Here is a 262439-nt window from a genome sequence, read left to right as displayed (position 1 = left end):
TCAAATGTTTATTTCTTTTAATTTTGATGTTTATAACTGACAACTAAGGAAAATCCCAAATTCAGTATCTCAGAAAATTAGAATATTGTGAAAAGGTTCAATATTGAAGACACCTGGTTCCAACATTCTAATCAGCTAATTAACTCAAAACACCTGCAAACCCTTTAAATGGTCTCTCAGTCTAGTAGGTTCTGTATTTGATTGAGCTCCTGTTACATTATAATCCTCCACATCTGCTACTAGGGCTGTGCAAAAAATCGAATGCGATTTTCATGCACATCTCATCAGTAAAGACGCTCCTGTAATTAGAAGTATATCTCCAGGCACGTTCGTCCAGATCATGGTTGCCAGGTTTTCACAACAAATCCTGCCCAGTTGCTTCTCAAAACTAGTCCAAAAAATTAGGTAAAATTGGCATTTTAGGGGCTAAATATCACGTTATTGGTATTGTCGCTTCTACCCGCGGACATGAAAAACAACCACAGACTTGGCAACATTGGTTGTCATTTACTACACAGAGCCGTAATACACTGACAATCTACACAAAATCTATGTTAAAATCAGTGGCGATATTGTGTTAGCTGTCGGTAGACTACGGCTCTGTGTAGTAACTGCCGCTCCACCTGAACCAGTGTTGCCAAGTCTGCGGTTGTTTTTCATGTCCGTGGTTCGAAGCAACCCTGATACCAATAACGTGATACTTAGCCCCTAAAATGCGAATTTTACCGGGACAACCATGCCAAAAAAAACTTATATTTTAACCCCGGGAAGCAATTATTATTTTTTTTAATCTGGGAACCTCCTGGAATAGCGATTAGTTTTGGACTAGTTTTGAGAAGCAACAGGGCAGGATTTGTTGTGAAAACCTGGCAACCCTGATCTGAACACACGTTCTGGAGATAATACTTCTAATAAAAGAAGCGTCTTTACTGATGAGATGTGCATGAAAATCGCATTTGATTGTTTGCACAGCCCTATCTGCTACGTTCTCAAAACTCAGGCAATTTGATAATAACTAGAATATCAAAATCAACTGCGGGCGGCAGATCCTTTTCCTATTTGGCACCTAAATTTTGGAATAACCTACCTAACATTGTTCGGAAAGCAGACACACTCTTGCAGTTTAAATCTAGATTAAAGACCCATATCTTTAACCTGGCTTAAACATAACATACTACACTCTAAATAACAATTGATGTAACCCAATTTGGGTTGTTATTAACCTAAGGGCTGGGTAAATATAGGTCAGAACCCATCGTGAGTTAATTTTACCCAGCAAATTAGGTGGTTTATTTAACCCAACATAAGGGGTTGATTTAACCCAGATAAAGTTGATTAATTTTTACTATATTACTATCTTATGTTTTACTTCATACATTAAATAATGTTTATAGTTTCATTTAAATCCTCTAAACCTTTCTAAAACAATCCACACAACCACTGGTTTGCATGTTAACTTCCTTTAATGTCCTTTAATTATCATTTACAGCATTGTTTATATGGTTTTTAATAGGGTATATATATTGCCCATATTTAAACTCGTTTAACAAACAATAAAACTAAAAATTAAACGTTAAACAGAAGTAATTTACGTGCTATTAAACAGTCTCTGTTTATCTGTTTCCACCGTAACTGCGCTGCGTTGCACTGGTTCTCGAGCCTGACCTGGAGTCGTGTTCGGCAGTAAACTGCTCACGGCTGAGACCACCCTCCTGCGTTTAATTCATAGCCAAAATATACTGCGATTGCCTTTATAACCTGCCCAAAATCAAACAGTAAACAGCTCTGAGGGAATATTTGTTTTCTGTATTTTTATGAATAAAATAGTTTATTTTATGTAAAGCATCAGGCTTTTCCATCACTCGAAAAGACCGCAAAACCCCTTAAAGGTGATTCATACTGTGTGCCTGTATGTCGCTCTGCATAAAATTGAACGATATTCATCACAGTAATGATTTTATAGATAAAATAATATGTATGCAAACCTGTATTTTACAGACAAATGCATCAATTCGATGGCGCTGAGAACTGCACTATCCAGAAGAGAAGCAAATACCCGCAATAAATAACTCAACCAGTGGGTTAAGTCTGACCAATGGCCCAATGACGCTACGATGAGCATTTACTGCTTTTTAAAAATGCGGGTCATGAAGCGGGTCGGGTACAATATTTTATTTTGATTTTTTTGCGGTCCGAGTTGCGGCTGGGTTAGTTGAAAACGTCGGTTGGGTGCAGGTTATTAATACACTGACGTGAGCAACACTGACCCAAGTACACAGCAAAAAAATCCAGAGTGAAATTAACTCTGCTGGGAGTACATGTGAGACCACACACAAGAGTGTGAAAGTGTTAAAATAGGAGTGTTAAATTAACACTGAAGCAGAGTTAAAGTTGATGAAATAATTATGTGATTAATTGAGGGATGATTGACCATTATTGACGAGACCTGATGCTAACATGCAGAATCAACAAAGATGAAAATCACTATTTTAATGGTGTCACCATTATAGTGGTCAGTGTTTGCTTTAGTTGGGCTCTTGACCCCTAAAATGTTAAAGTCAGATTTAAATGGCTGTTATAACTGAGTTATAAAGCTGATGGACAAGCAAAGACTATTGTAATTCCTGAATTACTGAGTTACATTGTTGATTATTGCAGCCCTATGATTCTTCAACAAAGTATTTCCAGCATTTTAAATACTATCTGATGAATTTCTTAAAAGTTGTTTGTTCAAAAATCTTCCAAAAGAGCCTTTCAGTTAGACATGCAAACATCAAGAATCAACCTGTGAATCTCAACAATGGTGAAAATAAAAAAAGCATGTTGCAGTGCATTCTAGGTGCCACGTATCAAAATTAATTCATGGCTCCCATGATGCATTGCAGCATGAATCAATTATTAGCTCAATTATTTCAGTAATTTCCTTTATTCTTACTATTCTATTTTTGTTTTTTATGTTTCTTTTAGTAGTTTGTTTTCTAATGTTTAGAGTTGTTCTGTTTTTCTGAATATGTCACCATTGTTGAGATTCCTACACTAATTTTTGATGTATGTGTGTGCCTAAAGCAAGCGTTTTCTTATTATCAGAACAACTTTCAAGAAATCATTTTAATTAGCAGGTACTGCACAATCACAGTGTTGTTATAATCAATGAGGTCAATCAAATCTGTTTAGGCTGTAATAGAGTTTGGTGATTCAGGTCAAATTACCATGTTTTGATTTTTTTCTTGTCTGTTTGTTACAATTCAGTTGTAACAGCCAAACCAAATCTCACTTTAAAAATCTAAGGCTCAAGAGCCCAATTGAACCAAACACTGACCACTATAATGGTGACATACAAATAGTGATTTTCATCTTTGTTGATTCTGCATGTTAGCATCAGCTCTAGTCAATAATGGTCAATCATCCCTCAATTAATCATGTAATTATCTCATTAACTTTAACTCTGCTTCAGTGTTAATTTAACACTCCTATTTTAACACTTTCACACTCTTGAGTATGGTCTCACATGTACTCTCAGCAGAGTTAATTTCATTCTGGATTTTTTGCTGTGTACACAACCAAAACCTTTCAATAAAAGTGCAGCAATGCAAAGAGAAGTGTTTTTCTTTTCTTTTTAAAAACCAGAATATGTTTGGTGACTTTAACTGATATTAATGTTATTGAACATTAATTCAATAAACATGGATAGTAGGCTGTTTAGTTTTCGTTTATAACAGTAGGATAGGCTACGATTAGAACAGTAGCCAAATATTACAAAAAATATTACGGAAGATCACACACATCTCCTGCATCATAATTAAATTAACGTAAAACCTCTAATCTTTCACATGAAATGAGTTTCATTTTTTTTTTTTAAACAAGACGCTCTTCATTAACAGGTGACAGCCAGTTGCGAGTGTGGGAACGAATGTCCCCAGCAGTACTGAAAAGTCTTTCACTGGGCACAGAGGTTTACTGGCGCACAGAGGTTGATTTTTGCCATTTTTCCCAGCAGTGGAAATCGCTGCGGGTTTGTCTTCCACCACTGAAGAGGATCCTCTCTAAGAGGAATCAAAGGCACTCACGTCAGCACCAAATGTGACTGGCTGGCTCTGCATTGCTACGGTATAAATTGTCCCAGCTGCTCAAGATTCCCGAACAGTTTAGTTTAGAGTGAACCATTGGGCCTTGCTCCTCATAGAAACATCTTGAGGCAATCAATGCTATAGACCGTGTTAGTAGGTCTATACCTTAAATCTGAAAATGGCTAAGTTCACTATTGTGACTGGGACTTAGTTGAGAACACATTTTATTTTTTAACTAGCAGCAGTTAAACTCTCTCTGTCGGTCTGTCTGTCAGTCTTGAATAGCATTTGGAAGGTATTTTGTGAAGATTGCATAGAAGTGAAATTCTCATCTTTTTCTAGATTGAAACTGCCAATTACCTTACTGCTTGCGAGTGTGTTATCATGGCGAACTTCGCCGGAGGATGATGTTGGCATCGTTTGCTTGTTATTGATGCTTTGTATGCCAGGGCTTGAAAGCCGAAAAGTGCGCGATTCAGATTGTGTTTCCGAATGCAGGTGAGCAGGCAACACATTCGATTCAACTGATTGGAATTGATTTTATAATAGTGGGCGAACAAAGAACATTTTGCTAAATGCTTCAGGTGTAGCACGATCCCTGTCCATGATTTTAAATATATAGACACAGGTTACTTCCGTTCACGCTTAAACGACTTCCTTTTACACAGAAATGCCTTCTGATTAAACTTACCTACGCAAGTTATTCACAAGTGGGTATGCATACATTCCTAACATTATATGTATTGGTATCGATTTCATATTAGTGTTCACGTGTATATTATATATATATTTTAATATCCAGTAGCATGCATGTATATGTGAGTCATTTATAGGTTTATATGCACGTGTTTTATGTATGTATTCATAAGCGAAGTTTGATTTAAATCCTACGCGGTGCCTCATAATATCCCACTACAAATCCATATCTTCTTTCTCCCTGTTTCTCTTCAGCTCTATCACAAGGCGGTGCAACAGATGACACAAACGATATCAGAGTTGCAACATAACTGTTGTTTTTATTATTTTCATGTTTTGTGAAAATAATTTTAACTTCTTCATTGGGTTAAATTCCTAATTTGCTTGTCAGTAATGAACCTTTTTAAATGAAACATTAAAAAAAAATTTTTTAAAAATTGAGTGATTAATAATGTCTAAATGTACATCAAACAGCAAAACCTTAAACAAAATAAGCATTCATGACCAGAAATACTGTTTTGAGCAACTAGTAGTATTTATTAAACATCAATCAGGCCATCTAGTGGTTACGTAATGGCATTGCATATGAATATCATCTTTCTGGCCACCAAATTTGCCTCTTTGCACTGGAATTTAAACCTAAATACTACAGTTATATTATGATATAAATAATAACCATATTAGTAAATGTTATATTAAAAATTGTCATTCATGGATCATAATTAGTGCAGCGCGTTGCACAACAATTGATAGACAAGTAAAAAAAAAAAAGACTTGATAGACGAGTACACAAACTTGTATGCGGGATTGAGGAGAATAAAATTATTCACTCATTTCAGTGCCTCTTTAGACGAGTACACAAACTCGTGTGTGGGATTCGGGAGGATAAAATTATTCACTCATTTCAGTGCCTCTTAAATGTCTGAGCGATCGATTGAAATATTTGTCCTGGTTCTTCGAAATGTATGCTAGAAGCGTCTCTAGGCTTTTTTAGGGGGGCTATAGAATTTAGCTCCATAAACTGTACACAACTTTGCGATTGCCTCAGAGTCAATCCCCTTAAATTTCATATGAAAACGTTGGCAGATCCGTCTCCTCCTCGTCTTTCAGCGCAATCCCAGACCGCAGCAGACTCAAACACAAACAGAGGACACAAGGTGTGTGTTTATCGACAGATTGTTAGAATATCTGTGCAGTTCTTCGTCATAAATACGTACAGTTCACAAAAGGTCACAAGGGAGCAGTCGGTTTCTCATCTACTGGAAAGTTTTTGCTGCGTTCACCGCTCATCACACCACAGCTGTTTCCTCCAGAGAAAATCTAGCCCTTAACACATACAAATGCATAATTTAATTATACTTGTTTAAATATACTTAATTTAATTACCTACTTTATACACTCTATTGTGCAAAAGTCTTAGGCACGTTAGTATTTTCATCCCAAAAAAAGGTGATCGGTGTAGTGTGTCAGTTGAAAATATCAGTTTACATTTCAATCGAATCTTAAAATAATTTTTGGGGGTGAAATACTTGTGCCTTGGGCTTCTTTTGTACCTTAAGAGTTTTGTACCTGTGGTGATAATACCTTTATTTAACAGTACAAAAATTTACCTTTCAAAAAGGGGGTACAAATTTGGTTTTGTCAGCATACAATCGTTGACTATAATGAGATACATATATTTTATACACACATGCTGAATTAAAATCAGAATTCATTAAATACATTTTATTTTCACATTTTACTTTTCATTTTAAACACAATGTTGAACTGTGACATATAACAGATTATAAATTGAGTAAGTGTCATTTGCCTGAAAGTCCATTTCTTCTCAATGTCGGTTACTTCTATGCCTACTTCTGATATTTAAGGACCTCCTTGGTACACAGTAAAAAACAGAGTGTTAATTCAACAATTAAAGAGTCAATTTTAACACTACTTAAGATCATATATGGTCCCAATCTGTCTAGTGTTAAAAGTACACTGTTCGTAGTGTTCAATTTTTAGTGTTACTAAAGCACCTTATAGTGTAGAAAAATTAAACTCCAAGTGTAAAGTGTTACACTTGCTATTGTTGTTTAAATTTTACACTCTTGGGGTATTTAACACCCCTGGTGTTGTTTTAAGTGTTATTAAAAGTACTACTTTCAGTGAATTTTTTTATCATCATGTTCAAAATAAAGACATAAAAACAAGAGTCTTCAGACAGATGTATACATTTCAACATTTATTGAACAAATGGGCAAAGTCCCATCAGCGAGCAGGTATGGTTGTGTGGTCTCTTCTCTGCAATCAAGCTCTTCTTGTTAAAGGGTTAGTTCACAGAAAAATGTAAATGATGTCATTAATAACTTGTTTCAAACACATGAGACCTCCATTCATCTTCGGAACACAGTTTAAGATATTTTAGATTTAGTCCGAGAGCTCTCAGTCCCTCCATTGAAGCTGTGTGTACGGTACACTGTCCATGTCCAGAAAGGTGAGGAAAACATCTTCAAAGTAGTCCATGTGACATCAGAGGGTCAGTTAGAATATTTTGAAGCATCGAAAACTACGACTTTATTCATCATTGTCTTTTCTTCCGGGTCTGTTGTGAGTAAGCTCAAAACACAACAGTTCAATGATATCCGGTTCGTGCACGAATCATTCGATGTAACCGGATCTTCTTGAACCAGTTCACCAAATCGAACTGAATCGTTTGAAATGGTTCGCATCTCCAATATGCATTAATCCACAAATGACTTAAGCTGTTATCTTTTTTAATGTGGCTGACGCTCCCTCTGTGTTCAAACAGACCAATATCCCCGAGTAATTCATTTACTCAAACAGTACACTGACTGAACTGCTGTGAAGAGAGAACTGAAGATGAACACCGAGCCGAGCCAGATAACGAACGAACGAATGACTCGTCCTTGAGTCAAGAACCAGTTGCATCTGTTTTGAGATCACCAGTAGTGATGGGAAGTTCGGTTCTTCTCCGTGAACCGATTCTTCCGGACAGTTCGATTCAATAAACCGGTTGAAGAAAAAGGTTCACCGGTTCTTTTGCGCTCAACGTAATGGCGTCATTTGCGATGATTGCCCTTGATTCAAGCCTTCGGTTTACCAGCGCTCATAACATTAGCACAGAATCAGTTCAGAATCAATCATCAAAAGAATCAGTTCGGTTCAGATGCTTCACGCTGAATCACACATACGCAGTATCATCAGCTCCTCGGTTCACGAATCGGACGCGTCTGACAGAAACGGTTCTTGACTCGAAAAATCTGGCTTGGCTCGGTGTTCATCTTCAGTTCTCTCTTCAAACTCTCTTGAAACTAATAATGTAATAATGTCTGTATATTAAGGCAGTATAATGCTGCAAAGTCTAAAACAGACATTAAGAGAAGGTTATTTACTTTTACTGACACACACACACACACACACACACACATATATATATATATATATATATATATATATATATATATATATATATATATATATATATATATATATATAATCGATAGAAGTAAGTGGAAAAGCTGGTTGATGTTGACTTTAACAACTATAACATGCCAAAAGATAACCCTATAGTGAAAAATAAATATACTCATGTATTTGAAACACATTTATTTCATGCCAAGTAGATTACATATACATTTAAATAATAAATGACTTAATAAAAATAACCACAATTGTACTTTTGGTATACTAATTTGGAACAACTATTTTTGTAATTAATGCACTTTAATTGTGTGGAAGAAGTGCTGAGGTCCAACTAAAGATATACTGAAGTATATTTGATTGTATTTAAGTGGAACAATTGCAAGTATACTTCAGTTACACTTTTAGAGACATTTAAAGATCACAAAATCCTCATAAATAGTGACTTTAAAACACATGTAGGCTTAATATTAAGAAATGTGCATTGTTTAGAAGCAGTTGTGTCAGTAAATGAGTAGCTTTACTTTGTTACTGTACTTAAGTATATTTTTCAAGTATATGTACTTTAGTAGTATTTTTATTTTGAGTAACTTTTACTTCACTACTTTCCAAAGCATACAATCATACTTTGTACTTCACTACATTCAGAGGTGTCAAGTAACGAAGTACAAATACTTCGTTACTGTACTTAAGTAGAAATTTAGGGTATCTATACTTTACTCGAGTAATTATTTTTCAGCCGACTTTTTACTTCTACTCCTTACATTTTCACGCAAGTATCTGTACTTTTTACTCCATACATTTTAAAAATAGCTTCGTTACTGGTATTTCATTTCGCCTTGTTTTCATTCCGGCTTGTCATCACTCAAAAAAAAAAAAAAAAAAAAAAAAAAAAAACCTATCCAGATAAATCGCGCCATCCGGATGGAGTGAATTTGATTGTGGTTGGATGAGAAGTATAAACAGATACCATCCCGACACCCTATTGGTTGTATGTGATCCATCGCACCTGCACATGACACAAATTACATCACCCTCCAGCAAGGGCATAGACAGTTTTTGGTTCGTTTATCATAAAATGTATTTCTTAAAAGTAGGGTTGGGTATGGAACCGGTATCCTATCGCCTCAGTCAGTCGGCTTAAATTTCATATGAAACCGGCGTCAGACCGGTCTCCTCCCCGTCTTTCAGCGCGCTCTTCAATCCGCAGACCGCGGCGGAGCAGCACGAGCTCAAACAGAGACAGAGGACATAAGGTGTGTGTTTATCAATAGATTGTTAGAATCTGTATCAGTGAAGTTATTTGTCATAAATACAGTTTACAAAAGGTCACGAAGAAGCTGTCGCTTTCTCATCTACTGTAAAGTTTTCGCTTGTCACAGCCGTTTCCTCAAGTGAAAATCTAGCCCTTAACACATATGACCGAACAAATACTTTAATTACACTTATTTAAATATACTTATACTAAATATTAATTTAATCATACGTACTTTATACATACACTAACTACTGTACAAAAGTCTTAGGCACGTTAGTATTTTCACTTAAAAGAATGGTGTTCGGCTATTTATATATTTTGCTGTAGTGTGTCGGTAGAAAATATCAGTTTACATTTCCAAACATTCATTTTGCCGTTGTCAAACTGCTTGTGCATTCAAAATCGCACTAGATTATTATTAAAATTAATGGCAAACTGATATTTACTATGGACACACTAAAGCAAAAGATTTAAATAACTGGCTTAAAACCCTTTTTTGGGGTGAAAATACTAATGTGCCTAAGACTTTTGCACATTACTGTACTTTACAAACGACATTGTTGCTACTTTATAAAGAATGAGCATACAGTCATTCACAGAACTGATTTAAGACAGTGACAGACAGCACTCATCTTAACTAAATATCAGAGTGAGTGACAGATATACAGTAGAATTATGTGTGGTTTTATATTAAATAATGACCCAGATTGTGAAATACATTTATTAGCCTTAGATTAAGGGAAGCACAACTTGGGAAGTGAGAGCATCCAAGGTGAAAGCTATGGATTTATTTAAAATATTTGGAATGTTCTTTTAAGTTATCCATAGTTTTTTTTTTTTTTAGGTTCTTTTTTTTAAGTATAGGTTCAGGCACCATTTAGGCGCCTGTACTGTTTTAAAAGTATCGAAAAGGTACTGGACCCTATTTAAAAGTTATTATTTCTCACTGGCTCATTTACCAAATGGGTGCTTTATCTTCGTTCTCCACAAATAAAGCTACTGTTGGTAGTTCGGTAGTGAGACGTTTTAATATATTATCGTTTGCGATTGACAATGTTGTGATATCTAGGCTATACCAACTTTGTAACTTAACATAGCATACGTATGTACCGAATACAGGAAGCTGTCAATCAAGAAGGTATCGGGATTATGAGTTAATTTTCCTTTTTAGTTATTGATTAATCACTTGGATTAATCATTAATTTTGACAGCACTATAATGCTTATTGTAAATAGACAACGTTACAAGAGTAATTGTTACTAAGCCTGCACCAATGTTCTTGTCCATTGCCCTCGCACATTCCTGCAGCTAAGCTTGGATGTACATTTACATTCCATTAAAGGTTATTGATGACATGCCTCTAAAGTTTGACTTTTTGCACCATAACAATACTTATTGGCAACTAGTCATCATATCTCTAGTCCTTTAATGTATTTGCATTGTACTAAAATGCGTTCATTTTCAATGGGCATATATGTTGCTGAAACATGTAGCCTAGTGCATCCCAAATTTTTCAACATGAACATTTAATATAACATTATATTCATTATGGCCTTTAGAAAAATGATTTTTTTAGGAGGTGGGGTAGTTCACAATAGGCCCCTGTGGTGCGGCCTAAGCTTTTGTTCTTAATGGCATTTGTTCCCTTACATTACTTTTACTTTTATACTTTAAGTAGTTTTTTAAACCAGTACTTTTACATTTTTACTTGAGTAAAAAGCGTGAGTTGATACTTCAACTTCTACAAAAGTCTTTTTAAGACCTAGTATCTATACTTCTACTTGAGTAATGAAAGCCAATACTTTTGACACCACTGACTACATTTCATAAAACATATCGTTCCTCCATATAATATATCACATGCTGGACGTGGAAGCGGTGTCTGATTCATGAACGAGTCTTTTCAGTGAACCTTTTAAATCGGTTCACAAATCGCACCAAACGATTCATTCATGACATAGACATACTAAGTATACTAGCTGTGTCTCATTTAGAAGGCTGCGTCCTCCAGAGGGTGCATTTTAAGGCTGAATACATAATCGGGGAAGTCTAAAAGTAACCGTTAAATTGCAAATTAAAAAAATAATAATTATAGTATTTTAAACCTCACCAGGAATATCAGTCAATTTTATTATGGTTACTTTCTTGAATAAGACATCCTCAATGACGCAGCCTCTGAAATGAGACACAGCCATATAGTCAATTATACAAGGCTACAAGAATACTTTTTGTGCGGAGAAAATAAAAACACTTTATTCAACAATTGTTGAATTGTTACCCTGGTGCCATTTTGGAGAATATCTGCTGGACGTATGCTGTTCTGTGTCAGCTGTGTCACACTGATATGCTTTTTCTGTTCAGATCAAATCACAACAACGCAGGAAACAGATCCGGTGTGACGCAGCTGACACATGAATTAATTGCAGATGAACCACTGTTGTCTCATGGATTAAGTCACAGATCTCCATGCTACGTTTCTGGACCTGGGAACATTTCAGTTGCATTGCTGTCTATGCAGGATCAGACAGCTCTCAGATTCCATCAAAAATATCTTAATTTGTGTTCAGAAGATGAACGAAGGTCTTACAGTTTTGAAACGACATGGGGGTGGGGGGGTGAGTAATTAATTTTTTCTTTTTTGAATTATCCCTTTAAAATGTTCTTCCTAACTTCAGGTCTTATTCTCATGTATATTCTCATACACAGCAAAATCCCCAGTGTTAATTTAACACTCCCCAGTGTTAAAAGTAACACTGAAGCAGAGTTGAAGTTAATGAGATAATTAAGAAGTTAATTGAGTTATGATTATTGATTATTATAAGCATTATTGAAGACACCTGATGTTAACAAGCAGAATCACCAAACATGAAAATCTAAATTTGTGTATCACCATTATAGTGTTCAGTGTTTGCTTTAGCTGGGATCTTGGCTTGTAACTTTTTACTTTTAAAGTTTGTTTGTCAAACCAAGAGCAAAAATCATCACGTGTTGATGATTATGTTTTAATGTAATCGTTGTTTGACATGAATCACTGAACTCATTTACAGTCTTTTCTCAAAGTATTGTAACAGTGTCATGAACTGTACAAGGTTTTAAATGGGTGTAGTTTTCTTCCTCACCACCAGGGGGTCATAGTGTGCTCCATGGGTGCTATAAAAGCTGAGGAAGTAGTAGAGTGAGACAGAGGACAGCATGGTGTGCCTTGTATTGCTTCTCTGTACTGGGAGATCATCCTTATTGAGAAACTTGGTTGTTTGCTGCTCAATTGTAAGTAATGCTTGATTGCAACTACTAAATGGTTTTCTGAATAATTTTGATGTTCATGCTTCTATGTATATGTGTCAAATGTAGTTCTGAGGCAACAGTAATTGGAGGTTGTCAATCACAAAACTTAAGAGTAGGATTTCCCTGAATGTTTGTATTTTTTTTTTTTTTTTTTTTTTTTTGTAGAAGGATTTTGGTTATGGGCTTCCTTTTCCTTATACATCAACTCATGCTATGGGAATAATGTGGAGGTGCTATCATTGAAGAAGAGACTGATGTACCTGGGCCTATGGGACACTTCATGTTATGTGTCTGGACTTTATCACAACAATCAGTATTCTTTACAATTATAAGGGTTTCTGTGGTTTATTTTACCTTGGGTTAATGTTTGATTTCTACTACTGTTGTTTTATTTCATTTTTGTTTGTTTGTTTTTTTGGTCATTGATTGTATTGATTTGATTTGAGAACGGTTACCATTTAATATGGGTTATTTGTGTATGGTAGCAATGTAAATCTTTGTAGTATAGAACTGTATTGACAAGTGTTGGTTTTGGATATGTTATGTTTGCATGAAAACAAGAACTTAATTGGCAAACATGTTTGAGAGAAATCTTTATTGATGTAGCTGAGTGTAATATGAAGAAATACAGTTGATCCCTCCTTCTAAAAATTGTATAGCTGTTTTTTTTTTTTGTTTGAGAGATAGAGAACCATAACTTCCATTATTGATTGTCACAGCTTTGATTCCACAATTAAAAAATCTGCATTTTCTATACATTTTGTAGGTATCTCTAGCAAGTGATTCTGATTTTTTTTTATTAAAGAATTCTAATTTTAGGCAGACACAGATAACAATAATCAACGTATGAATCTCAACAACGGTGACAAACAACATATTCAGATAAACAGACCAACTCTGAACATCACAAAACTAGATACAAAAAATGAACATAAAAACAGCAAAAATAAAATATAGTTAGAATAAAAAGTTAAAAAGACAGTTCAGCTCATAATTTATTCATGCTGCAATGCATGATGGGAGCCATGGATGAGTTTTTATTGGCTACAACATGCTTTTTTGATGGTCACCGTTGTTGTGATGCTCACGCTGATTCCTGATGTCTGTGTGTCCAAACGAAAGATTACTTTTTTACGTAAATCTAACTATTAAAAACATGTCATACTATGTCAGAAATGCTGGGTTGCTTACTTTTCTTTTTCACTTAATTTATGTATGCAGTAAAGAAACTTAAACTCAGGCATTCAGGTCTCTCTATAACAAATAGCTCAAATCACAACCAATGGCACACATGATTGCCTTTGCTGTGGTATGTCTGTATGATATAATTCAGTCACCACAGCCACATAAAATCTAAAGATAATAACTGAAGGGTTAAGATCCCAACTAAAGCAAACATTGACCACTATAATGGTGATACACAAATTGTGATTTTCTCGTTTGGTGATTCTGCTTGTTAACATCAGGTGTCTTCAATAATGGTCAATCATAACTCAATTAACTTCTTAATTATCTCATTAACTTCAACTCTGCTTCACTGTTACTTTTAACACTGCTTCAGTGTTTATATGAGTCCGCACTCATAGTGTTAAATTAACACTGGGGATTTTGCTGTGTATATAACTGTGATGTTCTGCAAAAAAATTACTTTAAAACACTTTTGTCTTCCGGGTGAAGATCAGATGCTCAGATCTGTTTTCGCGACTCCATATAGTGGTTATTTGGGAAAATCACAGGTATTTTGAACAGTAGGATTATAAAAAATATGTGATAATAATAAATTAAATTAAGCAACCTATGTAAAATTGCTAAATAAATCTATCAGTACTTTTTTACTTAAGTACATAAAAAAATCTAGTACTTTTGTACTTTCACTCGAGTAAAATTGAAAAAGGGGTACTTTTACTTTTACTGGAGTAATATTTTACTATATGTATCTGTACCTTTAGTCAAGTACTTGATTTGTGTACTCCGTCCACCATTAACGTAGTAGTACTCCAAATAAAGTTTTAAGGTCCCGTTCTTTGTGATCCCATGTTTTAAACTTTAGTTAGTGTGTAATGTTGTTGTTAGATTATAAATAACATCTGTAAAATTCTAAAGCTCAAAGTTCAATGCCAAGTGAGATATTTTATTTAACAGAATTTGTCTACATCGAAAGACCAGTCTGGACTACATCCCTCTAGTTTAGGGCTGCACGATTAATCGCATGCGATTGTCATGCGTGTCTCATCAGTAAAGATGGTTCTGTGATTAGCAGTAAATGTCCATCAGCTGCTTTCAAATGGAGCCGCACCTAATATACAGAGCCGTAGATCGTTGACAAGCTACGCAATATCGCGTTCATAACCGCATGCGATTAATCTGCGATTATGAACGTGATATTGCACAGCTTGTCAGTGAATTACGGCTTCCCATCACACTAGATGTGGACTGACATTGCTCAGAAGTCAGATGTTGGTTGAAAGTGAAAACCCAACCTCTGTTTGGTGTCAAACTCTAGCGTAAATACTCCAAAAACATGACAATCTTCACTTATTATAAACAAGATTTATTTCTGTCATAAATTTAAAAAAGTTCTTATTGAGATTAACAGAGATGATGATGGTTTATTGAAAATTATAGTTTAGTTTGATGTCACCATTATGCTGTTCAGTACTTAGGAAGTATGACTCTTTTCAGTGTCAGCGTTCATTTAGCTGCTGTAATTATATCTGTTACAGCAAAAACATTGAGAAAAAGATGTCATTTGATAATGTTGGTTACTGGCTGATATTAAGGATGTCTTATTGTAACAATCTGATCAACTGATTTTACCAGGAGTCTGTTCTACGCTATTAATTTATTATTAGTGACTATAGCAGATGTGTTGCAATACACAGGGTCCTGACAATTTATTTTATTTTTATCTGATCTTTTTAAACTACATTGTTTTAGAATCACTTCAAACCATAGGATGCTTAGACATACAGAGACCTTAAGAATTAGTGTAAGAATCTCAACAATGGTGACATGCTTCATGCCGCAATGCATTCTGGGTGCTATGGATGAGTTTTGCATGATGTACCCAGAATACATTGCAGCATAAAGCATGTCACCATTGCTGAGATTCATACACTGAATCTTGATGTTTGTGTGACAATTTTTTTTTAAATTTTTGAAATTATCTGCTTTAAATTCAACTGGGTGTCAGGCTGTTGACCATTGAGTCACTTTAATAAATAATACTTAACTAACACCACACAGTAGCTTGGGTGAAAACAAGTAATCAGACATATCAATCATCAGCAAGCGAACAGCACCATTGAACCACATATTCGTTTGCTGTTTTAGCCACAATAAAGATGACAGCAGCTAAAAAACAACACAGACAAGTCAAGTGTCAAATTGCACAACTAAAGCCAACACTTACCAGCATTATGGTGACATCAAACCAAGCTATTACTTTTAAACAGACATCAACATCCACATCTAAACATCCACTTAAATCTTAATTAGAATGTTATGGAATAATGTTCTAATAATGTTATTGATAAACATTTGTAGAATGTTTTTAGAGAACGTTATCCTATCTTTTGAGAGAACGTTCTGGGAACAAACTACCCGCTAAAAACATTGTTAGAACAATCAATGGGAATGTTCTTAGAACATTTTAGAACAAAGAAAATTCTAGCTGGGAAGTGCCGCTCCATTTGAAACCAGGTGGTGGACATTTACTGCTAATCACAGAACCGGCTTTACTGACAAAGACACGCATGACAATTGCATGCGATTAATCGTGCAGCCCTACTCTAGTTCCTGCAGTAATGACATCACTAAAACCGTTTTTTGAATAACCTCCACCCACAGGAATACACAAAAAAGGGGCGTGTTCTTGTTGCGCTCCGGCGGAGAAAAGGAAGAGTTGTGTTTGTGTTTCCCATGTCGTCAAAACGCTGCTATTTTCATCTCGGAGTCCAATCACCTTTGTTTGGGCTTCCCAGGGACGCTGTACTTAGAGCTCAATAGTTACAATTTATTTTTAACTCGGTTCCCGAAAATAACAATCCACATGTAAAACTATGTGCAGCACATTTTGCTGAGGACAGCTTCCTAAATCTCAATCAGTTTAATGTCACAATCAGAACTCATCACGTATTTCTGAAGGAGGGACTTCATAGAACAAGGAAGTCATCAGCTCGTTTTTATGACAGTGAAAACATTGGTATACATATAGGTGAATTGTGTGAAAAATCCTGTTTTTTTACACGCGAAACATGAACACGTTATATTGCACACTGTAAACACAGTCAAAGCTTCAAAAAAGCAAAAAAAACAGGACCTTTAATTGTTACTTTTATATAAGTAAGTCCCAAATGATATGTCAGTAAATATGTTAATATATTTTAACTTTACTTGTTATTAAATAAATGTATTACTTTTTACTAGGGAAGTCATCATGAATCAGGAGTGTCTCATGCATTAAACACACACACACACACACACACACACACGCTTTTACAGTATGCATACACAGCAAAATCCCCAATGTTAATTTAACACTCTTGAGTGTGGACTCATATAAACACTAAAGCAGTGTTAAAAGTAACACTGAAGCAGAGTTGAAGTTAATGAGATAATTAAGAAGTTAATTGAGTTATGATTGACCATTATTGAAGACACCTGATGTTAACAAGCAGAATCACCAGACGAGAAATCACAATTTTGTATCACCATTATAGTGATCAGTGTTTGCTTTAGTTGGGATCTTGACCCCTTCAGTTATTATCTTTAGATTTTATGTGGCTGTGGTGACTGAATTATATCATACAGACAGACCAAAGCAAAGGCAATCATGTGTGCCATTGATTGTGATTTGAGGTATTTGTTATAGAGTGACCTGAATGCCTGAGTTTAAGTTTCTTTACTGCATACATAAATTAAGTGAAAAAGAAAAGTAGGCAACCCAGCATTTCTGACATAGTATTACATGTTTTTAATAGTTAGTTCTATGTAAAAAAATGTAATCTTTTGTTTGGACACACAGACATCAGGAATCAGCGTGAGCATCACAACAACGGTGACCATCAAAAAAGCTTGTTGTAGCCAACAAAAACTCATCCATGGCTCCCATCATGCATTGCGGCATGAATAAATTATGAGCTGAACTGTCTTTTTAACTTTTTATTCTAACTATATTTTATTTTTGCTGTTTTTATGTTCATTTTTTGTATCTAGTTTTGTGATGTCCAGAGTTGGTCTGTTTATCTGAATATGTTGTTTGTCACCGTTGTTGAGATTCATACGTTGAATATTGTTATCTGTATGTGCCTAAAATTAGAATTCTTTAATAAAAAAAAATCAGAATCACTTGCAAGAGAGACCTACAAAATGTATAGAAAATACAGATTTTTTCATTGTGGAAAAAAAGCTGCGACAATCAATAATGGAAGTTTTACTTTGAGAAAAGACTGTAAATGAGTTCAGTGATTCATGTCAAACAACGATTACATTAAAACATAATCATTAACACGCAATGAGTTTTGCTCTAGGTTTGACAAACAAACTTTAAAAGTAAAAAGTTACAAGCCAAGATCCCAGCTAAAGCAAACACTGAACACTATAATAGTGATACACAAATTGTGATTTTTCTCATTTGTGATTCTGCTTGTTAACATCAGGTGTCTTCAATAATGCTTAATCATAACTCAATTAACTTCTTAATTATCTCATTAACTTCAACTCTGCTTCAGTGTTACTTTTAACACTGCTTCAGTGTTTATATGAGTCCACACTCAGAGTGTTAAATTAACACTGGGGATTTTGCTGTGTAGATACTGTCTGAACTGGTGATTGAGATGCTGACAGAATTCAGGATGAAGCTGAAGTTTTGACACTGTTGCAACAGATGAATCATTATCAGACTGAAGTTTCTTCTTCTTATTCTTCAGAAAATGTAACTGTTAAATACACACAGAAAATATATTGACTTGTGAGTGTGTATATATATATATATATATATATATATATATATATATATATATATATATATATATATATATATATATATATATATATATATATATATAGTACAGACCAAAAGTTTGGAAACATTACTATTTTAAATGTTTTTGAAAGAAGATTCTTCTGCTCATCAAGCCTGCATTTACTTGATCAAAAATACAGATTTTTTTTAATAATATTGTGATATATTATTACAATTTAAAATAATTGTTTTAAAATGTATTATACTTTAAATTATCATTTATTTCTGTGATGCAAAGCAGAATTTTTAGGATCATTATCACATGATCCTTTAGAAATCATTTTCTAATATGATGATTCATTATCAAATTTGGAAACAGTTCTGCTGATTAATATTTTTTCAGAACATGTGATACTAGTAGTTATTATGATGCAGCTTCTGTCAAGATGATTTACGACTTTGACCTTTGACCTTTTTGACAGGTTGAACTTCCGGTAACCTTATGATGGATGGGTTGAACTTTACGAATGAGTTCATGGGTTCACCTATGACCCCTCCCCACGCATCGATCATGTGTTTTTGACAGAAAATTTTACCCTATTGACCTTGTTATTCCTAAATCATAGTTTTTGACGGGTGGTTTTACGGTATACGAACCCTCCTCACGCATCGATCATGTGGTTTTGACAGAAGCTATTTGCGGTTGTTTGAACTTTGTCCCAGTTATATGGGTTATGTGTGTAGGTGTGTGTGTGTGTGTGTCTGTGTGCAGTTGGCTGCATGCAGAGAGAACTGTCTGACACCGACCCCATTTTTATACTGCTCACGAATGTAATGGGAGTGGATGTCAGACAGTTATTTCACATTTATATATAAAACATTCTATAAATTATATAATTTATATAATATAATTAATTATCATGCTAAAGTTGAAAACATACCGTTCTTTATATTACATAATTTACATAATATACATAATCTAAAACAATTAAAGGTTGATAAACATTTCAGTTTTTTCACATTTATATATAAAACATTCTATAATTTATATAATTTATATAATATAATTAATTATCATGCTAAAGTTGAAAACATGCCGTTCTTTATATTCTATAATTTATATAATTTATATAATCTAAAACAATTAAAGGTTGAAAAAGTTTCAGCTATTTCACATTCATATATAAAACATCCTACCCTTTATATAATATTTATAATATAAATTATCATGCTAAAGTTGAAAACATGCCGTTCTTTATATTATATAATTTATATAATATACATAATCTAAAGTAATTTAACTAAGGTTGAAAAACATTCTGCTTACTGAAACCAATCCGCCTACCTTATTTTAGACAGAAGCTTCAGCTTTGTGAGAAACGGGCTCGCAGCTCCATCTGTCGGACGCTCTCTGAATGAACTACCCTGACTCATAAAACACAGTTGAGCCGCGCCGTCAGACAGAGAGAACGCGCGCCCCCACAAGCGTGCACTGTCACACAGAGAGACTGCGTGTGCCCCCTCCTTTTTCATGGATCTGTACAACAGAGCTAAAGTTGAAAAACATGCCATTCTTTATATTCTATCCTTTATATAATATACATAACCAACGTATCTCACGCAGGAGTACCATGTTTTTGACAGTTTTCTGACGGGTGCATCTATGAATCACGACGCTCCCCGTCTAGCATCTCTCGTGCCCTTGGATTTATGATGAAACGGGTGACCCTTGCTCAGCTTTCCACCTATTGAACAAGTCCATTCATAGAACAAGGATGACACCTAGCGGTCACTCAACACTGATTTCTTTCAAGACGGCCACCTTTATAAATGCAACTTGTACACAACGATGTAAATGTATTAAATTGTTTATGCATATTAACCAGAACCTCTTTACACTCTACCTTTCATGTTAAAACATGTGAACTATCCATACGACGTGACCATTTGTTGTTTTTTCTGGGTTATTGTCGGTGATTCGTCAATGGTATCCGCAGTGCTCTCTATCCGAAGACGCGTCTGTGGACCATGTGACGCGGGTATTACGTCATATTCATGTATCTCTCTCTCTCTCTCTCTCTCTCTCTCTCCCTCTCATGCATACATTCGTCTCCAAGTCTTATTTTCTTCTTTTAATGAATATAAACACATTATACATTCACAAACAATATAAAACAAAACATTTACAATAGTTTTAGTCATCACTAAAAATATAAATTTTACCAGGACCAGGGAAAAAATATATAATTGAACAGAACGAATATGGTCTAATTTTTTACAGTCTATGTTGATCATATTTATACCTGCTTCAATGTATGCATGTATATTAAAAATGTATTGTTAAAAATAAAAGTTTGAATCACTCTACTTGTTATTCTTTCTTTGAGTAAAATTTTTGGATTTTAATGATTTAGAATACGTCTTTATTCTAAGTAACCTACAATGAGTATACAGTCGTGGATACTCTATTGGGGATAGAATGGACGGGAGAAGACAGAAGTGAAATATTAAGAAACAAACTTGTATCTGATATAAACTAGGATAGTATAATGATATAACGTAAAAGATAAAATATTTTATGAAATCAAGCAAATTCACAGATATATCACGACGTACACAGCAAAATTCCCAGTGTTAATTTAACACTCTGAGTGTGGACTCATATAAACACTGAAGCAGTGTTAAAAGTAACACTGAAGCAGAGTTGAAGTTAATGAGATAATTAAGAAGTTAATTGAGTTATGATTGACCATTATTGAAGACACCTGATGTTAACAAGCAGAATCACCAAACGAGAAAAATCACAATTTGTGTATCACCATTATAGTGTTCAGTGTTTGCTTTAGCTGGGATCTTGGCTTGTAACTTTTTACTTTTAAAGTTTGTTTGTCAAACCAAGAGCAAAAATCATCATGTGTTGATGATTATGTTTTAATATAATCGTTGTTTGACATGAATCACTGAACTAATTTACAGTCTTTTCTCAAAGTAAAACTTCCATTATTGATTGTCACAGCTTTGATTCCACAATGAAAAAATCTGCATTTTCTATACATTTTGTAGGTATCTCTTGCAAGTGATTCTGATTTTTTTTTAATTAAAGAATTCTAATTTTAGGCACACACAGATAACAATAATTAACGTATGAATCTCAACAACGGTGACAAACAACATATTCAGATAAACAGACCATAGAAAAAGTTAAAAAGACAGTTCAGCTCATATTTTATTCATGCCGCAATGCATGATGGGAGCCATGGATGAGTTTTTATTGTTTACAACATGCTTTTTTGATGGTCACCGTTGTTGTGATGCTCACGCTGATTCCTGATGTCTGTGTGTCCAAACAAAAGATTACTTTTTACGTAGAACTAACTATTAAAAACATGCCATACTATGTCAGAAATTCTGGGTTGCTTACTTTTCTTTTTCACTTAATTTATGTAAGCAGTAAAGAAACTTAAACTCAGGCATTCAGGTCACTCTATAACAAATAGCTCAAATCACAATCAATGGCACACATGATTGCCTTTGCTGTGGTCTGTCTGTATGATATAATTCAATCACCACAGCCACATAAAATCTAAAGATAATAACTGAAGGGTCAAGATCCCAACTAAAGCAAACACTGAACACTATAATGGTGACACACAAATTGTGATTTTCTCGTTTGGTGAGTCTGCTTGTTAACTTCAGGTGTCTTCAATAATGGTCACTCATAACTCAATTAACTTCTTAATTATCTCATTAACTTCAACTCTGCTTCAGTGTTACTTTTAACACTGCTTTAGTGTTTATATTAGTCCACACTCAAGAGTGTTAAATTAACACTGGGGATTTTGCTGTGTATGAACAAAGAGGTTGACGGCAAAACTAGAAAACAATCCACGAGGCCTAGGAATTACACTTAGTTGGTGAAAATAAGATAAGAATGTGAAAGTCCGTTTAAACAAATTTAAACAGAAAGAATGAGCAAAGTCCTGGAAGCATACGATTGTACTTGTTTCTTAGTGTAATGCGATGAGAAAGTGTGTGGTTTACAGTTCGCTACGGCGTGATAAGATTTAGCGTCCATTAAACACAGTGAAGTCAAGAAATCTTAAAATTTTAGGGGGAAAGTGTTAGAACAAACATTTGTCTATGCGGTGTTAGGCTACACCGAACTCACAGTAATTATAAAGTTTTGTATGTTTATTTTCATTTCAACATATTAATGAACACTGTTACAGATTTTGTCTTCGTAACTTGTTATACAATAGTTTGTTAAAAGATAACGCTATGGGCTGTTTGGGTAACACCGTCGTCTATGATGCTTGAAGTTTTCACCGCTTACAGGCACCCCACTAACCTAAACCTGTAACTCCATCAGAATTATTTAAAATAACTATAAACTTCATGCATGACACCTATGTAACTGACTAAAACTAATATGTATGCTAAACAGACATTTGCAGTTGTTTTCTTAAAGAAGAACAGGTTATTTAGACATGACAAAGCGCAGTTACAGTTGTAGTGCGGTTTCCCGAATCAAACCTTTTAGTCTGATGAATACACAGCAAAATCCCCAGTGTTAATTTAAAGGGGGGGTGAAATGCTCATTTTCACTCAATATCCTGTTAATCTTGAGTACCTATAGAGTAGTACTGCATCCTTCATAACTCCAAAATGTCTTTTGTTTTATTATATTCTTAAGAGAAAGATAGCCTGTACAGATTTTTCCCGGAAAAACACGACCGGCTGGAGGCGTGACGTGTGGGGGGAGCTAAAGAATCACGAGCGCCAGTAGGCTTTTGCGTTGAGAGCGTTTGGAAGCTGTGACTTTACCGTGAGGAAAGCAGTTTTACTCACCGCATGCGGTTCCAACACACGATCGTGACCCTTTTTCGTTGGGACTGCATTATCCTTAAGAAGAAATAAACGATATGCAAATCCGGCGTCAAACTGGGCCTTGTTGTAAAACAAGCATCTTCAAAATGCAGGGAACAAACACAAACACTTGCACAACTCCGTTGATGCTCTGTAAAAATAAACTCCATCCACTGGTCCCTTGGTTCCTGGATGCACACTAATTTCCTTCAACTTAACTGTGAAAAAACAGACATGATCATCATCGGTCCCAAATCCATCACCAAGGCCACTCACAGTTTCTCTCTCACTGTCGACAACTCCACCCTGTTTCCATCCTTTCACAGTCGCAACCTCGGAGTCATCTTTGACAATAACTTCTCCTTTGATCCGCACATAAAACAAATCACCAGAACTGCTTTTTTTCATTTAAAAAACATTGCCCGACTCCGTCCTTCACTCTCGTTCTCAGCTGCTGAAACCCTCATCCACGCCTTCATCACCTCCAGAATCGACTACTGTAACAGCATCCTGTATGGCACAACATTGAAAAGCTTAAACAAACTTCAATACATTCAGAACTCTGCTGCTCGTCTACTCACCCACACCTCCACTCGCGACCACATCACTCCAGTCCTTAAGAACCTTCATTGGCTCCCGGTGCCACAACGAATTCAATTAAAAATCCTTCTCCTCACTCATAAGCCCTCTATAACCAGACCCCTTCCTACCTCACTGACCTGCTCCACCGCCACAACCCATCTCGTTGCCTCCGCTCTTCTAATGCAAACTTCTTGATTCTACCTCCCAAGACCAAGCACCGAACCTGGGGGGACAGGGCCTTCTCTGTGGCTGCCCCAACCCTCTGGAACTCTCTACCCCAAAAAATCCGTGACTGCAATGACTTGCCAAAATTCAAAATCTTGACAAAAACTCTTTTTTTTTTTTTAATTGCTTTTAATGTTTAATTTAATTGTGTGTTTTATTTTATATTCTGTTACTTCTGCTTTACAATTTTTCTATGTTGCTACATTTGTTTTACAATTTTCTGTAAAGTGTCTTTGAGTACTTAGAAAAGCGCTTACAAATTAAATGTATTATTATTATTATTATTAATGCTGTTTCTCTTTTGGTAATCTGTGCAGGGTTGTCTTGCCCTGGCAAACAAAAACACACTCCTTTTGTGACATTTCGTGACGCTCTCGCTCTGATCAGTGAACGTCTGTTGTGCTCTCAGTGCTCTGCTATACGGGAGCGCGCGCTCTTCGGACAGACGTGCCCTTAGGATCCATATAAGGAAATTCCACTCCATCTAATGTCACACAGAGCCATACTCGAAAGAAAACTTTCCGAAACTTGTGACAAACCGGAAGAGGTATTTTTGGAGCAAAAATACTCCTTCAAACGTACAACTTAATTTTTTAAACTTTGTCCATGTTTAGCATGGGAATCCAACTCATTAACAGTGTAAAAAACTCAGTATGCATGAAATAGCATTTCACCCCCCTTTAACACTCTGAGTGTGGACTCTGAAGCAGTGTTGAAAGTAAAACACTGAAGCAGAGTTGAAGTTAATGACATAATTAAGAAGTTAATTGAGTTATGATTGACCATTATTGAAAACATCTGATGTTAACAAGCAGAATCACCAAACAAGAAAATCACCATTTGTGTGTCACCATTATAGTGGTCAGTGTTTGCTTTAGTTGGGATCTTGACCCTTCAGTTATTATCTTTAGATTTTATGTGGCTGTGGTGACTGAATTATATCATACAGACAGACCACAGCAAAGGCAATCATGTGTGCCATTGATTGTGATTTGAGCTATTTATTATAGAGAGACCTGAATGCCTGAGTTTAAGTTTCTTTACTGCATACATAAATTAGGTGGAAAAAAGTGATCAGCATTTTTGCCATAATATGAAATTTGTTTTTAAAAGTTAGTTCTACATAAAGAAAAAAATATTTAGTTTAGAAACACAGACATCAAGAATCAGCGTGAGCATCACAACAACGGTGACCATCAAAAAAGAATGTTGTATCCAATAGAAACTCATCCATGGCTCCCATCATGCATTGCGGCATGAATAAATTATGAGCTGAACTGTCTTTTTAACTTTTTATTCTAACTATATTTTATTTTTTGCTGTTTTATATGAATTTTTTTGTATCTAGTTTTGTGATGTTCAGAGTAGATCTGTTTATCTGGATATGCTGTTTGTCACTGTTGCTGAGATTCATACGCTGATTCTTGTTATCTGTGTGTGCCTAAAATTAAAACTCTTTAATCAAAAAAAAAAAAAAAAAAATCTTAATCGCTTGCAAGAGATGCCTACAAAATGTATAGAAAATTCAAACTCTTTCATTGTGGAATCAAAGCTGTTACAATCAATAAAATCTTAGAGAAGAGACTGTAAATGAGTTCAGTGATTAAGGTCAAGCAACGATTACATTAAAGCTGCGCTAGGGAACTTTTGACGATCTAGCGGTTAATAAACAGAACTGCTTGCATCTTGCGGAAGAACATCGTTGCCGGAACTACTTCCGCCGCGGTATCCCCGAAGGAATCTAAAATAGTCCGAATATAAACACTTATTATAGGTGCACCCTAGTGATTCAGGACAAGCCAAAAACACGGTTTGGAAAATGGATTCATGGTGTACTCGCTTATTATATAAATTTTTCTACATTTTGAACACAAACAAAGTTACGGACCACAGCTCTGATTGGTTATTTTTTACCATGAGCGATGGAGTTTCTGCAAATGGCAATAGAACCACTGAGAGGAGCCAGAGGAGCTTGATTTTTTTCACAGATTATCTTTCTCATAATCTACTGTCAGGACATAATGACAGGTTTAATAAATATGTAAAATATATTTTTTTACAAAAGTTCCCTACAGCACCTTTAAAACATAATCATCAACACCCAATGATTTTTGCTTTTGGCTTGACACACAAATTTTACATTTTATAACAATTAGTCCAAACCACAATCAACACCACATGATTGCTTTAGCTCTGGTCTGTCTGTATGTTATAACTCAGTTACCACAGCCACACAAAATCTAAAGTTAATAATTGAAGGGCCAAGATCCCAACTAAAGCAAACACTGATCACTATAATGGTGACACACATATTGTGATTTTTTTTCTCGGTTGGTGATTCTGCTTGTTAACATCAGGTGTCTTCAATAATGATCAATCATAACTCAGTTAACTCCTTAATTATCTCATTTACTTCAACTCTGCTTCAGTGTTACTTTTAACATTGCTCAAGTGTTTATATGTGTCCACACTCAGAGTGTTAAATTAACACTGGGGATTGTTCTGTGTACCTAAAACATCTAAAGCATATGTTGATGCAGACCATCTAAAATGGACTAAAACATGCCCCTTTCAATGAATTCTTTCTACATGTCATCTCTGGTTTATTTACCAGTGTGATGTTTAGAGAGACAGACAAAGGAAATAGTTCCTGTGGAATCCTTGACTTTTTAATGTCTAACTTTAGTGTAGTAGATGGGTTTGTATTAAGTGTAACAGTCATAACAGAAGATGGTAAGAATGATTTTCAAGTCGAGGTAGTGGCTATTTATATGTCTTTGTGACACCGGTAGACCAGAAAAAGCTCTAAAGTGCATCACAATCTCAGTTTAATCATCTTGTACTCTATTTTGTTCGTGTTTTTGTCTGTTTGACCAAACTCTGAGAATAGTTTTTATCTAAAAACAATTAAAAAGATACACGGCTGGTGGGCCGGATCGACATTAAAAGTTTTCACAATAGTTTAGAATAGAGGATTTCACTATTAGGTATTTGTTATTCTGATACACATTCCTCCCATACGGAAATGTAATATATGTACATATATGAAATATACATATATTAAATATATCCACATAGAAAGGGAAAACATATATGTACATATATATCGGCCCATATATAAAACCTATTCGAAAATGGAACAATTTCATATATTGACATATAAAACTAGCCCATATATTTTATGTATGTATAATAGTATTTTTTTATATATGTCACATATATAATTTTCAATATACATGACATACATTTCTTTGTATATATGTTCAATATACAAACTAAACATATATGCATAGCATATTGCTTACATATATGTGACATATATATATGTCCCTTATATATGTTTTTATATAGTCTTAGTATATATTTTACATTTGAAATGAAATATGTATATATATAAAATATATTTTTGATTAATGTATATGCAATATATAAATTAAATATAAAAACATTGTGTGCACATTTTAAATGATATGTTCTTATATTATGTATATTACTTGCCAAATATCTTGAATTAATGCATGATATAAACTAAACAAATGTAAAAAAAAAAACAAAAAAAACATGATTTCATTAATTTCGTACATATTTTTAAATATAGGTTATGGATATGTACTTACAAACATGTAATGCAATGAACAAGACATGCCTAAGCTTCAAAATCCTCTACACTTTCATCCAGTCGAGAAGGTGCTGTCTCACCTAACTGCTGTACATGCCTCCGTAACTGTTTAATTTTTTTTTTTTTATATATATATAATGTCTGGCATCAGTGACATCAGTTTTTGCAGCTCTGCCAAACTTTGATGAAAGCACCAACAGTTTATTTTCTTTGAATGCTATTGGAGAACCCAGGTTTACATAGCTGCATAAGTTAGAGAAATGTGTTTAAATTAAGAACCCCTAGATTTTTGAAGACAAACACACACTCAAAAAAAATTACTCTTTAAACTTACTCATGTCAAATATGGACAGTGGTTCCACACAACCAAATTGTGTTTTGATAACATTAATGGAATTTTTGAATCTATACAAACTCCTTGTGTTGTGACAACACAATAGAATGAGGTAGAATCTATGTGAAATAGTAATGCCCAACCAACTCAATTTATTGACTTTGCTTCAACTTAAACCAGTTAAGTTAACTCAACTTGTTCTGGTTTATTACAATCTAGCCAAATTTGTTTCACTCTATCAACATGAGGTTTGTTTCAAATTACTCATTTCAATTATGGACAGTGGTTCCACACAATTAGTTCTAGTTACTTTAACACAATATTTTCTTTTTAAAGTTACTCCCTTCAACAAAGCATTTTTTTGTGTGTTTTGTCTTGTAATAAAAGACAAGATGTCACAAATGATCAAAGTGTATTTGTTAAACAAGCAATAAATAATTACACACAGTAAAATACAGTTTAAACCACATTACAAAATTACACAAAATAGCAAATAAAATTCTAATTGGCATTCATAGGCAACCAAACCTTATTCCAGGAACAGGAACTGGCTCCAGAAATAACTTCTTCAGTATTCCAAATGTGTACCTGAGTTCAGGAGGGTTGCTCAAGTTCAGTCCATAAATCAGTCCCAGAAACATGGTTTTGCAGACTGTAAACTGCTATAGGTCCTGGAGAACTTTATCCTTTAAAACGCCAACATCTGCTGGACTGTCTTCAATGATGCAGCTTCAGATAGATTCCCACGAGTCTTCTGGATCACCTCCTGACTGCTGGCAACGTCTGTATCCTAGAAGTATTTAAAAGGATGGAGAACTCAAATTCTTGTGTATTAACTTTAACAAATAATTTATTAACCTTGAACTCACCATATACTCCATACTGCTAGGGTCTTCATTTGGATACTTCAATTTCATTAGTCTGAAGATGAAAACAACAAAATTTAGCCTTTGTTTTTTTTTCTAAAATTACATGAAAAAAGTCAGTCATTCATCTTCTTATGGGAAATCCAGGCAAGCAGTCAAGATGGGATTCTAACAAACATTACAGTGGAAAATGGTACACACATCTGGACCCTGTACGGTAAGCAACAGAACTGGAATGTTCCCAGACCCAGAAACATAGTAAGGACATCAGTAAAACAGTCCACGTGACATCAGTGGTTCAACCATAATTTTACAAAGTAAACAAAAATACTTTTTTGTGCAAACAAAACCAAAACAGCGACTTTATTCAACAATTATTTTCCAAATCGCATCTTCCACCATTAATCAACAGCACGTAAATAAATCATGCGCATGGTGCTGCTGACCTACAACACGCATGCACTGAGCCTTGATTACGCGCAGAGGAAAGCAATGTTCATGCCTCTTGTTACTCTCCATAATGGCAGAATATGTGATTTGGAGAAGAGTTGTTGAATAAAGTCGATATTTTTGTTTTTGCACAAAATTTATTCTTGTACCTTTGTAAAACTGTGGCTAAAGCATTGATGTCACATGAACTGTTTTACTGATGTCCTTACTATGACTCTGGGAACATTTCTGTTGCATTGCAGCCTTTATGGAGGTTCAGAAATCTCTCGCATTTTCATAAAAATATTAGGGATGCACCAACTGACCGGCCATAAATCGGAAACCAGACGGTTTTTGCTTTAAATATGCGATTGGTAATTTTTCCAGAAGTGCACCCGCGTGCTCTGACTACATTACTTCTGTGTGAAAGCAAACACATCCCGGGATTGATTCCAGCATTGAACTCGGGTCGGGGACGTAGTAACATTGCTGGGTTCAATCCCGGGACAAGCGCTGTGTGAACAAAAGCCAGATCTAATGCCGTGTCTAAGTGATGACGCACGTTATCGTGCGACTCTTTTAGCGGCTGTTTTGAAGGAAGATCAACGTTCACTGAAAAAAAAAAAGATGGAGATCGTTCGCCAGATTCAGTGAAAGTATTACCTGCCTAATGTTTTCGACTCATACATTACACGTCACGCCCTGATGTCACGTGTCGTTACGGGACCTGTATTTGCCGGAATCGCAGTGTGAAAGGGGCTTTACTGAGCTTTTCCTCAATTTTGGACTGTAGACTGTGGACTGTCCTTCCTTCTTGTTTGTTGCTTAAAGATTAAAAAAAAATCGTCCAGTTTGCTTGTAAAAAAATCGGTATCGGCCATGAAAAATCATCAATTTCCAGTAACCTGTGAGAGAATAATGTTTTAATACAAGGTTGTTCTTACATGTGTAGTGGGCACCAAGAGGGTTTCATTATTTGTCCAAGGACTCTTCTTCATTATGCAAACATCTTCATAAGTTTTGCAGTCCGGATCCAGTTTGGCAAAGATTGTTGATTCTGATGGGCCTATGGTAATTCTGTATGTGTCAAATTCTGCACAAATCTGTAAACACATGAAGTGCAATGTGTTAAAAAAAAAATTTGAACAGCAAAAACCAATTCAATTATCAAAATATTAAATGATTTATTTGTGTGAGTGATGACTAGTGTCATGTTTACCATTCCAAAAAGGAGGACCTGATTACATATCTGGAGCATATGTATAATGTGAACAGCTCAGAGTAGTGTCCGGTTTAAAGTCATTGTATGACCACACCGCCATGTTCATAAACAAAGCTTCAAATACTTCCACTGTGCTGAGCCAGGGCTCTCAAAACTCGGTCAACATCTCATGGTTAGGCATTTATTGATTATTTATCTTTTTCAATTAGTTAAAATATACATATTATAACAAATAAAGGTAATTACTTCCACTTTTGAAAGTCATTATGTATTATTAATACAATTAATTTAAACAAATATATTTGGCACACAAAATGAGATAAGAGAGAAACTCCTATTCGCCATTTGATTAGTTATATGAGGAAGTAGCTGAATGACAAATCATTCTGTCTCTTAACATCTCTTATTGTAAGCCATATGTATAATATAAAGTAAAGGTAAGTGATAGGACGTTTTATTTTTGGATACACATTTTATTAATAAATACAATCTCTCTTAAAATACCTTATTGGGTTATGAAAAGCAAAACAGTTTGGTTTGATCTAGCGCAGAACTAAAACTTTAATGAAATATTTCCCCCACTTATAAAATTATTTTATGATTAGCTAGCTCCACACTGGAGAGCTGCTTTATAAAAGGAAATCAAGTTATAATTCTAGCGACACTGACTCTGTATTTTCATGTTTAATATTGAAAAGCTATCGATTGCATAAAGGACTGTTATATAAATAAACGTGGCTGGACTTTTCTTTACTGGAGTGCCTGGAGAATCTCAGAGTTTGTGCAAACATCCACATCGCTGTGTTCTTAAGAGCTTTTACATCGCGGTCAGTTTTTTGTTGTGTTTATGCAGTTATTGAGAGGAAGGCGTGCAGTATATATTTACATATTCATCCAAGGTTCGGATCGGCTCGGTTTGCCTCAAACTGAAGTGCTATCTTCTTCTTTTGAATTGAATCAGGAGAGTGTATTACAACTTGCGCTACAGCGCCACACTGGTCAAACTGCATTATTGCAGGCTTTCAAATTAGGCAGATATGAGATCAAACCACTAACGTTACTCCAAAACATTTGCAGACAATTTTTCTTTTTATCGTCGACATTGTCGATAATGTCTAGTAATTGTTTCAGCCCTAGTGTATATATATATATATATATATATATATATATATATATATATATATATATATATATATATACTAAAGTAAATACATTAAAGAGACTCGTGCGCTTTCACATCTCCCAACTGCTCAAAATCATCTATTAACGGTGCAATAAACCGATTACACAATACTAGATTGCAAAACAAAAGCACCCCAAAACAGAAACTCTAAGATAAATTAAAGACTTTGACTTAACACAAGAAAAACTTTAGATTGTCTTACCTGACTGGTACCACCTCTTGCTCCCCTCTGCACGGTCATCAAATGCGTTGGATATCGTCTCTTCCGGTTTTTTTTTTTAATTCCGAAATTAAACCCTTTACGTTACACTGTTAAAAATCGCTGTAAAAAAACGGCCAAATTTCGACAGTAAAATACTGTTTTTCATTTAAACAGTGCATTCTGGGTAATATTAATCGTTTTCGAGAAGTAGCCTGCTGCTATATATCGTAAAATAACAAAGTTCAAATTCGACACTCAGCGGCTGTGTTTCAAATCACACCCTACTCCCTCATTCACTATTCCCTACATGAGTTTACTAATATAGTCCACCTGACAGAGAGAATGAAAACTAATGAGTGAATTCAGACAATGATCAACAGCTGCTGTTAATGAGTAGAATCACTGAAGAAAAAAAAAACATAACAAGACAAACACATGAAATACAACTGACTTCAGCCACAGCCTTAGATGAAATCAACTGAAGATTTAAACGATCAACAAACAGCTTCACCAACTTCACACATTACTAACCAGACTGACTTTATTTCTATCAGATCAGAGATCAGAGATCAAAAAATCTTATTGAGAATTACAGAGATTTAGATGATAATGTTACTGTTTCGTCTGACGTCACCATTTTGGAGATCAGTGTTTGCTTTAGTTGGGCTCCTGACCCTTGACTTTTGTTTTATTGTTATATTTGTATCTTTATGATACATCTGTTACAGCAATATTAATCTTCATGGTCAAGTGACTATGACGGTTTCTGTCAGGCGTGATCTACTAGACTGACTTATTGCTATAATAGTCAATTCATAATTTGGTGTTGAATTATATGAGTGAATAACACTTTTCTTTTGTTTGTTTTTTCAATTTTATAAGATTGAACGGTAATGTGATTATCTGGATATGGATTTAATGAAATTTTGAGCTTTAAATATTTTGGGCAGCAGTCCTCACAACACTGAAAGAGAGACATCAACAATCAGCATATTAATCTCAACAATGGTGACAATCAAAAGGTTTATGATGCAATGCATGCTGGGTACCAGCACAGGATAAAACTCATCCATGACTCCCAGCATGCATTGGGGCATGAATAAATTATGCCCCTGAATTGTTCACTTATTTTCTTGAATTCTTATGTGCTTATAATTTTGCATTTGTTTTAAGTTTTAGTAGCATGTGTTGTGATGTTCAGAACTGATCTGTTCATTTATTTTGTGGATTGTCACCATTGTTGTGATTCATACGCTGATTCTTGATGTTTCTGTCTAAATTTCAGCAAAGGTTTTTTTTTTTTTTTATTATGAGTGAAATTTTCTTAACAGTCTTTTATAACTTATGGCTCAGAAGTGTTCATTCTTATGCTGTAATATCAATATTCAATAAGAGAAGAGACACGGGATTAGATCAGAAATAATAGTGTTTGTTCTTGTCAATATATAAACAACAATATCAGATTTTTTTTTTCTTCTGTGTACTTTTGTTTTGCTATAACAAGTTCCAAAGACGCATTGTTAAAGCATGTTAAAAAAAAACTTAGTTGTTGAAAAGTCATGTTCAAGAGCCCAACTAAAGTAAACACTGATCTCCATCATGGTAGTGAAAAAAACACCTAAACCTATTTAACTCTCCATAAGTTCTTCTGTAGACATCTGACAGAAATAAAGTCAGTCTGGTTAGTAATGTGAATCTGGTGAAGCTGTTTTAATAGTTGTTTAATCAGATCTTGAGAGAGTTGATGTATTCTTTTATTCAGTTGATTTCATCTAAGGCTGTGGCTGAAGTCATTTGTAGATCTTGTGTTTCTCTTTCCTTCAGTGATTCTGCAGGTGTTTATACTAATGCTCAATCATCAATTAATCACCGAATTATCTCATTAACTTCACTGATTCAGTGTTACTCTAACACTCTGTAGTGTGCACACATTATAAGTGTTCATTTAAAACTGAGGATTTTCTTGTGGGGTTTAAAGGGTTAAAGATTTAAGATGAAGAAAAAACAGCATGAAACATAATTTAACAGTAATAAACTGTAATTAATTTACAGGAAACAAACTGTAGAAAAACAGTTATTTACTGGCGCCCCTGCTGCCAGTAAAAAACTGTTTTTCAACTGTTTCTTGCCGTAAATTAATGGTTGCCAGCAAAAAAAGTGTTTTTCTACAGTTTGTTGCCGTTAAGTCAAGGAAAAACAGTAATATACTGTAAAATGTAAACGTCAGATTTACCAAATGAAAAAAAAGTTAATTTAACTAAAATATTTGTGAACATCCATCGAAAAAAAAACTAGGCAAAGTCATACACTGATAATGAGAGTAAATACTGAACTTGACTGTATTAATGTGTGTTTGCACAAGAGAAATAGTTTAATGTAGTTTTGTTGAGTAAAAGTCATGTATTTAGTTACTTTATTACTGCACATTAAGTGTTTGCATCGTTATATTAAGAAATATTCCTTCTCAGTGGACTCAAATGAAATAAGTTCATAGTACTAACATCGTAGGAATGCTAGTTTTAAAAACTCGAACTGTTTGAAGCAGTGGGAGTGGAGTTAATTTCCATGGTAGAATTTACGGTAAAATACTGTTAAAAAATAAGAGCTGTAAATTAATGGTTAAGAGCTGTAAATTAACAGTTCTTTACTGGCGCCCCTGCTGCCAGAAAATTACTGTTATTTAACGGCAAAATTTTTTACAGTGTAGTTTAACGATTGATAATTAAGTAAAGTTTAAAATTAAACAGTTCAAGTTGATTAAACACAATACAATTGTGTTTTGGTGGAAAACTAAATATATGTGTGTTGTTTTAACAAAACGTGTAAAACGAACAGTACCACAAATCCATTTTTTTTGAGTGTAACTGTATATTATTCTGTATGCATCTTCATATGTAGTGCATGTACTTTCTTACATATAGATATTGATATATGGCTATTGATGAAAAAAATAAAATGTATGTTTTCAAATAGAATTTGTGTAGTATTTATTTTTTTATGAGCTGGTTAAGAAGAGGTAAAATAATACATTTTATAAAAGATTCGAAAATGGGATAGAAATGAAATGTGGATGTGTAGACTTGATAAAAGTTCAAACTGTTCAAATAAGGAAAACACATGAATAAGGAAACCATAGACATGTGAAATGTATGTTGTTTGAATAGTTTGGCATATATAAATTAAACATATCGGTTACATATATGGTCAAAACATACAGTATTACATAAATAATAATCATATGCATCATATTAATATATGTCAATATACTAATTTAATATGCCAAATTTATATATGTTATAAACCTATATCAACATATATCTAGAGATATGTATATATGTGATAGCAATATATTGTCTTATATTTAGCATATATGATGGTGTCATTAGCGATATATGGACATATATGTCATATATTACATTTCCGTATGGGCTGTATAAAAGAGTATGTCTAAACTATTCAAGGACATTTAGTGCAATCTTATGGATCTTAAACGTAATCACGTTACAACAAGGTGACATAGTCCCTCTAGCAAATCCACCAAAAGTGGAGAAAGCAGAAAAATCTCAGCACATGGTAAATGCTAATGCTTCTGACCGAAGGGGAGTACACATAGGCCTACTCTTTAATGTCAAGCGGAAATGTTGAAACAAACAAGTACGATGAGTAAAATGTGAACGTGGTCATCAGCTATATGAACAAGAGCTCTAGATGTAGGGGCAATATTTTTATGCTGTAGTTATTCTGTAAAAATTCCTATGAACAAACAGTGTATGTTTGACCACAGTCAGAGAAAACTCTTCATCAGAAAACAGCAAAACAACATGTAAACAGATCAGTCGACTATCTCTGGTAAAAAATAAATAAATAAAATTAAACATGTTTACAAGTCACACGTTGACAATTTTTGTCTCATGTGTTCATTACAGCTAAAATCCTGTTTTGCCAGATGCCGTACACACTTTTTCACACACTAATTCAGTGATTTTTTTTTATTGTCAGTTTTGCCCACAGATAATCCGTATGCAAAAGTAATGTTTGAATTTTTCTATAACCGTTACAAAAGTGAGAACATAGTAGTTCTCAAACGTGTTTGTATTACAACAGTAGCCCATCTAACAAATCTGGCAGAAGTGGAGAAACAAAGATGTTTAGCACATAAACATGTACACCAGAGATGTTGCTTTATTTGAATCAAAGAAGATGGCCGTAGGAACTGATAACATTCTTTAATGTTGTCGTGTTGTGTTTTGTCAAAATAATAAAAAAAGTTGTTTCATAATTTTTTCTTAAATGGATAGAATGTGCTCACCCTGCTCTCTTTCCCACGCAAAAGTAAGCATTGACTTACAGGAGTCTTAAAACAAAATGTGAATTATGTCATCTGCTATCTGAACATGATGACTAAATCTAACGGAGTAATAAAAAATATAATTTACAAATCAACATTTAAAAAAAAAATACTTTAACAGTTGTATTCTGAATTCTATATGCATTGTAAACGTTAGTTTTCTTGCTATACTCTCTTTCTTAGCGATTTGGTCGCCTGAATACGCGAAAGGTTATGGATAAAATGTATCTCAACAAGAGTGTGGAAACTTTAACACGCTCAAACTTAAATGAGTGTGAAGCTTTCGGCGGAACCGTTTGATTTGTTTATGTTGTAATAGTTTTAAGTGTAAAACAGCTAGAATTCATTTTTGTGTCGATGCTTTATGCGATCACACTTTTTGGACAGACACAAAGTTGCACTTAAATAAATATCTTTAAGAGAAAAATTTTGATTCTCAGATGTGAAACATGTATGTTTTATGTTCTAGGTAAGAACATTTACACCGAGTGTTATAGGCCGGGTAAATAATTTGAAATAGTATATCTGTCGAATGAGAATGATTCATACGCTGATTCTTGTTATCTGTGTGTGCCTAAAATTAAAACTCGTTAATCAAAAAAAATTTAAAAAATCTTAATCGCTTGCAAGAGATGCCTACAAAATGTATAGAAAATACAAACTCTTTCATTGTGGAATCAAAGCTGTTACAATCAATAAAATCTTAGAGAAGAGACTGTAAATGAGTTCAGTGATTAAGGTCAAGCAACGATTACATTAAAGCTGCGCTAGGGAACTTTTGACGATCTAGTGGTTAATAAACAGAACTGCTTGCGTCTTGCGGAAGAACATCGTAGCCGGAACTACTTCTCTCTGTTTATGTCTATGAATAATCACAAAGGTACTGGGTTACTGCGCCGCAGTATCCCCGAAGCAATCTAAAATAGTCCAAATATAAACACTTATTAAGGTGCACCCTAGTGATTTAGGACAAGCCAAAAACACGGTTTGGAAAATGGATTCATGGTGTACTCGCTTATTATATACATTTTTCTACATTTTGAACACAAACAAAGTTACGGACCGCAGCTCTGATTGGTTATTTTTTACCGTGAGCGATGGAGTTTCTGCAAATGGCAATAGAACCACTGAGAGGAGCCAGAGGAGCTTGATTTTTTTCACAGATTATCTTTCTCATGTTCTACTGTCAGGACATAATGACAGGTTTAATAAATATGTAAAAAATATTTTTTTTACAAAAGTTGCCTACAGCACCTTTAAAACATAATCATCAACACCCAATGCTTTTTGCTCTTGGTTTGACACAAATTTTACATTTTATAACAATTAGTCCAAACCACAATCAACACCACATGATTGCTTTAGCTCTGGTCTGTCTGTATGTTATAACTCAGTTACCACAGCCACACAAAATCTAAAGTTAATAATTGAAGGGCCAAGATCCCAACTAAAGCAAACACTGATCACTATAATGGTGACACACATATTGTGATTTTTTTTCTCGGTTGGTGATTCTGCTTGTTAACATCAGGTGTCTTCAATAATGATCAATCATAACTCAATTATACATGTTTACAAGTCACACGTTGACAATATTTGTCTCATGTGCTCATTACAGCTAAAATCCTGTTTTGCCAGATGCCGTACACACTTTTTCACACACTAGTTCAGTGATTTTTTTTTTGTTGTCAGTTTTGCCCACAGATAATCCGTATGCAAAAGTAATGTTTGAATTTTTCTATAACCGTTACAAAAGTGAGAACATCGTAGTTCTCAAACGTGTTTGTATTACAACAGTAGCCCATCTAACAAATCTGGCAGAAGGGGAGAAACAAAGATGTTTAGCACATAAATATGTACACCAGAGATGTTGCTTTATTTGAATCAAAGAAGATGGCAGTAGGAACTGATAACATTCTTTAATGTTGTCGTGTTGTGTTTTGTCAAAATAATAAAAAAAGTTTTTTTCATAATTTTTTCTTAAATGGATAGAATGTGCTCTTTCCCACGCAAGAGTTAGCATTGACTTACACGAGTCTTAAAACAAAATGTGAATTGTGTCATCTGCTATCTGAACATGACAACTAAATCTAACGGAGTAATAAAAAATATAATTTACAAATCAACATTTAAAAAAAAATACTTTAACAATTGTATTTTGAATTCTATATGCATTGTTAATGTTAGTTTTCTTGCTATACTCTCTTTCTTAGCGATTTGGTCGCCTGAATACGCGAAAGGTTATGGATAAAATGTATCTCAACAAGAGTGTGGAAACTTTAACACGCTCAAACTTAAATGAGTGTGCAGCTTTCGGTGGAACCGTTTGATTTGTTTAGGTTGTAATAGTTTTAAGTGTAAAACAGCTAGAATTCATTTTTGTGCCGATGCTTTATGCGATCACACTTTTTGGACAGACACAAAGTTGCACTAAAAGAAATATCTTGAAGAGAAAAATTTTGATTCTTAGATGTGAAACACCCTTGACATAATCTGTTGGTGTGCAAAATAGTCATAAATGTTTTAGCACGGCTATTTACACAAATAGTATGAGAACTGTATATTATGTCACTTGCATAGAAAATTAATTACCGGTTTATCTGGGTCAAAAGGAAATGATGATAATAGTTGAAACATCCTTAGCGTGTACATTTCTTTCATTTTGAAAATCACAGCTGCCGGTGCATACATTTTTTAGTAAACCATTTAACATTACACGATGCCTACAAAATAGTTAGAGTGTATGTTTTATGTTCTAGGTAAGAACATTTACACCGAGTGTTATAGGCCGGGTAAATAATTTGAAATAGTATATCTGTCGAATGAGAGAAGTTCAGTCATACATTTAAAAACAAATTCGGTCCCACTTTATATTAAGTGGCCTTAACTACTATGTACTTACATAAAATAAATAAGTTCAATGTACTTATTGTGTTCATATTGTATTGTAAAACACTTTTGCTGCTATTGAGGTGAGATAGGGTTAAGGTTAGGGAGAAGGATGGAGGTATGGGTAAGCTTAAGGGTGGGTTAAGGTGTAAAGTGTAAGGTCAACAGTGTAATTATAAATGTAATTACAGAAATTAAATACAGATGTAATTACATGTTGTTTTTATAATATAAGTACAAAGTAAAAACATGTATGTACACAAAAAGTACATTGTACTAAATTATTAGTTAAAATGTAAGTACATAGTAGTTAAGGCCACTTAATATAAAGTGGGACCGAAATTTTTCTGATGTAGAAATTATGTTTCTGCCAAACACATCCAAAGACAAAGAGTTTTCCTCTCTGGAGAGAAAAGCACTCGGGTGCATAAATTATATGAAGAAACGATGCCGGTCATCAGGTTATTTAAAAAAAATAAGATGATAGACGGTGTGGCTTGCTTTAGTGACACACAATGTGTTTAAACACGTTTAAATTTGTAGGTGTAATTATTTTACTGACTTTAAGCAAAATGTATATTTGTTTTACAGTACGCATACAATTTACAGAATAGAAGGATGCGGATACAGTAAAATACAACTATAAACTTTAAGAAAAGTTAACTTTCATTACACTAGTGTAGCAATCTTACAGTAAATGAAAAGCACTACATAAAAAGGCTGAAGGCCAAACAACTGATGGAAAACACACATTGGGGGGATACTGCCAGTTAAATATATTGTTTTAAATTAATATAATATGGATAGTAAGGATAATTTTAATATAAAATATATAAAATAGAACTACAGCTGTTAGAAGTACAGATGGTCATTTGAATATTTTATTTTTACTTTTAAATGGAGGTATTTTGGAACGGCTAAACAGAGGCCCTGCAAAATGTCTTTCCTGCTCTGTGTCTGAAAGTACCGTAGATATGTGTAAGGTTTATGACCGTAGCAAAGCAAAGTTCTCAAATTACAGGATGCGTGGGTCTGCAAACCCATCTGTCCTGAACCATCTTTAATGACTGAATACGATCGAGGGTCTTTCTCTGAAGGAATTCTTCTAAAAGATAAATCAACTTCATCTAAACTTCACAGTCTATGCTGTGACAAACAAACGAGATCCTCAGCGTACATTTAAAGCAAAATCAATATTTTTATTTTTAAAAACATACAGAGAGACTTTGCACAGCATAAAATCCAAAGTGAAATTAACTCTGCTGGGAGTACATGTGAGACCACACTCAAGAGTATGAAAGTGTTAAAATGGGAGTGTTAAATTAACACTGAAGCTGAGTTAAAGTTAATGAGATAATTAAGTGATTAATTGAGGGATGATTGACCATTATTGACGAGACCTGGGGCACGTTCAAGTTCAAAATGGTGCGCAACGTTTTGCTACGGTTTCCGGGTTGAACATCATGTTTCCTGGAAACAGCGTGCACCGGTGTGCAACGGGGTTTGAGATGCCTTTTCTCTTGTTTGGTGGGTGTGTCAGAACTGCAGTCCAATCAGCAGCAACATGTATATAAAGCATGTGGTATTAAAGTGAACTCGCACAATGGCTTCAATGAAAATAATGTACAAATGTGTTAGTTGCAGCTTGGTATACGCAACAACTGAGGATATTAGAAGACATGTTTGTCGTAAGTTTTATTGTAAAAATATAGGATATCAACATAATGGTGTAGTTGTTTATATTTTTAGCTTCATTGCAAGTGTATGACATTTGCTATAGAAATAAACAATGGTAATTAAGTGCTTTAACCTAAAAATGAGAAAGAAAATACAGGGTATTAAAACTGTATGAACTACAAATAAAGTCAGTATGAGAGGCTAAATACACTGTAAAAAGTGTTTCCCTATATTTATTGAGTAAAATTGTGTCAAAAATTTACAAGCAATATTATTAATTAAATTTAACACATTTTAATTAAGTAGAAATAATCATTAAAAATGAATAGAATAACATGAAAAAGATAAGTAAAATTTACATAAAAATATTGATTTCACTGGACAAAAAACAAACAAACAAAAAAAACACTATGCTAAAGAATACTAAGTTATGCATGCCAGGCCAGTAGTTGGCGATCATGAAACAGTATATGCATCACATGACATCAGCTTTTTTACAAATTCACATTTTTGTTGCTTATATAGATATGATAAAGGCATCATGTTCAAAAGGTTGTAATGCCCCCAAAACAGTTATTGAAGACACCTAAAGTTCACAAACCGAATCACTGAATGAAAAATAATAATAATAATTTGCTTATCATTGTAGTGGTCAGTGTTTGCTTTAGTTGGACTCTTGACCCTTAAAATTTTAAACAGATTTGTTTTGGTTGCTAGTTGTGATACAGCAGCTAGATAAGCCAAGAAGGAAATGCGACCAGGTGGTGTTATTTGTTTTTACATCATCATTTGGTCTGTGTTGGCTGTGTCTTATCAATAACATTTGTCCTGTGATTGAACAATATAAGCTCTTGTGTTTTCAGCATTATCAGATAAATTCTTAGAAGCACCTCTGATCAAAACCTTGTTAAAAAAGAAAAGTTTTTTCATTTAGACACACAGACATCAAGAATCAGCCTGAGAACCTCAACAATGGTGACCATCAAAAAGCATGTTGCACTGCATTCTGGGTGCCACCAATCAAAACTCATTTTATGGCTCCCATCATGCTTTGCGGCATGAATAAATAATGAGCAACAATTCTATAGTAGCTTGTTTTGTGATTCTTACAGTTGCTGTTTGTCACCATTCTTGAGATTCATACGCTGGTTCTTGGTGTCACTGTGTGCCAAAAGAAAGTTCCCCTTTCTCAGTTTTAAACAGAATTCTCCAACTCTGGTTTACACTGAAATTTCCACTTTTTTTCTTTTTTGTTGAGTCACAGGGCTGCCATAATGAATGTTATTTTGTCTCAGAGATCAGACTCTGAATTAGTTCAGATATTCAGAATGAACAAAGATTATGTAATAACATGACCAGCTCTACCTGATCATCTTTATTCTTAGTTTGTCTAGCTGTTATAACTGAGTTACAACAGCAATGTAATATTAAAATATCAAGGGTCAAGAGCACAACTAAAGCAAACACTGACCACTATAATGGTAACCAATAATTTACCCTTTGATTCTGTTTGTGAACTTTAGGTGTCTTCAATAACTCTGTTTGGGGGGCCTTAAGACACAGCCTTTTGAACATGATGCCTGTATCATATCTATGTAAGCCACAAAAATGTTAATTTGTAAAAAGGCTGATGTCATGTGCATGCATATAATGTTTCATGATCGCCAACTACTAGCCTGGCATGCATAACATAGTATTCTTTAGCATAGTGTTTTTTGTTTGTTTGTTTTTTGTCCAATGAAATCAATATTTGTATGTAAATTTTACTTAATTTTTTCATGTCATTCTACTCATTTCTAATTATTATTTCTACTTAATTAAAATGTGTTAAATTTAATTAATAATATTGCTTGTAAATTTTTGACACAATTTTACTGAATAAATATAGGGAAACACTTTTTACAGTGTAGATGGCTCCGAAAATTCTTCACAAAGAACACAAAATGGCCTTCTCAGCTGCCATAGTTGCAACTCTTGCGTCATCAGAACAGTGTGTTCAACACATCACCGTTTCTGTTTAAAAAACATTGTGCAACGTTTTATCGGGGCTGAAGGCAGCCCTGATGTTAACATGCAGAATCAACAAAGATGAAAATCACTATTTTTATGTCACCATTATAGTGGTCAGTGTTTGGTTTAGTTGGGCTCTTGAGCCTTACATTTTTAGTCAGATTTGGTTTGGCTGTTACAACTGAATTGTAACAAACAGACAAGAAAAAAGTCAAAACATGGCCATTTTACCTGAATAGCCAAACTCAATTAAAGCCTAAACAGATTTGATTGATCTCATTGATTATAACCACCATTTTATTGTACAGTACCTGCTAATTAAAAGGATTTTTTGAAAGTTGTTCTGATATAAAAAAGGCTTGTTTTAGGCACACACATACATCAAAAATTAGTGTAGGAATCTCAACAACAGTGACAAACAGCATATTCAGAAAAACAAACAACTCTAAACATTAGAAAACAAACTACTAAAAGTAACATGAAAAACAAAAATAGAATAGTAAGAATAAAGGAAATTACTGAAACAATTCAGCTAATAATTTATTCATGCCGCAATGCATCATGGGAGCCATGAATTAATTTTGTTAGGTGGCACCCAGAATGCACTGCAACATGCTTTTTTATTTTCACCATTGTTGAGATTCACAGGTTGATTCTTGATGTTTGCACGTCTAACGGAAAGACTCTTTTGAAAGATTTTTGAACAAACAACTTTTAAGAAATTCCTCAGATTGTATTTAAAATGCTGGAAATACTTTGTTCAAGAATCATAGGGCTGCAAAAATCAACAATGTAACTTTAACTCAGTAATTCAGGAATAACAATAGTCTTTGCTTGTCCATCAATTTTATAACTCCGTTATAACATCCATCTAAAAACTGACTTCAACATATTAGGGGTTAAGAGCTCAACTAAAGCAAACACTGACCACTATAATGGAGACACCATTAAAATAGTGATTTTCATCTTCGTTGATTCTGCATGTTAGCATCAGGTCTCGTCAATAATGGTCAATCATCCCTCAATTAATCAGTTAATTATCTCAACTTTAACTCTGCTTCAGTGTTAATTTAACACTCCTATTTTAACACTTTCACACTCTTGAGTGTGGTCTCACATGTACTCCCAGCAGAGTTAATTTCACGCAGATTTTTTTGCTGTGCAAACAAAAATTTTTATCATCAAGTCACTGACGGTTGACATCAGTTTGTGCTTAACAAGCACCAAACTTTGCTTGCCCCAAGACAGCAATCTGGTTAATATGCAAAAACAATTTAATACATTTACATTATTGTGTACAAGTTGCATTTATAAAGGTGGCCGTCTTGAAAGAAATCGGTGTTGAGTGACCGCTAGGTGTCATCCTTGTTCTATGAATGGACTTGTTCAATAGGTGGAAAGCTGAGCAAGGGTCGCCCCGTGTCATCATAAATCCAAGGGCACGAGAGATGCTAGACGGGGAGTGTCGTAATTCATAGATGCACCCATCAGAAAACTGTCAAAAACATGGTACTCCTGCGTGAGATACATTGGTTTTCATTAACAATGGTGTTAAAGATATTATGATTGGGTAGTAAATTCGGACGAAAGTGAACTGTAGCGTGCAAACACAGACACAGGGTCAAAGGTGATGTGAAAACAACTCCTTTCTGCTCTCTAAAAAAAAAAAAATTATAATGGATCTTGTTTATCTGAAACAGTCGGTTTCAATATATTTTTTATAACCTTTTTTAAAAGAGCAGAATGTTTTTCAACCTTAGTTAAATTGCTTTTAGATTAGGTATATTATATAAAGGATAGAATATAAAGAATGGCATGTTTTCAACTTTAGCTCTGTTGTACGGATCCATGAAAAAGGAGGGGGCACGCTATCTCTGTCTGACGGCGCGGCTCAACTGTGTTTTATGAGTCGGGGTAGTTCATTCAGAGAGCGTCCGACAGATGGAGCTGCGAGCCCGTTTCTCACAAAGCTGAAGCTTCTGTCTAAAATAAGGTAGGCGGATTGGTTTCAGTAAGCTTTTTATAATTCTTTTAAAGAACAGAATGTTTTTCAACCTTAGTTAAATTACTTTAGATTATGTATATTATATAAATTATAGAATATAAAGAACGACATGTTTTCAACTTTAGCATGATAATTTATATTATAAATATTATATAAAGGATAGGATGTTTTATATATGAATGTGAAATAAATGAAATGTTTTTCAACCTTTAATTGTTTTAGATTATGTATATTATATAAATTATAGAATATAAAGAACGGTATGTTTTCAACTTTAGCATGATAATTAATTATATTATATAAATTATATAAATTATAGAATGTTTTGTATATATATAAATGTGAAATAACTGTCTGACATCCACTCCCATTACATTCGTGAGCAAAAAATGGGGTTGGTGTCAGACAGTTCTCTCTGCATGCAGCCAACTGCACACACACACACACACACACATAACCCATATTACTGGGAAAAAGTTCAAACAACAGGCAAATAGCTTCTGTCAAAACCACATGATCGATGCGTGGGGAGGGGTCATAGGTGAACCCATGAACTCATTTGGAAAGTTCAACCCATCCATCATAAGGTTACCAGAAGTTCAACCTGTCAAAAAGGTCAAAGGTCATCTTGACAGAAGCTGTATAATAAGAACTACTGATACTTTTTTAGGATACTTTGTTGAATAAAAAGTAAAAAAAAGAAAGAAAAAGAAGCTATGTTTTTAAGATATTTTGTAATAACAATATACAGTACTGGTCCGTAATTTGGGGTCAATATATATATATATATATATATATATAATCATGTGATAGACTGGATGTTACTGAAGGCTGGAGTAATAATGCTGAAAATTCAGCTTTGCATCACAGGAATATATATTTTTAAAGTATATTCAAACAGAAAACTATTATTTTAAGTTGTAATAATATTTCACAATATTACTGTTTTTTCTGTATTTGTGATCAAATAAATGCAGGCTTGATGAGCAGAAGAAACTTCTTTCAAAAACATTAAAAATAGTAAGGTTTCCAAACTTTTGGTCTCTACTGTATATATATATATATATATATATATATACAAAACTGACAAGAAAAAAAAAACAGACACAAAAATGCATGGCTGTGTCATAAGAGAATATATATATATATATATATATATATATATATATATATATATATATATATATATATATATATATATATATATATATATATATACAAAGCTGAATATATATATGAAATATGAATCTATATATTTGTATAAACAAAGGCATTAGCACTGAGGCAGATTCTGTTCAATAAATGATTTATTGATTTTTTTTTTCCTTTTCTTTTTCTATTCAATTAGCCCAGTGAGCATATAAATTACTTATAATAAATCAGTCATGTTTTACCTCTCATTCGGCAGTATTCGAAAACCAGCATGACTGTCACTAGCAGATATGGACAAGCTGCCAGCACAGAACTGAGTATGTTGAGGACCGAGATCTGAGATTCTGAAAGAAACACTGAAAAGAGACAAACAAGCATTTTATCATGCACCTTATCTGAACAAGAACATATGAAGAAATAAATCAGCTCATACATACAGCAGTGTTCATTTGAGCCTCCTCTGACTGAGATCCAGCTCTTGGGTGACTCTCCTCTCGTCGGGTGTTTGCAGTAGTAGAAACCCTCATGTGACTTTGAGACAGTGGTGATGTTCATCTCTGTAGTTTGATTCTGGATGAGTGATCCATCTTTATAGAAATCAGCTCTGAGGTTTGCTGGGGTTGTGTGTTGATATAAACAGCGCAGAATCAGATGATCTCCTTCAGTCACAGGATGAACAGGACTCTCCAGAATCACACCAGCTACAGAAACAGAGCAAACACACACTGATCACATAAATAGTTTCATTTTATAAATGATTACATTTTTGGTACCGCTTCCTTGTTGAGTGTTTTTTGTCCACTGATTATTAATCAACCTGTTTCCTGCATTGATTGTAAACTGATTGTAAAGTGATTAAATACAGAAACACAGACTCACAGTGTACAGTGATATTAACAGGATGATGTTTCTCTCCAAATTCAGACTCACACCAGTACACTCCAGTGTGTGATGGGACGGTGGAGCTGAATGTACATGTAGATCCTCCACGTAATGAACAATCTTCCAGCCGTCCAGCGTCTGTGTATCTTCTCACTCTCCATCCAGTAGAGTTACTCTGGTCCTCACAGCTCAGAGAGAGAGAGACAGATGTGAAGTGTTGAGTTCTGCTGGGACTGACGATCAGAGAGACTGGAGGAGAAACACCTGAGAAGACAATCACAGCTGTAGTTTCAGATTTGAGTATAGAAATACTCTTGATTAGATATGAACCGATAGTTTAATTGTGTTTGAACTCACCAGTGACCCACAGCAGCTGTGTGTTGCTGAACGGTGTTTTATAGACTGATTTCTCTCTCTCTGCTCTGCACACATAAACTCCTGTGTGATTTAGAGCAACAGAACTGACCGTGTAGTTTCCTCCTGCTCCTCTGCTGCTGTCTGACAGCTGATCATACTGATCTGGAGAACCAGAGAATGGATATTAAATGGTATTTTGGGCTTGAATCAAATCAGCTAATCAGAAGTTAGCACATGAAGCACATTATAACTTACCTGGTGAGACAGTTAAAGTGAACCAGCTGAACGTCCAGCCTGTAGAGAAGCTGTGAACCTCACAGATCAGAGTCACTGGATCTCCTTCAGTCAACCAGTTCTGTGGAGAAACACTTAAAACTGCTCTGGGATCTGAAACAGAGAAATCACTCATTAATAACATGTTAAACGTGTGTTTGTGTGTGTGTGAAGAGATGATGAACCTCACCTGATACTGTCAGAGTAACTGCATCACTCTCTTGTGACCAGCGTGATCCTGCTGTCTCTGATCCTTCACAGCTGTATTTACCTGCGTCAGACTCAGTAACAGACATGAGTGTGTGTTCCTGTTGAACACTGAAAACACTGACTGAATCTTCTTTATACCAGCTGTATCTCCAGCTAGTGACTCCTTCATCATATATCTCACATCTGAGAGTGACTGTATCTCCTCTGAACACATGTTGAGCAGGTGTAATGGTCACTTTGGGTTTTTGTCTTTCTGTACAATGAAAACAATTCACAATGAAATAATGTAGTAATTTAATACATACAAATAATCAAATATGTACTTTGATACTTGCCGTATATTGTCACTACTACTGGTTCACTGTAGTCGGTGTAATATCCTCTTCTTCGTGCTCTGCACCTGTACTGTCCTCCATCAGAGTCTTTCACACGATTGATTGTTTTAGTTGCAGCTTCAGTAGATTCAGTGTTTGAGTCTTTACTCCAGAGAAACTCCCATCCATTCTGTGACTGAATCAGCTCACATCTCAGAGTAACTGAGTCTCCAGTGAACACTGAACTCTGTGGCTCAACAGTCAGAGTTGGTTTAGGAGGACCTGTCAATATATAGTCAGTGTGATCATGAGTTATGAAAGGTTTTCAGCAGAAGATCACTGGTAAATCATTAGTGCATACTGATTTCTAATAAAATGTAAGAAATAAAGCTGCAAACAGCAATTACAGGAACAAGTTTGGTGATCATTCCCTCAGTTCAGTGCAAAGAGTTCAAGGACAACAAATGACCAAAGACCATCAGACGGGTTTCTAACGAAATATTTAAGTTAATAGCCCAGAGTTTGACCTTCTGTGCCACACAACTACATCTACAGCAGCAGTCAAAAAAAAAAACTTTACCAAAGTTTTGCTTAAACATTGCAATTAAGTAATTAATTGTAAAACTTACATGGTTTAAAACCTGTTAACCTGACCCCCCATTATGGAACTCACAGCTGAAAGTGCTCTACCTAACTTAAAATTGTAACAGTTTCCTATTTCAGTGTGTTACAAACATAATGTTGTTGTCTTTGGAAAGAAGACCCTTTGGGTCATTATCAACCAGATCAACCAGATTTGATGAGGCTAAAGAATATTAAAAGTTATAGACACTGAAGTGCCTTGAATTTTTTTTTTACCACTCTTAAATATTTTTTTTTATTTGAGATAAAAATAGATGAAATGAGTCCTGGAGCAATCTAGAAAAGTAATGGGTTGAAAGCCACATGTCTCATGAGTTTCTATTTCAAATCTGAATAAAATATCATGAAAAATGAGACTCCTGCGAATATTTTTCTGAGACTATGTCTACACCCCCCACGCCCCAAATATAAGAAAATATATTTCCCAATAGTATTGAAGGCAAACTATTTCTATTCTGCAAACTATTTAGTCAGTAAACATACCACTGCATAGTTTTTTTCAATTATAAAACACTAGACTAGAAACACTAGAAACTTAGACATCATATAAGTGATTTATTTGAGAACTAGAAAAATACAATAAGAATAATTTGAGTAAGAAAAATAATAATAATAATAATAATAATAAATAAAAAAAGATTTAACTTTGTTTGCCAATTAAAGAACTTCCTGAGATTGCTAAAAATGCATCTTTGACAATGAATTACGATGCGAATAAGTGCTGATGTGCTGATGGCCACTTATACAGATGGTAATAACACAAATGTGCCAAAGTAAATAATCCACTTACTCTATTCACATAGATGCGTTCACTTTGATAGCCGTCATCATTCAGTAATAGCGAGCTGAGCTGATCATTGCTTATTTTTTTATGTGTACTGCTTACACAAATGTAGCAAATATAGTCTTTATAAGCTTTCCATTGAAAAACAGTGATCTGTCGTCGATGCTTGAGGCTTAGATCTTTATAATTATACATAGATTGTCAAGATTAAATTTGTCCTGTCTCATTTAATCTATTCATAAACACTGACACGTGCGAGGGGAGAGGCTTTGAGGACGAGGACGTTCTGATGCTGGCTAAGAAGTTTAAATCAAGGCAATCTGTTTACTCAAACGGTTTGAGTTAAGTTACTTGATGGGTTTAACCCTTGTGGGGTCTTCAGTCATTTCTGACCGGAATATCTTACATTTTAAAATTTTAAAAATCAAAGCTTCATCGGAATGACATGAATGTGGTGACGTTTATGGCATTTGGGGTATGAACACACAAAAAAAATTGAGGGCATGATTCGAATAGTCTAAGTGGGCATTAAAAAATAGTAACACTCAAGGTCTTCGGTCAAAAATGACCTGCCATAGGAAATGAATGGAAAATAGACAAAAACACAACAATTCAGAGAATATTTGTGTACCCAATCTACAAATCAATCACAAAACTGAAAAAAAGTGCACAGTTGTGAAGGCATGGCACTATTAAACATCAAGAGTCTGATACTGACACATCCAATCACACACAGATGCACACACACACACACACACACACACACACACACACAATTACACATAGATCCCTATTAAATTAATTTAATAATTTAGTCATAATGCAGAAAAATCTAACAGGTATGACACTCTAAATCAGCACGCACACACACACACACACACGAGAACATGAGCACGTGTACACGAACAAATACACGCACACACACAAAAGAACATGCGCACACTTACATACACACACACACACACACACACACACACACACACAAACACACACCTATTACCTGCCGTCTGTAAAACAACAATGAGAAGCAAGCGCTGCCTCTTGGGTTTGTCAGTGCACTTAGAAAGTCAGGCTTGGTCCTCTGCACCGTTCCTGTTATTTTGTGATTTTTCCTTTTGATTACTATTCCTTCTTTTTGTTAGTTCATTGATATTTTACAAAAATAGACATGTTCATTGCAAAATGTTTACATAAAAAAAAATTAAATTCTAAAACAAAAAAAGGTTAAATGCTTACTTGTGTTCTCTTTCTAACATTACTGTATGTTCAGGTTTGATTGTAATCATAATGCAAAAACTTTAATGCAAATAATGCATGAAATCATTATTTATAACCAAAAATATCTAAAACTATACTAAAAGTACTCTTTAGAATGTATTAATATATATTCATGTCCACTACTTAATGAGTAAGCAATTATGTCTATAAACAATAAGGTAATTCACAAGCATTTTCTATGGATTCTTATGCTGGTAATAACTGGTTGCACCATGCACTTACATGTTTTTCTTTCTTTGCTCTGACCAGGTGGCGCTAAAAATATTTAAAAAAAAAATTTTTTGAAAGGCCTAGTCTCTGTTTTAATCTGAAATACAAAATTAATTTAAAAATAATTGTGAAAAATTAGGGGGAAAAAATGATGTACTATTTTCTATGAGAAAAATTGTTAATAATTCTTGCATAGATATTAATTAATACCTTAAAATGTTCTGAAAATACAAAAGAAAAAAATAAAAAATATTATCGAATAAAAATATATTCCATTGATTTTACTGAGGGGTAAAAAACCTACATTTCTTTTGACCGTGAAGACCCTGAGTGTGACTCCCAAATGAGGGCCGCACAAGTGTTAAAAGTGTACAGCAGTTTACAGTAAACCTCAAAATAGCACAGAGTTCAACAATAGAAAAACTGGTATTAATTATGAAAGCTTATTTTAACAGAAGTGATGGAGAAATATCATAACTACTTTCTTAGAGTGTAATTTGGTAATGTTTGAACAATATAACAATCTTTTGTGAAAATAAAATGAATAGGAGAAAAAAAAAAAAACAGTTGAGGAAATATTTTGTCTGATGATCAAGACTCCAGAAAACATCTTCCTCATTTTGAGAACAGGATATGAATTCAGTTTTTAGCCAAAATATTCAAAAGAGTAAGCACAAAAAAGACCAACATGAGTTTGGTGCTTGGTCCCCAAAAAATCTGATCACTTTTTAACAACCTAAGAAACACTTAACACTGCTCTGGGATCTGAAACAGAGAAATCACTCATTAATAACATGTTAAACGTGTGTTTGTGTGTGTGTGAAGAGATGATGAACCTCACCTGATACTGTCAGTGTAACTGCATCACTCTTTTGTGACCAGCGTGATCCTTTAAATCCGTCACAGCTGTATTTACCTGCGTCAGACTCAGTAACAGACATGAATGTGTGTTCCTGCTGATCACTGAAAACGCTGTCTGAATCTTCTTTATACCAGCTGTATCTCCAGCTAGTGACTCCTTCATCATATATGTCACATCTGAGAGTGACTTTCTCTCCTCTGAACACATGTTGAGCAGGTTTAATGGACACTTTGGGTTTTGGTTTTTCTGTACAATGACAACAGTTCACAATGATAAAATATGACAATAAAATAATAAAAATAATATCACAGTTAATTGCAAAACACACATGCAGGTTAAATACAACAGATTAGACTGAAATGTTGTCTTTGGCTGTTATAATCACTTATATAGTGTCTTATGAATCATCTGAAGAAATATGTTTGCTGTGTTTTGTCACTGTTATTGTTTCATTGGTAAAATTTCTTCCTCTAATCACAACACACAAATAACTTGTTAAAAAGGTGTATTTAAAATCCTTATAAAAAAGTTTCTTTTCACGGTTAGTTTGTAACAGTGTAGAATCACTCATGTGAATATGTGATGAGATTCACTCACCTTCAGTGTGTGCAGAGTGGACGCTTGAAATCAGCACTAAAACACAGAGAATAACTCACTAGAATGTGAACATGGAGCTGATTTTGTGTGTTTTACATTAGTTATATAAAGGTAGACTCTATTCTTCCGTTGCTTGTAAAACACCATCATTTTACAAATTTTACAAATGTTGACAGGAGCGGACTGGCCATCTGAATGTTCTGCTGATTCATCGTCGCAGAAACAGAGTCAGATAAAGAGATGTTGACAGCCGATAAAAGGGGCGCTAGTGCAATCTATTTTTGGTTATTAGAAACTGAAACTGCTGTATACCACAATCTTTTAGTACGGCCCGCTGGATCATTTTAGACTCGGATGATCAATTTGAAAGTATTTGAAATGTAAAGTGCCGTTAATATTGTTTTTAGTGTAATACTATCTCCAACCAGGAGAGTTTCAGCCTGTATTAATTTCAGTGTAGATGGACGTGCACTCTAATGTAAACATTCACTAACATTAGCAAACAATAAACGAAAAACAGACCATGAAAACAGCAAGATGGTAAGCAGATTATACTTTTAAGTTCAAGGTTATACTTTTATGTTTGGAGTGTTTAGAAATCTTTTATTTAAATCGTCAGTACCCCACTACACACAAACAAAGGAAACGCCAGAGTTACACTTGCCTCAGATATCAAACGTAAAATGCATTGTCAACAAAAAGCTAGACAGAAATGTTTTCACTGAACTATGTTCTCAGGATTTCTGATAGTCCTTAAAAAGGCAATGTAAACTCTAAAAGGATACAGAAAGTCTTAATTATGAAGAGGTATTAAATTTGGGGACAGCAAGACAAGAATTGCAATACAGATGAGTGTGTAGATGAAACTTCAATAGTCTATGATTTCTCTGAATAAACTTGAGCACTGCACGTCTTAAAGTCCCTCTCTGTGGTTAAAGGGGAAACTGATATATTTCTGCTAGTTCCGGAAGTGAAACCTGCTGCTGGCAGAAAACCCTTTGCTTTTACAATAAACCGTCTGCTATTTTTTGCAACATATTTTTAAATGTGAACCAGTGGATCGACAAAAAGCTAATGCATTATAAAAATCTAAACAATTAAGAAACTGAGATATATTTCAGTAATTTAATATAATAATTGATAATAATTGTTTAAATTAATATAATAATTGTCTTAAAAGGTCTTTAAAAGGTCTGCAGTTACCCGGTTATTTTATTTCTAATAAGTCCTTTCCATCCAAATTTCCGTTGCAAATTTACAGACAGTGAGATTGAGATGTTTATTTGTCGAGGTGATATTACTGTCAACTTACAACAACTTTTTTTTTTTCTGAATTAGCTTTACTGCACAAGTTTTATAGTTAATTAGATCTTAACAAATTGCATTAATTATACTTGTTAATTATATATTATATACAAGTCAAGTCACCTTTATTTATATAGCACTTTAAACAAAAAAGATTGTGTCAAAGAAACAACATTCATTTGGAAAACAGTGTGTCAATAATGCAGAATGACAGTTAAAGGCAGTTCATCATTGAATTCAGTGATGTCATCTCTGTTCAGTTTAAATAGAGTCTGTGCATTTATTTGCAAACAAGTGTATTTACTATACAATATCAAGTGATCACTATATTAATATCCCAGGACACCCCTAGTCCAAATGTTAACTGCTATTTATTACTCCACATTGTCTGACATGAATATTACATTCATTCATCCATAAAGAGACAGCAGTGATTCTAGAATCAGTTACATTTGAGAGATACTGAGTTAGAAAATACAGTAAATGAAATAGCCTATATATATATATATATATATTAACATAACATTACACTGAGAGATAGAGAGAGAAAGAGAGAGAGAGAGAGAGAGAGAGAGAGAGAGAGAGAGAGAGAGATGTGAATACTCAAACTGAAGAATACTGTTGTTTCAGGTTTCTAGATTCTAGGTTCATTTTGCATTCTGATATATTTCAATAGAAATCATAAGAATTTCTGTGATGGTTTCTGTTGTTTTTATCAGCAGGGTCAAAATGGGTTTTGTGATGTTAATTGCAATAAATGTGACAGAATTGCTGTAATAGTGTGATGTTGTAGCCATTGTTTGTAGTTTTGGCCGTTTTTTACTCCCTGTACGTCCCTGGTTCACAACATAGTTTTGTGTTAATATCTAAATAAAATATGTTGTAGTCATCAAAGAAAATTATTTTTTGTTTTATATTTGTTCAAATATTATTTGTTTTGTATTATTTAATCAGTTAATTATGAAAGAAAACTGCGTTATTTGTTAAAGTCTTAAAGGGTATTGAATTGAACAGCAGTATGCCAGAAGCAATGGAGTGGGTCAGACACAATTTTTTACCATTTTATAAAATTGTATACAGTCCTTTTGTAAATTAATTTAGTTTTGTATAATTTGTATCTTAATTTTAATTGTTGTTTTGTTGATCAATTAATGAATAAAATAAATAAGGAAAAGGAGTGCATCGTGGAAAGAAGTGCGTGATCAAATGCAAACCCACTCCATGCTTCTGCAGCCTGGAGAAAAGGCCAAAATACGACGGCGTTTTAGTGCCACTTTGAAAGAAAAATATCTAAGATTACAAGATTAAAGTCGAAATATTACAATAGTAAAGTTTAAATATTATGAAAATAAAGTCAAAATGTTTCGAGAATAAAGTTGAAATATTACGAAAATAAAGTTGAAATATTATGAGTTTAAAAAAGAAATAATCCGAGAATTACTTTTCACATATTTAGAATTTTAACAAAGAAAACAGTTTAATTTAATGAATTGTTTCACATAAATACAGTGATCTGATCATTAAGGAGCTTGAAAAACACATTATTGTAAGACATATTTGTGTTTCGCTATAAAATTGATTTTGAAATCTGAGACATTAATAGTAGGTCTCTCAAAAGCATAAAACCTATTGCTATTGGGTGGGTGGCGTACTGCAAATAACGAATGCAATGGAAGATATGAAATATTATTTCCAAGCATACTGTCGCTGTGAGTATGACACATTGTACAATTTTTGCTAATAATCCCACATATATCTGTAGTGTATTAAATAAGAGAGCTACAGCGCCCCCGGAGGAATGTCGATTGGGTGTATGAGCTGATAAGATAAAAAGTTATTCCTGTTCAGTCTTTAATAAATATCATATTCTTGATATTACGCTGTTTCAGCGAGTACTTAAAATTGACTCTTCCTCATCCCAGTAAGATGATGTAGCCACTCCGACACAACGATATTCAGATAAATTCCGGTGGCTTGCAACTCTCAATCCGGGACATTTACATGCGCTATAATGGCCTCACAAAATAATATAGCTAACTTTAATTTCTACTATGTAAATTCTTGAAACAAACTTTATTCTCATAGTATTACAACTTTAGTCACGTAATATTTCGACTTTATTCTCGAAACATTTTGACTTTATTATCATAATATTTTGACTTCATTCTCAAAGTATTACAAATTTAATCTTGTAATCTTATTTTTTTTATATTGTTTTTTATCATTATATTAAAAAGAAAGTCTGATCACAAGCAGATAAATACAGATAAACTCCAGTGAACAAAAGTTAAAGCATCTGTGCAAAACAAACCAACAGAAATTATACTTGTCATATTGTTTATTAACAGAAGAGTTAAAAAACAATATAACAAAAATTGACTGACCAAAACATGACAGAGTGCATTTCTTTTTCACATCCGGCACTAACTGCACACTTACTTCCTCAAGCTCATTTTTACAGATATATCATGGAAGGGCAGGACAAGAAAATAAAAATCCAGGAACACTAAGTCACTTGATGCTATTCACAATATAAAAGCAATTAAAATCCACTGAAATACATCAAGAGAAAACAGTACTCACAGAGTACAAGAGGAAGAAGACTGAGCTCCATACTGACCGAATAATGACAGACGGTTAAAGACTCAAGACTTCCTGATACCTACAGTCAACATAATGACTCATTAAAGACATACAAACACACCCCAAGTGTTAGAGGGAAAAAATATAATAATTTGGGAATGTGGATCTTATTCAGAAAATGTCACACAGACTAATATGCAAGATTTTGACAGAAATGTTGTCATGATTCAGTATCAAACTGAACAGCATCAATCTGCCTTTAAGAGAAGTAATATTCTTGTATGAACAAGGAAAATTAAACAATACTTTAGCAGATCTTTATAGTACTGTTTTAGCTGTATTTATAACTTACCTAATATTAATGAAGTAAAGAAGCAGAAACTAGTGATCAGCTGCTGTTCTCTGGTTAATGTCACCGAGCTCAAACTGAACAAACCTAACCACAAAAATGAGCTCATGTCCATCTGTTTCTATTCTATCACACCCCTGACACTGATTGTGTTTGGCTCTGATATATTTGTATCTCTGAACACAGAATCATATTCATACATCGAGACAATGGATTCAATGATTCTTATGTGCATTACTCTGGCTACTTAATGATTCTGATAACAATACTTTTAGTATTTTTGAAGAAAGATTTTGGAGGGAAAACTACATTTAATCGTACTGCTCTCAGCAGTCTTTTCAGTTCTTTACCAAGAGCAAACAAAGACAATGCAATGGCAAATACAAAAGTGTAATTCAATATGACAATAGTCACTGTGCAGCATGCTGTCTTTCTTGGTTCAGTAGCTAAAATTTTGTAAAGCATCCTTTTACTTTCTATCTAAAGACTTTTAATGTAATTTCACATGTTTAGAGCCCTGAAAACACCAGGCTCATAAGGGTCATTTGTTCTATTTATATATTTCATTAGTGTAACTTATATGTTAGTTATTAAGCTACACTTTTTACTCTGGTTACGTGTCAACACTTGATTGGAATTATTAACTTTTGCACACATAATTAGCTCACACACACATTCATGCACCACACTTATTATCATCAGTGGACAGTTACACAGTGGGATCACAGCGAGGGTAACTTTGTTGATGAGTAACTGGCAATTTAAAGAAAATTACTTGCAAATTAGTTTTAAGGAACCATATTTTTGGGTTTGAATTGAATTTTATAAATAGATTCAAGATAGAGAATGTTGACTTGGTGTGACTTGACAAACATGGGGTGCACAAAGTATTTGTCTGAGATTTCAATATCCTTTAATGGATACATATAATTTGTGTGAAGAAAACTGTAAGAAAAGACATTAACCAATGGACGTGACATGTAGCCTAAATTGCAGATACTAAATGTGGATGAGGAAGTACTATATAGAAAGATGAAACAGTGTGAAGAGAAGCTCACATAAGTGGTTTTCAGATGTGTTTTTATTCTTGCTTCATGCATAATAACACAATAATCATAATCCGTGTTGCTTGCAAAGCATCATCATTACTATTGATCATAGATCTGGTTGATGTTTTAGTTGAAGTTTAAATAGACATCTAAAGAATAAACCGTATTCAGTAAAGTAATTATTCTTGGTCCTGGTTCTTCTGCTTTTATTATGAAACCTTTTTTTTTTAACAAAACATCAGCTGCAGAAATAGGCACTGTTTTTATTTAAAAAGAAACAGATAAAAGCATGAAATATGGCAGCAGGAGATTTACACTTAATTAAGTTCAGACAGGAACCACTTTGGCAAGTTAACTTGAGTTTATTGAACACAATTTATCTTTGGCGGTATGGTTCCTTATGGGGGTTCTAGCTCCCAGAATAATTTAACATACAAGAACTTTAAATATTAACCCCCCGAAACCATCAGCTTAGAAATACATGACAATTAATACTCTTAATAATGTCTTTAATGCAAACAGTGATAATCATGTAGTTGTGGCAGTGGGACGTCATGTAGCCTGGTTATGAAGATGACTGTCTCTCAGCAGTGAGGTCTATGCCCACTAAGATTTGAAAGCCTTAGTGATCTGAAACAAAGAAGATAACAACCAGAATGTGCACAGTAATATGCTCATGCTTATAATGGGGAGGGAGGGAGGGTTTGCGACAACTAAGGAAAATCCCAAATTCAGTATCTCAGAAAATTAGAATATTGTGAAAAGGTTCAATATTGAAGACACCTGGTTCCAACATTCTAATCAGCTAATTAACTCAAAACACCTGCAAACCCTTTAAATGGTCTCTCAGTCTAGTAGGTTCTGTATTTGAATGAGCTCCTGTTACATTATAATCCTCCACATCTGCTACTTTCTCAAAACTCAGGCAATTTGATAATACCTAGAATATCAAAATCAACTGCGGGCAGCAGATCCTTTTCCTATTTGGCACCTAAACTTTGGAATAACCTACCTAACATTGTTCGGAAGGCAGACACACTCTTGCAGTTTAAATCTAGATTAAAGACCCATATCTTTAACCTAGCTTAAACATAACATACTACACTCTAAAAAACACTGGGTTAAAAACAACCCAATTTGGGTTGTTATTAACCTAAGGGCTGGGTAAATATAAGACAGAAGCCATCTTGGGTTAATTTTTAACCCAACATAAGGGGTTGATTTAACCTAGACAAAGTTTATACATTTTTACTATATTACTAGCTTATGTTTTACTTCATACATTAAATAATGTTTACAGTTTAATTTAAATCCAAATGCATGTTAACTTCCTTAATTGTCCTTTAATTATCATTTATAGCATTGTTTATATTGTTTTTAATAGGGTATACATATTACCCATATTTAAACTCGTTTAACAAACAATAAAACTAAACATTAAACGTTAAACAGAAGTAATTTATGTGCTATTAAACAGTCTCTGTTTATCTGTTTCCACCGTAACTGCGCTGCGTTGCACTGGTTCTCGAGCCTGACCTGGAGTCGTGTTCGGCAGTAAACTGCTCACGGCTGAGACCACCCTCCTGCGTTTAATTCATAGCCGAAATATACTGCGATTGCCTTTATAAACAAGCGTGTACGTCTGCAGACTGCAAGACGGGGGCGTAACTTGAAGTTGTACAAATCACACAGAACCACGCGAGACCTCAAAACGATAAGTTATTGGCAATATGGTGGCACAGAGTAGAATATTGATTACGTTTTAAGGGAGGCAGGGGTTTTAGGCAGGATTTGATTCATGATGTGTGTGTAGATATTAATGTTAGGGGACAATGTGAGAGTGTACGTTTTAGTAGGAAAACGTATTATCTGACCCACATTCCGGAACAGAAGAGGGCGGTAATGCACCAATAAGCTGGATGCCAACCGCCGTTAAACTGGAAAGAAGACGAATATGACAGCTTGCTGTGAGAGACAACGGTGAGAATCTTATTTTTTTCCGAAATAATTATTTAAATTGAAGTGTATAAGTCATTTTCATACAGTGGTATTGTTTTTGGAGTTAATAATTTATTAAAACTAAGGCGTAAAGTAAGCAACATATAAGCAAAAGGTAAAAAGACGCTATCCCCAGGTATCACAGGCTCAGTCTGTCTGTGACCTACATAATATAGCATATTTGTGATTTAGCTGTAAACATGTTTTATAATGCATAACTAACAGGGGAGCTCCATTAAGTACACGACTCAATAGTAGATTTACATAAACTATATATACTTCTTGAAGACTAGTACTAAAATGTCTATTTATCATCTGACTGGATAATGTTTGATAAGTATTGCAGATGAGCACATCTAACAGACATGAAACAGGTGTCTGAGTGATATGTGTGTGTGATATTGTGTAGAATTCACTTTTGTCAACACTGCTATAGATGAATGTGAGTCATGTAAACAAACAAATCTACATAAAGTAACTAAACATAAGTTATCTATTTTATTTGTCCATTTGCAATATTGATAATTTAAGGAACATTTGTGTTGGATAAAAAGCGAGTTACATCAGTAACTAACTCAACATGTAAATGCAGTATATCACAGATATATAACAGAGGAGACTGACTCTTGTCTGGATGTTACAGGGACAGATGAGACACATATGTGTTTATCTGCTGTAGAGTAACTGATGAAGGAATGCTACCATCAAAGGATTTGTGTAAGTACACTACAAAAATAAATGAAACATTTTAAATCTTAAGTTGTATTTTATTTTAATGTAATTTTAAACAACTATTACACCTTCTTTCTTATTCTTGATTTCTGTGCATTTGCTGCAGATCTTTTGTGGTGGAACAGGACCTGCAAAGAAAGGTGAAAAAGAGGGAAAACCTGAAACAAAAGAATAATGTAATGACTTTTTGTATTGTGTATTTTTGTAGGACATGAACATGTCTGTAGACTGGTGTGTGCACTGAGGATGGAGAAGACCAGAGCATCATCCTGGAAATGATCGAGAGTCACAGATGAGATGCTCCATCACTCCAGCTCTTACCGTCTCATCAGGACCAGATGCTGCTGTGCACTGTAAACCCCGACAAGTTAACTTAACTCAAACTGTTTGAGTAAACAGACTGCCTTGATTTAAACCATGTAAGTTTTAAAACTTTGCATAAGTAATTAAGTGATTAACTGAGTGCTGATTGAGAATTAGTGATGAACAGCTGATGTTAACAAACAGAATCACTGAAGAAAAGAGAAACACAAGAACTACTACAACTGACTTCAGACACAGCCTTAGATGAAATCAACTGAAATAAAATACATGAAATCTCTCAAGATCTGATTAAACGACCCACAAACAGCATCACCAGCTCCACTTATTAATAACCAGACTGACTTTATTTCTGTCAGACATCTACAGAAGATCTTATTGAGAATGAACTAAGGTTTAGATGTTGATTTATTGTTTCATTTGAAGTAACCATGTTGGAGATCAGTGTTTGCTTTAGTTGGGCTCTTGACCCTTGATTTCTGTCTTAGTCTTTTCTCTGGCTGTTATAACCGTGTGTTTCTAAAACACATTTGTTGTAACTCAAAAGCCCAGAAGAAATGCCATCAGATCTTAACCTGTACCTAGGTGTAGGTTGTTATACTTTATATTGGTGATAATCATCAATTATTGATTCATAAGAAGTCTAATTTCTGATGAAATAAGTGTTATGTAATTTGATTGATTACAGTAAAAGTGATCCTAAGACCCAGTGATCCTGTGATAATCCGTTAATACAAAGACTTTCCAAACAGTGTGGACTTCTATGGTGTCAACTAGTCACACACAGACATCAATAATCAGCATATGAACCTCAACAATGGTGACCATGAAAAAAAAAAAATCCTGCAGAGCATGCTGGGAGCCATGGATGAGTTTTGTTCTACAATAGTACCCAGCATGCATTGCAGCATGTTTTTTTGTCACCATTGTAGAGGTTCATATTCTGATTATTGATGTGTTTGACCAATTACTGGCATAGAAGACAAAAGTATGTGTACAAAATGTTTATGAAGTCATTTTAATATTAATTGAATGTTACAGAATCACTGGCTCTTAGTTTCATTTTTACTAGAATCATTTCTAATTACACATCAGAGATTAGACTCCACATGGATCAATAACTGTTAATAATAATGAATAATTACCATCACCTTTATAAAGTATAACAACCTACACCTAGTTACAGATTAACACCTGATGGCATTTCTTCTGGGCTTTTGAGTTACAACAAATGTGTTTTAGAAACACATGGTTATAACAGCCAGAGAAAAGACTAAGACAGAAATCAAGGGTCAAGAGCCCAACTAAAGCAAACACTGATCTCTAACATGGTTACTTCAAATGAAACAATAAATCAACATCTAAACCTTAGTTCATTCTCAATAAGATCTTCTGTAGACGTCTGACAGAAATAAAGTCAGTCTGGTTATTAATAAGTGGAGCTGGTGATGCTGTTTGTGGGGTTGTTTAATCAGATCTTGAGAGATTTCATGTATTTTATTTCAGTTGATTTCATCTAAGGCTGTGTCTGAAGTCAGTTGTAGTAGTTCTTGTGTTTCTCTTTTCTTCAGTGATTCTGTTTGTTAACAGCAGCTGTTCATCACTAATTCTCAATCTGCACTTAGTTAATCACTTAATTACTTAAATGCAATGTACATCTTTCAGTGAACTCAACTGAATTAAGTAAAGAGTACTCATAACTGTTAGTTTTTTCAACTTAAATGGTTTAAGGCAATCGGTTTCCTCAAATGGTTTGAGTTAACATAACTTCTCAGGTTTGAGTGAGGCTGTATCTGAAGTCAGCTGTTGTTCCTTTCTCTCTTTTCTTCAGTGATTCTGTTTGTTAACAGCAGGTGTTCATCACTAAAGCTCAATTAATCACTTAATCACTTAATTGCAATGTATATCTTCTTTCAGTGAACTCAACTGAATTAAGTTCAGAGTACTCATAACTGTTAGTTTTTTCAACTTAAATGGTTTAAGGCAATCGGTTTCCTCAAACGGTTTGAGTTAACATAACTTAAGGATATCTGTTTACTCAAACCGTTTGAGTTAAGTTTACTTGTCGGGTATTACAGTCAAGGCAATCAGTTTACTCAAACGATTTGAGTTGAGTTAACTTGTCGGGTTTTACAGTGTGGTGTCTTCATCCTTAGTGACCCCAGAGCCAGTGAGAGCATCTAGAGAAAGACCACAAGACACTGAGGATGTGATTTTGGTAATGTTTGTTCAGCTGGTTAATGTTTAAACAATGAAGGCTGACTTTCAGAAGCTTCAAAAGCATCATCAAAAAATGTGATGGAGCTTTTATCTGAAGTGATTGACAGTGCTCTTATAACAGGGGCCTACAATCCCCTGATCAACCTGGAGAATAGAGCCTTGCTCAAGGACACACTGGTGTTCCTGTGGCTCAAGGGGTAGAGCATTGCGTTAGCAGTGCAAGGTTGTGGGTTCGAATACCAGGGAACACATGTTAGGTAAAAACTGTTAGTCTGAATGCACTGTAAGTCACTTTGGATAAATGTATAATTTATTTATATATTTGAACCAATTCAGTGGTTTAGCCCACTACAAAAGTAATACATCATGTACTTGTAAACTCTGTGTAAATGTTTTTCAGGTAGTCGTGCTCATGGGGTGCAGGCACACGAAAGTTTGGAGCAGACACAGCAGTCAGATTGTCCTGCACGTGTTCTTCTTCTCTCGCTTCAAGGTTGTGTGGTTCAGAGAGCCGTCATCAAGGTCTTCCTCATCCTGTTGCTCAACGACATCCCCATTGAGAAGAGTGAGATTGTGAAGTGCAGCGGCAGAACTGTATCAGCTGTGTTCAGATGGCGGGAGGATGTTGGGTTCACCATCTGTAAATACTTGATTGTTAGAACAATACGTTTGAATGAAGCTTTGTATCATGTGTTGTTGACTTGTGCATGTATGCATTTATTGTGATGCTAACTTTTATACATTATTTTAATCATTTAGACATATTTTTGGTTGTCAGTAAATCAAATAGAAATATTTGATCCATTAATGTATTAATTGCTTGACTGAAAATGGATTTATTCACATCGACTGCATTTATTTAACTAGTGTATATATTCATGTATAGCTGTGTCACAAAAGAAAATACATTTGGCTTCTTTTACTAAAATGTAATTTTAAGAAAAAAGAATTATATAATTATTGGTTGGCATTTAACGTTATTATTGCATGGTAAATGTTGGGGTGGGCAAAAGATGCAATTCATTATGGGGTAATGTTAATTTTCGAGTAGTAATACTTACATTTTTAGAGTATCAAATCAACAGTCTTCTCCAAAGATGAGATCTTCAAGCAGCTGATCGAAGTACCCTTTGTGCAGATATTGCAGTCGCTGTGAGGTGTTTGTGCACCTGACCCACTTTTTTATTATTATTGCCAAATTATTACTTAAAAGATCATGGTAAGAGGTTGTATCTTACAATAAACAATCATAATGCCATAAAACAGTAAATAAAAAAATGATGTGTTCATAGTATGAGATGCTATAAAAGAAAAACGTTTTTCACGTAAAATTATTTAAAAAATATTCAAGAGATAACGATTTTGGGTTTTCTAATAAAAAAGGATAACACTTGATCACATTAGTGGAGTTAAAATATATATATATATATATATAAAAAATCAACAGTATTGGCTATACTACAATCACAAAATAAAAAGGCAGCCGTTTCTGCAATGTTCTTCATTATCAAGATAATTACAAATACAATAATTAAACCTGTCACTTATATCTTTTACGTTTTTGTGCTTGTTATAACTTTGTAGGTCACATGATCAACATAGCGGATGATGATATGCAATTTGGATTCATACTTCATACATACGCATTTAGGCTGTAGAGTATAAACTCTTTTAGCGCTCCTTAAGTTAGTACTTATTGAAATTAAGTGCCTAATTAAAGGGTATGCGGTTTCGAATGCATCCCGACAAAATCTCGTTTTGAGGTCTCGCGTGGTTCTGTGTGATTTGAACAACTTCAAGTTACGCCTCCTACTTCAAGTTACGCCCACTTCAAGTTACGCCCCCGTCTTGCAGTCTGCAGACAGACCCTTCTCTTTATAAACTGCCCAAAAACAAACAGTAAACAGCTCTGAGGGAATATTTGTTTTCTGTATTTTTATGAATACATAAGGAACTCCCGCACACTATCTTAACTTGCAAATTAAAATTTTAATCACACCAACGTTTCAGTCACACGACCTTCATCAGGAGTATACAAATGTTCAATTTCATCTCTTTTAAAATAAACACATGACCAATTAACAGAGCTCCATCTGCACAGAATTAAGCTCATTCGGAATACATAATTGGCACCACATCATAAACAATTACAACAATCAAGATCCCCCTATAGGTTAACAAAATCATCCAAAAAAAAAAAAAAAAAAAAACACAATTACCACATCGTCATCAAACAGCATCAATTTGTAATTCTAAACCGGTAGTCAGGCTCCATAGTCTCTCAAACTCATCGTGAATACACAGTAAAAACAACACCTCATTCAAAACAATTGCATGACTATAACATTACATTAAATAATGGTTCATCGTACATACCCATAGGTGATAAAGTTTGAAGGGTGTAAATCCAAAACAGTTCGCGTCTCTGTAGAAGTAATTCGATGTCTCCACCTCTAGGTGGCAAAGTTACTTCTCAATCCCACAAAAGTGTAAAGAGGTTACATCGTGATTCAAAGTTAAAAAGTGTGCCGCAACTGGATAATTTATTTCTTTTCTTCTGATCGAACTCTTATGTTCACTAATTCTTTGTTTCAATTGACGTGACGTTTTTCCCACATAGCCTATACCACAAGGACAACGGATCAAATACACAACATGAGTGGAAACACAAGTAATCACAGATTTGATGCTATATTTTTTTGCCAGTTCTAGGATGACAAAAAAATGATGTTTTAAAAGTATTGTTACACTGAGCACAATTCCCACAACGAAAATTGTCCTTCTGTATAGGACTAAGAAAACTCTGAGATGCACGAGGGCTAACGCTCTGAAAACGAGCATGTACCAAGCTGTCTTTTAAATTCCTAGCGCGTTTGTGTACAATCAAAGGAGGATGTCTAAAAATATCGCTCAGCTCTGAATCAGAAGACAACAAATGCCAGTGTTTTTTAAAAATTTATTTTATCATGTAAGACTTAGGTGAATATGTTGTAATACAAGCAAAAGAATACTTTCTTGTTTTTCTTGTCTTCTTTTTTAGCAATTCAGGCCGCGTCTTTTTAAAAGCTGTATTAAATCCTTCATCAACCCAATCTAAAGGGTAACCTCTGTTCAAAATTTTTTTTTTCATTATTTTCGATTTCTCAATAAAGTCGGAATCAGAATAACAAATCCTCCTCAGTCTGTAGAACTGACTCTTAGGCAGTCCTTTTTTTTTAAAAAGTCAGATGAAAACTGGTAGCGAGTAAAAGTGTGTTACGATCGGTCTCTTTTGTAAACAAAGTTGTAGTTAAACTGCCTTCGTTCTTCTGTATCCACGTATCAAGGAAGTGTATTCTAGACGGATTAATTTCAGAAGTAAAATCCAAGTCGTCAACCAAGCTATTCAAATATGTCAGAAATTCTCAAGCTTCATCGTGATCACCCACGATACAGAAGAACAGAAGGCAGTTTAACTACAACTTTGTTTACAAAAGAGACCAATTATGTATTCCGAATGAGCTTAATTCTGTGCAGATGGAGCTCTGTTAATTGGTCATGTGTTTATTTTAAAAGAGATTAAATTGAACATTTGTATACTCCTGATGAAGGTCGTGTGACCGAAACGTTGGTGTGATTAAAATGTTAATTTGCAAGTTAAGATAGTGTGCGGGAGTTCCTTATATGTTGATACGACCCACCTGGTCTTTATTTTCTACGCACCTATCACTTACAGGTGTGCGATGGAGTTCGTTCACTGTATTTTTATGAATAAAATTGTTTATTTTATGTAAAGCATCAGGCTTTTCCATCACTCGAAAAGACCGAAAAACTTGTTAAAAGTGATTCATAACGTGTGCCTGTATGTTGCTCTGCATAAAATTGAACGATATTCATCACAGTAATGATTTTATAGATAAAATAATATGTTTACAAACCTTTCTTACCGACGAATGCGTCAATTCGATAGCGCTGAGAACTGCTCTAGAAGAGAAGAGAAGCAAATCCCTTCAATAAATAACTCTGACCCAGGATCTGAATAATACAAAAACTACCCAAACATCAGGTTGTTACATTTGACCCAGGAGCTGCAACACAACCCAAACACTGGGTTGTTACGTTTGACCCAGGAGCTGGGTAATGCAAAAACCACCCAAACACTGAAAAAATAACCCAAAAAATTACCAAAAGGCTCAACCCAGCATTTGGATAAAAAAAAAAAAAAATTTTGTACCCATAACACCCAATGTACTTGCTACATTCTTAGAAGAATGGTATCTATCCTAATATTAGTCTGTTTCTCTCTCATTCCGAGGTCTCCGTAGTAGGGCTGGGATAAACGATTATTTTTTAAACGATTAATCTAGCGATTATTTTTTCGATGCATCGATTAATCTAACGATTAATTTTTCAGACCGATTCGATTTTGATTATCTCCCCATTAATTGACTACTAACAATTTATATATGTTGATTTACATATCTGAATTAAAAAAAAAATGAATTCCTTAACATTGCAATATATGTTTATTGCTATTAAAATTACAATATAAAAGATGACTAAGAATGCATTACTTTGCACTTGATAGATAGAGATAGCATTCAATAAAACCTAGAAGCCTTGAAAACACAGCTTACTGAAACAAGCTTATGTAGTTTGAAGACTGTGAGTGCGCGAGCGCGCATGAAACTTTGGTGTTTCGCCCTTTTTATATCGTGTTTAATGATTTTGATTAATATGCACAAGGGAGAGAGAGAGCAAGAAGCGCTCGTGTTGTTTGAAGACTGTGAGTCCGCGCGATCAAATAAGGCTTTGACAGCCACCAAAAAAAAAAAAAAATCAATGCAGAAAAACCCCTGGATTGGTTATATAACGTTGGACAGAATGTTGATCCGGCCATCACGTATATTCAGCGCACATAAAGTAAACGTTTTGCAAACATTTTTTAGAGAAATAAAAACAGGTAGATGAATCGATGTGCATATTTTGCGTCGACGTCATCGATGACCTTGACACGTTGTCCCAGCCCTACTCCATAGCCACAAGATCCAGTCTGTATCCAGATCAGAGGGTCACTGTAGTCACCCAGATCCAGTACATACCCAGACCAGATGGTGGATCGGCACTTAGAAAGGACCTCTACAGTTCAATTCAATTCAATTCAAGTTTATTTGTATAGTGCTTTTTACAATACGAATCGTTACAAAGCATCTTTACAGAAAATTATGTTTCTACAATATTTAGTAGATGCTTATGGTGGTGACTGTCAGTTTGTGCACGTTTGACAGGATTTTTAGAAAAAATTGAATACAAGACGTAGTCAGCTAGACGATGAACATTATTAATATTATTAATTAATAATTGTTATATGATGCAGTCACACTTGTAGCAATATTTGTTAGTTCTGTTTGTTGTTTCAGGGTTAGCATCATCTGAGGTCCTCTGATGGTCAGCATCATCTCTTCTCAGGTGTTCTGGATCCAGACTGGAGCTTGTGTAAATCCTAGTTACAAAAACATAGAAACAAAATAGAGACATCATTAGCATAGCTGCTGATCCAATAAACTAAATTAGTTTAACCCAAGCTAATGAATAAAGATGCACATTTTATCGGATGAAACTACACTCACAATTTAAGAGATACATTATTCGAATGCTTGGTGAAAGAGATGAGTTTTTAATCTAGATTTAAACAGAGAGAGTGTGTCTGAACCCCAAACATTATCAGGAAGGCTATTCCAGAGTTTGGGAGCCAAATTTGAAAAAGCTCTACCTCCTTTAGTGGACTTTGCTATCCTAGGAACTACCAAAAGTCCAGTGTCTTGTGACCTTAGGGTGCGTGATGGGTTGTAGCATGGTAGAAGGCTAGTTAAGTACGCAGGAGTTAAACCATTTAGGGCCTTATAGGTAAGTAATGATAATTTGTAACTGATACGGAACTTAATAGGTAGCCAGTGCAGAGACTATAAAATTGGGGTAATATGATCATATTTTCTTGACCTGGTAAGGACTCTAGCTGCTGCATTTTGGACGACCTGTAGCTTGTTTATTGACGAAGCAGGACAACCACCTAGAAGTGCATTACAATAGTCCAGTCTAGAGGTCATGAATGCATGAACTAGCTTTTCTGCATCAGAAACAGATAACATGTTTTGTAGCTTGGCAATGTTTCTGAGATGGAAGAATGCAGTTTTTGTAACATTGGAAATATGATTTTCAAAAGAAAAATTGCTGTCTAATATGACACCCAGATTTCTGACTGTAGAGGAAGTAACAGTACATCCGTCTAGTTGCAAATTGTAATCTACAATATTCTGTGTAGTGTTTTTTGGTCCAATAAATAATATCTCTGTCTTATCCGAATTCAATTGGAGAAAATTATTTGTCATACAATCTTTTACATTTTTAACACACTCTGGTAGCTTAGATAATTGAAAAGTTTCATCTGGTCTCGTTGAGATATATACTCCCACATAGCAACATTTTGTCGGCCCAGATCCGGCCCACATCTGGCACCCGTGGAAAGATGATCTGGCCCACATGCAGCGTGGAATGATTGCACTTGGGCGGACCGCTACTGTTTGCCAGAATTGAGCCACAAGCGGGCCATAGCATAGCCACATGTCAGCCAAGAGTAAAGAAATTAACCAGAACTGGACCTTAGCTGAGCCACAAAATCTGTGTATTTATTAAATATGAAGTAATTTATGCCTTAATAAGCCTGTTAACAAGCAGAATCACTGAAGGAAAGAAAAGAACAGAAAAAGGGATGAACAGAGACACAAGAACTACACCTGACTTCAGCCATAACCTTTTGAAGATAAAAGAAGACATTAAATCTCTGGAGATCACACCAGTGGAGGATTAAACAACTCCACAAACTGCATTACCAGCTTCACTTATCACTAACCAGACTGACTTTATTTCTGTTACACATCTACAAAAGTTTTTATTGATAAATAACAGATGGTTAACTCTAATGTGAGTCACCATAACAGTGATTAGTGTTTCCATCAGTTGCTCTCTTAACTCTTATACTGTCTTTTGTTTTGTTTTTTGGCTGCTGTGATGGTGTGTTTTTTTTAAACACATTTGCGGCATTAAAGAAAGCTAAAGAGAATTCAAAGATAGGTGATAGTGGTTATCTGTTGATGATTTTATAATCGTCATGAAGCAGGCTGATTTGCTAAATTTTTAAGTGTAGCAATTGTTTTATCAATATATTCACATCACAAACCATGTGTTTCTGCAGCATGAGATCCAGCAACATTACAACAATCAGTTAGAAGATTTAAACAAGCATAAAAAAAAAGTCAATCTATGATGACACACATAGACATCAACAGTCAGCACATGAATCTCAACAATGGTGACAATCAATTGTACCTTGCTGCAATGCATGCTGGGTACTAGCATAGTACAAAACTCCCAGCATGCATTGCAACATGAATAAATTATGCAGCTGAATTGTCCTATTATTTTGTTTAATTCTTAATATTTGCTTATATTTTTTTGCTGTTGTTTTTTGTTGTGACTTAGTAGCTTTTCAGTGAAGTTCTGAATTGATCAGTTTATCTAAATATTTTTGTCACCATTATCGAGATTCATGTGCTGATTGTTTATATGTGTGTGTGGCAGCAGTTTTTTTTAAGCACGTTTGTTAAAAGATTTGAACTGTTTTTCATAATACTGCTGAATCTCATGCGGCAGAAAGACAGGATTTGTAATATGAATGTAGGTTAAATAAACATCAGTGAACCAGTGTACTTCATGATGATTATAAAACCATCAACAGAAAACAGCCATCACTTGATAGCATGTCACTCTAGCTTTCTCTGAAGCTGCAAATGTGTTTAACAAACGCACCGTCACAGCCGCCAAAAACAAGATAAAATCTATAATAAGACTTAAGAGCCCAACTAACGAAAACAGTAATCACTGTTATGGTGAAACACATTAGAGTTAAACCTCTGTTAATTCTTATTAAAAACTTTTGTAAATGTGTAACAGAAGTAAAGTCAGTCTGGTAAATAAATAAATCAATACATTTAATATACACAGATTTTGTGGCTCAGATAAGGTCAATTTCTATTTAATTTCTTTACTCTTGGCTGACATGTGGCATTGTTATGGCCTGCTTGTGGCTCAAATCTGGCAAACAGAAGCGGTCCGCCCAAGTGCCATCATTCCACGCTGCATGTGGGCCAGATCATCTTTCCACGGGTGCCAGATGTGGGCCAGATCTGGGCCGAAACAATGTTGCTATGTGGGCTGTAGCTGAGTATCATCAGCATAACAGTGGAAGCTAATTCCATATTTTCTAATAATATTACGAAGGGGCAACATGTATATTGAAAATAGAAGGGGACCTAGGACGGTTCCTTGTGGCACTCCATATTTTACTGATGATAAATGAGATGACACCCCATTTAGGTAAACAAAATAGTAGCGATCAGACAGGTAGGCTCTAAACCATCTTATAGCCTGCCCTTGAATACCTGTATAGTTTTGTAATCTATCTATGAGTATGTCATGATCTATGGTGTCAAACGCATTACTAAGATCAAGTAAGACTACAAATTAGATGCAGCCTTGATCTGACGCAAGGAGCAGGTCATTTGTAATTTTAACAAGTGCAGTTTCTGTGCTATGGTGGGGCCTAAAACCTGACTGAAATTCTTCATACAGATCATTTTTATGTAGGAAGGTGCTCAATTGAGCAGACACAACTTTTTCAAAAAATTTTGACATAAATGGAAGATTTGAAATAGGCCTATAATTTGCCAGTACACTAGGATCTAGTTTTGGTTTCTTAATAAGAGGCTTGATAACCGCCAGCTTGAATGGTTTTGGGACGTGACTTAGAGATAACGACGAGTTAATGATATTGAGAAGCGGTTCTTCGGCTACAGGTAACAACTCTTTCAGTAATTTAGTGGGTACAGGATCTAATAAAAATGTTGTTTGTTTAGATACAGTGATACGTTTATTTAGGTCTTCTTGTCCTATGGTTGTAAAGCACTGCAGTTTATCTTTGGGTGCGATGGATGAAACTGAAGTGTTAGATGCTGTAGAATCTACATTCGCTATTGTATTTCTAATGTTATCTATTTTATCAGTGAAAAAATTCATAAAGTCATTACTATTTAACGTTGGTGGAATATTTGAATCAGGTGGCGTCTGGTAATTTGTTAACTTAGCCACTGTGCTAAATAAAAACCTTGGATTGTTTTGGTTATTTTCTATGAGTTTGTGTATATGCTCTGCCCTAGCAGTTTTTAGAGCCTGTCTATAGCTGGACATACTGTTTTTCCATGCAATTCTAAAAACTTCCAAGTTAGTTTTTCTCCATTTTGCGTTCTTTCTTGAGAGAGTGAGTATTACAGCCCTGAAACACATCAGAGACCAAGACAATTGGAGCCCCAGATACAGATCCCCTGTAAAGACCTTGTCTCAGATGACCTGGTACTGATACTGATTCTGGATATTCCCTGACATACCTGATGCTGTGTTATCTGAATTCTGCCTGTCTGACCATTCTTTCTAATAAATCACTGCATATGGATTTGAACACCTATGACTCCATGTTACAACAGGAGGTTGTTCTGTACAAGGAACACAGAGAGCTGGTTGAACACAACTCACTCAAATATCCTTGCAATGAATGGAAGAAAGGATACCGGTCTGTAGTTTTTTAGAAGTGCTGGACTTAGAGATGCTTTCTTAAGCAGTGGGTTTGAGCCTGCTTAAATGCTGAGGGAAATGTTCCAGAGTGAAGAGAGGAGTTGATAATGTGAGTGAAGGTATGACTGAAGAATAATCACTGGAAGGAGGTGAGTGGGGATCGGAACAAGTGGACAAGTAGTAGGATGATTGGACATGATAAGTTTGGAAAAGTGTGTCTCTGAGAGTGGAGAGAAGGAGGAGAGAGTGTGCATTGGTCGTTGTGAAGTTATCCTCAGTCTGCAGTGTGGAGAATCGGTCACTGATAGTTCCTGTCTTATTTGTAAAGAAAACTGCTAAGTCGTCAGCTGTAAGAGTCCATGGAGGAGGAGGTGGAGGCGGATTAAGAAGAGAAGAGAACGTTTTGAAGAGTGTCCGAGCATCAAAACAGTTGTTCATTTTGTATTGGTAGTATGTTTTAGCAGTGAAGACATCTGCAGAGAAGGAAGAGAGGAGAAACTTATGCAAAGAGGTCTGTAGAGTTTCTTGATTTATGCCATTTCCTCTCTGCAGCCCTGAGTTTAGAACAATGTTCAAAGAGAACATCGGACAATCAGGGGGCAGATGGTGTGGTGCATGCTGGTCTAGACGACAGTGGGCAAAAGTTGTCCAAGAAATAGGTTAGAGTGGAGAAAAATGTGTCAGTAGCACTGTTTGTGTCCAGAGCTGAAAACTCAGAGAGTGAAGGAAGTGAGAATGAAACCACACAAGATGTAGAGAGTGAGCATAGGTTACGTCGAAAGGTGACCTGCATTGGAGTGTGTGTTGTTTTAGGAGTACGTGCTAGGTTAGCAGTAATGAGGAAGTGGTCTGATATGCAGCATGTCTCAGTGTTGTAGTCGAGACCAGCTCATTCGAGTCTGAGTTAAATTCAACTTCAGAGAGGTTTGATTCAGAGTCAAGACTGAGTTCTGAAAAGGATTGAGTCCTAGTCAAGACTGCGACCAGAGAGAATTGAGTCCAAGACAAGACCAAGACCAGATAGATTGGGTCTGAGACAAGACTTAAAGAAATTTTCAAGAGTATGTAAACTGTTTGGTGGAAACAGTAAGATTGGTACCATAGTCAAACAATATATAAAATATAACATGGCATGTTCACTTTATTTTATTTACTTGATATAGGTTTCATGAGTTAATACTTACATATAATAAACTGAGTAAAAGGTTATGCATATTTGGCATGCTGTCCAGGGAGAGGGCTCCGAGCTCAGTAATTACTCCCAAGCCCAGGGTACTCCCTCTGGCCGGGGAGAGGGGTCCAAGCTCAGCGTTTAGCCCGGACCCAAGTGCTCCCCCTAAGTGCTTTCCCTAAACATAACTTCACGAGTTCACACTTACAGATAATAAACTGGGTAAAGGGTTATTTGTATTTGGTATGCTGTCCAGGGAGAGGGCTCCAAGCCTGGTACTTCCTTTTTGGCATTTAGCCCGGTCCCAAGTGTTCCTCAAAAAGCATTTAGAATGGGACAGTAGCCAGATACGACATTTACAGCCCTCCAAAATGAAAGGCTTAATGTTAGAGGAGTGCTGGATGTCCTTTGGTATACATATGTTGCGGCAGGATCTAGGAAGAGAATTTGACTTCTTTGGAAGCGTTCATGGGAGCAGAGGCTCGTGGGGAGCAGCTACTGCTGCGGCAGTAGGGAAAGACAGAAAAAGGCTCCTGCGGGAGCAGACACTGCTGCGCCAGTGGAGAAATATAGATAGATGCTCCTGTGGGAGCAGACACTGCTGCGGCAGAGGAGAAATATAGTTAGAGGCTCCTGCGGGAGCAGACACTGCTGCAGCAGTAGGTAAAGACATAAAAAGGCTTCTGCGGGAGCAGACACTGCTATGTCAGTGGAGAAATATGGATAGAGGCTCCTGTGGGAGCAGACACTGCTGTGGCAGTAAGGAAAGACAGAAAGGGCTCCTGCGAGAACAGCTACTGCTGCAGCAGTAGGGAAAGACAGAAAAGGCTCCTGAGGGAGCAGACACTGTTGCGGCAGTGGAGAAAAACAGAAAAAGGCTCCTGCAGGATGAAATATGGGAAATATGGGAAAAGGATCCTGTTGGATCCTGTTGTAGTGGAAGAAAGAGAGGGTGAATGGCAGGCATTGGGTCCTGCACCATTAGCGGAGGCATGCTCACGCTTGGGACAGCTCTGGGAGTGGAAGAGAGGGGGGAAAAGAGAGGGGAATGGCAGGCATTGGGGTCTGAGCCAAGAGTGTTCTGAGGGGATATTTAGGGCGGAACATAGAGCAGGAAGGGGGAGCATGAGAGGAGGAGGAAAGATAGCTGCTGGAGCTGCCTGCAGAGATGTGCTCACACTTGGGACGGCTCCAGAAGTGGAAGAAAAGAGGGGGAAAGAGAGGGTAAATGGCGGGTATCGGCGCTGCGCCATTAGCGGAGGCAACCTCACACTGGTGTTATACTGTGGGGCTGCAGGCAATGAGTAGGGGTGGGGGTTGTCGGAAAAGGGGTGTGGATGGGTCTGCACCGCTATTGGAGGCATGCTCACGCTAGCGTCTTATACACAAGCTGGAGGCCACTGAAAAGGAAAAAGGGGGTAAGAAGTAGCAGGAGGAAAGTCTGAGATGTGAGGGTCTGTGTTGCAAGCGGAAGCAGCTTTGCACTTGCTTCACGTGCTGTAGGCAACAGGAAGGGAATCCTGAAGACCCCTTGTGCTGCCTGCACTGCTAGCAGAGGCAGCCTCACGTAGCCTACTGTGTTGCCGGCTTAGCAATGGGTTGCCTGATTTGACAATTCCTCAAGCCTTGTCCACATTAATACTTTCCTGTTGAAAAGCATCTTTTCCTCTTGTTCCAGCCTTTTTAACCTGTTAGCCAGCACCCCGACGTGGGCACCTTCAACGTCCCTCAACTCGCACGTGTCATTGTTTACGAATAGATTAAATGAAACAGGACAAATTTAATCTTGACAAACTATAAATCATTATTAAGATCTAAGTCTCAAGCATCGATGACAGTTCACAGTTTTTCAATGGAAAGCTTATAAAGACTGTATTTGCAACATTTGTTGCAATAAGGAGTGTTACGACCGCTAGGGGTCAGCCACAACAGGAAAAGGAAGAGAGTCTCAGAACCAGAGAGAGGTTGAATAAACAATAATTTATTTAAAAGGACTTAGCGTCAGGGGCAGACAAGGCCAAAATAACAAACAAAAATCCTCTTTGTTAACCCTCTACACTTCCTAAATCAAAATTAAATAAACCAAAAGAAATAAAATACAGATTCAGCTTACCTGACTCCCTAAACCCAAAACAATGTGAAAAGTGATATCAAAATAAAATGCAGTCTAACACCCTACTTCCCTCAACTTAATAAAAACTAAGATTAACAAAATGTTTATACGTTTTATATATATATATATATATATATATATATATATATATATATATATATATATATATATATATATATATATATATATATATATATACACACACACACACACACACACACACACACAAGTTAACAGCAAACAATTTACAATCAGAATCCAAAATCGTAGTCAATCAGGCTTAGGTCAAGTTAACCAGGGGCCTGTACCATGATGGCAGCTGAACAAATTCAGAGTTACAGGATTAGTTTTGAGTTGACAAAACCAAACCTCTCCAGTCCAGCTTTGTTGGTACCATGATGCTGATCATCAACTTTCTTTGTCAACTCAGGCTTTGATCCTGAGTTTGTGGAGTGCGTGCACATGAATGTGTGACATCACTGGTGAACATCATGGCCTTGCAATAAAAAGCAAGTTTGATTTACTTCTCGCGAGAGACCCAGCGAGATTCAAAACTAAATGTTAAAGGTTTTGCTAAAGGTTAAGAGATTGATGAATATGACAAATTTAAACGTCATAGGAAATATGAAGGAGGACAAATAAAATAAATTATCTTGCTTATCAGTGAAGTCACAAGTGAAACTCGTTAACTTAGTTTACACATTTTAAAATATATAGTGATAGAGACTCGAACATGTAAGGTCAGATTTTTTGCAATCTTTTGATCTGTACCTTATCTCTATACATTACTATCTAAAATAAACGATTTATAATAACTGTTAAAGTAAAATTGCTTGTGTGTAAAAGATAATAATATGAATCACAATAATTATATAAATCATAAAAAGACTCAGTAATTATCTTTATTTCTTTATTTTATTTTTTTAGAATTAGTGACCTTTTATTTGGAGCAAGATAAATTGGAGTGACTGTGTCAGACATGTGTCACTTCTCTCACATCTGATTGGTCCAGATCAGTTTGAGATCTCTAACCCAGAACATAACCTGCCCCAGAGCACACTGTTAAAAATCGCTGTAAAAAAACGGCCAAATTTCGACAGTAAAATACAGTTTTTCATTTAAACAGTGCATTCTGGGTAATATTCATCGTTTTCGAGAAGTAGCCTGCTGCTATATATCGTAAAATAACAACGTTCAAATTCGACACTCAGCGGCTGTGTTTCAAATCACACCCTACACCCTCATTCACTATTCCCTACATGAGTTTACTAATATAGTCCACCTGACAGAGAGAATGAACACTAATGAGTGAATTCAGACAATGATCAACAGCTGCTGTTAATGAGTAGAATCACTGAAGAAAAAAAACATAACAAGACAAACACATGAAATACAACTGACTTCAGCCACAGCCTTAGATGAAATCAACTGAAGATTTAAACGATCAACAAACAGCTTCACCAACTTCACACATTACTAACCAGACTGACTTTATTTCTGTCAGATCAGAGAACAGAGATCAAAAGATCTTACTGAGAATTAAAGAGATTTAGATGATAATGTTATTGTTTCGTTTAGCGTCACCATTGTGGAGATCAGTGTTTGCTTTAGTTGGGCTCCTGACCATTGACTTTTACACTTTACATTTTGTTTTATTGCTGTATTTGTATCTTTATGATGCATCTGTTACAGCAGTATTAATTTTGATAGTCAAGTGATTATGGTTGTTTCTAACAGGCATGATCTACTAGACTGACTTAAAGTGTTGCTATAATAATCAAATATTAATTTGGTGTTGAAATATTTGAGTCAATGACACTTCAATTTAGTAAGATTGAAAAGTAGTGAGATAACCAGTATTTATGGATTTAACGACTAGTTTTAGTTAAAAAGTATTTCGGGCAGGAGTCCCCACAACACTCAAAGAGAGAAATCAACAATCAGCATATGAATCTCAACAATGGTGACAATCAAAAGGTTCATGATGCAATGCATGCTGGGTACCAGCACAGGATAAAACTCATCCATGATTCCCAGCATGCATTGCGGCATGAATAAATTATGCCCCTGAATTGTTCACTTATTTTCTTGAATTCTTATGTGCTTATAATTTTGCATTTGTTTTAAGTTTTAGTAGCATGTGTTGTGATGTTCAGAACTGATCTGTTCATTTATTTTGTGGATTGTCACCATTGTTGTGATTCATACGCTGATTCTTGATATTTCTGTCTAAATTTCAGCAAAGGTTTTTTTTTTTTTTTATTTTATTATGAGTGACATTTTCTTAACAGTCTTTCATAACTTATGGCTCAGCAGTGTTCCTTCTTATGCTGTAGTATCAATATTCAATAAGAGAAGAGATATGGGATTAGATCAGAATTAATAGTATTTGTTCTTGTCAATCTATAAACAACATCAGATTTTTTTTCTTCTGTGTACTTTTGTTTTGCTATAACAGGTTCCAAAGGCGCATTGTTACAGCATGAAAAAAAAAAAAAAAACCTTAGTTGTTGAAAAGTCACGTTCAAGAGCCCAACTAAAGTAAACACTGATCTTCATCATGGTAGTGAAAAAAACACCTAAACCTATTTAACTCTCCATAAGTTCTTCTGTAGACATCTGACAGAAATAAAGTCAGTCTGGTTAGTAATGTGAATCTAGTGAAGCTGTTTTAGTAGTTGTTTAATCAGATCTTGAGAGATTTGATGTATTCTTTTATTCAGTTGATTTCATCTAAGGCTGTGGCTGAAGTCATTTGTAGTTCTTGTGTTTCTCTTTCCTTCAGTGATTCTGCAGGTGTTTATCACTAATGCTCAATCATCAATTAATCACATAATTATCTCATTAACTTCACTGATTCAGTGTTACTCTAACACTCTGTAGTGTGCACACATTATAAGTGTTCATTTAAAACTGAGGATTTTCTTGTGGGGTTTAAAGGGTTAAAGATTTAAGATGAAGAAAAAACAGAATGAAACATAATTTAACAGTAATAAACTGCAATTAATTTACAGGAAACAAACTGTAGAAAAACAGTTATTTACTGGCACCCCTGCTGCCAGTAAATAACTGTTTTTCTACTGTTTCTTGCCGTAAATTAATGGTTGCCAGCAAAAAAAAAAAAGTGTTTTTCTACAGTTGTTTGCCGTCAAGTCAAGGAAAAACAGTAATATACTGTAAAATGTAAACGTCAGATTTACCAAATGAAAAATAAGTTAATTTAACTAAAATATTTGTGAACATCCATAGAAAAAAAATTAGGCAAAGTCATACACTGATAATGAGAGTAAATACTGAACTTGACTGTATTAATGTGTGTTTGCACAAGAGAGATCGTTTAGTTTAATGTAGTTTTGTTGTTCACCATTGTGCTGGAGAGTAGAGCCGGTGCTTCAGTCAATGATGAGCCACAAATTCTGATTTTCTGCTGCTTTATAAAAAGGCAGTAAATGTGGAGTCGCTGATACAGTGATGATCTCTGTGTTAAGTACTTCAGCACATACATGTGTAATACAGCTGACAATGAGCTGCAGTGATTTGAGTAAAAGTCATGTATTTAGTTACTTTATTACTGCACATTAAGTGTAAGAAATATTCCTTCTCAGTGGACTCAAATGAAATAAGTTCATAGTACTAACATCGTAGGAATGCTAGTTTAAAAACTCGAACTGTTTGAAGCAGTGGGAGTGGAGTTAATTTCCATGGTAGAATTTACGGTAAAATACTGTTAAAAATAAGAGTGGTAAATTAATGGTTAAGAGCTGTAAATTAACAGTACTTTACTGGCACCCCTGCTGCCAGAAAATTACTGTTATTTAACGGCAAAAATTTTTACAGTGCAGGTTAGGTGTGGAGTGTAAGTTACTATGGCAATAAACACAGCTAAAAGCCAAGCCACTTATATGGTACCTAAAACCCAGGATTGGTGTAAACTAAACTGAAACTTACCTGGCTAGCCAAATAATCCGGCTTCATGGTACAGGCCCCAGGAATATCACAGAATTTAGGCAAAGAAAAAACAATACAATATAATTATCACAGAACACAATCGCAATCTTATACACCAACACACTATCTCTCTGGTAAGACACTCAAAAATTCAAACAAACAACAATAACAAGGCAAACAGCAAACTATGGAATCACATGCGATGGCACAATCATGGCCCCGATTGAGTGTTTGGGGCAGTCCTTATATCTGGATCAGGTGAACATTGTTGTGTTTAATACACCAAATGTTGATGTCTGTGAGTGTATGACTAGTCTAAAACATGTTTTTAACAAAAAGTTAGCAAAAACATTATTTATTCACTGTTAAACTTCAGTGTACAAACCACAAGTGTTTCAAATTATTTATTTTTATATCAGTTAGGTCATTTATACCATTCTAGTGCAGTCAGTTGGTTGTTATTAGAACAGACTTGTTGGTCTGCTTTATATATTCAGAAAAAAGTATTGCAGCAAAAGTTGAGGGTTTAATTAAGACATCAACATCTAAATCTCTGTGAATTCTCAGTAAGAACTTCTGTAGATGCATGACAGAAATAAAATCATTCTGGTTAGTATTACTACAAGTGAAGCTGGTAATGCTGTTTGTGGAGTTGTTTATTCAGATCTTGAGAGATTTAAAGTCTTGTATCTTAAGTTCACCTAAGACTGTGGCTGAAGAAAGTTGTAGTTTGTGTTCTTATTTCTCTTTCTTTCTTGCTTGATCACAGCAGGTGTTTAAATGACTGAGAGAATGTTGCAGGAACATTTTACTAACCTTAAAATAACATTATACTAATATGGAAACTGGACCTTTTTATGTTCTTGGAATGTTAGAAATCAACGTTCCTAGAATGTTGAATTTTTTAATCAAAATTAAGTTGAAAGAATGTTTGAGAAACATCATACCTTTTAAAAAGTTTCTTTTAACGTTAATAAAACTGGACTTTTTATGTTAGAAAGAATATGAAAGTACCAGTTTTAATGCTATCCCACAATGCTTTGTGGTGTCTGTAAAATAATGCTTCTACAGTGTAGTTACAATAGTATTACAGGACTGTCCATCAATTTCCCATCATGCATTTGCATTTACAATAAAAACCATGAATACAGTGTATTGTTGTAAAATATATTGTAAAATTACATCAATTGCTAACAGTGCAGGAACCGCCCATCTGAAATAAACATGCACAGAGAACACAAGAGGGCAGAATGGAAACAACCAACAAATGACTTTGGCTCATAACAGGAGTCATAAACACATCCACAGCTGTAAATCTCGGTTTAGTTAGAAAGGTAAGGGTCCACTGAACGACATCTCATCGAGCACGTTTAGTCGAATGAAGCAATAACATTTTAATATGGATCATAATTCCTTTGTTTACGTTTCAGTTCTTCAGCGACAGAACTGTTTGTGTCCGTTATGGAATAACTCACGGTCGGAAACTGCGTCTTGGTAGTAAAAAAAACTGCATGGTTTTGCAGCGTACAGTGTCACAAACAGAATGAGGTGATCCACCGAGAAAAAAAAAAAAAAAGTTAATAAAAGATGGGCGAAAGATAGTATATCTGAATTTTGGCAATCTCTCCTGACGGCTTGTGACGTGCTCTGACGCACCTGTCAGCTGATGGAGGTGGAACTTATAGCGATCGCCATTTGCTTGTGTTTGAGTCCCTCAAATGTCCTCAGTGTGATAAGGTGCATCTCAAAATCATAAAGTCACTGCTGGAAAGGGTTCAAATATGCAAAGATGCTGGAAAACTGAAGAATCTGCAGGACCTTAAAGATTTTTCTGAAGAACGCTGCTCAGTTTAACTGTTCAGAACAAACAAGGGACTCATGCACAACCATCACAAAACAGAAAGTCAGTCGAGGATCATCAGGTAACAGAACACAGTATTAAGAACCAAGGGTTCCCAAACTTTTGAGTGGGGTTATTTTAATAATTTCAGCATTTTTTTTTTTGTCTTGTGGACTAAATGTTAATATCTTTTATGCACAATATCTTACTCAGGACAGTACTAAATAAAATATAACATGCATTTAGTATGATCTCTCTATTTTTTGAAAATTACTCATATTTTCACAGATTCTGCAAGGGGTGCCCAAACTTTCGAGCCCCACTGTATATATATATATATATATATATATATATATATATATATATATATATATATATATATATATATATATATATATATATATATATATATGTATGTATGTGTTTATATATATAATTATTCACAGTGAGGGTACACGCATATTTATTATGTAAATACAAATTTTATTTTGGATGTGATTAATCACAATTATAATCGTCTCAGTCCTATAGTCAGAATATAGCTAGCATATATAATAAACGTAATGAAATAATTTAGTTTAGGCTACGCATAATGCCTAGACCTGCCAACAAATGCTTATTGTTGGAAGAAAACAAAACAATCCTTAGACATAGACCATTACTGAGCTCAATCACACCGGCTCCCTCAGAATCAACTGGCCTACCAATCTCCTGCAGCTGCTTCTCTTTCTCTCTCCTAAAATATCTTTGAATATCCATCTCATCTGCTCAATGAATTGAATGATACAACAGTAATAGCATTAACAGGGACCCTATGACATTTAATTTTCAGTGAAAACAACATTCTATGGAGACTGATAATGTTTTAGAATATGCCTATTATAGAGAGAGGTTATATTATTGGAAAAGAAGAAAGAGTTGTGATTAGCTTGCCAAGTTAACCATTTCTTGTATTTTGCTTGTTCACTCAAGCTAGACTACAGTTTTCCATAGCTAACCAAAATATCCCCTTTCCTTTACCTCAAGAAAACGTAGCTAAAGGTAAGAAGGTAATTAAAAACAATGTACAATTCCACTCTGTATCCTTATTACCATTAGCATGTGTATCAGTGTTTGCCAACTTCTTTCAATGGAAAGTAGCTAAACCCCGCCTGAAAAGTAGCAAAAATGTCACTAGGTTAGCTAATTAGCATATTTATGACATAAGTGCGTCACATTGTCTTGCTTCCTTGTGCTCACATACTACATTTTAATCCAGCCAAATTCTCAATAAAACGTTTTTATTACTATATTTTAATGTTTCTGTTGTCAGACAACGGAATGAATATTATCATGACTGAAATGCAGTCTTTTTTTTAACTGAAAGTGCTGCTCCTCTCTGCTCTCACTGAACAGAGCAGATGCAGAGAGAGGCATGCGCGCGCTGGGAGTGAGAGAGAGAGAGAGAGAGAGTGATCATGCGGCAGTACTGAAGAGTCTCAGAGACTAAATAATGTTTGTCCAAGAAAGTCGCTTAAAAAAAATCGCCAGTTTACACCAATGCAACGAGACGGTGCGGTGCATCATCCCTGTAGCACAACGACTCTTTGTACTTCTGTCCAACTTCCAACTTTTCTCCTATTTTTTGTAGCTGGATATATATCATTTGTTGCGTCTAAATATGAATGAAGATACGGTTATTGCTAAATCGAATTGTTATTGACTGTTGTTCTTATAATTTAGGGGGGCTTATAAACATTTTGGGGTGGCTTCAGCACACCTAAAATAGGCCTAACGACGTCCATGTGCATGATTACCATCTGTTTGAGTGCAAATCAGCCCAAATCAGCTTGCTATTACTGTATGATCACGGCTATCAAAGTGAACGTGTCTATATGAATAGAGAGAGTGGATTATTTACTAATGTTGCATTTGTGTTATTACCATCTGTATAAGTGGCCATCAGCACATCAGCACTTATTTGCATTGTAATTCATTGTAAATGCTGCGTTTCTAGCAATCTCGGGATTTTGTATTGGCATATAAAGTTAAATCTTGTTTTATTTTTCTTACTCAATTTATTCTTACTGTATTTTTCTAGTGCTCAAATAAATCACTTATATGATTGTCTAAGTTTCTGTCTAGTGTTTTATAATGGAAGAACTAAATAGTTTGTAGAAGCCTTCAATACAGTTTAAATATTTTTTTATATATATGGGATGGGGGGTGTAGACATAGTCTCATCAAAATATTTGCAGTAGTCTCATTTTTCATGATATCTTATATATATCTTATTCAGATTTGAAATATAAACTCATGAGACATGTGACTTCCAACCCATTACTTTTCTAGATTGCACCAGTACTGATTTCATGTATTTTTATATCAAATATAAAAATATTTAAGAGTGGTAAAAAAAAAAAAAATCAAGGCACATCATTATAACTTTTAATACTTTTGAGCCTCATCAAATCTGGTTGATGAAAAGTAAAGACCAAGGGTCTTCTTTCCAAAGACAACAACATTATTTTTGTAACACACTGAAATTGGAAAATGTTATAATTTTAAGTAAGTTGGAGCACTTTCAGCTGTGAGTCCCATAATGGGGCGTCAGGTTAACAGGTTAAATGCTCTCCAGAGCGCATACATTTGAAAATGCTGTTTTCATGTAATAGTATGTACTGTTGAAACAGAGGCTTTTGAAAATGTGAAGCATGTTTAGTCTTGTAACACTTGTAATCACTTTCACGTGGTTCCTAAAGATATTTACTTTGCATGCTTTTCATATAACAGTCCTAAAAAGACAACCGAAAATGTACTCACAATTGCTGTCCTGTGGAAAACACGAGGACAGTTGCGTTTTAGATCAATTCTGAGTGATCGCGCCAGTAAATGGTGAAATATTTCCATAAAATAAATTGATCCTGCCAAAAGAATTGCATGAGACTTATGTCTGTATCATATCAGTGAGGTTTGGAAATGCACAGTAAGGAAAATGTAATGCCTTCAGACATTTCAGTGTGGATGAAAAAATGCCTTGTTGGCTTCATGGTTAAAAATGGTATTGACATCCGACAGAATAACGTCATAACATCGGTTAACAAACTTTAGCTGCAAAGCCTGCATTTAAAATCTTCACCTAAAAACATATTAATTGACCGCACATGTTCTGCGCCGCTAGTGGAGGCAGTCTCAAACTGCGCTGCGGCCAGAACAGCCACGGTGAAAGGCTGAGCCGCGGCAGGAAGAGAGCGAGGCCCTGCTTCGGTGAGATCTGGGGCGCAGCCCAGGCTTGTGAAATGCCTGCTGCGATCCAGCTCTTGAGGAGAGCTGGGTCTAGAGCAGGACAATGGTGGTGTCGAGCTCGGGGCTTTGCATGGTCTATTGGCAAAAGCGTGTGGCTGGTTGAGAAGAGCAGCTGTCGCGCTAATGCTTGGTGCCCGGCGGCCATGTTTGGCAGAGAAGGAGTGATCATGGGGACGGCAAATTGCGGCAGATCTGAATGCTGAAAGACTAGAATAACGAAGGTAGGACTGCTTTGATTATTTATAGGGGTTCTCTCTTGCGATGACTGGATAGATGGATGTGATTACTAATGATGAATTGACCACGTTAATTATCTGCGCGTGCTCCTCCCGAAACTTGTTTATGAAACATCACTTTCTGATCAGTTAAGGGTAAAAAGGCTACATATCACAGAGTGTTTCTTTTTTAGTCTTACTGCACACAAACTCTTTGTGACTCTTACATGCAAACTGAATAATAGATGAAGTAACAGATATTTTAAAAAGTGAATGTGTTAACTGAGTCCTGCTGCCTCTGCACTAACATTTCACGTCACAAGAAAATCACCAATCATTGAACATGTAAATGATAGGGCCCTATGAAATCTGTTTTATTTTTTCCCAAATTCCATTTAATTTTTTTTCCAAATTCAGTTTTTTTCTGTTTTAATTTTTCTGGATTATATATTTTTTTTCTGTTTTAATTTTTCTCAACTTACATTTAATAGTATTAATTAAAAAGCATGTCTAATTAATTAAAATCATAACACTTATACATTTTCACAACAATTTATTAAAAATTATATGTTTAGGGCCCTATGAAATGTTTTATTTTTTCTTCACCATATGTTTTATTGTTACCTAATTAGGTGTTTTAACATGTTTAATTATTTAAATGCATAAAAACTTAATTTATTCATTTTTTCTTAAAATAGGCTTATTAAATGTATTTACATTTTTCTGGTTAACAAATGAAGACATAAAACATTCATATCATTTTCATTTTAATTATTAAAAATTAAGCAAACTTTAAAACATGGAGGAAATATCGTACGATTATTCCTTAATAATGTTTGTTTCATTTTAGTAGTAGTAGTAGTAGTGGTAGTAGTAGTACTACACTGTAAAAAAATAAAAAAAGTTGCGTCAACTGAAAAAAATAAGGCAACTTATCGCAATCGCTTTTTTGAGTAAACTTAAAAAAGAGGACCACCCAACTTAAAATAATAACTTAATATCACAAGTTGTCACAACATAAATAGTCATGTTAACCTAAAAAATATCAGAACAAAATTGTTTTGTTTATTGAACACAAGGCCTATTATCTACATTTACATTTATCCCGTTTGTTAAGTTTACTCAAAAAAGCGCTTTGATAAGTTGCCTTATTTTTTAAAGTTTTTTACAGTGTAGTAGTAGTAGCAGGCTATGTACATTCTGATGAACAATAGTAATACATTTCTGACAAATAGTTGTCTTTAAATTAAACCAGATTTTTATTTTGATGGGTTACTGTGAATACCTTTACCGTTCTGAGTATGTGATGTGACGCTAGTTTTACTCAAATAAAACGGTCAAATGCTCATGAAGTGACTGTCAGAGCAGTTCTGGAGATGTTGTTCATGTGTTCACGTCCTTATTTAGTGAGACAGCAGACGCTGAAATCACTGGAGCATCACGCGCACTTCAGTGTGTGTTAATAAAGGAAGTCGCGCTTCTGCTCCATTCATTAACAGAGACACACAGAACATGCAGGATTCATATTTAATTATACCTTTCCAGCTAAATATTTACAGGTACTAGTCCATATCATGGTTTGATGTAAGTGCAATGACCTTTGGAAAAATTCTGTGACATTCTGCATTAAACTGTAAATTCCATTTTTATGACTGGATTCCGGGATTCCGTCCGCGTTTTCTGCATCGCAGAAATCATAGAGCCCTATAATCCAGTGGTTCCCAACCTTTTTCAACTCGCGGCCCACACAACCAAACACATATGTTTGCGCGGCCCACTTCAAAAAAATTAACTGACCCCGCTATTGTTGGGTTAATAACTTAGTACTCAGAAGCTAGATTTTAAACTATATTTATTGAATAAACTAGGGCTGTGCGATATGAAAAAAAAAAAAAAAAAAAACTATCACGATTTTTTTGATCAATTTTGCAATTGTGCTTTTACAGTCATAAATGCATTCAGGATTAATTTGAAACATATTTCCAAAAGAAAACCAATCAGAGCTTTATCAAAAAGTTGTAACATCTCTAGAACAGACATAAGTCAAAATTATCACTATAGTGAAGATGTAAAAAAAATGTATAGACTTGTGGCAAAAAAAAAATAATTTTTTTTAAAAACCTGTATACAGGGACTTTTTTTTCTTTTTTGCCATGCATTGTTCATAGAGCTCATTAATTGTAGCGGTGCCTCAGGTGTTTGCAGTGTGTAGTATGTGTATGCGGTCAGCAGTGAGAGCGCATAAATATAACGCGAAAGCACATTAAAATAATGCACGAGTGCGAATCTCTCTGTTCGCAGCAGATTTCCTTTGCTCCGTCATAAAACCGGTCGTGCTTGCTCAGATACACGCTGCTTTGCACACTTAAAACGTGTCTCCTCTCACTTAAACTGTATCCTGTTCACTAACAAATTCACTCTATGCTCATGTGTTAGACATGAATTATTTTCGCACGTTTTTATTTCTAGCCTTTTACCGCAGTGAGAACGCTCTGATCCATCAACATTGGCTCAGAAAAAAGGCGCATCACAGACAGTGTGTGAACCTGGAGTTAGGCATATGCGCACGCTCAAATTGTGATTTTAGGACGTTTTCTTTTAATCGCACAGCCCTAGAATGGACTGGAAATAAACAGAAAATAATTGGCGGCCCACCTGCAATGGACCACAGGTTGAAAACCACTGCTATAATCATATATAAATGTAAATAAATATTAACTTACAGTAATAATCATGAAATATTTTGTTTGGGACTCAAATGGACTTGGGAATAAGTCCTTTTCTTAATATGTTCGAGTCCGAGTCAATACAGAGTCAAAATGCACACGAGTCCATGAAAAGACCAAGAACATTAAAATACATGTGGGAATCACAATATGGGCTCAGGAATACTTCCAGAAAACATTGTTGGTGAACACAATCCACCGTGCCGTTCGGCATTGCTGGCTAAAACTCTATAGGTCAAAAAAGAAGCCATATGTAAAAATAATCCAGAAGCGCAGGTGTTTTCTCTGGGTCAAGGCTTATTTAAAATGGACTGTGGCAAAGTGGAAAACTGCTCTGTGGTCAGACGAATCAAAATGTGAAGTTCTTTTTGGAAAACTGGGACGCCATGTCATCCGGACTACAGAGGACAACCCAAGTTGTTATCAGCGCTCAGTTCAGAAGCCTGCATCTCTGATGGTATGGGGTTTCATGAGTGCGTGTGGCATGGGCAGCTTACACATCTGGAAAGGCACCATCAATGCTGAAAGGTATATCCAAGTTCTAGAACAACATATGCTCACATCCAGACGTCGTCTCTATGAGGGAAGATCTTGCATTTTCCAGCATGACAATGCCAGACCACATACTGCATCAATTACAACATCATGGCTGCATAGAAGAAGGATCCCGGTACTGAAATTACCAGCCTGTAGTCCAGATCTTTCACCCATAGAAAACATTTGGTGCATCATAAAGAGGAAGATGTGACAAAGAAGAACTAAGACAGTTGAGCAACTAGAAGCCTGTATTAGACAAGAATGGGACAACATTCCTGTTCCTGAACTTGAGTAACTTGTCTCCTCAGTCCCCAGACGTTTGCAGACTGTTATAAAAAGAAGATTGGGTCCCACACAGTGGTAAACATGGCCTTGTCCCAACTTTTTTGAGATGTGTTGATGCCATGAAATTTAAAAATCAACTTATTTTTCCCTTAAAATTATAAATTATAATGCAATGATGTGGAAGTTTTAAGAAAATTATGTTTTTATTCTCAATTTGTATAGTGTCCCAACTTTTTTGGAATCAGGTTTGTACAAGGAAATGGTCGGTAACCTCGTCACTTTGAAGTACGATATTTATATCAGTAAGATCGATTCCATGCGATATAATTAAATCTAGTGTTCGATTAAAGCGATAAGTGGGGCCAGTGACATTTTGCTTGACTCTAAAAGAGTTCATTAGGTCAGTAAATGCAAGTCCCAATACGTCATTTGTATTATCAACCTATTATCAACGTGAATATTAATATTTTCTTACCTTAAATTAATCTCTTGTAGTCAAAATAAGTTTTTTGCGATGGCCGATTTAGAAAGTAACAGAGAAATTTGGAGCAGACATCACCATGGTGTCAGAAAAACACTGGGAACAAGTGGAGGGAAATGGGTAAAATCCATGAAATTTGAGAAAAAATTGTATTCGTGTGCCTTTGTATGCCAGAATCTGAATGCACATTCATATATATATATATATATATATATATATATATATATATATATATATATATATATATATATATATATATATTGTTTATCAAGGTTTGACCATCTTGATAAGATCAAAATTTCAAACTTTATTTAAAAAAAAAGGGGGTCCCTTGGAAGAGGATTTGGTTCAGAACTACAAACATGGACAACAAACAATAAGAACTAGTACAAACTACTTTTTCTTTCCATAAACGGTACATGTGACCTGAGGGAAACTGCATCATGACCATGCTGCTGAGACTCCAACCAACCCCTGCTGACATGCTTGTGTTGATCTGTTTCTGTTTTATGAAGCGCGATGGCGCCAAAGTCCAACAAATGTTCTCGCACCCAACACTACTACTTCTACTACAGCTATATTAGACAGTTTGGCTAAAATGGCATATTCAAAGAAATTAGGGCATTATGCATGCAAATCTGTAAATATGTTTACCAACATATTTACATCAACTGACAACGTGAAGAATCAATCATTAAAAACATAGTTTTTATAATGTTGTATCTAGTGTTATATTACTTCTCTAATAGAATTCTCGTTCAAAGATGTATACACATGACCTCTTGACCTGGATGAAACACACTGGGCATCTGCTGGAAGCAGTCAAACTGAGACTGATCACAGTCTGTCTGCAACATCTCACATGTTATAATCCTTTGCTCGACCCCTGTCAGACTTGGCATTGTTGTTTCATCGATACTAATGCCTGGAAATGATTTGAAAATGATTTGCTGGAAATGAGCTCCATCTGTATGATAGCTGAGTAAACCGAGCCCTGCCCACCGCGCCGAGGTGAAGCTGCTGAGCGGAGCAGACAGAGAGATAAAAGATGCGTTGAATCTTTCGGTTTCGGCGCGATTAACCACTTCATGGATTCGTAGCACATACTGCAGATTGAAGCTCCGGATGTACCGATGAAGAAATGGCAGCGGAATCGACCCGGAGATTTACGAGAAGCCTCCTGAAGCCGGGAAACGCAGCAGAGATTCGGCACACCGGGTCTAGCGCAGTGAGGAGCGCTACTGTAACGGTGAGACGAGCGGACAGTGACGGAGCGCGCGCGGGTTACTCTGACGCTGTTCACTGGACACACAGCAGCAGTGTAAAGAGAACAGCAGTGTGATCCACAATAAAGGGAAAAAGATCTATTCAGTCGAGCATTGTATTTCTCATGCTGTGGTCATATGCGAGGCAATTCTGCGGCGAACGATTTAAGTTGTAAATGCTAGGTTGGTGTCTGTGAATGATTGGGCTTCTGTTAGCGGCTTGTGTCTTACTTGGAATTTTGAACCTTTTTTTCCAAAAATAAAAATAAACGTCTCGTTTTCGTATGAAATGAGCTTCGCAAGCTTAGTGACTTGTCTCACAGGAACGTATCGCAGTGGTTCCAGCTCTGGTCTTCCTCCTCAATCCAGCACACTTGGACTTCTTATGACACACACACTTCAAATCTCGGAGTTAATGAGTTGATGTGCGTTTGATTAAGATGTCCTCTGAAGTGTGCAGTGCTCTGGGAGTTTCAGGACCGAGGTTGGGAAGCACTGCTGATAAATAGAGGATGTGCTTTGTTGATTGGATACAGTGACATGGTTTGATGAGACGACTACAGTAGCCTATTATTGATTTGTGAAAATTCTAGCCTCTTTCAGTAATGCATTTCTATAACTATTAGGAGCATGTAATTGCCATTTACAAAATTTCAACTCTGAAGTAATCAGCCATAATAATTTTGTATTGCATTACTTGTTTTGGTTACACTTTATTTTAAGGTGTCCTGGTTACAGTGTACATATACATTTAGGTACTGAGTAATATTAATGAACTATATGTACTTACTATAGGGTTACTTGTATGCAATTATGCATAATTAATTGTTAGCCTACTATAAGATGTGTCATCATAGAGTGATTTCATTATGGTGATTCATGCTGTAGGTTAAATACAAATGTTAACATCATGATATAATGGCATCATGGTATAATACTGCATTTGTGCCCTCTTCAACATAGTCCTAAAAAAGCACCTGTTGATAGAATGTGATTGTGTTGCAGTGTCAGCCTTAAATGTCAACATTCTAAACTAGTGTGGCCTTTATTTGTAATATTGCTGTTTTAAGGTTACACTTGAATCAGCTACAAAACACATGCATAGATAATGAATTATAGCCACTTTGATGCCATGTAGGAATTGAGAATGACTTTAATGATCAACTCTACTGTATAGGTTTAAAATAATATTTGCAATATTTATGAGAAAATTGACTACAGGTGACACTGGTGGCACACTGTGTTGCTCTGTCCATAATATTTTTTCATTGTATTAATAAGAAAGATGTCACAGTCACAAGCTATCAGATGAAGTCAGCGAAGTAAGAGATTGTTTTGCAGAAGAAATCAGTGCAATTTCTGTTTGTTTGTTGTGTGTGTGTGTGTGTGTGTGTGTGTGTGTGTGTGTTATACTGTGCTCTTGAAGGAATAGAATAGAAACTGAAAACTTAGTAGATCAGTGGTACCCAACCATTTTGCATGTGTACTGAATCAAACACACTTGTTTTCAACTCATCTCAAATGACCTGGTCTTGACTGGTCTCATTGATCTTGTGTAAAAATCTTATCTAGAATTTGTAGTTTGAGTTTTATTGAATGAGCTCCCAGTGACCTATAGCCTGGACTCCAGACCTATAAACATACAATGCTGAGCTGCTTCTGAAGCTAAATCTATTTCTTTAGCCTTTAACCTTTGCTGTTATTGCCGCTTCTTCAAGAGCAAATAAAAATGACAATTTCTGTGTATTTCATGAAAAGGCAAAGAAAACTTATCCACAGTTGTCCAGAATGCACAGGCTGTCATTATTGTGTGTCTGTAGATGAATGGGTGTTGATATGCGTGCAGTAGATGTTAGGGTTGGGCCGATAGATGATGCAATCGTCCATCGCCGATGGCTGATAGAAATCACAATGTTGCGCCGGCAAGATTATATGTTTGTCAGTGATACTGAGGATCTGCAAATCACTCGCGGTCGTCCTCAGTCATCTCTCCTTACACCGTGTCTACACCGGACGCAGCAGTTGTGTGGCGCCACGCCGTATCAGCTAAAGACTTTCTACATTAGACACAACAAAGCAACAGTTGAAAATCATTTGAATTTTGTGTCAGCACGTCATAAACAAAATGCAGCAGCAGTTTACTGTCAGGGATTTGTAGTGTCACACTGCGCCGCATCCAGTGTAGACAGGGCCAAGTAGGTATCGCTGCAGCCCGGAGACCTCCAAGTGGGAGGAGCTTTTGCCGCAAGTGGGCGGGACTTTACAAATGTGCGGGGTTTAAGCGGAAATTTCAAATTGCGTCATTGCCCGGGTGCGCGCGAATGAGGATGGCATAAAGTAGTGATACTAATGAAAAACAGATTTATTGTTTTTTTCATTGTAGCTAGTTTAAATTTTATTAACGAGGTTGTTATTTAATTTTGTGACAACTGCAAACATTCAAGTATATTAAATAATATTAATTTCATAATTACATCAGTTTCAAGAAAATGAATGAGTAATTTAGAGCAATAAAATGTTTACTGTATGTTAATGTTTTTCTTTAATGCAAGTTTGAAATCTGAGGGAGAATTATATTGTTTAGATTGTTACAACCCCCTTGGCTCTAGGTGAACCAGCATTACAAAAGGCCACACGTGGAAGTAAATTTGACAAATAAACATTTAATTAAAAAAAAGAAAAAAAATCTAAATAGTAATACAAGAATTAATAATAATAATAAAAAAACATTCCAAGACTTTAAGAGGAAAATATTAATGGTACTAAAGCCCAATTTAGTACCATTCTTTTCTCCATCTCCTTTTTATCACCAACTCAATCACAGGTAATGCTCCACACCATTCAAAATTCAAGTTTTATTTGTTATATGACATGCAAAAAGCAGTGAAATGTAGGTCTGGCATACTCTTTAGACTGTGCAAAAAATAAGAGAAAATTAAAATACAAATAATGAAACAACAGGAAAAAAATAAAAAGTTTTTTTTTTGGGGAGATAATTAAATACAAATAATGAAATATGCACAATATACTGTATTAAACTACTACACAGATGATTTGTAGGGATGCTACACAGAAACTGCTACACAGATGATGTGCAGAGATGTAAACAATGTGCAGTGAGGAGGAGTTGCATAGTTAGGTTGTGTCAAAAAAGCAGTGTGCAGAGAGTTATTGGGTAGCCCTAAACAACCAGTCTATAAAGTGCAGTGTGTTTAATGTCCATGTTTAGTAGTCTGATAGCATGAGGGAAGAAACTCCTCCTGAGCCTCTCTGTTTTTGTCATCAGACTGCAGAATCGTCTGCCTGACTGTAGCAGATGAAACAGTGGATTTCCAGGGTGGGTGGGGTCTTTAAGGATCTTAACAGCCCTAGATTTACATCTTCTGGTGTGGATGTCTTGCAGAGAGGGGAGAGATGTTCTGGAGATGCGTTCAGCTACTCTTTGCAGGGCATTTGAAGGTATTGAAGCTGCTCACTCTCTCCACTGTGGTCCCGTAAATGATGATTGGGGTAGATCCGCTGCTGCCTCAAATAGAAAAGTTATTGTAAAATATTATTACAATTTACAATATGACTGTTTCTACTGCATTTCTGAACAAATAAATGAAGGCCTGGTGAGCATCAGACTTCAAAACCATAACAAAATCTGTCCAACCCCATACTGTCTGGTAGAATAGATATTTAAGGAACCTGAGGTTTTAACCTGCTTGATTTTTATCAGCATTGGAACACTTTGCTGCTGCTTTCACTCCAAGGCTATGGATTATATTTTTACTGGAATGAAGTGCCATTAGTCACTAAACATTCAGTCCAATGACATCCTAAAATAATTCACTGTTGACAAGTTAACATTAACTAAAGTAAAATGTAGGGATGCACGATAATATCGGCACAACATCGGTATCGGCCGATAAAAGCTTAAAATGACCATTATCGGTATCGGCCGATATTAATATTTCTGCCGATGAGCCAAACCGATATTCTCCAAGTGAAATAATTGACCTGTTTTTCAGATGTGGATGTCTGTCTACATTTGTAAAATAATAAATTGATGGTAGAATCAGTACAGAAGAGATACATGGATTTCTCTTCAGTAAAATTAAAGTTTAAATATATCAGTATATATTTGTATATATATCGATATCGGTATTGGCATCGGCCAAAATTATTTAGAAAATATCGGCATATCGAATATCGGCCAAAATCCAATATCGTGCATCCCTAGTAAAATGCACATTTATGTGAGACGTCCACAGAATGTAATGTCATTTACATTCCAACATTTCTCATTTAGGACAGTCTCTGACCATACCCCTGGAGCAATTTTAGGGACAAGCGCTGTTGCAAATGTCCACCTTTAAAGTATGAACATAATTTATCCCCACAAAGACCCACACACACACACACACATTAGTCAAAATTCTTCAGACACAATAAATTACACATCTTGATTCATAGAAAGAACAAGAAAAAGGTGGAAAGAACAAAAAATTTGTTCAATTCCTTTGGGTTTGCAGAGAGAGGCGGTAACCAGGTCATTGAAATTTTACTTCTGGCCACCCAGACTTGAACTTTCTGTAACACAAAGTTTACACATAATGTTTTTGTTTGTTGGTTTTTCTTACAATGACAAAATTATAGGCTACTGTTGATATGTAATGCATGGTAGTGGACACGGCCGTTATCTTCATATATCCACTGTTATGATTATTAAATTGAAAAATTAATTTGGTAATTAAACCAAATGTTTCAATTGCATTACATTATTTGGATTAACGTTACACGTAAAAATAGATAACATTTTAAAAATATAACAGCAGGTTTTGAAACAATGACCAGCTTTGTTAAAGTCAAGGATTATCAGTTAGGAGTTGTAACTAAGACTCATTCTTATGGAACACTGTACTAAATCTATTAATAGTTATTGATCGCTTAAATATCAGTGCAGTTATAATACATAGGCCTACATATTTTACGTAACGTTAGTCACAATACCCGCTTATGGTCTTCAGTGTCCATAATCTGCAGCGTAAATCCTAAATATGTATTGCAGAAATATTTAGCACAAAAGGGTAACAGACACAATAAAGATGTCATTTATCTGTGCTGCTAATGCTGTTTTAACGTGCTCTCTGAATAATCGTAAATATGAATTTTGAAGGTAAAAATTACACATGAATGTCCTCCCATTTTCAAACTTGAATGCAGTGAGCTTGTAATCATGATTTAACTACGTCAAGACTAAAACATCGACTGCCAAGATACTGCACTTTTTCACAACTTGTAATACGTTGTACAACTCTTGACGCTGAAAAGCCTTGGGAAGGTGACGTCGTCTTTTTTTTTTTTTTTTTTTTGGTGGGTGGGGATTTGCAGCGTGCATTAACCCCAAGACATTAAATAAATCAATCAAAAGACTCTGGAGGTTTGTACAGCCCACTTGGAGCTGAAGTCCCACCCATTTGGAGCTGACCCGCCCATTTGGAGCTGGCTCCGACCTCCGTTTATACCAAGGGGCAAGGAACTCGACCGGAAGTTGAAGTCGGGCGGGGGCTGCCATCTTTTAGCAGAACTTCACTTGCGTTAGCATTCCCATTGACTCCCATTCATTTTGGCGTCACTTTGACAGCGAATAACTTTACATCTGAGGCGTTTAAAGACTCTGTTTGTCCATTATTTATTTCTAAAGATACACGACAATGTATAAAGGACTCCATTACCTTCTATGTTACATTATGGCCCCGTATAAACAGTTTTTGTAAAAAATAGGCTAACGATTGCGTCATAACCACTCGGCTCTCTGTCGCATTACCGTACAGACAGGAGGAGAAGCTCGCAGGCAATTAACTTAATATGGCGTACTGGCGTTACATTTTAAAATACTATACAAAATAATTAATCAGAATGTTTACTCCTACTCACTCACGACAAAGAACTCTCCGCTCAAGCTCGCCGTCTCTGCAAGATTAACGATGGCAGTTTTCACGCACAGCTACTAGAAGATTTACATCTGCCAGACAGGTTGCTGACGTCGTCAAGCTTCGTTTGAGTCTGCGCGTCAGAAACGGAAGTGCTAAAAAACGCTAAAACTGGGCTTCATTTGTCTCAATTGAGTTCCAATGGGGTCGCTGTGTCCATTTCTTTTACTGTCTATGGTTTATACCCATCTCGACAGGGCCGGCGCGTGCCTATAGGCGAACTAGGCAGCCGCCTAGGGCGGCAGCTCAGCCAGGGCGGCAAGAGAGAGAGAAGGCGCGAGAGAGGGAGAGAGAAGGAGAGAGAGAGATAATTATTAATTAATTTGTTTGTTTGATGTGCTTAAATTCATCTGTGAAAAAGGGATGAAAAACTATTTTCCAAATGTTTTGCAGCATTGAGAGTGCTTCTCACTCTCCCTGTCACTGTGAGATCTGGAGAAAACGCAGTTTCTCAAAGATTAAACTGATAAAAAATTATCTCCGAAGTTAAACTCGAGGACGCAATCAAAGCGTTTGCCGCTGCGAAAGCCCGACGCGCACGCTTCTGAAATGTAAGAGTGTGAATGTGTGTATCAGTCAATAAAAAATCTAAACCTCCAGTTTTGTGAGCTAAAGAGTTGTGTGCATATGTTTAGTTTTATTCTGTACACTATCTATTAGCATAAAACTGAAATTATACGCAGCTGTTGCATTGTGTCCCTTTTCACCTTTTTGCAGAATGAAAAAAAAAACTCTGAAAACATGCTTGCACGTTTTTATTTTAGTGTAATTTCATAGATAAAAAAAAAGTTTTTTACATGCATCTTAAGGATCCCTAATTGTGAGGTGTGAGGTGGGGGCGGCACGATTGTGCTCTGCCTAGAGCGGCATTTGAGCTTGCGCCGGCCCTGAGTGTAGACAGCATCACTGATTATAATGTCTAAATAAGTTTTATACAGCAAATAACACCAAATATAGGTAAATCCACGGACAACAGGCAGGACGAATGTTAAGATTCAATATATTGGTAAAGACCAATATTTCTGATGATTTATTGGCGTGAAGTTATGTGCACAATGACAAACAGGAGTGCAACATTCTCAAAAAACAATAAGCAGAGTGGACTGCCATAACAATGCAAAACATTTACTGCAGGCTACAAAATGTCTGTGTTTAAGATTAGAAATGTCAACAACAACAAAACATCGCATACGTAGGCGATTCTAGCCCGAATCTGTATCTGTATGCATGAGACTGTCTGAATACCGGCAGAATTCACATTTCTGTTGTAAAAAGAGAAACACTGTGCAGAAGTATTATTTGCTGTTATGCGTGTGTGTCCGAAGCTGCAGCTGCTGTGTAACGCGTGTCCCAAAAAAAAGAAAAAAAGAAAAACTGGACGTGCTCCGAGAGTTAAAATCTATTTCCTATTCTCGTTTTCGAAACTTTATGCAATAGACAGTGCCTCCAGAAAAACGTGATTATGCGATCGCATGATTTAATGCATAATCAGCCAAAGGCCGCATATTTATGCGTGGTCGCATTTTTTCAAATACGCCGCTCTTTTGCCGCATAAATTGCCGATTTCAGAAAGCAAAATATGCGAGGTTAGCATGATTTCATAATCATGATTTTCATAAATTCGTTGCAAAAACTCATATATTAGCAGAAAGTTGAAAAATTTAGCGTTTACTTCACACAAGTAAAGCGCCATTTCTCCCCATTGCCATGGGAACCTTATGAAGTGACGTAATTACGTGACTTGAACTGAACATCATCTGCAAACCCCGCGGTGAAACCAGGGTGAAACTTGAAGCGTGCAAATCATTCTTATTTGCCAACAAAAATCAGCGCAAAAGAATGCGCGAAGCAGTTTCCCTGCCAGTTGTTTGTTACATGACAGTGGAGCCAAATTATATTGCGAGAACTTGCGAAAACTGCAGTTTGATGAAATAGAGAAAAAAAGGTGATTCTCCCAACACCCCATTCTCACTAGGCTACTAAACACTGTTGTAGTTTCATTCAGAAGTTGATGCAACTTTACAGTTGTAAGATTGCACTTCTTTGTTACAGAACAGTACCAAAAACTTACGGTTGTAATTATATTAGTAGTATGTAAAATAATTTACATTGCAGTAAGAGATTGCAACTTAAATATTCTGTGATTTAGTATGCCTGCTTATCATAGGAAGTAATAAGAAATTACTCTTTACATTAAGGTAGTAGCCTAGTGAGAAAAAGGTGTTGGGGGAATCACCTTTTTTCTCTTTTTCATCAAACTGCAGTTTTTGCAAGTTCACGCAATTTCATTGCATAAAATTGCAAAAATATCCCACATATTCCATCGCATTTTAAGAAAACGTGCCGCGAAATCAAGGATTTTTGCCCGCAACAATCACAAAAAAAGTCTGTGTTTTTCTGGAGGGACTGAATAGATTTTCGAACATAGTGACAGTCGACACGGTCGAGGTTTTAGACTAGACGGGAGAAGGGATGGGAAAAGATCAGGGCACAGTTTTTCCAAAACTTCGTGCCAAATTAAAGCGGTGTCGAGCTGTTTAAATGAATTTTTTAGATGTATTATTGTGCCCGAACCCATATGACGTTGAACATTTTGTTTACTGCAGCCACAGCCATCATTACAAAGCGTGAACAGTTGACTCTGACTGAGAGTCTGAGGCGAAGCGAACACACAGGCCATTGTGCGACATCCGTGTAAACATAGATGATGCCACTGGGTTTTTTTTTTAAGACAGAATGTAGCCTTCATTTGTATGTAGGCCTAGGCAATTTATATATTTACAATACTTACTAAAATATAATTAATATTATTTTATTGCTTTTGTATTAGTTGTTTGAAGAGTAAAAAAAAAAAATTGGTCGGTCTTAACGCAAATGTACAACCGGCAAGTCGGTCGGACTAAAAGCAAAAAAAAAATAAAAAATAATAATAATTGAGTCTGTCCTAAATTGAAAGGGTTGCTCGGGTTATGGTTAAAGGGGGTGAAATGCTCGTTTTCACTCAATATCCTGTTAATCTTCTTAACTCCAAAAAGTCTTGAGTTTAATTATATTTATAAGAGAAAGATAGTCTGTACCGTTTTTTCCCGGAAAAACACGAGCGCCTGGAGGCGTGACGTGTGGGCGGAGCTAAAGAATCACGAGCGCGAGTAAGCTTTTGCGTTGAGAGCGTTTGGAAGCTGTGACATTACCTTGATGAAAAAAAAACATCATCCAAAACAAACCATGGCTAACAATCAGATACAGTGTATATATATGATCCAGAATCAGATCCAGAGGCTGAAATTTAACAAGAGCAGCAGCAGCAACGACGTCTCTATGTGGTATGTACTGAAACTGTATATATTTGCTTAGCGGTTTTGGAAAATGACTAAGTTCCACTTTAGGTGTACATGTGGAAAGTGCAGTTTGATGACAACATCGCATGTTGTTTACTTGATGTGCTTACACGCCGATAGCTAAGTTAACAACACAGAGATATTTGAAGCAGTTTTACTCACCGCCTGCGGTTCCAACACACGATCGTGACCCTTTTTCTTTGGGACTGCATTATCCTTAAGAAATAAACGATGTGCAAATCCGTCGTCAAACTGGGCCTTGTTTGTAAAACAAGCATCTTCGAAATGCAGGGAACAAACAAAAACACTTGCACAACTCCGTTGATGCTCTGTAAAAATAAACTCCATCCACTGGTCCCTTAATGCTGTTTTTTTTTTGGTAATCTGTGCAGGGTTGTCTTGCCCTGGCAACCAAAAACACACTCCTTTTGTGACATTTCGGTCTCTCGCTCTGATCAGTGAATGTCTCTGCTATACGGGAGCGCGCGCTCTCAGAAATACTCCTTCAAACGTACAACTTAATTTTTGTCCATGTTCAGCATGGGAATCCAACTCTTTAACAGTGTAAAAAACTCAGCATGCATGAAATAGCATTTCACCACCCCTTTAAACAAGAATATTTTGAAGGATAGCCCCATCGCAATGTTTCACTGTAGACATCTTCTGATGCCAAATTTCAAGACATCGCCCAATCCTAGTTGTTGAACAGTAGCATGTCATCATCCTTATCATTGTCTTGAACGTTTATATCCATTTTTCTTCTCCTTGTTGTCCTATTGTGAAAAAGACCAGAACAGCATGAATTGGGTTAAAGATTAGATAGTGGCAGTATGAATGGTTTAGTGATGGTTGGATCAGCATAGCCATCCTGTTCTTCAGCCAAATGTATACGATAATCGTAAAGAATAGGCAAAAAAAATGAGATTACAGTAGGGCTTATACTCTGGAACATAGTGTGGCCAGTTTGGAAACAAAGGATCATGTCACACATGTCATCAGTTGATCTTGTATATACCTGATATAAGGGGATGTGATATTGACAAAAATATATCTCTGTATTTTCAGGGATTAAGTCAATAATGATAATTAACTATATTTTGAGTGTGTGTTTTTTTTTTGTTGGTACCTTGGCTAGTTCAGGCCTGTCATAGACAGCTGACTCTCAAAGCTTTTCATATTCATCATATATTATTCACATCTTTGCTCTAATTAGTTTCCAACAATGACATAAATTAACTCTCTTGTTAAGATGCCTTATTAAATCGTATTCCTGGGGATTTAATCAATACATTCAATTAGAATAATAAAATGCTATAGGGCTGGAACCAATCAAATGAAACTAATATTCACAGAATTCCTTTTTGCACTGCAGGGGTGTTTTAGAATTGTTTAAATGCAGTTCAGAGGTAGTATGGATGCAATCGGTGCAATTATAATTGCATAAACGATTAAGGTTATTGGATTTATATTTAATTCTTATTTTTTTATATATTAAACTAAAATATTTTATATACCGTATTTTCCAGACTATAAGTCACACATTTTTTCATAGTTTGGCTGGTCCTGCGTGAATTAATTTGACATGAACCAAGAGAAATGAACCAATAGAAAACATTACCGTCTCCAGCCGCTAGAGGGCGCTCTATGTTGCTCAGTGCTCCTGTAGTCTACACCGAAGACATAGTGCCCTCTCGCGGCTGGAAACGGTAATGTTTTCTCTTGGTTCTTGATTCTAAATGAATGCGACTTATAGTCCAGTGCGACTTATATATGTTTTTTTCCTCATCATGACGTATTTTTGGACTGATGCAACTTATACTCAGGTGCGACTTATAGTCCAAAAAATACGGTACTATGTAAATTTTAGACCTCTAGCAGTTAAAACCTGTTAACCTGCACTTGTACGGTAATGTACATAACTCTCTTTGTTTGCACGTGTCAATGTTTATGAGTAAATTAAATGAAATGGGACAACTTTAATCTTTACAAACTATGTATCATTATAAAGATCTAAGCCTCAAGCATCGAGGACAGATCGCTGTTTTCAATGGAAAGCTTATTAAGAATGTATTTGCCAAATTTTTGTAAGCAGTACACATAAAAACAGGAAGAATGAAAATGCAGTACAAACCAGATCCATCGTAATAACGAGTCATAAACACATCCACAGCTGAAAATCCCAGTTTAGTTAGAAAGGTAAGGGTCCACTGAACGACATCTCATGAAGCACGTTTAGTCCATCTAAGCAATAACATTGTAATATGGATCATAATTCCTTTGTTTAAGTTTTATTTCTTCAGCGACAGAACTGTTTGTGTCCGTTATGGAATAACTCACGGTCGGAAACTGCGTCTTAGTAGCAAAACAATTGCATGGTTTTGAAGTGCACAGTGTCACAAACAGAATGAGACAATCCACAAAGAAAAAGTGAAAGATAGGCAAAAGATCGTTTATTTGAATTTGGCGCTACCTCGTGATGCGCTCTGACGCACCTGTCAGCTGATGGAGGCGGAACATATATCGATCGCCTTCTTCTTTGTTTGTTTTATTTTTCAAAATTTTTCATACATGTGTGAGTGTGTTTTATGTTGAATGTGCCTGTATCTGAATGATTACCATCTGTTTAAGTGAAAATCAGCCCAAATAAGCTCGCTATTAATGTGTAATTGCAGCTATCAATGTACACAGAATCTATATGAATAGAGAGTGATTATTGACTTTATGGCGCATTTATATGATTACCATCTCTGTAACTGGCCATCAGCACATCAGCACTTAATAATTGACTAAATGACCAAAACTCATTGTAAAAGCTGAAATTCTAGCAATCTCAGGATGTTTTGTAATTGGCATACATAGTTAAACCTTTTTTTTTCTTATTTTTGCTTACTCATATAATTCTTATTGTATCTTTCTAGAGGTCAAATAAATATTTTATATGATGTCTAAGTTTCTGTCTATAGCTTTATATTTGAAAAACTGTACAGTGCTATGTTTAATGATTAAAATAGTTTGTAGGGTAAATATTTTTTAGACAGTCTAAGAAAAATGGTTGCAGGAATCAAATTTTTCATGATATCTTCTTCAGATTTGAAATATAAACTTATGAGGCATGTGACTTTTAACACATTACTTTTCTAGATTGCTCCAGAACTGATTTCATGTAATAAAAAATAAAAAAAATCAAGGCTGTCTCTATAACTTTTAATATTTTTGAGCATTATGAAATCTGGTTAATAAAAAGTAAAGCCCAAAGGGTTTTATTTTCAAAGACACCAAAATTATGTTTGTAACACACTGAAGTAAAGAACTGTTACAATTTTAATTTAGATAGGGAACTTTCAGCTGTGAGTCCCATAATAGGGGATCTGGTTAAGAGGTTAAAAAACTTAAATGGCTGGAGGGTTTTCAAATAGTTAAATACTGTAGCTTAAATATGTGTCGGTGCAAGTAGGTAGCAAGATTTTTTCTAGGTTGCTGGTCAAGTTGATTGGACGAATGCATATTTTGATTCTTTATGAATATGTCATTGAATCTTTAATTCAAACAATTCAATAAACACAACTGTGTGTTAAATGAATTATTTGAATCTACTGGATCTACTGTGGTTTTGTTTGGAACTGTTTTCACAATATGGTTAAATGGAGCAAACAGACATTTTTGTGATCAACATATTGTTCAAAATGTAAGTTATTATTAACTTATTGTTTAATAAACTTGTATAAAATCAATATGCAACCTTCTACGCACACCTTGGCTATATAATTGCCACTGGATAGTTTTTTATGTTTATTTTTTTGATCACCAGACTGATTATCTCTACTATTTTACACACAGTCACATAAATACATGTCAATTTCAATTAATTGATTCAGCACTCTTTTTGACTTTATAAAATAACATTTGATTTTTACAGCATTTAACTGCTCTTGCATTAAATATGGTAACAGGGACTCTTTGTTTGAAATAATGGTCACTCACAAAACATTAACAGAAAACAGTAAAAATAAGCAATTTCTGAACAAATTACAAAAATTACTCTAAGATATATTAAGTCTAGCCTTACTGCTTAGTGTCACATCTTCAGGTCATGTGATAAGTCAGAGGGCACACAGTGAGCTTGATTTAAGGCTTTGTTTTGGGAATGGAGACCAACAGAGCACATAGCGGTGGGAATGAAAATGATCTCTCTCTACCATAACATTAGTCGGAAGTCGAAATCTTTTGTCTCCAATGCCATGTCTACATTCTGTTAGTTTCTTTCTTTTCTCAGAATGTAGTCTAAGACTGGTAGTTTGATTTGCACACTTACTCTTCCCCCACTCGTGTTGGGTCGTGGTGTAATGAGAGAAAGGTCATCCTGGGTAACACCCGGGGCGGGGGAATTTCTCTAATTGCTCTCTGCTAGTTAACTGCAACTGCATGGAGTTTTTCAGTAATTGATATTAGATTCTTTGCAAGCAGATAATTGTGCTCTCATATTGAAAAAAGCAGCGGCTCTACCTATGTTATGCATACATAGTGTAGCTACAGTGGCTATAAAAAAGAAGCATCCCCCTTTAAAATAATCACATCCTGTTGCCTTGCAGCCTGAAATGAAGACAGATACAGTTTCTATTTTATCCAGCTGTATTTCCTCAGTGCAACTTGTAACATCCAAGTGAAATATATTACACAAGTATGTCAGAAAAAAAAGTAAAAATAATAATAAAAAAACTATAACTGAGAAAAAGGTTCCAGCAGTGACTGTATTTATTCTTATATGTATTTAGTCTTTTCACACTAAGGAAAATTGAGGGACTCGTACACCACTGTTAAAAATGGTGCAAACATTCACTGATGCTGATGTTGTATGCATGAAATAGAATTTCACCCCCCTTTAAAAAACTGGGGATGCCTCATCACAATGATATCAGCGATATCAGTTGAGTCATGTCAATTTACAGTATATCACGCTATATCAAAGTTCTTTCAAAGTTTTGAATTTGACAAATCTAATATGAACAAAATCATTTGAAACTTTCTTCAAATGTTTTATTTTTTTATTTTTTTATACTGACTACCCACCCACATTTTTTGTCTGCTGTTTAGATAGAGATAATCTGTGTGTTTTTGCACATCTAATGTATAGGGCGTTGCCTCAGACTTGTTGGAGGAGATTTTTAAATGCCCTTGAGGATGTAGTGCTGAGTTCATAATTTAGGCGATCTGGAGGGAATAGTGCTGGACTCTCACCACCTTTCTGTCTGGCCCGTGCTTAATTTTGAATAAACCATGTCTTTTATCAGAATTGCACAACAGCATATGTGTGCCCTCCAGCAGTATGAGCTTTGTAGTCATCACTTATTATGCATTCTAATGCTGCAGAGATGAATGCTGACCATTCACAGCAGTTAGAACATTACTGCAACATACCTCGTCCAATTGGACACAATAAAATGCATGTGTCTGAAATTACATTACAGGGTCTGACAGTGTCAACTATGGTATGATATTCTGGACAATATTAAAATGTAATTGCAAATGGTATTTGCAGTTGCATTGTCAATTTGTAGACACATGTTGTGACATAATCCAAATGCAATTGCAAACCATGCATTTGCCAAATTACAAATTTTTCTCATAGAAATGAATAACAATGAAAATGGTGCTTAAATTTCCACCACTAATAATAATAATTTATTTTATTTATAATGTGCTTTTCTCACACCCAAAGCACTAGAGGATGTGGCAAAGCACTAGAGGATGTGGCATAATTTCCGAATACATCAATAAACCCTAACACTGATTGACAGTTGACTGTGTTGTGCATCGTAAATAAAATGACATATTCCAAATGCAACTGCATTTTGCACATTTGTGATTCCAGTTTCTTTATGTAACATATCTGTCAAATTTCAAATGGAAACACAAAGTCCATTTGCAACTTATTTCTTATGTCTTATGAGTTTTGACCCTGTCATTTTGAAATAACAATAAAAAGTCACTCATTTGCTATTTTACATCCAACCAATTCCCTTGCACATGCATTTCCGATGCAGTCAACTGTCAGTTAGTCTTGAGGATGGGGTATTTTAATATTTTAAATTTGAAAATGATTCTATGCCCTGTACAGGTGTAAATCAAAGCAGAATTTTAATTGTTAACCATTACTTTCAGGAAAATTCCTTTTGGATTATATCCCAATGTATACACATCCACAAAATGAAAAATCAATTCCTTTTAAATATTGCCCAGAATATTATTCCATAGAACAAAAAGCAGAGCATTAACTTTAACCACAGAAAAGGGATACAACACACTAGTGAGTGCAGCTAAGGGCACAGCTTCAAGTGCCAGGCCAAGATTGGCAGTAGAGTGACCGAGTCCAGTGTGGCAAAGGGAGAGGGGTCTGAGAACAGTATGAAACCAGTTAAGCAGGCAGACAAAAAAAAAGAAAGGCAGGCAGGAAATCAAAGTCACAATGAAAGCAGGATAACTGACCAGAAAAATTCTGGTAAATAACACTGCAGAAAGGGAAAAACCACAAAGGGAGAACACAAAATACGCAGATAACCAGAAACAGACAGAACCAGATGATCATCCCGAAATTCATGCATTACATTTCCTAACTTTGCTAACAGTTTCTTCGCTGATGTACAGAAATCATTAGGTATCATTGTTGTACAATTTGTTGGGATCCATAGTGAAGTTAACTGTTCTGATGAACATCTACTTCTTATTTGAAAGTAATGACCACAAGAGTGGTAATACGAGCCTCCAATGGAGGGAGGAGCCTTGGTGGAGAAGACCATGGGGACAAATGATGGAGACAGAGCCAGTGGAGGTGGAGATCCAGGTTGAGCCGAGCAGATGGAGAGCCAGGTTGAAACCAGAGGCCTGGATGTCCAAGGCAGAGCTGATGGCTCATGTGACTGAGGTGGAGATAGGAACCTGGAAGAGAATGGCGGAGCCAGAGCGATCAAGGACAAAGGGGGAGTGGGAGGGAAGAAGGAGCCAGACAGAGCCTGAAGGATAGAGGGACAAGGCAAATCCGAAGGAGTGGAATCCAATGGCAGAGGCAGTTCAGTTGCTGACCGAAGCAGAACCAGTGGGATGAGGGATCCCAGCAGAGCCAGTGGGATGATGGGATGAGGAAGCAAGGAGCCAATGGTTTGAAGAGCCAAAGTAGAGTCCGGACTTGGCAAACCCTGATCTCCATGATGGTGGTCTCAAACAAAACATTTTCAATAAGACATCAACATCTTAACCTCTGTGACACATATTAGAGTTAAACCTCTGTTAATTTTCAATAAAAACTTTTGTAGATGTCCAACAGAAATAAAGTCAGTCTGGTTAGTAATAAGTGAAGCTGGTAAAGCTGTTTGTGGAGTTGTTTAATACTCCTCTGCTGAGATCTTGAGCGATTTAATGTCTTCTTTTATCTTCAGTTGATTTCATCTAAGGTTGTGGCTGAAGTCAGTTGTAGTTCTTGTGTTTCTGCTCTTCTCTTTTTCTGTTCTCTTCTTTCCTTCAGTGATTCTGCTTGTTAACAGGCTTATTAAAGCTGAAATTACTTCATATTTAATATATACACAGATTTTGTGGCTCAGATAAGGTCCATTTCTGGTTAATTTCTTTACTCTTGGCTGACATGTGGCATTGCTATGGCCTGCTTGTGGCTCAAATCTGGCAAACAGGAGCGGTCCGCCCAAGTGCCATCATTCCACGCTGCATGTGGGCCAGATCATCTTTCCATGGGTGCAGTACTCTGGGCCGACACAATGATGCTATGTGGATTAATAAAAATAATAATAAAGTAGGTCTTTCATATATTAACCTGTCCTTTAGATTCTTGCATATGATGATAAACTTCCGTGTAATAACATCATTTAAAGCTGATTTATAATGTTTATCTCAGTGACCACAGAAGCTTGGTGTGGCCACTGAAAGAGCTTGAAAACATTTCCTGTCTCTTGAACAACATTGTTAATGAGATAAGATGATTTGATTCCAGACATCAGCAAAGAACAAACACAGAAGGAGCAGTAAATATATGGTGGCAGGAAAAGAGACAATGAGCATGTTCACATGCACAATACACCTGACAACTTTCAAAAATCAGTTTACGATACAAATCTAGATTTTCTTTCTTTAATTATCCAAATTCAGATAAGTAGTCAGTTAGTTGTATGTCATTTATAATGTCTGTAATCCCATGTAGCCCCTTATTAGCAATGCCCTTTTCAAGACAAGTAAAAACAGCAAGTAAAATGTGAAAAGCAGGACAACATCTTGCAGGAGTGGGACTGAAAAAAACAGCTTGTGCAGACTTCTGATGTCAACCAATGATTACTTCAGTTCTCAAGCTCATGTCAGCCATTAGATAAGCTTATATGCTACACTCTAACCAAATTCAAGATCAATTGGTTTTTGACACAAAATGAAATACATAGAAATAAAAATTGATTTTATTTTTATTTTTCAAAAAATGCTGATATCACCAAAAACACAATCAACAATAATAATAATAAATGAATTAAATTACTGACTTTTCCAAATATACTGTATATTAACATGAATAACAGCATAAATGTACAATTATATTTGCACAGACAGCCAAGCAAATGCAAACAGAAAACTCAGTATGAAGTATATGTATTTGTGTGTGATTAATGTGCAGGAAATGGGAGAAAGCAGACAGAAGCAAGGATCTAAGTAGAAGGTCTTTAATGGCAAAACAAGGGAACAAACAACAAAGAACAGTAAACAATAAAGCAAAGCAACACAATTATGTTCAACAACTGACAAGGCCCAATGGCAACACAAGGACTATTTGTACAGAGAAAAACAAAAGGGACCAATCAATTGCTATTGGAACTAACAAGGAGTGTTGTCCAATGAGTATATATGGCAGCTAATAAGTGTAACTATGTGGACAAACAAGGCACACAGCAGACAGTGGCAGAACACAGACAAGGAAACCTGTAACAACATACTAGTACAAAAGATAAATAGGTAATTTTTTTTATTTTAAAATCACTTTTCTATTCCAATATTACAGGGACAATAAGTAACTTTTTAGGTATTTTATTATCTAAAATCAATATTTTTATTCATAAATATGCCCTCAATGGTGTACAAATACCTATGCCAATGTTTAAACTAATCCTCGTAAATGAAGAATTTATTATCTTTATATACATGGGACGGGTAGGTCGACGGAGGCTTCCATGTAGTTCCGCCATCTTGCAAAACTATAATAGCAGAGAGGGACAAAAAGTACTAAGCCAACGCGTTTCCACAGCGCGTTTTCGGTCAGAGCCAGAAACACAGGTGCAGAGCAGTGAGAGGCGCTTGAAACTGCACCGGCAAGTTTAAAAGTCTGGATTGCATTCTTATTATGGACCATACATATGCCGTGCCACAGGAGAAGAAAACATCGTCGCCAAAACAGTCAAAAATAGAACGTAAAAGGAAACGTGACCGCAGATTACAGAAAACAAGAGTTAATGTCGGGGAAGCTTTTTCTAGGTGGAAAGAGCTAATGCTTGATAAAGATTTCAAAAGAGACGCTGAAGTGGCCAGTTTTCTTCTCGACAGGTAAGTCAGTGTTTGATGATGATATCTTACAATGCACATAATTCAGAAAATATAACGAATAAAGAAGACATAACTACTAATTACAATATTTCATGTTTTCCACAGTCAGTAATTCATACTGTAACATTCGTTTGTTAGTTGTCATGTTGCAGTTTGTTTGAAATAACACACCTGTTCACCTGAAGGAAAACTCGACGAAGTGCTATTAGAAGACATCCTGTCAAAGCTTTTTGGTACATATCGCCTACCGTAGATGCAACGCGCATTTGAAAAAGCGAGGCGCTGGAGAGCAAAATTAGTTTGAATGCAAAATACAACTTCACCATTAGATGGGAGTAATTCCTACTTACAGTCCCTTTAATAGAAATTGGCAAACGTTTTATTATTATTATTATTAATATTATTATTATTATAGCTGATTTATTTTTCAGACTTGTGCACAAACTGCATTTCAATCATTTTAAAAATGTCATTAGTGTAGAAATATTACAAATTATTTAAATGGGACAATAACAGAAAGACACTGAAACTGAGAGCACAGTTGCACCACCAAAAAAATAAAATAAAATAGTACTGTAAAAGGTATTGGAAAAAAAATCCACAATTTTGAATTGGGGGTTTTTATGAATGTATCTTTGAGGGAGACTGACATCAGAATTCAACTTTTCCCCATTGTCCAAAGTTTAAAAAAGCACACAAATATTGCAATACATAGCGATATTGAATTGCTATAGTTGAAAAATTGCAATTGCGGCACCCAAATATCGTAATAATATTGAATCAGGATATAAGTGTATCATCCCATTCCTAATAAATATTGTGCATCTATTTTGCTATATTCTAACCAGTCTCTAAAACATAGAAAATGAATTTTTCATTTAAAAATTTAGACATTTTAGACTACTAGTGAAGAGTAGTTCCTCATTATCACTGTCAACTCTATTCCTTTCTGGTTCTTCCTGGCCTCTAGGTGATTTAGATCTAAATTCTCTCTTAATAACAATACCAGACTATGTCTCTATGTATGCATTTTTAGCCAACCTTGCAATTTTAATTTTGTTGTCTCCTTAGGATGAATCCCTTGTATTGTAGCATTACTCATTTTACATGATGTAGTATGTATGTCAATTGTCTAAACCACTGGATCCCAAAGTTTTGTACCTGAAGCTCTCTTTTTCCTTACATTTAAGAAAACATTTACTTACATTTAAGTTAAATGCATCAGATGCTCTGAAAGCACAATACAATACAACACTTTTCTGTGCTATCTGGCAACACTTCATGTGGAGAATTAGTGAAGAGGACATGTTTGTGTGAGAGAAGCATTTGGAAAAAAGTGGAAGGAGAGCAGCACATGTATACATGTATGTGTCTCCCAGCAGTTGGTCTGGTATCTGGGTCTGATCTTATAGTAACACTTCTGTTCCTAGCTGACTGGAAGGTCCCATTGCTTTTTATTAAATAACCTAGCAGTAGTGACGCTGTGTACCTTATTGTGCCAGCTTGGGATTTTGAGTATTGTTGAACCTCTAGTATCTTGAAATCCATTTTTTGAGGAGGCCTTGTGTTTGTTAAAGGCCTTCTGTGCCAGGTCACACAGCTGTTGACTAGTCATTGTGTGGGGGCAGGCCATGATCAGTGGTGACTCACAATGGCATGTAAAATTCAAAATGAGATGCTCACAGACACAAAGCCTGTGTCCTCAACCATCTCTGGTTTATTGTAAGCTCTGCAGTTTGCTCTTCAGTGTCAGTTGTAGTAAACTTGGAGAGTTTCATGATGAACCAGTCAGGTGTCCAGGAATTCTTTGGCCTCATAATAATTTTTTTTGAGGGCTTATTTCAGCTGTTGGTAATCTGCTTTGATAGTGTCAGATTATCAGTCCAGGAAACTCTGTATCTTGCAACTCTCGGTGTAGATGCAGTCTCAGATAGTCTTCCCAGCTACAATTTTTTTGTTCTAAAAATGTTCTAAGAACATTACCGTCGTTCTAACAATGTTTTTAGGAATGGGTTACCAGCCTGAGACCCAGCTGAACATAAAGCATATAATTTCAAGAATTTTAAGAAAAAAAAAGAAGCTTTTCTTTGTCACACAAACATCAAGATTCAGTATATGACTTTCAACTATGGTGACATGCTTCATGCAGCAATGTATTTTGGGTGCGTCATACAAAACTCATCCATGGCACCCAAAATGCATTGCGGCATGAAGCATGTCACCATTGTTGAGATTCATACACTTATTCTTGAGGTCTCTGTGTTACAAAGAGGTTCTTGAACAAAATAACAAAAAAAATATATATATGTTATGTTAAAATTATGTTTTAATGTAATCGTTGTGAGACCTGAATTACTGAGCTCATTTAAACTATTTTCTCTAAGTAAAACTTCCATTATTGATTGTAACAGCTTTGATTCCGCAATGGAAGAGTCTATATTCTCCATACTGGCTGTTTTGTAGGCATCTTTTGCAAGTGATTCTGATTATTATTACTTTTTGTATTAGAATTTTTGATTTTAGGCACACAAAGATAACAAGAATCAGCGTATGAATCTCAACAATGGTGACAAATAGCATTTTCAGATAAACCAATCTACTCTGAACATCACAAAACTAGATACTAAAAATTCACTTCATCAATTTATTCATGACGCAATGCATGATGGGAGCCATGGATGAGTTTTTATTGGCTACAACATGCTTTTTTGATGGTCACCATAGTTGTGATGCTTGCGCTGATTCTTGATCTCTGTGTGTCTAAACAAGAGATTTCTTTTTTTTTTTTTTTATGTAGAACTAACTATTAAAAACATGTCATATTATTAAAAAAAAATGATGGTTTGCTTACTTTTTTTTCATTTAATTCATGTGCACAGTAAAGAAACCTGAACTCAGGTGTTCAAGCCACTCCATGACAATTACCACAAACCACAAACAATAGCACACATGATTGTCTTTGTTCTGGTCTGTATTTTTAATTCCATTATCACAGCTACACAAAGTCTAAAGTAAATAACTGAAGGGTCAAGATCCCAACTAAAGCAAACACTCACCACTATAATGGTGACACACAAATTGTGATTTTCTCGTTTGGTGATTCTGCTTGTTAACATCAGGTGTCTTCAATAATGGTCAATCATAACTCAATTAACTTCTTAACTATCTCATTAACTTCAACTCTGATTCAGTGTTTATATGAGTCCACACTCAGAGTGGAAAGTGGATTCTCACAAAACAGGCTACCTGTATACAAGATAAAATTATTATAAAAGGTCAATGGATTCTTAGAGAATGGCACCAGTTTAAATGACCTTGAAAAATGACACTATTCAACATAATATATATATATATATATATATATATATATATATATATATATATATATATATATATATATATATATATATATATATATAATTATTTTTTTTATTTTTTTTTTTCCCATGATGATGCCAATTATTTTTAACTTGGTTTTGAAACATGCTTAGACATCAACACTCATCATAAAAACCTCAACAATGATGACATAAAAAAAAATCTGCTAAACTGATAAGATATAAAGTAAACAAAAACTAAAGCGTTTTGTTCACATGAAAAGTCGAGGGACTGGAATTAAATGAAAGAAATAAAGACAAATGGGTAAGAAGCTGGTGATGCTGTTTGTGGAGTTGTTTAATCATCCTCTGCTGAGATCTTGAGATATTTTATGTCTTCTTTTATTGAGTGTATTTCATCTCAATCAACTGTGGTTGCTGTGTTTCTGCTCTTCTATTTTTTCTCTGTTCTTGTTGTTTGTCTTTCCTTCAGTGATTCTGCTTGTTAACTGTATGTGTCAGCACTAATGTTCAGTCTCTAATTAACTGTAACACTGCTTAAGTGTTACTTTTTACTGTCCTTAGACTGGAATCAGACACCAAGCAGTGTACATTTAACACCAAGGATTTCACTGTGCAAAATGTGATCAGTAATGTAAAGTTTTAAAATGTAGTAAAACTAAACATGACTTTAAAGAGAGAGAGAGTGAAAAAAGAGAGAGGAAACTCATTGCTAATCTTCCTCTACTTCTTCATGTCTGAAGTCTATTAATGTCTCCCTAAGGAGGCATTAATAGTTTCCTTTTCTCAAGGCAGAAAAAAATAAATAAAAATGCTTAGGATAAAACCCCGCTTAACTTGTACTCAAGTAAGGCTGAGACTGCCACCTGCAGGCCCCTCTTTGGCTCTCTGTTGCACCTTACACAAGAGTAACTTGATTTTTATCCCAGTCCCTCAGTCCAGAGTGGCTCACAATGACAGGATTTCACAGCAACCAAACATCATTCATTTTCAGTGAGAGCTAGTGATTTCCAGCAACACAAGCAAGAGAAGCCTTGCTCTTGACAAAGGCTGTTTACACTGGCTGCTCACAGGAGCAAAACTCTTTTTTTTTCATGTATGACCCGGATCAAATATTGTCCAAATGTGTAAACAGACAAAAATGCATGAGATCCGATTTTCTCACATCCAGTTCTAAAGCCTTTTTTTTTCAGTCTAATATGTATGTGATAAATGACATGGTGGCTTAGGGAGTAAGCAAGGCTGAGCCAGAAGCTTTCTGTGTGGAGTCTGCATGTTCACCTTCTTATGGTTTGGGTTTCAATACAGTGCAGGTGAACTGGACACAAAACAAATTCCCATAGGTTTGAATATGTGTGGACTGGCAAATGTGGACACATGGTTTGGAGAATGAATGGATCCATGGACTTCTATTTTTGAAGTTCAAGGGATGGTTCACCCAAAACTGAAAATTCTGTCCTCATTTAACCATCCTTAAGTTCCAAACCCACATCTTTTTTTTTTCTTTTTTCATATTCTTGCATTGTTGTTTGTCCATTCATTGAAAGTGAAGCTTTAAAAAAAAAAAATCAAGACATAACCGAAAGCATATGGATCGACTGGATTAATCCAAGTCTTTTGAATGGACAGGGTCACTGTATATTAAAAATAGATCTTAATTTAGTTTTTTATTCACTTATAAACAATTTTTCAAAATAGAAAAAGGGGTTGAATGATGTGCACAGAATGTGCATGAGGTTCTCCTGTAGGCAGGTCAATTGGACAGAAATGAATTATAGGCAATTTACTTAAGTTTTCCTCATTTAAAACTGATTATGACTTACTGATTCAATGCCTAAATATATTATTTCATGATTGAAAAAAGGGAATTTCCTGTGGTGTAGATGGACAAACACTAGATGGCACAAAAGCAGTACAATTAACATTAGTCTTCCATGCAACCACCAGTGCATATTTTGGTCACATGGCTTGCAGGACCTTGACACACACACACACACACACAGCCTCCTGCTTTCTGTTTCTCAGAAGTTTTGATAGGTGTGCAATATCCTGTGTGTTGAGGTTTTACGCAGAAGTAACCTCATATGTCACACACACATACAATCTTTTGCAGTCCACAAACTAAATGGTTAAACACATTGTAAACGTTCTCAGATGATGCCTGATGCAGTTGCAAGTACAAGTGTAAATGCATTCTGTCCACAAATGCTTTGTTTTTATGGACCAACATGTGAAATGACCTGTTATTTTGCTTCACAGTTGCCTCAAATGTTTGGTTTGAAGAGTGTGGTTTATACAGGTAGTGTGCCAAACTGCCTAAATTCACCGCAACGAACATGCTGGAAAGATTTAATAAAAAAATATATATATTGGGTTAATGACGCCTTCATGTCATTAACCCAGATGAGTATATCGGCCTCAAAGGGGTCATTGATTATGATTTCACCTTTTTAACTTTAGCTAGTGTGATGTTAGTTGTAACTGTAGTTATTTTAATGTTGCTGTTTGAGCATAAACAACATCATCAAAGTTACAACACTCAAAGTTCAAAGCAAATGAAAAAATGAAGAAAAATGTTTCACAGAATTCGCTTTTCGAGGACAAATGGTACGAATTTTGGTAATTTTCATAAGTTTTGGCTCGTTAGCATTCTGCCTGCTTTAAATCAGACAGAGATGGAGTAGTGCAGTAAGATCACATTTAATTTAATGAATTAAGTATATCGAAGCTATTTTATCAATTAAAGTTTGTGTGCATCACAGCGTTTCTGTGTGTGTGCTGAGCGATCACCGATCTCTATGAGCAAGTAAGGTGTGTGTGTGTGCGTCAATGAAAGCAGTGTAGCATGAAAAACCCAAGACCAACCTGAAACTATTAATAAAACATTAACCTGAACATGACCTGAGACCCAAGAGTATTTCAGGACCCATCAGGCTTGGGTCGGGTAGCAGACTTCTAGTCAGGATACAAGTTTACTTCTTTTAAAGTGCTAGTGATTAATGTGACATTGTATGAAACAGTACAATAATAAAAAAGATCAAATGTTCAGAATTGATGTAGAATCTCGCTCAGTCATGAGAGCTTTCAAAATAGTAAGATCAAATACAGACTTGCTACTTCCAAAACATTCACAGACATGCTGCTGTGAGCAAACAAGACACTTCTGATGCACAAATAGCACCCATGAAATTACTCATAGCAGATCTCTACAGGTGGAGCTGGGGGAGGTGGAAGGTTTCTGAAAGTACCCTGCAAGACTGCTAGAGTTTTACTGCGCTGCTAGAGTTTCATGACTGAGCTAAATGTGTATCCTACAGAGCAGTGGCTGTGGGCTCTCCGTCTCTAATATAGAATATCACCTTTTGGATTACAAAGAAAGAGTACAAAAAAGTTTCTGTTTGACAGGCCAGTAAAAGTGACTGCATTCTGTTTAGGGGCATGCACCTGAACCTTAAACTTACCACTGTAATAGACCAGTGTGTGCAGTGGCTAGTAGGTCGTTCAAACAATGGTGCAGTAGTCATTGAAAACGTTTGGAAGTGAGTCACGTAAAAACCACAATCCAGAGCAACTGTCAGTGTTTTGTCTCTATGGGACGGCCTGTTTGTTTGTCAGCTCACCATGTTGTCTGTAGCTGCTTAATAGTTCATACCAACCTCATCAGACACATCTCTATTTGCTAAACAGAAAGCAGCTTGATTTTATTATTTCACTCTTTTAGAGATAAACCTAAGCCTTTCTTATAAACCACAAGTCTTCTGTGCTAAAAGAAGAGAGTGGAAGAAAACAAAGGGCAAAGCAAATGGGAGTAAGTGAGACCGAGGGTCCAGGAGCAGACTGTGGGAGTGTATATACTGCCAGCGGGATTTTGGCTCTTTCTCCTGGTCAGCTGATGTGGAGGCGGGTGCTGATTGGTGCGCCCAGCTGTGCACAGCTGCAGCAGATCTGTGTGCTGAGACAATGTTGTCAGTGTTTCCTGCTCTCCAGAAAGAGAGAGAGAGTGTGTGGATTTGGAAGACGCTCACAGGATGTTAGTGGATCTGCAGAGGCAGACCTGGCCAGCAGACAGAATGGCAGGAGAACACGATGAGAGGACCAACACTTGATGGACTTAATCAACATGATCTTGAGACTTTACTTTAGTCTAATTCTGATTTTAGACCTTAAAAAAAATTTTTTTTTGCATCTGATGACCCCAAATTAGGCCTAGCTGTGAAGCAGTTTAAAAAAGCTAGTGTTGACTCTAAGAAGTGATTCTTCGGAGGATTCAGCTTCAGGTTGGAATCCTCTGAAGCTCTATGCTGGTTTGGGATGCTCTCTTCAGGCATGGGCTGTACCACCAGTCTACTCCACTCCATGATGAGAAGAAACCATTCACGCATATTTTCTCACCAGCAGAAACAACTTCTCTTGGAAATCACAGCACCGGAAGAGGGGATGGTCACCAGCGAACCTGCTATCATCATGGTAACCAGAGCTTTTACCTCCCATACATATACATATGTGTGACCCTGGAGAACATACGCAGTCGTAAGTCACTGGGATATATTTTTTGCAAAAGCCAAAAATACATTGTATGGCTAAAAAATTCTAGATTTTCTTTTATGCCAGAATATTAACTAAAGATCAGGTTCCATTTTAAGTAATTTCCTACCAAAGAAATATATTAAAACGTACATTTTGATTAGTAATATGCATTGCTAAGAATTCATTTGGAAAACTTTAAAGGCGATTTTCAAAAAATGTAGATGTTTTTGCACCCTCAGATTCCAGATTTTCAAATAATTGAATCTCAGTCCAGATATTCATGTTTATGTGCAAAATGTAATGATCCAAAGTGGAATTAGCATTATTATGTTAACAGACTGGGGATTGATACAGTGTATCGTCTCTAAGTGCAGAATGAAGATCAGGGACCTGATGTCACGTGTTTTTCATTGATTAAAGATGGGTTGTTTAACTATGGAAACAAGGGCAGTTTTGTAACGTAGAAAAAGAATGTGCTAGTGCATTCCACATTATATGGTTTCAAGTATCTGTCCATCTAGTGAAGATGTAGTTGAGTGTATGCATGAGAGGTTTAGAAGAGAGCTGGAGTGGGAATTGATCCATGCAGACCTGTTTCTGACGGACAGAGCGGAAGAAGTAGTGCAGCATACACACTCATGGGAAATAAAACTCCTGGAAAAATGCTGGGATCTTTGGGAAAAGCAGAGCAACCGCTGTGTTTATGTTCTGTGGGGACCGAGAGACAGATCTCAGATCTAGGGTCATGGGAGAGCGAGGCAAATAAAGTGACTTACACTGAGTTTCATTTACTATGTCAAAGTTGATAGTTGGTGCAGTGATTTTCCATGTAGGTCAACAGAAAAAGAAAAAAACAAGTCTGAAAACAGTTCTGCATCTGGAGTTACTTATACCTTTGTTCATTTCATTTGTTTTGCCTTTAAAACTGGCTTTTAGAAAAATGATCTACATTTCAACCACAGAACTGCAAATATGAAATTCAAAATAGCTGATTTGTTTGCTTGGACACTGCAAATGTGTGTGTGTGTTTGTGTGTGTATGTGTGTGTGTGTGTGTGTGTGTGTGTATATCTCACAATTGCATAATCTTATGAGCTTAATGTTTTAAACCTTTAATACAGGGAAATAATACAATGGGAAGAATGGAATGATACTTTTAACTGTTAAGACGAGCAGAGGTCTTCTGTTTGAGCATCATCAGTGGTCTGTGAATTTATGACAGCACTGACAAAGTACATCTCATGAGATCAGTTTTTGGATTCTATCTTTGAATGAGTGTATATTTTGTAAATATAGCCATTGGAAAAGGTTACATTAATTTATTGTGCTTTGGACAACAACCGCATTTCACTTTTGAACATTGCAACTTACTGTGTGAGATGAAACAGTTACTCTTTTCATAGATTTTGCTGGTTATGAGACACTTGCTTGGTAGTTCTCCTGCTCTTTTTCTAGCAAGAAATCACTCTCACAAAATTAATACTTAAAAAACCCTAATACCTGTTGCTAGCATTATATTATGTCCCCACAAAACACACAGTCTCCACACATACACTATGATCGACCACCATCAGCCGCATGTAGCTGCTTGATTGATCCTATCAGTAAGCTATGCTTGTGGTAATGCACACAGTGAACCAGTGAAAATTAATGTGTTGGATAAGTGAAAAGTGAGCACAGCTTTCATCTAGACAGAGAGAGTAAAAAAACTTGTGTGCTGTGTGTTTAGGCCATGCCATGCTGAAGAAAAAGCATGAGTCTGACTGTGACAGTGTGGTCTTGAGGATCAAAATGAACAGTGGTTGACATGAAAAAGTAGCAATTTCACCAATAAAAGCAAAGAAGTGAAGTCAGCTATTGTCACACTCACGCACATCGCTTGGACTTTGTTTTCAGTTTGCACCATCTTCCCTTGACTATCACAGCTGTGTAAAACAAAGAAAACTAAAGCACAGTTGATGCATGAAAGCAGAGAAGAAGAAGACAGAGCTTCTTAAGCTGCAGATATAATTCCTCCCAAAAAACTGCTAAAAAGTTCAGTTACTTACATAATGTTTGTCTTGTGTGTTCATTATTTTGATTACTTGGCTCTCTGAAATGCTTGATTCTGATTGGTCAGTCTCGAAGGTTAAATCTCTCATATCAAAACTGTGTTCTTTCGTTTCATACAAACACAACTAGTATCATCTTGTATCTCACTTAGGGTCTGTATTGAAAATGAAATCAGAGTTCTTCAGTATTAATAGTACTTAAATAAATTACACACAATAATCATATGCATGTGATCAGCCTTCTTTTCCAAACGCAGCTTAAAGGCCATCTTTCAATTTAATTGTTTAACTTAATTTATACAGAATCTTGTATGAAAGTGTTAATTTAAAAAGACATACATAAGAATACATATGTTTTACAACACCCACGGGCAGAAATTAAGAAAAAAGTATACCTATTCTAAGCTACGCTCCAAAAAACTTCCTTTTCCCAGAGAACGTGTCATAAGACGTAACGACAGGCAAACATAGGCGCTGCCGCCCTGGTTCTCAGTGTGGGTTAAGGTCATGGATGCCCAACCCTGCTCCTGGTGATCAACTGTCCTGCAAAGTTTAGCTCCAATCCTAATCAAACACACCTGCCTTTAATTTTTTAAGTGAGCCTGAAGACCTTAATTAGTTGCTTCAGGTGTGTTTGATTAGGATTGGAGGTAAACTTTGCAGGACAGTCGATCGCTAGGAGTAGTGTTGAGCACCCCGGGTTTACGCAGTCTGAGAGGTTGTAACAGATAAGAGTTTGTCGTTATCGTTATTGTAGTTATAGTAGGTTATTGTAACAATGAATGTATTTACATGAACAGCATATTCCTGTCCTAACCGAAACACTAACTGCTTTCATACACGTACTCGGCAGTACATACGAGCTCATTTACGCAATGTCCATTGGAAATACTAAGAGGGGAGTAGTATAACAGCCGGCTAAGTTCGGAATTCCAGCTGGCCGCTTATGTTGCTCAGATACGTCCCAAACGCTTGACATCTACAGAAGCAGAACATGCGGACACCTAGGTCTGAAAGCAGTTACTGATTACAAATCAGCTAGCAATTTCTAAAAAAATTCACGATAAACTACCGTATTTTCCGGACTATAAGTCACACTTTTTTTCATAGTTTGGCTGGTCCTGCGACTTATAGTCAGGTGCTACTTATTTATCAATTTATTTGACATGAACCGAGAGAAATGAACCAAGAAAAATTAACCAATAGAAAACATTACCATATACAGCCGCGAGAGGGCGCTCTGTGCTGCTCAGTGCTCCTGTAGCCTACCACTGAAAACAACTGAAAACTGTTAACTGAAATATTAACTGAAAGACAACTGAGAAAGACTGAATGCAAACAAAATGCCCCCAAAAAGAAAATCCTATTCTAGAGATTACAAACTGCAGATAGTAAAATATGCAGCTGAAAACGGTAATCGAGCAGCAGAAAGAAAGTTTGGAGTGAGTGAGAAACTTGTGAGGGACTGGCGTAAAACAGAGGTTACTCTAACTCAAATGAAGAAAACGAAAAAAGCTAACCGCGGGCTGAAAGCAAGATGGCCAGAGCTGGAGGAACGAGTCCACAGATGGGTGCTTGAACAACGCGCTGCCGGGAGAAGCTTGTCAACAGTGCAGTTGCGTCTCCACGCCATGGTAGTAGCCAAGGAGATGAATATAAATGATTTTGCTGGCGGGCCTTCTCGGTGTTACCGCTTCATGCAACGCAACCGCCTCTCTATCAGAGCACGGACAACATTGTGTCAGAAACTGCCAGCAGACTTCAAAGCTAAGGTCGACAGTTTCTGTGAGTTCGTTGAAAGCAGGTTACTGAATACAACGTCTCACCGGACCATATTATCAACATGGAGGAAGTCCCCCTCAAGTTTGACATCCCCATGGGCCGAAGTGTCGCAGAGAAAGGGCAGAAAAGTGCGAATATAGTGACAACTGGTCATGAGAAATCACACTTCAGAGTGCTGGTGGCATGTTGTGGAGATGGATCGAAATTGCCACCGATGGTCATTTTCAAACGGAAAACCATGCCCAAAGATGAATCTCCCCCACAGTTTTTGTGGCTGTGAATGAGAAAGGGTGGATGAATCAAGAAATTATAATCATTTGGCTTACAAAGTGCTACACTAAGCATCCTGATGGCTTCTTTAAAACACGCAAAGCCCTGCTTGTGATGGACAGTATGCGAGCGCACATAATGCCACAATTCAAAGATAAAATAAAAGCGTGCAACTCCATACCTGTCATCATCCCTGGAGGCTTAACCAAAATACTCCAATCTCTCAACATCATGGTGAACCGGAGCTTTAAGAGAGTCTTGCATTGCCTGTGGGAGGAGTGGATGTTGGATGGAGAGCACAGCTTCACGGCAACCGGGAGCATGCGCCATGCAACTTATCAGCAAGTCCTTGGATGGATCGACACAGCATGGGCTTCAGTGACAACCGAAACCATCCTGTCGGGATTCAGAAAGGCCGGAATAACTGGTACTGATGCAGAGTCTAACGACAGACTCCCCAGAAGAAGAAGAGACGGCACTTCATCTTCCTCCGGAGTTGGCGGAGTTGTTCAGAAGCGACACAGAGGATGAAGAATTCAACGGATTCAGTGAAGTGGAATAAGATCGCTGGAGCTTTGTGAACTTGCTTAGTGTTACCGGTAACTGTTGTACTCTCTGGCTTGTTATGTTAATTTTAGCCTATTCAGCCTTCCAGGTATGTTTTTATGCTATTATGTAGCTAACTGTTAATGTGTTATGTTAACATACATATTCAGCCTATTGTTCTGTGTACTATTGTGTACCGTTAGCTGAATAACTTGCCTTTCCAGATATCTGTTCTTGGTCTTGGATTTTAAATAAATTAGGTTAATATTTCGTTTAACAGTTTTCAGTGGTAGGCTACAGGAGCACTGAGCACCATAGAGCGCCCTCTCGCGGCTGTTTTCTCTTGGTTCTTGGGTCTAAATAAATGCAACTTATAGTCCGGTGCGACTTATATATGTTTTTTTCCTCGTCATGACGTATTTTTGGACTGATGCGATTTATACTCAGGTGCGACTTAATAGTCCGAAAAATACGGTATGTTGTGCAGAAATGCACAGCATTTCCATCCCTGTCCAGACTAGCTGACCATCACAGATGTAAGCTATAGCCTACACCCTACAGCATTCATTTAAAATCTGGGATCTAAATTAAACATTTTAAGACACATGTTGCTGGCATAGATGGTGACAATCTACATGGATGCTTGAAAAACAACAAAGTCGACAGCAATATTGCTAAATATGATTTATTAAAGATACTGCAATGTGATAAACATGGAGACAATGCTAGCCAAAATTAGCTATAGCCTGTGGTCACTCCACCGATTCTCCTCACACCACAACCCTATCTCTCTCCTCTGTCCATTTACCCTTCCCCTTAACTCTGCCTGACCCCTCTCTCGCCTAGGCGGCTCATAATTGTACGGCAATGGCCCATCGTTAGAGTTGACATTTACCCCTACTGCAACCTCTTCACTGTCTGACTCCATTAAGAAGAGATGAGATTTACCGGCCGTTGCGTCACTTCCGATCAGAGCGTTTTTGACAGCGAAAGTAATTTTACTCACAATTTCTTTAAAAAAAATTTTTTATGCACATTTATGATTAATTTCTTCACGCAAATCGAGTTCCTACACTATTTATCTACACGTTCGTTCACAGGGATCTTCAACTTATAAGATGGGCTTTAATGGATGCAAAAGATGTCAGACAATACCTGTTTCTCTTTTCTCACCATAAATGTATTGCTGTGCTATAGCGAAATCGTTTGAGAAATTTTTTGAGATATTTTTTTGAAAAAAAATAATTTTGTAATTTAGCATTCTTCACTCTCTTTTCATAATGTTGAAGTATAAATGAATTATTTTAAAGTTAACTGTATGCACTTTTCACAAAAATGGTGGACTTCCTGTTGTGCGGAGCTAGTGAATGTCAAGGTAAATGATTTAAGGTATTACCTAAATTTGCCACCTGTTGTACTATGCGTTGTACTATGAAACACTGTCAATGCATTTTGAAACATAAAAGTTGACACTACATCTTCTGTTAATCAGATTATTTTGTGATGCCTATAACCTTAAAGTGGTAATACTGGCTTGTTTATAGACCGTTGGTGTGATGATGTAATTTTGTGAGGATCACTTATGGTTCCATCGAAAGAACCCCAATAGGACTTTTCCATTGGTTTTTGGATTATTACAGAAAATACACCTTGTCTCCAACGAAATGTTATCATTCTAACACAGATTTGGTTATGATGATGAAATTTAAAACCTAAATACATTTTCCAGAAGTAAAAAGCCAAAGGTAGACTATAAACAAACTATTAAGCTTCTAACAACTAGGGCTGTGTGATATATATGGTCTACTATAATTTCATAATTATTGTTTAAACGATGTGGGATTTGACATTATCAAATGTATTGCAAAAATCCAAACAAAAGCACACCTGGAGAGTACACACTTACACTGAGATGTAGGTTAGACATCTGCACGAGTGATTTAGTGAAAGTGAAAGTTAAAAAACATTTAGAATTCCCCCAAAATTCAAGTTAAGGGGGCAGACATGCCCTCAAATGACTTTTATGGTTTTGTTTATTTCAACTGATACAGTTATATCACACAAAGAGTAAAAAAAAAAACTCCAAATATCAGCACGATTGCTAATGTGATTCAGATTTGTAATTTTTTTTTTTTTTTTTTACAAAAATAGTTTTAAACAGAGCCACAGCAGAACTGTTTTGCGTCTCTGAGCTACTGTTTCAATACTGAATCAATCAGCCATTTAAACAAATTGGTTGAATGAATGATTCAATGACTGGCTCATCCAGTGATTTGCTGCCACCTTCTGGTGATTTTAGGTTAATATTTAAAGTTTTTTTCAGTTTTTTTTCCCCAAAAGTCATTTTAGATGTCACTATTGAACATTTTCTTTTTAAAACATTATTTGTGCATTAAGCAGTCTCTGTGAATGCATCTAAATGCCACTTCAGAAAAGGTACATGAACAAAAAAGTTTCAAATCAATTTAAACTTGGTGGAAAAGTTCATTTCTGTTATTCCTGCAAACTAAAAGCTTTGTGAGTCAGCTGTCCACTAGTGTTGCTCTCCTCAATGAAAACTATGACTATAAATATCGTCATCAACGAACCTTTATCACGTGAAAAAAAAACAAGACGGGACACAACGCAATGCGTGACATAACGCAATGCAAATGCTTGTAATGTGATGATGACTATAATTAAATGTATAAATGCATTATTGTTGACGAATAAAAACTAGACTAAATGTGGTTTACAAAATAAAAATATGCGAAAAATTTATCTTCCTCTCGTTGACCAAAACTGATGAAACTAAATTATTTCTGTTTCCTGTGTCTCACTTCAGGGGCTGCATCGGGTAGCACTGTGCAGACGCAAACGACATCACTTCCTCAAGCCCCGCTCGCGACATTATTTAGAAGACGACAACAAACAAAGTTAAGTGGGATTCATACTTTCGCCTGGCTCCGCTTCGTGAGCCTCCGCTGACTGTGAGCGCACCTTCCCAAACAGACAAGGCTTTTATACTTGCCGTGTTTGCCATTGCACTATTCTTTGAAATGACAATAGAGCGACTGTCTTCTAAAACTGTCGGGAATCACAGATGAGAAGAATGAGTTGATGAATTAATAATTTCTTTATATACAAACTTAAAATAATCTTAAACTATTGGCTTTATTTCACATCGAAAACAAGACGACTTTTTTAAGCAAATAGTGTATAATTAATAATTAAATTAATTCTAATTATATTTTGCACAATAAAAATAAAACATAATTCAAATAAGAAGCCTTGGAGAAACTATGCAAAAACATAAAAAAAAACGCTCACCAAGCGAACTTGCGGATGCATCGAGTATAAATCAGCCTTGACACGGATAAAAGGACCGATGGCCAGCCAGCTGGGGTTCATCTTTGGGAGAAAGATTTGAGATTTGAATATACATTTTTGTTTTGTTTTGTTTTTTTATTTATTTTATTTAAATCTATGTGTGTGTACTTCTAACATGTTTTGGTTGATATTTAAATCAGAGAGTCTTCCATGTCTGGAATGGATGTATTCTTGAGTCTATAAGGTAACAATAATATAATAAGTTAACCTTGTTTGAATTTTTCTGCCTTTGGTTGGATTGCCTGAAGGGTCCGAGAAGGACGACCCTATGGGCTTTTAGAAAAGATTGTTACTGACGTGGCTCCTGTCTCTGGCGGGCAAAGAGATTGAAGTGGAACGAGCGAATCGCGTGTACACCAGGCTCTCCTCAGATCGCGCTAAACCACGGGTTTTCATCTTTAGATTGTTGAGGTACACAGGGGACAGGGAGCCTATTTTGCGGGCCACCGGACTTCACGCCCCAGTGAAAACATCTAACGGAGCAATGCTGTCTTTATTTCCAGATTTTTCTCCGGTCACTGCAAAAAGAAGTGCATTTGCGCCAGTTAGGAAGGAAATGAGAGAGGCAGGCATCCAGAATTTTCTTATCAATCCTGCAATGCTGAAGGTCATTCTCAATCAAGGAGAACACAAATTGTTATTCTCCCCAGAAGAAGCAAGTGTTTTTCTCAGATCCCATTCATCCACCAACTCTCAGAGAACTTCAGTTGGTTATTTTCTATCTAATCATTATTATAATGATTATTATTATTATTATTTAATTTATTTTTTCAACAGAAATACTATCTAGTCAATATGTGACTAGATGTTGGTGCTTCAGTAATGTGCCGGTTTTTGCTGACGCCACAAATCATATTAAAGGGTTAGTTCACCCAAAAAGGAAAATTATGTCATTAATAACCCTCATGTCATTCCAAAACCGTAAGTCCTCCTTTTATCTTCGGAACACAGTTCAAGATATTTTAGATTTAGTTCGAGAGCTCTCAGCCCCTCCATTGACACTGTGTCTATGATATACTGTCCATTTCCAGAATGGTAATAAAAACCATTTTTTTTAAGCATCAAAAATACATTTTGGTCCAAAAAATAGCAAAAACTATGACTTTATTCAGCATTGTCCTATAAACATATTAACTGAAATATAACTGACACTTTAGTCATGAATAAAAATGAGACGAAAATATATGGGAGGGACGAATGGAGAAGAGATCCAATCAGAGCGAATCTTTGAGGGTAGGTTGATCTATGCAGAATCAGCCGAGCCATTTTAAAAAAGCCACGGCAAATGTAAGCGCAACAGCTAAACAAAGCAGCAGTTACACAGAAAAGAGAACAAAGATGAGTTTGCAGAAATTCGCACAGTTTCGAGGACGTTTTCATAACAGTTAAGTTGTTTACACAGGGAACTACACTGCGACCTTTTGAAATGCCATTGCGACCCAAATTTTTATGGGGTCATAAATGTATCACTGATTATTTTTGTACCTACTTATGTGTAATGCTATGTTTTAATATGAGCATTTATTAAAACAGAAATCTGTATTTTGAGAATAAGTTTTATAACGTGCTCCGAGCATTCAACACATCAAGTTGGCTTCAGCCCCGCGATGCAGGAAATCTGAACTAAGCAGCTGGTTACTTGCGCAACACTGAACCGAGCTCTCCTTCAGGACGTTTGCGTCCTCCTGCACCTGAACGAACAAATACAAATCGCATTTTAAATAAACATAAGAAAAAGAGCGAAAAGTGAAAGAGCTCAATTCAGCAGCGCGGTGTTCTGGTGTTCAGGGAGCAAGCAGAGCCGCGTCTCAAAGTCTTCTTGCTTTTGTACCGACAACAAATACATACTAAATATGTCGAAATACCCGTCTTGGAAAGTGTGTTCGAAAAAGTCTGTAGTTATGTCTTCAGTGAAAGTAAAGAGTTGGAAAGAAATCGGATGCGTATCTTTATAATGGATGCATTTGTCTCTTAAAGTGACCGCGCCTAAATTACTAGCTCTGCTGTCAGTGTCTTTAATGTATGAAAATGCAAGTAAATCACTCACTGCTCTTGATTGAATTACTTTGTAGTTTTAACAAGAATTTATCCAAAGTCAATCCAAAAATCAGATAGAATAGATTATATTGTTTTACTAGTGACTAAAAAATACAAAAAAAATAAATAAAAATTATTAGGGACCTGAGCATGTTTTGCTTAAGTGTTTCTTTCTTTAATTGCTAATGCAACCTTTTCACACCACAGACTGAACCAAATTAAGCATTGCATCAGACATTATCAAAATGAATTTGTTGTTCTGACACAGTTTAACCCTGAGTTATTGTCATATTTTATTACCAATTTCTAAACTACAGCAAATAAACTGTGATATTGTAAGAAACGTTGAAGGTGTCTGAATACATTTTGGTTTGATTGTGTATTTTATTTTACAGTGAAGACTATGCAGTGCTATTTTAAATGAACAAAAACAAACTTAAAAAAATGTAAACTTTGTCTAAATAGCACAAATAAAGAAATAGAATGAACATACAATACAAATATAATATAGGTTGTCTATTTCAATAATACTGTACTTCATCTTGAAAGAATGTCATATGCATTGCATATCATTCAGGACGAATGCATATCTTTTTCAGAGAGCATGTATATTTTTCATTGAGAGCAGGCCTTATGTTTATTTTATAAATACCATTCCATAACAGACTGATGGAAACATTTAGTCAACTAAGTTGACTTTGTTCTACTAAAAAAAACTAGACTAAGACTAAAAGACTTAAGACTAGACTAAGACTAAAACTCTTATGATATTTAGTGGACTAAAACTAGACTAAGACTAAAACATTTCAGATGACTAAAATGTGACTAAAACTAAATGGTGTGTTATTCAAAAGACTAAGACTAAGACTAAATCCGAATTTGCTGTCAAAATTAACACTGGCTGACACTCCGTCTGAGTTAAAACAAACTAGGGATGCACCGATTGGGAAATTTTGGGCTGATACCTTAAATGCAAAAACAAGTGAAATAAATAAATTATGCCAGGGGTTTTCAACTGGTCCTGTGCCAGGGACCACCATTCTGACTAACAAGTAATCGGCGACCCACTATTGTGTGTGTGTGTGTGTGTGTGTGTGTGGGAGGGGGGGGGGGTACTCCTTACCTGTCAGTGGGATTTCTGGGCGTCGTGACTTCCACACAGTCTATCTATTTGTGGTGATATAGTGGTACAAAGTGACAGCCTCATATCATTCTCTGGTTCCAGCCTTGCCCTGTACTTGTTCTTTAGATATGCCAGTGTGGAAAAACTGGTCTCACAGAGGTATGTAGTTGGAAAGGGTAAAAGACACCTCGCTGCTTTTACTGTAAGCTCTGGAAATTCTGTCCAGAACTTCACAAGGGGTTGTGTATCATACATATGCCTCCTAAAAGAGTCTGTGGACATCTCTATGAGCTGATCCTCTTCTACAGTAGTTAAGCTTGACCCTGCTGCTGCATCATCACTGAATGGGAGCAGGATCCATTTGCTGTCACAGCGCCACTCATCAGAAACACTGAAGTACTTTCGGAATTGAAGCACAAGCTTCCTCAAATGCTCACACACAATTTCTTTAATGTCAGTGCTGTCAGAATATTCCTCAACTGAAGGGAACATAGCCAAGTTCCCACTCTCCACTCTTTCTATCCATCTTGACATTTTTTTTAACAAATGCCTCTAGTTTTTCGTAGAGCTGCAGGATGTTTGAATCTCTCCCTTGCATTGAAGTGTTCAACTTGTTAAGCTCTGCAAAAACATCTGTGAGATACGCCAGCTTAGTTAACCAGTGGCTGTCCTTGAACATGTACGCCAGTTCAGTGCACTCCTTCTCGCACAAGAAAGTATAGATAGCATCACGTAGTTCAAACACACGGGCGAGCACTGCACCGCGAGACAGCCATCTCACCTCTGAATGGTAAAGGAGAGAGGTGTGTTCACTTCCTAAGCCTTGACATAGGGATGCAAACAGGCGTGTATTTAATGCTTTTCGTTTTATTAGGTTTACAGTTTTAACAACAGCATCAAACACCTCGCTGAACTCAACACTGAGATCTTTGGTGGCCAGAGCTTCTCTATGAATCATGCAGTGTGTCCAAATTATCGCCGGTGCTACTTTCTTTACGTGCCCAATCAATCCAGTCTGGCTGCCACTCATTGCTCTGGCTCCATCGCTACATAGCGCCACACACTCCACAAAATGTTGTGTTCTTTGAAAAAGTAATCAAGGGCTGAAAAGATCTCGGCACCTGTAGTTCGCCCTGGCAGTGGTTTGCAAAAGAGAAATTCCTCGCATATCGCACTATTATCCTCGTATCGCACAAATGCCAAAAGTTGCACGTCATTTGTTATATCTGTCGTCTCGTCTAATTGAATTGAAAATCCCTGAACTGATCAAAGTTTCTCTATCAGCTGCTCTTTCACATCATTTGCCATTTCCTCAATTTGATGTCTGACTGTGCTATCGGACAAAGGAATAGTTTTTAATTTATTAGCACATTTTTTGTTCATCATGGTTTTACACATGTCTATATTCTGCAATGAAATGAGGCTTTTTGCATTGTGCAACTCTGAGAGCCACCAGATATGACGCTTTCGGTGCATTTTCACTTACTTTTGCTCTCTTTCTCATGAGCGTCTGCTGTCCTTTGAAATCACGCAACATCTGTTGCATATACTCAATAGGCTTCGCCTTCAAGAAGCTGTGATGTGTCTCCATATGACGACAGTTTTATGGATTCATTTGAAAGCAACGTTGAACATACGAAACACAGTGGTACCTCCTCTCCTGTTTTGTCAGTCATTACTGTAAATCCAAATTTAACATAATCTTCACTGTATTTCCTTTTTCATTTCCCACTACGTTTCCCTGTTTCCTCCGAAGTTGTAGCTTTGTCTGAAGAGCATGCAGCAGAAGCCTGTCCATCTGTCGTGACATCTGTCACTTTCCTCATTAAAAAGCGATCCATGCTTGGTGCTGACTAGCAATCTTCGCCTTAGTTAGAAATGTTAGCTAACAGCTCCATTCCACTCCAAATTTGAATTCACCAATATTAAGGTTTTTTAAAATGAAATTCCAAGATTCTGGTCTATTTCAAGCGCAAGATGAATGTGTACATATATGATGTTGGGGACGCAAAACACACCGTTAGCAAAGCGTATACCTGATAGGTGCAAACTAGCTTATCCTGTGTCAGTTTAAATCTCAACTCCTCTATATTATTTTAGATATTTTCATTAAATTTAGTATTCACACCAATGTGCAAATATTCTGGAAATGTTTGGAAAAATAAATTATTTAATAGTGGAATTACGTAGGCTGGAATGCATGTCACGGACCACATGCAATCCCGACGCGGACCACCGGTTGAAAATCCCTGAATTATGCCATTAAAATAAATTGTTCTTCATAAATGCAAACATAAATAGGGCTATCTTTCAACTTGTGTTTTTCTTATACAGAATAAATCATTACAGTGTTTCAGAACTCACAGGCTGGAACATGGGGCATCTTATAAAACAAAAACCTCCTCCTCTGATCATTAATGACACATAAGTCACCTGCTGTATCTCTGGCCTACTTCTTAATAAGATGCATGTTTTTCTTTACAAAGATAAGCATCTCTGCCTTTTCACAGCAATGCCTATTTCTCTTTTCATCCAAGACATGAGACACAGAGCTGAATAACCGCTCACTCTCTGTGCTGTTGCATGGCGCACTAAGGTATTTGTGTGCCATTTGTGCGAGTTCGGGAAAACACAGGTGGTTATTTCTCACCTTTATTTATATAGTGCTTTAAACAAAATACATTGCGTCAAAGCACTGAACAACATTCATTTGGAAAACTGTCTCAATAATGCAAAATGATAGTTAAAGGCAGTTCATCATTGAATTCAGTTATGTTATCTCCGTTCAGTTTAAATAGTGTCTGTGCATTTATTTGCAATCAAGTCAATGATATCGCTGTAGATGAAGTGACCCCAACTAAGCAAGCCAGAGGCGACAGCGGCAAGGAACCGAAACTCCATCGGTGACAGAATGGAGAAAAAAACCTCAGGCTCAGTTGGGGGGCCAGTTCTCCTCTGACCAGACGAAACCAGTAGTTCAATTCCAGGCTGCAGCAAAGTCAGATTGTGCAGAAGAATCATCTGTTTCCTGTGGTCTTGTCCTGGTGCTCCTCTGAGACAAGGTCTTTACAGGGGATCTGTATCTGGGGTTCTAGTTGTCCTGGTCTCCGCTGTCTTTCAGGGCAGTAGAGGTCCTTTCTAGGTGCTGATCCACCATCTGGTCTGGATACGTACTGGATTCGGGTGACTGCAGCGACCCTCTGATCTGGATACAGACTGGATCTGGTGAAAACGGTGACCTCGGAACAAGAGCAAATCAGACAAATATTAGCGTAGATGCCATTCTTCTAATGATGTAGAAAGTACGGTGTTATGTGAAGTGTTTCCGGTTCCGGTTTACCTAATTAATGCAGCCTAAAAATCCTTTAACGGATTTGCATATTAAAAGCATATTAGTATGTTATGTGTATGCCAGGTTAAAGAGATGGGTCTTTAATCTAGATTTAAACTGCAAGAGTGTGTCTGCCTCCCGAACAATGTTAGGTAGGTTATTCCAGAGTTTAGGCGCCAAATAGGAAAAGGATCTGCCGCCCGCAGTTGATTTTGATATTCTATGTATTATCAAATTGCCTGAGTTTTGAGAACGTAGCAGACGTAGAGGAGTATAATATAAAAGGAGCTCATTCAAATACTGAGGTGCTAAACCATTCAGGGCTTTATAAGTAATAAGCTATATTTTAAAATCTATACGATGTTTGATAGGGAGCCAGTGCAGTGTGGACAGGACCGGGCTAATATGGTCATACTTCCTGGTTCTAGTAAGAACTCTTGCTGCTGCATTTTGGACTAGCTGTAGTTTGTTTACCAAGCGTGCAGAACAACCACCCAATAAAGCATTACAATAGTCTAACCTTGAAGTCATAAATGCATGGATTAACATTTCTGCATTTGACATTGAGAGCATAGGCCGTAATTTAGATATATTTTTGAGATGGAAAAAGGCAGTTTTACAAATGCTAGAAACGTGGCTTTCTAAGGAAAGATTGCGATCAAGTAGCACACCTAGGTTCCTAACTGATGACGAAGAATTGACAGAGCAACCATCAAGTCTTAGACAGTGTTCTAGGTTATTACAAGCAGAGTTTTTAGGCCCTATGATTAACACCTCTGTTTTTTCTGAATTTAGCAGTAAGAAATTACTCGTCATCCAATTTTTTATATCGACTATGCATTCCATTAGTTTTTCAAATTGGTGTGTTTCACCGGGCTGCGAGGAAATATAGAGCTGAGTATCATCAGCATAACAGTGAAAGCTAACACCACGTTTCCTGATGATATCTCCCAAGGGTAACATATAAAGCGTGAAGAGTAGCGGCCCTAGTACTGAGCCTTGAGGTACTCCATACTGCACTTGTGATCGATATGATACATCTTCATTCACTGCTACGAACTGATGGCGGTCATATAAGTACGATTTAAACCATGCTAATGCACTTCCCCTGATGCCAACAAAGTGTTCAAGTCTATGCAAAAGAATTTTGTGGTCAATTGTGTCAAACGCAGCACTAAGATCCAATAAAACTAATAGAGAGATACACCCACGATCAGATGATAAGAGCAGATCATTTGTAACTCTAAGGAGAGCAGTTTCAGTACTATGATACGGTCTAAATCCTGACAGGAAATCCTCACATATACAATTTTTCTCTAAGAAGGAATATAATTGTGAGGATACCACCTTTTCTAGTATCTTGGACAGAAAAGGGAGATTCGAGATTGGTCTATAATTAACAAGTTCTCTGGGGTCAAGCTTAATAAAATGTTTTAATAAAAGATTTTGGGGACATATCTTAATGACAATGAGGAATTAATAATAGTCAGAAGAGGACCTATGACTTCTGGAAGCACCTCTTTTAGGAGCTTAGATGGTATAGGGTCTAACATACATGTTGTTGGTTTAGATGATTTAACAAGTTTATACAATTATTCCTCTCCTATAGTAGAGAATGAGTGGAACTGTTCCTCAGGGGTACTGTCTGATGTGATACTGTAGCTGACGGCTGAATGGTTGCAATTTTATCTCTAATAGTATCGATTTTAGAAGTAAAGTGGTTCATAAAGTCATTACTGTTGTGGTGTTGGGAAATGTCAACACTTGTTGAGGCTTTATTTTTCGTTAATTTAGCCACTGTATTGAATAAATACCTGGGGTTATGTTTGTTTTCTTCTAAAAGAGAAGAAAGGTAATCAGATCTAGCAGTTTTTAATGCTTTTCTATAGGATATGCTACTTTCCCGCCAAGCAATACGAAATACCTCTAGTTTTGTTTTCCTCCAGCTGCGCTCCATTTTTCGGGCTGCTCTCTTTAGTGTGCGAGTATGCTCATTATACCATGGTGTCAAACTGTTTTCCTTAACCTTCCTTAAGCGTAAAGGAGCAACTGTATTTAAAGTGCTAGAAAAGAGAGAGTCCATAGTTTCTGTTACATCATCAAGTTGTTCTGAGGTTTTGGATATGCTAAGGAATTTGGATACATCAGGAAGATAACTTAAAAAGCAGTCTTTTGTGGTAGAAGTGATGGTTCTTCGATACTTGTAACAAGAAGTAGAATTTACAATTTTGCCTATATGAAGTTTACACAGAACTAAATAATGATCTTAGATATCATCACTTGGCTGAATAATTTCAACACTATCAACATCAATTCCATGTGACAGTATTAAATCTAGAGTATGATTTCGACAATGAGTAGGTCCTGAGACATGTTGTCTAACACCAATAGAGTTCAGAATGTCTATAAATGCTGATCCCAATGCATCTTTTTCATTATCGACATGGATATTAAAATCACCAACTATTAAAACTTTATCTGCAGCCAGAACTAACTCGGAAGTAAAATCACCAAACTCTTTAATAAAGTCTGTATGGTGCCCTGGTGGCCTGTATACAGTAGCCAGTACAAACATCACAGGGGATTTATCATTAACATTGGTTTCTCTGGATAATGTTATATGAAGCACCTTTACTTCAAACGAGTTATACTTGAAGCCTGCCCTCTGAGAAATCCTGAAAACGTTGTTATAAATTGAAGCAACTCCTCCCCCTTTGCCTTTTAGACTCGGCTCGTGTTTATAACAATAATCTTGGGGGGTGGACTCATTTAAAATAATGTTATCATCAGGTTTTAGCCAAGTTTCTGTCAAACAGAGCACATCTATATTATGATCAGTTATCATATTATTTACAAAAAGTGTTTTCGTAGAAATGGATCTGATATTCAATAAGCCAATATTTATCATTTGTTTATCCATATTGCATTTGTTTTTAATTTGTTGAACATCAATTAATTTGTTAACCTTAACTTGGTTTGGACGTTTTTTGTATTTACCAGTTCGGGGAACAGACACAGTCTCTATAGTGTGATATCTAGGTGAAAGAGTCTCTATGTGCTGAGAATTAACTGACCTCTGTGACGGGAGGCAGCTAGCAGACGGTCGGTCTAGCCAGTCTGTCTGCTTCCTGACCTGGGCCCCAGTTAGTCAAGTATAAACACTAAGACTATTTGCCATATTTCTAGACAGAAGAGTGGCGCCACCCCAGGAGGGATGAAGACCATCTCTTTTAAACAGGTCAGGTCTGCCCCAAAAGCTCGTCCAATTGTCTATATAACCTATGTTATTCTGTGGGCACCACTTAGACATCCAGCCATTGAGTGATGACAATCTGCTATGCATCTCGTCACCACTGTAAGCAGGGAGGGGAACAGAGCATATTACAGTGTCTGACATCGTGCTTGCAAGTTCACACACCTCTTTAAAGTTATTTTTAGTGATCTCCGACTGGCGAAGTCGAACATCATTAGCGCTGGCATGAATAACAATCTTACTGTATTTACGTTTAGCATTAGCCAGCACTTTTAAATTTGCAAAGATGTCAGGCTCTCTGGCTCCAGGTAAACATTTGACTATGGTGGCTGGTGTCTCTATATTCACGTTCCGTACAATAGAATCGCCAATAACTAGAGCACTTTCATCAGGTTTCTCAGTGGGTGCATCACTGAGTGGGGAGAACCTGTTTAATGTTTTGATTGGAACAGAAGAGCAGTGTTGCCCTGCTGCAGGGGCTCTGTTGCCGGAACCGGACAATGTACAGGAGTCCCTGAGCTAGACGCATCCAAAGCCATATCTAGAGCCCTAACATTCTTACTGTCCTCAATTAAAGTTTGGATGCGTGTCTCTAATTCTGAAATCTTCTCTGTCAGCCTAACTAATCCCTGCATTTATCACATTTGAATCCCTCATCAGCGACAGAGATAGATAAACTGTACATGTGGCAAGAGGTGCAAATAACGATAGTAGGCGAAGCCATTACTCACCGTGCTTGATGAAATATTCTTACTGCGGTTGTTTGATGAACTTGTGAAAAACTGCATCATGAGAGAGGAGAGGAGAGGAGAAAAGAAAACGCTAATGACAAGCTAACAAGTGCTAACGCTTTGCAGGTGTACTGCAGTCACGGAAGAGTGAACGATCAAAGTTAATCTGATAAGACTGATCGATAATATCAGAAATATGGTGTGAATTAAGTTATATTTTACAACTTAAAAAACAAACAAACCACATCAGGCACAGTATCAATATAAGGTGAAGTCCAATAACAGAGTGCGCTCTCACCTCTGGGAATAGTGGTCTCTGCCGGGAAAATACCCAGTTGTTGGGATACAGAGGTACTTGTCCTCTCTGGTCCATTTTCTTCCAGAATCTCCTCAAACACATCATGCAGGGAGGGCCCTGCTCTGTCGGATCGTTGCCTCTTCCGCTTTGTGTGATGTTCACATTCTCCATCGCGCGTGCAATCCTCTGCAACGGCAGCAGGCAACAGGTGTGCCTCAAGTATTTCTCGAGTGCGTTGTTCAACATCCTTATCAAAGTAACGATCCTTGTATCTGGGGTCCAAATAGGTGGCAATGCAGAACATGGGATTGTACTGGATTTTATCGAAGAGTCTGTTTACAGCCTCTAATAATGAGGTCCGTGGTCTGTGTCAGCCTGCTTACTCAGAAGAAGTCTCAGGGCTGTCACAGAGGGGATGACATCTGCAGCTGATGCTTCTCGTCAATTGTACAAACGGGGAGAGGAGTGTTATAAAGTTTTCAATTAATTGCCATTGGTGCGCACTGAGAGTGGCCGGGAGGTCGTAGTCTGCGGCATATGTAGCAAGTGCGCGATTTTGTTCCAGCAAGCTCTCCATCATATAAAATGTACTATTCCAGCGAGTGGAAACATCTTGCTGTAGCCTTTTTGGTTTCATTCCCAACTGGATCTGCACTGGAGACGTGAATATGCAAGGGGTTAGTGTTTAAAGTGGCCGACGATTTTTCGGCAAATAGTCACAAAATCTGTGAGGCTGCGCTGGCTTAAAACACCGTCATGAATTGCCAGGTGCAGTGTGTGCACCATGCAGCCAAAACTAGCCAGACCACTGTCCATCATAGCTTTCATATTCCTAGCATTATCCCTCACGATAGCAGTGGCCCTAGTCAGTAACCAGTAGCTCATGAATGTTCGTGGCCACAATGTTGTGGATTTCGGGGAGACAGACCTCGGCAAAGTGACGCCGGCTCATCAGTGTATAGCGTGGCTCCATAAACTTAATTAGACTCCGAAAACCCACGTCCTCCACTAAAGAGAAAGGCTGGTCATCTAAAGCGAGAAACTTCATCACCTTGTTTGTTATTTGGTTCGCTTTGGAGCTGTCTGGAGGCAGCTGTTTGGCTTTCTCAAATGCTGTGTCAATTGAAGTCTGAGTGCCTCGTGCCTGCTTTTCAAATGTCCAATGAGATTTGTTGTGTTAAATGACTTTCTAACAGCCCCCCCTCTTGAAATTTCAATGGAACAAGTAAAACTGCAAACTGCAAAACACTGATCTTGTATCTCTGAAACTGTAAAATATTGCCACACGACCGCCATCTTCTTTGTTTAATGTAAGTTACTGAGGACGGAGAGTGCGTGGGTGCCCTCTCCCATCGCGGACTCTGTATCTCCCCCCGCCCAAATAAAAAGAGGGAAAAAAAGTTTTTCCTGAGCACAGCGTTCATGACACACATAATCATCAGACATCGGCGAATGTCATTTTTATTTCCCGATGGCCGATGGCAGTTAACGAGGCAAATATTGGCCGTTACCGATGTTCAGCCGATGCATCAGTGCAACCCTAAAACAAACCAATATTCCGGAGTAATTCATTTACTCAAACAGTACACTGACTGAACTGCTGTGAAGAGAGAACTGAAGATGAACACAGAGTCGAGTCAGATAACGAACAAAAGATTAACTCGTTCTCAAGTCAAGATCTGGTTGCATCGGTTTTCGGATCACCAGTAGTGATGGGAAGTTCATTTCTTTTGGACAATTCAATTCAATAAACCGGTTGAAGAAAATGGGTCACCGGTTTTTTTGCGCTTGACGTAATGACGTCATTGGCCTTAATTCATTCAAGCCTTCGGTTTATCCAGGTTTATCCACGCTTATAACATTAGCACAGAATCAGTTCAGAATCAATTACCAAAAGAATCAGTTTGGTTCAGATGCGCTTTGTGTCATTCTGCTTCACGCTGAATCACACATGTGCAGAATCATCATGTCCTCGGTTCTCGTATCGGACGCGTCCGACAGAAACAGTTCTTGACTTGAGAATGAGTCAATCTTTCCTCTGGCTCGGTGTTCATCTTCAGTTCTCTCTTCACAGCAGTTCAGTCAGTGTACTGTTTGAGTAAATGAATTACTCCGGGATATTGGTTTGCTTTAACTCAGAGGGAGTGTCAGCCACTTAACAAAAAAAGTTAACAGCTTAAGTCATTTGTGGGTTAATGCTTATTGGAGACGCGAACCGTTTCAAATGATTCAGTTTAATTTGGTGAACTGGATCAAGAAGATCCGGTTACATAGAATGATTCGTTCACAAACCAGATATCACTACACTGCAGTGAACACGATCACAACAGACCCGGAAGAGAAGACAATGCTGAACAAAGTCGTCGTTTTTGTTATTTTTGGACCAAAATGTATTTCCGATGCTTCAAAAAATTATTTGATGGCAGACTTAAGCGGTTTTGTTTTCAAACTTGTATTTTGTTTTATTATGCAGTAATTATGTTTGATACCTAAGACTGACCTTAATATTCTAAGTTGTAATATTAATGGCCTAAATGGCCCACACAAACGTATAGGTTTTCTTGATTTTTGCGAAGAAGAAAGAGTGATATAGTGTTAGTTCAAAAATCCCATTTGAAAGAGGAGGATGTACACAGGTTTAATAATAAGTTTTAACCAAGGGTGTCCTTATATTGGTGCGGAGGAGTTTAAATATTACTATTTTAGAAGGTTGTGATACAAACGGTAGAATAATCCATATAAAAACAATAGTGGAGAATAGGAATATTGTATTTCTTTCAGTTTATGCCCCTTGTACTCCTGACCCTACTTTTTTCTCTGTTTTGTCTACCTATCTTTTAAAATTTTCAGATTTTGAAATTGTATTAGGTGCAGAAACAAATTCTGTAATGTTGCATATCCTAGATAGATCTGGACCAAAGGAATCACACTCTCTATATGCTAAGGTACTATCTCATCGTCTAGAGAAATTTCTGAACAGGCTAGTTCATCATGACCAAACAGGGTTCATTAAATTTCGTTCAGCTTCGGATAACTTATGCAGGTTATATCATATTATTAATTTAACTAATAGTTCATCCTCTCCTTGTGCAGTATTATCTTTAGATGCAATGCAATCTTTCGACCAGCTAGAATGGAACTATTTATGGGCTGTTCTACAGCATCTGGGTCTAAGATCGAGTTCCATAAACATGATAAAAGTTCTGTACGCCAGTCCAGTAGCCTCTGTTCTCTTAGGTTCTGTCTGCTCTAACCCATTCTTTATACAAAGGGGGTACTCGGCAGGGTTGCCTGCTTTCTCCTCTGTTATTTGCCTTATACTTGGAACCCTTAGCTCAAGTAGTACGACGATCCGAAACTATTTCTCCCATAATTATAAGTAGGGCTGGGTATTGTTCAAAATCTTTAGATCCGGTGGCAATTTCGATACCTCAGTTTCGATACTGGTTCCTAACAATACTTTTTTCGATACCATATGTTTTGAAATCCATTTGAACATCAACACAAATACATTAAACACAAAACTTTTATTTTTTCACCTTAATTAAAACAAACTCTGGAAACACTTCACACTCAGGATAACATTATTAATACAACTGGTTGTGCTTTTTGGATGGGGAGCACCAGCAGACACTCAGGATTGGTATCAATCCTAACTTGGCCAAAATTAACAAAAAACGATAAACCTTTTTGTCACAACATGAACATATTATAAATAAATAAATAAATAAACAAATACATTGTGTACAGGCCGATATTGAACCAACTAATATGCAAAGGAATGTAAAAAACACATTTTAGTGCAAAATCAAACTGTATTTGTAGCAAACCTTTAACAAGAAAACCCTGTGACTGCTCTGTGGCACTCATCTCGTCTTTGCGTGGACATTTTCCCTCTTGCTGCCAGTGTAATGGGATTGGCACCTTCTGGTATTGTCTTCCTATTCCTAACATCAGGGTGGAACGGTGCAGAGGCTAATGTGAAGTGGGAAATAACAGCGCTAATGCTTCAGCAACCGACTAGCAGCACAAGCTAACTGTGGTGATTTGGGCGGGGCAGAGGGACGTGGGAAAAAGGAGTGAGGCCGGCGGAATGATAGGGAAATCAGCGACACCTGCTCCCCACCGCCGGTCTCGAGTCCCACGTAGGAGATGGAAGGATATAAAACTGGAGCGAAGACAGTGAAGGACGAGAGAGGACCAGGCCTGAGTTTTTAGTTGTGTTTGCTTTTATTTTCGCGCATTAGTCGTCCGTGAGGGGCTGATGCGCTTTTTTGTTTATTTTGTGTTTTTTAAAGTTTAATTTGGATTGTCTGCCGGTTCCCGCCTCCTTCTTCCCGATGATTATGGAGTTTTTATTATTACACATACATAAAGTGGTAGTCAACATCATGGAGAGGCATTCTGTTCAAGTAGTAAAATTACACTTATCTGTCAAGTATTTCTAAAATGTGAAACTTTAACATTACGTTGGAAAAACAAAGATGTTGCCAGGTCAAAGAATAACTTTATAGCTAGGGCCTAGGTAATGTTACATCGCAATGCAGAGTTGCATTCACACATTCAAACCACTCGCGTTAGCTTAAACAATTCCTTTAACTTCTGTTCGCCAAAAAGGTAATATCTTCCTTTCTTACCTGCTACAATCTCAGAAATGCCAGATGATGTTGAACGGGGCAGGTTTGACTCCGATGAGGTGAAAGGCTCCTCTGGTTCCATCTTTTTACAGTCAAATACCGTGCAACTTTCTGCCTTCATATTGATCCCGTGCATGGTCAAATGCTTCATCAAATTGGTGGTATTGCCAGCTTTGGTTGCAATTGCATTATTATCGCATATGTTGCACTTTGCTGATTCGGCATCCACTTTTATAAAGTGTAGCCACACTTTAGACCTCTTTGGCATCATAAAACGGAAACGTTTTGAGAAAAAACAACTACACTTATGTTGTGTGACTGCGAGTATCTTCAGAAATCCTACCCGTCACGTCACGTGGGGGTGGACAGCCAATCACTGCGAATTTAGGTCCTTACATGCACGTATGCTACAAGCTCACACAGCCAAAAAAAAAAAACCGTCCGCTTGGCTTTTGGAACCGAAATTTGGCACAGAAAGATAAATAATTTTTCCATACTCATAGTATCAAAGTTTTTTTGTTCAATACCATAAAGGCATCAAAGTTCAGTACCCAGCCCTAATTATAAGGAACACTAATCATCATATTTCTTTATTCGTTGATGATATCTGATTGTTTCTGGAGAACCCGTCACATTCTATTCCCCATGTATTGAATTTATTCGACCATTTTGGATTTATCTCTTTTATATTATTGTTTTATATTATATTTATCTGTTTTATATTATTGTTCACAGAAGAAATTTCAATAAACAGTTGTTAACAAAAAATTATTGCACACCCTGCTAACAACTGTTTCAGTCTTTGTTCAAGAGACATGTTCCCTGAAATTTTTAGTTAGTAACTAGTTAGTAGTTTAGAAAGTTAGTAGACAGTTAGCTTTAAAAACACAAGGAGGTATTACTGATGTATTTGATGTATATACAGTAAAATAAAATGTGGGCATATCTTGTGTTCACCACAGACCTTATGTCAGGCATTTAACCAAAAACCCGTTCAGAAACCCTGTTGGCTTAAGGACAAGGAAACTGGAAGTGGTCAAATGCAAACTGTTTCTGGATTTTGGCTGACGAGATTAAGATTAAGATTCATCCCCGCATCGCTGTATTGGCCTGTTATATACATTATCAGTATCTCACTACTCTACACACTAAGTTACAGACAGCTTTCATTACATTGTTTGTAATAGAGTATCACAACTACTTCTAACTACTCGCTGATATATAAAAATAAATGTGTATTTACATAGTGTAAAGTGAGCCAAAATGCAGATGTTACATGCATGTAAGTGTTTTATATATAAAAAGCTTTGTGTGTGTGCTCTTGTTCTTGTATCATATCAGGACACAACTCTGTATAATGACATGGGTATGACACAGGTATTACAAGGAGAGAGTGACTTATGAGGACATAACCCATGTCCCCATTTTTCAAAACGCTTATGAATCATACAGAATGAGTTTGTTTGAGAAAGTAAAAATGCACAAAGTTTCCTGTGAGGGTTAGGGTTAGGTGTAGGGTTGGTGTTGGGCCATAGAATACAGTTTGTACAGTATAAAAACCATTACGCCTATGGGATGTCCCCACTTTTCACAAAAACAAATGTGTGTGTGTGCGTGGGTGTGTGAGTTTGGCTGTCATTGTCACTCTCCATCTGTCTCTGCTGCTGAAGTCACATGTCACCGCAGGTTTACTTCCTCCTGACCACGTGCATCTGACAGGTTTCACTTGCTCTCAGAAAAGTTCTGCTTCTCTCGCTGAAGTCAACTTTCAGTGGCCTCCGCATTTCAGTGTGTGCGTGTGCGAACCCATGCATAATTATGAGTTATAGGAGTAAAATCACTTTTCGGAAGAAGATGAAAAGCAGACGGGTGCGGGCAGACTTCAATCGAGTGAGCTGTGTATGTATTTCATCTTTCTGAATGTAATATATCAGCTCTGCTTTGCGTTTGCGCTCTTATTAGTCATTGACTGTGTGTTAACTTACTTTTAATATCAGTGCTGATCTGATGCTTCTCTAGATAAGAACTGTGACTGTTTATATCTGTTTGCTTTTGAAAACTGTCTGTCAAGTGGCAGTTCCCCTTTATTTCTTTTATAACGCTTGTGAATGCTGTAGGTTCTTTTAGTCAGTGTTTGATCCGAACTCAGGATAATCAGTGAATTATACATGAGCCTTGTGCTGGCAGGTGATGATTGTTTCTCTAGCATAAATGCCTCTGACTGATGGACAATAATATTTGTTGCCATGGAGAAAGACTTTCCTCTGTTATGTTCCTTATAATGATTGTTCCTCGTTCTCTAAAGCCTGACTGTAGCATAATGATGTCTTGATGACGATGAGGTTATGAGATTATTTTTGTGGATATCGTTCCTAAGTAACCACTAGCCACTTTCATCCTAAGGGTGTGCACACTAATCTGGCTAATTAGCAAAATTAATTTATCAGTTTTTATGTACTCTGATATTAGTGTCACAATCTAAACATGCTGTAGATCTAAATATAGCTTTGAGTGGCAATTTAACTGAACCTTATGAATTCCAGTGGAGTTAATACTGCTAATTATCAGTCTAAATGTTATCAGAAATTTCATAGAATGATATACTGAAATAATATTTCTAATGAATATTGAAAAATAAAAAAAGAGGTTTTTCTGTTTGTAATTTTATTTACATGGTAACATTCACAATTTTTTTTTTAAACATTCATTAATAAATTATTGATTAGATATAATATGTATATAACATTTTTAAATATAATGTATTTATGACTGTTTTATAAGCTCAAGTTTCAAAACTGACCCGAAATGCAAAAGCTGCATACATTTGTTAAATATGATTAAAAACTATTAGTTAGTTATTCAACTATTTAGTCAGTTAGTTAGCTAGTTAGTTAGTCCTTCTGTACCAGAAAATCTATACTTATGTACTTGATCCTAGGACATGTTTTAAATTATAAGGTTTTATACTTAATTCAAAGTGAGTGAAAATATTATATAAGAGATAACTAAAAGTATAAAGGTTTCTGAACAGCTTGAGATTAATGCATATGTGTCAGACTGCATTGTCAGTTGTCATGTTGTTCGATTTATCTTGTCGAAAGCTGAAGGCGTTGATATTATGTGAGATGCAGGAAGCTGATGTCAGTGTATGATGTGTGTTTGTCTGGTTTATTTCGGAAAGGGACTAATGTCTCATGGTGCTCAGTTGAGTTTCCTCCACATGCTGTCCCCGTACTTTCTGCTCTTCTCTGGGCACATTTGGAATCAATTGATAGCAGATTTATTTGCCTTCATCAGTGAGAAATGGCAGCACCAGTCTGTAGGCCCTGCATGGTTCCTGTGCTGACACACTGTTTCCTCCATTGTTTTTTAAGATGATGTAACCCGCTTTTATGTTTCCCATTTTAAACTGCACGTCTGAGCAGGTTTGAGTGTAGAATAGCCTACTGACAGTTCAGCTCTTGGTGTTTCGTGTCTTGTGGAGCAAATGGATAAATAAATGAAAGAAACTTAAAACATTGTAATGTGTATATTAACAGCATATTAATGTCACTGTACATGCTTCAGTAAAATAGAAGCACACATATACACATAAGCAAAACGAACTGTAAACTAACCAAAAGAAAGAATAAAATACACAAATATCTGCTTCTGAACAAGTAAAGCAGTTATGATTTCATCAAAACACGAGGCTGTTTGGATCAGAAGCTGTCATATGTGTAATTGTCAGACCATTTATCCTCATGGCGCTAACAATACAAATATACAATCTAATTCAACGGTTGAGAAGTCACTTTAAATTTCTGACAAGTTTGTAATCTTTTTAGAAGCTGTTGGCCGTCTTTTTACAGATGCGCTGTTAAGAGCGTCTTGACCAACTGCGTGACAGTCTGGTTTACCATCGTAAAAACAGCAGAGGATGTTAGAGCCAAAAAAGCATTATATAAAAGTGAGAGAAAGTGACATACAGTAAAGTATGGTAACCCATACTCAGAATTTGTGCTCTGTATTTAACCCATCCGAAGTGCACACACAAACACACACACACACACACACCGTAAACACACACACACACACACTGTAAACACACACCCGGAGCAGTGGGTTGCCATTTATCAACAGGCTTTGTGTTTCATTATGTTTGGGATTACACTTTTGAGTCTGATGATCTTATTTATTATTTACCACAAAGGACAAAAAGACCATTTGATCATTCATAATGTGGGCAACAGGGTTGAATAGCTTCAGTTTTCGAGCTTGACCAAAACATGTGGGTGAGAAGTGATTACAAGTGACCAGAAGTGAAATAACAAAACACAGTTCCTTCCAAAAACTCTTTATTTGAATGTCACAGCACTTTTTGAATGTCTCCTTTGTCTCACAAATCAGTTTCAGGTTTTGGATTCTCCTGTAATGAGCTGTTGCACTGAACCAGGTGTGTTTGATTAAGAAGATGTGCAAAATGTGCAGTGATGGGGGCTCCAGGAGCCATATCTACATAGTGACAAATCAGAATCCAGATTTGTAATATCTTTGCCTTTGTTTTTAAAGAAAACAATAAAATGTCACATTGATGGAAGTATTCAGAACTCTGAAATGGAAGTATTAAGTATTTCCTATTCCTGTAGATCATGAGTGTCCAATCCTGCTTCTAGACGGCCAACATCCTGCAGATGTTTAGCTCCAACACACTGAAGAGTGTTGGTTTGCTTTCAAGTGTTTAATTAGGGTTAGAGCTAAACTCTGAAGGACAGTGATCCTCCAGAAACAGGTTTGGACACCAATGCTATAGACAATCTATGAGATTCTTCTTTTATTTTATTGTTTTATTTAAACCTATTTTATGGCCTTTCTTGGACAGTAGAGATGTGACATGACATGGTGGGGAAGTAGGGTTCAGGATGGAACCAGGAAAGGACCTCACCAGCCAGAAATCGAGTTTGGGACACCCGCAAACATAGACCTCTTCAACCCTGCTTCTTGAGACCCACAGTCCTGAACAAGATAAACAAGCTCTTTAGGATTGCTAGAAAAATCACAGGCAAGATGCACTGAAGCAGGTTGAAAAGAAAGAAGCGGGATTGAAACCTAGGGTTACTATCCTTTGAGTTTACATGTATCAAATTCAGTTGATTGAATATGATATCTTTTTAGGAATTGGTATCTTTTTAGGAATTTTGGGAATAGCTTAAGATTCATATAAGAGCATATATCCAAGTCATAAGATTAAAAGAACTGCCTGTAGATCTCAGTGACAAGATTGTGTCGAGACCCAGACATGATAAAAACTACAACAAATTCTGCTACATTGAGGAGGCGGCTCTGGCCCAATGGTTATAGAGTTGGACTTGTAGCGTGAAGGTCACAGGTTCGAGTCTTGATGCTGGCAGGAGTTGTAGGTGGAGGGAGTGAACAGCGCTCTCTTCCACCCTCAATACCCATGACTGAAGTGCTCTTGAGCTGAAGTGCCCAGTTGCTCCCCGGACACTGGATCTATAACTGCCCACTGCTCTGGTGTGTGTTCAAGGTGTGTGTGTGTGTGTGTTCACGTCTCACTGCTGTGTGTGTGCACTTGGATGGGTTAAATGCAGAGCACCAATTCCGAGTATGGGTCACCATACTTGGCAAATGTCACAACTTTCACTTCCATTGAGACCTCCCAAATAGAACTGTGGAATTTTTAAGAGTTCTGTAAACAACCAGGGCACTACCTAGATCTAGTCGAGATTCTCAGGTTTGACCTTTGAACCTTAAGGGGAGTTTGATGGTGGTGGTTTACAGAGACTGGGATTGGGGAACTGGTCAGGGTAGAAGGAAAGCTGGAGCATTGATATCCTTTATGAAAACATGATCCAAAATGCCCAGGACCTTGGACTGAGCAGAAGGTTCATCTTCCAACAGGTCAATGACCCTGAGAACACAGTTAAGTCAACCCTAAACTACTCTTGGTTTGACTTGTGCATGTCCTTGAGTGGCCCAGACAGAGACCAGACTTGAACCCAATCAAGCATCTCTGGAGAGACTTAAAATTGTGTGCTCGTTCAGCCTGACAGAGCAGAAGAGGATCTGATACAAAGCATGAATGTCATCTGTGTGCAATATGAATACCCTTTATGAAACACACAAAACCTTACAGTCCAATTTATTTGCACAAAGGTTCATCTGTTTACAGTTTTTTTTTTTTTTTCTGATATCCGAGAAATCTTGGAAGTCCTTATAATTCAGTCTATTGGAGAAGTTGCAGAGTTGGATCTAAACACTTAGAAATGGTCTGATTCGGCTGAGAAATCCACCGAATGTGAAGGATGTTTTCCATGCTTGTAGCTTTATCCTCAAATCTGACCCACGAGATCCACTTTCCTGCAGAGTTTAGCTCTAACCCCAATCAAACACACCTGAGCAAGCTAAACAAGCTAATCAGTGTCTTCAGGATCATTAGAGAATCACAGGTAAGAGTTTGATCAGGGTTGGAGCTAAACTCTGAAGCGCATTGGACCTCCAGGGCAAGATTTAAGGAACCCTGTTCTACACTAAAGTGGATTTGAATCCTCTTAAAACTTCACCATCCAAAGATTTGTGAAGTGTAACCGTGCTGTAGTTGGAGACCCCCCCCCCCCCTCTTTCTAAATATATTTTTCATCTGTATTTTTTATTTATTTATTTCATTACTTTTGGTCATTGGTTTCAATAATGTGTTGCCAGTTACCTTACAAATTACCCTCTATCATCAAAGATGATGCAAGAGCACACAATGATATATTTAAGCAGTTTTAACATGCAGTAAAACTGAAAGTCTGATGGTTTTATATGAGTTCACTGTCTTTGTGAAAAGTGCTACTGCTTGTAGAGTCTGATGTTGTTGGATTGATATGGTTTTCTTTGTGTCTCACAGCAGGAGAAGCCCAAAGTGATCGACCCTCTGGACTATGAGGCTGTGATTTCAGAGCTTGAACCTGAGTTCAGAGAAGATCCTCTTCAAGATCTCCTGCTTTTCCCCGACCTCGACTTCACTGTGAGTGCTTCGCTCTCTCTCTGTGTGTGAGTTTTAGCTTATGTGTATCTGTTTATCTGGCGTGTTCATACGTGTGCGCCCCATGATGATGTGTGTTGTCAAACTAAAAAAAAAAAAATGCTCTATAAAGTGTCTTTTCTGAGAGGTGTGGCAATTTCTAAAAAGTCATGAAGTAGGTGTTGAATGACTGTGTGCATGCTTGCGAATGTGTTGAAGCTTCTCCTTGTACGCAGCACTGACAAGAGCAGAGGCCTTTCCGACCACATCCTCTTTCACACATAGATCTGGGCTTAACACGGCACAAATATAAACACAGCTTGCGTGTCTTTATTGAGTGAGCGCACAAACATATAACACTTAGTGTTGGCTATGATGTCTGTGTTCATGATGAAAAAAGGAGAGATTAAAACTAGAAAGGCAGCCATGCTGGCCAACAAATCCAAAACAGCTATCAAGCTGAGTACTCCAGAGAAGCCGACAGCATTGGGCATAGTGAATACACACACACACACACACACGCTAGGCTAATGAATTCCAGATGCAGTGATATCAGGAATCCATGTATGCAGGTGTCTGAGACCTCTACTGGTGGATGGTGGAGGTGTTTGGAGTAGATTTGGCTCTGGATATTACACCATGTATTATATTTTTGGAGACTGACGGATGTGGTAACTAAGAAAAGTCATAGTGTGGAAAGTGTCATTTTTTCTAAATAAAAGCTTGTGTGGTTGGGGAAGCTAGATCTTCCGGTTTTGAGACAGATATTATTGAGTTTAACACTTTATTTGAGATGAGCAGTATTGCCATATTGTGCAGTTGCTTTCCTCGACTTCGACTTTATTTAGGCTTTATGTGCCTAATTGTAACAATAAAAACTAGAGCAAACTTTATTTGCTCTACTGTAACAATAAAACATTGTAAAACAAATTACACAAAATAAAAAATGGAGGGTAAACATCCGTATTGATAGAAAAGGAGCAGTTTGGGCACTAGTTGGTCATTACACTTTCTCCAGATTCACTGAAGTCTGTATCTCTACATAATAAGAGCATCTCTGATTACATGAGCCTCACTGTAAATCTGGTAAGAAAAGCCAGAATTAAGGAGAATAATGGATGAATAAAAACCAGAGAATAATGAATATAATGTCTCATACTAGAGAGAGGTGTGAAATGCTTGCCAAGTGGGAACAAATTATAATGAGATCGCAATCACATAAAAGTGCAGATGGAAGGAAACATCTGTGGGTGTTTTACTGACAATGTGCAAATGAAAGAACACAGATGCAGATCAGTTCCATGATGACCAACGCAATCTGCCAAGAGCAGAGCAAATTAGTGCAGAGACGTTAGTCAGATGCGTGTAATCTGCTGGCAACACTGCCGCAAAATGGGTTAAAACATGCTTTTGGGGGCTCTAAGTAATGGTGCGAATGCTTGGTAAATCACCATACACGATTCTTGAAATACTCTCCTCTTATGAAAGCTGTCTGAAAGGAAAACTCCTAAATCCACACAGCATGCAATGTGTGTTGCAAAAATAAGTATGTCTATGCCTTTCATCGCTAATTTTTCTTTAGTAAATCCTGACAAAGGTGAAATGAAGTGAAATTTGAACACTGCGTTGCCCAATGGATTTGTTTAATATTACTCCTGGAAAGCATCATTATTTTTAAAGCTCTCCTCTGTGAAGAACAAACTGAGTCGAGCAATGGTGTAATCATCTGAAGAGCATGTCATTTGAGAGATTCAATTGTTCTGGCATCAGAAGGGACTTTACTCTAGAATAAAAAAATAGTTTGTGAAGTTTCCTCCATCTGAATACTTCTTAAGTTAAGTAAAGCTCAAACGGAGTAACGATTCTGCATATTTTTATTTGCCATAAGTTCTGACATGTTCTAAAGTAGCTTTGCTCACACTTTCTCTTGAAGTCCAATTGCTATTAACAAACCATTAACTCAATCAACTCCTCCTTCTTTGCTGCTTATTAATAGTTAGTAAGGAAGTTGTAAAGTTTAGGTATTGGGTTGTATAGGTTATGCTCATGCAGAATATGTGATTTATAAGCTAATAAAAGGCATGCTAATAAGCAACTAGTTCATAGTGAGAAATGTTCCCTATACTTAAAGTGTTACCGTATCTTTTGTTCATTTAATTTTTACTTGTGTGTGTGAAAATGATGCATAATGTCTATAGGTGAAAATACATCAGTAATGGATTGCTCCCAGGAGCTTACTGTATGTCACTCTCCATGGACATGATCTTCAGATGAAGACGTTACTGGACTATTGGATGTTATTTGAGTTCACATCATGCTCTCATATGAAGAAAAAGCAACAAAGCATTAAAAGTATTCCAAAATGCCAGCGGGAAACTTGCACAGATTCATTCTGACATTTCTACAGCTGATCCACTTCTCCTTCAGTTGCATGCGTTTCTTGGGTCAAGAAAAAGTTATATTTCCTCTTTTCAACCCGCAAATAATCTGCTGTATAAGGATGCTTTGCTGTCACATACCTCACGTCTGCACTTCAGTAGACCAACAGAACGCAGGTTAAGCTGTTCACGTGAGAAATCAGAGTAATAAGCACAAATCTAGCTGTGTTGACTGTTTAAGTCAGAATCATGGCTTCCGTCAAACAGTACGTTTGTTTCACTTCACTGAGACTGTGTGTTTGTGTGCCTCCAGGTGTCCACTGTTCCTGTGGAGCGGAGAACGCTGAAGTCCACCGTCCCCGAGGGAGCCGAAACACACGCTCAATGTCTGCTGGTCAGACAGGTGAGTGCTGCATGCGTGGCTTTGTTTCGTGTAAAACAGAAGATGACGTTCGGAGGCCAGCTGTGCCTTACGTGTGCTGCTTACTGAGAATTCACTGAGATAACAGGATACAGTTGTTTATCAGTATGCTGTAGGGCCTCCTCGGACATCAGTCCTCTTGCAGAACATGATGCTGGTGGAGGAAACCTTTTCTGACCCAATCCTCCAAAACACCCCAAAGTGGCTCAGTACTAGTTAAATCTGGAGAGCGTGCAGGTCATGGGAGATGTTCGGCTTCACATTCATGTCACCAGAGCGCTAACTCAACCTTCACATGCTAACTTACTCTTACTGATGCAAATCAGCAAACTCCCTTGATATTTCTAGGTTGTCCATGATTGTGGGAAACCAGAAACCAGAAACTAATCCAAATGTTACAACATTAAAATAACACTTATTCCGTTTCAGAGTCTGACCATGTTTTTTTAGCCCTGCCCTGAATAAGCTATTTCACCTGACCGATGTTTACACGTAGCCCACAAGACTGAGGTTATAAGGTGACCTAGTTATTACTGTGTCATTACCAGCATAAACTGCTTTCATGTTCGGTTCACACTAGTGATGAAAAAGCAACAACAACAACAACAACAACAACAAAAACGATTTATTATAACTTTGGAAAGTAGTTAAAGTGAAATATTGCATTACCATAAATGTTCGGACCCATAACACAGTACTTGGTTTTGTTAAAGAGAAACCTCAGCCAGAAATGAACCCTCATTCAGATCCCTTACTTATACTTGTGTTCATTTTTAGTATTATCTAATGATTTATGTCCATTTATTGACCCACCAAAACTTTCACACGCGTTTGAGCTTCTGAACTGCTTGTTTATAAAGAACTTGATGCAGTACTAAAACTGTGTAGAGTAGAAAAATAACGCAGTCTGAGGTGCATTTGTGTGATGTGTTTTTGTCCATGGTTTACACAAACACTGCTTGCAGATATATTAAACATTAAAATGATGGACTTGTTCATGTGTCAGATGGGAGGATCTATTTGCTGTTTGAGAAAGTGTTTACCTGCACGTAACACTGTTGGGTCTTTTGGATCAGAGAGGATGTTTTAGTCATGTAGCTCTTATCGTCGGATAAACTTTCTTCTTCTCTGCAGGCCTGTCAGTATTATAACTCCCAGCTGCATGTGATCCAGTATAAATATGAGGAGTATGCAGGGGACTACCGCACGCTGCCCAGGTACAACTCCATTCTCTTCTGTGTCAATGACAAAAAAAGGATTTTACATATGAGGATTTTAATGGGGGAAAAAAATCTAATTAATTAATACAAAAAATTTGGCCTCTTCATTGTTTTATGAGCTTGCATGATTGAACGAGACGCCAGCCAATGGTGATTTTTAGATAGTTTGTCTCTTTGTCTCTGATCCTTTGTGATGTCCTTCTGTTGTTTCTTACTTGAGCGTCTCACTGTGTCCAGTCTTGTAATTGTGCAGAAAAACTCAAAGTCAAACACAAACAGACGTTACTCAAAATCACAGACTTCTGAGAATCAACTTAAAATAACAGAGCACATTTCACTCATAATATGAGACTATTTGAGTCATAGATGAAATAAAAGATTTTACCTGATTCATTCAGCTCGACTCTATACGTGTGGACGTGAAGGTGTTTTCTCTATCAGAGCTGATGGCAGGACTCTGTAATTCTTCTTCTCCGACAGGAAGCTGTGTAAATCAGAGAAGCTGCCCTCTCACTCCTTTGAGCTCGACCATGAAGATGTGGACAAAGATGAGGTCAGCTGAACTTACAGAATAATGCCATAAACATGTTGGACGTTATGTGAATGTGGGAGTAAAGTGTGTTATATTCCCAACTCAACCTAGCTTTATGAGCTACATTTCTGTATTGTGTAGGACACGACTTCTCTGTCCTCGTCTAAAGGAGGAGCAGGCAGTGGAGGTGCAGGGGGAATCGGGGTTTTTAAGTCCGGCTGGCTCTATAAAGGAAACTTTAACAGCACAGTCAACAACAGTATCACGGTCCGGGTGAGAGCGCACGTCAGCAGCAGTCTGTCCCACACCATCACTAACATCTGCATCTGACAGCAGCCAGTGTGGCCACGATTAAACGTTTCTGCACATTTTACATACAGTGTGCTAACACTTGTGTGATCATTTTATGTGTATGACAGAGGAATAAACATAAATCACTTAAAAGAAAAGTTCACTCAAAAATGAAAATTTGCTGAAAATGTGCTCACCCTCATTTCATCCAAGATCAGGATGAGTGTGATTCTTCATCAGGTTTGTAGAAATGTAGCATTGCATCAGTGTCTCATCAGTGAATGGGTGCCGTCAGAATGAGAGTCCAAACAGCTGATAAAAACATCACAATTATCCACAGCACTCCAGTCCATCAGTTAATCACCTGAGAAGACAAAACCTGAAACAAATCCAGCATTAAGATGATTTTAACTTTAAACCTTTGCTTCTGGCTAAAATAAGTGAAAAATGAAAAAGTAATCTGGTCTGAATCAGGAGAGAAATCTGCACAGATCAAAGACTGTTTAAACAGCTCTAAGCAGATATGTGATGTGAGAGACAACAGGAGATGCACTTTTTCACTACACTATTACAGATTATCGACATGTTTTTTTAGCTGAAAGCAATGGTTTGAAATTAAAATCATCTTAATGATGGATTAGTTTTCAGCTGTTCTCATCACAAGACATTAACTGATGGACTGGAGTGCTGTGGATTATTGTGATGTTTTTATCAGCTGTTAGACTCTCATTCTGACGGCACCCATTTCCTGTATAGCATCCATTGATGAGACACTGATGCAATGCTACATTTCTCCAAACCTGAAACAAAAGAAACAAACTCATCCTGATCTCGGTTGACCTCAGTATTTACATGACTGCACTGATGCTTTCATTCTGTCAGACTGTGTTTTGTAGAATGGTAAACTTATCTATTTTCTTAAATTCATCTACTTCATTTAGTCAGTTTTTGTTTTCATTACAAATTCTACATTATAAGCAGAATAATATGAGTGAAAAATCTTCCTGATTGCCTGTTTCTTGTGTTTTCCCAGTCGTTCAAGCGCAGATATTTTCAGTTGACTCAGCTAACTGACAACTCCTACATCATGAACTTCTATAAAGATGAGAAAATATCAAAGGAACCCAAAGGCTGTATATTTCTGGACTCGTGCACCGGGGTGGTTCAGGTCACTAAATAGATATGTTTTTAAAGTGGTTCAGCAAACATTAGCAGTGAGATGACCAATGGCTGACATTTATTCTGGTTTCTGGGTTCACACAGAATAACCGGCTGAGGAAACATGCCTTTGAGTTGAAAATGAACGAAGTGACGTATTTCGTCCTGGCTGCTGAGAACGAGCAAGACATGGATGACTGGATCAACTCTCTCACACGCATCCTGCAGATCAGCCCTGCAGACGGCCCGGCTCTGGATCGCAAGAGCACGGACCTGAGCGAAGGCAGACACGGTGGGTGAACGAAAGAACGAAGCGCTGAAGTACCGAAGGGATGCTGAACATTATTCCCTGTGTAATCTTAAATCAGTCAGATCATTGTATTGTCACCCTGATCTGAGTGAAGGTCTTATGAAACCTAGCGGCATAAACAGTGCATTGCAGGATCAGTGCAATAATCATTTCTGCACAGTCTTTGTTGTTTTCTCCATCTGTAGTGCAAACATTTTGGAAAGCAAATTTAGATCTATATTCAACAAGGCCTATAAGGCTTCTGAGATATACGCTTCCCTTTGTCATGTGCTCTCTCACAAAGAGACAGACGCAGCATATTTTAGAGATTGATACTGTATTACTCAATGAAAAGTTACTTTAAAAACTCATATGAAAATGCAAAAAATAAGACTTTTGTGATTTCAAATGTCTGTGAACATGTTGCAAACTCACTTTCCCTACGAGGAGAAATAAAGTAAGCTAAACTGATACTGATTTCCGCTAGCATTCTACCAACAGGAAGTAACTTTGCAGCTACATGTCAACTAGCAGTTAGTAGAGTAATAGTAGACTGTCTGCTAACACTTTCTTTGTCAATGTATTCTCTATACTCTGAGAGTTAGTAGACATGCAGTTGTAAATTAATGAGTATAAGTTGACATGTAGTTACAGAGTTACTTCTAGTTAGTAGAATGTCTAAAGTGGACTATCGAAGTGTAACCTGATTTCCTTTTGGATCGTTCTCATGCTGTTAAGGTTAAACTTCTTAGCTGGTGCCTATGAAGTGTGACCAGAGTCCACTTCACTATTAGTGGCATGTGAAGGTCACTGCATGTTTGTATTGTGCACATGTTTACTGTATTTTTAGCTAAAGTGTTTCTTTGTTGTTGTTGTAGAGATCACTGAGTTGCCATCAAATCATGTCCCTGTTCAAAGAAATGAGGAAACAACAGAAAACGTCCTCCACCCTGAGCTGGCCAAGGTAATGCTCTGTACTTCTGTTGTGTTTCATTCTAGACACACCATCACTACATCCCTTTTCTGAAAAGGGGAAATGGCTCTTGATTCATGAAACTCAGTTGAAACTCAGAAACTCAATCATTCAGGATGTAAGCATTGAAGTTAAAGTCTTATATAAACAGGGTGTTTAAATTAGAGGGCTAAAATTGGGGGAAAACTGACTTTTCTTTTTGAATTTGATGGTTTTAGGTGTAAAAGTGCACCTTACCCATACAGCAAAAAAAAATCCAATATATTGCTAGCAATATACTTTTTTTTTTTTTCACTTTTTTTTTTACATTTCTGAAAAATGTTTTAAATGTATTAATATATTTTTAAAATCATTCAAAAATATATTGTGACCTTAATATATTTCAGTCCAGGAAAATGCATTCATATATTTGATAAGATTAATCATTATTAAACTACTTTTGATCTTGGCTTAATTATAGGCTACTGAAATATATTTTCTTGCCCCTGAAATAAATGTAGAAATATATATATATATATATATATATATATATATATATATATATATATATATATATATATATATATATATATATATTATTTTTTTTTTTTTTTTGTAGGCTGAAGCTAAATATATTTTTCCTGCATCAAAAAATATATTTCAATGGGCTTCACTGTTTGCGACATATATTTAGCATATATCTCAAATACATTTTGGCCAAAAAAATTAATAAATATAAATATTTATTTATATTTATTAAGTTATTTTGCAATATGGGTAAGGAAAACTTATATAAAATAAAAGCTGCAGTTTGTGATCCTTTCAATGAGTGATTCACTCTTTTACTATTTAGAATCTTAAAAACTGCTCAAGTCAATCATTTCCAGACATAAACCTGTGTTTGATGGTGTGTCATTAGAGCACTGCTCATAACACTGATGTTGTGATGTTTCAGTATATTTCTGAGACAGAGGAATCAGCGAGAGCTGCCAGACGAGAGGAACGACTCAACCTGTTCTGTCTGGATCCTGATATTCCCGTACGTCTCTCTGCCAGCCGTGTGAGAATCGATTGCATTGTTGGGGGGACGCTTCATTGTGCTTGTTCTTTTGGTGTGTGAGGAAAGGATGCTTTGTGTTGAAGGTGTCGAGGAGCCCCAGGGTGGAGTCTGCTTCTGTCCAGCCGTTCGAAGAGAAGCTCGGGAAGAGACTGATGATCTCCTGCCGCTCGCTCAACCTCACACTGCAGGGCTGCATCAACGAGGCCGACACCGAGCCTGTGACCAATGTACGATCTCATGTCCTCTATCACAACAGAAGATGCACATACAGAACGAGGAGCACATACAGATCACCTTGCAGAATTCATTCAAAAGAAGACCGATCATTAAAATTGCATTTGTTTTTAATATTTAAGATTTAATATTTAATATTTTTTCTTAATTGGTATTCTTTTTTTTATTTGATTTTGCATTGTTTTTTCTTCTGTTTTCAACATTAAATATTTAAACATTCTTAAATCATGATGCATTTACTTGAGAAGCAAACGATATTAAGACTTACGCTGTGAAAACTGTATACTATAAGAGAGTTTATGCTTAAAACAAGAAAAAAAACTGTCCATGGGGTAAGAATTTTTTTTTCTTTCCACAAGTACAGATTTTTTTAATTCTTCTTCTTTTTTAAGGATTAACTTCACTTTAATAAACAAATCATTGTGCTTTCTTATGTAAAAGTATGATAATTTAAGAATCTTCAGACATTTGTAACGGAAAAGACAAAAACAAATTGAGACAAAATAGTTATTGCAGTGCAATGCTCTGATTAAAAAAAATAAATAAATATATATATATATATATATATATATATATATATATATATATATATATATATATATATATATATAGATATATAGATATATATAGATATATATAGATCTTACATAGCTTCTATAGGTCAGTACTAAAAACCAAAATTTCTGTCAATTCTGCAAATGGCTTTATAAAATTTGGAGACATGTATGTTGTACAAACATAGCCTCCGCCATATGTAGTGTATAATTTATTACTCTGCATATATGTACGCTGAAGCGCAGCTGTCTCTCTTCAGATCGAGCCCTTCTTCGTGTCGGTGTCTCTGCTGGACATCCGTGAGGGCAGGAAGGTTTCCGCTGACTTCCACGTGGACCTAAACCAGGAGATTGTGCGGCAGATGCTCGGTGGCTCTGCTAGTGCAGGAGAACAAGGCTCGGATGATGCTCCGCTGGGAAACGGCCTCAGCTCGTCTGTAGAGAAGAAGAGCGAGGACTGCCAGCTGAGCCCAGAGCTGGAGACCTGGCTGCACTTCACCAAACAGGTAACAGCGCAGGAGCCCTTCAATGTGCAGATGGGATTCCTCATCCAGTGTCACTGTGTGTTTATGTGCTCTACATGGCTGATCATTCCTGCAGGCCATTTTTTCCGTCACAAACCCGCACACAGACATCGTGATGGTGGCACGGGTGGAGAAAGTGCTGATGGGAAATGTCTCCAGCGGGACAGAGCCCTACATTAAAAACACAGATTCCAGCAAGGTATTTACATTAAATGATTTTCTGCTGCAAGTCACTTTGAATAAATACATCTGATAAATGCATGAAGGTAATGTAATGTGTGTATATATACACATTTATTCATATGACAAAACTATATGGACACCTGACTACATGCTCGACACCAACAGAAACTTTAATGACATTGCATTCTAAACACATAAAATAGACATTAATATGGAGTTGACATCGCAAGTTCAGCTGTTGCAGCTATCATGGGACATTCTCACTAACTTTATAGAAATGTTAGGACAAATCATTCTTATCACTGTATTAATACTTCATATATGTGTTCATAACATTCTTAGAACAACATTCTTTGAATGTTATTTTTACTCTATCAATTCCGTTATAAACAAGAAACCATTCTGAGATCAACGTCCTTATGATGATTTTTGTACTTGATGAATGTTCTTTATGTTGAGAGAAAACATTAAATAATGTTATATTTTGGGTCCAAATAGTATAAGCAGAACAATGTTTTAGTAAACTTTAAATGCCTTTCTAATCACAACAAGAAATCTGGACATTCCTAAAATATAAAAATAAAAGTTCTTAGAACTTTGTAAGAAATGTGTTTGTAACATTTAAATAATCTTCTAATTATTCAATTTTAATTTTTTTAGAATATTCAAAGTAGATGTTCAAATAATATTATACCTTGGGTGAAAATAAATGTCTTTATGGACCTTGCTTTGTGGGGCATTTGTTTGCAAATGTCCCTTGGTTGTCTCTAAGTATCACTAAAGTAATGCCATTTAGACATTTTTATACTGTATCTGACAAAAGGATAATACACAGAATATTGATGTAAGCACAAATACTGTATGATCTAAGTTGGAGATTTCCTCATTGATTTTGTTCCCTCAAATACACTGAAATCCCATTTCTCTTCTTGCTCCAGACTGTCCAAAGGATGTTGAAAACCAATAAGCAATTCTGTAGCAAACTTGGAAAGTACCGAATGCCTTTTGCGTGGTCTGTAAGGTAAGTCAATCCCAGTCCATTCCCTGCTACTTCAGCTCTTCCTGACACGCACTATTAGAAGATTCTGTCACAACCGTTCTTCCGTCTGTATGTTCCAGGTCAGTATTTAAGGACAACCAGGGCACATTAGACAGGGAAAGTCGCTTCTCTCCGCTCTTCAAACAGGAGAGCAACAGGATATCCACAGAAGACCTCATCAAGCTCATCACAGAGTACAGGAGGTACACACTCTGCAGTCACGCTCAGTAAATCACACGTCATCATAAATCACCTCAGTTAAACCAAGTGTTTTTAACAGGGCCGAGAAGGCCAGTAAACTCCAGATCATCCCTGGAAACCTTGAAGTAAACGTGGACTGTGTTCCCATGGAATGTCCCAGTACGTCCAACTGATACCTCAAGCATCCTCAAATGCAGTTTAGCTCCTGAATGTTATATGTCACACTCACCTGCGTGCTTTCACATGTTCCCCAGACTGTGTGACGTCCTCGTATGTGGCTCTAAAGCCGTTCGAGGACTGCGCTCTTCACGCGCCGACGGTGGAGGTGGACGAGTTCCTGCAGGACTCCTCCAAGTTTGCTCAGCCTTACAGAGTCTACAAGAATCACATCTACATCTACCCCAAACACCTCAAGTATGACAGCCAGAAGAGCTTCACGAAGGTGAGGAAGACACATACACACTGAAGTCACTTTAGAGTCACCAATACAGTGAAATGTGAATGACTGTAAACCATATCAGACCAAACGCTGTCCAAACTCTACATACAAGACTGATTAAGATTTTGAGTTTAGGGACCAACTCTCACTATTAACTAGCTGCTATAGCATGCATATTACTAGCATATTGGCTGTTTATTAGTACTTACAAGGCACACATTAAAAGTAGAGTTACTTGTGACAGTTTTTAAGAGTTTAAAAGTTAATGCATCATGCTGTGTTGAAAGTTTTCTGAAGAAGTGCAAAAATTGTTGTGAAAGAAAAAAACGCTAAGTATGAGCCATTGTAGTACTGCTGCTTCTATTAACAAACACCTCTTTAATTTATAATATGATCTAATTTCGTTTTCTTCGTTCTTTAGCATGCCGTGTACAGTCATGCTGTGTCTGTTCTTGTTTTAGGCTCGAAACATTGCCGTTTACGTGGAGTTCAGGAGCTCTGATGAAGAACATGCCAAGCCACTTAAGGTCTCATAACACACATTTCCATCAGTTTGCATCAATGTCTGCTTTAGAATTTGACTTGTGAAAACCAATGCTTTAAATCCATTTCTGCAGTGCATCTACGGAAAGCCAGGAGGTCCGGTGTTCAGCACGACTTCCTGTTCCACCGTTCTGCATCACTCACAGAACCCAGACTTCTACGATGAGGTTTGCTTTAGCAGCTCTGTTCTGAGGTTCCATTCAGATGAAGGTTGTGGCTACTTTAATGTTTGTTGTGATGTGCTTGATCAGGTGAAGATTGAGCTGCCCACACATCTTCATGAGAAACACCACATACTCTTCTCCTTCTATCATGTGACCTGTGACATCAATGCCAAGACCGGCTCTAAGAAGAAAGAAGCTCTGGAGACTCAAGGTATCTGTTCATGAACATCCAGCCCTGTTCTCCTGTGCTGTGTGTGTTGGAGTGCTGTCCTTCTTTGACAGTGTGTGTGTGTGTGTGTGTGTGTGTGTTACAGTGGGCTATGCATGGCTGCCTCTTCTGAAGGATGGACGTGTTTCCTCTCAGGATTTCAGTATTCCAGTCTCGTGCACTTTGCCTGGTGGATATCTACACATTAAAGAGCCTTCATCCACCAAAGTGAGCACAGAAACCTGAAAATCAAATAAACAGACAGTTTAGAAAAAGAAAAATAAATACAGATATAAGTATGATGATGATGATGTAAAGCCAGGATGGAGGCAGCTTTATAGTTCACATAAACTAGTGATTGGGAATTCGACATCTTTCTCTCTTCTGGCCACTGTGATCAAACTCTTGATATTGTTTTGGAAAGTTATGGATTTTTTCTTTCTCTATTGGAGCAAATGGGAATGCAACAGTTATATTTGTTTTTAACCCTATACACAAATGCGATATATGCACATATATTACTCTTCCATAAATGAAATATATTGCTACATGGGTAAAACTAGTTAATGTATAAAATAACATTAGCATACAGTGTACAATACATTTTTCAAAGTATTTATAAATCTTTGTTAATATTAGTTAATGATCAATGATCTAATCTTAACAATCACACCTTGTGATTTTAATAATGCATTAGTGAATGCTGAAATTGACATTAACTAAGATCAATAAATGCTGTAGAGGTAATGTTCATGCTTAATTTTTTGTTAACTAATGAACCTTATTCTAAAGTGTTACCCTCATATGAAGTAAAAACATAGGTATGAAATTTAAACAGAAATTGGAATAATTTCATATAATAATATGACATACCCATTTAAATATGTATGTATATGTATGTGTAATATATGTTTGGATTTACAGTACATGTGCATGCATATCCAACCTGAAACCTGCCAATACATGTTGAGATTTTATTCATAGAAATGTATTTCTAAAGCATTTACAGTATATGGAAAGTCCTAAAGACAACCAATTCTGATTTATATATTTTGTTTATTTTTTTCCCCTGTGTTTCTGTGCAGAATGGCTCGGATGTGAAGTGGGTCGACGGGGGGAAGCCCATCTTCAAAGTGTCCACTTTGGTGCTCTCTACAGTTTATACTCAGGTTGAAAAGAGCCACAGTCTCAGATGAAAATGTGCCATGATCTTGCTCATATTTTGTGATCTCATAATTCCTGTGGATGTTTTTGCAGGACCCCCATCTAAACCGCTTCTTCCAGCAGTGCCAAAAACGAGAGGCAGACCTCTCTCAAGCTCCTACCTCAAACTTCCTCAACTGCCTTAAAGTGAGTGCATCCAGGGCCATAACCAGGGGATGAATCATACCTATACATACAACCTGTTCAACACATATTCCAATTATTGTGTAGACACAGACATGTAGCTGTTTGCAAAAGATGTTTTACTTAAGATCAACATCCACAAATCACAAACAAGGACCAAACTATTCACATGCTATTTGCTTAAATTTAGGCTTTCTTCTTTAAAATTACATAGATAGGTTGTGTTTTGTGATTTTATGCGGTTTGTGTGTCTTTCTCTCTGTTTCGTCTGCTTTCTGTGAGGGATAGATATTTTTAAATTAGACCTGCATCAGAATAATGTATTTGCTTATTCATACAGCAATACTTAATAATAGTTTTCATATTAGTAACCATTGCTGCATGAATAAGCATCAAAATACATACTACAGAAGGAATGTATATATATATATTCGTACATATAACTGCATTACAGTGCACTGTACACTCTAATATAATAATATTTGTCAATCTAAGAATGATTATCCCATGTATGTATTCGACCAGAGCCATTCACTTCAGCCTATGATGAACAGATAGATTTCAGAGCAGATATATATATTTAGGTTTCCACTAATATTTTATCTTTCATTATTGATGAAGGAATATCAATTCATTTCTATCATGCAAACGGTAAACTGTGTTCTAAACACGTTTAATCCAATTTAGAAGACACTGTATTTAATCAAATTTAAATATAAAATTCAAAGTTTCAAATTAATGTCTGTGAAAATGTAACAATTCCAGGTGAATATTCCGTTCGTTATATTTCAACTCAATGTTTGTTTTTTTCTCTTTCAGGGTCTTCTGAGTATGGAGAAGATACATGTCATAATTCGCTTCCTTCCTGTTATCCTCAACCAGCTCTTCAAGGTGCTCACCCAAAACGACAGTGATGAAGTGACGGCCAGCACCACCAGGTACAGACCCATCGCTCGCTCTTCTGAATGCAGTCAACCAACACCGCTTTCAGATTTGATTCTTATATCAACCTCTTTTTCATCAGGGTCCTGGTCCACATCTTAGTTAAGTGCCATGAGGAGAACCTGGGCCACTGTTTGCACTCTTACATAAAGGTACATGACATCTTGTTGTTGCAGAAACATGTCATTCATTATGTGTGTGAACGAGAACATGGGACACATTTGTGTTTCTCTTTTGTTTTACCAGTTTGTCTTTAAGACTGAAGCGTGTGGCTTCAGAACCGTTCACGAAGAGCTGGCCAAGGGCATGACCTCTGACCTGACGAGCAGCGACCAGTCGGTCATACGCAATATCCTCAAGGTGAGCTCACACGAGCGTCTCTCTCTCACAGAAGTGACGGACCGTTTTTAAGCCCGTCGACTGATGTCTGTTTGTTCCCCTGCAGTTCTCCTGGTTCTTTCTGGAGATCATAGTGAAGTCGATGGCGCAGCATCTGCTGGACTCAGATAAGCTAAAGGTAGTTTTTGAGCCAAAAGACATGATCTCAGGCTTAATACATCTACTCCTATTATATTTTAACAGTAGCCAGTAAACCTAAAATAATGACTTATAATCAGTGTGATGCTATAGTTTGAAGACCAACTCTCACTATTAACTAGTTGCTTATTAGCATGCATATTACTAGCATATTGGCTGTTTATTAGCACGTATAAAGCATATATAAATGTCTTATTCTGTATGATCCCTTAATCCTACCCAATACCTAAACTTAACAACTGCCTTATTAACTATTAAAAAGCAGCTAAGTAGTAGTTTAATGAGGCAAAATTTGAGGTAAATAGTGAGAACTGGTCCGCAAACTAAAGTGTGACCATATTCAGAACTCTTGGTTTGATTTCACTTAAACTTTTGACATAAATGTGAAATTATACTTGTAATATGTGATATGCAGCTGTGATCTACCTTCAGCATTTTCTTCATAAAACCAACAAAGCTGAATAAATAAGATTTGTTTCAGTAAGCAAATGTCTTAAGCTTCTTGAGTGCTTGGAGCTTGTGTTCAATAAGTAATGTATAAATAATGTGTTTGCTCAGCTTCCTCGACCGCAGCGGTTTCCTGCAACTTTCCAGAGTCGATTGGAGACCCTGATCATGACGATGTCCGATCACATCTACTGGAAGAGTAAAGAGATGGCAGAGGAGACACGCAGCGCTAATATGGCCATAGCAGCCTTTGTGAAGGTCAGGAACAATCATTAGGGACATTTCACTTTTAAATGTGTACAACAACGATTCAAATGAAGTAAATCAATAAATTAGATGAAGGATCATTTTAAACTACATAAATTACAAAGTTAATTTATTTTGTACAGTAAATTGGGCAGCCTATGGATCTGAATAGACAGTCTCCCTTTTCATAAAAACATGTTGCTGCAATCAATTTGAATTGAAATATACTTTATGTATTTCCCCTCCTCAGCGGTGCTTCACATTCATGGACAGAGGTTTCACCTTTAAACTCATCAGCAACTACATAAACATGATCACAGCCGGTGACAATAAGGTACCTGAATGTCCTCACTTCTGTAATCACACTAGACTTTGTGCTTTGACTTCTATTCAAATGAACGCTGAACACTAGAAACACAAATTCATGAAGAAGTCTTGAATGTAGTAGTCTCGCGTAGCTAGACTTCAGACTGAAGGTCTGGAATTCAGGCAAGCGTTTGACCGACATATCAAACAACCAATCACAGTTCGCTTCGTTCATCATCACGTTTCAGGAAGTGGAAATGTCACCACAATAAAAGATCAGTGTGTAAACATTGGACGTATTTTGAAGATTATATGCCGTGAACTTTACATTTTTCACATACTTTTGAAAATCCAGCGTTTAGTTGATCCTGATAAGCACTCGTTGTCACAGTTGTGAACACGGCAGCTTTCTTCTTCCCTGAGGGGGTTTGGCAGCACGCTATCTTTGTTTCCAGGCAGAACTTTAAAGAACGCGACACACACGTCTTGCAGGAAACCTGTAGATTTCAACCAATCCGATGGCGACTTCGACACTCCTGAAGGGTTTCCACTTTTGTGTGCCATATGCGTCAGACGATTCAGTCCGATTTGGTGTACTGGATCATCCAGTTCACTAAAAAGAATCTGTTCAAAGAATGATTTATTCACAAACTGGAAATCACTCGCCTGAGGCTCTGGGTTGTAAATACTTTGTAACAGTTTCTTGCACAGACTGATTGTTTCTCTTCATAAGACCGCAATATATATCGCCAGGAGGCACGGCTATTAATTTTGCGTTGCCTGATAAGCTTCTTTTTTTATTTTTAAATAAACTGGCAGTAAAGCAGAGTAAATTAACAGCAAATGTTCATGTTTGGGTGAACTATCTCTTAAATCTACAGGTGTGTGAAAGCTGTGTGAGTGTTTGTTCTAGTGTAAGAAGATATTGTGCTTGCTCAAAGTCTAGTGTAATTACAGCTTCCGCGTTAAAACAAGGACACACACATTAAAAGATCCTAGTTATGAAGAACTTTTGCTATGCACTGACTGACATGTATTTATGTATCATTTCTGTGTGTTTTTGTCTGGCTGTTTAATTCCTTGGCTGTCTCTGTTAATGAAGCTCTCTGTCGCAAAGATGATCACTAAAGAACCGCGTTGTGTGTCTATAACGTGTTTTGGGTGCAAATGTTACTTTTCCAGATGCTGTGTGGGCTAAAGTTTGAGTTCATAAGGGAAGTGTGTAACTATGAGCACTATGTTCCTCTGAGTCTTCCCATCCCGTCTGCACGAATCACAGGTCAGAGAGCACCTCCACCTCCACCTCTGTGCGTCTCATGCACAAAACTTCATGCTTACGTCCCATTAGCATCACTGATATTATCTCTGTCTCATTTCTCTCTCTGTCAGACATGGCATCACCAGAAACCCAAAGTGCTCAGGGTAACTATTAAATGTTTTCATTGAAGTTTTCTTACTTGTTTGTAAAAGTTTGACCAGTTCCTCAAAGCTGTGTCAGTGGATATCAAATGGGTCAATGCCAGTATTTTGCATACCTTATAAGTAATTGCTTGGACTTGGTTTAAACCACTGGAGTTGAATGGATTAATTTAAGACTAACTTTATATCCTCTCTGCAGTTTAACATTAAAAATTTTGGGTGAAATAATCCTTTATAGTACAGTCATAATCCAGTCGTGTCCGTAGCCACTGTACTGCCATGATGAGATTACCAGACAAGTCAAAAATTTATTTTATATCAATGAACCCCCATTATCAAAAATGTTCTCTCACAAAATAAATACATTGTCACACTTTGAAAAGTGCATTTCTAGAATGGTAGGCTATTGGTTGCTGAAAATGTGGTTGCTTTTGCATGATGCTGTCTCCACACCACCTGTTCCCTGTACCACAAGGCCAGTTTAGGTCATTTTTAAATTAGTTTGGACTAGGGATGTGTGCTATGACTAATTTCACTGCCATTTACATGGACATTTTGTAGTCAACTAGTATAAAAAATAAGAAACCCTCAGAATACAGTCAAGAAGTTGTTAAATGTGATTCATTTGAAATATCTGAATTATGGATCAAAATGTCAAATAATTCTAGATACCTTATTTTCTGAATTGATCTTGTTTACCTTCAAATGGTTAAAATGTGCAAAAATCTGAGTCAGTAGGTGGTGCTTTTGGACAAGCAGAAATACTGCTGTAATCAAACACTATTTTATTAGGCATTATACAGTGATAACATGAAAGAATTTCAAAAAGTCAGTTCCCTTTAATTTATAGTTTCCCACAGTAAATCATACGCTCACACACTCCACTCGTCTCCCAAGCTGACATTTCTTTGAGCTCGCAGTGAAGAAAACACATTCACGCAAGGTCTGAGGTGAAAGGAAATTAAGTATCTATTTTTTTAAATGTAACATTAAAATTACTACATTTCACCTAGTCGGCTAATATTTCCAAAGTTGAATATCAGCAGCTGTTTGGTTTAGTCCACTAGTCTCGCCCATCCATTGGTTTGCACCAACCCTGAGTTTTAAAGCAGGATTTAACCAGTGTCCATCACCATAGTAACTTATGCTCCATGCCATACCTTTGGTGAATTACAAATTAAGATATGCTTTAAATTTTAAAGAAGTAAAAGGAGAAGTTCCCCAAAATACTCATTTACGTTTTATCAACTTGAGTATCAAGAAGCGGACAGTCATAACAGTTGTGCGGTTTCTCTCTCTCTCTTACCTCTCAGTGGACATTCCAGAGTATAGTTTGACGGAGGAGTTCTGCAGGAAGCATTTTCTGACAGGACTGCTGTTGAAAGAGCTTGGGCTCGCTTTGCAAGACGAGCAGGACCTGAGACACCTCGCCCTGGCCTGCCTGAAGAACCTCATGGCCAAACATTCATTGGACTCTCGTTATACAGTAAAGGTGAATTTTGACAATGATTGCAATTAAACTTAAAAATATACTTGTTGTGCACCATTTATGATTTTACTTTGTGTGTGTTTAGGAGAAACAGGCACGGATAGCCTCTCTGTACCTGCCTCTTTATGGTCTGATCCTTGACAACATGCCTCGCTTTTTCCTCCGAGATCTGTTTCCAATCTGCCTGACGGCCAGTGACCAGGTGAACATGCTCAGGGTGTCGTTTATCAAATGAAGTGAAACAGCATTGCTCTTATATTATTGTCAAGAGCTCACATCAGTTGAACAAGATCTGAAGTTGCAGCAGGGATGTAAAGTACTGGATTGCTATACTTGAGTATTATTTATTATTCATTTTAATTTAGACTGTAAATATATTTGACCGCACAATTCAGCAATTGTTCAGTTTGAATAAAGTATTCCTGAGAGCAATGTAAAGACCTTCCACAATGAATGCAAAGCAAACTGGAGCAACATTTATTTTAATATCATCCAGACCACCCCATGTACCCCCAACCTGAAACCACCAGCATTACTTTTAAGAATAATATATTTTTTAACTTGAGCCAGCTTCCTTCTTAACTATTAAAGGAAGGGGTTTAAGAGCTGAAGGAAGGGTAGATAGTGCTTGAATTACTGCTAACCCAAACCCTGTTCACACTCATTGGAGGACAGGGAGTTCCAGTGTGATGAAGATCACTAGTGAGAGAAGCAAAGTCCCATATAAAATGCATGTAATATGAGGTCAAACCCTGAAGCTGTGTACTTCAGAAATGGTGCGTTGCACGTCACCTCTTCATTGTTGCATTCATCTCAGGGTCAGTTGCTACGCCATCTGTCCCAGACATATGGCCAAGGAACATTGTTTCCTGAACTTCTTTGGATGAAGGTGCTGTCTAGAATGACATATGGCCTGGTAGAAGACGATCAGAGACACTTTAAAGTCCATTACATTAACCAGCAGACCAAAGGTCACTGTCAGAGCCCCTGGCAGATGGTGAAGGCATTATTTGGAAGCCATGGGACCTTAACCATCAAGAGGCAGCAGTTTGGTCCAGGGGTCATCATTGGTTACCTCATTAAAGCAATGGAATTCCACACAAAACCCCCATAAAGAGTACTTTTTTCCAAACTAGGACCACTGGGTCTCATAGACTATTTGAGTTGAGCTTCATTCTGTGTTGTGGGGTGAGCAGTGCATTGGTGGCGACTCCTTCCACCGGCTGTGCTGGATAACAGTGAAGTGAGGAAAGAAGCAGGAATACATTTCAAACTGTGACCAAATAAGATACTTTATAAACCTTGTTCATTAAAGCTATTTTGGGGCAAAAAAATGCACATATATCCATATCCAATATTTATCCATAAATATACATATTTCTCAACCCCAATAAAAAAAAAAAAAAAAAAAAAAACACTTCACCATTATTTTTAAATTCTCTCCCATTCCAAACAATAAGTAATACGATTTCCTCCACAGGGTTCCAGAGATGATCTCAGTGTCGGAGTAGGTGTAGCAGGTCAGGTGACCCATGTTGTACACCATGGGAGCTCAATGGATGCATCCTTCTCCAAGGAAGTGCTCAACTCCATTGCAGGTATAGAGGTGTTGGTGGGTCTATTCCTCACACAAATCTATATCATGCTTTCAGAACATTTAGAATATATCACAACAGCTGCTTTTATATTGGTTTGCTTTTCCCCCAGCCTTTTCGTCATTGGCCGTATCAACAGCTAACAATGCAGACTCCAGAGGCTCTCTCATCAGCATCGAGTCGAACCCCAGCAACGGTGAGAAGACGGATGCATGTGAAAAGGTAAGCACATGAATTTCTGACTGACAGACAGAGCCAACATAATAACACGTGAACAAAACGAGAAACTCAGGACAAAAGAAAAACAGACAAACAGAATGAATGCATATTTTTTCTCATATATCAAGAGAATAATTGCGATAAATGTACTCAGTTTGCCAGGCCGCAGTCTCTCATTGGGTTTGGTGCACGCTTTGATAAACTGGATCAAGCGGAGACCAGAAGTCTGCTCATATGTTTCCTTCACATCATGAAGACCATTTCAGATGGTGAGACTTTAAATCACCGAACCTTAAAATAAAATGGTTATTGCACATATTCAAATGTCATATGGCCTGTAACTGTTCATATACGGTTGCTCTCCGTGTTGCAGAGGTGCTGGTTTCATACTGGCATCGAGCCATTCACCAGGAGATCAACGATTTCTTCAACATCCTGGAGTGAGTGACTCTTTTCATAAAGACCAATAAATGGAGGAATAAAAGAGAAAGAAAAGGAATCAAATCCTTGTGTTTTTTTCATTATTTGGCGTGTTTCTCTTTTGAACAGACTCTGTCTCCAACACTTCCGGTTCCTTGGAAAGCGTCACATTGCCAGGTAAGATCTCCTCTCAGTTAGCTGTGTTTTATCTGTGCTCCAGTACGTCTGGATGAATGTAAGGGTCATCATTTCTATTCTTTTCTCTTCTTTCTGTCCCAGATTGTATATGTGTTCAAAAGAGGGAGAGAGAGAAGGAATGTTAGAGAATACACAAACATGCCCATATTTTCACTGAATTATTCTGAAAGCTAATATCAAGAAATACAGCAGAAATATAAAAATGCAGTGTGAGATGTTATTAATCCTGTAATGTGACTGAAGTAAAATGGATTCAGCTGGCTTGATTCACAGTACTGATGGCAGAAACAAACTATTTCAATTGAACCAATGGCTTTGTAGAATGATTCCCTGTTCTGAAGCGCTCAAAATGCCACATGGATGTGCAAATGCAACAAAAACATGCATAAAAACATCTTTTACAAACCAATTGCAAATGCTTTATTGAAAGCGAAGTCTATGAAATGCAATTAACAAATCATCAAATACCATTAGAAATGAAGTTTCTGTATGATATGTGCTACTGTAGTTGAAGTTGCAGGGCTTGTTTGTCTGTTTTATGGAGGGCTTGGCTAATAAGAGACTGTTAACTACTATTGCTCATTTGAATTATACTGTACAAATTTAGGATCAAAAGCATCTTTAGATTTATACAACTGATCTGAGATCAGCTAAAACCCACTGATTCACATGGGATACACATTACAAAGCCTTGTTTACTGAAATCAGATGAAACTAAATCTGGAGTACTATAGAGTGCTAGTAGTATACTATAAAATGATTGCAGTAGCATATGACTAACTAGCAGCTTGTAGTGTCATAAATGAACTCCTGTTTTATTCCCACACCGTGTGTTGTCTTTGTATTGACACGTGTTTAATCTTACATCTCTCCCTCATTACGCTCTCTGTTCCCACTTTCATGCTTTCCTCTGTCTGACTTCCATACATAACAATCTCTAAAGATGACACCACCAGCATCTAGCATTTGACATTTAGTATCACATATCCTGCTCTGAAACGCTCCCCTAGAAGCTTGGCTTTCACTTTCCTGTCTGTAATGGCTGTGAGGACGAAGGTTGGCGTTAACCCTGCTGTAATTGGCTCGTTGTGTGCGCAGGAAGCTAGCGGCCGCTGTTAAGCTGGCTCAGGCCACACAGAACAATGGCACCCTGAAGGGGTCTAACGTGTCCGGCCAGTCTTCAGGGCTCCTACCCCAATGGTAAACACCTAACAGGTCTACACAGAGCTCCAGAAAATGACTTGCACTCCTAAAAATAAAGCTTCAGTCAATCAGTGGAAGCTTTGCATTGCCCAAAAGGGTCTTTATATTGGAAAATGGTATTATAATGTTCACAGGAATCCCAAATGGTTGTTCTGTGTCTGCCAAAACCCCCTTTTGGAAACTTTATTTCTAAGAGTGTAACACAAAATGTGTAATGCCTATAATTAATTATTGCAATAAATGCATTTCTTAGCTAAGTGATTTTAACGTTTATAATGTTCTAAAACACACTCACACACTCACAAAAGCATTTGTCCCAGTTTATATCAGGTGTCTTTAACACATGAATTGTCTGGTACAGTGTACATATTGTGTTTACGCTGTATTGCTGGACACTTTTGCTGCTATCAAATTTAGAGACAGGTTTAATGGTCTAGTTAGGTTTACAAGTGTAACAGTGTAACAATAGTGTAACAACTACAGAAATTAATTGCATGCCGGTATTTTAAAATGTAAAAATGTGTATGTACACAGTGAGTGCATTGTATCAAGTGATTCATTTAAATATTAGCACATTGTACTGAAAGACACTATGTATAAAGTGGGTTTGTCCTGTGGAAAAATCATAGTTCATCATGTTACATCCACAGTGTGGGAACCATTTATGTCTGTATCCATTAAGCCTGTCTCATTCACCTACAGGCTTTGTGCAGCTCTTCAAAAGGTCTTTAAAAGTCTTATTTCACTCATTCACAATTTAATGCCTTAAAAGGTCTTAAATCAAAGGAGAAGGTCTTAAATTCAAAGTCAAAAACTATTAAATGTCCCATGCACTGCAAAAGCAAAATAAATCTTCCTCAATATTTTGTCTTGTTTTCCAATATACACTGAACAAAATTATAAACGCAACACTTTTGTTTTTGCCCCCATTTTTCATGAGCAGAACTCAAAGATATAAGACTTGTTCTATGTACACAAGGCACATGTCTCTCAAATATTGTTCACAAATCTGTCTAAATCTGTGTTAGTAAGCACTTCTCTTTCACGAGATAATCCATCCACCTCACAGGTGTGATATATCAAGATGCTGATACAAAAATAAGTAAGTTTATGCATAAAACAAAAACAAATGAATGTCTATGAGGCATTAAAACCAGTTCTAATTAAGTAGGTTTTTCTGAGCCCTTTGGTAGATATGTATTCATGTTTTAATCACAAATTCATAATAAAAGACTTAATATCTTCTTTAATTTTGCTTCTCAAGTAAATGTAGTATCTTAAAAAGGTCTTAAAGCGTCTTAAATTTTCCTTCATTTGCATAAACCCTGTTATATGTCTCTGTTGTTACAAAGAAAATGAAAAGCTACTTCAGTGTTTATTTTGTAGCTGAAAACCTAGTGCACACGCATTCACAGTTTACTAAGATCCTATACTGTTGACAGTCTGTAAACCATTAAAGTACCAGCCAAGAGAGTGGAGAAATAGGGGGAATTGAGTTTTCTCTGTTATTGTCAAGACATCTCTGGATTATATTATTGCTAACTGATGAATCCACTGCTGTTTCCAGGATGCTCTCTTCTCAGGACGGGCACAGACACGTCCGCTCACAGACCATGCCCATCATCAGGGGGAAGAACGCCCTCACCAACCCCAAACTACTGCACATGATGGAGACCACGAGTAAACACACTCACCACAACCAGCTGAAAAATGTCAATCACTGAACTGAGTCAAAGTATGTGTGTCATAACTCTAGCGTGTGTGTGTGTGTGTGTTAGATGGAAATGCGTCTGAAGGAGAAAACGTCAGCCCTACAGATATTGAGGCCAATCTTTCTACTGAAGTCTCTCTGACAGTGTTGGATATTCTGGATCTGTTTGTTCATCATCACAAGGTAATATGATGTGGAAATATATCCCAGTATATGCTCTCAACATAAACATCAACAAGAAACAAAAAGAAAATGTACTGACTGACTTTTTGAATGAATTTTAAATAAATGCTCTTCTTTTTAACTTTTTATTCATCAAAGAATCCTTAAAAAGGAATCACAGGTTCCAAAAAAAAAATATTAAGCAGCACAACAGTCAATAACAGTGATAATAAATCATCATATTAGAATGATTTCTAAAGATCATGTGAAACTGAAGAGTAATGATGCTGAAAATACAGCTGCACATCACAGAAATAAATTAGATTTTAAGGTATATTAAAACAGAAAAACGTTATTTTATATCATAATAATATTTCATAATATTACATTTTCCTGTATTTTTATCAAATAAATACAGCCTTGATGAGAAGAAGAAACTCAAGTAGAAAAAAAAACATGAATAATCATTTTGATCCCAAACTTTTGATCGGTAGAGTGTATAATGTTCAAATCTCTCTGTTTGAGCCAAAACATCTGATGTGTGTGTAAATTATGAAAGTAATGACTTTGGTTGGACAAACGTATTTTAAATATAAGTAATATCTCTAAACAAAACTGCTTCACTGCTTAACAAAATCACATTAAACTACATAAGCCAATATTAAGTTTAATATAAATGTATATATCAATCAATTATGCCATTAAAATATCTGATCACTGTCCTATTTGAGAAAAATAGGAGAAAAATCACTGCAGTATTTACAATCTGTAACTCTTCGACTGATTCTGGTTATGTTGACATCTAGTGGACACAAGTGTGTTTTCTTTAAGAGGACTAACTCCTGCTGTCTTCTCTTCTTCTGCAGAAATGGTTGCAGCATGATGACGGGCAAAACTCTTTGATGAAGAAAGTGTTTGACACGTACCTGCTGTTCTTCCAGATCAACCAGTCCACCAGCACCCTCAGACACGTCTTCACCGCCCTGCGCCTCTTCATTCACAAGGTTTCACTCTTTCCCCTTTCACGTGCCTTCAAATAAAGACTGTATAAAACATGGACGTAGTGTCCGTGACATCACCCGTAGTTTTCAGAAGAGTGTTTTTGAAGCTCAAAGTGGGCGGGGGCCGGCTGTCACCATCTTGGCAACATGCCACCGTGCGTCACTCATGGATAAATGAAAATTGGGAACTGGTTGCTGAAACCACGCCTACTTTCCCCAAAGGCAGTGTCAGCAGCAGCAATCCACCTGTCACTCAAGTGGCCACGCCCTTAATTATGCAGAACTTTAAGACTTAATACAATTTAAATGAATGAGTTATAAAATCGGTTCTCTTTTAGCAGTTCAGTCAATGTAAAGGGAGTGTTTATGACTAAATAGGGCATGTTTATAAACTGAATAACTTAAGTAATTTGTGGATTACTGCGTACAAGAGACGCGAACCATTTCAAATGATTCAGTTCTATTTGGTAAACTGATTCAACCAGTTCACTAAGAAGATTTGTTCACGATCCAGACAAAACCAATAAAACCCATTACAAATGAGGTATTTGTTGCATCCAGGACATAATTACTGATTATAATGACTTATACTGTCTTTTTACGCATTGCATTGCGTATCACACTGCGTAAACATAAAACCATGTGTGCATTTATGATCTGAGAAACAACAAACAAGCCTACTCTACTCTGTTTGCACAAAACTTGCGTTTGAATCATCATTGGAAAATTATTATAATTATAAAATTAAAACAGGCTGTGAGTCAGAAGCACCAGACTGTCCTTGCAATGTTCAAACTCCCCAACTTTATAGAAACAGCCGTTGAGCCACAGACACATTGCAGGATACTGGTTCAAGAAACAGTCATCAACAGTCAAGATTTTTCACAATTTTCAATTATACAAAAAACCTGCTTGCTTAAACTCATCCTAGACGGTTTGTCTGATTTCCACCAAAATTGGTTCAGATCATCTAAAAACCATGCTGGCAAAAAGTTCTGGAATTCCAGTTGATTAATCAAACCGTTCTTGAAAAAAATGCTCAAACAAATTAAAGATAACACCAAAATGGACCTGAGTTAAATCTCTGCAATGCTTTAGCACAGGGATCCTAAACTCTGGTTTAGCATATACAAACCAAACTTGGTGTGTTTTATGATAACTATGACCTGAAGCTACCTGCACAGTTTCAGCACAGTGCCACCTAGTGGTCAGGAGATATAACTTCTGAATGGCTTGGCCAAAAATCACAAGACTGATGCTTTGTATCTGCTGTGCAGAGGTGGGAAGTCCTGGGGCCAAAGAGTAAAAGTCCTGCCATATTTTTGCTCAATTAAATCATCATTTAATTAGTCACTTAATTATCTCATTGATTTTAACTCTTTGATGACTTGGGATTTGACTCAAGACTCGTTTGTGACTTGGAAGGAATGACTTGGTTCCTCCTCTGGTGAAATCAGCTGCTCAGTTCATCAGTGGAGCAAAAATATGGCAGAGCTTTTACTCTTTGGCCCCTGAACTTCCCATCTCTGATGCTGTGACATATCAAGTCAAACAACAGTGGCATCAGCTATTTAAATACCAATTGTGCCATACTGAGTCAAACTTCCTGTCCGTTGGCTGTATCTCTAAAAAGCATTGGCATATTAACACCAAACTTTGAATGTACCATTGTCATCTCACACTGAACACACCACATCAATTTGATAATAGCGCCACCTATTGGTCAAAAGTGAACAACCTTTAATCATATTACTAGTGGTTGTATTCATAATTTTTCTGCCATTTTGACTAAAATCATCTTAAAATGGCTTTAATTACTTAATTGCTGCATGCAGTTATATTTCTATTTGTAATTATTGGGTTCACCTGTGGTGTGTCACCCAATCTATTTAAACCCCTTTAGTAGACCAAAACCTACTCAAGAACTTACCAGTCATAAATTGTGCAATTTGAACAACTTTACTTCAGTGGGGAAACTCTGGAAGTTTATCAGGGATGCTAGAAAGCATTTTTTTTTTCAATGTTTTTGTGGAGACTCATAAATGAATTAGAACTTGAATTAAGCCACCACACCAACAATAAGAGGAACAAAATGACTGTTTAATTTCATGTTTTATGACAGGTGGAGTTTATCAGAGTAAATGACATCTGATGGTCATGTTGATCTTCTCTTGTTGTCACAAGTAAAACATCAAAATAACCCTATTGTCATAAGGACAATGCAAAATACAGTTTCACAACCTACAAGAATTATCTTGGCAATTTAACATTGGCATCAACTAAATTTGGGACCCTGGGTACAAACCCTTTTTCATTCAAAGTTGAAATATAACCATAATAATTTTGGAGGGTTCATTAACAAGCAGCAACTCTGAAACTAAAGTCAGTAGATCTCTGACTCTCTCTCTCTTCCTCTTCAGTTCCCGTCCACGTTTTTCCAGGGTAATGCGGATCTGTGTGGCAGTCTGTGTTACGAGATCCTGAAGTGCTGTAACCATCGCTCCAGCTCCACTCAGACCGAAGCCTCGGCGCTGCTCTACTTCCTCATGAGGAGGAACTTTGAGTTCACGGAGGGCAAATGCATCGTCCGCTCACACCTGCAGGTCAGGTCACTCTGCTCCTCTCCTGTGTGGGTGTCTGTTTTTGGGTTACGTTTTATTTTGATAGTCCACTTTAGACATTCTACGAACTATGAGTGACTTTGCAGACACATGTCAACTGACTCTCATTCATTTGGAATTTACAACAGCATTTTAAATTACAAATCGAAATTACAAGAACGAATTCATAGCAATACAAGATTGAAGTTGTAATATTTTTAGAATAAAGTCGTATTTTGAGCATGAAGTCGTTGTATTTTTAGAACGAAGCGGCATTGTCACTTTTCTGTTTGTTTTTTCTGTTCTCAGTTTCATCAGCCGTTTTCTATCTTTAAATGAGTTCAGGTCTCCTCGGTTTCCTGCCTGTTTGTTTTTAATGGTTACTGATTCATTTGTGTTTGCTCATTAAGTCTCATTTATTCTCTCAGATTTGGGTTCCTCTTGGTTCTGGTGTAAGTGTTCAGCTGTTTGTCTTAGTTAATACAGGTCTTCGCCATGATTTTGCCAATTAAGACATGTTACTGGATCAACATCTGATGATGATCCTGGATCAACATTATTGTCCAAAAATATAGACTTAACCCAATCCCTACCCTTAAACCTAACCTAACCCATAATTTATTCCTAAAATCAGTGGGAAATGATAGCTGATTATCAAGTGTAGAAGCACCTAACACTGATTTTAAGCCCAAAACAGATATTTTCTGAAAAGTTGTATCTCAATTCTGATTGGTTGATTGGAATGTTGTTTGTAAGTTAACATGTACTTAGAGAGTCAGTAGAATTTCCATCAAAATAAAGTGTTAGCAGATATTAATCAGACAGTCACTAATGTATGGAGTTACAAAGTCACTAAGTCGAATGTCTAAAGTGCACTTTGTGCCTTGTGTGTGGGTGAATGACTGGCTGGTTTGAGGACTGAATGTGAGAAACACTGAAGCTGATTTGGGTTTCTTCTTCTTCTCCTGCAGGTGATTAAATCTGTAAGTCAGCTGATCGCTGATTCAGGTATCGGTGGTTCACGCTTCCAGCAGTCTCTGGCCATCATCAACAACTTCGCCAACGGAGACACGCCGCTCAAAGTGAGAGTTCAGCACACAACACACTTTAAGACTGTGGTACTGCAAAAATAGTGAGAGATTTCAAACCACAAAATCAAAATATGAACTTAGTTGCTAAAATGGTTTTCGATTCAGTTTGATTCATTCACTTGATTGTTTGCAGCTGAAATAGTATTTTATGAGACAATAAGAGGTGGATAATTATATGCAAGCCAGTGTAGACAAAACCTCGCAAATGCCTTCCATCATTTGCTGACAACCAACCAGCTCTTTATTGCATGTGCATCTTGTGAACAACTCTGTCCTGCACGTAAAGATGATTTATATCTATTTATATCCAACCCCATATCAATATCAAAGTATGGGCACATTTTTTTGCCAGTACTGATGAATGGCTAGAAAAACCACTGTTTTAAAGTTAATGAAGATTAAACATTGCAAAACTCCTCAAGAAGCCGTTGTTAAATGCATGCAATCATGATTTGAGAGCAAGGACGATTTTAGTAATGAAAGACAAACTTGTGCTGTATCAAACAACAGATCATTTTCTTTGTTCCAGAACACCACGTTCCCGGCTGAGGTGAAGGACCTGACCAAGAGGATACGCACCGTCCTGATGGCCACCTCCCAAATGAAAGAGCACGAGAAGGACCCGGAGATGTTGGTGGACCTGCAGTACAGCCTCGCTAACTCCTACGCTAGCACACCTGAGCTCAGACGCACCTGGCTGGAGAGCATGGCCAAGATCCACGTCCGAAACGGAGACCTGTCTGAGGTCAGGAGGACTTTTGATTAGCTGGATTAACGCATGAATGAGCTTGAGGAACACGAAACAAGATGCTAGAAGAAGACATGCTCTGCAGTGAATGGGTGCCGTCAGAATGAGAGTCCAAACAACTGATAAAAACATCACAATAATCCACAGCACTCCAGTTCATCAGTGAACATCTGGAGAAGACAAAAGATGTGTGCTTATAAGAAACAAACATCATTAAGGTGTTTTAACTCTAATTTGAGTCCATGATCCTCTTCCTCTAGTCTAGAGAGAAGTGCATCTGGTCTGAATCAAGAGAGAAATCTGATCAGATCAAACACCATTTACAAGCCAAAACAGCTCTTAACAAATATGTGGGAGAATCTGGCTGAGAGAGACAACAGGAGATGGACTTGAGCGTTATTATGAATGATTACTAGGTAGTGTGATTATGGATATTTTGACCAGAAGCGAAGGGTTGAAGGGTTTCGTCTTGATGGATTTGTTGCAGCTTTTATCTTCTCCAGATGTTCACTGATGGACTGGAGTGCTGTGGATTATTGTGATATTTTTACTCTCATTCTGACGGCACCCATCCACTGCAGAGCATCCACTGATGAGACACTGATGCAGTGTTACATTGGGTACACAGTTACTTTAAAGCCTCATTCATGCAGATGTCAGTGCCTCAGATGTGAATTTGATAAAAAGTGCCAATGCTTTTGTTCATTACCAGTGACATTTAAAAACACTTTTAACTGTCCACTTCAGGCGGCCATGTGCTATATCCACATCTCAGCACTTATAGCAGAGTCTCTGAGGAGGAGAGGTGAGCTGCCGCTTGTGGAGATCAGCATTTAAGCAATCACTGCTATCAATGTGCTATCGACTGTATTTGGCAAACATTGCATAAACAGGCTTTCCCTTGAGCTTTCGTTTGACCTGCTGTTTGGTCAGTGCTGCTCATTTGTTGTTGTTTTTTCAAGTGCTGCACTTCATAATGAACATTGCTCCTAGCTGCTTCCTGCCTCTTGCTTTATTCCTTATACTGTGAGTTTTAGATGCATTCAAGCCGATTGTGTGTGTGCATGCTGGCGTAGATGCATGATTACAGTAGATGCATGGCTGGAGCGCTTGAATTAGGGGTGAGCAGTGTGAGCTACATGATTATTACAGTATGGCTAAGTGAATATAATGTTAGCAGGATCATAATATAGCTATTTTTACTGAAAATGCAATTAACACTATAGCAGTTTGTCTGAGTGGCTCTTGGACGGTGCGTCCCGTCGTACTGCTCATCCCTAGCTTGTGATTAAACCTGTGTTAAACCTGACGCCTCTCTGCAATCACAGGTTACTGGAAGTCTGAGAAGAGTCGGATCCCAAGTGTGAGCACAGATGGAGCCTGTGTCATTAACTCTAGCCCCTTACTAACTCCCCGAGATGGAGAAAGTGAGTGTTCTTCACCCCATCAGGGTCCCAGTCTGTCTTACTGCCTAAACTAAAACACTGAGTTATTATCATTACAGAGCTACTTCTCAAGCGGATTAGTTAACAAGTTAATCAGTTTAACCTTAGTTAATCAGTTCTGTCACTGTTTTCACAGTACATATCGTTTCATAGCAGCTTTACAGAAAAGTTTGCCACACTAACTAAACCAAATGAACATTTTGCAAGGAACAGATTTCCTAAAATGTCTAGGTAGAAGAATTTAGTTTCATACTTGACCTTTTCCAGAAGCTAAGTTTTACATCCTTGGTGTCCAATCAGTTGGTGATGTCACACTGCAAAAATAATTTTCTTGTTTTATGAAAATACAAAGATTAATGTGTTGAGATGAACTAACTGTTATAAGATGCATAGATGAATGAGTGAATAACATGCTCTCTGTGACCCCGCAGCTTCATTCAGCATGGGCTGGTCCGCCTTCATGAACATCTCTCCTAATGTGAGAGAGGAGGGAGCGATGAAGGAGGACGCCGGCACTCAGGACACCCCGTACACAGAGGTACAGGACCCCCCTCACATCTCAGAGCGGCGAGTGTGTGTAATGTGCTGAGCTCTCTCTCTCTCTCTCTCTCCTGCAGGACACACTGGTGGAGCAGCTGGAGATGTGTGTGGACTACCTCTGGAAGTCTGAGAGATACGAGCTCATCGCAGACATCAACAAACCTGTCATAGCTGTCTTCGAGAAGAGACGGGACTTCAAGGTACGTCCACTGATTATCAGTGATGGGGCTGATGGGAAAACACCAGGACGTGTGTGTGAACTGTATCTGTGTGTCCTGCAGCGGTTATCAGAGCTGTACTATGACATCCATCGCTCGTACCTGAAGGTGACAGAGGTGGTGAACTCGGAGAAACGCCTGTTCGGACGCTACTACCGCGTGGCTTTCTACGGACAGGTGAGACACGCAAACACTTCACAAGTCTGCGCTTGTTACGTAACTCACTGCTGTTCCTGCACTGTTCTCTGCTAAGAAAAGCTCTGCTATCTCATATTGACTTTAAAGAGACAGTTCACCCAAATCTGAATCAAACTCCGTCATTATTTACTCTCCCTCATGTCGCTCCAAACCTGTGTGAGTTGCTTTCTTATGTTGAACATAAAAGAAGATATTTTGAAGACTGCTGGTAATCGAACAGCTGGTGGGGAGTAAATGATGACAGACTTTTCATTTTAACAGATTTATTGCAATATGTTATTTTTTAGGCTCATAACATCACTGAGAAAAAAAGATTATTTTGAAAACTGAAATACTCTGAATTATAATTCATTTATTTTGATTTAATATTAATCAAATGTATTTATTTTCACAAAATATATGAAGAACAGTAAGTCACAGTGGAATCTGTACATATTTTTTAAATGTAAGCCAAAATTGTTCTTAATGTAGATCAATATATTATATTATATTATATTATATTATATTATATTATATTATATTATATTATATTATATTATATTATATTATATTATCTATTTTCTTTTTTGCTTATTACAACTTATTTCCATTATAAATAAAATCTGAATTTGCTCAAATGTTTAATTTAAAAAAAAAAAAAAAAAAAAAAAGAATAATTTTGTTTGTCATTGTTTAATTTGGAAAACCCTGCGAGAGACTAGACAGACTAAGAGAGTTAGGTCCCACTTTATATTTGGCTATTTTATTGGGAACTGCATTTTCATCTTATAATATTTCCTCATAAGTTGCACTTTTTACGTTAAAAACTGCCAGAATTTCGGAAAAAGGGCCATTTTTATTTTATGTAGTCTATGCTCATTTTCTATTCCATTGCTGATTGTGGAAAATCATTTTAGCTCGCCCAAGGTCATAGCTAGAGTCTGTCTATAGCAAACATTTATTCATTTGTCAGTGGACTCATGTTGAAACATGACGAGTTGATGTCTTGGTTTGTGAATAGGCCTTTAAACCTCAACACACTTTAAAACTGTGATAGAAATCTCAAATCAGGCAGTAAATCAATACAAACTGATGTAGAAGATCAAAGATACAGACACTCAAATTCAATTCTGAGTTCACTCAAGCTTTATTATTCCAGGCACTGAAGGTAAATACATGTTTTTCTGATCTCAGACATCAGTGTGTTTAAACTCTCTCCTGTTCTCTCCTGTGTGTTGTGTATATATCAGGCAGTGGTAAGTTCGGTTCAAGTGACCATCTCTTCATGGTTTAACACTCCTAAACTCTCACTACATGTTAATAATGTGTGTGACACGAGTCTTACATGGTTTGATCCCGAACATGCTCATTCTCCTCTGCAGATCTAATCCTGAGCATCTATAATGTGTGTAATATCAGTGTATTTCAGACAGAGACTATATCTAAATACCTTCATTACAGAAGTTGAGTTCATTGTGCTTTGTCATTGTGTTGCTTTTACTGTTGTGTTAACGGTTGGGCTTTTGATCCACATTATCTTTATCATAAGAGCAGCTGTGGCTGTTTGTATCTTCAATGTGCTTCTAGTGACATTCACTTCTAGTTATTTTACTGTACAAAAACTGTCTGCTACACTGCTTGATATTGCAAACTGGTATTTGTTATCATTTTATTTGAATACATTATCGTAATCATAAACACATTGGTTTGTAGCTCTAAATATCTGTCTTGTATCTCACTAAATACAAAAAGTGACAAAGAAATAAGGGATATTTTCCCATTAAATTGCTTTCCAGGCACAGTCTTTGACCTTTAGGCACAATTTGATAACCTTATTAAATGTACGTGTTATATTTCATAACAATTCATATATTTATTAAATAAATAGATACTCTAGACACAAGTCAAGTGAAATGAATATCAGTATAATCCATGTTGCCTCTCCAGAAGTACATGTAGATGTACTTACACAGACTATTTAATGCAGCCCAGAGATGCCATGAATGCATTTACACTACAGTTACAATTGCATAATGTTACCCTGGACCACAAAACCAGTCTTAAATCTCATTCACTTGATGTGTGGTTTGTTCGGAGGACAGTATTCGGCCGAAATACAACTATTTGAAAATCTGGAAAAAAAATATCGAAATTCTGAGAAAATCACCTTTAGATTTGTCCAAATTAAGGAATTATCCATGCATATACTAATCAAAATGAAGTTTTGATATATTTACAGAAGGAAATGTACTAATGGAACATGATCTTTACTTAATATCCTAATGATTTTAGACATAAAAGAAAAATCTGTAATTTTAACCCATGCAATGGTTATTGCTACAAATATAACCCAGAGACTTTAGACTGTTTTTGTGCTCCAGGGACACAAATAATTTTAGGAGATTAATATAAAATATACTGAATATATAACTATGAAATGATAATTTAAATATGAAACTAAAAGCCACCAGTAGTTTTAAGTCTTGATAAGTGAGTCATTGATTCAGTCATTCAAACGATTCATTCAAAACGGCTGATTTCATTCGGGAATAAATCATGCTGATATCAGAAGTGTGTACTAGTATACTTCTCTTACGGTTTCTACATTATAAAGATATGCTAAAATAGTAAGAGTAGTGTACTAGTATGTAGTATGAATTTAACAAATGTCTTTATGAATGAATCGTGAATCATGACTGATTCGTTCAAACACCCAGAATCCTTCAGGAATGAAACACCAATGTTAATCGAAGATGCAATGATCAGTCCACACTGAAAATATTGAGTAAAAGATGTACATCACATAATATTTACTTGAGGATAACGTTGACATTTATTCATTTATTAAATACCACTGTATAAAGTAAAAATAAAGATGTTTAAAGAAGGACAGATGAGCAGCCGGCTGAAGTCTGTGCTGGTAGATGAACAGTTCAACCTGAAACCGCACAGATACGAGACACTTCTGTGGATGTTCATGTGCTGTGATGTGTTCTCCAGGGCTTCTTTGAGGAAGAGGAGAGTAAGGAGTTTATCTACAAGGAGCCCAAGCTCACAGGACTGTCGGAGATTTCTCAAAGACTCCTCAAACTCTACTCAGACAAGTTCGGAGCGGATAACGTCAAGATGATCCAGGACTCCAACAAGGTGTGTGTGCTGTACCTCTGTGTGTATGATCTCTGCTCTGAATCACTGTGGATCTGTTGTATAGTCACTAGGATGACAGGATTGTTTTCGCAGGTGAATCCCAAAGACCTGGACCCCAGATTCGCCTACATCCAGGTGACCTACGTAGTGCCTTATTTCAATGAGAAGGAACAGCTGGAGAAGAAGACCGACTTTGAGCGCCATCACAACATCAACCGCTTCGTCTTTGAGACGCCCTTCACTCTTTCTGGAAAGAAACACGGAGACGTGGAGGAGCAGTGCAAGAGAAAAACCATCCTGACCAGTGAGACAAATTAACACTCAATCCAACCGGAAACACTTTGTTTTCATCATATAGAGAGGTCTAGATCACGATTATAGACCTTTCCTTATGATGAAAACAATGTAAAGGTGCTGTAAGCTGCTAAAGCTTTAAAAAAAAAGTTAACTGTGACTTTTTATCTCACAATACATCAATTATTTCTTTAGTTTAGATTCTGAGAAACAAAAGTCTGAATTACGACATGTAAAGTCAGAATTGCGAGATGCAGACTCATAATTGTGAAATAAATTGTCGTTTTAATTCTGTGGTAGAAACAAAAAAAGATAATTCTGTAAAAAAAAAAAAAAAAAGTCAGAATTGTGAGGAAAACTTCAATTCTGGCTTTATATGTCAAACATCTGACTTTTTTTTATTATTGCATTTCTGAGAAATAAAAGTGAGAATTGTGAGATATAGACTCAGAGTTGTATGGGAAAAGCCAGAAGTTTGTGTTTAGACCAAAATTATCTGTTTATGTCACAATTAAAAAAAAAAAGAGCTTACATCTTGAATTTCTGACTTTATGTGTCTTGTCTTTTTTTTTTTTTTTTTTTTTTGTGCAATTTTGAGTTAAAATGAGAATATCCAGGAAAATATTCAGTTTATATAAATTTTGTCACAATTCTGACTTTTTCTTAGAATTCTCAGTAAAAAAGACAGAACTGTGAAATATAAATGGAGATTTGAAAAAAGGGGGGAAAAAAATCTAAATTCTGAGTTAAAGTGATTATTATTATTGTTGTCCCGTAGCAGATATGGGCTTCCATAGTAAGCGTTGTTTGGCATCCCACAGCTTCTGTTTGACCTAGCAACTGATTTACACAATACTTCTCACAAGAGTCTGTGAGGCAGAAACTCAAGCGCTTGCAAGCATTCAGCTTCCTTCTTCCTCTGTTTTTCTATTGCTTTAAAGACATTTGGCTGTGTAAGCCATTGCTGACAGCTGGATAATTAGAAACATTTTGCACCCTTCCAACTCATGAAACCACTCTACTGTACTGTACTGTAAAACTCTGTCAGACGCTCAGTTTCCAGCATGACATCCACTGCACAGACTGCCTGCTGTTAATGGGAAAAATGACCTCAAAATCCCTTATTTATTGGCTAAACAAACCCAACTTTGGTCTACAGTCACTGTCATTCCAATGCTTTATTATAAGGAGGAGGATTATTTTCAGCAAATTATCCCATAAAATTTTTTTAATTCCAATACAAAAGTAAAACGGGTGATGGATGTGGATATATTGGATGTGAGTGACCGTTTGTTCAGACCCGCTCAGACCTGTGCTGTGTGTGCTTCTGCAGCCAGCTCCAGCTTCCCCTTCCTGAAGAAGCGCATCGAGGTGGTGGAGCAGCAGAGCACGGAGATGAACCCCATCGAGGTGGCCATCGAGGAGATGAGCCGGAAGGTGTCCGAGCTCAATCAGCTGTGCGGGATGGAGGAGGTGGACATGATCCGGCTGCAGCTCAAACTGCAGGGCAGCGTCAGTGTCAAGGTGAGCCCTGTCCAACACAGACAGACATGACAGCCGATAAATACTCCTGCTGTCATACTGCAGTTTTTCCATATCTCCATATCATGTATTTAAAATAGTTTAATGCACATCTAGCCGTTTCTAAATCCTTACATAAGTGACACCATATGCAAATTCAATATATATATATAAAAAAAAAATTTCCATATGTGAAATACATTGCCATATGAAGTAAAAACATATGAAACCTTTTAGAAATTAGAACAAGTTCATGTATTAACATACATTTAGTTTTAATGTTTATTTATGTAATACATATTTGCTCATATATGTCACGTATACTGTATATCCGTCCTAAAACCTGCTTTGATGTTATATAAGTAAATATAAAAAAACATGCATTTAAAAATTTATTGCATGAACTTGCATAAAGATAAGTTGTATATATATGTTGTCTTGATAAAGTTACAAATATAAAGTACTAAATATAACATTGCTATGGATATTTTCTATAAGTTATAATCTTATATCTTCATCTACACAGAGAATGTGCATATGTGAAAATCATACATTGCCTTGTATGTAACATATGCAGCAGATTCACTCTTGATATAGAGCATCTTGACTGAGACTGTGGAAAAGGAAGGTTTTTCAGGAATGTATTTGTTGTTTTAGGTAAACGCTGGACCCATGGCCTACGCCCGAGCCTTCCTTGAGGAGAAGAACGCCAAGAAATACCCAGACAACCAAGTCAAACTCCTCAAAGAGATCTTCAGGTGCTCCTGCATTCATCACAAATCAACTTCCCCTCATGCTGAGTGTTTTACACGTAACGTTATGGTGCTATTTTAATGCCATGTGTGGCAAACACATCAATGCAATGTACGTTTGTCAAGTTTTAAAGAATCGTATTTCATTTCAAAAACTTCAATAATTTATAAGTCCTGTCCGAAAGTCTCCGTTCTGTTACCTGTTAAACACCAAGTCTTGTCTGCTTCCCAAAATCAGTGTTTTATTGCATTTAGTTTATTACCTGAAACTTTATCAACAGTCTTCTGTCAGCAGGGAAGAGTGGAAGGAGACAGTAAAACTGAGATGATTAGCATCTATCTGAGGAATAGTTTAATCTTAGAGCTCTCAGACTGAATGGATACAAAAGAAGGGAATAAAACACAAGACAAATGTACGATTGCTCTCTTGAAGCAAATACGCTCAGGTTGCTACCACGATTCTTCGATCCTTCATGATGTCTTTAAAGGAAGAGCATTGCCCTGAGAGAGATGAGTGTCATCAGAAGTGTAAGGGCTTGTTGTGTGTGGTCCTGCAGGCAGTTTGCAGACGCGTGCGGTCAGGCCCTGAAGGTGAACGAGCGTCTCATTAAAGAAGATCAGCTGGAGTATCAGGAGGAGATGAAAGCTCACCACAGAGACATGCTGAGCGAGCTCTCGGCCATCATGAACGAGCAGGTCAGCACACTTCTCCAGCACACACCACTCTTTCCTCGCCGTTACGCGTTCTCACTCAAATATGTGCCATGGGGCGCTGTTACACATCTTCTGAAAGAGGACTGAACCTCTGGATCAGAACACAGAAGAAAACACCAGCAGAAGCTGTAAAATAACACCATCATCAAACACTGAGCAGCTGCTGAATCAAAACTGCCTGAAGTTACTGAATCAGCTGTCGACTCGTTTAGCACTACTCCATCCATCGATCTGAATCCCATCTTTATGAACAAAAAGCTAAAAAAAACGATGTTTTTGTCAATGTAGGCTTTTTTTATGAAATTAAGCCACATTCAGGTATTGATAGAAGGATAAAACGTTTGGATTAAAAGCAAAGGTTTGTTTCTCTTTTTTGACCAATTGCATGCTCATTACATTATAATGTAATATTGTGGGGGCCATTCAAGTTTAGTGACGATTGTCAAAAATGCTGTTGGTGACTGGCAACGTCTTAAAACACACTGGCGGGGAAAGAGTTAAACGCATGTTAAATGATGATCTGCCTCGTTACTTTGTGTGTTAATGGCATGTTTTTTCTGTATTTTTCCCCTTTTAAAGATCCTGTACACAAGACAACCCGGAACCGAACGCCACAGTGCCATCTGAGCTGCTCACACACTCTTAGCCAACATTTTCTGACTAGAGGGAGCAACCAAAACTGTTGATTTTAATGAAATACACATAAAGGAAAAGATTTGCAGTTTTGTAGATGAAGCAGAATGCCGTGTCTTTGCCTGAGTAACACTCACTCTCTCTCTCTCTCACACACACACTCACACACGCACACACACTCACTCTCTCTCTCTCACACACACACACTCTCTCACACACACACTCACACACGCACACACACTCACTCTCTCTCTCTCACACACACACACTCTCTCACACACACACTCACACACGCACACACACTCACTCTCTCTCTCACACACACACACTCTCTCTCTCACACACACACACACTCACTCTCTCTCTCTCTCTCTCTCTCTCACACACACACACTCTCTCTCTCTCACACACACACTCACACACACACACACACGCAGTCTCTCTCTCACACACACACACACGCCCGTTCTCTTCAGGAAGCCGTGATCTTAGTGACCTGGACTAAGCAGATCTTTGACTCTGATCTCTGACAGTGTTGAACACATCTCTCGTCCCGGAGTGAATGGAAAGCTCCTCACAGTCTGCCGGTCCCAGCTCCTCTTCATTTCTCAAACACAGATGTGCTATTTTATACATTTTATAGGATTGACAATGTTTTACTGTACTGTTGTAAATTGTAAATAGGAATTTAATAGGGATTTTAAATTACAATTTCAAATGTTTCTTTTTATATATTAAAATATGATATATGAGTGTTTGTGTTGGTTATTAATGCATATCCTTGATTTGTAAACATTGAACATTTGAAGAATTTCAACAGACAAAACTGAAAAGACAAAACTAACGAGATAAAATACAAACACAAAAGGTGAAAAATACACTGATGCAGTGATGGTTTTGTCTTTACATTTTGGGAATTTTGTTTTTATTTTTATTTATTTTTTTTACAAAAGATGCATTATTGTAAATACAGCCAAGCCACTGAAAACAGTAGTTCAGCATATGTAATATATATTTTAATTCAATCAAACATATTGTGTTTGAAATTAAAGCAGTTTTTTATGTAAAAAGTTGGATTGCAAATTCAGACTCCAGTCTGCTATTACTATTTAGCACTTCTTTTTAATTAAAAATAAGAATACACTTTCAATCTTCATTTTATGTACTTTAGCATAACAAAATTATACTTCTTTGCAACTGCAGTATTAGTTTACAAGTACACTTGGCTTATTTCAGATCCCTTCACACCAATCACTATATCTATAATGATAACAATATTAAATATACATACATATACTTTTAAACAATGGCAGAATCCTATAGAAGCTTATAACTAACACACTGAATAAAAGTAAAAAGGGTAATTGTGACTTTTTATCTCACATTTTTTTTCCTCAGAACTGTAAGATTATAAACAAGCAGTTATGAGGAACGGGATCACAGTTATATTTTTTAATTTTTTTCTAGTGGCAGAAACAGACTTCTACAGAATCCAGACCACAACTAAAACAAAAACGTCACAGAGGAACGATATCACACGAATCACTTTTTATATGAGATCATGATACGTCCTCAGAGAATAAGCAGCGGTGTTCTTCACTACATTTACACACAGTTTGATGAGCAAGTCTCAAAGTGTTGCTGTGCTTATTATTTTGACAAATACAGTCATTGCTTCATGTTTAGTAGTAGTAGTAGTAGTATACTTTATTGTCCTCGAAAGGAAATTTGTTGTTGACTACATGTTGCTGCATATATACATACATATAAAGAAGAAGAACAGTTGATTTAAGACTTACAAATGTAAAACAAGAAGTAAGAAGTACAGTCTCTGAGTCAGTCGAGTGCAAACCCATTCTGTGTGAGTTCTCCAAGTGAGCTGTCTATAAAAAGACCCAAATACTTGTAAGTTTGCATTTGGGCGATGTTTTGGTCATGTATGACCACTTAACATTAGTCACCTATACAGTTGGGATCGAATACAATCTCCTCCGTTTTCTTTATATTTATTATTAAATCATTTTTATCACACCAGTTGACGAACCGACTGGTAGATGTTTCTTATATTATCGTCTCCATAAAGTAGACTTAAGATGGCTGTGTCATCTGAATATTTAAAAAATATTGTTTTCTGAATGCTTACTTTAACATTCATTTGTAAAGAGTGTAAAAAGAATCGGTGAACTGACACAGCCTTGTGGAACACCTCTGCTAATGTTCTTTTGTTGTGAAAGACAATTAGTTACTTTTACACTATCAGTTAAAAAAGATAAATACCACTTTATGATAGCTGGGTTTACACTCAACTGCTCCATCTTTGAGATCAACAAGGCCAGTTGAATGGTGTTAAAAGCAGAGCTGAAATAGATAAAGAGTAAACAGCCAGGTAAAGTAACCCTAACAAACTTCATGCTCGTGCTACATGTCCACCACAAATGAAAAAAACAACAACAACTGTACTTGACTATATTTCCCTCAAAATTTTTTGTTGTTGTTTGAATTGCAACTTAGCTTTTTTTTGGTCTCAGAATTGTAAGTTTATATGATGTCTTGAAAGAGTCAGAAGTGTGAGATAAACTTTTTTCCTGTGCAGTGTGTGTGCTTCCGTCTGGTGTTGGATGACTAGTCGATGAGTGAATGAGTGAACTGATGAATAGATCTCCCCTGAAGGAAGAAGGATCTGAAGGGACTGCTGCAGCTGCTTGATGACCTCGAGCGCCTGCGGAGACGGACAGTGTTAGCCACAGAGACTGAGATGAGAAGTGGATGTCCTTCATGGCTCTCTCAAAGAGGGTCACTGTATAGGGCCCACTTGGTCTCGGGATTCACACACTTTTCTGCTACAATAGTTGCGATGTCACGAAACATCTGCTCCAGCTGTCGCTCCTTGTCTGCCACCTGGAGCTCTCCTCTAGCTAAAAACTGCACACAAATGAGTGTAGAAACACTGAAGGATGAGGGTCTCCGTCATCACATCAGATCATAGATCGGCAACTTCTGTCACATCGTTTGTTTGCAGGACTTCATCAAGAATCATTCTCCCTAAAACAACAACAGCAGTACAGTTACATCCATGTCACTTAAGAAGATGACAAATTGTCTTACAAAATGCTTGTGTGAAATTTCCATTACATGACATTATAAATACTCTAAAGGAATAGTTTTCACAAAATGAATGTTTTCTAAAATGTCCTTACCCTCAGGACGTCCAAGATCAGGATGAGTTTGTTTCTTCATCAGATTTGTGACATCTTTGCTGACATCTTTATGGAAACCCGTTTCCGCCATAGAATAAAAAAATATATATTTATAAAATATTTAGAAAAATTTATTTTTAAAAAATTATATATATTTTTTAAAAGGTTCAAGCGTAAATGCAGCCGCTCACATTTTCGAAACAAATTATAGTCTGTGTAATAAGATAAACTGTCTGAGCTGTTTAAGGCCCTGACTGATTATATGAATATAGATAAATAGGTGTAGCAGAGCAAACATGAAGAAGAAATAGTCTCGATTAATAAAATGTACTTTTATTCTGTGTTGTGTTTATCCTTTTTAACATTTGAGGTATAACAGTGGGGTATGTGATCACAAGTAAAAAAACAGTTATTATAGTAAACATCAAGATGTGTAACTGAACAGCCATTACAGATGTGCTTTAACTCTTGATGAAAACTAGTAGAGATGACACATAGGACATGATCTGGAGGTCATCCTCAACAAAGTCATGATGAATGATATGCCTCTGTTTCCACATTATTCATTATCATGTGATCATCTCTTCCTTCATATAGTTGTGAAACTTTTGCTACATTTAGTGATAGTAGCATTTGTCATGCAACTTAGGCTATTACAATAATATAAAGACAAGAGTTTATATTATTAAATATGTGACTCAAAATCAACCCCAAATTGCCTTAAAAATGCATCACAACAGGTTGTTTCATTTGAACTTTGTTAAAAAACATCCACATCCACACTTTATACTTCACAATGATAAAGCAAAAAAACAAAAACAACAACAACAACAAAAAAATATAGCCAACAGTTTTTAAAAGGTGACCCAAAATGCGTTTTATCACATGTGTGTTCCTACATTTTTTTTTTGTACATTTAGCATAAATTAAGAATAACATTAGTACAAAGTTTCATGATGATTGATGAATCATGATTCTCATGTGAAGTTAATGAGACCCAGTATCAGCAAGACCATATGACATAAGTAATGATAAAATTATGAGAAATGATAAGATTAAAGAAGAATCTGGATAAAACATTTAAACTGTTATTTAGTTCTATCGGATTTGAAAAATAAAAATAATAATTCAGACTTCACACATGCAATTAAACAAACAAAAATAACTGTAATAAATTTCAATTCTTGTGACATATAACAGAGTGTCTAGATGAGAGATTAACCTTTTGGGGAATTTATAACAAAACATTTTGTTCCCCCTTGTTATATATATATATATATTATTTATTAATGTATTTAATTTTTTTTTTTTTTTTTTTTTTTTTTTTTTTTTGCAAATCCAAAACAACAGACTCCTAAACGAGCGAGAAAGGTCTAGTCGTACTCAGGGACACGAGACACGGTGTGCCATCTAAACGATTGCATAACCCTCACCCTTAACCCGCTGCACTTTGAAATCGATGATTTCACATTGCATATTCTGCATTACACAGCTTTCCTTTCGAAGAGTCTACTGCGCTACACCGAGGGGGGTTTAAAGTGATGTAAACCTTACTCGAGATTATTCTACAGCACAGCGAAACAAAGACACACTACTACATATATGAAACAGTGATTAAATACGCTACAGACACTTATGACAGTGTTTACTCACTTAAATAGTCATAAGTTCAGAAACACTGCACGCCCCTCCCCCTCTCGGCGGAGTGGACGGGTCGCGCGTGAGTGACGGAGAGTTTCCGCATCTCGACAGACGCTTGTCAAAGTGAGCAGGTAAGAGCTCTCTCAAACTATCATCTTCTAAAACTATATTATAGAGTTGGCATCAGCATAGAAATCAGCTTAAGTTGATTAGATACTTTGTCATAATTATTCGCAGTGGATACGTAATGCATCTTTAGTTCTCACTTTGTTCTTCGGCATATCTGCCTAAACTAAAAGACCTCACACCGCGCATATAATTAGTTTCTTTTGAGAGTGTTTTCAATAGTTTAGAGTTTCTACTTTTGCTCAACATTTTAGAGAATTCATACTGATTTCCTAAGTATAATTAATATTTTTAACGCTTACAGTTAAAATGAATTAATATTATCTTTGGTGTTTTCTATATTTGAGGAAATTAGTTAATAATGTAGCTTCGTTGATTTACATAATCACTGCTGAATTTCTTGTTTTTAAGTGCAAAAAAAAAAAAGTATGTCAATGGCGCTTTAGTACTTTTTTACATAGTTCATTAATTATTTTAATATGTTACTTAAAATACTCTTAATATACTAAAGTACTAAGGTGTCCAGTCTGCAATGAAAAGCTTAAACTAATGAACATTTCAGTTTTGTAGTAAGGTAACTTGTAAAGAGATGGTCTGGCGTACTTCTCTTTTTTTGTCTAGAGATCATTAATAATCAATTCTAGTTCTGTCACAGTTACTCTGCTGTGATGTGGCAGTTTTAAACTGTGATGGTGTAATTTTGAGCCGTGTCATGGTCTCTGATGCTGATCATGCAGTTTTCTCCAACACGTGCTTGACGTATTTGTCAAATGCATGGTTCTCAATTTGTAATTTTCACGATGGAAGCGTGAAATATAGCTATTAATCACATATCAACTCAAAGAGCTCCTCCGTTTATAATCCTGACATCTGGAGGAGAATGAAAGAAAATATTGAGTTGAAAATGTGCTCACTCTCAGGCCGTCCAAGATCTAGATGTTGGTTGGTAAAATAATATAACAAATAAAGAGCAAAGCATGTCAGCACAGACATATTTTACTCATAAAACAAAAGGTCATAGGAAATTATCCTTCTAGAGTGGCCTACGAATGGACATCATGAGCGAACGTCTCTATTTCACAGCGGGACATTGGTGTGTTCTTCAGACTGTGTTAGTTAGACGGTCTTTAATGAGTTCACACTGCTGTCACACACACGTCACTGCACTGATGGGTTTATATGCTGGGGACGTGGACTTTGGAGGCTGAACATGGAGCAAAGCTGTGAGATAATAGTAGTGCTGTTTGCCATTGGGTGATAAAAAGGGTTGGATGTTAATTTCATAACTGGACTGGCTTAATAACGTGAGTTTGTTTTGACCTTGAAGGGCCTCGTTCACTCAAAAGTGAATATTCTGCACGAGTCTCTCTTCAATTGAACACAAAAGAAGATATTTTGAATAGTTGCTGGTAGCCATTGCGTGTCATGGTATTATTTTCCCTACAGTGGAAATCAATGGCTACCGTTCAGCAGAAGAGAGAAACTCAAACAGGTTTGGAACAACTAGAGGAGGAGTAAAGGATGACAGAATATTCATTTTTGGGTGAACTGTCTCTTTAAATGACATTTAATATGGGATGAATCATGATCCAGTGATTGGAGTGTAATGTAAATGATGTTTGAAACCAGAGAGGATATGTAACATCGGTTGTACTGGTTATGAGGGACAATACCAGTATGACATGATAGACTGGTCATTTTGACCTTTTCCCAAAAAATGCTATTAATGTTTGGATTCAGTATTTTAATGAACTTGTTTCCTTTCACAGTTTTGAAGCTGACTAGTTCTCACTGATCTGAGATTACACACCTCAGTTTTTGCGAGAATACTCCCATAATTATCCACAAATAATGCGTTTTGCACTCAAAAACTCTGATTACTGAGGCCTGCAATTAGACGGTGGGCCGGGGGGAGATTTCGTGTTTTCAAACGATCTGTGGTGAGGCATAACCCAGTTTTTTATACGTAACCGCTATGCTTTTCGACAAAGCAAAGCAAAATTGTTGCCACTCACACACTTTGTCCGTTACTATAATATCGATAACTTTCTCCAGGTTATTTTTTTCCGGCGAATAGAGCAAGCAGCTACGTGCGGGGTCCGACCTGCATGACGTATTTGTTGCCTTCATCCAACAGCGTGCGTGGAAAGTGTCGTGAACACACTGGCGCGCTTCGCGACAGGATTTAAGATCGTAATATTTAAGATAAGAACTATTTTACCAAATTCTGTTACATATTCAGTTTGACACAAAATGAATGACACTTTATCCATTTGTACAGATTTTATTTTATGTAACCACCTTTTGTCATACGATGTCCTGTCATTTCTTTCTAATCTTTAATAAATAACGTTACACCCTTCTGATTTAACACCTTTGACATAATGGAATGCTTTGAAACACAACGTCATGAAAAAACGAGACGGACAATACCCTTTTTCCCGCCCATGTTTACTTGGATGAAATGGCAAAACATGAAGTGCTTTGGACCCACCATTCCCTCCACAGACATAAGTTGGGAGAAATGTATTAAATCAGTGTTTCTGTGGAAAGACCTTGAGGGCAGAGAAGGTGTCATTGCAGAAGAGGCAGTACAGGTATACAAGCTACAAAGCCAGGAACCTACAAACCAGTTTGTCAAACCAGCTAACACTGGCTCCCACAGGGAGTGCTGCACACATTTCACAAATATCACGAAGATAAAACGAGTATTGGTTGAAGAAACTGCAAATGAAGGTTGGTGTTCTATTGTGTAGACCTATATGTACTCTACAGGTCAAAAGTTTGGAAACATTACTATTTTTAATGTTTTTGAAAGAAGTTTCTTCTGCTCATCAAGCCTGCATTTATTTGATCAAACATACAGAAAAAAAATTAATATTGTGATATATTATTACAATTTAAAATAAAAGTTTTTATACTTTAAATGATCATTTATTTCTGTGATGCAAAGCTGAATTTTTAGGATCATTATCACATGATCTTTTAGAAATCATTCTAATGATGATTCATTATCAAAGTTGAACATAGTTCTGCTGCTTAATATTTCTTCAGAACATGTGATACTTGTTTAGGATACTTTGATGAATAAAAAAAAAAAAACTGTTTTTAAAATGGAAATATTTTGTAACAATATACACTAATAATACACCAATATATAATAAACACTAGTAACTTGGGGTCAGTAATTTCTTTTCTTTTTTTTAAATAAAATCAATACTTTTATTCAGCAAGGATGTGTTAAATTGATAAAAAGTGATGGTAAAGAAAATATATTATTAGAATTTTTATTTTGAATAAATGCAGTTCTTTTTAACCGTTTATTGATCAAATATATTAGACAGCAGAACTGTTTCCAACACTCATAATAAATCAGAATATTAGAATGATTTCTAAATGATCATGTGATCGACTGATGTTACATGTGACACTGAAGACTGGAGGAATGATGCTGAAAATTCAGCTTTGCATCACAGGAATAAATTATTTTTTTAAAGTATATTCAAATAGAAAGCTATTATTTTAGGTTGTAATAATATTTCACAATATTACAGTTTTTTTCTGTATTTCTGATCAAATAAATGCAGGCTTGATGAGCAGAAGAAACTTCTTTCAAAAACATTAAAAATAGTAAGGTTTCCAAACTTTTGACCTGTACTGTACAGTGCAGAATGGACAGTAGTACACGGTTAAGAAAGTAGTATGGTTAACAGTAATATAAATTAAATATATATATGAGCAGAATAGATACAGTATGAACAACATACAGATATGTGCAGTGTAGCTGCAGTAACAACATAAGATTAGTGCACAAAACTAGATGAAATTGGTTGGCAAACTTTTAAGCTGGCTTGAAAAAGCCTAGCCCTAAAGTTAAGGCAATACAGTTTGATAGATAGATAGAAATGAAATGAGTTCGATAGAATGGTAGATGTAACTGATAATTTAATATGTAATGTGCAATAAATGGGAGTGGCAACACTTTTCATATCCTTGAGAATAAAACAACCGTCCCAACTTTACAAATCCAGGTTCTCCCTCCGTGGGGATCATCATTTCAAAAAGTAAAGAGATACGGACCCTCGGCCCACCGTCTAAATCAGTCTTTTGCGAAATGATATATACAAAACCTGTGCTCTAATTAAAATAAAGCAAGCTGATTAATATACCAGGTGATTAATTTAGCATAATGAGAGATTTATAAACAGTTTTTAATTTTTCACCAGGATCACTAAATTAGGTAATGGATTTTCAGCACTGCACAAGGGTTAAAAAGAGCATTGCATATTAACTTACTTGACAACAACAGTTCCTAAATTAAAAGTACATACTTTGGTGTTTATATATTAGTATATAATATATTTCTTTACTTTGGATAAAATCCCCTGTCCTAAATTAGAGCATGTGCATTAGACCTCACATGGATCAGACATGCAGTGTTTGGTCAAATGTGTTTTTTAGGGAATCCCCACACTTGATGATAAAGTCAGCTGCTGATTCTGTGATCTGTTTCCTCTCAGTAAAGATGGCAGACAGCGCTCAGCCGGAGCTGATGGACGAGGACCAGTCCTTCTTCAGTAACCTGGACATCTTCCTCTTCTCGCTCATCGCTGGCCTGATCGTCTACTGGCTCATATTCCGCAAAAAAGTCGAGCCCATCCCGGAGTTTAAAAAAATAGAGTCTGTGTAAGTCCCATTATGATGTCAAAGTGGAAAAACTTTCACTTTTTACATTTTTTTCCATTATGTTGTGTGTGAATCAAACTGTTGGGGCATATTTCACCCCAAAATGAAAAGATGGTTTTGTTTTATAAAGTTTTATAAAGGTAATGAAGCTTTTTTTTGTCTAAATTGACTGTAATCAGAATTTTAATTTAAATTCTAAAACATACACCATGATAGTATGCTTTGTTGCACCATGGTAAAAATGAATGTATTCACTATTTTATTATAATTTTTAATTGCTGTCACTCACACATTACTAATAAAAGTTAGTTGCCCACCTTAAAATAAATGTGATTAATCTAAAGTCCTGCTTCATATAACAGGACATGAAAATCAAATATCATCTGTTTTTGTGTTATGTCGCTCAGTAGTTTCACAGGTTTGGTAAAAAGTCACTTGGAAATTTGGTTTAACAGTTTAGGAGACACGAGTTTCATTTCTCTGGGAAAAAAGGCTTTAAATACGCATCATTTTCTTGATTTGGAATATAATTTCTTGAGAAATAAAAGTATAATTAAGTATATAAGCTGAGAAACCGAAGTGTTTCTGGGCTGAGAATGAACTAAATTGACAGCTGCGAGGTCGGTATCCTCATCATAAATGCGTCAGTGCTTCTGGAAGCAGTTCTTGTTTTCTCAGACCGTCGTTCGTGCTGCTGACGCTGGAGTTACTGTGATATGTTTATTGCTTGCTTAGCCTTGAGTAGTGTCATTGGTAAAGGCCTGACTCAATGCCAGACAGAGCGGTTAGTGGGCTGATAAACGGTTGAAGGATACGATTTGTTCTCTCACATACATCACCTGGCTTCAGAGACACACAGCAATAGAGTTGAGAATGAAAAATTATAGAAAAAGTAATTCCATAAATGTTTCAGTAAATAATAATTGACTATGACACATGGAAACTGAAGAGTTGCAAACCTTGTAGATGTTTATTTAATTCTGACCTTTGTATTTCAGCAGAGCATTTCTCTGTGTCACAGATGGGAGAAAAAGGCTGTGTATAAATCAAAAACACAAATTGAAGGGGTTTACATGATACACTTTATTTGTTTTGCACCATTGTAGTACTATAGAGATTTGTTGAATCATTTATTCAAACGATTTGTTCAAAATGACTGGTCATTTAGAAATTAAGCTAGTGTCTTTATGGATCATTGAATCACTGACTCAAATGAGTTGTTCAAAAACAGATTCAGTTGGGAATCAGACAGTGTTGCTCTGAGACTCATAAATGTTCTGCTCAGGCATAGTTTGGAGCTCTTTTCATTGGCGAAACTGAGAAAACAGACTAAATGCGTCTAAAATGTGAGTCACTCAATATTAACTTTGTTTGTTGAAGTGTTGTATTAATTCAGTACAACATTTGTGATTGCGCTCACGCACCAATACTCTGCACCTTTGCTTGAGTGATATTGCTGAATCATATAAAAAAAATAAAAACAAAATCCCATACAGGGTATATTTGCTTTCATAATTTGGTGAACTGTATCTGGTGGCAGAAAATTGCCATTTTAAAGATGCGGTCTATGGAAGCCATGGAATAAAATGTCTTTTTTTTATATCTCACAATGCTTATAAGAAAAATCAATTTGTCATTCTCTCTTTTCTCCTCGGCTCTGAATCATGAGTTAATAATCCTTCTGGCTTTTTCCCCCCTCAGAATTGACAAACTCAGTTGTTGAGTTGTTGAGATATAAACTTGCATTTATGAGAATTGTGAGATAAAATAGGTAAATGTTTTGTAAAATGTTATGGGTTTACACAGGATTTCATGCTGAAAAAGCATATTGAATATTATATATACCTATTGTTTAAATCAAATTCATGCTTTAGAAGTAGGTTAATCATAGCAGGTGTCATCCATAGTTTGTCCGTTTAAACCTCTGCGTTTGGCTTCAAGTTGAGCTTTATTGTCGTTCCGCTTCATGTGTGGACATACATATTATATAGAAAAGTGGAATATAAACATACAACACTAGATGTAAGAACAGTTTTTAGACCTACATTGCTAACTATCGAAGCAGTAATCTAACTGCATATAGTATCAATAATTGACTTTACATACACATAACCTAAGACAGTCTGTATATCAGTACTTAACATAATGACATGATATTGTGCAAAAGAGATATTTAAGATATTTAAGAAGCAAGTAGTGCATTATGATTTATGGTGCATTCACAAGTAAAACGTTTGTAACATGAAGTGTTTATGAGAAAGTGTCTGTTGTGTATGTATAGAGAGAAAAGAGAGTATTTTTCTACAATTGGTCTGTCCAGCCCACTCAGAATTTCACAATGTTCTTGAGGTTTTCAACAGTTTTCTTGTGGTGTGTTGGGGTGGGATGGGGGGAGAAAGGGTCCTGGCTTCTGGAGCAAGGTTTGTGTGGATGAGGTTTCAGTGGGGGTGAGGTGATTGGGATTGGGGGCTCAGGCTGGGGGAAAAGCTGTTGAGCAGTCTTGCAGAGTGCGCCCAGATGCTCCGGTACCGTCTTCCTGATGGTAGGAGCTGGAAGAGACTATGGGAGGGATGGGTGGGGTGCTTCACGATACTGTTAGCTTTGATGGAGCATCGTGTGAGGAAAATGTCCAGGATGGAGGGGAAAGGGGCACCGATGATCTTTGCAGCTGTGTTCACTGTCCGCTGTAGGGTCTTGCGGTCAGCACACTCTTAATGGTGCCCCTGTAGAATGTGGTGAGGATGGGTGGAGGGAGACTTGATCTTTTAAGTTGGTGCAAGAAGTGAAGCCCTTCTTGAGCCTTCTTGGAGAGTGACATGGTGAGATCCTCTGTGATGTGCACCTCAAAGAATTTAGTGCTGCTGACACTCTCCACAGTCATGCTGTTAAAGGTTATTGGGGTGGTCAACGGAGTTTTACCTGAAGTCCATCACAACCTCCTTTGTCTTACATTGAGGGACAGGTTAGTGCCACACCATTCAGCCAACTGTGCCATTTCCTCTCTGTAGTGCGTTTCATCACTGCTGCTGATGAAACCTATCACATTTGTGTCATCCGCAAACTTGATGATGTGGTTGGAGCTGAACTTGGCAGTGACAGCAGCGTGAAGAGCAGCGGGCTGAGCACACAGCCTTGTGGGACACCTGTGCTAAGTGTGGTATTGCTCGAGCTGTTGTGGCCGACACGGACTGACTGAGGTCTTCCAGTTAGAAAGTCCAGGATCCAATTACAGAGGAAGGTATTTAGGCCCAGGTGGTTTAGTTTGTTGATGAGCTGCTGTGGGATTATTATGTTGAATGCTAAGCTGAAGTCGATGAACAGCATTCTAACGATAGGATTCTTGTTTTCTAAGTGGGTAAAAGCCAGGTGGGGGGTGGAGGAAATGGCATTGTCCATGGAGCGGTTTGGACAGTAGGCAAACTGGAGCGGGTCAAGTGTGTTGGGGAAATGGGATTTGATATGGTGCATGACAAACCTTCATCGTGATTGGGGTCAGTGCTATTGGACGATAGTCATTCAGGCAGTGAGATGACTTTAGTAGTACAAGTGCGAAAAATGGTAGATAGCTGCTTTCAAACACTCTTGTGCATATATATCAAAGATTTCTATATCCACCATGTTTTCACAATCACAGACATGTTTGGATCTGTGCATTAATTGTGCAAACTAATAGACCTTCATCACAGTCCCTGTGTCGTCCCATCCAGCTCTGATAAGTAAATTAAAATTAAAATTAAATTAAATTTATGCATTTAGCAGACGCTTTTATCCAAAGCTAAAATCACATAATCAAATTTCCCCCTGCATTATTTTCAATGAATGGTCACCAGTTTTGACAAAAAGATTAAACTTAGTTTGGACATGACTGCTTTTTAATGTGTTAAATTGTTTGTATTATTTTCTTGCATTGAATATAAAAGTGGTCAGTAGAGTTGGGGTACTCGAACTTGGACTCGGACTCGAGTCCGGACTCGAGTCCAATTTTGAATGAACTCGGACTTGTCACGCACTCGGGTGAATTTGTACTCGGACTTGACACGGACTTGAACATTTTGGACTCGGAAAATATTCCGAGTACAGTCGAGTCCGCGTCACGTGTAACAATAAAACCAGCATTAAATTGAAATGATAAATTAATGAATGTCTCCCCTTCTGTCATTTTACTGCACCACACTGGCAGGCAGAAGTCTCCTGCTTGCAGACGAAACACACGCACCACTCACTGGATATCAGTGTGGATTAGTGATGGAAAGCTCGATTATTTTCCGCGAACCGGTTCTTTCGGACGGTTTGATTCAATAAACCGGTTGAAAAAAAAAAAACAGTTCACCGGATACATAATCCATTGCGATGTATTTGTTATTAAATGAACTTAGGTTTCGTCAGATTGCCCTTCATTCAAGCCCTCGGTTTACCCGCACTCATTACATTAGCACAAAATCAGTTCAGAATCAATCACCAAAAGAATCAGTTCGGTTCAGACGCGCTGTGAGTCATTCGGCTTCATGCTGAATCACGAATGCGCAGTATCATCAGCTCCTCGGTTCTCGAATCGGACGCGTCCGAAAGAAACGGTTTTCGGTTCAGTTTACTGATGATCTGAAAACTGATACAACCGGTTCTTGACTCGAGAACGCGAATCGCTCAAAACCCGGGTAGGAAAATCTGACAGGGTAGGAAAATCTGACAGGGTAGGATAAAATGTCAGGACACCGGCACATGCTGCAGTTCAGTATCATCAGCTGCTCTACTCGTGTTCATGTTCTGTTTACTACAAACTCAGTTTGCGAATCTGTCATCATTAACTATAAATACAGTACAGATATTTCATAAATCATCCCTTATTCATATTAAACACATGTCTTTAGAGTCTTTAGAGTCCCTGAAAACCCCTTTGGCCCATACATAATCTACAATATTCAGATTAGAAACATGTAGCCCCTATCTATCTATCTATATATATATATATATATATATATATATATATATATATATATATATATATATATATATATATATTTTTTTTTTTATATATATTTTTTTTTATATATATTTTTTTTTAATATATATATATATATATATAGTTTTATCACACTTTCCGATGTTTAACAAAATACTTGAAAAATTACACGCATGCGCAGTATCATCAGTTCATCGGTTCTCAAATCGGACGCCTCCGAAAGAAACGGTTTTCGGTTCAGTGTACTGGTGATCCGAAAACCGATGCAACCGACTACCAGAGACAGCAGCAGCAACCAACAGATGCTGCACAGCTCAGCATTGCAGGATTTGCAAGACCAGAACTGACCAAACAAGCAATGCAACTTTATGATGCAAGTTCTCCAAGACAACAAGAAATTCATAATGTCATCATTAAGGATCTCCTCATTGGCTGCACTTTACCTCTGTCAAATGTGGGGGAGAGGCATTAAATAACTGAAATGTCATCTTTAACTGGAGGACAATATAGAGTGATACAATAATAAAATAGGTTCATTTGTATTTTCATGCACTTGTAATACAATAAAATCTTTGAAAACTTTTTTGATAGGAAACTAGTTCTGTTGACATAAAATAAAAATGTTCAATGGCAATGACTAGATGTAACAGTGGTATTTTTTTTATTACATTTTTATATTGCCATTGGTTTAATGGGTTGAAAGGTTAAAATATTAATAGAATGTAAAAATGTACAATACCAATTTATAATCTTTTTTAATTTAATTAATTCATGGACTCGGGCGGACTCGACTCGGACTCGGCCTTTAAGAACTCGGACTTGAGTCCAACTCGGCCCCTTTTGGACTCGGACTCGGACTTGGACTCGATGTTTGTGGACTTGGTCTTGACTCGTACTCGACAAAGGTGGACTCGGACCCAACTCTAGTGGTCAGTCCCTGAAGTATTGTGAATATATATATATATATATATATATATATATATATATATATTTGAGAGAGAGAGAGAGAGAGAGAGAGCGAGTAGGTTTGTGAGCGCCCCTTTAAATCATGAAATATGTGACCCTGGAGCACAAAAGTAGTCTTAAGTCTCTGGGGTATATTTGTAGCAATAGCCAAAAATACATTATATCGGTCAAAATGATCAATTTTTCATTTATTTCAAAAACCATTAGGATATTAAGTAAAGATCATGTTCCATGAAGATATTTTGTAAATTTCCTTCTGTAAATATATAAAAACTTCATTTTTGATTTATAATATGCATTGCTAAGAATTAATTTAGACAACTTTAAAGATGATTTTCTCAATTTCTGCTCCCTTAGATTCCAGATTTTCAAATAGTTGTATCTCAGACAAATATTGTCCTCTGAACAAATCATACATCAGTGGAGAGATGATTTATTCGGATTTCAGATGTGCTCCTGGGTCACATATGTGTCAGAAAATATGATATTGGTACAGGATGCATATTTAAATACTGGTTCAGAATTGAAAATCAGAATTGATTCAAGTCTTAAATGACTTAAATTTGAATGAGGGGAAAACATCTGTTGAATCATTACTTATGACTTTTACTGACATAACGAATCTTTTTAGATCTAAATGAGTGTGCTTTTGTGCCTATAGCTCACATATACATGTGATACGAGGCTGTAAATCAAGCTTATAAAGGCTTGTTATTGTCTTCTAGACATCACACTCATCCGTCCAGCTCCTGATGCTTCACACATACAGTCTTCAAATGAGTGACGAAAGCAGAAATTGAATTTGGCTCTGTGTGTCTGTAAGGAATAGCTCTTTTGTTTTTATGAAGAAAGGGAAGCATGTTAAAGTGCTGTTCAGTAGCACACATTTCCATCAGCTGTGACACTGATTCCCAGGAAATCCTCCAAGCAAGACTATAACAAATATAGGTCAAGGCCAATGTAATAAAAAGTCAGTAATAAATGAAAATTGTTTATGCATTTCTGTTTTAAATGCAACATCCACATCTCACAATCCAAGACTCCACCCTACGTTTTATTTTTTTATATTTTGTGACAGGTCACAATACAGAACAAAAGAAATGTCACCCAAGACATGAAAGAGTTAGTTTGTAGAAATGAATCATTGCATCAGTGTCTCATCAACGGATGCTCTGCAGTGAATGGGTGCCGTCAGAATGAGAGTATGATAAAAACATCACAATAATCCACAGCACTCCAGTCCATCAGTGAACATCTGGAGAAGACTAAACCTGAAACACATCCAGCATTAAGATGATTTTAACTCAAATATGAGTCTATAATAACATTCACCTAAAACAGTCCCTCAGTTGTTCTTTTGTCTCAAGAGTCGGGCTGCTAGAAACGTAAAATACATCTCTCAACTCTCTCTCTCTCTATATATATATCTTTGTGTGTGTGGCAAGGCCAGCCAAGTGTTTCTGTGAGCTGAGCCAGAGGTGGAAAGTTGAGGCACAGCACAAGAGCTCCATTATGTTCAGCCCGTTTTCTTCTCTCCCTTCCCTTTTATGTGGAAACCATTTCCAATTTGTCTCGCTGCTCTCGTTGCCTGGCCTGTCACAGGAGGATCCTTTTATGATAGATGTGGTTGCCATGGTGACCCTGCTCTCTGGGGGAGGGGCCAGACCGCAGCCGTCCGCCTCCTTCACAACCAGCGCCGCTGTCACTCAAGGAACGGTTGCTACGGCTGAGGGACTGCTCTGATGCGTGCTGTGTTTGCATGGCTTTCCTCTGGGATCGTGAGCGGATGAAGGACCTCTCCAGTTCTCTGTTTGTTGGCATGAGTTATTCTGGCTCGCTCCATGCGTGGGAGTCCTGCTTTGTGGCGTCCAGATGTTGCCGGTACACGTGTTTGAGAGCTGTCTGCTGACATGATGCTTCCCCGTGTCAGTACTTGTCTCCGTCTGCAGACCTTTCCTCTGGAAACACACAGTCACGCTCGAGCTCTCCTTCGGCCCCTCTTCAGGGTTTCGGTGTCTTGTGGCATGAGCATCAGTGTTTTTCTCCCTATGGCAGTGCCTTGTTTTTCCGGTTTGCGCTGTGATTAACGGTTGGTCTCGGCTGTGACGTGTTTGTGCTGTTGTCTCCGTTCTTGGACGTGTTTCTTCTGATCATGGGCTGCGTGTTCTCCTTACCGGAGGACCGGCTGGTGGACATAGATAGGTGAGTGTTTGGCTCTCGTTTTCAGTCTTCTCCTGGATATGAGACACGGATGATTCACATCATGGTTCATGAACTGAACTGAGTGAGTCAGAAGAGACAGACGCATGATTGGGAAACACGGAGTACCAATGAAACGCTGAAGGAAGCTTTTTCACAATGTCTTTCTTGTCTATGTTCTCCGAAAACAAACAGATTGCTCAAGAACATAATAAAAAAACTATTATTAACTCAATTTTGAAAGGCATCTTGGTTGCAAGAACTAAACCAGCCATAACTTCTCACTCAAGCTTTGACTTTGTAACATATCATCATCGCTCCATAGAAATAAATGTTGCCCATATCATATTTGATGGCCACACATGCTGGTGATTTTCTTCCAGCATTAATGAAAGACTAATGATGTGATTAATATGGCTGATGCAGATGCTGATGTAGATGCTTCACACAATGTCAATGCTACATACATTACAGCAGTTTTTCTTCAAAGAAGGACCAAACAGATTTCAGTTGGGGGAAAGTGAGTCGTTAACAATTAAATTAGAAATTATAATTAACGAATTATCAACTCTTATTTTTTATTTATTTAGTTTTTTATAAATCCATGTTTTTCCTGCATGGCTGGACAACATGAAAAACTTGTCACACATTTCTCACTAATGAATTTCTTTGATTAGAGACTGAAATAGTCCAGATAAGTGACTTTTCTGTTCGAGAGACAGAGTTTCACACTGATGTCATGCCAGGTTTTGTTTCATTATTTTTTGACTATGTCTGTTTACATGATCATTTATAGCCCCCCTCCTCAAATCTTGCCCTGGAGGTCCAGTGCACTGCAGCGTTTAGCTCCAACCCTGGTCAAAGTCACCTGTCTGGGATTCTCTAATGATCCCAAAGACATTGATTGGCATTGAATAGCTTGTTCAGGTGTGTTTGATTAGGGTTAGAGCTAAACTCTGCAGGAAAGTGGATCACGAGGTCCAGATTTGAGGATCCCTGATTTATAGTGTAGTGATTTGTAATCCATTATTTTGTGTGACCTGTGGTGATCTGTGTTTTGTAGTGCTCAAACAACCAGGGAAACCAGCTTTATTGACAAAATGAAGAAAACGGTAAGAAATGTTTACCCTTCTCTTCTCCAGTAGAGGTTTAACGGTTCAAACTATAAGATTAAACATCTTTTTTTTTTTGCATTCAATTGTTAAAATTTTTTAACCGAGTCGGCTGAAACTAAAATTGTAACTGAAACAGACTGAACGGCAGTTTTAGTTTCTCAAAATAAGTCAAGATAGGGTTGTTTTTAGACTTTAAGCCAATGAAGTGCTAACTGTGTTACAGAAGTGGATATGTTTTCTTTGGTTGAATGCCATGTTAACTGATTGAATCATGGGGAATGCTGATTTAAGAACATAATGTCTTTAATATTTCCTCTAGGGTAGGAACATCGTGGTGTTTTACGGCTCACAGACGGGTACGGCTGAAGAGTTCTCCAACAGACTTGCCAAAGATGCTCATCGCTACGGCATGAAGGGAATGTCAGCAGACCCAGAGGAATATGACATGGTGATTCATGTGATGGGATGGGGAAATTGTCTCTTTATTCCTCTCCGTTTGTTTTTGTTTACACACACGTTTATTCTCAGAGCGAGCTCTCCCGTCTGCCTGAGATTGAGAACTCTCTGGCCATCTTCTGCATGGCCACGTATGGAGAGGGCGACCCGACCGATAACTCCCAGGACTTCTATGACTGGCTACATGAGGGCGATGCCGACTTCACCGGAGTTAAATATACAGTGAGTTCCTCATCACCGCAAAAATACATGATTTTCTAAGGGTACTAGTTTGTTTTTGGGTGAAAAATTAGCTGAAAATGTGCTGACCCTCAGGCCATCCCAGATCCAGGAAGAGTTTGTTTCTTCATCAGATTTGGAGAAATGCAGCATTGCATCACTGTCTCACAAATAGAAGCTCTGCAGCGAATGGGTGCCGTCAGAATGAGAGTCTAAACTAGAGCCTGACCGATATATCGGTTTGCCAAATTTATCGGCTAATATGAGCCTGTCACAGATATATTGGTATCGGCTTGTATTCCACCAATATTCCACCGATATATATATATATATATATATATATATATATATATATATATATATATATATATATATGTATGTATTATTTTTTACAGAACATTAAACCCAGATAAAATGCTTGTAAATGGTATAATTATGTAGTTTGTCCAGCCCTCGAGCTCTGCACATTTTGTATGTTTCTTTTCTCACTTTGGGTTAGTGTTAGAGTCACATGATAGTCTGCCATGATTCCAGTTCAAACAGAACATACATGTTACATTAAAAGGCCATTAAATCAAGGATTTTTTATAATAGAGTACTCAGATTGAATTAATTAATCGTGCCCTAATTTGCAGATAGTGTGGGTAATTGAAGACCGGATATATATCTATTTTGCGAAGACACATTCATGTAGTCAGGTGTAAATGAAACAGTTTTTAAAAATCTGAGAAAACACTTGAAGTTTTAAACAGGTCCCAAATGTTCAACTAATTTTCATTTTTGGGTGGACTATTCCTTTAAATGTGTATTACTTTAGGTACTTTCCGACACATGCTTGTGAGCAAACAAGACCCATGACACAGAAGTGAGCAGAAGTGAATCTGGGGAATGCTGTGTCATACTTCAACTAGCCAAAGTCTCCTACTGCTTTCTCAATGTATATTACACTGACACCTTCATCAGTAGGTCATTATCAAACACACATGCTGAATTATCGAAGAATCTTCATGTAGCTCTTTTCATAAAAACCGTGTTTGCTCTGTCAAGCTATAAAAAATTAAAAGTAAATATAACACCATATTGTTGAAACGGTAATCCATATGTCCTGAATTTAAATGTATTGCAGTATATATTTTAATAGATGAAATGCCAGTGTTGAGTGTTGAGTAATTTGGGATAATATTGTGTTTTTGCTTCTGTCCAGCAGCAGTCACTGTAGAATTTGTGATAAACTTTAACAAAACAACAACAACAAAAAGTGCCTAGTGCCAAAACCATGTTTTGTTTAAGCTGAGTATTACTAAATTAAAACTGTACATAATATGAACAATATCAGTGTGTAATTTTGACATCATATAGTCAGGGGATATTGTGGTCAGTAAAGCATTTTGGTGCTGATTTTGACGTGTGTTTGAGATCGTTGTCCTGCTGGTAGACTCTCCACAGCAGTCAGGTGTTCATTTAACATCTGTTGATATTTGAGTCCATGATGCTTTGATGCTAGGTCCAGGTCCTCTAGCTGAAGAACAGCCCCAAAACAGTAAAGACCCACCATTGCATTTAACTGTGGCCATGAGCTACATTTCCACATGACTTCCTCTCTGTGTACCAGACCCATCTCTGGTGTTTGTTGCCAGAATAAGCTCTGTGTTGGTTGAACCCCTTCCCATTTGAAGTTCCAGTAGCGTCTGTCTTACCCAAGACACTTGAGTTTGTTTTTGAATGAGAGTAGAGAAACTGTGGTGATGTGGGTGACGTCCGATTGTAGTTTTGGACACTTTCTGACCCCAAGACCCAACCAACTTCTGCAATCCTCCAGCTCTGATTCTTGGAGATTTTTTGACGTTGAAACCGCTGACAGTCTGTTGGTTAAAAACAGACTCACATCCTCTTCCAGGCTGATTCATAACACTTCCAGTTCACTGGGATTTCTTAACTATTGCCGTGATGGTGGGCATTTTCAGAGTTTTTGCTATTTTCTCACAGCCACTTCCCATTTTGTGAAGCTCAACAACGTTTTGCAGCACGTCACATCTGTTCTTTGATCTGACTCGCTGTGATGAGTCTGGCCTGTGTGGTACCTCATATTCAGATTTGGTTTTAGTCATAGTCTTTGATGAAAATGCCATTTAATTTTAACCATATTTTAGTCATCTGAAGAGTTATTTTTGTCGAATGTCATACCATTTTAGTCAACTAAATCTAAATCACTAGGTTCAGTGATGGGTTTAGTTACAGAGTAATACATTTATTAAGCATTTCTCAAAAATTTTCAAACTCTATATATTCCTGAATAAAACAATGGATATTTATCTAGTTGCATATATCATTTCTCAAACCCATTCCTAAGGTGTTTGCTCTGGGGAATAAGACATACGAGCACTACAACGCTATGGGAAAGTATGTGGACCAGAGAATGGCTGAGCTGGGAGCGCAGAGGATCTTTGACCTGGGAATGGGAGACGATGACGGGAAGTGAGTGAGGCTTTTACACTCTTCTGCATGATTATAATGTGTCCGACCATAATCGAGTTCCTTGACCTGAATTATGGACTGCCAAGTGCAACTCAAGGGATGATTAATTAGAAAACAATCATTCATAACAGAAAGTAGAGCTGGTTGATGAGGCCTAAAACATGGCATAATATTCATTATTCATAATTCATTACATTTACTCTGGAAGGAAATACTTTGGATGTGTCTGTACGCTCAACAGAGTAAGAAAGCTTTTAATTGAGGGCCCAGGAAATGCTTTTTATTTTTCTGCTTGATTCTATGTTTTACATTATATTTAATTTTTCTAGATTAATTTTTTTATGATTTAATAAAAATGTATAAGCAAACATTGCGTCTAATGAACTGCATAAAGCAGAAGAAGTTTAATCGATCTTTTAAAATGTAATGAAATGAAAAGAAAGTTTATAACAAAATGTTGCATTTCCATTTTTTGTGCACAGCATAAGTATATAAATTAAAATGGGGATAAAAAATTTTTTGTATTACTTTAAAAAGTAAATTTTATTATATATAAATATATTTGTCATAATTTCTTCAAGTTACACTGAGCTTTTATTTTGACGGGTTGAACATGCAGATGAGTTGTGTCTGTTATCAGGTTTGTTTCTGAGTGTTTGACTGTTAGATTCATCCACATAGAGTGAAAATGTACAGAGCTTATCATCCTTATCAATATTAAAGTGATGTGATATAGAGAGCGAAGCCTGTTGAGTTTCTCTCATCTATAATGCATTATTAACAAGGTTCAGACCGAATCTGTGTGTGTGTGTGTGTGTGTGTGTGTGTGCGCGTGTGAGTGTGTGTGTGTGTGTGTGTGTGCGTGTGTGTGTGAGTGTGTGCTCTTGTGGGTCTGTGTTCAGTCAGTTCTTGGTAATGTGAGGATGTTTTGTGGTTGTTTCTCGTCAGTCTCGAGGAGGATTTCGTGTCGTGGCGGGAGCAGTTCTGGCCGGCTGTGTGTGAACACTTTGGAGTGGAAGCAACGGGAGAAGAATCCAGGTCTGAATGCTCAATGATCTGTTCAGGGGCGTTTGTTCCTCTCTCCTCCTTTGTCAGTGGGTCACAGTGACCTGACCCGAGCGCCTGGCCTTCTCTGCTCATTAACATCACTTACAGGCCTTTCAGACTAGCTGAGGAAACGCTGGGTGCTGTTGTTTGTTGTCTCTCTCTCTAACACACACTCACACACTCTCTGTGTGTCTCAGCATCCGTCAGTACGAGCTGAAGGTACACAGCGATCTGAACATGAATAAGATCTACACTGGAGAGCTGGGACGCCTCAAGAGCTTCGAGAACCAGAAGCCGTGAGTACAGCACTTCATTCACTTTCTCATGCTGCATTCAGTCAGTCCTCCAGGAGAGAAGAAAGCTCTCTCAAACTGAATCATTACGTGTTCTGTGGGAATTAAATATACAGTAAGGACATATTTCTTATTATAACTTCTTTGTTCTGGTGATCATGTATGTTCAGATCATAAATGTGCTCAATCATCATCATCAGACTGACAGCAGCTTCATCTCAAGCCCCTCCCACATTTACAGATCACAGATCAACTTGATCAGACGCAGACAGAATATTTGTTGAAGATACTTTTAGATATGTTAACTTTAGCCGTTATTAATAACTGAGCACTAATATTAAGTGAGCAGCAAATGGTTTCTGAAGATCATGTGACACTGAAGACTGGAGGAATGATGCTGAAAATACAGCGGAGCATCAGAGAAATACATTACACTTTAACACAGATTCACACAGAAAACAGATGTTTACAACTGTAATATTTAACAATATTCGTTTTTTAAGCACATAACTGTCCTTGGCTTAGCAGAAGAGATTTAAAAGTCATAAACTCTTTAAAACTCTTTTTTTTGTTTTTCTTTTGACAAATACTGTGTATGTATAGTGTGTTGATTTAAGAGAAAAATCTCAGAAGGGGGGACTTTGACATGTTCAGGCAGAAACCAGCATAAAACAAGCACATGGACAGCATTACAGCAAACAATGATGGACCATACTCCGTATACACACACACACACACACGGGATGGGCTAAGAAGCTAAACAAGATAACAAGACACAGCTGGGGAGACTAATCAGGAGGAAACAATTAACAAACGGACCACAGACAATGCACAGGAAACACTTCAATAATAAAACTCCAGACAAGACACAGGGAACATGTAAACACTCTTGACATCTGGCAAACACAACCACTAAAGCCCGTGGAGGCTGGTCACAATGCAAGTTTAATGTTTTCAGGATAAATAACCAGTGGGCAAATGACACAGGATTATGTTTATTGATTTGAGAGTAGCAGAAATCACGATCAGAGTTAAAATAGGATAGGATAGAAGTCATGGTTCACTGTCTGTAATTCATCGTCTGTTCTCACAGGCCTTTCGACTCGAAGAACCCTTTCCTGGCTCCGGTCACTGTGAACCGCAAGCTCAACAAGGCCGGGGACAGACACCTGATGCACCTGGAGCTGGACATCACTGGCTCCAAAATCAGGTCACACACAGTACACCAGGACAGAACCAGCAATAATCAGCCAAATCACCAAACATTCCCCCTAATATTGATGTTCATGATGCTGCTCTTACAGTGCTCATTTATGTCAAAATAATGAATATATGACTATTTACACCTCTATTGGGTTAGACTTTATTTTAGTGTCCTTGATATTTAAGTAAAGAGAGAAAATGTACTTGCCATATGGTTAGGGTTAGGGATTGATTTAGGGTTAGTTGCATGTAATTATGCATAATTTATTGTTATTACTATAAAAAAATAAAGATACCCTGTAGGTTTTCTTCTTTTTTCAATCTTAACCACCTAAAATAAGGTCCAAAAATAATCTTTAAGTATGTTTCGGTGCAGGATTGTGTCTTTTTCACATTTTAACTCCTTCCAAGTACCTTTTATATCAGGTGTAACTTTGTAAACTAAACTGATCTGATAAAAATCAGTAACGAGAACATCTTGTGAATGCTCGATTCCATAAAAATTAAAAAAACAAAAGTTTCAAATGTGTAACCATGATTATTTAAGATGACATTACTGTATGTTTTAACAACAGATATGTTATGAGTCATTTGCCGAGAGTTAATAATAAATAAGAATAAATGTGGATATAATTAGAAATTAATCATAGCGATGTTTGATATAAAACAAAGAACCTTTATATAATGCATTATAAAACAAATATGAAAACACTTTATTGTATGAACCAATTCTGTCTATTAACTAGTTGCTTATTAGCATGCATATTGAAAAGTGGTTGGCGCCGATACAGGATGGCTGCCTCCGTGACGAGCTCCGCATATGTTTTTGTGTTTTTGTTAGTTTGTCCTGTCTTTAGTTATATTCCTGCCATCAGTTTCACCAGGGAAGAACTGCTGAACATTCGGCAGAACACACCACAGGATATTTTACCGGATTTCAATTATTCAGACGTTTTACTGAACGTTGTTATCGGAGGAGCGGCGGCGCTGATCAAGCGCTTCAGGACGCGCAGACGGGGGAAGCGAGCGGGAGCGCTCGTCAGACTCAGGAAGCGCGGATTTCGAACGCCGTTGCCTAGCATCCATCTGGCAAATCTCCGCTCTCTACCCAACAAAACGGACGAACTCCTTCTGCTCTCTCGGACAAATAAGGATTTCACACACTCTGCTGCTCTGTGTTTCACGGAAACCTGGCTGAATGACACCATACCGGACAGCGCGCTCGATCTGCCGGGCTTTCAGCTGTTTAGAGCGGATCGTGACACAGAATCAACGGGGAAATCGCGTGGTGGCGGGACATGCTTTTACATCAATGAACGGTGGTGTACAGATGTAACTGTGTTAAAGAAGACGTGCTGCTCAAATCTCGAAACACTCTTCATTAACTGCAAGCCGTTCTATTCGCCGCGGGAGTTTCACTCGTTCATTCTGGTCAGTGTTTACATCCATCCTCAAGCGCATGTGAGCTCAGCTTTACAGAAACTCGCTGATCAGATCACAGACACAGAACAACAACACCCTGACTCTGTTTTAATCATTCTCTGGGACTTTAATAAAGCCAATCTGTCCCGTGAACTGCCAAAATACAGACAGCATGTTACTTGTCCCACAAGAGACAGTAATATATTGGATCACTGTTACACCACAATAAAGGATGCATTTCATTCTGTTCCACGAGCAGCTTTGGGACGTTCTGATCACTGTCTGGTTCATCTTATACCGTCCTACAGGCAGAAACTAAAATCTGCTAAACCTGTATCAAGGACTGTAAAAAGATGGACTAATGAAGCAGAGCAGGATTTACAATCTTGTTTTGACCTCACTGATTGGAGTGTTTTTGAAGCTGCTGCCACCGATCTGCATGAACTCACAGAGACCGTAACATCATATATCAGTTTCTGTGAGGATATGTGTATTCCTACAAAGACTCAACTAATTTACAATAATGACAAACCGTGGTTCACTGCAAAACTCAGACAGCTCCGTCAGGCCAAAGAAGATGCTTACGTGAAGGGGGACAATGTCTTGTATAAACAGGCTAAATACACATTGGAAAAGGAGATCAAAGTGGCAAAGAGGAATTATTCTGAAAAAATAAGGACTCAGTTCACTTCCAACGACTCCGCATCAGTGTGGAAAAGTCTAAAGAACATCACCAATTACAAGACACCACCCCCCAGCACCGTAGAGAATCAACGACTGGCAGACGATCTGAACGAGTTTTACTGCAGGTTTGAAAGAACACCCATCACCTGCCCTGAACGCCTCCCCACACAACCATTCACACCATTCACAACTCCTGCAACCAGCCCTGAATGCCTCTCCAAACTACCGTTCACACCATTAACAGCTCCTGCAACCCATCCTGAACACCTCTCCAATCAAGCACTCTCACCATTCTCACCTCCTGCATCCCCCCTCTCCCCCACACCTGCAATTCAGATCAGCGAGGATGCGGTGCGCCAGGTCTTCCGGAAGCAGAAAAGGAAAAAAGCACCAGGCCCAGATTGTGTTACACCAGCCTGTCTGAAATCCTGTGCTGACCAGCTGGCCCCCATCTTCACACAGATCTTCAACAGATCGCTGGAGCTGTGCGAAGTCCCTTCATGCCTCAAACGTTCCACCATCATCCCCATCCCTAAGAAACCCAAAATTACAGTACTAAATGACTACAGGCCTGTGGCTCTAACGTCTGTAGTCATGAAGTCATTTGAAAAACTGGTGCTGGCCCACCTGAAGGACATCACTGGGCCCTTGCTGGATCCTCTTCAGTTTGCCTACAGAGCAAACAGGTCTGTGGACGATGCAGTAAACATTGGACTGCATTATGTTCTGCAACACCTAGACAGACCGGGGACTTATGTGAGGATCCTGTTTGTGGACTTCAGCTCGGCCTTCAACACGATCATCCCAAACCTCCTCCTGCCCAAACTATCTCATCTCTCCGTGCCCACCTCCATCTGTCAGTGGATCAACAGCTTCCTGACAGACAGGCAGCAGCTAGTGAGGCTGGGAAAATACACATCCAGCACCCGTACAATCAGCACCGGAGCTCCCCAGGGCTGCGTTCTCTCCCCACTGCTCTTCTCCCTGTACACCAACGATTGCACGTCTAAGGACCCCTCTGTCAAGCTCCTGAAGTTTGCAGATGACACCACACTCATCGGCCTCATTCAGGATGGTGACGAGTCTGCTTACAGACAGGAGGTTAAAGAGCTGGCTGTCTGGTGCAGTCTCAACAACCTGGAGCTTAACACCCTCAAAACAGTGGAGATGATCGTGGACTTCAGGAGAAACCCCCCTGCACTCCCCCTACTCACCATCATGAACAGCACTGTGACTGCAATGGAGTCATTCAGGTTCCTGGGCACCACTATCTCTCAGGACCTGAAGTGGGACATTCACATTGACTCCATTGTGAAAAAGGCCCAGCAGAGGTTGTACTTTCTCCGCCAGCTGAGGAAGTTTAACCTGCCACAGGAGCTGCTGAAACAGTTCTACTCCACCATCATTGAATCCATCCTCTGCACTTCAGTAACTGTCTGGTTCAGCTCAGCTTCTAAATCTGACCTCAGAAGACTACAGAGGGTAGTCCGGACTGCTGAGCGAATCATCGGTTCAACTCTCCCATCTATTCAAGAACTGTACTTATCCAGAGTGAGCAAAAGGGCTGTCAAAATCACTCTGGACCCCTCACATCCAGCACACTCCCTCTTTGAACTGTTGCCATCTGGTCGACGCTACAGAGCACTGAGCACTAGAACGACCAGACACAGGACCAGTTTCTTCCCTCAGGCAATTCATCTTATGAACAGCTGACAATAATGGCGAACACACTACACTTTATATTTATATACACACACACTTATTTATCTAACACACATACTTAGTATACACTTAAATTTTGCACACAATATATATGTACATACATAACTTCACTTTGTAATATACCTGCCTACAATTGTCATTTGTATATTGTCATTCACTGTCTACATATTTGTATTTTTTATTCTTTTATTATGTGTTTTATGTTTTGTCGCTGTCATTCTGTTGTACTGCGGAGCTTCTGTCACGAAAACAAATTCCTCGTATGTGTAAACATACCTGGCAATAAAGCTCATTCATAAAGCTCATTCATTCATATTACTAGCATATTAGCAGTTTAATGCATATTAATGCCTTATTCTAGATCATTCAACCCTATTTAATCATACCTAAACTCAAAGAGATAGTTCACCCAAAAATAAAAGCTACCCCATGATTTACTCACCCTCAAGCCATCCTAGATATATAGGACTTTCTTCTTTCAGACGAATCCAATCTGAGTTTTATAAAACAAATCCTGTCTCTTCCAAGCTTTATAATGGCAGTGAATGGGTGTTAATAATCATAAGTCCAACAGAAGTCCAATAAACTGCTGCTTCATTATTAATATGCAGTAGTTAGGAGTTAATGAGGCAAAAGTCATAGTTAATAGTGAAAATTGGTCCCCAAAATAAAGTGTATAAATATAATAAAATATAAACAATTCTATGCAGTGTAAGTTAATACGCAAATATTTGTCCATTTAAATGGACCTTTGGTATCTTTATTGATTTTTGAAGAGATAAGGAAGACCGGTGTGAACTGTAGTAACTGCATTCAACATATTGAACATTTTTTTGTTTATACATCGGTTTTAACTCTTTTTAAACTGCTTACTAATCACTAATGATGAAATGTGTGTGCAGGTATGAATCGGGAGACCATGTGGCTGTGTATCCCATCAATGACAGCGTCATCGTCAACAGGATCGGTGAGGTGCTCGGTGTGGACCTGGACACTGTTATCTCGCTCAACAACCTCGACGGTACGACACGAACCCTTCAGCCGCTCAGTCATGTCTGTAGTAGTCAGGATTACTAAAGCTGTGTCGCTGAAGTATATTTCTGTCATGACAACTCTCGGAGGGATTAGGATGGTAATATATTTGACAGTGTTGATGTAATTGGTCTCTCAACACATCCACAACATGCTGCTGAGAGCATGTAAGAAATGCTGCTGCTGCTGCACATATAACACATATGAATAACCTGCATATAGCATACATGAATCACCTCGTAGCAGATCTATACAGGTGGAGCTGGGGAAGGAGGAGGGTTTCTGAAGCCAGCTGCACTGCTACAGCAAGCACTAGTCATAAATTTGAATGCTGAGCAGCGAGCTCATTGGCTACCGATGCAGGAGAGAACCAATCAGCTGTCCCATGTGATAATGATGTCATTCGGTCAGACTGAGTTAGACCTATGGGACTGCGCCATCTAGAGTTTCATGCCACAAGTTTGTGTTTGTGTGTGTTTCCTTCCAGAGGAGTCCAATAAGAAGCATCCGTTCCCGTGTCCCACCACGTACCGCACCGCTCTGACCCACTATCTGGACATCACCAATCCTCCGCGCACAAACGTGCTTTATGAACTGGCACAGTACGCCACTGACCCCAAAGAGCAGGAGAACATGAAGAAGATGGCCTCCTCCTCGCCCGAGGGCAAGGTAAGATCACCCACACTACTATTAATATAAACCACACTCAGTGATTTAGGATCATACTGTGATATAATGACATTAGAAGAGCTTCAGTGTTACCAAAAGCACTGTTTTTACTAATCGTGTTAGTGATACTGTCACTGAGGCCTAGTGTTTACACAACAGTAGAATGACTAACTTTGATATCTTGAATTATATTGATTTATAAAGCTGATAGTTTATCCTTGATTCTGATTGGCTGAGTTGTAAATTACTCTACAAACACACACCTTTGTTTACTTCTGTGTGTTGCTCGGCAACCACTTTGTTGCTACCACAACTGTTTCTGAACAGCTACATTGTTTGGCGATCACTTTATTTGCCATTTTATTTTGAGAAACCTAACTACATATGGTACAGACCAAAAGTTTGGAAACATTACTATTTTTAATGTTTTTAAAAGAAGTTTCTTCTGCTCATCAAGCCTGCATTTATTTGATAAAAAATACAGATTTTTTTTTATATTGTGATATATTATTACAATTTAAAATAATAGTTTTCTATTTGAATATACTTTAAAAAAAAATAATTTATTCCTGTGATGCAAAGCTGAATTTCAGCATCATTACTCCAGTCTTCAGTAACATCAGTCGATCACATGATCATTTAGAAATCATTCTAATATTCTGATTTATTATGAGTGTTGGAAACAGTTCTGCTGTCGAATATATTTGATCAATAAAAGGTTAAAAAGAACTGCATTTATTCAAAATAATAAAAGAAAAAAAGTCTAATAATATATTTTCTTTACTATCACTTTTCACTTTTTATCAATTTAACACATCCTTGCTGAATAAAAGTATTGATTTTATTTAAAAAAAGAAAGAAATTACTGAATTAAATTACTAAATTACTGACCAGTAGTGTATATTATTACAAAATATTTATTTTAAAAACAATATAAAAAATATATATATATTCATCAAAGTATCACATGTTCTGAAAAAATATTAAGCAGCAGAACTGTTTCCAACTTTGAATCAAAGTTTGAATCATCATTAGAATGATTTCTAAAGGATCACGTGATAATGATCCTAAAAATTCAGCTTTGCATCACAGAAATAAATGATCATTTAAAGTATAATAAATTATTTCATCAATATTTATTAATATTTTAAATTGTAATAATGTTTCACAATATTACAGTTTTTTTCTGTATTTTTGATCAAATAAATGCAGGCTTGATGAGCAGAAGAAACTTCTTTCAAAAACATTAAAAATAGTAATGTTTCCAAACTGTTGGTCTGTACTGTATCTAGAATAACCATTTTATAAAAGCAATAATCCCTGTGAAGCCGTGGTTTACAGTGAATTTTTAACAGCTAAGCTCTGCTTCACGTTGAACCTGACGGTCCTTAGCTGTTATAAATTCACCGAAACCACGGCTTCACAGAGATTACTGCTTTATTATGGCACTGCAGGGGAAAACTGGCTCAACCTTAAATGCATAAATGTTAGGTTTTTATTAAAACACTTCTGCTGCAGTGTGAAAGCCGACAGTTTTCCTGACTCTGTCTTGGTCTTCTCTCAGGCGCTGTACCAGAGCTGGGTGCTGGACTCCTGCAGGAATATTTTGGCTATTCTGGAGGATCTTCCGTCTCTGCGGCCGCCCATCGATCACCTGTGTGAGCTCCTGCCTCGACTGCAGGCACGCTACTACTCCATCGCATCCTCCTCCAAGGTCAGAGACCGTTTACTGTAGAGTCAAAGATGGACAGCGTGTGTATTTGTTTCCTACAGATAATGATCATTCACCTGTTGAGCTTCAGTGTACCGTGTGATTTTTAGTGGTTTTTATTTAGATGACTCAGACAAACAGAGCAGTTACACACTTTAGCATTAAATTAAATAAGTGGTGTTTTCTGCCGGAGACAGGTTCATCCCAACAGCATCCACATCTGTGCTGTAGTGGTGGAGTACCAGACCAAGACCGGTCGGGTCAATAAAGGGGTCGCCACTAACTGGCTGAAGAACAAGACGCCAACAGACAACGGACACAAGGCCACGGTGCCCATGTACATCCGCAAGTCTCAGTTCCGGCTGCCCTTCAAGTCCACGAACCCTGTCATCATGATCGGCCCGGGCACCGGCATCGCCCCCTTCATGGGCTTCGTCCAGGAGCGCGGCTGGCTCAAAGAACAGGGTAAGACTTCTGCTGTCCTGTGCTTCCTCTGTCTCAAGGTTTGTCAGGATTTCATCAGCATCACAATCACATGAGGCTAAGGAGGCTGAGCCTTCTCTCCCATCCTTATTCCAGTCAGTCGTCGTGAAATTAGGATGTTGATTTCCTGTTTGTAGGTAAGGAGGTTGGAGAGACGGTGTTGTACTACGGCTGCCGTCACAAGAACGAGGACTTCCTGTACCAAGAGGAACTGAAGGAGTTTGAGAAGACCGGAGTCCTGACGGAGCTCAACGTAGCTTTCTCCAGAGACCAGACTGAGAAGGTAGCGCTCATGCTAGGCTACACGTCTAGCTCACTTTGGCCCACAATCAATTAATCTCTCCCAAAATATCTCTGGTAACCGAGAGCCAAAAGTATTCAGCACGTCCTCTCTGTAGCATAACAGACATATTAGTCAAAGATGAAGTCAACATTCATAACCATCTGTTTTATAAATTGTGTTAAACTAAGGCGGTCAAGCGATTACAATTTTAAATCGAATTAATTACATGATGTGCATATTAATTAATCGAATTATCTGCAATTACCCAAAACATTTTTTTTTAAACCATTAATGTTCAATAAAAAAAAAGGAATAGACTTTAGAAATCATTTTTGCATTCATCAAAAGTTCCACTTCAGAGGCTAAACTTAATAAATATAAAAATAAATTATTTATATTTACGCTATGAGATTAATGGCTTTTAAATGGAAAGTAATGTGTTTAAAAAATGAAAATTGAAATGTATTTTTTAAAATAAAATGATATTCTATATATGAAAATCCAACAGAAGGTGGCGACAAGTCACTGTCTTAACGAATCATTCATTCAAACGATTCATTCAAACAGTTGATTCAGAACAAATCAAGTGACTCTTTATGAACGAGTCACTGAATCATTGAATCATTCATTACTGATTTAATAATCAAACACCGCTGATTACAAATAGATGCTCTACAGTTGTGCTGTAATTTTAAATGGAACTATTTTCATCTGAATTTGAGCTAAAAACTGACAAAACCGACCATATTGTGTTAAAATGTAGGTCAAGATTAACTTTTAACTTTAAAATGGATTTATTGAACAGATATTGGAGACAAACAGCACACTTTATATGTAAATGATGTATTTGCTGCAGGTGTACGTACAGCATCTTCTGAAGAGGAACAAGGAGGCCGTCTGGAGACTGGTTCACACAGACAACGCTCACATCTACATCTGCGGGTGAGTAAACCTCACGACACGAGACGGAGCGCACCTGAACCCTCTCTAACACCACCCATCCTCCACTGTCCTCCACAGAGACGCCCGATACATGGCGCGGGACGTCCAGAACGCCTTCTACGAGATCGCAGAGGAGCTGGGAGAACTGAGCCAAGCTCAGGCCGTGGACTACATCAAGAAACTGATGACTAAAGGACGCTACTCGCAGGACGTGTGGAGCTAAAGCAGACCGCTTCTGTTCAGTCCTGATGTGTGCTTTCATAGAGAGGAGAACAAATGTGTTCGCTGTCATCCTGCAGACAGAAAACACACACACATTACCTCATCCTGAACAGATCCCGTCACAAATACTGTGTACAATCATGATCCTCACATACTAATCAAACACATATGCATGAATCTTTATAATCGTTTTAGTAAGGCCAGACTAGAGCTGGATGAATGCTGGAGCGCTTCTGTGTTAGCGTGAAGAGACTTTAACTCACTGTTATTGTTCTGAACTTGAGGAGAGAGGTTTAAACATGACTCTTGGAGGAGTACGAAGAGTGTTTTCTGTGATTTTCAGCCTTCAGATGTCAGAAACATCCCAGCTTGTCCTCGTAGCTCTCTGAACGCCTGGGTTTGTCTTCTCACACTTTTATTAGAGACGAGGGATCAGATGCTGGTCTGGAGGCATCGCTGCTCAAAGGTTTACTATTTGGGAAGATGATAGAAATCTAGAAAGGGGTAGTTTTTTGCTCTTTTTTTTTTTACGTAATCAGAGTTTTGTATGGACCTCATATATCTGACACACACAGCTGTTTAGGCATATTTGTAATGATTAAATATAACTAACATCACCCTGGTCTTTAGCCTGTTTCTGTTCACTTTTATGCATCACTATTTTCTGCGTCTTGAATAATATTAATTATCATCAACACATTAAAATGTAAAGCTAGCTTTGAAGCGGTCTTTGTTTGCCTGATGAGTTTGTCTGGTAGTTTCATTATGTGCTTTATGTGATGCAAGATGATTGTTGTAAATGAATCCGTAATGCTGAACACTGGGAGACCACAGTACTGTAGTAATAGAAAATCTGCAAATCTATGTTCTGTCTTTGCGGATATTACTTTTTTTAATCAAAACTGAGAAAGTTTAGCCCCTTATAGTTTTATTCTTACACTCTGTGACAGAAACTGACTTCAATAGTGAATTCCTGGCTCTGATTTATTTCTAATACACATTTAAATAGAATATTTATTGATTTCTCCTGCCATATTTTTCTTGGCTTCATGGACTATATGAAAGGACTCGTGTCCTGTATTACTGTCCCACACCTGAAGTGGTCATATCTTTTTCAGCATTTTCAAGTTTAATGTGTGTTAAATCTCTGGTGAAATTTTATCCGATATTTTACAAAGTTTGTTCCGAATGCAAATAAAAGAGTTATCTCTTTCGTATGGATACTTCCACACATTCAGGAAAAGAAGGAAATGAAGTGGATCAAATAGAGAAATTCATCCAGACAGGGTTTAATCTTTAATGTTCTGATGAGTAAGTTAGAAATAAAAGGGCTACTTAAAAAAGCATAAAAAGATATGAGGCAAAGTAAATGGGAGGGTGAGAATAAAGACGTCATTAGGAAAACATGATGTGACCTCCCTGAAACAGCTGACTATATTTTAATAAAATGTAAAGGATATGATGAATATTTTCTTTAACATCAGTGCTCCACAAGGAAGGTGGATTTGTTGCTAAAGGTTTGTAAATGTTGTTGTGATGTCACGGCGTGAAGAAATCATCACATAATCACAACACAAAACGGTGTCATTGCATCAAAAATGTTAAAATTTAGATTTGTTGGTAAAAGAATATAAATGCATAATATAATATTAAGTAACTATTTTTAAATGCAACAACACTTCCAATTCCAATGTCGTGGAAAGGTTCATTTATTTCAGTAATTCAACTCAAATTGTGAAACTTGTGTAATAAATAAATTCAGTGCACACAGACTGAAGAAGTTTAAGTCTTTGGTTCTTTTAATTGTGATGATTTTGGCTCACATTTAACAAAAACCCAACAACATTTTTAGTGAATCCTTGGCCTTCTGGAAAGTATGTTCATTTACTGTTGACCTTGAGGGGTTAGTCGTAACAGAAAAAGAGAACAGAGATCACACCAGAGAGATGCAAATAAACTATTTTTATTCTCTTCCAACAGGAATCTTTTCCGGGGCAGGCAAGGCCAAAACAATAACTATTCTTTGAAACTAAATAACCACAAATGAAATAAAGAAAACAAAATACAGACCAACTGTTACCTCCCTCAACCATAAACAAAGTGAGGAAAAGATACATAAATAAAATAGCGTCTAACCCCCTACATCCCTTAGTATGGCAAGCTAGTATTTACAAGAATATTTACACAGTTTCAGGGCATACACAAAGCAGAATCAGAATCCAAATCGTAGTTAAAACGGGAAATGTTCAGAGAAACAGGAGATTCAGTATTTGATCTTACAATGACAGACACTCAGATTCACTGCACAGAATATCTCTCTGGTATAACACTCATTACCAAACGACAACAAAGACAAAAACAGAGTTCACAGATGCATAGCATTTTAAAGGTCATAACACATGTACATGTACTCAATGCTTTATAGGGGCTCCTTTTGGTTTAATTACTGCCTCAGTTCAGCGTGGCATGGAGGTGATCAGTTTGTGGCACTGCTGAGGTGGTCTGGAAGCACAGGTTTCTTTGACAGTGGCCTTCAGCTCATCTCCATTGTTTGGTCTCTTGTTTCTCATCTTCCTCTTGACAATAGCCCATAGATTCTCTCTGGGGTTCAGGTTTGGTGAGTTTGCTGCCCAGTCACGCACACCAACACCATGATCATTTAACCAACTTTTGGTACTTTTGGCAGTGCGGGCAGGTGCCAAATCCTGCTGCAAAGTGAAATCAGCATCTTCAGAAAGCTGGTCAGCAGAAGGAAGCATGAAGTGCTCCAAGATTTCTTGGTAAACGGGTGCAGTGACTTTGGTTTCCAAAAAACACAATGGACCAACACCAGCAGATGACATTGCACCCCAAATCATCACAGACTGTAGAAACTTAACACTGGACTTCAAGCAACTTGGGCTATGAGCTTCTCCACCCTTCCTCCAGACTCTAGGACCTTGTTTTCCAAATTAAATACAAAACTTGCACTCATTTGAAAAGAGGACTTTTGGACCACTGGACAACAGTCCAGTTCTTCTCTTTGGCCCAGGTAAGATGCCTCTGATGTTGCTGTGGTTCAGGAGTGGCTTAACAAGAGGAATACGACAACTATGTAGCAAAATTCCTCGACACTTCGGTGTGTGGTGGCTCTTGATATCTTGACCCCAGCCTCAGTCCATTCCTTGTGAAGTTCACTCAGATTCTTGAATCAATTTTGCTTGACAATCCTCATAAGGCTGCGGCTCTCTCGGTTGGTTGTGCATCTTTTTCTTCTACACTTGTTCCTTCCTCTCAACTTTCTTTTAACATGCTTGGATACAGCACTCTGTGAACAGCTTCTTTGGCAATGTTTGTGTCTTACCCTCCTTGTGAAGGGTGTCAATGATTGTCTTCTGGACAACTGTCAGATCAGCAGTCTTCCTCATGATTGTGTAGCCTAGTGAACCAATCTGAGACCATTTTGAAGACTCAGGAAACCTTTGCAGGTGTTTTGAGTTGATTACTAAATGTAGAATACTAGTTAGGCATGCATACGCTAAACCTTGTTTTTTTTTGAGCAGACACAACTTTATCTAAAATATTAGACAGAAATGGAAGACTTGAAACAGTCCTATAATTTACCAGTTAACTCTAGTTGTGGTTTAGTGACATTAGCAGCTGATAATGTAGGATTACGCAGATAAATGTACATAATCAATAGCATGAATTTAACCAATACATTGCAACTTGTTCAAAAGAATGAGAAACTGGTTTTAAGATGTGTATGACTAGATGATGTGGAAGATGCACAAGTATTTTTGAGAATTTCATTTCTTATTTGATAAATATACCGAAGCGACTGAGATAAAATGTAGTAGCCTATATTTGATATCAATATTCTTCACAGTGCAAGCTCGTGTTCATTCAGTAAAAACCGGGATTTCTAGCGAAATTAATATATTTTTTTTTATTATTTTAAATATTGAAATTATTAACGTGAAAGCTTAAGACAGCAGACGTCATCGTGTCGTGACGTCACAAAGCCACTGGTGACCATGTGAGAGAAAAGGCGCTAAGTTGATACCACTTTCTAACAGACAGGGGTCTTCGTCCAAACACATTTTGACCAAATACATCTCATTTCGTTTCGCTTGTCATTTTCTTTATCATTAGTTTTCTCACCAGTTATGCGTGATAAACTCTGCTGCTTTTTTTATTTTTTTATGTGCCCTAGACCAACGGATGAATCTGCGCGTTCCCGTTAAGTAGATGGTACCGTCCGGCCTCGAGTCAAAGGTCATAAGAAGTCTGTAGTGCGTGTGTTCCGCTCGTGCCGGGTTTTTAATTTGTTTATTTTGGAACAGGTGCTCATTTGATTTTATTTCCGCCGGAAAGATGTCCTCAGGTAAATATATATGATATATTGTAAGGCGCAGCGCTGTTGTTGTTCGTTATTTGTTTGATTTTCAGTGTGAAAGTTGATTAACGCAGCGCGCTTAGCATTAGCGGCTAATCTGACGACGCGCGGTTCGCCCAGGTTTGAATATAAAACCACACTCACGACAGAAGAACAACGTAAAGCTTTTGAATTATGTTTTTACTTGTGTTTAATAATTGTAAGCGAGCTCGATGGAAACGTAACTCTAGGGGAGATGATCATTTAGCTCATGAACGTGCTCGTAGTGTAGCGTGGTGTGATTATTAGCTTAGCATAATCATCGCTGATAGCACGCGCGCGTCTTCATATGCTTTAAAAACGTTAATAATTTCTGACTAATTAATGACTTGTCTTCACAGATTCAGGCTACGGCCAGCCTGGCGCTCAACAAAGGTAAGAGACAGATTATAGTTTTATAAACATTACTTGATCAATAATAATGTAAATGTTAAGTTACCATGTTAATAATCTGGTGCAAATAATGCAGTGCCATTGTTTTATTGTATTTATTTCTGCAAGATTAACCCATTGATTTGTTTCAAGATGTGTCATTTTCAACCTTTATTATTGTGCAGCTATGGCTCTTATGGCGGCTCCCAGGGCTATCCAGCCGGACAGGTGATGTGATGTTTTATTATCTCTCTGTTGTAGATGTGCATCATTGTAGTGTTGAGTTTGTGTTGACTGAGACATCTTCTCTCCAGCAGGGATACGGTCAGGCAAACAGCAGCAGCTCTTACACTGGACAGAGTTACTCCTCTTATGGACAGACTGGTGGTATGTGTTAATGAATGATTGATTGAGTGTGTGTGTGTTCATGAAGGGTGTGTAACACGTGTTCTTCTGAAGGAGAGAGCTACGGTCAGGCGAGTCAGGGCTACTCTTCTGGAGGATACAGTCAGCCGCAGCAGCAGGGCTTCGACAGCTACGGACAGCAGGCGTCTGAACCCTCGGCCAGGTAACAGATCGCACTCTTACCTTTTGTCCTTGTGCTCTAATTTGTGAGTAAGGCCAAATTTGCATGATTGTTTTTCCTTTTTTTATAGATCACTTACTAAACTGTTTGAACACTGGGTTCAGTCAGTCTTTGTATCCGTCAATGTGTTTAACTTTTGTATTTGTTCAACAATCAAAATATTAGCAGCTGATATTTATTAAAATTGGTATAACCCTTAAAGGGATCATGATTTTTTTTTTTTACAAGATCATTATTTCGTGTAACAGAATATGTTTACATGTTTTAATGTTCAAAAACACATTATTATTCAAACACTGTACATTATAGTGTTGGGTGATATGGACTTTTTTTTTATATTGTCAGCCGTGAGATCGACGATATTATGGTGCATGTGTGGAGCAAGAGAGACTTTGTTCTTATCATAGCATAACTATTTGGTGATTTTAAACCAAGCAGGTGCACGAGAGATTGCCTATGGAATCACCAATAATCAGAAAAATATACTTTCAAACATACTGATAAACTAACGTTAAATATAAAATACTGTATTTAAAACCGTCAGTTCATATATAGTCAGACGCAGCGGTCACATCATGCATCCTGTGACACATCTGCCGCATCTGTGCACAGAAGTTATGTCTAAACTGCGACATCAGTCAATGGTGAAAATCAATAGTAGATTTCATTTGAAGTTCAACAGTTTAATACTAATATTGGACATAAATGAACACGTTAAATATAAAGTATTGAAAACAGGTACGTTCATATATTTGGAGTAAAATTCAGTTGAACTGATGCATTGGTCACACAGCGCTCCGCACCGCGCACCTCATGATGAGACCAACACACCACCACAGAAACAAGAATGAGATGTGGCATTAGTGAGGGCTCGTTTAAAATAGTCATTTTCTACGAAGTCCCTCCTTCTGACATGCGCAGTCTTCTCTGATTGGCCAACTGATCCAGTGCATTGTGATTGGCCGAACACCACAAGCACTCGTTGGAAAGTAACAACCCTTTCCATAATCGCGTGCTTCATATTTAAAAGTATAGACTGTTAATAATGTCCTCAGTTTTACCGTCAGTTCAGTTTTACCGTCAGTTCAAGCTCGAAAGAGAAAGTGTTGACAGATGCCGTGATGAAGCTTTTTATGTGTTTGCAGAACACAAGCCACAGATGGTTAAGACAGCGGACTCCTGTGTGACTTTCTTTCTCTCACACACACACACGATACGCAAAACTCCGCATTTGAACATTCAACAGCAAATACTTAAATTGATAACAAAACACACTTCCAGTAGCTGATTCAGAAGTGCCAGATTGTCGTAAAGTTAAAATGACCTCCTCTTCTAGGTTTACTAAACAGTCGTCCATTCTCCTAGATACACACACATCTCTCTGTCGTGACTGCTTCAACCCTAACTGTTACTGAACCCACGGCTTCTTTGTGTGAACATTTGGGTGGCATTACACTAATATTTCCACATGGCAGGGCTCCAGACTGCGACCAAATGGTCGCATTTTGCGACCAAATTTTGAGAGTGTGCGACTGAATTTCACATCCAGTCGCACATGTGCGACCAGTAGATTTGCACACGCAAGCACGCAAACACACACACTTGCACACACTCGCGTCTCATTGAGTGATGCCTGTCTGTGAGGCGGCAAATGCGTGTGAGAAGAATAGGGAATGGCCACTGTAAGTGGCTAAAATGTGTGGAGGGGGAGGGGCCTAGAGATAATTGAGCGGGCGTAAACATCTGTGGGAAGGAAACCGAGACAAATATCATCACAACCTGATATGTGCGTGCGTCTGAGCTATGAGCAAGCGAACTATTGATTCGTTCTTCCGACCTGCGGCTAGTGTACCAGTGCCAGAGCCTAGTGTCACCGTCAGATGATGATTCAGAGTCAGAGGTTGGTGTGGCTAAAAAAGTCCGCACCAGGGCCGGCCCGTGGTATAGGCAAATGCTAAGGGCGCCACTCATCCATAGGGGCACCAGAATGAGTGAACGAGTGATTTTTTTTTTTTTTTTTTTTTTTTTTGCATATTTTTTTTTATAATAGGCTACTATTTAAAAACCATTAATTCAAAACACTTCCAAATAAAGCAAAAAAAAAAAAAAAAAAAATCCGGCTCTTCAATCTTCCCCCGCCCATCGAGTGCTTGAAGTGTGTCAGAAACAGAGCGCGCGCACGATCAGTTGTTGGTAATTTGTTGTGTAGCGTGCCCGACGCCGCATCCAATGTATACAGCACTGCTTTTGTTAACACACAGCTCGTAGAAACGGGCCTGGCAGCTCGCGCCAGTTCTAGACACGGTGAAAGTTTCCTGATTGTGACGGAAGGCCGAATTTACATGACACATTATAAATGAGCATAGTCTGCGATAGATACAGTGCCAAAAAGAAGAGAAGAGGATAAAGACAGAGGTAAAGAGATGTAGTGAAATAGCAATTTATTGCATAGGAGTAAGATACTATAATTTCATGGCAGTTATTTTTACCTTAAACTTAATGTTAGCAGTTGTTCTGAGATCTGAGTCCCCAGACTGTGATTTTGTACAATCAGTTTTAAGACGCATTTTTTATTATCACTTTTTGTTTTGTTTTTTGTTTTGTTTTTTACTCTACAGTTGTGCAGTTTTGGGGGGATACAGTACAGGCCAAAAGTTTGGAAACATTACTATTTTTAATGTTTTTGAAAGAAGTTTCTTCGGCTCATCAAGCCTGCATTTATTTGATCAAAAATACAGAAAAAATGTAATATTGTGTTATATTATTACAACTTAAAATAATTTGTTTTCAATTTATTATACTTTAAATTATCATTTATTTCTGTGATGCAAAGCTGAATTTTCAGCATCATTACTCCATTCTTCAGTGTCACATGTGACATCCAGTCTATCACATGATCCTTTAGAAATCATTCTAATATGATGATTTATTATGAGTGTTGGAAACAGTTCTGCTGTAATGTGTGTGTGTGTGTGTGTATATATATATATATATATATGCATGAGGCGCCAGGTAAAATCTTGCAAATTGGTCAGGGCCGGCCCTGGTCCACACTCACCATTTTCGAGAAGACTGGCTGTAAGAATTCAGATGGCTGAGGTACTACAAGCATTAGAACTACCTTTCACCAAATACAAAAGCCAGCTCGACCTTCAAAGGAAGAATGGCTTAAAACTTAACGAAACATACAACAACGATAAAGCATGCACACAAACTTTTTTACTATGCACATTTTTTATTCTGAGTGTATGGAATTTTGTTTACTATTTGTACTGTCATGACAGCGATGGTGCTGTCAGTTTACTTTGTTGCATCTTCAAAAGTGCAGAATAAAATGTGACACTGAATTTGAAACGGCACATTGTAATTTCTGCATCTATTATTAAAGTATTTATTAGTAATACAGTGGAAATTAGTAGATTTGGTTAGCATGTTGATTTACGGTGTGCGCCCCTAAATTTTCTGGTTGTGCCCCTAAAATTTTCAGTTGGGGGCCACTGTGCTCCTAGTGTAAAAAGTTAGTCTGGAGCCCTGCATGGTGATGTAGAGATGTGGGGACATGTTTTAAAGGGATGTAGATGAGTCTTAACTTTGATAAAGAATATCTCTTTGGATTTGAGACTTTAGTCTTTGCAACTTTACACATCATCTTCATGCACCAAGAGCTTGTTATGCTCCACAGAGAAAGGAAAAATTTATGACCGCTTTAAGAGCTCACGTGAGTGTGTGCATCAACAAAGACGATGCACCAGAAAACCTGTTTCCAGCCACCTGTAAATAAACTTCTTGCCCTCCATCCTGTCTCGCAGCAGTTATGGTGAGAAGTCGTATGGGCAGCAGCGCTCGTACGGTCAGCCGTCAGGAGCCGGGGCTGATGGGGCAGCGCTGGGTCAGTCCGGCGGCTCATACGGGGGGTCTCAAGGTGGATATGCACGACGCGGTGATGGTAATTCTTTAATTTACTGCTGCGTGTCTTGCATACACTCTTGATCTGAACGTTGTTTGATTTTGTTTGTCTTATCAATTGTCAAATGAATGTAAAAGCAGTCCCTCCGCTCTCTTCAGGTGACGCCCGCAGGTATGGTGATGACAGCGGCTCGGACCGGTCCGAGGGTTACAGGGGCAGAGGTCGCGGGGGTTATGATCGTGGGGGCTATGACCGCGGAGGCTATGACAGAGGTGGCCGGGGCGGCCCACCCTCCGGTATGGGGTAAGTCTGCCCACCCCTAAAGGTATTACATCACTGATTAAAAAAGCAACAACAATGCACGTAGGCCTGAAAACGGTTCATTTATAGGATTTCTTTTTTCTTTATTTTTTGGTTATTGATAACCATTTTGGTCAAGTATTTGAAAGTTTGGAGGCTTGTCTGTACTTTTATTATGTGAAGAGGTTGTACTCTCTGGACCCAGCATCCATCCGTTTCTGTGAAGTGACACTCCACCCAGTGGACTCATGGTAACTTTATGAACGTTTCTTGTATGATGCTTGTACATTTTAAGTGTTGAGGCTACATTAGCAAGGTTTCTCTCCATCTCTAGTCCACATTTTTCTGCATTAAAGGGGTCATGAACTGAGAAATCAGAAACCCTTCATCTTTTGACATAAGGGGTCATTGTGCTATAAAAACATCCTGTAAGTTTCAGAACTCAAAGTTTCTTGTTGGTCTATAATCACTTATTGAAGCCAAAACCACAGGTCGTGGAATGGCCACTTTGTCATAATAGTGACTAAACAGTGCCTCTGTAGAAGATCTACGCCTGCTTCTACGTCAGTGCCTGTTTAGCTCCATCACAAACGTAGTGTAAATGAGAGGCGCAATCACAGGGCTACACAGAAACCAAATGACCAAGATGCTCCAAAGACTGAGAGATGCTGTTCAGTGCCAAGCTGTGGAAACAGTCTTTTCATTGCCTTCCTTCTGGTCCCAACATCAGGAAAGATGACCATAAGAACTTGTTCCTTTGTTCAATTTATTTTACTGTAGATTTGTCTACAAGCAAGGCACAATTTGAAGCAGGATTTTCAGAGAGATTCAATCTAGAAGTCAATGCTGTTTGACTATATCGGATCTGACAGTAATGTTACACCACACAAGTGTGAGGAACTGTTTTTATTGAAGTGGGACCTATTGGTTACAGATAGTTTGTGCATGCACTTGTTTTAAACCCAAAACACAGCAGAGAACAATTGGAGAAGAGTACAAAATAAGGCAGTTCATGACCCCTTTAAAATGAATCCCATTCACATAGAAGTCATGTTTTAAAGCAGTGTAACGACACACTTATGTCATGATTTAATACAAGTTATGATACCGAACTCTTGATCATGATATTTTGAACCAAAATAGTTTAATTTAGTTAATTATGGCATTATCAAAACATGCATGTATTTGGACTGAACTGCTCGACTGATTATTTTTAGGACGCCTTTATGATATTAACTAAATGTGGGTGAGTACATGATTACAGTATTTACATTTTTAGGTGAATTATACCTTGTACAGTAAGCTACGTCTCTGATAAAACCAACTGTTGCGAATCAGATCGTTTACATCACGATACTCATCGTGCCATTTTTTATTTTTCTATAATGATTGTCGTTGCACCCTTAAAGTTTTAGCTCAGACACATCTATGGATATTTTCCCTCAAGGTTTCAATCTGCTCTAGAATCAGTAAGAGTTTAGACGTCTGAAAAACATGAGAATTGATTGGAAGCCTGGTACATTTTGGTAAAATGTTGTCTTTGTGTAGGAAAGCCCCAACTAGTACGCTTCCTCATCTTAATGTAGTTCTCAATTTCATTGGCTGGTTAAATTCTTATTCTGAAGAAAACCCAAATCAATCCGAAGTTTCCACTTGTTATCCACTTAAGTTTGTAATGCCGGTTGAAATCCAATTTTTAGTGCTCATTTCTTTTGATCTCCATCAGTTTTTCCTCCTTCCCTTTGGGAGAGCGTTCACGTTGGAAAGTTCAGCCGCAAGGAACAGTTCTCAGTCACTCCACATGAATCGGTGTCTGCACAGTGTTGTTTCATTTTGTGTTAACCGGTCTACATTTTATACTACAGGTATCAAAGTGAGTGAAATTAAAGTTGGACCTCAGCCATTGGAGCTCATAAGCACTCATAATGGAAGGAAAATGTGTGCTCGTCTACACGAGTGCCACAACAGTTTAGACGCTCAAATCTAGAGTCAATTCTTGAAGAACTGGAGAGGGAGCAGGGAGGTTATCCTCCGTGCTCTTCTCTGGTTTTAGTCTCAATTCAGAGAGCATCAAATATTGGCGTTCAACCAAAAAAAGCCATTCTAATTGGGAAAGAGGCTTGCCGCCTTTGGTTTCAGTATGCAATGTTTCATGTGCATTTGGCCCATCATCTTTAACCTATCCGTCAATGGGAGCCGTTTCCTCCTCAGTAGTAAACCATGAAAGGATTACTGGTAAAGAGGGAGCCTTGCGCTCCCAGGTATCAACAATGGAAAGCCATCATATCTTCAATTTTTTCCTCTGCAGTGGTGGTGACCGTGGTGGCTACAAAAATTACGGTGGTAAGTGATGAGCATCTGTCTCAGTGGGGGAAAGATTAAAACAAAAAGATACAGAAAGATTAGCTGACAAATGAGCTCTTGAGCCACCATTATATGTCAACCCAAAGGAACATCACCTTATTGTCTTTATTGCTGTCGTCTCTGGTAATGCTCTTGTTGAGATAGTCTAACAACTACCCAGTTTTATATTAAATGGTCTTCTTGCATGAGGAAATTGAATTAAATGCCAGTGTTCTGGATGCCAGCTGTGCATAAGGTGACAAAGAGACGTGATTTAAATGAATACTTCTCCTTTAATTTTTGCTAGTCTCACAGAAAGTTTCTTCTGGTGTACAAAGGTGTTGGAAATGGTGCAGCGATTTTGGACACACTCGTGCATAGATTAAAGTCTCACTTGTAAAGGTCAAATCTACATAGCAAAGCAGTTTGGTTTTATTCACACTTTGTATTCATAGTCGTTGTAGTTAAATAAAGGTTCATGTTGTTATTTGTCACATTCTCACAGTTGTATTTCCCTTTCGTGTCTTGTTTTTTTTAGGATCCAGAGAGTACGGTCAAAAGGATGATGGAGGTGAGTGCTTATGGCTAACTTATGAAAGACCTATGAAGTTCATATATTTGCCATTTAAATTTTTTCCCATTTTAGGAATGTTTTTCATTTTTGAACTTGTACAGTAAATTCCATTTTTAGAACTAGATTCCATTTGTGTTTTTCTGCAGATCATAGGACCCAAGATATTGAGTTAGTGGAAGTCAGCATGCTTTAAGTATTGTAATAGTGTCTCGACTCCACTATGAGATGATTCTTCTCCTAATTCCAGATGGCGATCAGGATAACTCGGACAATAACACCATCTTTGTCCAAGGGCTCAGTGAAGACGTCACCCCTGAGGAAGTGGGCGACTACTTCAAACAAATAGGAATCATTAAGGCAAGTTTACTCCCCTGACGTCATGAACCGCAGAGACCTGAAGAATCCTAATTTACAGCAGATCTGCTCTAATGACAGGTCAATAAGAAGACCGGCAAACCTATGATCAATCTGTACACTGATAAAGCCACCGGACGCCTGAAGGGTGAAGCCACGGTGTCCTTCGATGATCCTCCTTCAGCCAAAGCTGCCATCGACTGGTTTGATGGTAGGAGAAGCTTCTCACGGTCTCTTCGGCTTGAGGAGCTTTATTAAAATAGGGCTGATTTTGGGTCTCGTTTTGTTGGAATACAGGGAAAGAATTTAATGGAAAACCCCTCAAGGTGTCGTTTGCTACCAGAAGGGCGGAGTTCACCCAGAGAGGTGGAGGAGGAGGCGGACGAGGACGTGGAGGCGGCGGCGGTATGTTTGGGAAACCTGACTCTTCTTTGCTTGTATAAAATAAAACCAGTTTGTTCTTTCTGTAATCAGTTTGTGTGTTTGCGCTCAGGTTTCCGAGGCAGAGGTGGTGGCTTTGGTGGAGGTCCCTCGTTTGATGTGAAGGGTGGAGACTGGCCTTGTCCCAACAGGTTCGGCGCATGCAGATATTTGTGAATCAGCTTGATCTGTCGTCTATTTGTGTTTATTGACGAAGCATCTCTTGCAGCTCTTGTGGCAACATGAACTTTGCCAGAAGATATGAATGCAACCGGTGTGGAACATCTAAACCAGAAGGAGATAGTTATGGAGGAGGTAAGGAAGCTGAAACGATTGACCAATGGAGGGGAGCAGCTTATGACAACTTGCTTCTGCCACGGGATAAAAACTTATTTTTTTACTCCGATTTGGAAGATACAATTCTGACTTTCTTGAAATTCTGAGAGTCTCGCAATTCAGGTTTTACAAATTGGTGAGATCTAAACTAATTTGCGAGGGGAAAAATCAGAATTGCAATGTCCTCACAATTTACCCTTCATCCTCAAGTAGCAAAAACGTTAGAAGTGTGAGTGTCCCAATTCCTTTTTCTCATCTCGTGGTGGAAACGAGCTTGACCCCTGCTCTGATGAAACATCTGGCGAGTGCTGTTTCCCGTCAAGCAGAAGCTGTGCACAACACTGTGTTTTGACTGTAGATCGTGGTGGTCGAGGCGGGTACGGAGGGGACCGTGGGGACCGTGGCGGGTTCAGAGGCGGACGAGGAGGAGGCTTCAGGGGTGGAGACCGTGGAGGATATGGTGGAGGAGGAGGAGGAGGATACAAAATGGGTGGAAGGTAAAGAAACGCCTCCAGTCTGAAGTGTCACATGAGATCTTTGATGTCTGAGTAATGCTCGTCTCCGTCCCACACTAAAGGGGAGACCACAGAGACGACAGACGAGGCCGGCCGTACTGAAGCCTTCACGTGGATGCCATTCCAGACCGCTGTTTATTGTGTGGGGGGGGAGGGTTCAGGGAGAGGTTTGTGTCTGCAATCCTTTCTGTTGCATGAGTGTCCTGCATATACTGTCTGAAATGAGCAGTTTTTCCCATTAATGTTGAATCTACTGTGAGGGGCTGAGTGAAGGGAACGGGGTGAAGCGGATCAGTCCTGTCAGGACGTGGCCATACTGACCACAGATCGGCTTTAAAGGGTCATATTGCTTTGGGGGAGGGGGGAGGGGCCAGATGTTATTTTTGTTACCTTAAATTTCCTGACTTTTTGAATTTGGCATTTAGTGTGTGATTCAATTTGTGAAATATTTGTTTGTAGGAAATCAATCGACACAAATCGTTTTACTTGTTTCTCTTTGCTTTTGATTTTCTTTTTTGCAAAAAAAATTAAACACCCTTTGATCTTACTTGTTTCTGTCTTTTATTCTCTGAAGAATGTTGTAATATATGCAGTGTATAACAACATTAAACTGCAGTTAAACACTAATGTAAGTGCTTCAAAAACTCCTGTGAAATGAGATTATAGTGTGTACTGTCATAGTTGCAGTAAACATAACTACAAATGTATTATACACCGGCCTCTGGTTGAATAAGAGCAAGTGGAAAATCAGTGCACCACTTATTAAAAAAAAAAAAAAAAGAGAAAAACTCTGATTAAAGTAATTTAACCCTTATTTTAATAAATTGTAAATGCATTTTATTTTGTTTACTTGCTCTTTTAATTTGATGCATTCAAATAATTGTATGTGAAAGTTACAAGTGAAACTTATTTTAGTTCAGATTTCTGTTCTCATACCCCCCATTTTATGTAATGAAATTTTACAAAATTGAATTAGAATTCCCAGCAAAATACATGACTGACACAGAACTGGTCTGTAGACACTGGGGAGCACAGAAGCAGACTGATCTGACTCAGACACTGAGTGATCAAAGATACACATCTAAAGTCCTCAGAATCATGCTATTATTTGAGCTAAAGCAATAACTAGACATTTTCAATCAAAAAAAAAAAAGATTAACGAATTTTGTTTCATGTAAGTGAATTGTAATTCGTCTCAAAATTCTGCTTTAAGGCAGAAAGTAAAAAACAACAGCGGTGTCTGCTTCAAAATGTTGCATTTATATTTTTATACAATTACTGAGAATATTGCTATGTATTGTGTCTCCGTTGTCGTTCTTCCAAACAATTGAAAAATGAAAAATGTCAATGTTCCTAATAATAAAGGGAGGTCTTTTCCTAAATAGCAGAATAAATGCACTGCAAAGTGCTCTCGAGTATCTTACTGAATGCTGTGTAGTATCAGGTTTATCCGCAAATGTGAGGTGAATTAATCCATAGACTCGTCAGAATATTCAGATATCCAAATTATTTCATTCGTTCAGGAAGGGTTACAATTTTTTGTTTCCAAACCAGAGGCAGTTTTTGCATTTAAGAGTCCCACATGTCTTTGTGTATTGTGTGCATGGTGTCTGAGGGATGAAAGCCTCTTGAGTTGTTGTCTCAGTCTCTCTGACAGGACTCCAGTGTCGGAGTGAAGTCACACAGCTTCTCTCAAAGTCATGAACACACGTCAACAGAACATTCATGGAAGGAGTTAGCTTTAATATAAACGATTCCTTTAATATTGTGTCTAACGAACACATACCCAACGCGTTTAAATAGTCTAAATACCTGGTCAGGGTCAGGTCTCTGAAGTGACGCCCGCGCGCTCCGGAGGCGGGCCGCGCGCGCAGCTCTCGCGCTCAGAGCCGTTCAGTGTGAAGTGTCTGGCGCTTCTCCAGCTCGTGTGGGATCTGTTCTCATGAGGAGACTTTAGACAGATGGAGGTGTTTGTGCTGCTGTCAGCGCTGCTGTGTGTCCAGAGCTCCGTCAGTTCTCCAGTCTCCACAGCTGATCAGGCTCAGGTGAGACCCTCACGAATCTTCTGCCGCTAAATGTTATTTTATTGTTATTAATGTTATACAAAAATGTTTCTACTATAACGTTCTTTGACTGTTTCATTTAATAGCTATTCAAACGTCAAATTGTTGTTGATTATAATGTTATTTAAATGTTACAAAAGAGCATTTCTTGGAACGTTTACCAACCACAAATAACATGAGGACGTTCCGAGAATTTTCTTCTAACGTTTTCAAAAAAAGAACGTTCCATTAGAACGTTGTCTCCTAACATTTTAATAACTTTTAAGAAACGTTCCTCTGTTTGCGGATATTTTTGAGTGCGTCTGTGCCTCATTTGGGATTCCAGCAATTTCATGCTTTTCAGATAAAAGCCATGCTTTTGGTTATACAAAAGAATGCATGCATTTTGGAGACATGTATTGTCCTGCTGTGCCCTTCAGCTATGGAAAATGAGCCTGTTCTGTGGTCAGAATAATTGGCTGTGTGCTGAACCCAAATAAGCATTTTCATTGTGAGCAGAGCACTGTCATTACATGTTCAGCGATGCTTCTGTCTCCAGAACTGAGAAACATTTACACAACAGCCACACAATCAAACAGTAAATCTGTCAAGAAACAAAAACAGCCACTGATAATAATTGGTGGTTTCAGTTTTTTATTGTAGTTTACAAGTTTATTCTCCTGATTATACTCTATCAGTGATTCTGTGCACTTGTTGAATTATTGTTTCCACTACTTTAATTATAAGTATTGCCTCGGATCTGTCAACATCTGGGACCCCCGGTTCAGATCTACACTACACCTACACTACAAGCAAATATGCAGTTTACATGCCAGTACCTGACAGAGACAGATCCGAAACTGATGCTTTCCTTTAGTTCCTCCACAGTTCGTTCTGTATTGCCTTCTAGGGATTTCACAACACAATAAAGGCCATCTTCTAAAGCATTTCAGAGGCACAGAAGCTCATATCCTCCTACAGATCTTCTTGTTTCATGCAGGGAACAACAAATGCTTTTGACTACCTCGATCATTGCTCATGTGGGCATCGGCTGCTGTTGTGTCTATGATAAAAATGCTAGTTCATCCCAAACAAGCTTTCAAACAAGCAAGTTTACACTGACATGTGAATACTCTGATCGAACTTCTCTGATACTAGATTGAAGCTGCTGTCACAGAGGGCTGATGGGGGTAATAATGACGTGTGTGTGTGTGTGTGTGTGTGTGTGTGCACAGGGTTTTCTGGAGCGATATGGATACCTGCAGAAGGAGAATGAATCTCACAGCGCAGCTGAAGTCAGGTCTGCCATCAGGTAAACCTGTCATGTACAGCGAGCTTTATCTGCTTTATTATAACTGTATGATCACTCTCAGGGTGTCAGTTTATCATCTCCTCCAAAGAAAAAATGCTATTTCCGTACACAAAAACAAATTGTCATTTGCAATGAAAACATAAATAAAACCTATACGAAATTAAGACATGTAATATATAAAAATATATCTAGACTATATACAGTAGATATGTATGTGTAATGTATTTTTGGGCATATGTTATGTACATGTATATCCATCCTAAAACCTGTCGATACATGATATTGTTGTTATAATAGTAAAAATTAATAAATAATAAATAATTTATATTAAATGAGTAAATATAAAATAGAGACATGTACATATACCTTATAAGTAACACATACTGTATGGCAATATCCCTCTCGATCCAGAACAATATGTCATTACATGTCCATATGGGATCAGTGGTTGCTTTTATTTCTCCATACATTCACTGTTTGATGGCTGTAGCTGTCATATATCAGATTTTCATATGGGTTAATCTGCTGTATATTAGTGATGCAGTGAAGTGCTCTGCTGTGTGTCAGAGCGTTTCAGAGGTGGTCTCAGCTGCCCGTCTCTGGAGGTCTGGACAGAGTCACTCTGGAGAAGATGAGCTCGCCCCGCTGCGGGGTTCAGGACGCCCGGGGTCAAAGGGTCAGCAGGGTCTTCTCAGGCCGACACCTCCGCAAGAAGCGTTTCGCTCAGACAGGTGAACACTTTTCATCAACTTCTGTTCAGTAGAATCATATCTAGAATCATCAAAAACTCTGAAAACTCATTCAGTTCTCATAAAATACAAAGTACAGAACTATAACTGCTGTCGCTGTTTATAAAGGAAGTCTCATCTCACAAAACAGACACTGTGTATCCAGGACATGGTCTTATATAGTTGAGATGTTTTTTTTTTTGTTTTTTTTTTTTTTACATAGTTTGAAGAAAATTTTGTATTTGAGCCTCAAAAGGTAACATAAACTGGAAAATATGTAGTTTATTTTTGTATTTTTTTACAGTGTGTAGACTAAAGAGCACCAAAAAGTTAATTCAGTTTGATTTAAGTACAATTTATTCTTAACTTACTCAACAAAACAGTGATGAAACTGAAAGAATGAATCCAGTTGATGTTTGTGTTGTTTGTTTTTTACTAAAAGATTTGATGTGATAAGAGGCAGACACAACATTTTCAGTCAAACTGTGCTTTGGTTTAACAGTGTTGTCTCAGACGCAGGAGTTTGAGTTGTTCTGTGACTGTTGGGTGGGCTCACATCTCTGAGAATAATGATGGCTAAATACAGTGGGACTCGTAATTACTGTCCATACTGAGCAAATACATGTCTAGTAGGTTAGAACATCCACACACACACACACACACACACACACACACAGACGCAGACACACATGTTTGTTTTTGTGTAAAGTGTGTTCATCCCATAGGTGTAATGGTTTTTATTCTGTACAAACTGTATCTTCTATGGCCCTTCACCAACCCTACACCTAACCCTAACCCTCACAGGAAACTTTGTGCATTTTTACTTTCTCAAAAAAACTCATTCTGTATGATTTATAAGCGTTTTGAAAAATGGGGACATGGGTTATGTCCTCATAAGTCACCCTCTCCTTGTAATACCTGTGTCATACCCATGTCATTATACACACACACACACACACACACGCACACACACACACACACACACACACAACACACACACTGAGCCTTTATTTCAGTGCAGTTCCAAAAACAGCACCACAGCAGCATCTGTTAGTCATTTCATTGATATCCATCTGCCTGATCTTCTATTTAACTAAAGATAATCCGAGATAGCTGACATGTAGGCCTACAGTATGATCCAAAAGATAATACAAATATATTCTGTGAAACAGTCCTTAGTATCATAGGACCTGAGTGAAAACAGCAAACAGAGTGTTTTAGTGAATGAGTGTTTTGTGAAGCTCGTAGTCTCTATGCTAACCTGAGGCGAGCTGTGTGAATTTGCCTCTTTGTGTGGGCATGTTTTTGTGACATATCAGGACACAACTCTGTATAATGACATGGTTATGACACAGGTATTACAAGGAGAGGGTGACTTATGAGGACATAACCCATGTCCCCATTTTTCAAAACGCTTATAAATCATACAGAATGAGTTTTTTTGAGAAAGTAAAAATGCACAAAGTTTCCTGTGAGGGTTAGGGTTAGGTGTAGGGTTGGTGAAGGGCCATAGAATATACAGTTTCTACAGTATAAAAACCATTACACCTATGGGATGAACACACTTTTCACAAAAACAAACGTGTGTGTGTGTGTGTGTGTGTGTGTGTGTTTGGCAGGGGTTTGAAGTCATAAATTCAGACCTGTCACTTTGAGAACTCACTAATACTTCAGGAATGCTCCGAGTATGTGTGCTTCATGTCAGTACCTGATGTCTGCAAACTCTTCTCACGATCAAAACATATCATCTGTAGTGAGCGCTGAAGGTTCATGATGACATCACATAGACGAGTTAACTAGCATAGACTTATTAGTGAAGATGATCATTTCCTATATCATTTAAATCAAAGATTTGTTTTCAGTCACAATACTCAATAGTCATGAAGGTCTTTGAGGGACTGGTTAAAAACGTCATCTGCTCCTCCATCCCGGATACTTTGGACCCTCTTCAGTTTGCTTATCGCCCAAACAGATCCACAGATGATGCCATCTCTCACATCCTGCACTCTTCTCTCACACACATCGACAGCAATAACAGGAACTATGTAAGACTGCTATTTATTGACTATCGCTCAGCTTTTAATACTATAGTCCCCATAAAGCTAGCTTCCAAACTCATAGACCTCGGACTGAATTCTTCACTCTGCGACTGGATCCTTGATTTCCTCACCGGCAGACCTCAAGTGGTGAAACTAGGCCAGTACACCTCCAGCTCCATCACCCTGAACGTAGGAGCCCCACAGGGCTGTGTCCTGAGTCCCCTGCTCTACTCTCTCTACACACATGACTGCGTGTCTTCGCACAGCTCCACATCGATAATCAAATTTGCTGATGATACTGTGGTTCTGGGCCTCATTCACAACAATAATGAGACCGCATACTTGGATGAGGTAGAGAAATTGACATCATGGTGCCAGGACAACTGTCTCTCTCTGAATGTGAGCAAAACTAAAGAACTGATTGTGGACTTCAGGAAGAGACAGCAGCAGCCCTATACTCCTCTCATGATCAGCGGGACCCCTGTGGAGAGGGTGAGCAGCTTCAAGTACCTTGGTGTAAACATCTCAGAGGACCTGACATGGACTACACACATTCAAACACAGGTTAATAAAGCCAGGCAAAGACTGTACCATCTGCGACAGCTGAGGAAATTCAGGGTCTCACCAGCAATCCTGAAAACTTTCTATTCAGGGGCTATAGAAAGCGTATTGACTCAGTGTATCTCAGTGTGGTATGGGAACAGCTCCAGTCAAGACTGCAAAGCCCTGCAGAGAGTTGTGCGCTTAGCTGAGCGCATCTCAGGGTCTGCTCTCCCCTCTCTGCAGGACATCTACCTCAAACGCTGCAGAAGTTGAGCTGCAAAAATCATCAAAGACTCCATCCACCCCAGTAAGCATCTTTTCACTTTGCTGCCATCTGGTAAGCGCTTCCGTAGCCTGATGGCAAAAACTGAGAGACTCAGGAGGAGTTTCTTCCCCCAGGCCATCAGGCTCTTAAACTCTAAACCAGCTTCTTAACATCCTCATGCCTCCACTTAATGTTCACTTTATCATTTTCACTTTATTCACTACCTCACATTGACACACTGACAGTGTCAACCTGTTTTGCACATTTGCTTCTTGTACATTCCTGAGTATCTTAATATTTAAGACTACAGTAAAATGCATATATGCACATTGTACATCCCTGTACATCTTAATATTTAAGACTACAGTTTACATTCATGCACATTATTTTGCGCTCTATATTTAATTCTACAATATACATTTTTTATATTTTATTCCTATATTTTTATTGTTTACTTTTATTTCATTCTTACATAGCTTTATTTATGTATATTTTAATCTGTGTTGTTTTCTTTAATAATTGCACTGTCCATGGAGCGGACCTGACTCACATTTCACTGCTGGTTATATATGCTATATATAATTTTGTATGTGACGAATAAAAATCTTGAATCTTGAATCTTGAATCTTGAATATAAAGCACAACTTGTCTTACCTCTCTCGTGTTAATACTTACTCAGTCTTGTGGATAATTTTTTTAAATAATCTGGAATGCTTTGTAGATGATTTTGAGCATAATTATTCAAATTTACAAACCCAAACATTAACCACACACTTTCTATGGGAGTATTTTGGCCTTGAAAGAGGTTCATCTAGTGATGTCAAAACAAAGAAATAAATGAACAAAACCTTAAAAGACAACAACAACACTTGTTATTATTATACACTGTTAATATTATGTTGGTTATATTATGCCCTAAAATATGAATTAGGAATTATGGTATAATAGAGAAAAGTCACACATATAGCTCTGAAAAGTGAGTTATTAGTGTTTTGGAGGTCTGTAATTATGTGTGTAATTCACAAAACCTCAGTCACATGTTGAGCTGATTACTTACTGAGCTCAGCTCTCATCAGTTCAGGACGTTTTGGGGGAATTTAGCTGATTTTTGGTGAATATGTAAAGTATATCAGACATCATTTTAATGATGTGTTTTTAAACGTGCCATTAATGTATAATAAAAAATGAAAAGTTATGTACCGGTCTAAATTGGGGTCAAAAATACACTTGATATTCAGTAATATCATCGACTGAACTGATGATATTAGATGAGAACAAAACTGTGAACTTTTACTGTTACTGTCCTGTTTAATACTGTGAAGTGAAGTGCTATAAAAAGGTGACTTGAGTATGAAGATAGTCTATACTATATAATTATAGTAGTTATCAACTGAAATAATAAAAACACTAGCAACAGCTTTGTTCTGGGGCCTTTTTGCACTTTACTTTACAACTTACATTAAACTTTTTACTTCCGAATTAAATATATATTTTTTTACCGGACAAATCTAAATGAAATGAAGCTGAACCTCAGATGGAATAAATCTCACACATGCTTATGTTCAGATAAAATGTCAGAATTAAACTTTGTTTTGATTCTTGTCTGTGCTTCCACAGAAGAGAAGTGGCACAAACGTCACCTGACGTATCGTATCATGAACGGGCCGCGTAATCTGTCTCCTAGTCAAGTGCATGTGGCGGTGAAGACAGCATTCCAGCTCTGGAGTAATGTGTCTGGACTCATCTTCCAGGAGCTCCAGCAGGGTCCTGCTGACATCCGGTTGGCGTTCTTTGAAGGGGAACACAATGATGGGACAGGAAATGCATTTGACGGGCCAGGTGACTCTTCCTTTCTTTATAAATAAATAAATTAAATTACCGTATTACGGAATATCCCATGTTATTTTATCCTGTTGACTGTATGCATGATTTAAAAATTTAGTAAGGAATAGCCATTGTACATACACACACACACACATATGAAAGATTTGTCAAGGATAGGGAAAAAGGGTGGGAAAAAAGGTGCATTCGTTCAAAACAGCTGTGTTCGATCCTTCGTTGGCTGTGCTGATTTAAATCTAGTAGTTCTGTTGTGTCTGTGTCACAAGTTCAGTGATAAAGGTAACTTAAAGATTATCTCTGGCCAATCAGTGATAACCAGATTTTACACGTCATGTTTTGGTAACGGTACGATTCACTTGGAACCTCAACTGAGATGGTACTAAAAAAAGTACCAGGTACTGTACCCAGTGGAAAACCCCCAAAAGTGAACTGTACCGAACCGTACCATTCGGTGGAAAAGTGCCATAAGAGGGCCATTGCTGTGAGTGAGTGAGTGAGTAAGTGAAAGGATGAGTGAGAGTGAGAGTGAGTGTGAGTGTGTGTGTGAGTGAGTGAGTGTGACTGAGTGAGATTGTGAGAGAGTGAGTGAGAGTGATAGTGTGAGTGTGTATGTGAGAGTGAGTGAGTGAGTGAGAGTGTGTGCGTGAGTGTGAGTGATTGAGTGAGAGTGAGAGTGAGAGTGTGAGCATGAGCGTGAGTGAGAGTGTGAGTGTGAGCGTGAGTGAGAGTGAGAGTGTGAGCGTGAGTGAGTGTGAGCGTGAGTGAGAGTGTGAGCATGAGCGTGTGTGAGTGTGAGTGTGAGCATGAGCGTGAGCATGAGCATGATCATGAGCATGAGCCTGAGTGAGTGTGAGTGAGTGTGAGCATGAGCATGAGTGAGTGAGAGTGAGACTGTGAGTGTGAGCATGAGCGTGAGCATGAGCATGAGCCTGAGTGAAAGTGAGAGTGTGAGTGTGAGAGTGTGAGCGTGAGCATGAGCGTGAGTGAGTGAGAGTGTGAGTGTGAGCCTGAGTGAAAGTGAGAGTGTGAGTGAGTGTGAGAGTGAGTGAGTGAGAGTGTGAGCGTGAGTGAGCGTGAGCATGAGCGTGAGTGAGTGAGAGTGAGAGTGTGAGTGTGAGCATGAGCCTGAGTGAAAGTGAGAGTGTGAGTGAGTGAGAGTGAGAGTGTGAGCGTGAGCGTGAGCATGAGGGTGAGTGAGAGTGAGAGTGCACTGCAAAATCTCCAGTGTTAATTTAACACTCTGAGTGTGGACTCATATAAACACTGAAGCCGAGTTAAAGTTAATGAGATAATTAAGAAATTAATTGAGTTATGATTGAGCATTATTGAAGACACTTGATGTTAACAAGCAGAATCACCAAACTTGAAAATCACCATTGGTGTGTCACCATTATAGTGGTCAGTGTTTGCTTTAGTTGGGATCTTGAACCTTCAGTTGTTAACTTTAGATTTTGTGGGCTGTGGTAACTGAAATATAACATATAGACCAGAGCAAAGACAATCATGTTTGTTATTGATTGTGATTTGAGCTAATTGTCATGGAGTGACTTGAAAATCTGAGTTCAGGTTTCTTTACTGTATACATAAATTAAATGAAAAAAAGTAAGCAATTCAAAAATTTTTGAATAATATGACGTTTTTAAAAGTTAGTTCTACATAAGAAATAAAAAAAAAATCAGTTTAGACACATAGACATCAGGAATCAGCGTGAGCATCACAACAACGGTGACCATCAAAAAGCATGTTGTAGCCAATAAAAACTCATCCATGGCTCCCATCATGCATTGCAGCATTAATAAATTGATATAGTGAATTTTTAGTATCCAGTTTTGTGATGTTCAGAGTAGATTGGTTTATCTGAAAATGCTGTTTGTCACCATTGTTGAGATTCATACGCTGATTCTTGTTATCTTTGTGTCTACAAAACAGCCAGTATAGAGAATATAGACTCTTTCATTGCGGAATCAAAGCTGTTACAATTAATAATGGAAGTTTTACTTAGAGAAAAGAGTTTAAATGAGCTCAGTAATTCAGGTCAAACAATGATTACATTAAAACATAATGTAATCGGTTTGGCAAGCCAAACACATTTTAAAAGTAAAAAGTCAAGCCAAGATCCCAACTAAAGCAAACACTCACCACTATAATGGTGACACACAAATTGTGATTTTCTCGGTTGGTGATTCTGCTTGTTAACATCAGGTGTCTTCAATAATGGTCAACTTCTTAATTATCTCATTAACTTCAACTCTGCTTCAGTGTTTATATGAGTCCACACTCCGGGTGTTAAATTAACACTGGGGATTTTGCTGTGTGTGTGAGTGTGAGTGTGAGTGTGAGCATGAGCGAGTGTGAGTGAGTGAATGTAACTGAGTGAGATAGTGAGAGAGTGATTGAGAGTGTGTTTGTGAGAGTGAGTGAGTGTGTGTGTGTGTGTGACTGAGTGAGAGTGTGAGCGTGAGTGAGAGTGTGAGCGTGTGTGAGCGTGAGTGAGTGTGAGTGCGAGCACGAGCATGAGCGTGTGTGTGAACTAGCTGTCAGAAAGAAAAGAGAGATAAAACACAGCTGGTATCACTTAATCGATACTGTGGGAAAGTGGTACTGAACCATTTCAAATATATCAATATAGATATGTATCAAACATTTATATTTTTGATTACATTATTAAGAAACACAAAATATTCAGGGCTTTTGAATAAACATTTGTGGGTGAAGTCCCAGAAGCTCTGTCCCAGTGTGATAGAATCATTGTACCAACCCTCTTATTGCAAAGTTATATCAGTCTTTCATCTAGGATACAGAAAGACACATGAAAGGTGTGTAATGTAACTATTTATTCCCTATTTCTTCTTTCTATACTGTAGGTGGTACTCTGGCTCATGCGTTTTTCCCTTTCCGTGGTGAAGCTCATTTTGACATGTCTGAACGCTGGACCCTGAACGGTCTCAAAGGACACAACCTGTTCCTGGTGACTGCCCATGAAATAGGCCACACTCTGGGATTGGTGCATTCGCCTGTCCGTCATGCTCTCATGTCACCGTACTATAAGAAGATGGGCTCGAATACACTGCTAAGCTGGGATGATATCACGGCTGTACAACAGCTGTACGGTAAACAAGCATATCATTTCTTGTCTGAACTTCCAGAAATATATATATTTTTTGTTCATAATATTGTAGGCTTTTAAACAACAAAGAACAGGGCTCTGGCCTTTACTAAGAGTGGGTGTCATTTACTAATTATTGCATTCTGAGAACAGAATAATTATAAATGAGCTCTTCTAATCTTAATTTATCTCTGCAGAAGACAGGATTACTCACATTCTGTGTGTACTATGTACTCTCTCACACACAAACACCTTCACAGAAAAACGACACATAAATGCTTAAATGTAGTCTCTACAACATATAGATTTCATTTTAGATCCATATTTAAAGACACATTACTGTTATGCAAACAATGCCATTCTCTTTAATAAGTGAACAAACCATTATATAATTTATATTCTTAAATATCATAATTGTACTGAATTTGTTCATTTTCATTTTAAAAATAATTGTTGGAAGGTATCATTATAGCAATGATGGGGCTGATTTTTGGGTGAAATATGACCCTTTCTTCTTGAGATTTAACCCAGATGCACAAACATACTAGTCCATATCTTATCAAACCCTTCCTGATGTTCTCACACAAGCGAGACAATTAATACAGCTAATTTTGTGAGGCGGTGGTGAAACAGGCATAGGGTCTTATGGATTTTTATTTTTTTTTTTTTTCCCAAATTCCATCTTTTCTCCCATTTTAATTAATAGAAATCATTTTTTGTTTTTGTTTTTACATTTACATTTTTCTGGACTTAATGGTTAAAATGGTTAAAATATATGTTATGAAATAAAAAGTAAGTTTAATTAATTGAAATAATGAAATTAACAAGTTAACAGTAATTTATTAAAAGTTTAACAAAAATAAATATTTAGAGCCCTAAATGCATTTTCCATTTTCTGCTTTATTTTTTCTGACTTCTGGTTTAATTAAATTTTACTGATAAAAACTTTATCCTATGACATTTTTAAGTTTTTTTTTTTTTTTTTTTAATTGGCATAAAACATTAATTTAATTAAAATGAAGTTTAAACAAAACCTTTATTTTATTTATTTATCATTTCCTTTTGGCAAACAAAACGCTGCACAACAGCAACATGGAAGAAAATTTGTATAATTATTTCTTTAAAAATAAAGTTTTAATAATTAATGTATCAGTATAAGAAGTTACACATACGTTCTGCTGTACAATAGTAATATTTCTGTCACAAGTTCAAGTTGTCACCATTCTTTCCAAACTGATTTTGGGGCGTGAATGTTTTGTTTGTGTGTGTATGGACGGTAGCTTTTGAAAATTAAGTGATTCTCAGAGCAGGTCTGGAGATGTTCTTCATGCATTTATGTCCTCATTTAGTGAAAAACATCACAAGTATCACGTGTGAAACCTCACATCTGTGCTATTCATTCACACAGAGAAACATGCTGGATTCATATTTAAACAGTCCTTATGTAGTTTCATATTCCCAGACACTAGTCTATATAACGATTTGATTTCAGTGAACTGACCTACTTTTGATTTATTCATTCCAAATTTGGCAAATTCTGTAACATTCTATGTTATTCAGTAAATACATTTTTTATGGCTGGATTCCATCCGTGATTTCCGCTTCGAGGAAATCATAGGACTCTACAGACAGAGATAAACAAAGATTGACACTGAAAGACAGTAAGACAAACTCAGCTCCAGTTCCAGGCCGGTGAAGCTGTCAGCTGTTTCTCAAACATGTGTCAGACACGTTTACACACGCCACCCATCCAGCGCATAAGAAGAGCTGCATACCAGCGCTAGTGTCAAAAACATATTTCAATGAGTTTGCCAGGCTCTTTCTTCCAGCCTTCCAGGGAAAGAAATCAGATATGATTTGAAACCTTTTTATTTGGACACGTAGGTTGGAAAATTCTTGGTAATCTGATGAAAGGTAAACCTTTGTTGTGGAGTATTTAACTTTTAGAAAATAAAATCTTTAGAATATAGTCTGTTTAGAATATGAATTCTGTCTATGTGTCGCAATTCTCAGATTTGAGAAAAAAACGAGTTGCCATCAGATGTTTTATTTTCAGACAAGACAAGCAGAATTCAGTGCATTAAATATGAGGGGACAAAGAGGATCCTTCGAAGAAAAATCTTTAAAAGGCCTTTTTTTAGCTCTTTATTTCTTAAAAACTCCTTAACACTTGATTTTTGATGAAAAGTGAAACTTCTAGGGATACCACAGTATTCGTAATGTGACATCTGTCACACCAGACCAAGGACTAACTGAACAGGGAGTTTAAACAAGGAACTAATGAGGTAATGAATGAGGACACAGGTGAACATAATGATAATCAAAGAAACTGAGAAACTAGGTCAACAAAGGACACAGGACAAAACTAACAACATCATGCATCTTTTTTGTTTTTTAAATATAAAAACTACTTCACTGCAACACTCCAATCCTGCAGATTTAAGTTTCCATCCTTCTATCGATCACACGTCTTCCTGCCTCCCACATTCATATGTGTATAAATGCAGATGTCATACACTTTGTCATGCATGTGTGTGCAGGTAAACCACCGGGGGATTCAGTGCAGCAGCTGGCGGGACGGGCTCTGAGATGGACCATGCAGGACTGGCAGGAGGAGGACTCTAAAGGAGGTTCCCTCACACCCCCTTACTGCCAGGGTTTCTTTGATGCCGTCACTATGGGTAAGAACAGCAAGACATGTCAATTCTTATGCTACTTAGCTTTCCTCGAGCGTGTAAAGCAGTGTTTTTCTGTAGATGAGGATGGGACAGTGCTGGTGTTTCAGGGCAGTCGTTTCTGGACGGTGTCTAACGGCAGTGTGAGCGCTCCTCTTCCTCTTCAGATGCGCTGGCCACAGCTGTCATTGGCTATTGAAGCGGCTGCCTTCTCCCCACTCGACAGCAAACTCTACTTCTTCAAAGGTAGGCTTTAAAGTGTTGCATGTTTACCAGATTTCAAAATCTTGCTTTTCTGACCATCGCTTTCAAATGCAATGCATTCAGTTTTACATTCAAAGTGACTTTTAAATCCATTTTTCTTCAGTAATTTGATATATTTCCAAGTGAAAAAGGATATTCAACAAGAAAAAAATATATAGGGCTGGACTTGATTTTATGCATTGGCAAACATGTAGACTGAATGTAAGTTTGCCAAGTTATGCTTATGAACAAGTTATGCTTATAACATGTGCTTATGAATTGTTCACAATAAGACCAGCAACTAGCATTACAAATGTAAATAGGTAAGTAAACAATTAAAAAAAAAGGACTGAAAAGGAACTTGCTACTGACAATACATATGCAGATACACTGCTGTGAGTATTCTAAAGGGTATTTGGTGTAATGAAATGTGTTAAAAAAGCACATCATTTTTCACATACTGTACATTATAGGGTTTCTACTCTATGCCCTGCCTTTCTGAAACACATACTTTTTTACAAAGGTGATCGTTCTGAAAAGCGAGGTGTGCTCCGATTGGCCAGCTATCCAGTGCATTGTGATTGGCCGAATGCCTCAAAGCATGTGAGGGAAATATTACGCCCCTTATCATACTGTGATGCGTGTCCTGGGGCCCGTTTCACTAAGGAGGTTCAACCAACTCTGAGTTTAAACTCAAACCCTGATTTGACTTGCCCTCTGATGGGAAACTCTTGAGTTTTTGATTACAGAACAGCTAAAATTAGTGGGTTTAATCAACTCTAAATTGACTGACTCTGAGTTAAGTGCGTGCACCACAACTATAAAAAGCCATAATCAATGGAGCGCCAATATTACAATTCACCATGGCAACAGCTCCCGCCAAAAAGCTGTCTGCATACTTCAGACTCAATACAAATATAATTCTTCTCAGTGTTGTAATATCACAGGTAAAAACTGGCAGAACATTAGATTAATGAACTAATAGCTAATCATTTTATGGTATCTCAAGAACAATATATATATATATATATATATATATATATACATACACATTATAATACTATTAATAATAATATTTTAAAGTGCTTTTACTTATTTTACAAATGATCTGCCAATAGAGTAAGAAACATACGGCAGTGGCTATTTACACTAAGTAGAATTAACATACTTTCCTAGTGATGGATCCTATTTACAGTAGGTTAAGTGCAAGTAGCTCTAGATGCTATTTAAAGAAAAAATGTACAGTGAAAATCGTGATATATTCTATTTACCATGTAAAATAACTTAATGTGTCGATGGAGGGTGGAGCTACAGTAGATGTGCTCTTAGTAATAGACAATCGTGTTTTCCATTTGCATTAAGATTATTTTTATTACCACACTGGCATATAATTTAAGTAAAATGCGCTTAATTTAGATCCCCCAGGGAACAAGACTAAGTATCTTATATAATTTTCTTATATAGAAAAGCAATCTCTATTTTCTTAATCATTTCATATTTTTACTGAAAAAAAGAAGAAGAAAAAAAAACATTTAGTAAGAAGAGCATTTTTCCAGCATGCATCAATGAAGTGTTTAAAAAGGGGGAGGAGACCGAAAGAAACTCTGGGTTTACCGAAGAAAACCTGCTCCTGACCAGGTTAGGTTCCTAGAGTAAGTTACCATGGTAACTGAACCCATCCCTTAAAATACGGAATCGTCCCGTATTTGAGAATAAAATAGCTCGTCCCGTTTTGAATCAATATGGGACGGGGTTTGTCCCGTATTTTCGGAGTTGTCTTCAATGCAGCATCTCATGCAGATCATCCCACCAGCTTTCTGTGAAGACCCGTCCTATTCTACCCCTGATTGGGTAATACTCGCTGCCATCGTCAGATTGATTGGTTTGTTTCAGGTTCACAGCCAATCAGAGTCAGAGGAGGGCGGGTCTCTTGGCAGAGAGTCGATTTGAAAGAATGGTCATTAGGTAATGTTAATTAATGTAGTTAACTAATGAACCTTATTTTAAAGTGTTACCGATTTGTTTATTACGGTTAAGGTGTAGGCTACAGTCAGACACATAAGCATTATTTTAATAAGCGATAAGATGGATATATATATAATAATAAATATACAGTGCCTATGTGAAGCAAATAAACAACTTAACTAATTTAAATGATTGCATTATTCAGTAGGCTACTGTAGAATTAACAATAGGCTATATAAAATAGATTAACTTATCAATAAAAATAAAATAAAGTTGTGTGTTTTACATGAATTTAGAAATGTTTGTAGATCAATTATTTATTATTATTTATTGGCCAGTAACCATATCCCCCTGGAGCCCAAGACTGGTTTCCCACTGAAGCTAAGGAGGGTTGAGCTGGTCAGCACCTGGAAGGGAGACCTCCTGTGAAAACTAGGTTGCTGCTGGAAATAAGTACACCCGGCTGCAGATCGAGGCGGGGCTGCACTTGGGGCGCCCCACACCTACTCTGATTGGTTCGATTGTCTTTCAAAGACATACATGATAGGAAATGTGTGCGTAGTTGGTGTAGGACGGAGAATGCTGTTTAAAAAGCTAAAAACACTGTACAGTTTTACAAAGCCTTTACTATGATGCAGTTTTTTATTGTTAACTTGTCTGATTTATTGAATCAAGAGATGTTAGCTGCTGCAAGTTTACTCTTCTTGACCAGATTAATTCACAAATGTATAATTGGGACATTCTAAAACCATGATTAACGTGAAAGTATGTGGCTTTATGCATTAAAACAGTGTTTTAAAAAGACCAAACTCAGTAAACAAAATATTAATAAAGCATTCTATTTACAGACAATCAGATATGAGCACAGAATACAAACACAAAGCATTTAATTCCCACCCAAAACCTGCTTCTGTAAATAAAATGTGTTATTAAAAATGTTTACTGAGTTGGGTCTTTTTAAAACACGTTTTAATGCATTACGCCACATTACGCATTTTTCTTGTAGTCTAATGGTTTCCTATGGGAGGAAAACGCTTAACACATTATTAAACACATTGCATTCTTATTCTGGACTCATCTGCCTGTCAGTGAATAGGATGCTTTATTATTAAATTGTTTACTGAGTTTGGTCTTTTAAAAACACAGTTTTAATGCATGAAGCCACATTAAACGTAGAATGTCCCGAATCATTCCAGCTGATTGAAAATAATCGACTCAATGGTCACAAAATGGATATCGGAGAAGATACCAATTTAATATAAATAGATGATACTTTATAAAGTTTATCTCAATATTTGACAGTGGCTGTGAGACTGCACTAAAATAAGAGCACAATTATCATGAAATAGTGTTCTTTACTATAGCAACGGTTTACAGGTATGTCCTTTCAGAATCATCACTGGCCAATAGAAATAAAAGTTTATCGATTTCTTCACTTTCAAATAACGAGGAGCAGCATATTTTCCTGAAATAAATGGGAGAAAAAGTCTATGTTTTGCAATTTAGTAAAGAAAATTAAACGTTTCATAAAAATTGAATTGGCAGACACATTAGACTATCGCAGTGTATTTTAAATGCTATATAAATTAAAACAGTAATGATACACCCCTTTCATTTTCCTTTCTCATGCTATGATGATATGAAATAATCATATTTTCTAAAATTATTTAATTCATAATTCATTCTTCTATCTGAAGACCTGGTCGTCTTACTGTGGATAATCAACCCAATTAATTTACTATATTTGTATGTTAGCCTAAAGATCAGCTTAATTTAACAAAACAAGGATTTCAGGGACATGGCGAGTTAGGCTAATGTTTTTTTTCTTTCTTCTTTTGTGCATTATGAAGGCTTTATAAAACTGCACAGCGTTTTTAGCTTTTTAAACAGCATTCTCCGTCCTACACCAACTATGCACACATTTCCTATCACGTAAGTCTATGAAAGACGATTGAACCAAACAGAGTAGCAGGCTGCAGCCGGGTGCTTCTCGCTAGAAGAGGTGCTAGAGAGGCCAGCAGGGGGCGCTCACCCTGTGTTCTGTGTGGGTCCTAATGCCCCAGTGTTGTGATGGGGACACTATACTGTCAACAAGCACCGTCCTTCGGATGAGACGTTAAACCAAGGTCCTGACTCTCTGTGGTAAATAAAAATCCCAGGATGTCTTTCGAAAAGAGTAGAGGTGTTACCTTGGCATCCTGGTTAAATTCACCCATTGGCCTCCGACCATCATGGCCTCCTAACAATCCCCATATCTGCTGATTGGCTTCATCACTCTGTCTCCTCTCCATCAGGAAGCTGGTGTGTGGTGGGCGTTCTGGCGCAATATGGCTGCCGTCACATCATCCAGGTGGATGCTGCACACTGATGGTGGATGAGGAGATACCCCCTGACTATGTAAAGCGCTTTGAGTGTCTAGAAAAAGCGCTATATAAATGTAATGAATTAAATTATGTGGTTTCACAGTTTGGATGGTGTTACTGTCTGCAAACAATGACAAATATTTTATCCAAAATCACTGTTCACGCCACCTTATACAATTACTAAAGTTCATTGGCAATTAATATTTTTATGAAAACATGTTTTAAGTTGTGATTTACCACCACTGGCACGTCATCGGACCTGTGGTCATCGTGGCCCCGAGGGGTGTACCCAACTTACCCTTACCCTACTTTCTCAGGTTTGACAAACCTTCCACTCTGAAAATTTCCCTCATTTCAGGGTTAACATACTCAAAGTTTTCACTTAACCTCCTTTGTGAAACAGGCCCCTGGTCCGAACACCAGCGAGGCAAGATAATAACAACAAAACCTGTTAAAACAAGCCACTTGTTCATTTGTTGCATTGATTCAGATGGCTCTCTCACGGAGTCATCTGAAGTCAGTAAAACAGACAGCATCGAGGCACTATCAGAGTGATATTCACATACAAAAAACTAAAATGAAAGGCTACTTTTTTGTGTGTTTTAATGTGAAATATGTCAAGTTTTACTGAAGTGAGTAATAGTTACATGAATGCGAGACATAATGCAAGACACTTCTCTAATAAAAATAATAAAACATTTTTTTTACTTAAAGAGCAGAGGGTTAAGCTGCATGTACTTCACCCATCTCTGTGTTGTTTTCTTCTGGCAGGACGGCGGATCTGGCGTTACTCAGGCTCTGATCTGGACCCTGGGTTCCCCATGAAGAGCAGTGATCTGGGTTTGCCGAATCACTCTGACTGTGCCTTCTTCTACCATCCTCTGGGACACATGGTGCTCTTCAGAGGATCCCGCTACTATGTCCTGAACCTGGAGTCTCTCAGCGTGGAGCCGTACTATCCTCGTGCCCTGCATGACTGGAAGGGGCTTCCACGCGGACTCAACGGGGCCTTGACTCGACCGGACGGAAAGCTGTATTTCTTTAAAGAGCAGCAGTACTGGAGGTTTGATCCTGGAAAGGTGCGGATCACTGCAGCTGGACGGTGGACAGAGAGACTTCCGTGGATCGGTTGCCAAACAACTTCATCATTACAGGGTAATGACATACTCTGACCAGCAGAGGGAGGCAAATGTGATTAACAATAATACCTGACAGAAACCTCTTAGTGTTGAGGTCTACAAATGCCACCAGAGATGTTTTATGTTGAGTTTATCAATGCTTGATTAATAGGTAACATAATGACACTGCATTTTTGCAAAAAATCAGTTGTTAAGTATGTTCAAGCAGCTGAATATTAGCCTAAGGTTTAATTAAGAAAGATGACAAACAGAAATCTAAATATTTAGTCCAATTTAAATGATCAGCCAAATAACACGTGTTGGGTTGTTTACCAATATAAAATGTTATGCTAATCAAAAGTATCAGTCGCTATCTTAGCTGTAATATATTCCTTAAAATAAATCTTATGCTGGAAAACTCAAAAACCAACTGGTGATGTCATTAAAGGGGAACATATTATGTCACTTATTTATAAGCTGTAATATAAGTCTCAGGTGTCTGTGAAGTTTCAGCTCAAAATACCCACAGATCATTTATTATACGATTTGTTTGCACAGAATTGTATGGCATGGTTTACTGTTCATATGTTTAATGAAAACTAATATGTAATATATATATATATATTTTTTTTATTTAGAATGTTAACAAAAAAAGACAGAATGTAAAGTAAATAATTTAATATATATACCTGGACTTGGGCTAATTTGTGTTTTAATAAAGCATGTTGCTGTGGTGTTATTATAAGCACTGTCCATTTATTCAATTAACACATCATGTGTTAAATTAATTAAAAATACATAAAAAAATCAAAATGCAGTGTCACTGAGCAGACAGAGAAGTGTTATTTTAGCATCATTAAGATACTATTATAGTTTTTATTCATATTTTGAATCAGTTTTTATTTGAAGATTTTCCTTTTTAAGGTTTTTAAGTTTAGTTTATATATATATATATATATATATATATATATATATATATATATATATATATATATATATATATATTAGGGCTGCACGATTAATCACATGCGATTGTCATGCGTGTCTCGTCAGAAAAGATGGTTATGTGATTAGCAGTAAATGTCCATCAGCTGCTTTCAAAAGAAAACTTATTATACAGAGCCGTAGTTCGCTGAAAAGCTACGCAATATCGCGTTCATAACCGCATGCGATTTATCTGAGATTATGAATGCGATATTGCGCAGCATGTCAGTGAACTACGGCTTCCCATCACACTAGATGTGTACTGACATTGCTCAGAAGTCAGATGTTGGTTGAAAGTGAAAACCCAACTTCTGTTTGGTGTCAAACTCTAGCGGAAATACTCCAAAAACAGTATTACCAACTTCACAAGATTTATTTCTGTCATAAATGTAAAAAAAAAAAAAAAACTCTTATTGAGATTAACAGAGATGCTGATGGTTTATTGAAAATAATAGTTTAGTTTGACGTTACCTTTATGGTGATCAGTACATAGGCAGTTTGACTCTTTTTGGCGTTACTGTTCATTTAGCTGCTTTGCTGATATTAAGTTTACTCATGTAGCAATCTGATCAGCTGGTTTAATCAAGTGTCCAACCTATGCCATTAATGTAATATAAGTGGCATAGCAGAAAATATACACACAATCTTGCAAATTTGTGCATTTTTTTTTGTCTGATCTTTCTAAATTACGTTGTTCATGAATCTTCTCAAACCTCAGAATGCTTAGACACACAGAGACCTCAAGAATTAGTGCATGAATCTCAACAAGGGTGACATGCTTCATGCCGCATTCTGGGTGCCAAAGATCAGTTTTGTATTATGTACAAAGAATACATTACACCATGAAGCATGTCACCATTGTTGAGATTCATATTTTTTTATTCAGTATTTTTTTTTTAAATCCTTGAAATTTAAAAAAAGTGTCAGGCTGTTGAGCTGTAAACTCACTTTAATAAATAATACTTAACTAACACCACATATTAGTTTGGTTGAAAACAGATAACCAGACCACATATATGGTAATATATTAATCATCAGCAAGCAGCCAACACTATCAAACCACATGTTCTCTTGCTGTTTTTGCCGCAATAAAAATGCCAGCAGATAGAAAGAACGTCACTGACAAGTCAAGTGTCAAATTGCATAACTAAAACCAACACTTACCACCATTATGGTGACATTGAACCAAACTATTACTTTTAAACAGACATCAACATCCACATCTAAACATCTCCTTAAATCTTAATTAGAATGTTAGGGGATAATGTTCTAATCATGTTATTGATAAACATTTTTAGAATGTTTTTAGAGAATATTATCCTATCTTTTGAGAGAACGTTCTGGGAACAAAAATAAAACTATCCGCTAAAAACATTCGTAGAACATTTTATAACACCAAAAAATTCTAGCTGGGAAGTGCCGCTCCATTTGAAACCAGGTGATGTACATTTACTGCTAATCACAGAACCGGCTTTACTGAAGAGACAGGCATGACAATCGCATACGATTAATCATGTAATCATGCGGCCCTAATATATATATATATATATATATATATATATATATATATATATATAAATATAAATATATATATAATGTCTATATAGTTTTTATAATTTTTGTCAATTTTAGGCTTATTTTATTATGTCAATTGTTCAGTTACTTTTCTTGAGTAGATCGGTGCTGCTTTTCTTTTATCAATCACCAGTACAATAAAAAATGCTGGGTTGTTTTTTTTTAACACAAATGCTGTGTTTAGACTGCTGGTTAGGACACTGGGTTGTTTTAACCCAATTTTGGGTTGAAAGTTGGTCTTGATCATAACCCAGCAGTGCTGGGTTGTGAATGTGGACATGAAAGAGAACACGCACGTCAAGTTAACATCGGAAGATGCCAGTGAACCCGCCGTTTTCTTCAGCGAGAAAGAAGCAAGAAGTGAATGAAAGACATTATGCTAAGTAAGCATTCAAAATGTAAAGTAATCATTCCTTGTTTATGTCCGGGAGTGTTTTGAGGTTTCATGAAAGACGGAAATAAAAAAATCTTATATTGAAAAATACACAGACTTGATTTTATCCTCAGAAACGTAGCTCTTTTACTGAATGGAAGAGGTAGTTTTAATATAATGCCCGTGAGTGTTGCTGCCATTTGTACTGAGTTTGAGCTCAATTATTGCCACATTATTTTTGTAGACAATTTTGTTGTTAAAAATTGTCCCAAGGTTACGAATGTAATCCTAGTCCCTCGAAGGAATGAGATGCTGTGTCGAACTATTTGGGGATTGATTTTGGCGAGACCAACTCTGAATATCATGTGCAATCTGTCCAATGGAAGGGTGTGACATCATGGGCAGGGTGACGTAACAACCAGGAAAGACCTGCTATAAAAGCACATGCCGCACAGCTGGCTTCAGCTTCGAGTAGGGAAGCAAGCGCCGACAGGAGTGTGATGCGACGTAGCGTCTCGTTTCTTCGAAGAACTAGGGTTATGTTCGTAATCTTAGGACATTCCTCTTCAGGAACTCGAGCTGCGTTGAATGATTTGGGGAATGATTTTTTGGGGAGTGGACCATCCTGCAGCAATGTGCCATGTCGGGTGCAAAGTCTAGGTAGGTAGGGGCCACCAAAGGGACCTACAGTTAAAAGGGTCAGATGTCTATGTGAAATATCTTGAATTGGCTCAAATGGAGCTTACAAAGAGCCTCTAAAACCACAACCAAGTCCCAGGGGGGAACAAGGGACCATATTGAAGGCCTCAGCCTCATTGCACCGCAGAGGAAATGTGTCACTAGGGGTTTGTAGAAACTCCAGAACTGTACCAACTGGACAATTAACAGGGTCAAGCTGGTGGTCTCTCCATCTTGAGGTGAAGAGTTTCTATCTCAGGGTATACCGTTTCCTCATTGAGGGAACTCTGGATTGGAGGAGTGTCTTACCAACCTTGGTTGAGAGACCGGATGCTATGAGTTGTGCCCCCTCAGGGGCCACACCCACAGTTTCCACAACTCCGGGCGAGGGTGAATTATCATGCCCTGTGCCTGAGAGAATAGATCTGTCCTGATTGGAATCTCCCATGGACAGTCGTCGAGGAACGAGATCAGATCTGAGAACCATACTTAGCCCGGCCAGAATGTAGCTATTAATAGAAAACTGACCCCGTCTCTGCTTACCCCTTGCCATAACTACCAGGAGCAGATCGATGGGGGAAAGGTGTACAGACGAAGCCTCAGCCAGGTCTGTACCATAGCTTCCAGTCCCAGAGGAGTTGGATGAACTAGAGAGAACCAGAGGGGACCTCGCAATGTCTCTTGAGTCGCAAAGAGGTCCAAAAACTCTCCATATCTACTTCACCACCTCGGGGTGAAGCCTCAATTCCCTGGGCCTCGGCCCCTGTCTCGACAGTATTTCTGCTCCCACATTCAATCTCCCAGGAATATACACTGCTCTGAGAGAGAGGAGTTTGTCCTGGGACCACAGAAGGATCTGGTGTGCCAGCTTGTACAAGGGGTGTGAACACAGACCTCCCTGGTAATTGATTGAGACCACCTATGTGTTGTCACTGCACACCAACACATGGTGTATCTCTCAGGTCTGGGAGGAAATATGTCAATGCTCGATACACAGCTAACATCTCTAGAAAATTGATTTGCCATGTCAGATGGTGACCACTCCACAGACCGCGGGCAGAGTGGCCACTCATGGCTGCACCCCTACCAGTGAGGGACCCGTCTGTCGCTAGTGTTACATAGTGACAAAGAGCTCCCAGCACTGGGCCCTGATTCAAGAACCAAGGTTCCTTCCACATGTTTAAGGCCTGAAGGCATCGTCGCGTGACCTTGATAGTTCGAAGTGGACCCCCCCTTGGGGAAAATCCCTTGGTCTTGAGCCACCTCTGTAGGGGTCTCATGTACAGCAGGCCAAAAGGTATCACGTTGGATGCAGCTGCCATCAGCCCTAACAGTCTCTGAAACTGTTTGACAATGAGTGACCGGCCTTCTTTGACTCTCTTGACTGACCTGAGGATTGTCGTAATCCGTGCAGGAGACAGACATGCCTGCATCGTGGTCGAATCCCACACTACGCCTAGATAGGTGGTTCTCTGAACTGGAGAAAGTACGCTCTTCTTGGTGTTTAGTCTAAAAACCCAGGTACCCCATGTGAACGAGAATGACATCTCAATGTCAAACCACCATCTGTTCTGATTGAGCTAAAATCAACCAATCATCAAAATAATTTAGAATGCGGATGCCCTGCATACGCAGAGGAACCAGAGCCACTTCTATACATTTTGTGTGGGGTGAGAGTGGCACGATATGTGGACGGCTCCTTAACTTTGCTCTTTGACAAACTATTGCTACTTATAGGAGCTAATAAATGGCAATAAATAAGACTGACAAGACAGAATGAGATGCACACACAGAGCACTTGCTGAAAGACAAGAAGCTGAAGCTAGCTGCGTGGCATGTGCTTTTATAGCTTCCTGGTCATTACATCACCCCACCCATGATGTCACACCCTTCCATTGGACAGATTGCACACGATATTTGTGGCTGACACTCCCTCTGATTTCAAACAAACCAGTATCCCGGAGTAATTCATGTACTCAAACAGTACACTGACTGAACTGCTGTGAAGAGAGAACTGAAGATGAACATGAGGGTAAGTTATTAATGACATAATCTTGCTATTTGGGTGAACTATCCCTTAATAGTCTCACATTTTTTTATTTTTATCCAGAGTGCTTTTCCATAATTCAGTCTCATTAATTAACACTACCTAGTGACTAAATTAGTCACACTGTATTATGACCCGTGACTGGATTTCACTCTGGGGGAGCCGTTGGACCTAACATCTCTCTCCACACTTGACTAGGAGGGAGTAAAAGATCCAGTCTCCCTATCCTCTTCTTTAATAGTAAACAATGTTATAACCTTGAGCCTGCAATTGGTTCAGCACTTGCCTGTGGTTGTCACAGTTGTGTATAAAAGACATAAAAATACATACATAACATAACACACTGAATATCACAAGATTATAATAGTTGATCTTCAGCCCAGATATCCTATGGATTGTAGAGGGCCACCTTGGGCCGAAGTAAGGATAGTACTTACACCCATGGTATGGTTCATCTTTAGACCTCTTCATCGTCCTCGTTAGAGACACTGGAACGATCATCAAAGGTTGGCTCATAATATTCTTCTAGTGATTATTTGTTGATTATTTGGGACTTTTATCACTTCCATTTGCTTAAAGGGGGGGTGAAATGCTCGTTTTCACTCAATATCCTGTTAATCTTGAGTACATATAGAGTAGTACTGCATCCTTCATAAATCCAAGAAGTCTTTAGTTTTATTATATTCATAAGAGAAAGATAGTCTGTACCGATTTTTCCCGGAAAAACACGACCGGCTGGAGGCGTGGTGTGTGGGCGGAGCTAAAGAATCACAAGCGCGAATAGGCTTTTGCGTTGAGAGGATGTGGAACCTGTGACATTACCGTGAGGGAAAACCCATCATCCAAAACAAACCATGGCTTACAGTCAGATTCAGCCGTTTATTTATGATCCAGAATCAGATCCAGAGGCTGAAACTGAAGGAAAGCAGCAGCAGCAACGACTCGCTCCGAGCGGGGCTCTAACCCGGGTCTCCGATGGGAGGCGGACGCACTAACAAGGAGGCAGAGATATTTGAAGCAGTTTTACTCACCGCTTGCGGTTCCAACACACGATCGTGACCCTTTTTCCTTGGGATTGCATCATCCTTAAGAAATAAACGATACGCAAATCCGTCGTCAAACTGGGCCTTGTGAACAAGCATCTTCGAAATGCAG

At 37.2% G+C, this 262439-nt stretch overlaps 5 protein-coding genes and 1 long non-coding RNA gene across 18 annotated transcripts; 5 read left to right on the top strand and 1 right to left on the bottom strand.

Annotated features, from left to right (window-relative positions):
• Positions 1 to 46506: 46506 nt before the first annotated feature.
• On the bottom strand, positions 46507 to 57003 carry LOC113058199 (leukocyte immunoglobulin-like receptor subfamily B member 3). The gene is made up of 9 exons (XM_026225887.1): positions 56953 to 57003; positions 56601 to 56679; positions 52713 to 52748; positions 52095 to 52361; positions 47798 to 47929; positions 47543 to 47704; positions 47183 to 47449; positions 46741 to 47004; positions 46507 to 46659 (listed from the first exon to the last, which is right to left on the bottom strand). The coding sequence occupies exons 2-9, from the start codon at positions 56629 to 56631 to the stop codon at positions 46535 to 46537; spliced, it is 1284 nt and encodes a 427-aa protein (XP_026081672.1). The 5' UTR covers positions 56632 to 56679; positions 56953 to 57003; the 3' UTR covers positions 46507 to 46534.
• A 2735-nt stretch (positions 57004 to 59738) lies between these two features.
• On the top strand, positions 59739 to 64033 carry LOC113058210 (uncharacterized). Its single transcript, XR_003277938.1, has 4 exons — positions 59739 to 59978; positions 60640 to 60713; positions 60835 to 60904; positions 63670 to 64033. It is a non-coding gene; the product is annotated as an uncharacterized LOC113058210 (long non-coding RNA).
• A 26535-nt stretch (positions 64034 to 90568) lies between these two features.
• LOC113058188 (dedicator of cytokinesis protein 10-like) lies at positions 90569 to 187738 on the top strand. Of its 3 annotated transcripts, none has more exons than XM_026225860.1 (56): positions 90569 to 90782; positions 147881 to 148000; positions 150689 to 150778; positions 151931 to 152013; positions 152497 to 152569; positions 152690 to 152821; positions 153873 to 154007; positions 154103 to 154289; positions 155165 to 155250; positions 156194 to 156277; positions 156382 to 156525; positions 157347 to 157592; positions 157687 to 157809; positions 158732 to 158814; positions 158913 to 159035; positions 159113 to 159192; positions 159288 to 159475; positions 159934 to 159999; positions 160090 to 160182; positions 160267 to 160390; positions 160494 to 160615; positions 161473 to 161556; positions 161645 to 161737; positions 162554 to 162672; positions 162759 to 162828; positions 162923 to 163036; positions 163122 to 163193; positions 163772 to 163918; positions 164157 to 164240; positions 165395 to 165491; positions 165602 to 165634; positions 166945 to 167123; positions 167206 to 167322; positions 168601 to 168718; positions 168828 to 168937; positions 169089 to 169203; positions 169308 to 169374; positions 169484 to 169531; positions 170651 to 170752; positions 172323 to 172435; positions 172534 to 172649; positions 173495 to 173632; positions 176050 to 176232; positions 177201 to 177311; positions 177850 to 178065; positions 178816 to 178873; positions 179397 to 179495; positions 179945 to 180051; positions 180131 to 180253; positions 180335 to 180448; positions 183449 to 183595; positions 183689 to 183899; positions 185223 to 185413; positions 186068 to 186168; positions 186720 to 186858; positions 187456 to 187738. In XM_026225860.1, the coding sequence occupies exons 1-56, from the start codon at positions 90675 to 90677 to the stop codon at positions 187501 to 187503; spliced, it is 6474 nt and encodes a 2157-aa protein (XP_026081645.1). In that variant the 5' UTR covers positions 90569 to 90674; the 3' UTR covers positions 187504 to 187738. The 3 variants fall into 3 exon arrangements, with proteins under 3 accessions (XP_026081645.1, XP_026081644.1, XP_026081647.1); XM_026225859.1 differs by lacking the exon at positions 90569 to 90782 and adding an exon at positions 117066 to 117501; XM_026225862.1 differs by lacking the exon at positions 90569 to 90782 and adding an exon at positions 142708 to 142887.
• Positions 187739 to 192365: 4627 nt separating this feature from the next.
• Positions 192366 to 221985, top strand: LOC113058193 (NADPH--cytochrome P450 reductase-like). Of its 3 annotated transcripts, none has more exons than XM_026225869.1 (16): positions 192366 to 192478; positions 196994 to 197159; positions 206348 to 206396; positions 206719 to 206847; positions 206928 to 207077; positions 209425 to 209549; positions 210498 to 210587; positions 210794 to 210892; positions 211983 to 212099; positions 216823 to 216941; positions 217440 to 217621; positions 219186 to 219335; positions 219530 to 219797; positions 219953 to 220098; positions 220955 to 221040; positions 221119 to 221985. In XM_026225869.1, exons 2-16 carry the CDS (start codon positions 196999 to 197001, stop codon positions 221261 to 221263), a joined length of 2016 nt encoding a protein of 671 aa, XP_026081654.1. In that variant the 5' UTR covers positions 192366 to 192478; positions 196994 to 196998; the 3' UTR covers positions 221264 to 221985. The 3 variants fall into 3 exon arrangements, with proteins under 3 accessions (XP_026081654.1, XP_026081653.1, XP_026081655.1); XM_026225868.1 differs by lacking the exon at positions 192366 to 192478 and adding an exon at positions 193914 to 193965; XM_026225870.1 differs by lacking the exons at positions 192366 to 192478; positions 196994 to 197159 and adding an exon at positions 204791 to 205287.
• A 3483-nt stretch (positions 221986 to 225468) lies between these two features.
• LOC113058198 (TATA-binding protein-associated factor 2N-like) lies at positions 225469 to 235933 on the top strand. 9 transcript variants are annotated; one of them, XM_026225879.1, is made up of 16 exons: positions 225469 to 225628; positions 226021 to 226054; positions 226237 to 226279; positions 226369 to 226438; positions 226511 to 226619; positions 230447 to 230583; positions 230685 to 230847; positions 233153 to 233187; positions 233726 to 233758; positions 234009 to 234118; positions 234197 to 234326; positions 234413 to 234520; positions 234609 to 234687; positions 234765 to 234850; positions 235230 to 235368; positions 235449 to 235933. In XM_026225879.1, exons 1-16 carry the CDS (start codon positions 225619 to 225621, stop codon positions 235486 to 235488), a joined length of 1326 nt encoding a protein of 441 aa, XP_026081664.1. In that variant the 5' UTR covers positions 225469 to 225618; the 3' UTR covers positions 235489 to 235933. The 9 variants fall into 9 exon arrangements, with proteins under 9 accessions (XP_026081664.1, XP_026081666.1, XP_026081663.1 ...); XM_026225881.1 differs by having other exon boundaries at positions 226366 to 226438; positions 230450 to 230583; positions 230703 to 230847; XM_026225878.1 differs by having other exon boundaries at positions 226366 to 226438; positions 230450 to 230583.
• Positions 235934 to 237208: 1275 nt separating this feature from the next.
• On the top strand, positions 237209 to 255928 carry mmp28 (matrix metallopeptidase 28). Its single transcript, XM_026225874.1, has 8 exons — positions 237209 to 237431; positions 238664 to 238740; positions 239308 to 239471; positions 243933 to 244154; positions 247022 to 247267; positions 249804 to 249944; positions 250020 to 250184; positions 255281 to 255928. The coding sequence occupies exons 1-8, from the start codon at positions 237348 to 237350 to the stop codon at positions 255679 to 255681; spliced, it is 1500 nt and encodes a 499-aa protein (XP_026081659.1). The 5' UTR covers positions 237209 to 237347; the 3' UTR covers positions 255682 to 255928.
• Positions 255929 to 262439: the final 6511 nt, after the last annotated feature.

The sequence above is a fragment of the Carassius auratus genome, chromosome 40 (assembly GCF_003368295.1).
Source record: "Carassius auratus strain Wakin chromosome 40, ASM336829v1, whole genome shotgun sequence".
Taxonomy (NCBI): Eukaryota; Metazoa; Chordata; class Actinopteri; order Cypriniformes; family Cyprinidae; genus Carassius; species Carassius auratus.
This window is presented reverse-complemented; position numbering and strand designations above follow the sequence as displayed.

Excerpts from the sequence above, each read along its gene's own strand:
- LOC113058199 (XM_026225887.1), bottom strand. The coding sequence starts at position 56,631 with ATGGAGCTCAGTCTTCTTCCTCTTGTACTCT. Across the intron at positions 47,450-47,542 it reads ACAGCTGCTGTGGGTCACTG|GTGTTTCTCCTCCAGTCTCT; the intron begins GTGAGTTCAAAC and ends TTGTCTTCTCAG. Across the intron at positions 47,005-47,182 it reads TGTTAATATCACTGTACACT|CTGGTGTGATTCTGGAGAGT; the intron begins GTGAGTCTGTGT and ends CTGTTTCTGTAG.
- LOC113058188 (XM_026225859.1), top strand. The coding sequence starts at position 117,346 with ATGCTCTCTTCAGGCATGGGCTGTACCACCAGTCTACTCCACTCCATG. Across the intron at positions 161,738-162,553 it reads ACTTCCTCAACTGCCTTAAA|GGTCTTCTGAGTATGGAGAA; the intron begins GTGAGTGCATCC and ends TTTCTCTTTCAG. Across the intron at positions 162,673-162,758 it reads GTGACGGCCAGCACCACCAG|GGTCCTGGTCCACATCTTAG; the intron begins GTACAGACCCAT and ends CTTTTTCATCAG.
- LOC113058193 (XM_026225868.1), top strand. The coding sequence starts at position 193,929 with ATGGCTACCGTTCAGCAGAAGAGAGAAACTCAAACAG. Across the intron at positions 216,942-217,439 it reads CTCGCTCAACAACCTCGACG|AGGAGTCCAATAAGAAGCAT; the intron begins GTACGACACGAA and ends GTTTCCTTCCAG. Across the intron at positions 221,041-221,118 it reads GCTCACATCTACATCTGCGG|AGACGCCCGATACATGGCGC; the intron begins GTGAGTAAACCT and ends TGTCCTCCACAG.
- LOC113058198 (XM_026225876.1), top strand. Across the intron at positions 230,584-230,684 it reads ATATGCACGACGCGGTGATG|TCCCTCCGCTCTCTTCAGGT; the intron begins GTAATTCTTTAA and ends ATGTAAAAGCAG. Across the intron at positions 230,848-233,152 it reads GGCCCACCCTCCGGTATGGG|TGGTGGTGACCGTGGTGGCT; the intron begins GTAAGTCTGCCC and ends TTTCCTCTGCAG.
- mmp28 (XM_026225874.1), top strand. The coding sequence starts at position 237,348 with ATGGAGGTGTTTGTGCTGCTGTCAGCGCTGCTGTGTGTCCAGAGCTCC. Across the intron at positions 237,432-238,663 it reads CCACAGCTGATCAGGCTCAG|GGTTTTCTGGAGCGATATGG; the intron begins GTGAGACCCTCA and ends GTGTGTGCACAG. Across the intron at positions 244,155-247,021 it reads AAATGCATTTGACGGGCCAG|GTGGTACTCTGGCTCATGCG; the intron begins GTGACTCTTCCT and ends TCTATACTGTAG.